Consider the following 223,274-nt stretch of genomic DNA (forward strand, 5'->3'; position numbering starts at 1 on the left):
CGCGATGCAATGCCTATATTTTTTATATCTTTTACCGTCATTAATAATTTGTTTTTATTCATCCTTCAACTAAAACCACTATTTTTTTTTTTTTTTGTTTTGTCCATCCTTTAACTAAAATTTCATTGAACTAATTGCAGGCTCAGGTTTTCTCTATTTCAAATCCAGCAAGGGCCCGGCCCGAGCAAAATATGCCCACGGATTCATCAAATTAACATTTCAAGTCAAACATAGAAAAAAAGTTGGTTATGATTCATGTAAAAAAATCAAATATGATAGGTTTGATCTTTAAATATTTTATGGGTTTCATGTTCTTTGACTTATTTCACCTGTCTTTGTTGTGTACCTACTTTTTAGTCCAAGCCACCACCCTACTCTAAGTGTGCTCTCACATTATAGGTTAAGCTGTGTTTTAAAAATAATTTTTAAAAAATAATTTTTTAATATTTTTAAATTATTTTAGGATGTTAATATCAAAAATAAATTTTAAAAAATAAAAAATATTATTTTAATACATTTTAAAATAAAAAATATTTTCAAAATCAATATTAACGATACTGTCCAAAACCTCACCAACCTAGGCAGATGTATTCTCATTAGTTAATTACAACTTGGTCCCTATGATTTATCATAGTTAATTAATTATTAACTGCGCTGTTGAAAATAATTAATTACTCCTTTGACCAAAGTTGACTATCCATATTTTCAGAGATACCTTCATGTGTAAGTAAAATTTTCAACCTCTCTCTCTCTCCTTCTCTCTCTTCAAGAGAATAGTAAAAAAAGATGTCGACTTGTCAAAAGGACCAAGTCACAAGTGTACTTAAAACCACAAGGATGAAATAATGATTTTTAAAACTGTAAGGACTAACTAATTAATTATATTAAACTATAGGATCTAAGTTGTAATTAACTCTATTTTCATCTCTTTTTTTTCTTTTTCAACGTAATTGCATTAGGTCACCTAAAACGAAGAGATTTCCACTCCTTCCTATATGGTTTAAAATGTTTTCATCGTTACCCTTCTACTTTACTAAAGTTCCAATTTTGCTCTGAATAATTACATAACTTACTTTGTCAATTTGGTTTTTGAGTTTTTTTTAAGTGTTTTTATGGAGATTCTAACATTTTTATGGGGGTTTAAGAGGAAAAATTAGAAAAACTAAAACAAAATATGAACAAAACAAAGTGAGCTTGTTGTTAGTTATGTGGTAATAAATGATAAAATTGGAACTTTTTAATAACTATAGGGGTAATATTAGGAAATTATAAACTATGGGGATAGAAGTGGAGCATTCAAGAATCTACAAAGGCAAAAATATAGTTTAGCGAAAATGGAAATTGATATATCATGCTAAGTCTTGGATTTTAACAATCAGAGTGGTAAATATATATTATATATACATGTTTTCAATTTTCGAACTTTGAATAGGATTATAATAGTGTCAAAGAACCATCTCAACCCAATAGTTTAAGTTGTTAGGTGATGTTTTAGGATATGATTTATATTATTCTCTAACACACCCCCTCAAGTTAAAGCTCTTTGAACTCGAAACTTGCACTGACTCACATTACCTTATGCTTAATTTTTATCAAATAAATGGGGATGGTGAGATTCGAACTCGTGACCGTTTGGTCATCAAGACTCTGATATCATATCAAAGAACTATCTCAACCCAATAGTTTAAGCTGTTAGGTGAGGTTTCAGGATATAATTTATATTATTCTCTAACAAATAGAATTGAATTGCAAGAATCCTTTTCTGTTGGAAGAAAGAACTGTACCAGCTGAATATAGAGGATAAGGAGAAAGATCAATTGAAGGGGAAATTTGATGCCTTCATGGTTAAGTTATACCATACCCTTTTAACATAGCTTTTGCAATAATAATTGTTAAATCTGATCTGGTATGAGAGATTAATCTAAAAATTTTAAGATTGAATTTTTAATTAAATCTAATAAAATGTTAATTTAATAAAACTCCATTAAAATATAAAGAATTTTAATGATTTAATTGACTCGGTAAAAATCACATCTTTTACACTTGCTTACTTTGCAAGCTAATTAATGGCTAAACCTTGTTGGAATCATATTTCCTGAATTGACCCTTAATTTTAGAGATCAGCAGAGGCCTTGTTTTAGGCATTTACTTCGTTTCCATTTGGCTTAGGTGGGAACATAATCCTGGCTAATCCTTTAAACAAGATCAGAAATACATCAATGCCTAGGTCACAGACTTCGATATCATCATCAGGTCCATTTATGAAACGCTAATTATACATTGATTGCTCTGATACTACTACTTAATTAATCTGTAGGGCCAGAGTGATGGCACAAATGTTCTGGAGATTAATGACAAGTCATCAATTTGTAAAAAAATCGAATACTGAATAGGGTATATATTATGTTCAAACCCATCTTGTATTAGCTGGTTTCATTAATTAATTACATGTTCACATTGACATAAGAGCTGGAGCTTCCAAGAAACTTACGTCTATGGTGGGTATTCCATAAAAAAACAAGTTCGTGAAAATTAATGAATTGTTGATCGTGTTGATATTCCTGCTACATGTCCTGTTTCATGTAAAAAGATTTAAGAAATAAATTAATGACAAATAACATCGTTAGTACCATGTGCTGAATAACTAATTCCGATTAGAGAATAAGAATTAGTTATATAAGATTAGGCAGCCAAGTTATGTTTGTTTTTATTGTTGGAATTAAAGTGTTTTTATTAAAAAAATATTTTTTATATATGATTTTAGTTTATTTTGATGTGCTAAAATTAAAAATTAATTTAAAAAATATTATCTTTATACATTATTAAATAAAAAAAATACTTTAAAAAATAATTGTTATTATTATATCAAACAAGCTCTTAAGAGTTAAATTAATTATTCATTAATTAGTTATATATATACACCATTGGATAGCCCAGTTGAAAGGTAAATTAATCATTCATGGGTCCATTCTGATCTACAAAGTTTTTGATAATCTGATAAAAATGATCTCTCTTGATAACTAAGCTGCCTTTAATTATCTGGGATGGGTTTTTTTTTTCATATTTATAGAAAAAGAAAAAAAAGAAGGGAAATATTTGAATGGCTTGTTGACGTTTCTTGTGTTGAAGGGACAACCTAATTGGATGTTTGATTCTATTCAAAAGAGACTTGGGAGCTGGGTGTACACGTTATGTTAGAGATTTACGAGCCTCTCAACGTCAGTGTCTTGGGTTGAAAAATCAAAGTCAGTACTGCGATGGAGACTTATCTGTCTGCATATATAGCCCCGATCGACCTAGCAAATAGCAATAATTTAAATAACTTGACACGTCATTAAATCAAATCATTTTTTTATGGATCTTAATGTATAGAGAGAATGATAAATTTATATGTTGGTGAAAGATATGAAAACTATATAAAATACATACTCTAATTTGATTCACAACTCGGTCCATCCAAAGGAAACGGTGTAAGAAAAATGATTTAGTACAATAAAATATGTTGGATTAATTAATTAATTGTTAGGATGATTCCATGCATGCAATAAAATATCCTTCGGATGATCCTATATTAATAATATAAACAAGATGCTAAGACCATCTCAAATAGCTCCAAAAACAACCTACTATAAGTCTAAGGTGACGAAAACAGATGTTGCTTCGAGGAAGCTACACTAAGGCCCGAAGTGGCACAGTCTTTGTTTCTCTCCCAAGGAATGGTGAAAAGTATGCACTTTTACTTTGACCGAAGATTGTCTCCTCGGCATGTATATGACTAGCCTCCATGTTTGTTCCTTTCCATGCTAAATAACACGTTGATACAGCATCATACCGAGAATTGAAGAGTACAAATCAAAGCCGCCATGAGTGACACTATGGCTAGTCAGTCGAGTGATTGGGTGCAACTCTATCAACAGGGCAGCATTCATGGACAGGCAACATCTTCCTTTGTATTCTCGGATGCCACCATTGTTAATGTAACAAGTGGTGCATCTGATAATATCATAAATCCAAACAGCTCATCGATTACATCAAGTACTGGTGATCAGAGGTTGACCCCTCAAGGTTGTGTGTCGAAGCCAGTCACAAGGAGGTCTAGAGCTTCAAAGAAGACGCCAGCAACCCTCATCAATGCCAGCACTGCTAATTTTAGAGCCTTAGTGCAACAATTCACTGGCTGTCCTCCTAGTACCTCAATTTCATTTGGGAGCCACAAGGGCCCGATCAACTTGAATTTTGGACTCGGAAGTGCACAAAACCATAGCTGTGCTACTGCAGAAACGGAGCCTCTTGGCAACAGCTATTATCATAGACGACTATCTCAGATGCAGCAACCGAGGCAAAATGCACAGCAACTGCACCAGGACCAAGGATGCAATGTTTCACTTGATAATCTTCCTAATAGCAATGGTTACTCCTCGGTTTCTAGTGACCTTGGACCACATTTAGAGATGCCAGCTGATTATGGGCTTTTCAATATGGACGATATTGCTCTGCAAGAGCTTGTTAACGAGTCTTTCTCCGATGAAAACATGAACAATATCGATTGCTTTTAGGGATAGTACTTAACCATATACCAGACGAGGTATTGTTTTCAGGATCTCCCTCTCTTAGAGAGCCATATTGTATGTTTATCCATCATTTTCACACGCATGTATGCAAAGAAGGGTTATTTTGTGTGGTTGTATTGAAACTGCTGGCATGACAAACAATTTTAAGATGATTATTTGTGATGATTGGATTGCATTTTTGTTCTTTATGTCATGTGCGACAGCACAGGGTGCTCCTCAATGGGATGGTGAATGACTTTTCCTTTAAAAATTAACGTTTATATTTAGTTATTTTTCTTTACGAGGAGCTTGGATTTTTTTTTTGGAGTGGCTGTATGTCTTCTTTTAGATTATTCTTGAAGCATTTTCTGAAAATAATGAATTTTTTCTAATGAAAATATTGAAAAGGTAAAATTGGGAACTGTGTCTTTGTGGGTACGAAATATTTACAAAATTTAAAAAATAAGACATCAAAAATCTAAAATAAATAATAAAAAAACCCTACTGGATCAAGGCCTTTCCAAGGGAATATGACTGGGCTAAAAAATAACGAGGACAAATTATTGAACTTGAAAATCACGAGTAACTGCAAAATAATCCATTGTTGGGATTGCATGATTCTCCAATATTTAAATTAGAGAAAATTATATCGAGTTTCCTATTGGTTTGATTGTTTTTTGCTCTCTTTTTATATCTTGAAAAATTACACTGGTGAATCCAAATTTTCAAATCAAATGAAATGACTAAACTAGTCTTTAATATATATATATATATATATATAAACACCTATAAATAGAAAATCAAAAACTCTCTCTCTCCAAACACATTATCTCTCCCTCTCTCTTAAAAAAAACAAAATATAAACCTAATTTAACCAAGATAAAAATTAGGGGTGAGCAAAAAAACAATTAAACTAAGAAAACAAAAAATAACCGAAAAAATCAAACAAAGAAAAACAAACCGAATTGACCGTTTAGAAAACCTAAAAAAAACTTTGGTTTGATTTCGGTTTCAAAAATCTAAAATCAATTTAGCAAAACTGAATCAGTTCAACTAGTATTAAACTCTACTATAAAATGCTAACAAGTATAAAAGAAAACCCTAAAATTAAGCTCCACTCAGTCCTCTCAAAACATAGCCTCCCCCTCCTCTCACACTCCCTCTCCTGTTCTTTCTTGTTCTATCTCAAAGGTAAAACGAAAAATCGATCAAATTATAAGAGTCTCAATATGGTTTTTCCTTTAAATTAACAAAAATACATGAGTAATGAAGTCTTGGAGACTATATAGTGTTTATGTTTATTGAAATATAATAAAGAAGATAATAAGAAAATGCACAAATAATTCTTGGCATTAAAGCTTATGGAGTGAGAATTTATGAAGTTATATTCTATATTATCTAATGGTTCAACATCATTTGTATAACCTTGAACCATGCCAACATGCCAACATTATAATTACTTTAATAACCATGCCAACATGCATGCGGATAGAGGTAAAGTAAGGAACACACTATGACACTTGCTTTAATAACAATAATTTGAGATAATAGCCTTTTATGATTGATAGTTCATTGTTTAATGAAAAAGATATTATCATGTAGGTCATCCATTGTGATGAATTAAGATTTATTAGTATATTTTTATATAAGTTCTTTCCAAAAAAATGTTGGATCAAGAAAAACATACAGATAATATTTTTCTCGTATTCTCGAGCACATTGAGCTGAGTCTGGCGTTGGCCAGACCCAAGTGTTGTTGGGTTTGGCCAAAGCTAGACCCAAATGTGGCTGGGTCTGGCACCTGATAGGCCCAGACGCAATCTGAGTTTGGCTAATGCCAAATCAAATTGTTGCTAGGTCTGGTGCTGTCAAGCCCAGCGTGTGGGTTTGAAAATTAGTTACGCCTAAGTGCAACCTAGGTTTGGCGTCTACTAGACCCAGACACAATTTAAATTTGACACCTACTAGACCCAGCAACTTGGCCTAACGCGCTGCCAGGCCAACAAGGTAGGCTATCTAACGTCATCAGTTCCATAGATTTTTATATAAATCTTAGAGGAATTATTTCTCAGCAAATAGGCTTAATTAAACAAATTTACACTCCACTAACACCATTAAATGTATTCAAATCTTTCATGGCTTCTCATGTCTCCAACTTTTAGCTAGATAAAATTAGTGGAATATAACTCATAATACAACTTAAAATATCAAATGTGAAATTACACTCCAGCTCCGCTTCTCCATAAAATGACAAGATTCATGAGCTATAAATACATAATGGATCCTTCAAAATAAAGGTTCACAATCTTTATTCTCTACTACATACATATTTTCATAACATCTCTCTCTAGAATATTATTGTATTTTCTCTCTCTAAAAAGATACTTACTTAAGCATTTGAGAGTTCTCATATCTACCAGATGGGACCTTTTACAGGTACTAATCAAAAGCTACATTGGCCTACTAAGCACCAAGTACAAGTTATTAACCACCTTGGTTAAGGAGAATATATGAGATTGCTAAGATTAATTGATTAACCAATTATTCAACCCAAGAACCGTGTTTCTAAACTATTTGGATTTTTTAGGATATCATAATCCTTAACATTGTTTTATGGACCTAGTTATGATGGAATAATGCGAGAGTATTTAATGCTAAATACCTATTTTACAGAGAGAAGGTGCAATGATTCAAAGTTGGGTTTCTCCTGTCTAGGCTTGTGTTTCTTGAAATGTTTGTGTCCAAGTTTGTGCCTTCGAGTAAGCTGGCCTCTTTTTTCAAGAGTGTTGCATTGTTAGGTTGTATGAACACTCTAGGCCTATATTGGAGGCTAAATTATGGGCTAGTTAGGCAAATAGATTTTTTAAAAGTTGTCTCTCATCCGAATCCAATAGAACATTTAGGCCACATGTCAACCCCATATCCAAATATATGTAATTTGTATTCATGCTTTCGACTTCTAAACACATTCCATGATTAATTAGTTGTTTTACTCAAGGCCTTGCTTCATGTTTTACATTATAAATCATCAGCGACTGATTTCTCAGTTTAATTAATATTCTTTTATTAATAATGTTTCAATTTAACATTAAAACATGGAGTATGTTTATCATGTTAAATCATGTTTATTCTCTACATTATAGTCATTGATAATTTAAATAAGATTTGAAACTCTTTTCAAATCTCATTCCACCTTAGTCAAGGATTTTTCAAAATATTTTTTCTAATTCACCTAAGGTGAAGAATCATCTTTTAATCACTCGAGTATTTTTATATAGTTTAATTTTATACCCAATGTCTGTCCTCTCATTACCTCGATTAAGATAACGTGTAACATGATCAAAGCATAACATTCTCTATATAATATAACTTAGTGATCTCAAGTCTAAGAATCACATAACTTTTTCATAGACATAAGTGATCTCTCCTTACAAAATTCTCACCCAAGTCAGTTCAGTGTACATGTTTTTTGACAAGCACCTACATATTAGTTCTAGACATCTCTTATACCTCAGCTTATGAGAATAATTGTTTCCTTTCATTAAAAAAAAAAGAATATAATATACTCTAATCTCTACAACTTTAATAAATATTCAGTATTTAAGAGAATATCGACCAAGAACATTTTAGAAACAATGCTTTGATGTAATATGAATCTCATAATTATAACAACTTTATAATTTCATTTACAAAGTATTTTTGTCTCATGGACTTTATCTTTACTCTAAATTCATAAATCAAATATTACATTCGTTAATCTAATATTATATAAATATTAAAGATAAATTAAGTATTTATTAATAATAAATATATATTTACATTAATATAATAATAATGTTATGTATAATCAACCGATTGATTACTTCACTTATTAAACTAACAAATACATTATGTACCATTGTGAAACTTTGATGAAATGCAAGAATTCCAGGAGTAGCTAGCTTTCGGCGTTTTGCTTTAACCACATATTTAAAAATTAAAAATATTTGGTTAATTAATATATGTTATTTTAAAAAAAATCTTGGCTCACTAAAAGCTGTATTTTATAGCTTTCTTAAATCTATTTTTTCAAACAAGTCAACGATTAAAAAAGCTAACAAAATGCTAAACACACATGTAAAATCATTTTTACAAAAACACTTTCATCACACTCTCTAAACTATGAAGCTTGAAGATTCAATGAAAAAACAAATCCCTTCAATAAATAGTTTCCATTTTAATGCAAACATACTTGAATTATAACCAATGTCAATTCAAACAAAAACACAATTGACATTAAAAATATGTTTTTAAGGGACTTTGACTATAAACCATGATGTGGAAGCCTGGTTCATTGTAAATCGTATGAATACTTAATGCTAAATAACCACCAAATCAGCAGTTAAATTGATAAACAAACTAGGAATGCAATTCAGTTAGACAAGCAAATCATTCAATACATTAACACTTTGGGATAATGTTCTCAAATCATCTGAAAAGAAAAGAATCACTCATTCAAAAGCAATTGCCTATATAGTTACATGAAAGAAAGCATTGCTAAAACATACAGAAATCACTAGGGTCTTCTAAACTATGACCAACTTCAAATCATTCACAACCAACTACTAAGAAAAAAAATAGAGTACGAATTATAAAGCACCATCGATCTTGGGAATGACAATGTTAAGCACCCCGTCATTCATAACAGCACTAATCTTATCAATCTGATACTCACTAGCAGGGATATTAAATTTGCCTGAATAGTTTCTAGCACCATGAAACGGGCCCTTATCTTTCTCTTCACCTTTGAAATGCAAAGTGTTGTTTTCAAACCACACCCTCACTCCTTTGCTTCCAATTCCAGGCATGTCAACCCTCCCATACCAACAATCATCTTCCACTTTCACGTCATATGGAAGTTGATTTCCTTCATCTTGAAAGGGATGCCAGTAAAGCACCTCCCAAAATTTTGGGCTAACTTCTGAAATTGAATGAATTCCAAAACACACAAACAAAAAATTGATTAGAGGGAGGCATTACTAGTCCATTACAGAAAAAAGCCCTGGCTCAGCCATTGTTAGCCTTCATGCTCTTGGAACAACAATGATTACCAGGGGTGGTTTTACAAGTGGAATTTATATATAATTCGAAATGAATAGCAATATTTTCTCTTAGTAAACTCTCCCAGAAAAGTTTCTACTAACACCACAGAAAAAATCATGCACTTTGAAAATTTACTCCTAGCGTATAACATTTTCATTCAAAATTTATCAACATCAAAATAAAAAAGAAAGAAAGAAAAAGCTGATAGCCTCGCTTCAAAACTCAAAGGTAGAACTAGAACTTTATAATATAAATATAAGATAATCCAAGGGTTAATCAATAAAATAAATCAACGAAAGGTTCTAGCACTGAAGAAAATAAGCAAGGTTAGAAGATACAAGTGAGATAACCCTTAAAACAAAAGGCCAAAAATTCTTCAAAGAAAGAAAAGCATAGCCAACTCAATAATTAGTCTTTTTAAACCCTAAACTGAAACATTTAAGAAAAAAATGCAGAATCTGCCCATGATTATCGCTCTACAAAATTTACAAAAAGAGATAGTGATAAGAGATAAATAACCTGGATGATCAGCCTTTATTTTCTTTCTCATATCACTGACCATCCGATGTGCTGTCTTCGTTAGGCTTTCAAAGTCTTCACGATTATCAAAATTCGGAAATTGAAAATCTGACAAGCAGTTAAACTTATCAACTATTACTTTTTTTACAGTGAAACAGAAACTAAATAAATAACAAAAAATTAGTAATGATTATAACCTGGATTGATGGACTTTATTTTCTCCTTCATATCACTGATCATTCTTGAAGCTTTCTCTGCAAGAGTTTCCATATCTTCGTTTTGTTCGAGGCTTTGAGTGGAATCGGCTGGGTCATCTTTGGGTGGAGCGCTGAGCGTGCACGTGGTGGCGTGGAAAGAGCGGGCGGAGGTAACGGCGGGGCGAGGGTGGTTCAAGCGGAGAAGCCTGGAGATGAGTGCTGATCTTGAGAAAGCCATTACAGGGGAATGGGATTATTGATTTGATGATGGGGGGATTTATTTTATTTTTTAGGGTTTAGGGTTTATGAAATGTGACGACGACGCAATTTCTCAGCTAATGGGACCGGTGGCGTTCCATAAAAGGATATTGTTTTGGGCTACGGGAATTTGCGGAGCCCAGTTTATAAAAATTTGATATGCTCCAGTGATTTTAAAGGCCTACCTGATCAGATAATTAGATATATAAATAATTTTATCCATGGCTATTAAATGGCTGTTAAAAGAGTTTGGTAGAGATTGTGTTTTAAAATAATTTTTAATTTAAAATAATTTTTTATTTTTTAAAATTTATTTTTGATGTAAGCGCATCAAAACAATCTAAAAATATCAAAAAAGTTTATTTAAAACAAAAAAGTCAAAACGTTTTAGAAACTCGATTCAATCAAATTCAAAAACATACTCTAAATAAAACCCACCAATCCAAAGCGACGAGGATGGAAACAACATAATAAGAAACACAACAAAAATAAATATCATAAAATTATGTTAAATAGGATATCACACAAATTTTAAATCACAATCTTATTACTAAATATGTAATTTGTCTCAAACTCATTAAATAAATTTAAAAACTAACATAAACAGATTAGAAAACTCAAAAAAATAATAAAATTAACTCAGAACAGAACCTTTTAAATCGATTGGTTACAAAATTTAAACATGATACAACTATTGAATAAAAAAATCAAATAACTTTTTGGTAGGCAGATTATAAATATATTTTTTATTTTAGCAATTCGAACAATCACAAAATATATTTTACATAACACAAGTTATATTTAAAAAAAATCACAAATAAATAAATGCATACTATTATAAAAATTCTAAATTTAAATGTGAAATTTAAATTTTTACATGCATTAAGTTCATCATATAGAACAAAACTTAAATGTACTTAATTATTGTTTTTTTATTACAATTTTTTCATTACTAAACATCGCATTAAGATTTTGAAATTTAAAGTTTAACTTAAAACTATATAAGCATATAAATTAAAGACCTTAAAATGATCAATTTATTATAAATATAATGAAAATAAGTGGCTTTTAACATGAAAAAAAAAATCAAGACAAAAAATAAAATAAAAAAGTGAGGTGGTGGACTTGGATGGCAGGCTTGCACGCCTAGGCCATGGGTGCAACTGTGCAAGGCCCATTAACATGAACTTCCTTTTTTAAGAAGGATCCATTAACATTAATATCCATGTTTCTTATGGATGGAATATGATTAACTAAAACTTTCTCTTTCCTGGTTTTTTTTTTTTTTTTCACTTATGTCTCCTTTCTTAAAATCTAGATCTTGAAATGCAAAAGAAATTAAGCATAAGGATCGAATTGTAAAGGTTGAGAAGTACAAAAACCTAATTGAAATTGAATTTTAGTTTATAGGCATAATAGTGGAGCTAAAAAGAGGCGGGAGGGGGCCATGGCCCCTCTAAAATTTGTTTTGGTCCCTATAGTTATATAAGGTGTTTAAATATGTCCCTTTATTATTTTAAATTAATCCCTTCTATTTCTTTTATAATAAAAGTTTTTTTTTACAATAATAAATAGTTTCTCATGTGATGTAACGTCTGGATTTACATATTTTTTCTGTTTAATGTAAACTGAAATCGTTTATCCGCGATAGAAAAAGCATAATTAAACCCTTTTTTCTTATTTTTGATAGCATGCACTAACATTAAAGAATATGTATTAAATTTAAATTATTCTATAAATAATTCACTTGCACTTTTAATTATTAATCACAAGATCTAATAATTATTATGTTGATTTTTACATATTCTTTTATTTTTAAAAATCAATAACTCGTTGAATTATATGAAATACATAACGAATTAAGGCAGCATAAATAGAGCTTAATTTACAATTTATTTATCATCTAAACATCACCTTTTGGTCTGCACAGTACAGGACTTCCATGGCGGCAGCAGCAACCCTAAAGAAAGATTAACAAACGAAGACACGGAGCTAGAACATCCCCTACATAACCAACTGTCAAATAATAAAACCTCACTCAATCTTAACCTCGTGCACGTTCTTCATCTCTTCCTCTTTCACTTTAGGCACCATTAACTTCAAAACACCGTTCTTCATTTCACCTTTAATCCCATCAAGCTTGTAAAGATTTGAAGGCAACTCGAGTCTGCTAGAGTACCTCCTCCTTCCACTCCCATCGCCTTCCTTCGATTCTTCGCCTTTGATGACAAGGGTATTCTGCTCCACGATCACCTTTACATCCTCTTTGCTAAGCCCAGGCATGTCCATGCATATAAAAAGACCATTCTCGTCCTCCTTCACGTCAAAACCTCGCCTTGCAATCGAAGCTCCAGCACCCCGTGAGGCAGCCGGAAGGAAAGGGTTGTCCAAGAACTGGTCCATTAGGTTCAGGACCTGGCTTAGACTCCTCTTTGGGAATAGTGGATCGAACGCATCTGTGTACAAAAAAAAAAGTATTTATATTAAATAAATAAATCAGATCTTACATTTCTTGGATTGGACAATTTTCTTTGTGTTGCATTATATACAAAAACTACAAAAGATATTTGTAATAAAATTCCTATGGAAAATTTGTTGCAGGAAATATGAGTGAATTAACTTAAATCGAATCACAGAGCCTATCCAAGTTTGATAAGAAGCCTCAAGTATATTGTCCTCTAATTACTAATCAAATGAAACTACTGAAAATGTTTAATGTTCAGGGGTTTCACTCAATTGTTGAAAAGTGCTTAATGATCAGGTGTTTCACTCAATTGTTGAAAAGTCCGATCACCTGTGATTTCTTGCCAGGCAGTTGTGGAAATTTAAAATCTTGCTTAAATATAACAGGTACCTGAGAAGAAACTTGGAGTAGTATCACCACGGCGAGCAGGGCTACGATCAGAGGAACTGCGGCGATCAAGCTCGACCCTACCATAGTCACCTGGGGCAATGCCTCCGGTGTTGGCGACCTGAGACTGAGAATCAGTGTTGAAGGAACGAAAAACAGAGACGGAACGAACAGGGTTGGTGAGCTTAGCAAACAGAGGAGAAGCGGTGGCTCTCCTTAGAGCGACAGATGTTGCCATTTTGTTTTGGACTAGAGAAAAGTTGCTTGTTTTGGCGTGGGGTTTAAGGTGGTGCAGCAACTTGGAGGGGTGGGTGGGTTTAATTATATAAGAAGCTTAGAATCATCCTCGACAAAAAGAGAGGGGAACAGAAAGTTCCAGAGCGGTGGAGAAACAATGTTCTAGAATTACCTCCATCAGCACACAAGTGAATTCACCACCTTTTTTTACACGATAGAATTCCGGATTTCATATTTTCTGGGGCTTTTCTTATGAAAGTATCCTTCTATTCATCGTATAATTATTTCGTTATTTTTCAAAAAAATTATCAAAAAAGAAAACGAGTACTTTAAATCCGAACATAATAATTTTGCGTGTAAATCGCTTATGAAAAATAATAGAATTTGCTAATAACACCATGCATCTCACTGGTTTTTCCAGCATAACGAAATTGTGTAGATTATGAATAGTTCTTAGCATCCCATTACCAGAATCACTCAAATTGAAGGGGGGGAGGAGGGGGCATAATCATCCACCTTAGGTTACAAAAAGAATCTTCATGAAGGTGTCAATAAAAGCACAGGTCACACCGCATGGCGGCTACATACAACATATCACCTGACCTAAACAATTTTGCTAGTTGCAGAAAACTAAGAAATCCACCAAGTTCTGTTCATTAGTTTCTTTTCCTTTCATCATCATTCTTTGACTGGTGAGGAAAGGAAAGATGAAGAAACTGCTGGCCAAAGATATATAGAGGGCAACTGCTTAAGTCTTCTTCACGAGATACCCCAAAAATATGCCAAGCAAGCCAACAAAGATTACGAACATTATCGATACACCACCACGGTTTTTGTTGCCTTGGTGTCTCAGGAGTTCCTGCATCATAAGTTATTAAGCAACTATGTACTGCTGTTGAAGATCATAGGATTGGGAGAAAGGCATATACAGCAATAATCACAATAAAAAACTTCGTAACTTTCTTTCTTACATATGAGCTTTCTAACTTAAAGAGATTGAATGAGGAAAGAAAAAAGGCAGTCCTTAGGCAACTGATTATACAAACTTGCAGCTAATAAACTCACTTATGGAGTGAACTGAGGACAGGAAAATCAAGGAAAAGCTAAAATGGTGAAACTGAAACAGAAGGCAAAAATAAATGGGAAAGATGAGATAGTAAATATTATAGCAGAAAGTATAATGGATAAAAGTACAAAAGAAGTCACGGAAACCAAGCCTAATTACAAACCAAACATCCCATCAAAGTATCCAGGTGCATAACATGTCCTTTTACTTGGATTGGTCCTGTGATGATAGTATATTAATTACATTATAATAAGCACCAACCCTCTGTTTCAAACTTAAGGAGCTTATGATAAAACCATCAAGCCTAAATGGCACCATAGCTTTAAATTTCTTTACTATTTCCATTAATAGTTGGGTGAAAGGGCACATATTATGAAAGATTAACCTCACAACAAATCGATTAATAAAGCAGTAATTACAGGGATGATAAAATTTTCAATGAAGGATGACTAGAGAAAAAGGAATACATAGCAAAAGATGCTGAAGTGTCAACATGGATTTCCTAAAAAAAATTACAAACAAAAAGTATGATAGACGAGATGCAGCTAACGTGTACAACCCAACAATACTAGCACCTATCATTTTCATCCCACATCAGGCAATATCTGTAAAATTCACTAAAAAACAGCTGGAAGTCAAATAATTACTGACCGAGGAAAAAATGGAGATACGGTTTGATGGTTAAAAATAGGCAGGAAAAATCCAAAGAAAAAAAATTTAAGATACTGATGCTGGTGTTTGCTGAAAAAGTAACTGGTTTCAGCCTGTCCACTACTATAAGAAGGTGGGAAAGCTTATTCTGTTGCTCAAGCATTGATTTGGAGCTCCAAAACTTGTGCATCATGGGCAAAGGACCTTGAATGATGTTCTGAGAATAGAATTGAGTCTTGTTCTAATTTTTAGCATATATTGGCATTGTGTAAAATTCCAGAATATCAGCAACAGGATGTTGTTGCAGATTGTATGTCTTATTTTCCTAGGTAAAGCATCGGTTCTATTAGTAGTCTATCCAGGACTGATAGTCATTACAGATTTGGAGAACCTACAAGTATATTTAACTTGTAATGCAAGAATTTTAGAGTGAATAATGTTCAGATTTCAGAAATTTAGCCACCTCTGGTTGAATTTCATATGAATAAAGGACAGGAGAGACAGACTGTATAGTTTCATTATTTCCACTTCTCTCACTTTCCACGACAAACATGACCTTCTACTAGGACATAGAAAATGAGAGGCAAGGAGACAAAACAATACAGAGAAGTCAAGACTTGTACTCAGAATATTGAATCTCCTAAAATCTAACCTTACAAGAGAATTGCCAAATGATACGTAATGACTCACCAATTCTTGACGCAGCTTGTTATTTTGTTGAATTGCGTTATTCTTCTCATCAGTCAGCTTTGAAATAAGGGCTCTTGCCTGCAATTAAGCAAAGTATTTATTACAGAGTAATTTATCACATCCTTGATCACAACATGCGATTCATAAAAAAAAATCACCAGATGCAATCCTACTGTAGCATAACAGCATATACAGAATTAAATGGCAAGTTAAACCACATAGCAAGTGCGTGTGTGGGTGAGTGGGGGCGAGAGAGGAAGAGAGAGAGAGAGTTGCATAGATTACTATTTTTATGATTACTCACAAATAAATGACATGATGAGTATCAACCATAAACATTAAATTTCAATAGATAGATTTAGAATCTAATTTCACAGGAGCACATGAAAAGGAATTCAATCTATCCATCTAGGATGAATTACAGAAAGAAAGAAATAGGAATGTCTCTAGAGAAGGAACCCCAATGTGACAAAAATTACAGCAAAGTTAAAACTAGATAAAAAGTCTACCAGAAAATTGCAACTTTCCAAATGGAAGATAGAAAATACTAATTTGATGGATATCACATTATAGTCATAACTACAGAAAGAATAAACAATCATTGCAGCAATCCTGGCCGGACTGAAGTTACACCCAATTATTTCACCACTCCAATAAACCTAATTAAAATCAGGTAGCGATCATCAACACCCATATGCTTCAAACACCAAGTGATATGTCACTAGAACTTAAAAGCTCGATTGCGAGTTATGCAGAAGTAATAGCTTAGGGGTCCAAACAAGCCCATATAAAGAAGAAAATAACATTGTCACAGACCACCTTGGTCAAATAGAGACCAAAGCCAGCTTGACCTCATCCTTAACCATTTCAGTATAGATGTAGAATGTATTAGCTGTCAGTAACTCAACAGGGACCTTGATAAATGACATGGGTGATTAGCTGATTTAGAAACCATAAGTTAAACAAAAGCTGGAGGAACAGTTCTTATACATGTATAATAGGGTGAGGTACACATATAGTAGCTCCTATCCATGAAAATACAACTGAACTTGCTAGCAAAGCTACCCAACAAGGCATGTAAATTTTTTATCAGTAAACAAATGCAGCTGAATTTTACCTCCAAAGATTTTTCTTGAGGTTCAAGCCGCTCAACAAATGCCCTTGTTGCCTATGTTCACCAACAAAAAGCAAGGCATCGATACCTTTAGGATGATGGAAGGTCACAATGACAACATCAATAAAAGATAGTCTCATGTACTCACAGTAGATAAATCAGTGCCAGTAACATTCCCATTGTCCGACACAGAACCCCTGGGGGATGACCCTTCCTCAGACCCTTCTTGAACAGGAGAAGGTGGTTGAGGGGGAGAAACATAAAGCACTCTCAATTTGCACTCCTCGACATGATGCCCTGCCTCCTTACTGAACTGCACAACCAAAAATCACCACAAGCCATAACCCCACTATCCATAACTAAACACACGTGCAAAGTAAATAAATTAAATGTAAGTACATAGTTTACCATTTCTGCATTAATATCCTTTGCAGTGACACCGTCATTTGTTTTTACACTTTGAAGCAAGAACTTGTCCTTGCATTGCATGTCAGTAGGAGCTTCCTTTTGTGCTTGCATCGTAACTAAATCAAATCAATGCAAAAAATTACAAAGCAGCACTAAAAATCAGATCACAGAAAGTCTATTTTAAAAAAAAAAACATTATAATAAAATGAACGAAATGGGCACCAATAACATCACAGGTGGAGCGAGGCAACACAATCCCAGCATTTGGTCGGACACAGTACTTCTTGGGATTTGTTGTTTTGACCTAAGCATCAAACATAATTAGAGATTTGAATATCCCACAAATCTATATTGTAAAATACTGGATTTGAGTTCATTACTGTTCTTGTTATTGCTGAGCTTCGCGACAGGAACCCTTTTGATCCAAATGAATAAAAAACAAAACAGACAGAAATAAAGAAAGAAAGAAATGAAGGGGGAAATCAATTTACCTTGAAAGCGACATAATTATCAGTTTTATTGGAGAGTTGAAGAGAACAAGAGATCTGCTTCTTCAATTCAACTAATCCAAAAAAAAATACATGGAAATCAAACGCAGAAATAAAGAAAGATGAAGAAGGGAAGGAAGGAAACCGTGCATCGGTGACTTACAGGGAAATTTGAGCTCAAGAGGTTCGATGCCGAGGAGCTCTCCCGTGCTCATCTTCTCGTCAAACAAAACAAAGTAACTGGTGTTCGAAAAAAATTGATCCAAAAACAAATATAAGAATCTGTTTGGTTTTGTAAACGAGATGGATCGAAGGGCGGACAGATCGAGAGAAAGAGAGACAAGAGGGGCGAGGGAAGGGATGGGCTTCGCTTTTGCCTTTGGCTTGGGAATTGAAATGTGTTGTTACTTCTTATATTTATGATGTGTAAGGGGTGTTTGGGGTTGTTGAGTAAATTGTTTTTTATTTAAAAATGTATAAAAATAATTTTTTTATTTTTTAATTATGATATATTCATATTAAAATTGTTAGAAAAAACTAAAAAATATTATTTTAATAAAAAACATGTAAAAACGGAAACAGAAGCTATGAGAAATACAGGGCAGCTGTTTTGTTTTGTTTTTATATATAAGTCTATTTAAGGTAGATTTAATCATTTAAAATAATATTTATATACATTCGTGCGTGGGGAATGGAAAGGAATCATTTTGCTATAAAGACGATTATTATGATGTAGTATATTATAGTTCTTGTTATTTGTAGGATCATAATTTCAGTTCTTAAAGTTTCTTCAAAAAGCTATTCCACCAACATTAACCTCGTAAGATTATGAAATTACACAATTTATCTCAAAAACTAAGATTTTATTTGGTATGATTTTTGTAAATTGATTGAGGTAAACTAAAAAAAACTTTTTTTACCTTTTGACTGAAAAACTAAATTATTTTTATAATTAATGATTACTAGGTAAGCGTCTTTTATTTGCCGCACTTTTTAAAGGCAGGGTTGAAATTGTGTTCTAAACAGTATTTTATTAATTTTTTTTATTTAAAATTAAATATTTTTTAATTGTTTTGATGTGTTGATTTCAAAAATATTTTTAAAAAAAATAAAAAAAATATTATTTTTATGTATTTTAAAATAAAAAATATTTTAAAAAATAATTGCTACTATACTCTTAAACATCCTATAGATAAGAAAAACTTTTTCTTTATAAGGTTTGGAGAGGATTTGAGAGAGAGAGAAAAAAATATTTTTTTATATTTATAATTAATATTTGATATTTAATATCCAATGAGAATTTAATATTAAGTACATATTAAAATTTACAATAACTCTCATATATAAATCCAATAACACGTTTATTTTAAATACATATGAGGATATTTATAATGGAGAGTCAGGTTCACGCCTAGATCCCGTACTCGTCATCGTCCTCATTTACTACTTAACAGGGAAAAAATATCCTGTGTTTTTATTTATTTATTAATGTGGATGTTTGGGTTAGTTTGCGTGTATCTCAATTAATTTTACAGGTCATGAAGTTAACGACCATGTAAGTTTCTAGTGGCTCTGAGATTTGTGAAATTCAAATTGATAACTTTTAGAAAACAAACTCAGAACTTGATCAATTAAACTACGTCCCTCGGGATTATCTCTATATCTATTTTTATTGAGTGTATTTTTATTCCATATTCATTGAGTAATGACATAGAGACATCCTTTAAAATAAAAGGAGAATTGAGAAGATATTATTTAAAATTGGACACCAATGGTATGCATCTTCAATATTCTCCAAATTTTCATTTTGGTATTTATCTATGATTTAAATACGCTAAAATGAAAACATCGAAGGCTCAAATTTTTCCCTGGAGTACATGAGAATTGACCTTGAAAGGAAGCAGTAATTGAATTGCCATGGTAGTTGCTTGCTAGATTGGCCCCGGCTTTAGATATTCTTAAATACCCATAAATATTTGTAGCAACTAACTTTGACCCATGCTTCGTTGTGAGTAAGTGTAATGAAAATTTTTTAATATTATTATAATTTTAAAACTCAAATGAAAGGTAAAATAGGATAAGATTCAGTTCACGGGTTGAGAAGATCAACATGGATTAACTGAGTCAACATATAAATAAAAGTGATTATTATCATAATTTTAGAATTCGACCTGAGAGTCGACTCGAGATAAGGTTTAGGTCACGGTTCTGGAGGGCCAACTTGACAGGCCCAATGTTTTTTTTTAATAATCATGACAACCTTGTTTTGATCAAATTTCTTTTCAAAAAAATCAATGAGGTTTTGAACCGTGTTTTATTTCGGGTTGACTTGAATTTTTTACCGAGTCAGGTTGAGTTAATTATTCCTCTATTTTTTCTTAAACTCGGATCAATTTAAGCCCCGGGTTAACTTGTCAATCCAGTCATGGTTTTATAATTAGAGTTATTATAGTATTAATAATTTCAACACTCAATATAAACTAAATTAAAAATATATATATTCTTTAAATATGCAAGCCAACAATAATACATATTAATTAAGAGTAAAATAAAATTTTTCATATTTTTTTTTGTATTGTTTACCTTAACAGAATACAAAGACAATTATTTTATCTTATATATTACTACTAGAAATAATAATGTCACCATCTCATTTTTATTTTCTTGTTTCTTCTATTTCTATTATTTTTGTATATGCTTCTAGACGCTACCTAAATTCATAGTTATTAAACCTGGACTGGCCCGAAGGATCGACCCGGTTGATCCGGTGGCTAAACCGATTCAGGTTTGTTAAAAGACTGGCCGGTGCGACAACCCGACAAAACTTGGTCAATCTGGCGGGTCAACACATGACCCAGGCAACCCATATGAGACCTTTTTTTTTTCAAATGTGGTTTTTCTTCTATACCCTCTTTTTTTTCATATTTTTAAAGTTCACTGTATAAATATTAGAAAAATATTTTATTTTTTCAATGTGAAATTTGAAACCCTTTTGGTATATACACACTATATTTCTAAGAAAAAAATTATTTTTTCAATGTGGAATTTGAAGTACTTTAGTATATATACTCCATATTCCCAAGAAAAAAGTTATTTTTTCAATGTGGAATTTGAATCCATTTCGTATATATACTCTATGTTCACAAGAAAAAAGTTATATTTTTTCAATGTGTGATAAAAAAAACTTTTTAAAATATTTTTTTAAACTTTATTATTTATAACATGTATAGTCTATATTCACATGGATTTTTTCTTAATTTTTTTATATAAAATATTAAAACTTTAAATATTTTTTAAATTTTTTCAAATTAACTTGTAAAATCTAAAACCCGATTGTTTAGTGAGCTCAACCCGGTTTAATAGCTATGCTCAAATTTGCTAACGAGACATGCAACGTTAGAGTTACAGATGTCAACTATAATGCAAATCTTTTTAAATTGTATCGTTTTTCAAATTAAATTTTTAAATGTGCTATTTTTTTTTCTTAAAAAGAATCCTACTAAAGAACTCAGGAAAACGAGAAGTGACTCCTAACTATCTAGTAAAGTTGATTACATGTATTTCAAAGAGATTTCATGACTGAATTGATAACTTAACTTCCGGCCTCCCCTTTTTCGGATTAATTATAATTATATCATGTTATTAAGGAAACTCTCTTTCATTGCATAAATAGCAAATTTGAAAAAATTCCAATTTTTTTACTGTAGCAGGTGCCATAATAAGGACAAATTTATATGTTTTAGATTTTTTTTTGTTATACTTAGCATATTTACCCCTTTATACTTGGTTATTTATTAACTTTTTTTTATCTTTATTTTTTGTAATATTTTTTTTAGTTTTTTTCTTTGCATTTTTTTATTGAAAAAAATATTATTTTTTATTCTTTACACTTAGACCTATTCATACATTTCTTTTTGTTTTTTGTCTTTATTCTTTTGTAATTTGTTTTTGTAATTTTTTCTTTATACTTTTGTTTTTGAAAAATTATCATACAAAACTAAAAGTAAATGGTGTTTCGCTGTAGCAGTTGTAATATTGTTTTATTTTTATACTACATTAAAAATTAATTTAAGATCTTATGTATTTTTATTAATGTACGTGATCTTCACTTTATTTTATTATATGTAAGTATTGATTTTTGCATAGAAAAAAAATGATTTGACCCGTTGCGAGACAAGTCAAATAGAAACGTTAACAATTTTTTATTTATTTAGTGGCACATGTGGTTATTCAGTTATTTAATTAAATGCATTTATAAGCTTTTCAATTTATAATTAGATTTTTGTGTGGAAAAATACATTGAAAAAAACTGCATGTTCATTTTTCACCAAAAAATAATTTGACTAGCTAAAAGCATGGGTCAAATAGCTAGTTTAGTCTTTAAATGAAATTTTTATTTTTTTATTTTTACTTATTATTCCCATCAATTACATGCTAGATCTTACTCATGTTATTTTTATTTTTGCATAGAAAAAATAAGCAAGGTGGAAATTTTGAAGAAAAAAGAAATATTTTATAACAAAAACAACTAAATTGGGGATGACAACATTAGTTATTCTTATATAACAAAAAGAGTAATTGATATTACACATTTACGCCAATAAAAAATAAAAAATAAAAAAGGAATTTTGTATAGAGGTGATTATTTTTTGTTCGATTCGGTTTTTACCTATAAGAGTAACAAAATCAAATTTTTTTTATAAAAAACCGAAACCGGTTCAAACTGACCGGTTTTGATTCAGTTATTTTAGAATAAAAACCGAAACCCAACCGACCGGTTTTAGTTCGGTTTGATTATTTTTATATTAAAAACAAAAAACTATATTGTTTTTTTGGGTGTTTTTTTTTTTTTAATTTCAAATGGGTTTGGTTTTTTGATTTCAAGTTTATAGAACCGAAATCGAACCGAATCAGTTAATTTTTTTAATATTCTAATTAATTTAATCAGTTTTTTATTACCATTCAATTTTTCAATCAGTTTTTTTTAATTTAATCAGTTTTACTATGTCTTTGCAGTAAGTCGAAGGGTGAGGTATTTTTATAGGGATCCAATGCTCCACGACAGAAAAAGCCTGCACCTTTTTTTTCCACACCATTAAAACTCCATCATCAAACTGTAGAAGGTCTCCTAAATACACAAAGATTCTGTTTTGCAGGTAACGACACCAAGAATAACCCAATCCATCGTCGACCGTGGAAAAAACCTCGACATGTACACACTGATTTTCAATCATTTAATCAATTTAACACAACAAAACACCTAATCAAGACAAATGTAACAGTAGCACCCCTCCTGAAAACACAAACAAAAAGGTCCCTGTCTTCTTATTTTTTGTATTTTAAAATTATTTTTTAAAAAATTATGTTTTTAACTTCAAATTAACATTTTTATATTATTTTGATATTCTAATATCAAAAATAATTTTTAAATAATTAAAAATATTATTTTAATATATTTTTAAACAAAAATATATTTTAAAAAACAATTATTACCATCCTCCAACCATAATCATAAATCTCAAGTCGTACCGTACAATCAAAAACCAAAAAAATCTCAACTGCCACCAGCTCCTTGTCAAAAAGTCAAAAGAAAAAACCTCCAATCAGCTCGATTTAAATGTGGACCATGCATTGAGTATCTCGGAGGCAGTCTCGTCTAGAATTAACAATGGGCCCCAAGAGAGAATAGCCCTCTTCTTGACCACAATAATAGCATTGTTTCATTAAAATTTATTTTTAATATTAATATATTAAAATAATTTAAAAATATTAATTTTAAAAAATAAAAATAAAGTTTTTTCAATTTTTTTATAAAAACACTCTTAAAAACATAGATGCTGCGAAGCTAAGAGCCATCTTTTGTCTCCAATGTGGGAGGCAATTAACTTCATGGCTGGGTAATAATTTCTTCCTTTTTCTCTCGCAAATAAGGTTAATGTAATTTTAGTGCGTAAACAAACAAATGCATATGCTAGAATGAGGTGATTTGAAGTAAAAAAAACTCTTGTTTACGTTGCCAAATTCTTACTTAGCAAATATTTCGAGGGGTAATTTATAATTTTAACGGTATGTTTGAAAGTGGTAAATGAGAGTGGTAATTTTGGTAAATGAGAATGGTAATTTTGGTCCAGCACAATTTAATATAACCAAATGGTTTTTTGTCCTCCCAAAACCAATACTTTTGAACCACAACATTCCGATTCTCAAGGCGTCAGTCTTGGATCCTTTGCCCTGGAGAAATGGTTCATCAACAAACATCAAGTAATTGGTGCTATCTAAATTCAGAGAAAAATGAGTTATTTTTTACTACTTGGATATATCAAAAAATATTTTTACATAAATAAATTAATTTTCTTTCATGGTTTCTGAGTAATGGTTATGGTGACAACTCATAGATGATCATGTTTATAGTATTTGTGATATTAATAATATTGGTGGCCATATACTAATGGTTGTTATGGTAGTTGTGATACCGACAATAATAATTACTTAATAATATAGTAGTGGTGACAACAACATTTATTATAATGGTGATAGTGAGATAATGGTGATTGTTGTGGTGGTGATGACAATTTTAAAAGATAATTGTGAGATATAATAAAATGATGGTTATATTGGTAATAAGTGTCGCACGTGTGCGGCGTCGCGGCGATCGTCCATCATTCTCAGGGAAAATGTAATGGTCTATCTGGCAAATGTGGAGAGGCAAAGAATTCTTGCCTCTTATCAGTAAAATATGGACTGGGAGCCGCCACCTAGTATTCTGGTTACTAGGAACCCTAACTGGTCTCAGAGATCGAGTACGGAGACTGGTTGCTTAAAGGGAATGTATTAGCATCTCAACTACGCCATCCTATGGTAAGCTATATTGTTTTAATGTCTGATAAAAAACTATGGTCTTATTGCATTTTCTAATTGTTGGTATGTTTAAAGTTCAAGAAAGGCCCTCCTTAAACCATCTAGGTGGTGGCCCAGTGGTAAAAGCTTGGGATCAAGAGGTTTGCTCCCTCTGTGATCTCAGGTTCGAGCCATATGGTTGCTCATATGATGGCCACTGGAGGCCTATATGGTCGTTAACTTCAGGGCCCGTGAGATTAGTCGAGGTGCGCGCAAGCTGGCCCGGACACCCACGTTAAACTAAAAAAAGAAAAGCCCTCCTTAATAAGGAGGTTCTTATCTTAATGGAGTAAAACCTAACTGTTCTACGTCCGAAAAAAACAGAATTTAATATCCAAAATACATATTACGTGTAATGTCATACCCCAGATACTAAAAGATAAACAAAAAAAAATTTTTGTTGTTTTTGAAATTTTAGCCAATGTTTTCTTGACTTTAATAAACTGGTTATTAAAGTCAAAATACATGCTAAAACATTTTTTGCTGGTGCATGACAAACACAATATGATTTTTTAGCTTTAAGACACTTGGTCGTATGCACAAATTTTTTTTTTAATTTTTTTTTTAATTTTTGGAAGTTTTGACGAAAACCAGGTATTTTAATACCGGATTCGTATTTTTCAAAATGACAGAAAACAGACTGAGATTAAACAAAACTGCATAAAACAATACACGCGGGGAAATCACAAATATTGAAAAATATTTGTTGTTGTTTTTTTAATTTTTTTTAAATGGGTCGGACCCGGCCAAGATCAGTGGGCTGGGCCTAACCCGGCCCAAAACCAAATGGGCTGGTTACTGTGCACAACACAGTAACCAGCCCCCTCACCATTTGCTGCAGAACGTGAATTATTCACGTTCTGCATGCAAATGCGGGCAGGGGCTGAGCAAGAGTAAACAAAACAGGGCAGCAGGAGGTTACCTGGGGTGGCGTCGATGCGGTGCTGGCGGCGGCGGTGTTGTTGTCGCGGTGGAGTGACTGCGGTGGCCGGCGGAGCTGCTCCTTCTTCTTCCTTTCCCTCCTCTATTTTTTTCTCTTTTTTTTTCTTTCGGTCTTCAGACCATTGTCCCTTTTCTTCTTCTTCTTTTTTTCTTTTCTTTCTGTCCTCCCTCTTCTTTCTCGTTTTCCCCTCCCCTCTCTTTTTTTTTTTTTCTTTTTTCTCTGTTTTGCTTGCTCTCTCTCTCTTACTCTGTTTTTCTCCCTTTTTTTTTTCTATCCTTATGTTTCTCTCCCTCTCCTTCTTTTTTTTTCTCGTTTTTTCTGTGTCCCCTTTCTCACCTGTATTTATAAAGGAGAACGGAGGCCTACACCCCTGCCCAATCAATGGCGCAAGGGTGTAGGATGGACGGGGCAACCACTATTCAGTCGCCCCTCTACCACCCTAGGGACACCTCTTCTCCCCTAACGCTAACACACGGAAAGCTGTGTAGGTGGAGGGACCCTTGATCGGCGTCTTTTTGGATCATCAGGGGAGGGGAAGTCGGTGAGAAACAAGGGAGAAAAGATCTTGTTCTTCCTCCCTTGTTTCGCGCGTCCAGGGGAAGAAGAAGACCCACATGGCCTTCAAAACGGCACTGTTTCACCCCCTTTTTTTTAATGAACAGTGTATGAAAAGGCGGTAAAATATGTCAGAGTTCACATTGGTCCTCAATTTGTGATTTGTTCAATTGCGTCCTCAATTACAATTTTAATTGTAAAAATCAATTCAATTACATCCTTGCCAAATTCAATCGCTGGCCTTGAAGTTGGCCGCCTTTTCCAAATTGATCATTGGTCTTGAATTAGTGCAATTTGACCCTCAATTGAGCAATAAACTTCTAATTTCTTCAATTTGGCCCTTGATATGGTTTTAATTACAGTCCCTCTATTTACGCGCCTTTTCCAGTTTGGTCCTTGGTTTCGGATTTCTTCAATTAAGTCCCTAATTGGCCATCAAACTTCAATATTTACGCAATTAAGCCCCTGATTTGACTACATTAACTCTCAAAAAATATAATTTGACCCCAAAACTTTAATTTCTTCCAATTGAAGCCCAAATTTACTCCAAAATTAATTTTTCTTGCAATCAAACCCTCCATAAATTCAATTAAATCTTCAATAAAATTTAATTGAGTCCATAAACATATGATTTTGGACTTTTCTTCCTCAAATTAAATTTTCTTCATCAACAGGGCTATCACCAGTCAACAAAATACTGCCAAATTTTAATCTTTGTATTTTTGAACCTCCTCAACCAGATTTTGACCATTGTCTGGACGCTCCGGCATCCTATTCTCACTGTTATTATTTTTTTATTTTTTCTGAACATATATTTTTTTGATTTTTTTGTATTTTCTTCTTTTTGTGCGGGGACCCAAAAATGGGTTACAACAATAAGATAGCAGCCAACAATGATAATAGAGTGATGACGATAGAATAATTGTGATTGTAACACCCCACTAGAAAGATATTGTCCACTTTTGGTTCATGGGCCTCACGAATTTGTTATTGGCAGCCACACATGGCCTCAAAACGCGTCTTACTAGTCAAGGAGCATGCTCATATAAGGCCCTCCTCTAAGTCCTCACCCGCTGACGTGAGATATTATAATCCACCCCTCTTAATGAGCCCGACGACCCCGTCGGCATTACCATACAACTAGTGAGTCGGGCTCTGATACCAATATAACACCCTATCCTACTAGTAAAATATTGTCCTCTTTGGCCCATGGGTCTCACGGATTTGTTCTTGGCAGCCTTGTATGGCTCCAAAACGCGTCTTACCTGTCAAGATGAGCATGCTCATATAAGATTCTCCTTCGAGTCCTGACTTAGTGATATGTATAGTGATAGTCATGAAGAGTTACAGTGAGATGATAATAAAATGATTGTTATATTAATAATAAGATAATGATAGTAGAAGTTAATGGTATAGAGAAAATATTTTATGGAGGTTAAAATATTTTTCTTTAAATGTTCATCGACTAAGGGTTGATGGAATTTTATTTTTTTTTAAAAAAAAATATACTCTAAGCCATAAATAAATTAATTTTTAAAGTTTGTTCAGATTGGACCTGTGCTCTGCATCGAAATTTAACCAGTAGAATATAAAGTAAAATCAGCCTATCACTGCACCGCAGAGTCATCAGCACGCTGCATGCAGCACCTTCAGAAAGCTCTTCTTTCGCCATTATCATTGATTTTTGTGGTTATACGAGATAATTAAGATATATAGCAGCACCAGAATTTAGGACTCGGCACGCTGGCTTATAATCTTAAACTCTCAATGCTTTAATGTGTTGTTCAAGTCGTTCCAAAACCTGTGAGGCGAAAGAATGATTAGATAAACAAAACTTGACGAGATAGAAATTGGCAGCAGTAAACCACAAACATCTCTAGGCTCACCGCCTTCGTGTTGTCAAGAGCGGCTTTCAATGCTTGGATTTCCTGTAACACAACCTGTTATTCAGCAACAGTACCTGCCGTATATTAAACCTGTCAGAAGCAAGTTGTGACTTGTGTGCATATCACTTACTTTGTTGGAGTCCATAAGTGCAACTTCCAGTGCGTGGATTTTTTGCGCCTCGGTGTTTCCTCCGTCACCGCAGTCTTCATTTTGGCTTGTTTCCTGCATTATTCAGCAGGAAAATGTTGGCTGAGAGGTTGAAATTCTATCGTATCATATTAAAAGCACTATTCTAGAGAGCCTGTAGGCGATCAACTGATCAACATTGCAAGTGTACTCAGATATAACATGGTTGAGTAAGGTATTGATAAATTACCATAGCCTCCTCTGAAGCAACATCACTATCTGCTTCACTATCGTAAATCTCTTCCATTATAGAAGTTGACTGCAAGGAAGAAATTAAATATTCGCGGAAGTCTCGACTGAATTCAGGTTGGTAAATATGTAAAACGGTTTAAGGGAGTGTTTCCTGCACTCAGAAGTTAACCTGGAGCATTTCTAGAATTTCAGGGTTCTGCCAAGGTCCTTTATCACTAAACAGGCAGCCACCATAATCAGAACATGTGCAGTCACCTCCCAGAAAACTTGGCAAATTACTGTAGAGGAAATAGGAAGACTTAGTGGTGCTAACATATGAAAGAAACATTCGTATCCGAAGTTAACAATGCTTTCAGAACAATAATTTATATATATGCCGAAGATTTGCATGGACTTGCACCTCTGATCAATTACTTCAAGCAGGTTACTTAGATAGTTGTATCCCAAAACCTGCAATTGGAACAAACACTTGATTCGTGCAGCTTGGGAAGCGAAATGCAATTGTGTTTTTAAAATCCTCACATGAATCTTCGCTAATGTGCGTGCATCAAGAAAAGCCCCGAGTGCTTTCCACAGCATCTTGAACCCATTTCCAGCATTGACTATAAAGAGCCGATTCAGAATCTGAAAATTTCCATACCAAAAATTATTAACTGATACGACTCATAGAACGAAAAATAACCCAAGCTTTACTCTTGAAAACACAGCACCACTTGGTCTTCCTAGAAATAAGCATAACCTCCATCCTGCTTGTCAATCTTTGCACTCGATGTCATTTACACATCGAATTCTGTTTTGTTTTTTTTTTTGGCTTCCAAAATTTCAACGCAGTTTTTTCCCTGAAGCTATCAGGGATCCTTAAAAAATTCAAAATCCAGGCAATACAATGAATACGATAACTAGTACATCAACTAGGGTTTCTCTGAAATCAATGACCCATGAGACTGCTGCCGAGTTACCTCTCGATTAACAACTTTAAACAAAATCAATGGCTGAACTTAAAAATCGTTTTACAGAAAACATATCAGCTTAATTATTTTCCAAGATAGTAAAAAAATAATAAAATGTGAATTATTCACAGCACATGATATCTGGATACCATTTGCTTAAGCAGAATATTGCTCAACAATAAACCAGTGCATATTCTAACTATCGCTGAAGTACATCTTTCTACAGCATGATTGCAGCTGTCAGAGCTGGAATGCCATGTCTCCTAAATCCAATCAAAGTTCATGGAAGCTACTATATATGAACTAACTCTATCAAACTTGTCCACCTAGAATGTCTTGGCATGCTTTCCCATCTAATAACTATAGTAAAAAAGAAAGCATGGAAAAGGAAAAGGGGAGGTCAAAAAGATCAAATGTTGCAAAATGAAATTTCCATGGCTAGCCGAAAAGCATGGATACTTCAAAATAAATAAATAATTAAGATGATTAGAAGATGTTAAAACAAAAGAAGTCGTCCTGGACTTGTGATAGTATCATTTTGTGTTTATGGTTCTTCTTTATTTTAAGAGATTGCCCTATTGCCGCATTAAGACCTTCATCAATCTAACTAAACCTTCAAAGAAAAGCTATACCTCTGGATAGTAGTTGCTATCAATTTTCTGAATTTCCATAAAGAGAGATCTCGCAGTTTTTGAGAAATTGGACATTCCCTAAGCAAAGGCAAGAATCAAACTATTGATCAGGACATACCGCAAAAAGGCTCGGAATTAAAACTTAACTAACAAAACGATCACATGGTTTCCCCCAACATGAACAGACAGAAAAGAGACAGAACTTATGACTTATAGGTCAAGTAACTCTTTCTCAGTGCTGATAATTTGCAAGATACAAGTATTGAATGCGATGCTCACCACTCCCTTCACATCTAAAATACTTGTGATGGATGCTATATGTCTCTTAGCTGCAATTGAACATGCAGGGAACCTAATATTTAATGTCTTCTCCTGTTCCGACACGTGATATCTGACAAATCTGTCAACTGTAGTTGCCTGCAACAGCGCATTAAGGTCTACCATTCCGAGCCGTTCAATGTATATCGGTCTTCCATTTCTATCAACCCCATGATATCCATGAGGATAACGTTTCTTTACTTCTGCATATTCTTCAAACTTAAATTCCTGCACTGAGTTCCAAACAAATGAACCCCTTGAAGAATTTACAGACAAAGGCAAGAGTCGACTTCGATATGGCAGAAGTTAATGTAAAAGGAATGGTTGGATTTGAATGTCAATTGTCAAACCATACATATATGGTAACAAATAAATTCGTTCTTCACCTTCAGAATTTCATCAACCCCATATTCCTCACGCCACGCGAGATATTGCACAAACGTGTCCTTTGCTTTTGAAAGATCAAAGTCTCTCATCCGGAGAAACCTGACAGGCATTACATTAAACACCATCTTATCGTAAATTAACAGTCAATAACCAAGAATATTGGCTTACAATATATCATTTCAGGAAATAAAACTAAAACTGATACGATCAAACTTACCTTAAAAGAGAATGATAGTCAGTTTGCCTCTCCATTAGATGACCTTCAACAAAAAGTTGTTCACGGAGAGAATCAACAAGTTGTTCATATTTTGGATCGTGAACTCCTTCAAGGACTATTCGCAAGCTTTTGCCCCTTCCAAGTTTCTTCAACGAGTTCCGAATCTTGCGAGGGTAATTTAACATTGACTTGATGCCTGGTTTAGGCAATGAAGAAGAAGGCTTAATTTCTTCTGGAGGATGGAGAAGCCACTGGGATTCAATGGGTGGATGGATAGATTTTGTCCTTACTTTTCCTAGCTGAGAACGCTTCGAGTCTGAAGATTCCTCACCTTCTCCACTACCTCTCATTATGATTATCTCCCGAGAAGTCTCCTTTTGTTTAAACATATGTACTGATATAGACTTATAGTGATATCCAATCAACTCAATGAGCGCATTCGTCAAAAATAATTATCAACACAAGAGTACAAAATCTGTTCCTGCAGAATCAAATTGTATTCACTTATCCAGCAACTATCATATGGCTAAAAGTAAACGAAAACTTGAAGGTCTCCTTCAATTAGTCTGGCATTTGCAAAGTCACTTGCTATCAAACTAGACACAATTCAAGTGCAGAGTTAAGAGACAAACTTCAACTCAAAATGTAATCGAGAATTGATGAAATTTCAAGAAATCATGGTAAACTCTCAAGTCATTCGAGGTTCCACAAAAACGACTGGGGCACACGATAAATGAAATTGCCAAACTGGTTACAACTTACAATGAAAAGAAGTGCAACGAGAAAACCTATCAACGACCCAAAAGCAAGACGAGCCCATGACAGAGTAATAATTGTTGAAACAGGAAGAGATTGCAGAGTCCGAGTCTGTCCAAATTAAGTGAGCCTGGCAGCAGAAAGCTGTATTGTATACGAGTGAAAAAAAAGCAACAAGGAAAAAGATAAATAAAGGCAGACATCTAAACCTTTGCAGAGCAGTGAATAATTAAGAAAGCATCGAATGCGATCCAATGCTTGCTTGGTCTTCCACCATTAGGTTGGAATATTTCGCTACCAAGTAACCTCTTCTTTCTTTTTTTGTCTCAGCAAGCAAAATATAGGAGTGCCTCACGAAACAGTAAAAGTTTTCTTAAGCAAAGCATGGCATGGGAGGGGGTATGGAGCCAAGTACCTTTAACTGAAATTAACGGTGTTTGTTCCTTTGCTTCGCAATGTTTTGCTTTCTCAGGTCCTAAAAGCCCAGAAAATGCACGAAATGGCCCACTACGGCCCATAAACAGGTTTGGGGACTCAGGTTAAACACTTGATTGATCAACATATTCCACCCTCAACCCACAACTGACGATAACAATGACCATGGCCCTTGGCAGCTCGTCCAAAAGAAGAAAAAATCCAAGATTTCTTCAACTCTTGGGAAATCAAATCCTTATAGTGTTTTTTTTTTTGAGAAATAATATTTATAGTAATAGTTCGATCAATAGTTGAAAAATATATCCCGAGAGGATTTGGCTAATGTTTTTCACAACTCGAAAGACGGTCAGGGAGTGGCATCTCTTTTATCAATTCAATTATGTTTGCCTAGGAGCTACCTGTTTCCTGAAAAAAAATTATCAGACTACATGGTACATCGACCAAGATTGTGTCAAGTCAATCTAACATTATGTTAGTTCAATGAACACAGATGCTTGCTAAGTTTGTGTGTGTTATGCACAAACCACAAAGTTCTGAATACCTAGATAACTTGCTACACAATATATACAATCCACTTATAATACAAAATAGGAGAGGTTACAATGGAAAATGCTCCCTAAGTTTCCTATAAAGATCATGACAAATGTCCATATGTTTTGGCCAATTCTTCCTTATATAAGAAAATGCCAATAATTATCCCTCCCTAGCTTGGCTTGTCTTCCACGAACTAACTGCCCAACTATCAACACTCCTGTTGTCGATCTTGTTGTGTTTCTGCATGTCTTGATTGTCAAGTCCCAGATCACACGAACCTCCTATTGTGAATGTTGTAAATCTTATTTTGATTTTGTGTCTTAGAGGTTATCAGTTCGAGTTTTATAAATCTTAGGGTCACTAGAAATTTACATGGTCGTTAATTTCAAAATCTATGTGATTAGTCGAAGTACGCACAAATTAACCGGACATCTATATTAATAAAAAAAATGCTATAAACTGTGACATTATTACTGATTTCGCCACTCCTGTCAATTTCAACACTATCCCACAGGTTATTACTACTCGTGTTTTTCCAAAAGTGTTTTTCATCGACATATCCTCATAAATTTGACCCTGTAACACATAGCATGGCATATAAATGTAGCAATAAAATGTTATTAGAGCACGATAAAAGCAAAAATTAGAAGAATTATATTAAGATCTCGCTTTAGTATGATTTTTTTAAATAAATTCAAGTTTTTTTAAAAATAAAATAAAATTGACTTATAGAAAAGTCATAATTATCTTTGGTTAAAAACATTTTTTAATCAAAATTAAAATTTGTAATTTAATCAAATTTTATAGTTTTTAACTTTTTACTTTTGAACTCTAACTTACACCACATCTTTTATTTAAAAAAATGATTTAATTTATTCTTACCAAATATATTTATAACTTAAAGTAATTTTAATTTATTTTTATCGCAAGTTATCTGTGAAACAAGATCGCTGGGGTTATGTTTTTATAAGTCACGCTAAACGGATTTTAATTTAAAGATTTTAGCTTTAATTACTGAAAGAGGGAAAATCAATTTTACAGAACGACTAAATTAGCTTTCTTTGAAACTCGTAACATTTGAGAAAAAAGAGGGTTCAAAACGATAGTAACCTTAAATTTGCTAGTAAATTGCCTTTTAATAGTATTATTTAATTTTATCTGTGAAACTCAAAGTACTACGTTTCTAAGGTTTTTAATTTACATTTGAGTTCATAAGAAAAACACACATAATCACTCTATTTTTTTACGAAAAAAATAATAATAATTCGGTATCCATTTCCAATCACTAAATAGGACTCCCCTTTATTTGCTCGGTGGTTGGTAGGTGGCAAAAAGTCTCAAACTTTGAAGTGGTTCGCCCTTTTCCTTGTTTGTAGTGATAAGTGGTCAATCTCGGTGCCCCCAGCTCTCGAAACTAGTCTTCCATACACTTAAAACAATTGCTATTATTCTCTGGTCGAAAAGAAAAGGATTATTATTTCTGGCTGTTGAAGACATTCTTTTCGGCACCGTCCATCCACTAAAAAGAGAAAACTAGCAAGGTGGAAAGTAATATGAAACAATGTACCGAGAAAGTTTGATGGGGATAGCTAAATTTCGATAGACGGATGGATGGGGACATCGAGGAATATATATGGAGGATTGAGCACCATAGAAAATGAGAACTGTCTTCAACTCCTATCCGATATTGAAGAACCGGCTTTCAGTTCTACGGGATTGAGATTGTCATCTGCGATTGTTAAGGTTGTACGAAAATACGATAGAAATTGTGTTTTAAAGTATTTTTTATTTAAAAATATATTAAATTATTTTTAATATTAGTATATTTAAAAAATATAAAATATTAAAAATAATTAATTTTAAATAAAACAAATCAAATATTAAATAAATAATATTTTGACTGCACTACCGAACTTTCTCTAATACCTTTTTGGTTACTCAAAACTCAAACAAAAGGAAATTTGAGAAAGCAAGGTTGGTGACAAGCCTACTCCATAGATCATGATGATTATTATATCAAACTAAAAAGTTTTAAGAGCTGTTTGGAAATATAGTAATAATATTTTTTATTTGAAAATATATTAAAATAATATATTTTTTATTTTTAAAAAATATTTTTAATATCAGCACATCAAAGACAATCTAAAAATATAAAATAATTAATTTTAAATAAAATAATTTTTAAATTTTACCTCACTCTATTTGAAAGACAATATCAAATATTTTTAATATCAGCACATCAAGGCAATCTCGTCTCGATTGTAATTTTCACAGTAAAAAAATTCAGACAATTATATTTATTATAAAATATATATATATATATATATATACCTCTTTATTATTATATTCATTTATTATCATTAAGTTCATTTAAATCTCTCCAAATATATTTAAATCTACATTTTGCTTACAAGTATTTATGTATAGATACCTATAAATAGAAATATTATTGAGAAAATATTATACAAATATAACTATAAATTTATATAAAATAAAAGTGTTTCATCTTCATTCCCTAATTTTTATTGATTTTATATATTTTATTTACTATTTATTAATTATATTATTTTATTATTATATGCTTATTGATACATTAGTTTTACAGCAATATTCATATATATATAAAAAATTATTAAATCAAACCAACCTGTTTAAATTATCAAAAAGAGAAAAAAAGAAAAACAAATTCCTAAAATAAGATCTCGCAGTCCATTCATTTTCTCGTAAACTGCAGGACCCAGAGCTGAGATGGTGGGACCAAGTAATCATACGTGGGAAAGCATCTAGAAACGCACGTATGGGGTAGCCAGCTGTGTCAAGAGAGACAGAGACAAAGACATCACCTTTTGGGGTTGGGGCTCTTCGGGAATTGAGAACTCGTTTTTACCTCATCTCATCTCAAGAGAAGACCCTGGCGGCGTTTCTGTTCTATTTGCCACCTGCCATACTCCGCCACCCTGTATTGCCGCCTATTGATGACTCTGCTACTCACTCACTATCAAGATTTGTCAATTTCATTTCATTTTATCTGGAATTACTGAAATATTTTGTATCGATTCAAGAAATAGATCAAAACAAAATAATTTTTATATCAATTTAAATCTTGGTCTGTTCTAATTTTTTCAGATAAATTTCAACTGAAATATTACAGTTTTATTTCACATGTTTCATTTCAGGCTTAAAAAACCTTTAAAACAAACTCAAACTTCAACTTATTTTAATCAAAATAAATCATAAAAAATACTATATAAATATTAATAACTCCATTTTCATCTACAAAACAATCTTTAATCAATCTAAAAATAAAAAATCAAACAAAACAATAATAATAATAATAAATTCATGGACCCTAATCTATTTTTTTGGCATAGTCAAAGGACAAATTCATCTTCATTAAACTCCTCTTTCCTAACAAACTTTCATTGACACCAATATCTATTACATTCCTTCCATTTCTTTGGTTGAATAAAACATAAGTTGCACATTTTTTTATAAAATGTTAAGAGATCAAAAAATAATTCTCCATTAATATCACAATAAAAATATATTTTTCAATACAATTATAATATAAAAAGCACCGGACTATTTCTTATTATCCCTAAAAAAAACATAACCCCTTGTTATATTGAATGAGTAAATTGAAGGGAATTTAAAGGGGTAACAAACAAAACTTATAGTTTAATTAAGGGTTAAAAAAATAGCTTTTACTTCCATAATATTTTGGTATTTTGTTTAAGTTAAATTTCTATTTAATCTTGACTATTTAGGAATATTTTAAATTTTAAAATTATATTTATTTGACATTGTGTTTGTAGTGCATAATTTATATTTAATTTATCTTGAATTTGAATTATATTTATTGAATTATATATAAACAGTATAATCTCAAAATGAAATGCCGCTATAAAATCAAAACATTCCAATCCAATTAAAAAAACATAATACCTACCAAAATAAAATTGAGAACCTTGCTCTCTACTTGCAGACACCTATAGTTTACACTTTACAGGAGAAGGAAATCCAGCACACATTGTGGCCAGGCTTCAACAGGCTAATTGGAGATTCCTTATTACTTACATTACTGTCGTTAATTATATACATTAATTTTAATGCTTATAATATCCTAGTACTTTTTATGTTTACAAAATTTAGTGTTCTGCTAGGCTGCCCCAATTCATTTTTCATTCCTTGGTAATTCCAACACTTAAAGTTTGAAACTTCTTGTCACTGCCAAAATCTCGAGTCCGTGATCAGCAGAATCTTGGATCCGTGAGCATGGTGAGTTGGGTCTTCCTAAATGGAAGGATTGAAAGGAAGTGATGCATGGTGAGTTGGGTCTTCCTGCAAAAGAAGCCAAACTCTAACTTGTTGACAGCTGGTTAGCATTTTTCATGACTGAGTTGACCCTCCTCTGCTGCCATGCCAGCTCGTCTTTGGGAAGTCTTCTCTCGAGCCCCCCGCCCCCAGTTAACAATTGTCATGGAGTAGTGCACGGTGTCGCAGAAACAAGCTTTGCTCCTCCTCATCAATGAGCTGCATTATGAAGTGGAAGCTGAAATTCGACCCCCGCTAGCAATAAAAGCAGAAACAAGCTTTTCTCCTCCTCATCAATGAGCTGCATTATGCATGGAAGCTGAAATTCGACCCCCGCTAGCAATAAAAGCAGAAACAAGCTTTTCCCCTCCTCATCAATGAGCTGCATTATGAAGTGGAAGCTGAAACAATAAAAGCAGAAACAAGCTTTTCTCCTCCTCATCAATGAGCTGCATTATGAAGTGGAAGCTGAAATTCGACTCCCGCTAGCAATAAAAGCTGCTGTAAACTTGCAATGAGGAACAATTTAGCCTTGCTCAGTATTATATGGTAATCACACCCACATACAGTGTAAATAGCACCAGATTTGAAATATTATTAGTGACCTAATTGGTGGCTTGAATATGTCTATGAAAGAAAAAAGAAATAATTACTTTAAACAAATATTCAGCATATAAATTCTCAATATTTGTAACAAAGAGTGTCACTCTGTTTCCTTACAGTGATTATGATTAATGTCATTTAAGAACCAGTCTTCACCTTACTGTGTTCTTTCTATAATCTCTTTCACTAGATCCCAAATCGATTCTTTTTCTCGTGGATATATATAAAACAATTTACGAATCCAAGACAACTTTATATCCACTAGATAATTGGACAGTGTTCTGAATCAATATTAATTTTTTTAAAAAATTATAAGAAAATATATGAAAAATATGAAGAATAAAAAATATATATTAAAAGTACGGGAAATATTTTAATAGTGTTATTAAACCTAATCAAGTGGATTAATTTTATAAGACTGAGGATGTGTGGGTTTAGCAACAACTATGCTAGACCTGAGGAGTCTAAGTTTGACAAACACGTCTGATTTAACAAATAACAAACAAAGAGGATAATTGTACACTTTAGTTGTAAGGAAAGAAAAAAAAACATAAATAATCGATCATCGGCGGCAATCCAACAATTATTTATCTGTACGCGTCACATCATGTGAAAAAGAACACGACCGCGCATCCAATTAGACAGCGAATGACCAGATTTGACCACTGGAAAGCATCATACACGCCTCTTTAATGGCGTAGGTGCCGCCCACTCGCTAGAGCATGAGGAACACGCGCCCACATTTTTTCTATTAAAAAATAACAAATACACTGTGAAAATACTAAAACACTCATTGATCCTTATCATTATACAAAATACACATGTAAATATACCAAAATACCAAAAAAATAAAAGGCTTATTTTTGTTTTTTCTGAAGCTAAAAACATACTTGAAAATTAAAAAAAACCTAAATATTCTTATAAAAAAAAACCAAATAAATGTTTATCAGCTCGGAAAAAAAGTTTAGAAGTAAAATTACTATTACAGCTATCTTGATTTACAATAATTTCCTCGAATCATTTAATTTTTGTTATAATTAAATCAACCCCAGCCAAGAACCAGAGCTTCATCGAGATACATGCAAGAGAACACAGCACAGCCATTTTTGGACTCACCATTTCCCAATCTGGAACGGTCGAGCACGTACGAATATGATGAGTGGTTGAAATGGGATCGCATTTTAAGAGTGGCAGTGGCACCCTACCAAGCGTGGATGGAGCAGGAGAATCATAACCCGAGAAGATGGCGTAAAATTGGATTTCGAGTGCTCTCGTCACAGAAAGATTCAAAATATCTACCAGATGACAGCTGCACGCACCATCACTTTATGCATATCTTGGCTGAGGGTTCACGCTATTAAAGAGACTCGACGCGTTGCACGTTGAATAATTAACGTCAAAAAGGCCCACAGTATCTAAACTTCAAAGGGGCATAGCACATTAAATTTGTCATCAAGGCATGAATCAAATCTTCAACTGATCGCTCGGTTTATGGCTTCATACCTTTGAGTCTCTCTAGAAACATCCAATTTTTTTTAGTTTTGAAAAAAAAAACACCTTTCCATTTCATTATTCATTTCTATTAAATAAAATTAACATACACTAATTTTTTATATATATATTTCATTGAAGTAATAAACAGTGATATGTAAAGGCCTATTTTACTTTGGTTGTCGAATTTTTTGAAGATTTTTTTTTAATTCAATTTTATTTTTAATATTGTGTTTACTGAGTATTGGACTTTATATTTTTTAAACTTATTTTTTATGGAGTTATCCTGATATCAGATTCGGGTAGTAGCAAGTTATACGGGTTGGCCATGTTAACTCGAGTTATTTTTTTTATCTTTTTTTTTAAAAAATTCTCAACTTCATCTCTCAACATTGAGTTAAATGAGAATTAGGCTTCATAATTATTTTTTTATTTACTTTCTATAAGGTTGTCATGATATCATAATTTAAGTTGTAAGTTTTGCAGGTTAGTCGGGTTGACTCATAATTTTTTGGCCTTTTTTAATTGGATTTTTTTCAATTTAATCTTTTAACATTGAGTTGATTGAGAATTAGACTTAATAATTTTTTTTATTTACTTTATATGGAGTTATATCGGTTTTATGACCTGAGTTTTGCTAGTTGACTTAGATCACTTTTTTGTCGTTTTTTGTCCTTTCAATTTAATCATTTAATATTGGTTTTATTGGGTATTAGGCTTTATTTTTTTATATTTATTTTCCATAAGATTATTATGATCTTATGACTCAGATTGCTGATTAGTCTATTTGACTCGAGTTTTTTTTGTCCTTTCTTTAGTTGAATTTTCAATTTCATCATTTTTCATATTGGGTTGATGGGAAATTAGGCTTCATAAATTATTTTGTGGTTTGTGTTTTATGAGGTTATCCTGGTCTTATGACTATAGTTTTAAAACGTGGCTCGACAGGTCGACCTGGGACCCGGCTGACCCGGGGCTGGAACCGGGCTGGGGTTGAGAGAAAATAAGGGAAGTCAAAAATCCGTGTGACCTGATTGAACCGGTCAAAAATCTAATTGCAACCCGTTGACTATTTTTTTAACCAAAATGATGTCGTTTGATTTATATAAAAAAGAATTAAGGTTGACCAAGTTAAAACCCAGTGACTCGAGCCTTGAACCGGGTCGACCACCAGACCGGGTTTAAAAACTCTGTTTATGACCCAGGTCACGAGTTTGATCGGTTGATTCAGGTGGTTTTTTATATTCTTTTTTAATTTCATCATTCAACACTGAGTTGATTGAGAATTAAGTTTTATAATTTATTTCGATTTGTTTTTTATAGGGTTACATGGTCTCATAACCCGAGTTTTGTAGGCTAACCCGAGTTGACCTGACTGATTTTTCGGTTGAATTTTATTTTCAATTCTATCATTCAATATCAGATTGATTGATAACCGTGTTTATTTTTTTATTTGCTTTTTACAGGATTATCAGTGTCTCAGGACCTGAGTAACAGATTTGACAAATTAACTCAATTTGATATTAGTCAATTAAATATGTTGTCATTTCAATATTTTTTAAAAATATTATCTTAATTTTTTCTAGTTAAATTATATTTTTATATGTCATCAATCTATTTTTAAACATGCTATATCAATAAAATCGCATCAAATTAATTTTTATACAGTTAAAACTATTTTTTTTTGGTTAAAAAACATATTTAACAATATCTATTTTTTAAAAATAAATTTACCCGCAGTAACATAGCGCGGGTAATCAATAGTATTTTACTACTACGATAAAAAAGAAAAGAAATCCTCAACGTACCTAAACATCCATTAGGAGGCCGCCATTCAGATAAGAAGCACAAGAAGGTCCACGTTGCGCAGCCAATTCGGGACTCGAATCTTGAATATCAAATTCAACAGCATCGAGACGAGCTACTGCGAGGGTGAGGTTGCAAAATATCATGCCTTTAATGAATTGTTTTTTACCAATGGGCTGAAAAGTTAACTTCTTAATTTATGACCAGTACCTACGGATTGGGGAAATTAAAATTTAAAGAGCTTCAACAAACACACGATAACTGAGAAGGGGAATTCTGGAAAAAACTTATGCATCATCATTGCCAGCTCTAACTGAATAATGTACAAATTAAGCATTCCATCCATCTAAACACGATAGTGTGTTTGGCAAGCCGGCTAAAGATACGTATGGAATTGGAATTGTAGTTACGGTTCAAAATATTTTTTTGTTTAAAAATATATTAAAATAATATATATTTTTTTATTTTTTAAAAATTATTTTTAGGATCAGCACATTAAAATAATCTGAAAACATTAAAAAAAATTAATTCTTAGCAAAAATAAAAATTTCTTAAAAACACGAGTTGGATCGCATTTCCAAACGGTTCTTAAGTGTGTGCTTGGATGGGAGGTGTGATGGCTTTTTTTAATAAAAAACATGTATTTTTTGCTTTTAAAAGGTGTGGTGTGTGCTTTAAAAGGATTGCACCTAAAAAAAAAAAACCATCATGACTCCCACCAAAATACACCATGCTTTTACTAAAATTTGAGATTTTTTTTTTAAAAAAATATTCTGTTTTGTGTTTTTTATCATGTTAATATTAAAAATAAATTTTAAAGTAAAAAAAATATTATTTTAAAACATTCTCCCTCTATTTCACTTCTGATTTTACATAAATGCTTTTTTATTTTATGCACTAATCTGCACTTCATTTTTTTGCTTCTCACATCCACCTTTTTATGTGCCAGGCTATAAACATTTCACTATACATTACTGAGTGAAATGCCAGAAGCGAAAAAGTGAAGTGCAAATATGGAATAAACCTGTACTAAACCCTCTTAGGGTTTGTTAATTCTGGTTCAAGGCTTCCCATAAAGATGCACACTGCCTTCTTGCAAACCCAACCCTTCTGTTCTCCAAATCATAAACAACCTCGAACCCCTGTTGCTGGTAATTCCCCAAAGTAGCCCCAGGCCCACCACTCAACTCAGCCTCATCACCACCGTTCATCAGCATCAAACAACCAACCTTCCTCTTCTTCCCCTTCCCATGACCACCATCCAAGAACTCATAAAAATAATTCCTCCTCGGCAGTACCACACTGGATCCGTTCCCCACAAAATGCAACACCACCCTTGGTACATTCACCACGTTATTATCAAAATAATAACACGGGCTCAACCCGGTATTTTCCTCGATGACACTAGCTCGCTCATTAACTCGCCCAACTCGGTTCTCAAACTCTGCCACGACGAAGTCATACAAACTCGCCGGCAACATAGTGAAAGTAGTCCCCGAATCCACCACCACCCCACCACTCCCCTTTCTATCAACCTTCCTCAAAAAATCCGGTGCTGGAATTTTTTTTCTACCAATAGAAATACCCTCAAGCCCAACACAATAAAAATAAGGGTGTCTTGGATTATCAAGCATAGAAGTATACACAAAACTAGGCTTCTTAACACCGTTTACCCTTCTCTCTTTCTCATCATGATCATACCTTCCTAGAATGAGTGGACTCGGTCGACGAACCCTGTCTGAATCAAACGAATGAGACACCAAACAATAAGAGAATTGATTCCCAAGTTGGGGAGATAATGTAGCAAGCTGAGCAGGCAACGAAAGGACTCCCCGCCCAAACCCAGCAACCCCAATAGGCTCGGCGAGCGTGGTGTGGGCACAGCCAAATGTGAAGTTATTGAATATCAAGTTAGTTTGGTTGCTTAACGGTAGCCTAATAGAGTCGCGGTAAAGGCGAGCTATCAGGCTGCCATCGCCATAAGCATAATAGAATTGTGGGCAAGAATGTTTTCGACAATCAGATATTTCGATGGATTCTAACGGGCAGTTGGAAATAGCACAAAGATCGGAGCTTGGGAGATTGGAGTGTACAGCCGAACATGCAGACGATTTACAAGAGACTGGCGTGGCAGTTTTAGATAGTTTTGGTGGTGGGGTGGAAGCGAGAGACGCGTTTTCAGCTTTGCCTTCACAGAGAATGCATTCGAAAGGCTGGCATGGGAACCAAACAAGGTCACTTCCGGTGTCAAGATAGAGAGAGATGGGTTGGGAGTTGATAGTGAAGGAGAGAGTGTAGTCACTACCAGGAGAGAGAGGGAGGGAGACTTGACGATGGTTGTGGCTGTTCTTGTTGTGGTGGTGGTGGTGGAAGCGGGTGGTTGAGCGGGTGGAGGTGGATTTGAGGAGGTGGTGGGTGGAGGTGAATTGGGTTTTGGAGAGGGAGTGAATTAAAGGCAGAAAAAGAGTTTGCGAAGTTGAGATAAAAATGTGAGTGAAACAGAGTATGAAACAGAGCAACAAAGAGTGAGAAGTTGCCATGAGTTAACTACTTAGGTGTTTTTTTTTTTTTTTGCTAAGAAGAGAGGAGGAGCATAGAGACGGAAAATGGAGTTGAAATTTGAATTTGATTCAGGAGATAGAAGGCTGAGAGGGGAGTCTTTAAGAGGATTGAGGGTAGAGAGGAGAGGAGGAAGATTCTGGGGGATGAATGGAGTTTAGGTTGCCAGCGGGGGAGGCTTGCTTATATGTATGTATATTTATGTATAGATTAGAGTGAGTGAGAGAGTGATAATTACGGGAGATTAAATAGATATTGTTTTGGAGGATTAGTATGTAATGGTTTAAAGTGTTTTTTATTTAAAAATATTTTTTAAAAATATTTGTTTTAAAAAATATTTTTGATATTATTATATTAAAATAATATGAAAATATATAAAAAAAATATTTTAAGCAAAAATAAATTTTAAAATTTTTGAGAATGTGGTCTGCACTATGTTTCCAAATACACTCTAGAATCATGGATAACTTCAGGGTATGTTTTTTGTTTTTAAAAGTATTTTTTAATTTAAAAATATATTAAATTATTATTTTTAGTTTTTAAAATTTATTTTTAATATTAACACATTAAAACAATTTAAAAATAATAAAAAATTTAATTAAAATTTAAAAAAAAATTCAAATTTTTTTAAAAACATATATCATACCACAAAGCTAAATAATATCTAAATATATAGACTGTGGAGTTTGAGACTATTCTAAGATTTGATTTCACTTTACCTAACTGAAGCAAAGTATTACCCGTGCCTTGTCTTGGCCTTGCTGGAGTTTATCTTTGGTTAGGATAAGCATCATTAGTTTCTTAATCTTTAATTAATACAATGGATTACCTTGATACAGAAGGCAGGACATTGTAGAGAAACCAATCAAAGCCTAAAATCCCCAGTAAAGAATATAAAATAAAATAAAATAAAAATATTGAAGTACAGTTGAATATTCAAAAGGAAAGTCAAACTTAAGGCACTGAACCGGGCCCTAGAGTAACATTTAAGTGTTGTACTAAGAAGACTTTTTGACTTTTTTTCTCCTCTCAATAACTACAAGTCAGCTTCCACCCTATTTAGTCATTAACAAATAAGTACTCCATCTTCTAAATATTGCTAATTCCCCCCGATTTTTCTTTATCTTTGCATGTTCTATCCACTTCTGTCACCACAAGATTACATATATTATAATTTATTTTAAGAGATAAGTAAATCAATCAGCTTAACACTAATTCTAGTTCTATATCTGATAATTTATTAAAAAAAACCAATAAGTTACGTTTATTATAAAAAATAAATGAAATAAGAGAATTTCTCACAAATACTCTGTTTGTTGACAAAAAAAAATTTCAAATTGATGGAACAGAAATCGTGTCTAACTTGATAAATTAAAAATAATCACTTGTCAATTAACAAAATAAAATGATAATTCTTCTTTTTTCTAAAGCCATGCGCTTCAAGATTGTAATTCTAGCATTTAATTCATAATAGTGAGTTTAATAAGCTCAATTACATGGCATGGAAACTAACCAGGGATGGACATGTAAGACCAAAGAAAATATAGGGAGAAATCAGCAAGAGTTTGAAGGTCGAGGACTGATCTGTTAATGAATATATATAGGTTGGGTCTAATATATAGGTTTCGGGCTTCAATGCAAGAGCAATAACATCAACGAATTCACGTGGAAAGGAGCCATCACAGCTATTTCTTTTCAACATAACTCAACCCAGTTTCAGCAAGACTCGGGTGTGTTAATTTCTATTTAAAAATATATTAAAATAATTTTATTTATTTATTTTAAACATTAATATATCAAAATTATCTAAACTACTAAAAAAAATTTAAATTTTCATAAAAAAAAACCGGTTGAAATCCTTCCCCAAAATTGCTAGGATATTTCTTCCTGATCTGTGTTTCACCACAACGTACGAAGAAGGAGCGTGGAGATTTTGTTTGGTCCTGTTTGATGTTAAAAATGGCCCCCCGTGCGTATGGATAACTCTGCCGAATTTTTGTCCTATAACTTGTGAATGTACCTTGGACGTACCAAGTCCATTTAATCACCATCGATATAATCTTGTCCTCGATTTTACGTGCCGAATCTACTTAGATACATGAGATCTACGATACGTACACAAGAGTGAATTATGTACGAAATACAAGTTTTTTTAAAAAAGTTATTATTTTTACAAAACTTTCATATACGTTCCTGTGTAATTCTCAACTTTTGTATATTTCAGGAATTAGAGGTATAATATAAAGTTGTTGAATTGCTTTTCAATTAACCTTCTCACGAAGATCTTCTTCGCTCTGACAGCTTATGAAGGACTGTCGGAGACACATTCGAGTATTAGGGCGTTTGCAAGGATTAGAGAGATGATTTCATAGACTATTAGGGGGTTATTATGTAAGCTGAAGTATAATGATTAGACCAGCATCAATAGAATAGAATATAGTAAATCTTGATTTTAATTTTTTTTAAATGAATTAAAATAATATATTTTTTAAAAAATACTTTTAATATCAATATTTTTAAAATGATCCAAAAATATATATAAAAAATTAATTTAAAACTTTTTTTTTCAAGAAAGCTTTGAACTGCCATACCAAAAAAAGATTCTTAATTGATTGAAAAGAGAGGTTGCCAAACCCTAACTGCCGACATTGGAGCCGACCCAATGTTTAAACAAATCACAAAACACGTCGCAATAATGTCTTCATAAAACTATCAATTTGACTCCGTTGGATCTCACTTCGTAAAATGATGGGAAAAAAAAGAGAGTATCTCTTGCTATATATATATTGAAATTGAAATAATTTATTCCATTTAATGCACAAAACCAACATAGAATTTAAAATGAAATTTAATCTCCATTGTCACTCAAATCTAAATTTACTCTTTAATGTCGAAAAAAAGAGGGGAAAAAAGTGAGAGTTGAGCATCGAGGAGGAGGGCATCTCGAGTTCGATTCTTTTCCCGGCGAGCCAAAGGAAGTCACGAGAAGGTTGTTAGGACTATGGAGGATGGGAAACCTAGCTAGGATATTTACCAATCAAACTTCGAAAATGCCTAACAGTCACTACTATTCCTTTAAAATCATTATTATGCATGAACCCACGACCATATATGAACAACGCTTGAAAGAGACGACTCCTCTATCAGCCAAGCTTCATAATTTTGTGCGATTGCATCACCACCATACTTCGATGAACAAAAGTCCATTGTGATTTGGTGAGAGCCAGCTGCTCGTAGTCCTTATCAAACGTCGCCTTTAAGTTTGAAGTTCAAAAAAATAAAAAAAAAATCCCTTCCTAAACAAATATCGACCTGTTTCCTACCTAGCTAGCTGTATAGTAATGATGTCCATGATTTTGTTTTAAATTGGCTAAATATTTTTTTTTTCTGGCAGAAGGATATATTAAACATAGCTGCCCCAGAATTTATGGTGGCTTTATTATACATATATTTGTCTAAAGTATGTTACAACATAATGGAAGGTACACCTATCTTAAAATGTGTGGTTTTGTCACACTCTGTGTAGTGGAACCAACCTAAAAGATAAAGGGCTTAGCTTCCTCTACATTATTTTTGTTCACTAATCATGATTTACAAAATAATAATAAAACAAAGAGGTATGGGTTGAAAATTCAGTACCTAACACAGACATTAAAAGATAAGGAAAAGAGAAACTAAACCAATGATTCCAGGGACAAAGTTGTTTGATAAAAAATTAATTTTAAATAAAAAAAATTATTTTTCAAATTTTTAAAAAACTTGTTTCCAAACAGCTTCTAAATACCGAGATTGGAGAAGATTACTCTCACTTAACCTCAACCCAGTGACCCACAAGAAACAACTCAACATTTTCTCATCTAAAAAAGGAAAAGGAAAAACAGAAAAAAAACTCTGCAATGGGATTGACAAAATTGATGGTGAATTGAAGTTCAATCACACACAGAAACATGAATAAAAATCTCCATCGCAGACTCTTCAATTTTTTATTTTTTTTATTTTACCACAGAGAACTTTGGAAAGGGACTCTGGTCACCAACCAGTCAAAGCTTAGAGCATTAACAGCTCTACATTTGAAGCTTGCTAACAAATAAATGAAAACAGGGGCAGATTTGGGTTCTAGTCTTGCTTGCCACTCGTATCCATAGAGCAACAGCGTAAAACGGAGACTGATTGATGATGAAAATGGTTCAACCAATCCAAGCAAAATGCACTGTCGCTTGTAAGACATTACAATTTTGTTGAAACCACGCCACATATTTTGAGCGCACCTCTAGGCATGTTGAGTGAATATACAGCTAGGATTATCAAAATAACTTATATTCGGACTCACAAGCGACCGTGACTTCTAACTACCATTATAGGCAAAAACCATTTACTACAGACTGCCAGGGAATTCTCATATTAGAGGAAAATAGTCATTTTAACAATGCTCCGCAGCGGCTAAATGCAAACTTTTTTCAACACATTTTTTTATATAAAAAAATTCCAAGTGTACAAAAAAAACAGAGAAAATCAAAATAAAAATCTAATTAATAAAAAATTTTCGATTAAAAAATTAAATTAAAAAGAAAAAAAACTTAAAAAAAGGGATCAAATTAAAAAAAAATTACACCATAAATTTTGATTGAAGGATGAAATTAAAAATCAATAAAATTTTAACAAAAAAATCAAGGAAAAAAAATAAAAATCAAAAGAATAGTAACCAAATTGAAAAAAATAATAAATGACAAATTGGAATTGAAGGATTTAATTGAAATTTTTTTTATTGAAGGATAAAATTGAAAACCAATAAAACTTTAACAAAAAAATCAAGAAAAAAAATCAAAAGAATAATAACCAAATTGAAAAAAAATAATAAATGACAAATTGAAATTGAAGAATTTAATTGAAAATTGACCATGCACAAAAATTAAAAATAAAAAAAATAGAAACTGAAACTGAAACTGAAATACTAAAAATAAAAGGACCAATATATACTTTTTCAGGGGGTGGGAAAATAAGAAAAAGAAAACCACTAGCAACAAACCACACCAGTCTTCACCAAAAATATACGAGCACCTCCCATGGACATGGACTAGCGCGTGTAAAGCATGCAATATCATTTTGAATTTAAAAATCAATTATTCAATATAAAAAGACAAAAATGTCTTCTATGAATCTGGAAATAACAAAGAAAAAACCTCTATGAAAGAAAAATACCCCTGCACGCACAAATTATTTTTTCTTGATTCCAAAAGTAAAAACATCCTTTTCTTATTTATAAAACAGGAAAGACAAACACCATCTATCAACAGCTTTATTTTTATTTTTTTTAACTTCTGGAGTATTTTAGTCATTTTAACTAATGGACCATAGGAAAAGGCATGCATATTATTTTTTCTTTGAAGGGCAAAATAATAATTTCATTATAACAATGAACAGTTTTTTGCATGTGGGTGCAAAGTGATTTATCCAGGTCTTTTAGAGTTTTGGGCAGTGTCAACTGCCATGGCGGATATTTTAATTAACAAATATTGATGAACTGGTTCGTGTGCCAAGTTATCTGCATGATGACGCCTAAAAATACAGTTTGAATTAACAATAAGAAATGCCATTTACTGCTCCATAAGAGCCACGCCAACTAATCTCCAACCACTCACTAATCTCCATCAAGAGGGGGAATAAATTCCTTCAGCATAAGCACGACAGGGTAAAATAAACAGAAGGACCCATGGGATGGCAACTGGGTTGTAATTCTTTCTTTTTTCCCCCAACACATTTAACAGTTAGATCTATTGAAATATCCAAGGAGCCACTAGGATAGCTGGAAACTCGGTTCATAGGTAACAATCAAACAGCTCTTAATTTGTAAAGAAGACAGTCTCAAAGCCTGTAGCAGACCGAAGGGAAACAAAGAAAATGGCGCCCTTAAAAAAGACAGAGAGAGAGAGAGAATAGGCTACCAATATGTATGCATGCATGCATATTTAATTGCCCCTGCTCCACTTACTTTCCACTGGGAACTCCTACTCTGGATTATTACAGGACCCAAAAATGGATCACTATGCCTTTATCAGTACTCGCTCAAATACTGAAAGTCACGATCTCTACAAGATTTAACCATGAAACACTTAAAATGCCATTTCAAGCCGTTTTTGATCTCATTAGACGAGATACATAGTTTGACATTAGCATATATTGTTATTCATACCTGAAACAGGATTATCCATGAAGGTGTTTTAGATTATGCTGTTAGAACCTGAGACAAGACCTTACATGCATGATTCACATGCAACACTGAAAATCATATAACAGGTCTGGATTAAATCTGAACATTAAAGAATGTATTTAAGGTTTTTGGGAAAGCAAGAATGTAATTGGTCTTGGATATCAACAACCAATATTATAAAAACAATGTTAATGACATTAGACAGAACAAAGCATAGAAACCAAGTCATGAACCCACCTAAGGAGTGAATGCTTGTGAAGGCTTTATTTTCTCCAGCAGCTGCTCAGCTTCAATAAATCCATGGTGTCCTAAAGACATGTATTTTACATGTTTCCATCTGTCCAATCTCTTCATGAGTTAAGATCTCTTCATTTTAATGGGCAATTAATGTATGAAAAGATAATTAAGAGGACAATTCAAGCTTTCAGTACTTGCCAAACATCATCAAATTGCTTACTTGGGTATGAAAGGTAATGCCAAACAATGGAGGTGTAGATGGTCAACACTGTTAAATGGAGGCTGATGAAAGCCAAATCTGTCATACAGAAAAATAATTTCTTAATAAAACTTGTTCTTGGAGTAAAGTTTCAGTGCCAAGTAAACGAGCTTCATAGTAATCTGGCATGTTTTATTTAAAGTATGATGCATGCTTATGACTCCCTTGAGCATAATCTTCAAAAACTTTTTCTACTCAGGGCCACTACTTCATTTGTTGCTCATAGCTACACTCAAATGTAAATCTACAAATCATCTAAATTATGCATTGGTCACCACACATAAATCAGACCAAAAACATATAAATCACGGCATAGGTGCTTTCATGCATGAACCAGTACCTGTACTGCTTTGACTGAGGTGCATCTAGGTGTAGTAGTGTTTTCCCCACATTCAACATGTGATTTACTAGAAAAAACAGATAGGTAACCATTGGTTAGCCACGAGACAAGTGACAAAAGAATATATCATGCGCTAGTTCAAACTTCGAAGTTCAGACTAATGAACTGCTATATTGAATGTTCTTTACCCAAAGAATAATCTTCATCTCTCTTCTGGAGATCATTGACAGTTGGAATGTGCTCCACAGGAATCACCAAGAAATGCCTACCATGAGGCAAACCCAAAGGAACATTTTACGAAAATATTAAAAGAATTTAGCAAGAAGAGTAAGTGAGGAGACAAAATTGGCACCAAACAATCATACAAGATCACCCCAAACAACGCTAAAAGAACTACTGAAAGAAACAAGATAGATACTTGCTATAGAACAAACAAATGTCTCCTGTGTTTAATGTGTTTGGCATTAACTTTGTATTTGATAAAAAAACACGCTTCGACAAAAGAAAATGTCTTTAAAACCAAACGACAACCAAAATAAAGTTTCATAAACACAACGCCAGTAAAGTCAATCTGGAGTTTAAAAGGTTTAGAATCCCCTTGCGCTGTCTGTCCGAGATCAGGACTCCTACTTGTTTGCTATATGATCATTTCATATGAATGCCCATGTTTGTATCCATCAATCAAGAGATTACAAGCACAAAAATAAACATATCATAATGATTAAATCTTAAGCAGCCAGAATTATAAAATAAAAGGTGACCTACCGTTAAAGATTGGATAATTTTCCCCAATATGATATTATTGGATTCAATCAAACCCTGATTTAAATTAGAGAAAGCTAAAACCTATGTATGACATTATCATGTAATTTGAGGAAAAAACCAGAGAAAATGATTTTGGCAAACCTGAAAGCAGAAGGGTTGATATCTTGAAACGCGACCACCTTGTCATCCTGCAACAGGACCAAAAAAAAAAAAAAACTCTAACTAAATATTTCGGAAATGACCCGTTTGGTTGCAGGGAGAAAAAACGGCCGCAACAGAACCAAACAGAAGTTTGAGAGATAGAAACGAACAGAGTGAAGGAGAGTAGTGGAACTGGATTTGGTGGCAATCTGGCAGAAGATACATGATGAGGTCGCTCCCTCCATTTGCCCACCCCCGCTATCGCACGCAATTTATCAGAATTTCCGAAAATTAAGATTTCAGACTTCATAAAGGAAAGGAAAAGAAAAAAAAAAGATTTTCGTACAGTCAACTTAATTTGTTTTTATTACACAGTTGCCTCTATTGTTTTACTTATTACACTGCATCTTCATTTTGATGAGGGAGTGGTTACATTTCATCCTTGTCGTGATTTGAAATTGGACATGAGACTATTGTTGATAATAGAGGATTAAAAGCGGCTATGGAACATTATAAAGATTGTTTTTTTATTTAGAAATTTATTAAAATAATATTAATTTTTTTATTTTAAAAATTTATTTTTAAATATCAGAATATCCAAAAATTCAAAAAAATAAAAAAAATAAATTAATTTCAAGAAAAAATTCAAAAAATAACAAAATAATGTTTAACCGGTGCGTCAAATAATCAGGAAATTTTACCCTTTTTTATATATAATTTTAATTTGAGACTAATATGATATAAATGAGTGATTCATCAATCCTCTCAAAATTTTAAAATGGTAGAAAAAAAAAATTTAAAACTCAAGCATATGAGTTAAAGAGTTGGTGTGAATAATAAATTTAAAATTAATTTTATTAATATAATATGCATAACGAGCAATTAGATAATCCATATAGAAACATATTTCGTACCCTTAATCCTGAATTTTATCAAAATCTCATTTGGAGAAGAGAAACGTGAGAAGAAAAAAAAACTCTTGCAAATTGACTAGATCGTGATGAACTCAATTGATGCACTTGTTATTTTAATCTTATATTGATATAGGATTGTAAGCCATTTTTAAATTTTCATAAGCAGAAAAAACATTGCCATTTTTTTATGAGTTTTTTATTAGGTCCTTTATCGGAAGGCCACCTGGCCAAAACTTACTAATAATTACTAATTAGAGCCCGAAGAAACCATTAAAATTTTGTAATCTCAAAGCTGGGAAATTACTGCAATTACAATAGAGTTAAGGGCAATTGGTCAAATTAATAGATAAGATACTCCAGAAAACAGCATTTTGACTTTTGGTAACACCTAAAACCCCGGTAGGCAAAAGGCAATCTCTTTGAACATCTCCAACGGCCGTGCTAAACGAATAGCTAAACATTAAAAATATTATTTTGACTTTTTTATATTTATTTTACATATTCTAAAAGCATTTTCAACGAAGCTGTTAAACGAAGAGTCAAAAATAATAAAATAATATTTTGATTTTTGTTTGTTTTTCATACCTTAAGGAAAAATTCAAACAAAATATTAAAATATCTTTTCTTTTCCACAAATGTTATTCTTATATATATCTTAAAAGAGCTAAAACTAACAAAATAGAGCCAACAAAAGAATAAGTCAATTAAATGTAGTAACATGAAAAAAAGAATAACATCAAAATCATTAAGAAAAAATAAAGCACTTATTTATTCCACTATAATAGAATTGACTTTTCAAATGGTTTTTCTCCATTGGAGTATACATGATATAAAAAAAAAGCTATATTGATACTATTCAAAATGCTATTTTATCAATTTACCTCTTTAAAATAGCATCTCCCATTGAAGATGCTCTAAAAGAAGTGCTAAACAAAATGCTAAAATCTCTTTTCTCTTTCAGAGCATCTCAAAAGGGGCAGCTAAAAGAATAGGCAAAATAAAAAAAAAATATACTTTTAGCTTTTATATTTGCTTTTAAGCATGCCAACCGGTTAGCCAAATGAATAGCTAAAATAGTTGTTCAAGACAAGAAATGTCATTTCTACATTTCTCTGTAGAAAAGGTAAAAGTAAATGAAAGTACGCTTCCTCTGTTGGCCAATGCTTTTTTCATTTGTTTTATATCCGTTGGTCAACGTTTATTTTTTTTCTTTTAAAAGCAAAACAAAAGGAAGAAAACTTACCTGCAACGTTTATTTTTTTTCTTTTAAAAGCAAAACAGAAGGAAGAAAACTTACCTGCAAATTTCAAAACTTTGCATTACCTCACCCTTCTTTCTAATTTAGAAAAACAAGAATCAATTGTCCTCCAGTTAATTAATAACATCGGTTGTGTTAATTAGCTGAAATCAAAATGTATGATTGTTTAAAGACTTTTTCTATTTTTTCTTTTGCATCTCTTGATTCTTGAGACCTTTTGTTGTTAATTTTCTATTTGTGATTATTTTTATTTATTTGTTATTTTATGTTTTTGATATGGGTTAAGGAAAACAATTTTTATTTATGTTGTTATCTTTGACAAAATTGAAAGGAAGTAATGATGATAGCTAATATTGATAAAAACATGGAGTGACATATCTTAAATTTATTTTTTATTGTCTGTTTTAATTTGAGGTCAATTATATTTTGTCTTGTTGAAAATGCAACTAAACCAGTATATCAATCCTCTTTTAGTTTCCAAAAATGGTCAAATTATAATGGTTGTATGATTAGATTAATGTTAGCACAAGTATGAGACAATTCTTATTTTTAATTCACATGTATGGAAACTACAAAATTGCTAGACATTGAATGTGAGCTTCATTTACACCCTCTTATAAGGTTTTAACTTGAGTTTTTTTTTTTTTTTTTAATGTAGATGGTTTCAAATTTTCCAGCCTCTTTTATCAACTTTCTTATGAACGACTCAGAAGATATTCTCTCTCAACCAAGTGATTCTAATCAATTAATTGATGACTTAACATATTCGAATTTAAATGTCCATACAATAAAAAAAATCACAAAGAAGTAAAAACTTCTCATCAGAGGAAGATTGTTTACTTGTCTCTACATGGTTAAATACAAGCAAGGATCCAATTACAGGAGTTGAACAACAAACAAAACAATTCTAAGCTCGAGTACATGCTTACTTTGTAGAGAATGGAGGAAACTTGAATAATCGTTCCCAAATAAGCATCTCAAGTATATGGCAAGAAATAAATAGAGAAGTCGGTAAATTTGTTGGATTTGTTACTCAAATTAAAAATCGCCAGCAAAGTAAAATGACCGAAGAATCAAGGGTAATTTTAATATTCATTTCAATGTTAAATTGTTTAACACATATTTTAACATTATTGAATTTCTCTATTTTTTTTACCAGATTAATTATGCTCGGCAAATGTATGCTTCTTGCGTTGGCAAACGATTTCAATTAGAACATTGTTGGGTTATCTTAAGAAAAGAACCCAAATGACAATTTGAGCGTGCAAGTCAACATCAAAGGTCAAACAAGAAACAAAAAAGTCATGTCAATGCAAGTCCGGCTTCATCAGCTCCATCTACCCCTGATTTTGTTAGTTTAGGAGAAGATAGCGAACCATTGATTTATCAAGATAGACCAATTGGTCAGAAGGCTGCAAATGAATGACTTAAACATAGACAGGGAAAAGATAAAGCTGGAGAGGTAACTGTAACAAATCTCTTACAACAATTCAGGGATACTCTAGTTGAAATTGAGGATTAGAAAAAACAAGACAGGAAAATTATGTTAGAGCAACAAGCTATGATGATTCAACAAAGTCAAGAGAAACAAGAATTGGACATGATTGAGAAAGAAGAACAAATTATGAAAATTGATATTTCTAATTTGGATCCAATTTTTGCAGCGTATTTTCAAAATATAAAGTTAGAAATTATGAAAAAGAGGGGTTTTAATTTTTAATTAACTTGATTGATTTATTATTTAATGTAATGTATTTTTAATTAAATATGTAGAAAATTCTTGGTTATTTTAAATATATTGTTATAAAATTAATATTAATTCATAATACTTTTTTGAAGTTCTTCTAACACTTAACAACAATAAGTAGGATTAATTAACTTAAAAGATAATAACCATAATGAAAAAAAATATAAATAAACTTGAAAATTATGATAACATAAGAAGTTCAAATATGATGATTCTACTCATTGTCATATTGTTCCCACAAATGTTCAATCAAATCTTCTTGTAGTTGAGAGCTAGTTGCTTTCCTGATTCGATTATGAGTTTGAAGAAAATCATGTAGTTATGGTATTTCACCATATGACACTGATATAAAGAAATTGACTTCATGTTAATGGTCAAATCCAAGGTTCATTGCTCCTTCATTTTCAATAATCATATTATGCATTATTATGCAAGCTTTCATAATATTTGCAAGCGTTTCTTCATCCCAATATCGAACAGGTTCACGTACAATTGCAAAACGAGATTGGAGCACCCCAAATGCCCGCTCCACATCCTTTATTGCAGATTCTTGCTTACTTGCAAAATATTTTGTCTTTGCTCGTAATGATCTTGAGATTGTCTTAACAAAGGTTGACCAATTAGGATAAATCTCATCTGCTAAATAGTATCCCATTGTATATTCATGCCCATTAATTGTATAATTGACAGGAGTAGTACGACCTTTAACAAGTGCAGCGAAGATAAGTGACTGATCAAGAACATTAATATTATTTAGTGATCCAGACATTCCAAAAAGGCATGTCATATCCAAAGATCTTGTGAAGCCACCGCCTTTAGAATTATAGTTGGTTCACGACAATGACCAGTATACATCCCATGCCGTGCAATTGAGCATTTCTTTCATTTTCAATGCATACAGTCAATGCTCCCTAACATTCTTGGAAATCCACGCTGCTCTCCAATTGATAATAATCGACAAACATCGGCCTCATTTTGTGCCCTTAGATACCAATCACCAAAAACTTCTACGATTGCTTTGACGAAAGCTCTAAGACTTTCTATCGCAGTGGTTTCCCCAATTCGAAGATATTCATCAGTAAGATCTGCAGGAATACCATATGCAAGTCTCATGTGAGCTGCAGTGGTTTTTTGAAGGCAAGATAAACTAGAAACACCAAGAGCATCTGTCCTTTGGTTGGAATATGGATTGTGAGCTTCTACTGTATTTGCGATCCGAAGAAAAGGACGACGACTCATCCTAAATCTTCTTTGAAATTGACTTTCAATGAATTTAGAATTTTCAGCAAAATAATCATTATATAGCCTTAACTCACCTTTCTTTCTATTACGATTGACAATATTGTGATCAAGAATAGAGCCACGATACTCTGTTTTCCGCCCTTGATTATTCGATTCTTCTTCAGCAACCACTGCGGTAGCAACTTGAAAGGCGAACATGGGAGTGGCATCATCAAAATCAAAAGCATCATAAAAATTAAAATTAAAATGATTCATGATGAATTTTAATGAAATATAATAAAGATTGGAGAGAAGAAAATGATGAGAAAAAATGTTTAGGTATATGAGAATATTTATAGATGAATTATTTTTTTTAAATTTTAAAATCTTAAAATGTTGGCGGTTATTTTTTCAAAATTTTAAATTTTAAAATTTAAAATGTTGGCGGTCATTTTTTCAAAGTTTGAATTTTTTTTAAAAAAATTGAAAATCAAAATTTAAAATGTTGGTGGTTTATTTCAAAGTTTGAATTTGAATTTACTTTTAAAAAATTAAAATTGTAACAGTAACATATAAAACTGAAAATTAAAAATATTTATATAAATAAATTTTAAATTTAACTTAAAAATATATCTTTTAACTTTCATATTACTTCATTAATTTTATATTTACTTTTATAAATTACTCGTATTAATTATATAGTTAATAACATCATAATTATGTTACATAAAAATATATGAATTAATTATATAATTATATTAAAATTAATTTAACATAAAATATATTAAAATATAATTGGCTTTTCTAAATAGCTTTTTATCATTGGAATGTACTTATACAAACAAGTTATATTTATACTATTCAAAAAGCTATTTTATCAATTTGGCTTTTTAATATAACATTTTTCATTTGAGATGCTCTCACAAATGTTATTCCTACATATTTCTTAAAAAAACTAAAACCAATATAGCTACATGAAAAAAAAAATATCAAACTTATTAAAAAAATTAAAACACTTGTTTTTCATAGTACAATATAATTAGTTTTTCAAATGACTTTTTTTACATTAGAGTATATATATATATATATATATATATGATAAACAAAGCTATATTTATATTATTTAAAATATTATTTTATCAATTCAACTCTTTAAAATATCATTTTAACTTGGAGATGCTCTCTGCCACGCCGTATGCAACTTATACCATTCCATGCCACCATTCAATCCAGTAGCCTTTTCCTTATGATTCCTCTGCTTTCCAAAACCCTAACAATCCCCTCTCTCCCTCTACTTCGCTTGACTCTCACTCCTCACTCACTACTCACCCGCTTCACTTCCACTCCAACTCCAACACAAACCCGATCCATGAGCTCCGACTCGACTCAGCGCGTCTTCCAGCTCAAACTCGACCCGCTCACTGGTAACTCTGAATGGGTCATCATCGAAGACGGAAACAAAGAAGAAGAAGAAACTTTTAAGAGTTCCAGCCATGCACTTCTAGCCACGACCTCGTATTTGGACATGCTCAATGACGATACTAGAAACAGAGCATTCCGTGAAGCCATTGACAAGACCATAACCAAACCTTGCCACGTCTTAGACATCGGGTACATCAAATATTTTAAATTACATTTACAATTACTACTACTACTAATATACAATGTTTATGGCGGCAGGGCTGGGACAGGGCTGCTGTCAATGATGGCAGCAAGAGCAATGGGGACATGCGATGATAACAAGAAGGGGATGGTAACAGCGTGTGAGTCATACCTTCCTATGGTGAAATTAATGAGAAAAGTATTGAATTTAAATGGCATGGGAAAGAATGTTAAGATTTTTAACAAACGCTCCGATGAACTCCAAGTTGATATCGATATTCCTTCACGAGCAGATGTTCTTGTAAGTATAGTAATTCGTATTCTTCGTACGCATTCGTTTCTTCTCGGGTGTTATAACGCTTGTTTACTTGGTAAAGTTGTCTAACATAACACCAATGCTATCGAATAGTTGATTGTTTTGTGGTTAGGTGACTGCTAAGTTATTTGTCATTTCAAAAGTGGGGTTCTAAAGTCATAGTTTGGGCTTGGTGAGTTGTTGGTAGTTTAAGCTTATGGAATTGCTTACTTATGAAGTTTGTTTCTGATTTGATTACAGGTTAGTGAGATACTAGACTCAGAGTTATTGGGTGAAGGGTTGATACCGACTCTACAGCATGCACATGACATGCTGCTGGTGGACAATCCACTGACTGTGCCGTATCGAGCTACAACTTATGGCCAGGTGTTTGCATAGACCATCGACTGTTCGGTTTCTTTTTCTTTTATTCTGGACGTATTCTTGACACTTTGTTTTCTCTTTGAAGATGTTACATTGCATGTCAATTGTTGCTTTTTAGCATCTAATGTTCATATTCTCATCTTTTGCCTATGTGGCTATGGCCTTTTCCTCATACAATGGGGGACAGTATAAAACTCAATGCTCCTGCTAAGGGTTCTGAGTAATAATAATTGACACTAGATTTGTTATATGTGGTGTTAAGTGACCAAAAACCTTTCAAATCTTTCTTGTCCAACGATTAGAGCAAACAAAAGTTATCCTTCAGAAATTAGTATCCATTGGCACCTTTGAAAACTCAACAGAAATTAGTCACATAATCAGAATGTGAATACGTTTCTTTAGGCTTCACTAAAGTCTGGAATAATTTGCTTTAACTTTTCTGTGCATGGGTGGGAGTAAATTCTTGTGCGGCTGACTTATTCATTATACAGTGGATCTACTGGAAACTTGAAATCTGGCCATTTACATATCCGTTAGAGAAGGATAAATATAGCCATTAATATAGAGGAAGGATTTCTAGTTAAATTGATATAATGTTCCCTCCACTGAACCCTGGAAAATTGTTTGATATTTTGCTTTTTACCCTAGTAAGTTTAGCTGAATGGCCTAGGCTAGATCAAAATTAGGCTATAAAGTGATTTTCTTTTGCTGATAGTTGCTGTACCAAACTGCTTTGTATTATTTGACTCATGTTTATTCCTTGAGTTGTTTTCTTGTCACGCCTCAAAAAAAAAAATTCCCTGCTTTTCAATTGGCTTTTTATTCAATGAACTTGACTAGTTTATTTTTCAATTTATTCATCTTGTGGTTGAAAATTGATCCTCATTATGATTTCAAAGCTCACGCTAGTGTATTGTTTTTCCTTTTCAAGTTGGTTGAAAGCACGTTCCTGTGGAAGCTGCATGATCTATCTAATAATGAGGAAGAAGCCTCAGACGGCATTCGTCTTGTTCCAGCTGGCCTGGACACAATTTTACATGTCAAAGCAAAACAACATCCCATGCATTGTGATGCAATATCAACAGAGATAAATCTGGTAATGACATTGGTCACTATCCTTCTGACTTCTTCAAGAGGAAAATTGCTTTAATTGTCGCTCAATTTAGGATTCATTCAGCTGTCAGAACCCTTCAAAATTTTTGAGTTTGACTTTTGGAAACGGCCAGACAGCCAAGGGGACTCTAAATTGCTCATCAAGGCAACTAATGATGGTAGAATTCATGCTGTAGTATCATGGTAAGCCTATCTCTGTTGTTTATGTCACATGTTTCAGATAGCTATGAAATTTGTATTTATGTTTGTTCAGGTGGATTCTTCAGCTTGATTCTGAAGGGACAATCTTTTATTCCACTGCTCCTAGATGGATAACTTCACCAATAGCCACACGTAAGTTCCAGATGCCTTTCTCTTCTTGGGCACTCTTTATTCCGCTCTAAAGTGCTATAACCATGCACATACTGCATCCTTGGAAGGAAGTTGAGCGATTCAATGAAGAAAGGGTTTAAATGACTGACAATGTTTTATGGGTGTTTATGCAAATAGAACAGCAGTCGATCATGATATGCTGACTAGGTAGTACTTTTATATCAATAGTGAAAGTTTGCAATCTTGTGGCATCTTCAATTAAGTGAAATAGCTAAGAATGAGCTATAGAAGTTATCTATAATGAAAAAAAATAAAATTCCTGTGGACTGTTCCTGAGGTATGGAAAAGTGGGACTTTTGATATCAATCAGTGCCTGAGACTTCTAAATGGTAACAGACAAGATCAATGTCAAGAATTCTAAATTGCAGCAGATAGGAGCAATATTCTGAATAAATATTATCTCCTTTGCGAATTGTTTTGTAACCTAACTCATGAAAAAAGTATGTTATGAGAAGGTAATTTAAGTGAGCTGTTTATTGTTGTTCCTATTCAGATATGCTCTTGAGAAGATTAGATATCCATCTATACCTAAGAATTTCAAGGAATTGACAAGAAACATTTTGAAACTTGTACCAATTTTTTTAGATTTGTGTTGGAACATCACGATTTGTTCTGATTCCTCTAATGAAGTTGATTTAATGCTTCACTAGATACTGGAAATTGGTGTGACCACTGGAAACAGTGTGTGTGGTTCATTCCAGGGGAAGGTATACCCATATCCAAGGGTGAAGAGGTTCATTTACATGCTGTTCATTCTGATATGAGTGTCTCATATAATCTTGCAACCCAAGCCACTGAGATTAGGGAATGTGATTCCATTGCTGGAGATTCTCACCTCACATTGTCTCCTGAAAGAATTGCAATCTATGGAGACAGGAAATGGAGGTCTTGCATGTTAACAGCTTTGAACAATTTGGTACGAGCTCTCTGGCTCTCTCTCTCTGGAGTCATTTTCAGTGCCTTCATTTTTAAAATGCAAGTTGCATTTTGCAGTTGCAGGCAAGAGTTCACCCACTATGTGTTGTTGCGGATGATAGTGTTTTCTTATCACTTCTTGTAGCACATCTCTCAAAAACTTCAAATGTGATAGCTCTGTTTCCTGGGTTGCGAGAGAGGGGTGTGCAGTATTTGAAGGCAGTTGCTGATGCTAATGGCATCACAGCAGATCGTATAGAAGTTTTTCAAAAGAAGAAATACTTGACTCTGAATGATACTAAGCAGAAGAAGGTATCTTAGTTTTGTTACTAATTGACATTTCACGTATTGCTTTTACTTTCTCCGTTTGTAATTTTTGAGGTTCTGTATGAATATTGTTGTTGTGCTTGTCTTTTCTTTTTTAAGTCTTGTAGCTGTGCAAGCTCTTACTCGACAACTAAACTAGAGTATTTTACTTAGATTTGCTTTTGATCAACTGCAAAATGGACTTTAACAATTTGATTTTATGTGTTCTGTTTGCAGGTTGATCTATTGATTGGAGAACCATACTATTATGGAAACGATGGGATGCTTCCATGGCAAAACTTTCGGTTTTGGTATACTCTAATATGCAGCATTGCATTAGTGGAACAAATATGTTATAGTATCAACGCACATCATCTATTCAAGTAATTTATATGATGCCCTTTTTCTTGTCATGGATTTGGAATTTAGGAAGGAACGGACTATGCTTGACTCTGTCCTTGCTGAAGATGTGTTAGTAATGCCCTGTAAAGCAATGCTGAAGGCTTGTGCGATGTCCCTTCCAGTAAGAAAAACAGTCTTGTTATTTTTAGTTGTTTGAACCTGGTATTTGGCTAGTGATGGAACTGGTATCGGATACCTTCTGTACAGGATCTTTGGAAAAGTCATCGCTGCTTAAGCAAGATAGAAGACTTTGACCATTCAATTGTAAATAACACCTTAGGAGCCTGTGGTGACTTACCCGCACCACTAGAGGGTCCACTTCTGCCTTTCTTTATATGGCAGTGTGGGGAGACTAAGGTAACTGATATACATAAATTTATGCCTACAAGAACATTGTATTGTATTCTTTTCCAGAATATGTTAGCATCATTGTATTGATATGATTCTATTGGAATTTCTTAGGAACTTAGTGAGACATTTACTATCATGGAATTTGATTTCTCAAAATCTATTGGTCCATGCTATGGAAAAGCCCAGGTAATAAATCTGCACCTCGCATTGTCATTGTTCTGTAACAGCGATCATCAGGGACATTATTGTTGGGATTTGGTTGTCCATTTCCTTGGATCCAAGTTCCTAGACGTTATTCCCTATTCTAGGAGCTGGTTTCTGTTCTCTAATCTCATTGTGGTTTTATGTGAATGTGCATCTTCTCCTTTGGTTAATTTTTTCCACATACACATGAAATTGTAAGCTAAGATTTTTAATCCAATCTAGTTGTGCAATAGATGAGAATGGGTTAATTGCAAGTTGAGGTATCCTCAGATCACTGGCATGAAATGATGTGAACAGTAATGTTGTAAACTAATGTAGTCTGCCGAGGTTTATCTTTGCATGTTTATTTTTTTTCCCATTACATGTTACTAGAACACAGTCTTTGAATTTTGTTAGTTAATTTGAGCTCATGTTATGTGCATTAGATACACAATTGTCTATATAATTTGCGAACTAGAAGTGATTGTCATCTTACAATTTTCATTCACCGGAAATATTTACTAAGCAATACAGACAAATTACTAGTAAATACTATGTCTATGATGTAACAGTAGTAATTATTTATTAGTAAGATTTTTTGAGCTGAACATTGTATGGCAATTCCTATGGCTATATTTTATCTGTGGAATTTAGTATTCTACTATTTTATCCTGAAAAAGAGTGCTCTCCGCAGGTTGAATTTACTGAGCAAGGGATGTGCCATGGATTTGTGCTTTGGATTGATTGGGTGATGGATGCGAAGAATTCTGTTGTGCTAACTACAGGGCCAGGTATAATTTTATTCTTCACAGTAGTTGGTTCAATCAAAGCTTTCCTACCTAGCACGCCTGCTTGAAGTTGTATTTGTTTGACAATCTTCTGTGTTCTGTAATTTTTTGTTTTTGCATTGCTACCTTTCTGAAGAGTTAAAAGTAATATTTGTTAGTTGTCAGGGTAATTGAAAGCCTTTTTGTCTAGCATTAACTCATCTGTGCTATACATGCATTAGATGAGAGATATTGGAAGCAAGGAGTGAAGCTTCTGTCACAGCCTGTGGCAGTTGGAGGTCGTGGATCGAGCACGGGTAACTGTTGTTCTACACTAATAGAAGCATCCTTTGATCCATCAAGTGGTGAACTCGCTGTAAAACATGTTTGGTCATAAAAATTGTTTGCTCCAAGGAATCCAATATGTGATGAACAATTTAGTTGATGAGAAGTCTTGCTGTGATTTTTCCTTGAAATTAAAAAAGAAAAGAGGAGGTTTCAGGTTCCAAGTCTTGCAACTCACCTTTTTTTGATGACGTAGTATATTTACATTTTATTTGCTCCACTTATATAGGTTCCTTAAACTTCAGTTTCGAATTAAGTGCGGTGGAGCTCAAGATGTGTGTGGATGGATAAGTCGAAATGTTCCTGCTAGGTATACGATGTGCATTAAACTTAAAAAAAAGAAGGAAATGTATGCACTCGTCTTAAACTATAAAAAAAGAAGGGAGTGAAGCGACACCAGGTTTGTACTTGGCTGTTATTTTTCTTGTAGTTGACCAAGCTAATGAGATTGCTGTTTCAATTATAGTACATAGAACAATCCAGAGATGCATTGCACAGCTCCATTCACTTCAATTTTGATGTCTCCTTTTCCGATGACACAGACCGGAATTGTTCTCCACTTTTACTCTTTCTCTGAATGTTCAATCGAAATTTGAAAATAATTCCTTTGTCTCCGCTCATATGGTAACTACAACCCGAATCAAGATACCATAAGTTGTTGGACTATTCTTCTTTTACATCCACAGAAGCTATCAACAACATTTCTTCTTTAGCCTCGGTGAAGTTTGCCTTCGTGTCCTCTTGAGGGCATTGATATTGAAAATGCCCCAACTCATGAAAATTGTAGCTCTCAACCCTTGTCGCCCTCTTCCTCATCGGCCGCTTCCTCTCCCAGGTGAGTGGTGGTCCAGGCTGACTTTCAAAGCATGTTCCTTCATTACACGGCCAATAATTATTTGCTCATGCACAAGCAGGCTCCTTTTCATTTCATCAATCTAAAGACCATCAATCCCATTAGATTCCTCAATGGAGCAAACCACATAATCATACTCAGATGCCATCGACCTCAGAATCTTCCCAATTATCATCACATATCCCTTATTTTCTCCATGGATTCGCATCTTATTGGCTGCTGCCAGTGTTCTTGCAAAATAGCCATTGACAGATTTTCCCACCTTTCATGTGAAGCATCTTGAACTCCTTACGAAGAGCCTGTATTTGTGCACGCTTGACCCTAGCTGTGCCTAGATATTTCTTCTTCATCGAATCCCGAATGTCTTTTGCTATGCCCTTCAAGATAGTCTTAGTACGGATCGATATATGGCTTGAAACAGGTAATTCTAGTCTTCAAGTCTTTCAGCTTCTGTGTCTAGTGCTTTGAGTTGTACCTCAGTTAGGACAGTTCCTTTAGGATACTGCGTGCTTCCACTCTCCACTAGACTCCAGTACTCATTGGACCTCAAGAAAATCACCATCAGCATACTCCAATGATCATGTTCATAGGTTGCCCGAATTCACCCCCTTCTGCTGCCATTGGTACATACTGTTGCAAGTTAGAAGACTTCGGCTTCTTTGTTGGTCAGGCCCCGTTGTAGCTGCTTTGATCACACTTTTGAGAACAACTACTTGGGAGAATGCTCTTATCATTAATGAAGGGAAAACATGGCTTATATACCTTTACAACATTGAAAACAACAGAGATAAACTTTTTTTTTAAAAAAAAAAAAACCATGACTGACAACCCCTAGTTTCATGGGATTCCTCTAAAAAAATATTCAAACACTAATGGGTTCCCTGATGCCTCGGAGTCGTTTGTGTTCATCATGGGGGGCAGCCATTTCTCGCTGCTCACAAATTCTCTCCACCATTTGGAAGCTATAAAACATTTTCATGGAAGTTTCATCTTGAGTCCATGGCGATTATCTTCCTTGGTATTTCTACATCAGAAATATTAGGGAACTGAAGCATTAAATTCTCAGTGAAAAACCCAAGAAATGGTATAGATATTATTTATTTTTTTTATAAAAAAAGACACTTAACGGGTGGTAAAAACAATGTTCCCCTAGACAAATGCACTTTTGATTGTAACTGTTTACTATCTTGCTCTTCAAAAAAAACCTCACTGGCTAATGCTTAGGGTAAAATTATTTTTTCAAAACCATTTGGACATTTTAAAATTGATAGAGGATAAAAAGCATATTTTTCTTTTTATTTGCATAGAATGACTTTAATGTCATTAAAAGTGAGAAATTATAAGGTTATTATAGAAGGTTTTTTATATATATATATAACTGCACGGTAAAATAACTTATTTAAAAAATGAGATGTTTTTGTTTTTTCACTTTCAAAAATACAGTAAAAAGATCTAATTACCTTTAAAGTTTAATTTTTTTTTATCTCTTTTATTTTTGTGTCATACCCTCCAATTTTCAAATCAGTCATTCAATATTTATTTCCTTTCAGTTTAATCCATGTTCTTTTTACCACTAATTATTTTATTTGAAATAATTTATAAAATTGATTTTTTTTTCAATTTCATCTTCATTTAATCTTTTTATTTGTCAAATGTGATTCTTATTTTTTTAATTGTTATTTATCTAGCATGAGATAATTTTTAGAATTGAATTTTTTTTTGTGATTTCATCCTCCAATGTTTTTCATGTTAGATTTTATCCTTATTTTTTTATTATTGTTTTATTTGCTTTGAAAAATTTTTTAAATTGATTTTTTTTTTATAATTGTATCCTTCAATATTAAATTGGTTTGGATTTGAACTTCTTGGTTAAGTCTGTGTCTAGTATTTCATGGGTTGCAAATTCAGGAGATTAACCCAATTTAAAAGATTTGTTCGGGTTTGTTTGAGTTTTTCTTTTCTTTTTTTAAGCCATCTATATTTTTCAATTTCTTCCTTCAATATTTATTTAATTGAAGATTGGGCTCTGTTTTTTTATATGCTTTCTAAGTCGTTGTTTTTATCATTTTTTTATTTAATTAGGTTATCTCAAGTTTTTTTTATTTGTTGTTTTTTAATAAATTTATTCTTTTTTAAAAAAAATTAATTGAATATAATTAATTAATTGAATACAAACATGAGATGCTCGCTTTGTAATATTTTATTCGGTATGATTTTCAAGTCATTGCTCTAGTGATCTATGTGCCTTTTTTTTAGGATCATTATGTAGCCTTTTACAATGACATTTGAACCATCTCAACAAACTTTTTTAATGGTAGGAGGTGTCCATGATTAAGCGAGGTGAGTTTCCAATAGATTTTTTTTTTCTGGTATAATATTTACGGTTTATTTTTTATAATTGATTATTATCAAATATTATTTTTGCTTACTTTTTAAATCAGATTGTAATTTAGTCATGTAAATAATTTAGTCATGTTAATGACACGAATATTAAATTTTATTCATCATTACAATAAATTTTTTTTTTGTAATTGCATCCTTTTGTTTTCTTTGTGCATTAAAGTTGTATAAAATATGTAAGTTAATTACAATAGAAAAAGGTAAGAGGATAATTAGAAGTATAAAAGTATGGATATAAACACCAATACTTTAATAAAATTGTTTTCATTCTGCAAAATATTATATATAAAATATTTCAAATTTATTATATTTGCCATCATATGGTATGCTTAACAAAATATATGAAATTAGAAATTAAAACTATACATTTTCAACTACACTTGCTACCCGAAGCATTGTCACACTAGAATTAGTATGCAAGCACATTTCCAAGGCTGACACAAGGCAGACTTGTCAAAACAAAAACATATTTTTATCGTCCCAGCAGATGGCTGATTCACCTGGAATCAAGTATCATATGCATTCTGTCTAAGCTCAAAACTATGCTCATGGTGCTTTACTATATTACAAGTTCTCAAAATAGGTTCTCATACCCTCGCAACGGCATGTGTGGTAAATGTTTTAAAAATCACTGGTAATTGTAATTCATCTGAGAGTATGAGAACTTGTTATGGAAACCTCCTATCTTAAAAATATAGCATGTTTTTTTCACTCGATGCCTATAAAACCTGAAATTAGCTGCTGGATAAAAAACCATAACAAAATAAATAAATAAAAGAAGATAAGTGCTTAAAAAAGATGTGTAACTGGCTTTTATTAGAAATGAAATGCACCACAAAATAATTATTCTCGTAAATGCTCTAATTGAACATGCTACTTAAACAACATGAACTCATGAAGTAACGAGTATGTGTCAACCACTCGTCTTTAAGTTACTTCAGAAGGCATGTAAAAGGAAGCAAAATTTGAGCAGTAACAGGTTCTAAATTACACTACTGTGAGAGACATTCATGCTCTGGGATTCTCGGGTATCAACAATGCTGCATAATCATCAACCTCCACCTGATTAAAAAAATGGAAAGTTGAAAAATTAGCGTTCGTCATTGTGCCTTCAACGTAACAGCAAAAGGGAATCATCATTGTGCCTTCAACGTAACAGCAAAAGGGAATTACAGTACCTCAAATATTTGGCCACCATAAGTGTACTCCACATGCAAAAGCTTAGGTTCTCCTGGACAAGGATCGCAGAAGCCCATAATTCCCGACTTCTTTACACCCTCATGAAGCTGCGCTAGCATTTTCGACGCCAAATTAAAACAAATGCCAAAAGTATGGGATCTAGACTAGAAGCGTGAGCAGTAAACACTAAGTCTGAAATAAACTGGCATAAATTATATTATCAAAGGTAACCAGAAAACATACAGCAGGCCTATCAAATTTATCACATATATAACCAGTACAAGGAGCTGTACCCAGGATGTCAAGTTATCAAAAAAGAAAAAAAAACAAGAAGATGATAGACACTGGTTCAGGACAAAGGCATGCATATTCCTTTGGGCAATAACGAATATAAGTACAAACAATCTATCAAACATGACAGATGGAATACATGGTCCCATCACACAAGGATGATCCTTAAAACACCTCAGATTTGCATTCACTGCATTATCCCTCGATCCTCCTGGATGCAGAGATGAAAGTTGCAAACATTTCAGACTAAATAGGCTGCAGTTACAGCATTATTTTATGCACATATATTCTTCCTCCAGGTAGATTAAAAAGTACATCAAATGAACACTCAAATAGTCAAACAAGCATCCAACCACATACTTCAACATTTAGCCATAACACTCTCATGTTTGAATTAAAGCATCAAGTTTGTTGGTCATGTGACTAGCTCTCTCTAACACACACACAAACACACTTGCATAAATACACATATATATGTTAATTTATCACATCCACAGATGGAACCACATTTTAATATATAATTGAAGAAAACATGGTTTAAATGAAATATACCTGCAGTTGGCCAGAATCATTAATGAGGAAATTAAGAGGTATTGTAACATCAATGACTTCTGAAGCTGATTCGTTGTTTACTTCTCTTGATTTATCTGCTTTCTTCAAAGCTTTACTATTTCCATACACTGCTTTAGTGATTACAAGTCCATTTGTTTCTGACTGCCTACTTCTTTTCCTATTGGCCACAGTTTGTAATAGTTGTTGTGCCTTTTCTGCCGCAATCCTTGCCTCTCGAACCTATAAAATGATCCAGAAGCATTCTTCAAAATCAATTAGGCTAAATAATGAAGCATGTAGAAAACCATAATAAAAAAAAGAGAAAGAAAGAAAGAAAGATGGATAAAGAAGCATGTAAAGGTACCAACTTCAGCCAGAATCTATGTGACATTGCATTTTAGAACAGATGCTAAAATGCTCTGTATTTGCAGACACTCAGCATTCACTGTGCAAATAAGGGTAATAATTCTTTTCATGTAAAGAAAGAAATTCTATTAGAAAGACTATGCAGCACAACGAGGAGAAGACAGCCTACTGAAAAGAAAATGACAACTAAGAGAATAAAGTATTCTAATACCATTGAATATCATCATAGGTTTTAGGAACCTCCTCCAAAGGTGCTTGCAGTAAAGTGGCTGAAAAAATTAATGAATTCCTCTCCATTGAACTACTAACATAATTGTGCATCAAAACCAAATAATCAAGGATCTGGCATTTTCACAGAGCAGTCAAAATGGAACAATCAAGATTGGACATTGGCATATTATAAAGTTCCCAAAACCAAAAGAAAGCATAAACCACAACGTCCTTAGGCAACCTACATAATCCATACCTGGGCAGAAGATCTCTCTTTAATTTCTGAAGTCTTCTGCTTTTCCCTTCGAAGGTAATAAGATTTGACTACGAATTTCTGCCATTATGAGGGTACATAGTTAAGCAGATAATATACAAGTGGCATTTCTGCAGTCAAAAACTTCTTTTGACCATCATGGTCAAACAATTTCATCAACTTATGGAAAGCAATAGTTTCAGTTGTCACTTCATCTCGAGAACCATACAAAGTCCAAAGTTCAGTTGTCATTCCAAGCACAATGGAAAGTGATAACTAGAATTTTCAGTAGAAATTAATATAAGCAGTAAGCAGCAATAAATGACAACCGCTAAACATGAATCAACAAAATGGAGACCCCAAAAAGCTGAGAATTCCAATAAGGAAAAGCTGTACTAAACAAACACTAAATTAGCCAGATATATTATGACATGATAATTAAAAAACGTGTATAATTGCCTGCTGTGTTCTGACCCCCAAACATCTGGTTTATGAAAGCATAGATTTATGTCAAAGGTTAAAGTGTTAAATCAATGCACAATGACCCCTTCCTGAAACAGGATTTAACCTAAGTTCTCTTTAGGTGTCTGGCTCCTGCCACCTGGGTTCAATTGAGTGTATACTGCATACATTAAGCTGATAGCTTTTGTGAACATGGAGAATAAAGCAAAATGATAATATTATTTTCGATTACATTCTTGTAAGTCACAATCACTCCAGCTTACAAACACGGAACTAAACTTAAACAAGAATAAGATAATTAATTGTTTAGCATATAAGAGAAAACTTAAGAGTTGCATTTGTAATAACCTTGAGTAGGAAGTAAAGAGACGTTGGAATTACAAATGCTCCAATTGCAAACACTGGATTCAAATGCCTGGAAAGCAACATCTGCACAAGACAATCCATCAGCAACAAGATGATAAAAAACAAGAAGCAGAAAGGCATAAACACAGCAATACTGAGTTGCGAACAGGAATTAGCTCCACTTGCTTTCTCGCAAGTAAATAGAAGCATGCTAAGGTGACATATACTATAACAGGTCTTCTCCATTCATTCAATGTTTTTAGAACCTTGCCAAAGGAGTGCAAAACGATATAAAAAGGAACAATTCTTTTGTTAAGAAATATGAGCAGAGATTTTTATATGCGTGCTACCATCTATTGGTTTGAAGGACATTTTGAAATTTGAAGGTATGTAATCAAATTTGTTTATCTCACTGGAAATTGAATGTTCAAAGAGATGTGGTTTTCCATATGTTTATTACAAAACAAATGAATATATCTATAAGATTATGTAAGGTTTGATTAATATATTTTTTTCCCTATATTAAAATGTCTTTAGGACTGTGTTAGGTTTCATTGATTTGTTTTTCCTACATTAAAAGGCAGTAAAATATTAATATTTTTTTTTAATTTAATATCTTTTTCACTATTATATAAGTAGGAAAAATTTGCATTCAGAAAACACAATATCATATGCATCACACTTGACACAAAAACTAGTAGATTACAATGTCAAGCAAACATGACCTGTCAAAATGAATAGCTGAAAGAATAAGATTTTCTTACAGGAATAATCAACTTTTGTCCTCCACGGTGCAATTCAAACTTCCAAAAGATGCCCTGCCAAAAGAAAGAGAAAATAAAAGTTCTTCTTGTATTGGTGGTGCATCAGTTGGCATGTAAGTTAGGGTTATAAATTGAATGCATTTGGCCCATTATGTACACCAAAGAACATATCTATTTTTTCTTATCTTTGCATTATAACCTGGGAGGATTTAACCACTAGGTACCATAGTTCATTGCTGATGCAGGATAGCTTTGGGGGCTGCCCTGGATCTGACTTTAGAGGCTGTTTTAGGGCAGTTTAGAGCTGCATGAATGTGGATCCTGGACAGAATATGAGGAAGGATGTGGGAGATTTCTAGAAGTCACACCTATAGGATAGAAAAAAACATAGAAAACACACCTAGGATTCTAAGGAGCCACAATGTTCTTAGCAGTCATACCTAAGGGAGATTGAATCACATAATCAAAAGCAAATTGTTAATATAAACTGTAATTAAAATATTGAAAGACTGCATAACTGTTATACAGAGATGCTAGCACTCCTAGTCCAGCAAGGACTTATTTTCCTATATAAGAAATCTATTTAGAATAGGAAAAACCCTATAAAGCTAATTACTTTAGAACTAGTAGAATGTTAAATAGAAAATAACCTAGAACTGGACAATTTTTCCAGAAAATCAATAAATTACAAAAATACCCATCTACAAAAATAGAGAAATTTTGCTTCTTTTTTTTTCTTTTGCATCAATTGCATTCATGTTTTAAGTAAAATTGCAGGAAATTAGTGCAAATGACTTATCCACTCTCTGTTATTCCAGTGCCTTTATAGTCATTAATTGATATAGCATAATTTACATAAAGATTCCATTAGTAGAAAAGCTCTGGCTTCTTTATTTTCTCCAAGTATAATCCAAGAAGCATAAAAAAATTAACAAGCCACGCTGCCAAGGTAACAAATGCAAGTTTTGATAGGGCTGCCCTGTGAAAGAATGTTGAGAGTGACAATCAGCAAATTCTCCCTCATTGGACCCTGTACTTGATGGGATAACTGGATGATATAATGGTTTACATGTCCACCAAACCAATTCTATGGTTCATTCTGGTTTTCTAAGAATCAGGACATACATACGGAATAGAAAAATAACACAAAAGCACAGCACTTGAATTTGGTCCTTTTGTTTTTTGATACCTGAATTCCAATTGTATACAGCGTTCGAACTGTGCTGAAATTAGACAATTTCCTTCCCCCGCCAACTTCAACCTCTAACATAGTGCTGCAACAATAATTGATTCATTTTATGCATGTTTTATGAAGAAGTATTTACATAACAAACTATTGTCAACTTCTAGCTATCTGGTGCCCTAAATTTCTCCTGATTGGCTGTTTGTATCACATGGAAGTTGTGCATTACTCCTACTTTCCAACAGATGATGAAAATTTTCAGTAGTTTTATAGTTGCTGTCATTTCCCATCAGTGCAAGTATTAATATGACCCAAATGCTTTGACTTTCTAATCTACAGAATAGTTTGTTTCTAATTAGTGACATGAAAAACTCCTAAAAGTAGTTATAAAAGAATATGCACATCAGAAGTGGTTCCTAATAAGCTGCAGTCAAGTGCAGAATGAGGAGCATTTCTTTCTCTATCTTTTTTCCTTCTTGGTTAAATACCTTTTGAGAGTGATGGCTCCTATAATGGAAATTTTCCTCTCCCTTTCAAATGTGTGCTCCCACTCAACATCTTAATCCAAATGATATGGACAATAGTAATTTTAAAGCAGGATTATAACATTTCCTATATGCGAAGCAAACTTGGTCACTTAATGATCTATCTTGTACTAATGAAAACTCACTATATACATCTACTGGTACAAATGGGAACATGAAAAACTAGTAAATACAAGGAAAACATAATACAAATAATATTAGTTACTACCGAAAAATCCTCATTTATAAATATTTCGAGCATATACCTTCCAAATCTACCTGCAATACGACCATGAGACTTTGAAGAAAAGCGACAAGTATAATGTGCTGATGCGGCAAAAGAACTTGTGCCAATCTGCAGTCAAGTATCATATACAAACAAGAAAAGGGGAAGAGATGAGCATAAACTTAGTTTGAGTTTCTAAAAATAGCAAGAGCAAGGTGATATGTGTGGAATATGAAATAGCTAAAGATAAACAGAAAATTGAACATGATACAAATGGAGGTTTAAAAGGATGAGAAAGAACAAAAGAAAAGTACATAGCAAATCAATTGGTCATGGGCAACTCGAAGTTAGATCAAATTAAATACAGGTCCTATTCTCTCACAGTTGATTGTAACCAAAAGGTAAACTTAGTGCAGATAACAAAGATTAAGCATTTGGCTAATCTGTATCAAGCAATAACTAGTCACTTTAAAAATGGTCAAAGCATGTGACTTTAGAGCTTGTAGGCAAAACCCTACATAACTTGAAGCAGTCATGATATGGTTTGATTTTTCTTACTTCAAACTATTTCCCAAGGTTTTGTGGACTTTTTTGTCATTAATGTTTTGCCTGGTTGAAAAAGTAATTAGATGTACCTTCAGCTCTCCAGAAGCAGACGTTTTTTCCTCCTTCTTTTGCCATCCAACTGCTATAGATGACTCAGGACCTAATAAAAGCTGTATCTGAAAAATAGAAAGTGCCAAACATACAACAACTCAAAGATTTTACAATAAGAATACGAAAGATATTCAAACGTAACTCTTTTGTTTTATTTCCTTTTTGACCTCACCCATAATTCCACTAAATCAAATTGGTAATTGATATTTTTTAAGCGTCTGCGTAATTATACTAGAATGTATTTTATTTTATTTTTTTATTTTGACTATGTTAAACCCTCTATCTGATAGATAAAATCATCTGCATTGAAAATCTTGGGATAATATGCATCAGAGCCACTGACCGATTTGGTTCAATGCTTGAAATAAACATCCAGTTATATAATCATGCTAATGCTACAAAGCAGAAAGAAAAGCACATATAAATGAACAAAAGTATTTACATTTCCATTTGCCGTTTCAGAGAGTTGGCGGGTCCAGGTATTGGAAAGATTAATTGAGCCATCCCTCAGAGACTTTGCTATGGCAATTGTAGCCGTTGAGTGTGAAGATAGGTTACTACAAGATCGGATGGAAAAAAAAAAGATAAAGCAAACCCAATAAATGTGTCAGATAGTTATGTAGGTTCCAAAATCAAATTCCCTACCGTGTTGTTTGCACACCAATAAGTGCTCGTAAACCAGCTGATGCTATGAATTCTATGGATGAAACTGGAGAAAGCTGGTGCCTGAGCACAGTCGAAGCAGCTCCACCACCAGAATTTCCATTAACTTCCAAATTCCCACCCATAGCAATCGCAGTACGTTTAGATAATTGAGATTGAACTTCGCTAGCCATAGCCATTCTGAAGAGGAAGTCAAGAGACCAGTTAACAAAGAAAGCAGGCACAAGATACAGCACTCATCTGAAATGCGATCATTTATTGAGAAACAAAATAAAATAGTAAAATTCAAGAAACACACAATTTAACAGTAATGTGCATAACTGCCGACTACCGTGATAATCATAATAAAATGAAACGTCATTTGATAACAAAAGTAAAATACTGCCTATGCTTGCTGGGTGTGCATGCACGTAAGAAGGCAAGAGAGAGCACAAAAACCTTCGAGTGCAGTGTTGCATAAAAACCATTTGTTATTACACCTTTTCAAATCGATCCTCACAATTTACATGACATGCTTCTAGAAAGTTTCTGGTAAGGTTATGCAGAGATATCATCAAACCATTTTAGAAGTTTACATCGGATGAAGGTTAAACTAATAATTAAAAATGGTGGGGGGACTGTACCCTCGCATAATGCCATCACCGTCCAGAAACTGTGGCATGGACAAATGGGCGAGTATAGTGCCAGAAGGTCGAAAATGCGCAAACATCTTCTCTTCTTCCTTCTTCTTTCGCAACCTTTGAAGCTCTTCCTTCAACTCTTCTACTTTATTGAGCTTCGGACCAAGCTCCAGACCAGAAGTTATACCTTCCATGCCATATATGTCATATATTTGCCTTTTATACTCATCCGATAATATTTCATAAGCTTCACATATTCGTTGAAAGTTCACTGTGGCTATTTGCTTCATCTGAAAACAACCATTTTCAACCAAAATCACGAATCACAACGAAAGGAAACCAAGAGAAGCCCCCCCTTTAAGAAAAAAATCTCAGCCAATCACTCGAGTTGTGGACTTTTGACAACTAGAAAAACTTTTTCTTAAAAAAAACAAGAAGAAGAAAAAGAAAAACGAATTACATGAAAGTCCTGGTACTTGTCAGGATGATAAACTTGAGCCCAATGTCGATAAGCCTTTTTGATTTCTTCATCGGTGGCTTCCGGTGACACTTGGAGCAGTGCGTACAGTTCTCTCTTCGGTGGTCCCGCCTCTTCTTCCTCCATTTTCTTCCTCTATGCTTCCTTCTTTTTTTCTTTTCAATCGACTTACAAACAAACAAAATCAAGAAAAGCTTATTAGTTCCTATTAATTAAAAACAATTTTTACGAGCAGAGAGAGAGAGAGAGTATTTGTGCGTCTACTCAAGTTTTGAGGATCAGCAGCAGGAGAGAAGAGGGGTTTGGGTTTTATTCCTTTCTAGTTGTTCAAGGGGTTTTGTTTTGCAATGCGTGGGGGTTCAGTCACTGACTCACTCGGTTCGTGGCCGTATTACTGCCCACAGTTCCGGCTATTCAGGACGAAACAAACTAACGTCAGACCCAAGTACATGGGGAAAACGTTTGGGCTTTTTTATTTATCGAAGATTTGGACTAAGGAATGCAGACCGGCCCAATTGAGAATCTCGTGATTTGCTAGCCCAGCATAAAAAATAAAATGTTTTTTAAGTATAGTTTTAATTTATTTTATATGTTTAATTTTATTTATTTGTGTTAATTGAGAAAGATTGCAAACGAATTACTAAGCTATTGCTCTTTTTTTTGGTAGATCTGAAAAGATATTGTTCACAATTAGACAGAAAAATACTTCCAACAAACAGATTGGTAAATATATATTAATAAAATAATATTCAAAATAAAATATATATTAATTAAAAAATTGAGGTCCAGATTTGATATAATCAACCAACAACAAGATATTTATGATTTTTTTATAATATTTAAAAAGTATATTTCACTCAAAATAAAATGAAAACACTTTACTACAAATTAAACCTTGTTTTTCTTTGATTGAACATCAAATAAATGATACCTTGATAATAGGCAGAGAAAAGGGAGTGGGGATGCTACTGTAAATTGTATATTTAATGGTTGTCGCCAAAATCTTTATCGACAATGATATTGGCTCGGAGGTTAATATTTTAATGTATTAATAAACTAATTAATTGATTTGAGATTATTATACTTTAAAATAGTTGATGTTGTATCCAGCACATGTTTAAGCCAGGTGAAAGCAACATTTGAGTACATTTGCAGTTCATAAGGATTTCAAATATGACTCATTGCATCTTTTTTTTTTTAGTTTAATGTGGGTGTTCGGGTCAGCTTGCGCGCACCTCAACTAATCTCACGAGTCCTAAAGTTAACGACCATGTAAGCCTCCAGTGGCCATCATATGAGCAACCACATGGCTCGAACCTGAGACCACAGAGGGAGCAAAACTCTTGGTCCCAAACTCTTACTACTGGAGCACCACCTAGATGATTGACCATCTTAAAAGCATTGAAGGTGGTTATTTCTCTATGTATATTAAAATAGATATTAGAAGCACGGGCGGAGCAAGAACAAAAAATTAAGGGGATCAAATTAAAAAAATTATTTTAAAAAAGTTATAATTTTAATTATTTTTATTAAAATTATAAATATTTATAAGTGGACTGGAAAAAACATTTCCTTGCTGTTCCGCCACTGCTTAGAAGGATCATGCATTAATACGAGGGTCATATTAACCTAGCTAGGTAGAAGAACCTTGAGAAAAATGAAGTGCATCGGGAAAAACAAAATCTTAAAATTAACTAGTCAAGAAGAGCCAGGACTAGCCAAGAAGAGCCCCGATTGTGCATGATTTTAACCACTTTGAAAATATTTTGTACAAAGGCTACTTCCATGTAATGAATAATGGCTAGTTTCTTAAATTCTCTATAAATACCTATCATTTATGTGCATTTTAATATCAAGAGATGAGCAAGAAATTAAGAGTGGAAAAAATCAGGAATACACTTGTATATCATATACATTATTTAAGAGCTTTATTGGTTATATTATCGCATGTTGTGCTATTATGTTATAAACTTTGTCTGATTTTCCCTTGAAATTGGTATGATCAACTGGGTTTAAAATCTATGAAGGTGTGATCAGTGGTATCATATCTATTCTGAGAACTATATGATATAAGTACTGTCGCTATATCAAAACCCAAGTTAGCTCTTAATCTCGTAAAAGAAACAGATGTAAAAGGTTTGTTTCATATATTTCAAAGAGAGGAAAGAGAGGTGATAGTTGCGGTTATTTTTTTAAATATTTTTTATTTGAAAATATATTAAAATAATATTTTTTTTATTTTTTAAAAGTTATTTTTGATATCAGCGCATCAAAATTATATAAAATCACTAAAAAAAATAATTTAAATAAAGAAAAAAATTAAAAAACACTTTTAAAATACTCTTTGTTTTCTCAACTCGAAGAAAATCTGCAGCATGGCAGAGGGATTTATCTAGTTCATTGCTATTCCACTTTCAAGTTTACTCCAATTTTTTTTCACGTTGGCATCCCTGCTCCTGTAATTGCGATTCTGCGCCTGCTTGGAGGTGCCTGCGCCATGGAGAGAAGGGTTTAGAGATGTATTATGATGGAAAATGGCCGCCGGATTCTTATATTGAAGCAACTCCCATCTATTGCTAAAAGGCTTCAAAAACACTGATAATTAAAAATGATCCAGAAAAAAAGATGCTGGAATGGTAATCACTCACGCAATATATCACCAAACTCACAAACGTCGTTTAGTGTGTGTGGGTTTTTTTTTTAAATGGTTTTAATACATAAAGGTATTAATTAGAATCACCATAAGGTATTAAGAAAATATTAAATTTAAGGTATTTTCAATGCAAATGCATTTTGCAAATTATTTAGAAAGTATTTCGAAACATGGTATAATAATGCCTTTTAAAAATTTTAAAAAAAATTTAAATTAATTTTTTAAAATATTTTTAAATTATTTTGATGTTCTAGTATAAAAAATGAATATTAATTTATTTATTTTAATTTACCACATCCATCTTTTAAATTCAACTAAAGTCCTTCTATAACAACCGTTATAGGATCCGTCCATAATCTAATGGATTATTGCAAGTACAGTTGATCACGATAAATCAAGCAGAAACACACGGGCCAAGTTAAATTTATGGCTATGTATCACGTGAATGCTTGTACTAGCATGGCCCATGTCTTGACTCTTGATCATGAATGATAGGTGGGGTCCAAGGATTTTGTTTTTCTTTTAATTTCTTGATGCCAATCGTTGTGTTTTATTTTGACCAATATCTTTTATTAATTATTTTTTGGAGTCATTACTTATTTAAGTGAATACTTTTAGAGGAAAAAAAGAGTGACTCTTCTCAATTTAATTCTCAATTTAAAAGAGTATCTTATCTCGGAACGTGATCGTGGTTGTTTTTATCAGTATTTTTTATTTAAAAATACATGAAAATAATATTAAAAAAAAAAAATTATTTTTGACATCAACACATCAAAATAATCTGAAAATACTAAAAAAATTAATTTCAAATAAATAAAAAAAATTCAAAAAAAAATTAAAATACAAAAACAAAAACAAATAGTTATATTTTTTCTCAAACACTGGTCAATCCGAAACAAATTACTTGGGAAGGCAGAAATTAGTACCTAATTAGCACAGATTAAGTGCCCTTATTTATACAAGTAGAACAAAATGACCAGTTAATAAAACAACTAAATATCTCGGGTTGGTTTAATTTTTGTATGGAAATTGAACCAGGTTAATATAATTTTTTAATTGATTTATAATATCTTTAAAAATATTGGTCTTTTTTAAAAATAAAAAAATATTGACTTGATTCAACCCGGGTTGACCCTCTTAACATGTGATCCGATTCATGTTTCATGGCGACTCCTGAATCGAGTTTTAAACTATAATAATAACCATTTATATTATTATATATCATAGTTTGATAAATTTAGAATTAAGAGTTTTTTATATGAATATTTTAAGGATAAAAATAATAAATTTTATCTCTAAAAACATGTTTTTTCTGTAACTTCTATTTTTAAAATATACAAATTCACTTTAAAATTGTTCCGATAATATATTTATTTTTATATTTATGTTTCTATTTTTTCAATTAAATATATTTATGTCTCAATTGTCTCCATCTTTGATGACACGAGACAATAACCAAACTTTATATTCATGTTGGATTTTTATTGGATTTTATCTTTTAGAATTAAGTTGATTATAAATCAATTTTTATATTTTTTATTATATAATAAAATAATAATAATTTAACCCAACAGTATATATAACCCAGATCACAAGTTTGATGAATTGACTAAGATTTACTTAGGTTGCTTATTTTATTATTTTTTAATTTTTTTATTTATACTTACCCAATCAATAATTATATCAGAATAACTCCTATAAAATTCAATTTAAAATCTCTTTTCATGGTGAGAGCGCTCAAAATAACCTAGTTAATCTCTAAAAAGCCATATATTTCTATCACATTCACCATTATTGTTGCAATCATCATCAGTATTTTTTTTTTCAATATTTTTTTTAATCATGCATTATTGTTATTATAACTCCTCCTCCCCACACATCACCTCCATAAAAATCAATTCTATTATTTTATCATCATTATTAAAAAAAATCGGTGTTTTGATTATTATTTATTTTTATTTTATAAGAATAACATTAAGAAATCTTAATTTTATTTCAATTATTAACTATTATTTCAAACAAGATATTGAAATTAAAATTTGATTCAGGCTCTTCAAGTTTTATTCCAATTCTTTTCATTTTCAATAACAACCCTATGCTACGTGTATTTTCATGCTAGGGAAGCAAATAATTGAGACAGCTATTTCAAAGAACAGTGATATAAATGCGGGTGGTGGTGGATCCCACTTTAAAAGCATGCAAGTCATTTTACTGTTCATAAAAACTAAAAAAAAAAAAAAAACTCATGTATGCAACTTTTAATTTTTTTTTTAATTTAATGGTAGAATAATCATTTTACAATGCATTATAAAAATAAAAAGACTTAATTGCCCCTTTTAAATTTGACAAAAACAAATACAGAACATTGTGAAATTATAAAATTACCCACAATAGCACGTTTTATAGTTTTATTTATAAGAACAAAATGAATATTTTATTGTTGTTGCTACAGTGAAATACTCGTGCATTTTAAAAGTTACTTACAATTTAATTATAGCCAGTCTTGTTGAAATAAAATAAAATAAAATAAAGCTAGTAACTCTATCATCAGAGATCCCACTGAATTTGATTAGGAAACTTGCTTTATATTAATTATGTGTACATGCGATTTCCGGTTCTAGATTTTCATCTATTCACAATTACTTCTTTTTTTTGGCGTCAATTAACAATTAAGTTTTATACGGATAGAATTGGGAAACCCGAACTCCTTCACTGTTATCGCATGTGGTGTGGATATTTTTTTATCATGTTTAGAAATTTTTTGACCCACACTGCCCAATAAACTAGTATTTATTTATATGTTTCATGTATTTTTTTTTCGGAATTTTTACATTATTATAATAATTATTATTAGAAAAAAAAAGGATATATCATGTCATTGCAATAAAATGCATATTTGAATTTTAAGGGGTGTAGCTCAATTGATTAGACTTGTTATCTAGAGATTATCAGTTCGAGTCTCACAAATCTTAAGGTCACTGAAAATTTACATAATTATTAATTTCAGAACTCGTAAAATTAGTTAAGATACATATAAATTAATCTGGATATTTATATTAATAAAAAATCTAATAATAAAAAAAATAGACATATTTGTCCAAACAATGCAATTGAGGCATAAATATTATATGAACATTTACAAGGACGTATCGGACAATAAACTCATGTACACTTTCTCAATTTCTGACAGATTGCACAACAGCGGTGCTTTGATTTTATTTTTTTTTACTGTTTTCACTGATTAGCATGTCCATTCAGCCACTTTCTCAATTTCTACCTTCTGTTTTCAAGATTCCTTTGCTTATATGGGGTTACCCATGGTGGCGGTGGCGAAGCTCAACCTCCTATTATCTACCTCCCACACCGGAGCCTCCTTGGTTACTTTCCTGCTATTCCCTTACGTGCTTAAACTCACGTTCACTGTCAGGCTTTTTCGTCGAGCTTACACCGGTCTGCTCCACTCATCCAGGCTCTTCTTATTTCAGTTGAGCCAAATCGCCTTCGATACTGATCAACCTGCTCCGGTAGGCAATGATAGCACCAGACTGAGGAGAGCTCTGAGGTTAATTTATCAGAGAGTAACAAGAACAAGAAGGTCACAAACCACACAAGATGATGAGGATAATTTCAATGCCCTCTCCATGTTTTCTCTTTAGTCAAGTAATGGTGATGGAAAAAGGTAATGCACCAAGGAAATCCCATTTTAGTGATTGGATGGATTTTACTGTGTTAATTATGTCTTTTCACTTTAGTCTTCAACCTCCATGAATTTGTTTCCACTTTTAAGAATTTGGTGGCCTTGGCCTGTTCGCACTGGAATCCAGATTTTCTTTTCAAAATATATAGCAAGTAATTTTTTTTTTTAAAAAAAAAAACTATCACGATTTTAAAAACAACAAATATCACGGTTTAACAAATGATGTTGTTGAACAGTGCAAATATAAATTATTTTGTTTCAAACAATGTTGTTGAGAATAAAATAATTTATATAAATTTTTAAAATTAGACTGTTATAAATTATAATTATGAACGTTGCGTTCTATTTTCACATGATAAAATAGCCCATTACCCTTTCTTCCTTCGAAATCTTGAAAGCATTACTTCTTCAGCTTGAAGATTTTCGGTTTGATATATGGCTATAAAATCTTTTCTTTTCAGTATATATATATATATATATTAATGAGCACAATTAATTAAAAAAATAGTAAAACAGTATAGTTTAAAAAAACATTAGCCAAAAACACAGTTTATACTTATCACGATTCATAAATGTTATATTTAATAGATGTTGCGATTCTAATTTTTTTTTTTTTTTTGGATTCGAGGAAACCTCATTCCTCTAAAAGCATATTTTATAGGCTCAGGTGAGCGAGTAAAACTCCGGCTGTCCCAGGCTCTTACAAAATATGCATGCCATGACTCGAACTCGAGATCTGCTGTGCAGATCTCAATTCTAAATCGCTAAACGTAGTTGATGAGATGAAGGGATTTAATTTAGAGATCTAAATTTTTTTATTATTTCAAATCGTTCAATTTTTTTTGAATATATTTATTCTGATTTCTTTTATTTTTTATTAAATTGAGAACATAGATATAAAAGTGATATTTCTTCGTAGAAGAAAAAAGAAATAAAATAAGAATTGTACCAATAGATCATCTTGTTTTAACATAATTTAAATTAATACTTTTTTTGTCAAAAAAAAAATTAATCTGAGGCTTGTATGAGGTCAAATAGTTTAATTCACATCTATTTCTCATATTTTTAATTTGATTTTTAGTTAGCGCTGATAACTTTTTAAAATATTTATTTTGTTATATAATTCTATATTTATTTTGTTAAACGAACACATCAAGTTTTTTATTTATAATTAGAAATATTTTTTAATGTTAAAAATTGCATTTAGAATACCTACATTTTTTTTGTGTTAAAAATATTTATCCAACCTGTAGCAAAGCGCTGGCTAGTGGCTTGAAGATTGGTTATGCTAAAAGAAAGGGAAGAATGATAGGACGTGGTTAGATTTGTGGGCAATATAAGGAAATATGATCTAACTGGTCTCATTTTTAAAAAAAATTAGCACTGTTTATATAAAAAAATAACATAGTTTGAAATTTTTTTGATGAATTAACACAGTTTATTACATATCATGATTAGAAAATACAACATCTTAAGATGTCGCTAGTGGCAAACAAGGCATTTAGTACATCTTCTTTTTATTTTTTTCATCCTTTCTTCTTATTATAATTGCACTTGTTTTTATACAAAAAGTGTAGTTCATTTTAGTCATTCTTGATAATCTTTTTTAATGTTGTTGGATTTATCTCGTCAAGATTTTTTTGATAGTATTAGTGGTGTCATAATCAAAGTTTCAGAGTACTTCTAAGATCAATTTCTTTGTTTTCTCTCTCTCTCATCTTTACTTATTATAACATGTGTTAGTCCATTTAACAATTTTTTTTAAATATCATGTTTTACATTAATGATATAACGGATGATGATGTTTTTCAATCATGACATATATTAAAGTATATTATTTAAACAAAACTTTTTTTTTATCTATGTTACTCCGCCAATATAAATACCCATTGTCCTCTTAATTTAGTAGGGTTGCCTTTATAACCCAAGCTTATAATTTGTGCCAGCATCAATAGTATTTTCCATCTCCATGCAAATGAATATTACTCAGCTAAATTGCCGGTCTTCGTTTTAATTCCTTCTTCTTTTTTTCTGAAATAAATAAAATACTATGCATTTTCATTATCTATACCTTAATTTGAGAATGTCATGCCATGATGATGAACAACGCCTAGCTCGTGCTTACCCTTTAAAATTATGTTATCATTCTTGTTCGAAAAGCCACTAAATTGCATTTGTTTTGGGAGTCCGAAAGTAGAAATAGATAAATAATTGTTTTGTCATGCCATTATTAATGCTGGAAAAGAATCTAGTAGAATCCATCTGGGCCTTGGTAGGATAAGGCCCAGTCTCATGAAATTGGAGATAGAATCAGCCTGTCTTAGTTTGTTGGTGCACAGATGGCCCACTCTACTTTGTTATGGACTCTCAAGCCCAACTGTGATACAAAAGATAGAAGATTATCCGATTTTATATATATATTTTTTTTAAGATTCGGGTTTCTCTAAATGATCTCACTGCCAACCTTTTAGTTCATAAACTAAAATCGTGGATAAAGTACTGTAGTCAAATATTTTGTTATTCTCAAAACAAATCAAATAACTAGTTATGGGAGATAATATGATATTTTTACAGGGGTTCATTGGTCATTACTGTATCTATTGAGGCTAGTTCAGTTTTTTTGCATTTTGTATGCACACTCTAATCACTACATTACCCATGAAATTAGATTTTTCAAAACCACTGGCAGGAGTATTTTTGTATTTTTAATTATTTATTCATGGTAAAATAATTTAATTATCCCTAAATTTAAATTCTCATTTCCTTGTGGTTAGGGGCGTTTTGATATTTTTATTATGGTATTTTCAATACAATTAAGTTGATGGAGGGATAACTTATTAATTTTAGAAAAATAATATTATTTTTCTTTAAAAAACTTCTCACGAGTACACTACTCACATCAACACGTGGGTTACTCTCGCGCCATTCAAGAGGCATGTGGTAAGGCTTATGGCAGCCAAATAGTGGCTTTTAGGGTGACGTTTGAATCGTCTTGACAGCTCCTTCCATCCCTGGACAACATGTATGGTGAAAGGAATTTTGGTTTGGTGTCGATGAGCTTTTTTTTATTCTTTTTTCTTTCTTTAATTTCCGCACCTAACCTTGCAAAATTTTAAAGTAACACTTCAATTTGTTTTTCATTCAAATATGATTAATGTTCTTTTAATTGATATTTTTTTATTTGACGTAGTTTATAAAATTGATTTTTTTTTAATTTTATCCTCCTTAAATTTTTTGTATGTCAAATTAGGTTCATATTATTTTTATTGTTATTTTTTAATTAACTTTTATGATTGGATTTTTTTATTATTATTTCATCCTTCAATTTTTTCCAATCATATTTTATCCTTTTTTTTTTAACTTTTGACAAACTTTTTAAATTGATTTTTTTTGTTTCATCCTCCAACATTAAATTGATTGAGAATTTATCTTCTTGATTGAGTCTAAGTTTAGGATTTCACGAGGTGTGGGTTTAAGAGATTAACATGGGTTTAAAGATTCGTTCGGATTTGCTTGGTTTATTTTCTCTTTTTTAAACTCATGTTTTTCATTTTCATCTTTCAACATTTATTTAATTAGAGATCTGGCTTCGTTATTTTTATTTTATTTTATTTTCTATATAATTTTTAATGATTTTGAAAATGACTTGAGTTATCTCGGGTCTTTTTATTTGCTGTTCTTTTTAAAATTTTCCTATCTTTAAAAAAAAAGATATTTTGTTTTTAATATATTAAATTAATTGATTAAATGCAAGCATGAAGTGCTCATTTCATGATATTTAAAAAAATAAAATTAAAAAATATTATTGGGTAGACATTTTTTTATTGGCATGGATAATCATTTGACTAAATAAAATATTTATTCAAAGAAACATAGTTAGCAAACACAACTTGCGAGATCAAATATCTTGATTTGTATTTACCTCTCAATTTTTCCATTTTAATCTTTACTTATAATTGATGCTTGATTGTTAATTTTTTATGGTAAAAAACACATTGAAAAAGCCTATATATTTATTTTATTTACTAAAAATAAAATTATATAACATGTTATAAAATACAGGTCAAATAGCTAAAGATTGCTATAGCTTGAACCATCATCAATGCACAGGCCTGTTTGTTTCTGCGATTTAAAAGTACTTTTGAAAAAATTTAATTTTTTTTATTTTTTTATTAACTTTAAATTAATATGTTTTTAGTTTTTTCAAATTATTTTGATGTGTTGATGTCAAAAATAATTTTAAAAAAATAAAAAAAATTATTAACATGTATTTTGATATAAAATATTATTTGAAAAACAACCGCAATTACACTGTGAATGTGAATTTATTGGTATGTCGAGGCCAATAATGATTTATATGCAAGGGAGAAAGAGAAGATATCACGCGAGGGATTGTATTGGGAGCTTCTCGTTTCCGGGATAATGTTGTATGTATTTGCATTTTTATTTTTTTGTTTAAGGAATCCGTCTCTTCTGCCCCGAGATACCAATCAAATACCATTTCAAGTCTTTATCTTTCTCTTTATCTCATTAAAATAAAATATTTCAAAGATATTCAATTAATAAGATTTTTAGAGATGTTTAAGAAAAAAAAACAATAGAAAACGAATTTAAAATTGAAAAAAACAAAAATTCTGAAAAATATAATTTTTTTTTAAACCTTCCATTAAAACACTTTCAAATGTTTAAGAAATAAAAAGAATCGTAATCCCTATATAACCGAAGGACTTGTCTCGGATTTACCTAAATTATGATTTTATTTATTTTTTCTTAATCCATTTTAATCCAAAACTGTTTTATCGCTCTCTAATGGAAAATGATTAATTTCCCGAAAGCACGAAGTCCTGAAAGATGATTATTCTGAAATATTATGATTGAAAGATGTACGAGGAAAAACATTATTCGGAATAAAATATTATCAAATTAAGCATAATCAATATTGAATAAATGATTATTTAATTATTTTTATTTTATAAAAAATAATATATTTATTTTAATAAAGTTCAGTAACTAGGTTATAATTATCTTTATAGAATTGAGGTATCTCCGGCGTATCACGTTGATGACTCGGAAGCGATACATTCCATATTAGAGCCATCTCGTTGATGATAATATGGACCGGATAGTCAAGAAGTTAACTTTATGTCAGAGATATTTTAAGAGTATTTATAAGTAGGGTAATAATTATTTTTTAAAATATTTTTTATTTTGAAATGTATTAAAATAATATTTTTTTATTTTTAAAAATTATTTTTGATATTAATATATCAAAATAATTCAAAAAATAAATAAATATTTAAATTTCCATGAAAAGCGTTTCAAAAATGTCAAGGTCACCTGTAGACGAGTGGATTGAAAAGTCTGTTGTGCAAGCTATTTATTCTGGTCAGAGAGAATCCTTTTAACACGGGAACCTGGAGGCCGGAGACTAGAGTTTTCCGGTCATAAAAGACGGCTAAACTTACACTGATTAATGATCTGTAGTGGCCTAGTGGGCAACAAAAACAAAAAAGAAGCAAGATATATGTATCCAGAAAGAATGTCGCGTGAAGAGGAATTTAGCCTAGGAAATAGAAGGTGGAAGCAACCTTCCCATGTTTCGTGTGTAAGAATTAATATTGCTAGCTGGTCACCTCCGTTAGGAGCGGTTGGAACAACTACTCTCCGTAGGAGCCACCATGGTGTACGAACAATCCGTCCATAGAAACGCGGTTGACAACAAAATAAAATAAAATAAAAAATAAAAGGATAGTATTTTTTTATTTGTTTCAAAAGATTTTTTTGATTTTTAATTATTTTAATATGCTGATATTAAAAATAATTTTTTAAAAATAAAAAAAATTATTTTAATATATTTTTAATTAAAAAATATTTTAAAAAACAATTATTAATGAACTCTCGTCCACCCCGAAATATGAGGCACCAGAAAACCAATGAGCAGAAAATGCCACCATCAATTACACTGGAGAAGAAACGGTCAATGGCAGTGATACCAAACTGCTCCTAATAGGCTCAAAAAATATCAAATAACCGCCCAAGCATGAAAAACTAGGTCAATTCATCACAATTACATATTAATATTATTTATGCTTTAGTTCAATCTGTCCCTACAAAATATCTTAATTAGGCTTAGAGGGCCATGTTAAAAAATAAAATTCAGGAAGGGTCACAAGTTATAATTTACTAATTTTAGAGCTAAAATTTAAAATTATTCTACAGGGAAAAAAATATTTTGCAGGATCACAGACACCCCTGCCTCCGCTCCTCATTCCGTCAATTATGCCAAGTACAAAGCAACTGGGAAAATTTTATTTGGCCCAGTTTGTTCCTGATATATTATAATTAAACTCTTAGGAGTTTATCGGATTTAATCGACTTCGGAAATAAAAAAAATTTAAATTGATTATACAATATTTTTCTTGCATTCTTGATTTGTTCTTGATTTTTTAATTTGTTTAAATTGATTTGCTGTGGCTAAACTGGGGGAGGCGAAATTAATTTAAAAAAATGGCCGACTGTTTCTTGTTATCGAGGTAGTCTTGAATATACAATGATTCACTTCGTTGATCCCCACCTGTAACAATCACGCAGACAGTTACTGACTGTTAAGTAGTGTGGTGAATATTATTTTTTAAAGTATTTTTTTATTTAAAAATATATTAAAATATATTTTTTATTTTTTAAAAATTATTTTTAACACCAACATGTTAAATTAAATTAAAAATATAAAAAATAAATTTTAAATGAATATTTTTTCAAAATTTACTCAATAAACGGGGGAGTAACCTACACACACGCAAAAAAGAGTAAAATAATCGGCAAAAAGACACGGCTGCGTCGCTTAGCAGGCTCATCCTCAGCGTGACATAATTTTTATATTGATTTTTTTATTCAAGATTAATAGAGGTGCGTGATAAACTGAATAGTGAGTAGTGCATCAGGTTCAGGTATATCCTCAAAAGGATACGGCGTCGGATGCCTTCATTACTTTATATAGCATGATGACACAAGCTAAAATACAAGAAAAAAAAATTAAGGTCGGGGCGCTGCTGACCAATTGAAAATTGTCTTCATCAAAATAATATTTTGGTTGATAAGTCGAGAGGTGCATCTCAGCACGCACATTTGAAAGTGAAAGAGGCAAGATTAATTACTAGTGATAATACATAATTTTTTTTATTTTTTTTTGCCGTTTCGCCCACATCTAATTCATTTTTGTTTTTATATTTGAAAAATATTTTAAAAAAAAATTAATTTTTTTATTTTTGTACCTCAAATTAATATTTTTTTAGTATTTTCATATCATTTTATTACACTGATGTCAAAAATAATTTTTTAAAAATAAAAAAATACTATTTTAATATATTTTCAAATAAAAAGTACTTTGAAAAGCAAACACTAAACTCCATCCCAAATTTAGTGTTGACCCAGTTGTAACGTTTGAGAACGCGGTACAAACCGCGTTTCCAAAAAAATTAATTTTTTTTATATATTTTGGATCGTTTTAATGTGTTGATCTAAAAAATAATTTTTTAAAAATAAAAAAATATCATTTTGATGTATTTCGACACAAAAAGTTCTTTGAAACATAACCGCAATCACACTTCCAAACAGACATATAACTCGGGTGCCATTTTATGCATTTTCAGGTTTCCCATAAGTTGTGCATATAATATTTTTTTTCATGTAGAACGTGTATCATTTTCACATGACATTATTTTTTTTTTACAAAAAACACGAATAACACTAACAAAACCAGAGGATTTGCAATCAGACCCAATTAGATCACCATCCATCTACCCAATTATAAAAAGCTCGATTTTTATATCAAGTTTTTTCAATAATTCATCAGCATGTTGAACGCCCATTTTCACACAAGTCAATTGTGGAGACGGCAAGTCGGCAACTAGACAAAGACGCCTTCGATTATAACCATTACTAGAGCAGGAGAGAAGCAATTAGGCAATAAAGAAACAAACGGATGTCATAAAATGGTCAGGTAGACAAATTAGAAAATACTTCTTTTGATATTTCCTCTTATTCCTTTTCTTTTCTCTTGTTCTGTTCTGAAAGACTTCTTGTTTATGATTAGGCAGTAAGGCACTTACAAGAGCGGCTGGATGCTTCATTCATGCACGGCAACCATGTTTTTTAAATATTTTTTTTATTTTAAGTTAATTTTTTTATGTTTTTTTTTATTTTGATATGTTAATATTAAAAATAAATTTTTAAAAATAAAAAATTTTTTTTTAATGCCAAACACCCTCGAAATCTACCTGCCACGCCAATAATTGGTATTACTGAAGAGGTCAACAACGTGACATGTGTGGCATATACAATTTGTACAATATTTTGAACCTTTTAATTTTATTTGTTATATTTTTTTAAAAATATGATTGATGAATATATTTGAGATGAAATTAAAAATAAGATTTATTCACATTTTAAGTTAAGATTTTATTGGAAATTGTTCTCCATAAAAAAATATTTTAATACAAAATATTAACACATTTAAAATAAGTTGTGGGTGAATGAAAAGTTAATTTTAAAAAATATTTGGTTGGCATGTTTTTATAAACTCAAAATTTTAAAATTCAGTATAAAGAAAATCAAATAAGGAATGTCTTGAACAACAATAATCTTTTTTGCCTTCTTATACTATGTTTTTCTTGCCTTTTTCTCCTTTATTTTTGCTCTGTTTTTTCTGATATTATATACTTTAGATTTTTTAAATTTATAGAAAGATTTTGAGTTAATTTTTTTAAATTTATAAATCTTGATTAATAGTGCAACTAACTAAGATGATATTGTTGAAATCCTATAAGGTTGATTATAAATCATTTACACCAAGTGACATATATATAGTCTTGACCATAAAGAATACAATCTTTGAAAACAGTTGAGTTTTGATTCTTTATTATTCATCCTAAGTTAATCAATAAGTTAGCACACTAAACATTTTGTTTAATATTAAGTATTCACTTTAATTCTTAGATATATTATTCATGATTAAATTTATGTAATTTTTTTTTTAACCTGTTTACTTTTACGAAGTTATAGTGCAATTTAAGAAATAATTATATGGGTGTGCTGCATTGTTTTTTTAACCTGTCGTGTTTACTTTTACGAAGTTATATTTTTTCTAAATTATCATGATTAATTTTTTTTTAAAAAATAATCAATTCATTATCATTATCTTTTTGTTATCATTTAATTAAAATAAAATCAACTTTTAACCTAGTCGGTTCTATAACCTCATTCACAAATTTTTCTTTTTTTTAAAAAAATGAGGTTGTGATATATCAACATCAATTTTTTTGGAAAAAATTCTCCAGCAAAAGAATCTAAAAAAAAATGTATGGCAGCAGAATCTGATACTACGAATTCAACTAGCAACCCATCACAAAAAAATCAAAAAAAAATTTACTCGAGCAAAAGAACCGTTCTAACTTTGACGTTTTGTATTCAATACATTTATCTTTTCAACAACCTCAAGATTCAAATTTCAAGGTGTCTTCTGAGGTTCAATAGTTGTTTTGTTATTTTTAATTATTTTTTATTTAAATTAATTTTTTTTAGTATTTTTGGATTGTTTTGTTGTATTAATATTAAAAATTAAATTTTAAAAATAAAAAAATATTATTTTAATATATTTTCAAGTAAAATACATTTTAAAACAAACTCTTACTAGTGAAGATACCAAATATACTTTCATTAAAATAGAAAATCAAATTACGCTGAATAATTCCAAGTGGAAACTAAAAAGTTTATTTTATTTTAGTATCTCCTTGATTGAAATACTAAGATTTATATCTGACAGAAAGAAAGAGCAGCATTCTATGTAAAGAATTGTATTGTAATAAAAAAAAATTGATTAGTTTTATGCTCAGCAATCTCGATTGGAGCAAATATTGTGATTTTCCGTCAAAAACATTAGGGAAATACCGAAACGTTTGTAGAATCTGATGCAAATTTTTTTTATGAAATCAACGAACAATTTTGTTATCTCGGAAATAAATCCAGTCTTCGAGAATTATATATATAAAAAATAATAAATCATGTAATCAGATATTGACGGCCATTGTTCAAAACTGTTGTTTTTCAATAATAATAAAAAAAACCCGCTCGAATATAGAAGTGAAGTGACAAATTGACAATCTGCCAAACCATGTTTTCCAGAAATGTGTGTACCATGCGGCCCTTTTCCGGTGGTGTCTGATTTTCAGCCGGGAAGTTGTCCAAACACTAGTACAACTTCGGCCCTTTCCCGGAAGTTTCTGATTTTCAGCCGGGAAGTTGTCCTAACACAAGTACAACTTCATAGATTACTGGCGAGTAAATAGCTAGAAAAGATCTACCAGCAACTATTTCGTTTTTGCTGCTAGATTTTCATTTCTTTTCTGCTGGATGAAAATGCAATGCATTTCTTCGGTTTCTTTTGAAATACTTATGATTATGTAGCTATATATTTATCAGCTGACTGGTACAGGTTTTGTAGTGATACTGTACCGATATGGACCAGTAATTCTGGATAGGTTGCCCAACACTAAGCCGAGGGTTATTTATTTTTTAACATGTGAGAGAAATTTTAACAAATTAACAAAAAGTGAAAACTTACTGTGGACATGGATACATTTTACTATTCATCATCAAGTATAATTACAGTTTTTTCCTTTTAAAAAAATCAAATGATTTGGTGGTGGGGATATTTCAGTCTTTTTCCATGACCTATTTAGTTATTAAAGGACTGATGATGAGGTGTATAACTATTTTTTTTAATTTTTTAAGTATATTAAAATGATTTAATAAAGATTTAAAACTGACACACAAAAATATTTATCTTTTTATTTTTTAAATACAATTAAATGATAAGTTTTGCCTTTAAATAAAAAAATTAAACCATGTATAGGAGGCTCCAGTGCACTTCGAGCAACTCGTACGACGTCTCTTGGTGGAAAAAAATACCTTTTTGTCATATTATTAGAAACATTACCCCATCCTTTTTTCTTTTGGTGTAGTACGTGTCAAAGGTGATGGAGAAGTTTATCGCTGATAGAGCTTTTTTTTTATTTTTTTCTTTGTCCTCCCCTGAAAATTATAAATTGGTTCGTTTTGTTGTTGATATTTTAACTTTAGTCATTATTTTTTTGATTTTTAAATTTCTTCTTGATCTATATATAAAAGTTTTATTTGTTTTTAATTTTATTATTCAATCTCAATTGTCATGTATTTTTTTTTTCAATTTTTTCTTTATTTTTTTGATTTCTCATTTCTTTTTCTTGGCTATTTTGTAAAGTTTTATTGGTTTTTAATTTTATCTTTCAGTCCAAATTTATTTTATATTATTTTTTTCAACTTAATTCTTATTTTTTTCATTTTATTTTGTTAAAGTTATTTTTTTAAATTTCATCCTCCAATAACTAATTTATATATATATATATATATATATATATATATATATTAAAATAGCAAAATGATAATTACATGAAACCAGGTCAATAATGGCAGTACAAAAGTCCAAAACCCACCTTGCCCATAACCAACGGCGGAGATCTTTTTCACAGGATTAAAAGACAAAATAATAATAAAATTGCCTGTCTAATCCAAAGCTTTTTTTTTAACTTTAAAAGAGCTCTCTCCCTGTATGCCTCCATTACCCCGATCCAAACTTGCCCTTCTCTCTCATAGCTAGTTTACTATAAAGGTTAACGGCACACCCATTGAGAAGTCAAGCAAGACAATATCCGCGTGTGAGCTGCATTTTATATATCAGATATTATTCAAGCTCATCACATTAACTACCAATTGCTACCTTCTCTTCTTCTCTTTCAATTTAAAGGGCTCTGTAATCTCAGTTTATTTCATATAATTTTAAAACCCATCACCCAGATAGAAAAACCCACCATGGCTTCTTCTCGAGAGCCTTGGTTAATGTTGAGGTTTCTGTTGCTTTTAGTTCTCGCTGTATATAAAACGACAGCGTTTGGAGTGGTCGTGAAGGCTGGCCAGATAGAGCAGCAGCAACAGCTCCAGCAGGAAGGTCCACCGCAACGGCACAAAAACGCATACGCGACGATGATGTACATGGGGACACCAAGAGACTACGAGTTCTACGTTGCTATACGGGTCATGCTCAGATCTCTCGCTAAATTACAAGTGGACGCTGATCTCGTCGTCATTGCCTCCCACGATGTTCCTCACCGTTGGGTTCATACCATGTAAGCGTCCCTCCCTCCCTCTCTCTGGTTTTTATTTAAGGTCGCCGGTCCCCCCCCACCCCGTTATCTCAGTTCAACTTAGATTGCTATAATTTGGGCCACCGCTAAATCCTCTCATGTTTATTATAATTACTAATGTTTTTGTCAGACGAAGATTTTGGTATTAGGTAAACTTAGTTGAAATCAATTTGCGGGAGAGGAGCATAGGGGTTGGGTTGGGGATCAATAATTAATAATTCTATACCGATTTTTCTCGGCAGAATAAAAAGTTTAATGGGGTATAATTATCTGGAGTAACATCAGTCATGGTTGTTCTTAATCCACAGTTCTTGCTAATCAAAACCATGAGGAAAGCTATGGAGTTTTGACAAGAATCCATTTAGGCCCGTAACCTTATTGGTTGATAGAGCTGGGCACTATCTATTTTTATGGGGGCAGCAATTAACTGCCAAGAAAGAGCACGTGACATGAGTTGTTCTAGCACTTACCATTTACTCGCGAGTTTCCATTAAACGTTACATAACGGGTGTGTGGAAGAACGTTGCTAATCGTTTTTTTAAATGTTTTTTATTTAAAAATATATTAAAATAATATATATATTTCTTTTTTAAAAAATTATTTTTATATCACATGAGATTTAAAAATATAAAAAATTAATTTTAAACAATTGTTTTTTTAAATTTTAATATTTTTATGCAGTATAAGGAAATGAGAAGCGGTCCCACTAATTAGTTTTGCATATGATGATTAGAGAAAGGTCTAGCAAATAGACAACCGCACTTAACTTCATGTTGTTGAATATTATCCCGATAATCAATAGCTTTTGGTAGGAAAGTGCTTAAAGTGCTAATCTATATAGTAATCAATAGCTGACATTTTAATTCATTCCATTAAAGAGGAAAAGGTCCAGTGGAGTGTCCTTTGGATAAGAGTACGACGTCCCAGCATTGTGATAATTGTTATTTTTATTTAAAAATATATTAAAATAATATTTTTTTATTTTTAAAATTTGTTTTTATATAGTTTATTAAAAAAAAAAAAAATCTTCCAACTCAAAAGCAAAACGGTCCTAATAACCAAGCTCCGACACACTTTTTATTTATTTATTATTATTTGTTTTTACGTACATTTTGAGTACATATTCTTAGCCCAATTCCTTAAAAATACCTACTCTATATCTAGCATGAATATCTACAATTAAAATTATGAATTCTCAAATTTTAAAAAACTCGTTACCCAAGCACACATCTCTAATTTCCTATATAAACACGGTCATAAATCTATATATCCCCAACAAAATAAGGATTCTTTCAAAAAAAAAAAAAAAAAACACCAGAAGGTATCAAATCATAAAACCAAACCTTTCACCCAATAATTATTCACTTCTTTTCCGATTTATTCCCTCTTCAATTCAACATTTGTTATTGAAAAAACTGAGGAAAATAAGTGGAAGGAGAGAGATTGTGTGGGAAAAATGTAGGATTGAAGAGGAGAAAATTTGGCTGTTTGGACCTTGGCCCAAAAGACGTAGCGTGGTTGGTGGTCATGAATGGCATGGGGTGGTGCTACACACGGTCTGGCCACCGATAGCCACCACGCTGTGTGGGCAACGTGAAGGGGTGTTTTTTTTTTTTCCAATGAAAAATCTGGGCACCATCACCAGCTATGCCATTGTGTCTCATGTGTAGCAACATGAAAGGGTTGCATGGGTGTGTTTACATGATTTTTTAAATAAATTTCGGGTTGTGCATGAGCTAGTTTGGGTCGGCTAAAACACCATCCATTGTTCACTTAAAACATTATTTTATTTTTTTGAATTTTACTCCTATTCTATATGAACCGTAATTATTTATAAAATATTTAACCCATTTGCTTGTGCTTTGTTGCTGCCGGTCCCGTGACTATTCATTAGCACGTTCTTGCATGTGAAACTGGCTTGGTCTCTTACTGGGATGCCATGTTTGTTCAGGCAAAATTGTTAATTTTCTATCTAATTTAGCTGTTCTTGGTCAAAAGTCCTCACCTGCATGTGCCGAGTTAGTGATATTAGATATTGATTTCAATAAAAGACCCTCCATTATATCTTAAAAGTCATCAAGTTTTATGAGCCTATTTCAACACACAAATGCTTAAGGTCAAATATTGACGTTCTTATTCCATACCCCCAGTTTAATTGATACAAAAGCTAATTTATTTCTCACAGCAGGTGATAGACAAATGCATGGTTTAAAATTTTATGTAGTGAATGAAAATTAGTTAGATTAAATGTACTGCAGCTTTAATTTCATCACCTGTGTTGATAAAAATAAGTAACAAGTTGATGTTTTGTGATTCAGGGAACAGGAAGATGGTGCAAGGGTAATGAGAGTGGAAAATGTGAACAATCCGTATAAGAACCAACCCAATTTTGATAGGAGATTTCTATTAACATTGAACAAACTCTATGTATGGAAATTGGTGGAATATGAGAGGGTGGTCATGCTTGATGCTGACAATCTTTTCCTCAGAAAACCTGATGAGTTGTTCCAATGTGGACAATTCTGTGCAGTCTTCATCAACCCCTGTATATTCCATACCGGCCTCTTTGTGTTACAGGTAATCTTAATCCACCTCTCCCTCGCTGCTTTTTTATTTTAAAGTTCCATCTATGAAAGTATTTTTATTTTTTACTTATGTTTGACATTATGAATTTGGTATTGCAGCCATCCATGGAAGTGTTTAACGACATGCTTCATCAGTTGGAAATTGGGAAACATAACCCTGATGGTGCAGACCAAGGTTTTATTAGTAGCTACTTTCCTGACTTGCTTGATATGCCAATGTTCCATCCACCTCTAAATGGCACCACAGTCAACGGGTCTTATAGACTTCCTTTAGGCTACCAAATGGAGGCCACTTATTACTGTGAGTGAATCAAGAATGCTCAAATATTAAATTTTTTTAACGCTTTGAACTACTTCTATCACTAATTCTGGAGTATCATCACATGATACGTTTGCAAATTTATATGATCGAAGTGACGAGAAAAATGTGATGAGACGATATCTGAAATGTGTTCGGTTTTTGTTGGTTTCAGATCTTAGACTCCGCTGGAATGTACCCTGTGGGCCTAACAGCGTGATTACTTTCCCTGGTGCTCTGTGGTTGAAACCATGGTATTGGTGGTCATGGCCTGTTTTGCCATTGGGCATTCAATGGCATGAACAACGTCGTCAAAATATGGGGTAAGTCAAAAGACATAAGCTTTCGGTTCAACGGCCGAACATTTCATGAGATTTTTTAAGCTGTTTTATTGATGTTGGTGATTAATATTTCTTATGCAGATACGGAGCGGAGACGACCATGGCACTCATTCAGTGCATAGTTTTCGTAGGAATAATAGCAGTAACACGACTAGCGCGGCCAAATATCTCCAAGCTTTGCTATCGGCGAACAGAAAAGAACATCTCCGCTATACAAGCCGGTCTTAAAATGTTAGCAATATGGTCGATTCTTGCAGCCTATATACTCCCCATCATCATCATTCCTTGCACAATCCATCCATTATTAGGCTGGGGATTGTACTTGCTCGGTTCGTTTGCGCTTTGCACTATAGCGATCAATGCATTTATGCTGCCGACGTTACCAGTTTTGACTCCATGTCTAGGGATATTTGGGGTCCTTTTGGTCATGGCATTTCCTTTATACTCGAATGGCATTATTAGAGCATTATCTATTTTTGGCTACGCATTCTGTGCTGCACCTTTTCTCTGGGTATCAGTGGTTAAGATCATGGCAAGCCTTCAAGCATCCCTTGAAAGGGAAAATTTCTTCCCTAGATTGGGTGAATCTTCGCCGCCTTCTGGATTCAACAAGTTGTATTAGTGGCTTAATGGTTCAAATCGTTGTGATTTCATCGCGGGGACTTGAAAACATCATATGATTCCAGACAGATTTAAAGATGGTTGTTCATGTGGGAAGAAAAGATAAATGGGGAAGTTTGATTTTGCATAAAGCTTCCTCTGCCTGTGCACTGTCTCATTGTAAACCTTTCAACACTTCTGATTGGCTGGCTATTACTGTTAGAGGAAAAGGCGGCCATTGTAGACGTATAAAGATTGTTTGATTTGGATTCTTAACTTGTCAGTACCTTTCATTTCTTAAACTCCATTGTTGTACAGATGCTTCTGACACTTATTTACCATTTACGACCCCCTCCTATTTTGTAGCCACAATTGTATTATTATCAATGTATGTTATGCATTGACTTTGACCATATCAAGCCAGCTCACTTTAACAAGACAAACTGGTCATTGATGAGATGGGCCCAGGTCCTATAAAATGTCAGTATTGGGCCACTCTAAAGGGATATGCGGCCCATAATGCGGTCTCATTTATAAAACCTTTTACTCGTTAGGATTTGTTGAAAATTGACTCCATGTAATAGATTATGAGCATGTTTAGCAGTGTGGTTGCGGGTGTTTTTTAAATAACTTTTTGTGTCAAAATGCATGTTAATGATGTTTTTTTATTTTTTAAAAATCATTTTTGATATCAGCACATCAAAACGATCCAAACCATACAAACCATATTAAATTTTAGTAAAAAAAAAAAAAAAAATTTCAAATTTTTTGGAAACACAGCCGCAGCTGCGTTCCCAAACGTGCCCTATTTTGCTCAACGAGCCACCCACCACACCAGACACGAGACTAAAAAACATAATCAATTAACAAAAACTAAAAAAACTAGGACGCAAATGAACCTCATGTACAATTTTTTTTATTTTAATTTCAAGCCTTCTTTTTATTATGCTATTTTAAAACCCTATCATGCTGGGATACTCGAGCTCCACGTTTGGTATGATTTTTTTTTAAACTTTCAATATTGAATTTTTAATGAATTATTTATTTATTTATTTCTCAGTTTTATCATTTAATATTAAATTAATTTTGAATTGATTTTTATTTTTTTATTATATAATTAAAATAAAAAAATGTTATTGTTGGAGCCATAGTTTTTAAACCTGGCTCGGTGGCCGGCCCGGTCCAAGACCCGGGTTGCGGGTTTTGACCGGGTCACTAGGATCGAATTTTTTTTAATCAAAACGACGTTGTTTTAGTAAAAAAAAAAAAGTCAATAGGCTGCAACCGTGTTTTTGACCGGGTCAACCGGGTCGCCGGGTCACACCGAATTTTTCCTTTCCCTATTTTTTCTTTAACACGGCCTGGTTCCAGCCCCAGGTCAGCCGGGTCTCGGGTTGACTCGCTGGGCCGGGTTTTAAAATTATGGTTGGAGCCCACAACCCAGGTTACGGTTTGACGAGTTAATATAAGTTAACTAGAATTGATCCAATATGTCATTGTCTCAATATTTTTTTAAAAAAATATCAACTTCAATTTTTTTTAAAAAAAATTCAAACTATTTTTTACCAGTTATCCAAATTGTCTTTAAACTCACGCATCTAATCTTTGTTTTTTTTTTTTGTCTTTGGATCCACCAAGCCAACTCGGTCACATCAAGACAACTTCCACACAATTTAATTTGAAACCTAAACTCGGCAAGGAGTCGAGTTAGGAGTTTTCAAGTTTGATTTATTGGACCAAGTTTACCGACAATATTATAGAGTTCCCCACAATTTGAATGTTTTTTTTATGTTAAGTGTTTTTTTTTAGTTCAGTCCACAACATAGTTGAGAAGTAAACCAGTAACACTAAAGAGGTTGTTTGGTATTTCAACAGGCCACTGCAAGACATAACTAATAGCATAACCAATAAAATCTTAATTAAAGTTATGGTAGATATTTTTTATTTATCATGAGGTTTAAAAACTTATATATTCATGACTTCTTTTATGTACTAAGTTCAACTCATAGAGATTCTGATTTTTTTACCCACTAAAGATAAAAATAAAAAAGAAGAGAGAGAATCTATTTAGGCCTCAACCTAAACAAACAGGCTGGTTGTCCATTCAATATGATATGTTTGTTTAGAATAACCTTGTCTTTTAGGCTCTCAACAAAAAATCATATTTGGGCCTCATCTTAATAACCTTGAGATCAAATCCTAATCCCATGCAAATTCCTAGGAAGCCAAGCTATTGACACACACAATAATGTAGTGTTACAACCTCTAAGATTTTAGTGTGACACTTAGTTTTCTCTCTGATAACTACCAACAATGACAAGTACGATGCACACTTGGTCAAAACAATACCAACCTTTCATGTTAATCACTTGCGAAAGCCAAACTTTCCTACCAATTGCACCATTAGATGCAACACCTAATAACTTATTTTATAGGTTACTAGCGAGGAAAAGTAATTGTTATCCATGATTACTCCCACTGCAATTCCACGATACACAAGGTAATTTCATGTAAAGATAATTTTATGTAACTGAGATGTATAAATGTCTTAGGTTACCAAATAATTATAGAGAACTCAAGATCACATAACAACGCAATACACCATAATCATAATATATACTCCACTACACCTTTTCATTCTATACTCATTGTAATAAATTACCCATCTACATACATTATTCCTCTCATATATACAATATTACCCTCATATATACATTATTTCTCTTATAAAATTTAATAATTTAAGCATAATAGGATCTCCTATCCTAATAGAGGACTTATTTTTGCAAAAAAAAAAAAAAACATGAAATGGCCAAGCCCACACACCTTAGTCTAAGGCACATAGGCAGAAAGACCCATATATAACATGAAGTTTTTATGACTTTATTAGTGGCGTCAATGCGGGGATCCAAAAAACACTAGTTCATTTCCATTTCACACCTCATCTAAAAGCTCTTTCCATGGTTGACAACTTAAAAACGCTAGGTCAAGAAAGAGTAATCAGTCTCCACACCATATATGCTCCAGCTCCTCCAAATCTCTAACAAATTATTCATTCATTGAAAGTGCTTAATGATGTTGTTTTAGCTATATGGAAATAATATCATAGTTTTTCACTCCCTTAACAGGAAACACAACACCTAGCTCTATTACATGCCCTACTAATTGCACAACGACAACTCTAGTTTTGTAAAGGAATAGAGCAAAATAATATGCAAGAAAATAAGCATGAGAACACTTGTACTCTAAAACACACACACAAATACATATATGTATTAACATATATTTTTTTCAAATCTAATTTAAATCCAAACAAAAACAATTTTTTGAATCCCATAAATATTTAGATTTTTTTTAAAAAAATTAGCACAACAAATTAAAAATATGTGTGAATTTACACAGTTGAAAAAAGAATTGGAAAAATAACATAATCTGTACAAGTCGCGATTGAAAAACACGATATTTATAGTTTGTCGCTATTCAGAATAGAAACACCCATAAAACATATTAAATAGACAAGAGAGAGGAGAGAGAAGAGGAAAGAAAAAAGAGAGGAAAAGACTCTAAAAATATATCAAAGCTCAGACTATGACATCATTGGTACATTTAAGTGGCAACTATAGCACACTTAAATTATTGTTAGTGATTTTTTTATGTCAATAAATTCATTTATGAGATATCGTAATTGAAACTTCAGAATATCTCCATACTTTTTTCTTCCTCTATTCTCTTCTAGAGACCACGAGTTGACATGCCCGCGTGCTGCCGCGGGCTTATAAAACAAATGCACTTGATAGTATTAAAATTGTGAACCAACACTAGATAAGTAATAGAAACTAAAGGTATGATGGAACAAATATTTCATGATGGAAAAAAAAGTTGTGTTGGTGATAAAAAACTTAGAGATTAAACAAAATGATTTGTAGCAATCTACAGTGTTTTGTGAGGAAAGATACAGTGCTTTCGCCACATGATTTAGCTTTTCTGTTAATAAAAAGCAAAAAAAATTACAAAGCTAAATTCTCTACCAACTTAATATTAAAAAAAAACCAACAAAGATAATTTTGGAAGGAAAAAAACCCATGAGGAAAAACATTGTAGCAATTGACAATATTTTGTGAGGAAAACTATAGTGCTTTCCCCAATAAAATAAAATAAAAACCATTTAGAGAAATATTGTAGCAATCCACAGTGTTTTGTGAGAAAAACTACAATGTTTTCCTCATATGATTTAGCTTTATTGTAATTATAATTTTTAACCAACTCAGTATTCAAAAAAAAATCGACAAAGATAATTTTGGAAAAAATCATAAAAAAATCATATGGGAAAACACTGCAACAATTCACAGTGTTTTAAATAAAAAAAAGGGAAAACAAATCATGTTGGAAACACTGTAGCAATGCATAGTGTTTTGTGATGAAAGCTACAGTGCTTCCCCACATGATTTAGCCTTATTTGTAACGACTTGTAATTGTAATTCTCAAACAACTCAATATTAAAAAAATAAATTTGACAAAGATAATTTGGAAAAAATTATAAGAAAAAAAAAACCTTGCGGAGACACTGTAGCAATCTACAATGTTTTGTGAGGAAAGCTACAGTGCTTTCCCCACATGATTAAGCTTTATTACAAAGTTAAATTCTAACCAACTCAATATTAAAAAAAATAAAATCGACGAAGATAATTTTGGAAAAAAATATTACAAAAAAAAAACACAAAAGAAACTGGAAAAAAACCATGTGAGGAAAAACTTGTATTTACTTGTAATTGCAATTCTTAACTAGCTTAATATTTAAAAAATAAAATTGACAAAGATAATTTTAGGAAAAAACATAACAAAAACATAAAAAAACCATGTGGGAAAAAACACTGTAGCAACCCACAGTAATTTTCGAGGAAAGTTACAGTGCTTTCCTCACATATTGTAACTGTAATTTTTAACCAGCTCAATATTAAAAAATAAAATAATTTCAGAGAAAATCATAAAAAAACCTTGCGGAGAAACACTGTAGCAATCAACAATATTTTAAAGAAAAAAAATTACAAAACTAAATTCTCAACCAGTTCAATATTAAAAAAAATTGACAAATATAATTTTAAAAAATAAAAAAATAAAATAGAAAAACTATGTGGGAAAACACCACAGCAATTCACAGTATTTTAAAGAAAAAAATTACAAAGTGAAATTTTTAACCAGGTCAATATTTAAAAAGTAAAATCAACAAAAATAACTTTGAAAAAAAAAAGAAAAAATAGGAAAGGTGAAAAAAAAAGTAAAAAAAAAAAGATTACTATTATAATATACAGTACATTTAGATTTCCCTGTATAATTTAGATGTATGTATAATTTAATTTTCTTTTAATAGCAATAAGCTGTAAATATCACGTTTTGTATCATGTAAAAACTGTTGTATTCTTGTTTGAGCTTTGAACCGTATCAATCTTCCCTCAAGTCTCGACCACAAGTCTCCTGAAGGGTAATTAAAACAGACAAAGAGAGTCAGACCTGCGTTGTCTGCCATCAAACAGTCCCTATCCATGCCAAGAACGCTACCCCACCGAACAAAAACCCAAAACAGTAAGAAAGCATCTTATGGGGGTCCAAACGTATACTCAAATCCAATCATCATCGGCGACTTTTGGCTGCTTGGTTTTTTTTTTTTTGCCCCACAAAAGGCGATCCGTGTATGAGTTTGGATAGTTTTTGTCCGATGCCCCAATTGAAGGAGACGCGAGACTCCGTGGCGAGTCCCAACGTTCGAAAAAAATGGCTTTTCAAAACAAGTGGGCCCCATTACAATATTCGATGGGGACCAGGGCAAGAATATACAGGTGAGGAGGTAGGGATACATCAATACAAAATACTATTTAGCCATGCCTCGACCATAATTGTGGTAAGGTGACCGTTTCAGGCTTTCAGCTAACTAGTGGGTGCCCTCTACTACTACTGATCACAAGATAACATTGAATACATGCAATCCATTTCAATTTTTCTGCCGTTAATTAAGCCATAAGGGTGTGTTTGTTTATGTAACTAAATTTGAGTTTTGTGTATGGGATGCACAAAAAAAACTAGAAAAAAAAACTAGCTTTTATAGTTAAATTTCATATATAATTAGATTCTACGTAACCTCAACCTTAATTTCAATTATAAAAACAAATATATTTTAAATTATCGTGACTAGTGTGAAAAACTCATCTTAAAAAAACATCTCATTTGTTCAGCTAAAATTATTAAAACATTTCCCGTTTCAACATTTTTTTTCTTGAATTTTTTATCTAATTAATATTTATATCTCATATATATCATGTTTATTAATTGGTTTTTTTTTAAAAAGGTTAATATTCCTCGTATAGTCTCATGGATGAGTTCTACATTGATTGTAATGTTTTTCTTTTCTTTTCAAACAAGCCCTTGAAGAAAGATAAATCTTAGTGATCATGCATGATGAAATGAATGTTTTTAAGAGTAAGGGATCGAAATCATTATCAGTGACTTGCATTCCCTTGATGGATCTCTAAAAACAATTAGCAGAAAAATAAACCCTTCTCCGGGTCTTTTTTCTAATTTTGTATCATGATTTTATCGGGTCTATTGTTACTCGTTTAATTAGGCTGTGCAACCCAAATTAATTTCACAAAAAAGAAGAGGAAAAACAGAATATTTGGCATGCATCTAACTAATCATCATCGAGATTACAATACCGGGACGTATTAATTAATAATTAGGTCAGCAATGAGTTTTTCCATTTGTCCCAATAATTCAAGAGCTAGAGCTGCCCAAATAACTGAATGACAAAAAATGGGGATCAGGAAGACGATAGCCAGCTGAGGGTCGTAGTATCCCAGGTCCAGTAGCTAGCTAGGGTATCTGACTAAAGTAGAACACAGCCAAGGATATACTGCTTTACAGCCGTAGGTATGTTGTCCCCTAAAAGCGAGGGAACATGAAAAATGACCGTTGCAACGTTATTAGCAAGATGTTCAAGAAAATATAAAATTCCTAGAAATTAAATTAACCTTGCTATAAATTAACCGTGTATATAAACATTCCTCTGAAGCTCTTCAATTCAAGGATCTCTATCAAGTCCAAGAAATTCACTCAACAAGACAGTCTTGATCATATCTATATCCCTCTTCTCTGCATTACTATCATTTTATTCTCTGACCATTTAAGGCTTCTTTAATGGCTTCTCTTGGTTATAGTTTCCTGTTCTTCTATTCTTACTTCATTCTTACTTTGTTTTTATTGCATGCACCATTGTTAGTTACAAGCTCTACTTACAGGTACAAGGTCGAGTCATCTTCAATCAATCGGACTGCCCCTACCAACTCTACCAAGCACCATCACAAGTGGGTTGGACCAGTGGGTTACCGAGTGATCACCGTGGATGTTAACGGGGCCGGCGAGTTCTTATCGGTCCAAGCTGCTGTTGATGCTGTCCCGGAGAACAATGGGGAGAATGTGATGATACTAATTAGCGCCGGATATTACATGTATATATTCTGGTTTTAGTCACAAATTAAGACCTATATATTTAGCTAGGGTTGTTGGCGACAGACTTTTTTTTTTTTTAAAAAAAAAATTATTTGCACCGCCCCTTATTATCACTGTTACTCAAGATTTCTGTCGTGGTGGTGCAGTGAAAAGGTAACAGTGCCAGCGAGCAAACCGTACATAACGTTTCAAGGAGAAGGAAGAGACGTGACAATCATCGAATGGCATGATAGAGCAAGCGATCGTGGTGCCAATGGCCAGCAGCTGCGTACATACAGGACTGCTTCTGTTTCTGTTTTTGCTAATTATTTCTCAGCTAGAAACATAAGCTTCAAGGTATACACAACAAAAGCTAATTAATGACTCCTCGAAACCGTCTCTTAAATCTCTTCTCAGCCTAGATATGCATGTGGTCCAAGCTGCATGCAACCTTTGCTCTTTCTTGAGAATCTCAACTCTCTAAATGGAAAATAAATTATTATCAACAAAATGAATTCAAAGTTACAGTCCATGAGATGGTGAATCTCAAGCTGGTTACAATACATTTTCTACATCCAATAGTAAATAATTTCAGGACTGTTTGGTATCCTCCACATATTTTCATTTTGTATGTTCTTTTGGGGTTTTGATTTCTAGTTCGAACACCCCTTTTAGTACTTAGCTTAAACACAAATTATAATGCATTTGCTTAAATACAACTGTGTGTCAGATAGCTCAAACTTATGCATAATTGAATACATGGTCACCTTGTATATAGAACACAGCACCAGCACCAATGCCAGGAATGAAGGGATGGCAAGCTGCGGCATTTCGCATATCTGGAGATAAGGCTTACTTCGCAGGCTGTGGATTCTACGGTGCCCAAGATACTCTATGCGACGATGCAGGGAGGCATTACTTCAAGGAGTGCTACATTGAGGGCTCTATAGATTTTATTTTTGGGAATGGCCGCTCCATGTACAAAGTAAGATACTTGCACTTGTCATTCCTCCATTCTGGCCTCTAATTACTGGACAATAATTAGCTTTTTTGCTTTATTTCAAGCTTTCAATAAAATTAAACAACCAGTATGATTAGATTTTTAAGGAAAGAACATGACAGGCAGAGCTGGCATTGACTAAAGCGCCCGCCCTTAGACGAGGAGAAGGAAATAAAAAATAAAATGACTTTTTATTTATTGATATAATTGGGTTTTTAAATAAATAACTATATGAAATGTTTAAATCTATTTCGTTAAAATAAAGAGTAATTTTTATATTTTTTTTAAATCATAAAATAAAAGACTAATTTTTTATAATTTATATGTATTAATCCATGGTTAAACCAAGCAACGTTCTCCCTCATCAACGTTTTAGGTTTTTATAATTTTTTTTCCTCAGAAAACACTTCAAGATGCTATTTTAAATACAGTCAAACCACCTTTACATTCAAGTGTTAAATTTGATGTGAGAACCTATTCTTTTCTCTTAGACGGTAGATCGTGAGCGGAATTATTGTTCGTGATTGTGGGTAACTGTTCTTTAGGTTCTATAAAGTGCCTACCAATTATATAAAGAATTTGGTCGGATTCAAAGATGGTAAGGATTTTCTTTGAAGCCACATGTAAGCCCTAATTATGAAAGAATATAGTCACATTTCTCCTATAAAGTAAAAGGGGGATTTCACGTTTGAATCTTTCCTCCAAAACTATGAAAGAAAAATGCAATATTATGCTTTTTTATCTAAAAAAAACTTACTGTCAGGAAGAACTGTTGGTTGGTGCAGGACTGTGAGCTACACTCAATAGCCACCAGATTTGGATCGATTGCAGCCCAAGATAGAAACTCTCCCGACGAGAAAACAGGCTTTGCTTTCCTTAACTGCAGGGTAACAGGCACCGGACCACTGTATGTGGGTCGAGCCATGGGCCAGTACTCAAGGATAGTCTATTCCTACACATATTTTGACAACGTTGTGGCTCACGGTGGCTGGGATGATTGGGACCATGCCAGCAACAAGAATAAGTATATCTCACACCTCTAATTAAACCTTTTCTTTAAATTCAGTGACGGGTTAACTCAGAAATCTGATGATCAACGTATCTCTTGGGTTTCATAACAGGACAGTGTTCTTCGGAGTGTATAAATGCTGGGGGCCAGGAGCTGCAGCAGTACAGGGTGTTTCATGGGCAAGAGAGCTAGACTATGAATCCGCCCACAAGTTCCTTGCTAAGAGTTTTGTCAACGGAAGGCATTGGATAGCCCCTTCTGATGCTTAGCCATGGCATTGCTACAGAGATTCTCTTTCGTGCTGCCTTTAACCCATTCTTTTTGTAAACAGCAAACATTCTTCTCTTTGATTTCTTGCCCTTACAAAATCCATTCATTTGTAATAAAAGAAAAAAAACATGCATGCATAGATACATACATACATACATTCAAATTCTAGTTAAAACCTCGCACAATTATTCCTTTGCTTACTTGTAAAATTCCGACTCTTATTCTTTGATTTGTCAAGTAAAATGTTGGAAGTTGTGTTCGAAGGCTGGATTAAGTAAATGCTTTTCATTTCTTGTTTGTATCCGAACCAATGTTAGTGGTATGGAGGGAGGCATTTTCCCTGTCAAACTCATTTGAGTTGCCAAAACAAAGACCCTGACAAATTCAAACGCGCAGAGAGAGTGGTACTAAAACCTCTCGTCTCCCCAACCCTCCCCCTGGTGAAGATAACATGTATATTTTTACGCTTATATAGCAACAACACAGAGATCTTCTGTATTGGCCATCCTTTATTATTCAAACACCAGAAAGGAATCCAAATCCAAAACCTTATATGCTCCAATCCATTTGCATTGACATAGGAAAGACCGAAATAGATGTTTTACTCCAACATTCATATTCAAATCATCCAAATTGACCAAACTGTTTGTCAATCAGTCCTCATTTTTCTCTCCCCAAACCCCAACAGGAAACAAAAGCATTCTAGTAAGGGGTTTTTTATAAAGACAGGATGAAATGAAACATGTTTCAATGGCAGTGCCTTCCTATGCGTAGTCTTAGAACTAGAGTTTGAAAAGGGCAAGTGATACCTCAAGATCATTTCCAAATGGTTCACCAATCACATTTATTGTTGTTTATACACAAGGTTACTTCAAAGAATGGCCAAGCAATTTACTGTTGAAATTGCTTTTCTCCACAAATTTATGTTCGAGGAAACCCTCAAATCAGATACAACTTACAAGTTTAACAAGAATCAAACGCCCTAGTAATTGAACACTTTTAATTGTTAAAATACATACAATTTAAGCAAGCTAGTTTTATTTTGCAGATATATATCATGAGGAATGCCTATCTGATAGAGGAAAACTGCAAGCGGATGGGAAACAAGACGAGAGAAATGGCTTCACATTATGCAACAATTCCCCTGGGACTCGAGCATTTCTGGAGATCTGCAACAGAGAGACATCAGTCAGCTATCTGATATAAAGATCAAGACAACAATTGCCAACAGCCATTATTTCCTTTCCTAAAGAATATGGTCATTCGTTACTACGTTTACTTCTTCTAATAGCAATTGTAGTCGAATTCTCAAGAGCAATAAAACTTTCAGATAGGCCATAAAAGTGGGGATCACATCTCTGTTGGCCATCTGACCGGTTATTCTATTTTCTAAGATTTGAGTCAAATAATATTCCAGTGAAAATCAAGGGCTCTCGCTTCTTCTCCTTCTAATGCCTTTAAAAAATAAAAATAAAAACACAAGACTGAACCTAAAATCCTGTTCTAACCCCAACCTTTGGCACCCAAACCCAATCCGTTCCAGAGATGTTTCAAAGACAAAAGGCAAGTGATGGCTCAAGTAGAGATACATTTATCCATGAATGCCAAAAGTTGAGATACAGAACTTACAGTTGACCAAGATTAGCAAAATCAATATCGGGAGCAAGCTCTTGGACAATATCATTCGGTGGTTGGCCACATTCTTGCATTTTCTGCATGAGATCAAATATCTTGGTATGGTTATTAGGATCATTTTCATAAACATCATTAAGATCTTTTATGAGTTCATATTGATGAGAGTAACGCTCATGGTCTTCTTTGGACAGACTGGCTTTGTGTTCCTCCAACCACTTTGGATATCTTTCTCCAATTTCCTTCATGGGTTCATGAAGAATCTCCTTGGATAGAAGTTGTTGCATCATGGTCTCCACGATTGATTCCATGTCCTGGAGAAGAAAATTAAAGCAAAAATAAAAATAAAAATACAAGATATTATAGAACTTGAAAACCTCCAAAAATAAGTACACGCACTATCTACAGAAGAGGAAGCAAGTTAGCATAAAATACAAGTAAAGCATTGCAGTTTCAAATGCTCTCTAGTATAAATCCACAATTTTTGTCAAGGAGGAGGAGACAAGGAACAATAAGAATTAAGGAGACTGAAGGTCAGTGGATGCCCAGAGAAAGAAAAGAAAACTATGAAGAAGAGCCAACTGAAGCTTGCAGTGCCAAATTAATTTCCACTTGCATTTTAAACCATGTAAACCAATAGTGCTTGCCTAATCTCCTCCTCGGAGAAACATGTCAAAGTGACACAGTCACTCCAAAAAGTAAACCTATCATGGTTTCCAAACAAATGGCATCTCAAAGTAGTCTTAGCAACTCATGCAGGCCATTAATGTATGCTCATGCTACTGACGCATAATACTTGATGCAGGCATGCAGCAAACATGACATTGAATTCCAGTTCTGCGATGACCCTAGTCAACATGAAATGAAAATGCCCTCGAGAATTTGGTCTGCAATATGATAAAGGCAGGGGTAGGAATGAAAGCTGAATTTGATAATCAAGCTCCATACTTGAATAATATTTGGCTTGTGTCTAATAGTGATAACAGCTCAACTTTACCTTTAGACACTTCAGTAACTTATCTTTTTATCACATAATCAATTTCAAATCATTGATTGAGGCAATTAGCCCTTTATTACACAAAGCTCAGCCAGCCCTGTGCTCAACTGCACCACATTCAATATGCAACACAGAAGGGGCTCGTGATCAATTCAAAATCATGTGTTGAGCACATCACAGGTAAAAGAGTTTTATTCACTTGTTTATTCATATGTATAAAATAAAAGTAAATATTCCAGGAGAAGATATCGATAAGCATAGCAAAATAATACTGCAATAAGATATTTGCAAAATACAAATAACATAGTCCAAACTTGAATATCACACTACATGTAGCAAATCAGATCTATGCATGCATTCCTAGGACTATTTAGATGTTTTTCATGACAAAATCAAGCTATATAAGAAATAGGTACATGTTCAGACACTTTCACCAAAAGGAGGCCATATGATGCATATTTTGGAAAGCTTCCGGAGAAAGCGCTCAAGGGTAATGGTGCAAGTCAGTGTAATTACTTTGTGTCACATGAATGCCTAGTGATCCTTGACAAATTCTGAATCTACAGAACTTGTACATCCTCTTTGTTTGTCACTTTTCGCTAAGGTCAACAATAACATTTATAGGCTCAGCCAAAAGGGCGTCACCTACATGTGCAATGACAAAGCATAGCTACATCAAACTCCCTGCAAGCAAATTACCACAAGCTTCTGATGAAACATAGTCTAACTACTTCAGTAGAACATGGTTTTCCATCAACATACACTTAACAAATACTGAATCAAGCAAGGCAGTGCATCTCAGTGATGATCAGCCATCTTCAAATATATCAAACCACAACCTAATCAACCTAGCTATTTTAGAAAGAAGGATAGCGGAAAACATTGGCATCTAAATTTCTTAAGAACTCTTGACCATGAATGAGTCTTACAATATAATAATTGTTAAGCAGAACATCAGATTGTAAACCCCGTGACCCAGAACTTAAGACAGAATGCACTAAATCAATACCCAATTACCAAACACAATCTCATCTGATATTCAAAACCACAAATTTCCAACCCAAAACTCAAAAGTGATCCAAAAGCTATCCTCCTGATGGGAAAATAAGCTCATGGAATACAAATCATAAAAAATCCTGCCTCATTTTTTAACTACCCTAAATGTCAACAATAACTCGTAAACCACAGAAGAAACACAATTGAAAGCAAACAAACCAGTTCACGAAACAAAGAGAGAAGGAATAAGAAAGCAAAATGACATGCCTGAGAACCAGCTAGCTCCTCAAACTGCTTAACCCAATCATCCATAAACGCATCTTGGCTAGAATCATCAGGTTTAGAGGCAGCAGTGACAGACTCCAATCCTTTAACAGCCTCCCTGGTCTGTTCTCTAAGCTTATCAAGAGCCTCCTCAACATGGGATTCTTTAGAAACCTTTTGCTTGCCTTTTTTCTTGCTTTTTAAGTCAGGCAATCCCATTCCCAACCCTTGAACCCCAGTTGGCAATGAAGGAAGACAAGTCTGTTTCTCCTTCTGATTGCTGTTCTCTCCATTACCATCTCCACTCCTATAAATCAAGCCATAGCTCAAGAATCACTATTATCTATTCTAAAAAAAAAAGACGTAAAGAAAAAAAAAAGAATTGTCAAAAGACCTTTGAGAAGCAGGAGCAAGATTGAGATTCTGGAAATCATCAAGAGCACCTGTAAAAGAGATTGAAATATAAATATTATTATAACATTCTCTATATATAAAATCAAAACATGGGTTTTACAGAGAGATTACTGTCAAGCAGTTGTTCTAAGTCATCGTGTTGGTCCGCCATGATTGAACTAATAATCTCTAACTCTCAGTGTCTGTTAGCTGAGACACTAAAACTTTTATTTGTCTGTTGAGTGAATTGTGCTTTCGAGTTGAAAGAGAGGGAATCTACTGATTGAAAGAGATGGTAAAGGGATTTTCTTTCTCTTCTCTCTATGTTGAAGAAGAGAAAATAGGGTGACGTTTTTCTCCTGTTTGAAGGTAAGGGAGGGGAAAGGCGGTGGAAGCGACCAATTCACTCACCAGATCCTTCCTTGAGAAGAGTCTTTTAACTCTCTTTTTCCCCTTCTTGTGAGTGGTGACAGCAGAGAAGAGTCCATTTGCTGTGGGATACTTTTTACTGATATTTCTTTTGCCTTTTTATCTTTTGCTAAGTTTAATAATTAAGACTGTTTGTTTTTTAGGAGAAAAGGTGTTTTTGATCTAATTAAATTTTTATTTTATTTTTTAAAATATTTTGATATATTAAAGTTAAAAATAAAATTTTAAAAAAATATAAAAAAAATATTTTAATATATTTTTAAATAAAAAATATTTTAAAAAACAATAACTACTGCAAACATATTTTTTTCATTTAATTTTGCATCTCCTTGAATATTTGCGGTAAAAAATTACTTATTATTTTTTATAATAAAAAAAATAATATTAAAAGAGGCATAAATATACCTTTATTTTCATGTAATAATTATATAAAAAATAACAAGCGTGAGAATTGATCATTAATTTAAACGGAAAATGAAATTTTATATATTTTGATAAATCATTTAACATTAATTATCAAATTGCACAAGTTTTACAAGATATAAATTTAAAAAAATGAAAATGTTAAGGTACATGTTACCAGAATGTATAATTTTATATATTTTTCAAATTCGTAAAATTAGTCTGATTTGATCGAATTTGACTGATTTTATTAGTTTTCGAGTTTGAATCTGATTTGACACGTTAGATACATTTTGACTAGTAAAATTGTAAGATTTTAAAAATCAGCTTGCTTTTTTGACAACATTGATTTATAGTAATATAGTAATATGATATATCAAAAGAAAAAAAAATCATATTTCTATTTGATTAGATGTGAAAATTATAATTATAGATCTGACTTGATTTTGTTAAATTAAGAATAATTGACAAAAAAATCAAAATTTACCGGAACAAAAAATAATCTAAAATCAGGTTGAGTCAATTCAACCATCAAGTAATTTACAAAATAATTATAATGATATGTCATTAAAAACATTTATATAAAGAAAAATATAATAGATGAAAGAAGATAATTTGTCTCTTAAAAAATTTGAAAGAGAAAAGAAATAAGAAACCATGAATGAAGTTCTTTTTTACCTTATTTGTAGAAGGAAATAAAGGAATGTAAATAAATATTACTTTTTTTCATTAGGTAATATTTTTCTTATAATTAATAAGAAATTAAATTCAAATCAAAAGTCAGATTCAAAATTTAATTATTTGAATTAGGTGCTCACGGAGACTAAGTTTAATTTGTTCAATTTTTTTAGTTGTTTTGAACCAAACACAAAATCAAACACTAACCAACCCTTTCTAACCAAATTCAATTTAACTATACAATTTTTATAATGGTTCGGCAATAATCATCCACTCCATTTTACAAATAGTAAGCTTAGACTTCTGCTACCACTCAACCATCTTCTTCAAAGGTAAGAAGCCTCACCTTTTACAATAAATTTTTTTTCAGCACTCAAGATTCAAATATTTACTCACAAGTTTTATCCAAAGCTCTCGCCAAATCCAAGTGATTTGAGATGGGTGTAAGAACATTTGTTCAACAATATCTGCAGAGAGAGAGTGAACAGAAAAACACCATTTTATTTTAGCTCTTTTGTTAATAAGATTATGATTGCATTAGCTGGCAATGAAGTGGGAGTTATCCTTCGATGGTATCCAGGAGCCAAGAACTTGTCGTTTAAAGTGAAATAGAAAGACAAATCTGAAGTGGACAACAAAAGTCATCAAGTATACCTGGATGAGAGAAATTATGCATAGCTAATTGTCATGTGTCTAGTTGCCAAATACACAGCTTGTTTTGGAGTAGATTCTAAATTTAAACATGGGTGTAAGAACAAATGTAGGACCTTCTCTTTCAAACAAAATCCAATAGAAATAATATTCACAGTAAGAACAGCTCTAACTAGTTTAGATGTGAAAGTAGAGAGGTTTTGGATCCAAGGATATATCAAGTAACAAGATTTTCTCACAAGAATTAAATTAGTTTCTAAAAAGACTTGATTTTCAATTAACATTCTAAACAGCTCTTATTTATTTATGTAAATGTATTGGATAATTACTAGATTGGTGGCCTGAGTTATGTCACGCCATGAGCCGGACAAACTGTTTTTCAAAGCGAAAAATTGTGTAGGCGACGACGACAACATGTATAAAGAAGCAAAAGAAATCCAAGAGTCAGGTTTTTGATTTTATTGGGTTTGATAATCTCGGTAATTTAATATAATGATAAAAAATAGGTAATAATAACATATAAATTGAAAAAAAAATGATTCAAGTCAACCTAAGCTAACTTGTGAAACTCATGACCTATCACATGAGATCGAGATAACCTCATAGAATGATGGAATCATAAAAAATAATTGTAAGAAAGGATATGGAAAAAAAAGACGTAAGCCAACTCAAGTTAATCTTTCAAACCCGTGACTTGGATCCTGAGGCCAAAATCATCCAATTGAAGGCAAACTCGAAAAAATCATGAAGTCAAATTTTGAATCAACAAAATCTTGATCAATAAAATATTGAGGGATAAATTTGAAAAATAAATTTCCAATAAAGAAGGATTAAAAACAAAACAAAAGGCAATTAAAAGAATAAGGACTAAATTTAACATAAAATAAAATATTGAGGGATGCAATTGAAAAAATAATTCAATGAAGAGAATGATATAAAATATTGAAGGATGCAATTAGAAAGATAATTCAATTAAAAGAATGATTAAAAAAAATTGTAATTAAAAGAATATGGATCAAATCTGAAAAGTAAAAAAATCAATTGAGGGTTAAATTGAAAGAAAATTTCAATTCCATAGATTATTTAAAATAAAACAAATAGTAATTAAAAAATATATATTAAATCTGAAAGAAAAACAAATCAAGGTCTACTTTGGAAATGTACCGGAAAAGACGCTGAAATCAAGGAGGAGAGAGGAAAGAAGAAAAAAAAAAACATTTGCTAATGCAAAACTCGATATCTTTTAGCCACGTGCGCCGCCCAGGAATGAAGGATATGCCGTGAGGATTAAAACGTAATTATAAAAGTCGGAGTTCAGCCACAGGACAACGTCATACGCACCGCCTTCCCACATACATCCGCCTAATTTGCACGGGCAGCCTATCTTTTAACATCAAATAATATTTTACCATGCTTGATCAAACATAAGGAAAAGATCTAAAAAACCATTTGACCTAAGTTAAAGATAATTTAAATTCAATGGCAATGCAGTCATTTTAATATGTTTTTAAAATGAAAAACTCGAAAAAATCCCTGCCTTCCGGTGCAGTGGTTTTTGCTTCAAAGAGTATATTAGTCATGTTAATGTGCAAAAAAAATTAACAAAAAAACAACTATACCCTCATTGTCAAAGCCAATTGTGTTTTGTTGGCAAGGACAAAAGTGTAATTTTACTAATCTAATTCAGAGTGTCAATGAATCTAGAGTTATAGTAAAAATGCTATAGTAAAACCACTGTCCATTTTAGTTTTTTTTTAATTTAATTATTTTTATTTGATAAAAAAAAACTCTAAATAATTAAAGTCAACCATCAACCATCAAAAGGTATGATTAGTATATTTTAACCCTAAGTTTGGTCAACCCAATCCAACCTCCAACCCATTTCAACCCACATCTATCCAAATTAGATTATATATTAATCCAAACATGAATTAGTCCAATTTAACCTCCAACTTGATCTAATTAAATGTTTATAAATGATGCAATTATTTTTATTTTTATTATTAGTATTACTACTACATGACAGATGGGTGAAAAGTAATGCTAAATATCAAGGAAAAAAGAATATCAACAAAAAAGAAAAAATTGAACATTAGATTAGCATACTTGAATCCCATGTTAGAATTAGAATCATGATCAAATGAATCGAAATCTATGATTGTCACTGCAAGGATGACGACATCAGTGGTCAAACAGGCGTGTATTGAATAGACACCATATGAGCCAAAAGAAGCCCTCCATGTTTCATTATACCAATAATTAAGCTTCAAAAGGCATATATGGGAATGCAATTGAACAATCAAAACGTTTTATTTTTCTTTTTTCAGAGAAAATGAGTACACCATGTTCCCCTTGAAATGACCTCTGGGGACTTTCTACTATCTACTTCCATGGACATTTCCTCTGCCCAACAAATGAACAAATGAACTAGCTGTACAATTGTGCCATTGCAGGCTCTCTTTGATTTATGTTTAAGAAACCAGCTCCTCAAACTTCAGATGGTAGCAACTCCTGTGATATTCAAACAAAATCTAGGCTTAAGATTATAGTAATACATTAGCCATCTGCATTTGAACATAAATTTAAGAGGGGCATGGATTGTGTAAGGTTTGATAGAAAACATGTTCTGCTTCTCCATGACCCCATTCTGATGCAGCACCACCAAACATCTTCCAAGACGTGCTGGATGGTTCCCATCCGAGTATTGCATCGACCACAAGGAACAAAACTTGGTATGCACATCTCCAGTACTCAAATCAAAGCTCCACCTCATGAAGGTCATCACCAAAACTGCCACTACTTGACATTCGAGTCATGGAATGGTTGCTAGGCATAAATGACGAAGGGGACATGCTCAACATCTCCCCTTGCGATTTGGATTCTACCGCCTTGGGAGGACTAAATGAATCACTGAAGCTCCCACTCCAAGATGCTGTTCGTCGCGAGTGGGATGAAACAGGGCCATTGCCATTTATCATAGCCCCCTTCCTTGTAATGTTATCCACGCTTGAAAATCTTTGCATAGTTAGTGCTGAAGATGTTGAAGGATGTGAAGGGCCATTCTTGTTCATATTAGATGTTGAAGGGTTTTCAGTAGTTGCACTGTCTTCTTGTATGTTTTCTGCTATAGCTTCCATAGAATATTCATGTGGTGGTGCAGGTGTGGGAACAAAAAACTTTGCATTTGCAGCAACAGCAGGTTTCACAGATGGAACAGACGGGGACTGGAACAGATTTGCTGGGCTTCCACCCCCTTGGTTAAAGGTGTCAACATACCTGTCAAACACCCATGAAAATTATATTGAGAATAGTTTGTATTCATTAAATAACTAAGAATAGAGAAATCAAGCATAAGTCTTTAACCCAGATGAATAAATCTTCTTCTAAACTCATTATCAAATCAGCCACACATTTCAACTGGATAACAAGATAAATTAGGATTTAGGAACTCGATATATACTCAAGTTCCAACATATGTGAAAGCTGGGCTCAAACTTTTAAAAAGTGAGCTAGTGATGCAATTTCAAACCAAGTTTTTACTATATAAGTTGAAAATATAACCTCTCATTCAGTTGAATTTCCAAAAAATAAAAGCCCAGTAGTTCTGCAAAGTTTTCTTATCAACAAAATTTACCAATGATTGAGCATGGACTTGCAACTTGATCACTGATGTCCAAACTAGGTGCCCGGAGTTCCAAAAGATGGAGAGTTATCAGATGTGTTTGGTGAGCAGATAGGACTGGACAAGACTGTTCCATAGGTGCGGACAGAAATTTGGTTATGGGACGGTACAAAACCTACCCATGTGGACACTCAACACCAATACAAGTTAAGTTGTCATGTCATGTCCTGTCCAGCCCAATCCAATTCCACGTACCAAACACTGCTCCATTATGACATGAAACAGAAAAGGTTGATCGTGATGGATGATGTACTGATTTAAACCCCATGAGACAGTTCAATTTGCAGAATTAGTCATATTTCTGGCCATTCCAAACCTACATGATAGAACCTTCATGTGTTTTTCCCTTATTCCCTCTCCCCCATATACCAATAGATTCCTAGTGAAATAAAACAAACTTTTATGTCCATTATCATCAATTCTTTTTTGACAAGTATTCTTACTTTCATGATATTCATTTTGCAGAGAAGAAAACAAAAGGCTTCTAAGTTACCTTGCTCGTACACCCATGCGCCCGCAAGCTGAGAATTGATTTGAACCGATTGGAATAGGTGGAATCCCTGAGGTACGGTCCATTGGAGTGGGACTCTTAAACGGTGGGCTCCCATCGGTTGAAGATACATCACTCTTCAATGAGGATTTCAAGTTGTAGTCAGACCCTCCATTCTGGAAGCCTAGAGTTGTTGGAGGGGGAGCCAAGGCTGGTTCTTCAGCTGGGGGTTCAGCACCTTCCTCCACCCATCTCTTGAGCTTTTCATCGTAATAAAATTTGTTCTTTTCACCTAATTTAGCCTTAAGACACAACACAAATGATAATTAACACGAGTTCCAAGAAATTATCGATAGTTTCTCCCTGAAAAAGTATACAGAAATCACATAACATCAATCTACCTGTTTATCTGACCGAGGTCTTAAGACCAGCCCCACAGTCTTCTGCAAAAGTTGTGAACCAAAACCAAAACGACCAAACCGAGATGACACCACTGGGCCTGATGCCTTGCTTTGTGCGCTGGATGAAGTTTCTTCTGTTGATGAATCAACCTGGTCCTCCCACAAGGCAGTAAGAAGATGCGATATAATTAACATGAACATCAAGCAGTTAAGGATAGTGTTTCAACTTGCAGATGATAACAAACCTGTCTTGGACTTCTACCAAAGTCTGGCTCTGAAACACTTCTGTTATGCATTGTCATTCTATTTCCATCAGCTGCCCATTCACTTATGGGCTCCATCGAAGCAGAAGGCATTAGTGATGACATGGCCATTGTTGACTGACTGCCTGAGACTCTGGGAGCCACCTGTTGGTGATGGCTATCTTGCACACTTCCTTGTGATGCTGATGGTACCGGTGGTGGTAGGCCCCCGACAACACGATGTGCAGTGCTATCAAAAAAGTTGAGCAACTTGCCAACTAACTTTGCAGGAGCCAAATTTGTGGTGTATCCACCCTGAAAATAGAGTATTTCATTATAGTCAGAAAACATAAGGAAAAAAAAATAAAGAATGAAAGAAAGAATAAGAAAGAAGTAAGGAGTTCATGCTAAATCATTGCCTGCTGATGGGCTCTACATCTTTCCTCAAGGGACAGTACTAATTGTTTCCATGTTTCTACTTCCGGAGCTCGACCGGTTTTTAGGGATTTTAAAACAGCCTGACAATACCTGAATAAACTCACCAGATTAAGGCAAATGAAAGACAATTACATAAAGAACTACTTAAAAATTCCCATCCACTTACTTGAGTGAATCAGAGACTTTGCCCACTTCAGCCAGCATGTATGCATATATGAGCTTATATGGCTGGAATGGCAGCAGGATAAACTGGGAGTTACCAAGCACCTTTGAGTATTCATACAACTCAGTTCTCTGACAATACACCCCATTAAAAAAATCAAATAAGATTCCATTGAAAGACAGTCTGAGTGTGGAATCATATTAGAGAGAAAGGTCAAGTTTGAAATCAAAAGAAACACTTCAAAATTTCACCATTCTCAACTTTGTTCATAAGATTGTATTGTGATCAATGATTTGTATAATTAACCAAACAACCTATCTACCCAACCTAGAGGTCCAGAACAAATTGTTCATTTGTATTAGAAGCAACCATCGCATGATAACATACCACAAATAAATCATAAGTAAAATGTGCAAGAGTCAAACAGAATTACTGAGCACCTGAATAGCCTCTGGACTAGCATATGTTCGAGGATGCTTCCAGTGATCTGCTCCAATTAGGCATAGCCTTGCAGTGTCTGAATACGACTCAAAGTTTGCTTCCGCTACTAAATAGCAGATGTGTGCAGCAGTAATCTGAGCAACCACTCTCATGTAAGTTTCAGGATACAGGGTTTTCAAATGAAACCACCAAACAAAGGACCAAAGAAAAAAAGATACCTCACTTCTATCCTTCCATAGGCAATCTCCAAGATGTATGAGCACAAGTTCATCATCTTTTGTTCTGTTTGCAGTTATTACAGCCAAATTCTCTTCCCAATCATCAAGCATTCCATTTGTCCCAAGCTGTAGTTGACAGCAAAACATAGAGAAACAAAATTATACACCAATAAAAACTGGTAAGAAATTTTAATTTTTGAAAGAACAAAAAAGGAGACTATCGATGCAAAGGTAGATTACCAGAACAAAAATTTAAAATTTGAAAAGAAGGCAATGAAACGACAGATATATCAAAGTCTATAAGCATTCAGTATCCTAATAAACAGGATTGGGGAGAAAGCTTAGTTATTCTATAGCTTGAGATCTAGCAATATGGCCATTACGTGGAAACAACACAGATGGCATAGCAGGTTAGTAGTCTAGTCAACATAATCCAAAATACAATTCTTTTTTCTTTGGCTTCAATCTCAAAAAATTCTCCATCAACACAAAGAATTCTCTCTCAAGTTCTTGATCCCATAAATATGTGTTTTTTAACAAAAAGAATCAACATATCACAGGCATTCAGCCCTTGACATGGTAGGATGACAATTCATGCATCAATATCTCACCTGTACAGGTTGTTGAGGTGTACTAAAATCACCATGAAGGCCACCATGTCCAGTAGCATTTGTGGAAAATACCTCAGCTGGTTGCCCTGCTATTAGCAAGCATAATGTCCGCAAAGGAGATCCAGCAACCAGCTGGCGAAGTGCCATTAGCTTGACAGTATCGACATAGTACTGTATCACCCCAGCCACAAAAAAGCACAAACAGAAAGAGTGAGAGTCGGGTAAATATCTGACAATCTTCCTTGCAAGTGAAATTATCTGAAAAAAATCAAAGATGTCAGAGTGACAGACAAAAATACCTGATCACCCAGCTGTGATGCAAGAACAAGTGCAGGTCCCCACAACTGGCCTTCTTGTGCACATTGTAGGGCCTCTTTTTTTCTACCAGAAACCAGAAGATGTTGTACCTCAGAAGCAGTTGCCTAGAACATACATCAGAATCTTTAAGAAGATTGATAAGTGTCCATACAGTAGCAAGAATTAACAAAGTAGTATATGAGATACCCTAATTTGTCCTTCAGACGGCACATTCTGCAAGCAGTGGTCAAGGGCACCAAACTCACTGAATTGGGTGCCATTCCTCTTGACAGATCCAAAAAGTTCTGCAACTGCTGATTCTGGAGCATCGCTCTCCTACAAAAATACAAATGATATTAAAAATGCCAGGCCAGGTTAGTCATTTCTAAATGTGGCTCTTCAGAAATGATTGCAATGGTAAAATTATGAACTCAATTTAGCATAATATGCATAAAGTGTAAGGTGATGATGTGAAACTCAATGATGTAAAATCAAATAGCAAGAAAGGAAATATTAGGAACTACATCATGAAACGAAAAATAAACCCACAACACACTTGTTGCAGTATTAATTAAATGAAGTAGATTATAGCGATACTCCATGCAGGTTGCCTAAATGCTTCAGGTAGCCCATGTGCTTTCATAAGTGGGCTGGATCACCAACTCTTTTCTAGTTTAGAGATTAGACACCCCATGCAGCATGCCCTTTCACTCATGTCCAGCCAACTCTCTTTCAAGCAAGCAATGCCAATTAACTCCAAATGGGCTTGAAACAGTTTTCCCTTTTGAGACATTACATAGTTTAGAAAAACATCACACAAGATGAGGAAGAAAAATGGGGTTCTAAGTGGAGAGAATTTTTATTTCCAGCTCTTTGGTTGGGGAAAGGGAAAGGGAGAGGCATTTCATAGCCTTATACTTCTAAAGACTGACCTGACCTATCAAACTAAAGATATATTGCAACATGTTTTTTTCCTTGCTAACTCATTGCAAAGCAAACAACAAAGGTATACGAGTACTTACACCAAATTACAAAACAGAGGCATGCAACTTTCTTCATTAGAGGGATTAGAATTAGCTATTATAAACCTGAATGGGTGACAGAGCATAAATTGGCAATGGTCACATGAAAAGAATTTTTTAACATGAGATGCAAAATACAGCAATGTCTATTTCCTATTTCAGAATGACTTCCCTGAATGCAAAAAAAACTGGGGCAAGAAGAGTGGAAATTTAGATGGTTAACAGATAAAGTGCGATTTAAATATGACATGAATTATTGAAATAGAAATTTGTATTTTACCTTTAATAAATTGTCAGTTCCAAAAGATGATCGAAGTTTTCCATAATGTTGACAAGCTAATTTAAGCAAAGAAAGAAGCAACCTCAATGCTTTGCCTTTTTTATGATTCACATCAGGCAATTCACAGTGTGCAATCCTCTCATCAATCCACTTATTCAACTCTTTATTTCCAACATTGCCACCCACCAACGGACCTGGAAAGGACTGTTGGCAGAGAGCATCAAAATAACAGCTAGTGCTCCCTCCAACACTCGAAGAATTATCACTACTTCCTGACAAAACCTCCACCAAGTTCATTACAGAGATTGAGCCTCCTACACGATCCTTTACATGAAATAAACACACATTATCAGCCCACAAGCAATACAAGAATTCAACAAAATTAAAGAAAAAGAAATGAATTTCTTTTAATTTGTGAGAAAACTGACACAAATTACTAAGACTTTTGCTACCAGATTGATTGGTTAACACTCATAATATGATGCAAAAAATAAGGAAAAGAGCTACAAAAGAGATTATTTCAGAGCCTCACCTGGTTGCCAAAGTATGTGTTCCTGAGAGAACTGCCATCTTTCATTACTATGAGCTTCCCACCAAATCCAAAAGTAACCAATGCATGTGGAGGACGGCCAGCAGAGGATCTCCCTGTGTTGGGAGCATAAGAAAACTGCTGGTTACTCTGAAATGATTGATGGGTGACACTTACTTGTTCCTGACTGCAACTGTAATCATTTGAAAAGTTTGCTTGTTCATTCTGCTTTACAGTTCCCTGATTATACTGCTGACTGAAGCTCCCACCAGGTACAAAATTTTGCAACCCAACAAGCTCATTAGCCTCAGCATTACTTTGACTTGCTTTGTCATATGATGGAACCGTCCCCAGAGAATTGATAGCTTTCTGCTGATCCACGTGGTTGTTCATGGAAAAGTTTGAACCATATGATTTATGTAATTGCAGGTTTCCACCAAAATTCGAAACAGCATCTATCTTAGCAGTAGTCTGAGGTTGCCACATATTCAAATTCTGCTGATTGTTACCATAAGACTCATCCCAGCTGCCATGTTGGCCTTGGCTATTATAGCCTTGTGAACCGTACTTGCCAGCTTGCCCATACTCAGCATATGTGCTACTACTATTTTGCGAATAAGGATCACTAAATGCAAATCCATTTTGATTCTGCTGACCGTTAGTTTGAACAGTTGTTGATTTTGCTGATGATGTGGAACTTTCCAGAGAGCGCCATTCCCCTACCATTGTGTCGTAATACCAACCAGGATATTGTGGGTCAAAAACCATGTGTTCAGGGTAACCATTATTATTCCCTTGGGAAACCTGATTCCAGCTAGACACACTCTCGGTTGTACTAGTCTCAGCCACAGTTCCCACCACAGACTGTGAAGTCTGCTGCAAATAATTAACCTCTGTTTTCCCATCAGAGGCAGAAGCTGAAGCCCATTCACCCCCCAAAGCACCATCAACAATTCCTTGCACGCTTGCCGTAGCATCAAAAGCATCCACTTGATACCATTGCCCAGTGTTTGCGTCATACTTCCATCCAGGGTACATGTTTTCCCAATGCTGACTGCTATTCAAGTCCTGCTCATTCACATTCTCCACCGATCCTGCATAAACGTGTGCACCATCTTGATATTTCTGGTAACAGACCGAATTATCCAATCCTCCACCATCTGTGTTCTCTAAATTACCAACACTTTCAACTGTTTTCACAGGAAAATCCTCTGAAATGCCTCCAAAATCATTAAAGAAATCAGAGGATGAACCAAACCCATTCTCTGCAGAATCTGCATAAAATGAACCCCAGCCCACTTCCTTAGCCCCTGATTTCATGGATTCACTACTTTGACTAACTATAGCCTCAGGCACAACCGCAGATCCAATCCCATCATTATTAGACTCAACCAACCCATCAGACAAGCCCAGCGGATTCACCGACTCCAACGCATTACTCTCTTCCGCCTTCACATCATCCAATCCTGCAGCATCATCGCCCGAATTGATTTCACCCTTCCCTTCGAATCCACCTTTTGCATCCTCAATACTGAGATTGGCAAAGGCTTTCGCCTCATCGGAATCGCTTCCCTCAGTGAACTTAGGGGCTGAATCCGAATTAGTGGGTCTAAAATCATCATCATCAACTAAATTATCAAAAAAATCCTCATCCGTCTGATCCTCCATCACATTAAATGGAGGATTCGTAGCCATCTAAAAAACCGATGATCTAACCCTAACGATCTACAAAAAATTTCCAGACCAATTTAAACCTCCAGTTTTCCCTAAATGAGCTGTGATGCAATGAAAACCTCGAGATCCAAAAACTAAAACGATCTAAAAGGAAAAAAAACAGAGAGATCCAGAAGTTAGGAGATCTCTCTGTAATTAGAGAGGCATAACTTAAGATCAAATGATAATAATAAAAAAATCAGGAATTTGGGGACTGAATTGAACGCATCGGATTAGGAGAAAGGAAAGGGATAGAAGTTAACTTACAGATCGAATTAGGGATTTGAAGAGAGAATCGAGAGCCAGAAAGGGAAAGCACTCGATGTGGCACCAACTACCCAGCAAGAGGAGCTTCGTTTTTGTTTTGTTTTTCTTTTCTTTTCCTTTTCCTTTTTATTTTAATTCGTTATTATTTACGTTTTTCTTTTTTTTATTTGCAAAAATAAAGAAAAAGAACAAAAATTAGCGTAGGTGGGGTCGTGGTGCTTTAATTTTACCGCGTGTATGTGTGTGTGCGCTATTTTGAATCCCTTACGAACTAATGACCTATGGATGGAAACAAATAGCACGTTCCTGAAGGGTGTGTTTGCATGTAAGACAGCGATTTTTATTTTTAAAATTTTTAAAAAATATATTAAAAAATATTTTTTTATTTATAATATTTAAAACATAAAAAAAATTAAAATTCAGAAAACACGGTTTGAAACTTCAAAACAGCCTCTAAAATAGATTGGAATGCTTGTATGTCTAATCTACGTAAAGTAAATGCTATATTCAGCAATATATATGGGTGTGTGCTTTTTAGTTGAATGCTAGTTAATTAATTAAAATTAAGAATAAGAATAAAAGGGATGGTGAATTTATTATTCATCTAAACACATTGCATTGTTAACGGAAATAATAGATTTACCATCTTATCCTTAAAAAAAATAGAGTGTATGCTCATGCATTGGGTAGAGTCGTCTTTATAATGAAACTATTTTAGCATTTTGAAATTGATTAGAGACAAGGTAAAAAATTTCATTATTTTTTGCATAGTTAAATTACATTGGTGCTCTTAGAATAGAGAATATGTTTACTTTCCATATAGGGGTATTTGTATCCTTTTGTTTTATTATATACAGTGAAATTATCAAATTACTCTTGCAATTTGAAAAAAAAATAACTAACAACAAGGGCTTCTTTTCTTAAGCCCAGAGCCAAAGGGTATTTTGGTTATTTCATAACTGGTCTTTTTATTGTTTTTTGAGTAGGGCAGGGCAGTTTGGTCTTTTAAAAAATGAAAAAAAATAGAACAATCATTGGCACATATTAAGCATGCGTCAGCCACTCCGTCATCTTCAGATGACACATACAGCTTGTTCCAACAACCAAAAAAGTCATTTCATATTGGCTTTAGCTTCGTCTTTATGTCTTCTCTATAAATATGTGGTACGTGCATGAATAAAAACTTTAGTTTGTCACCGGCGGTCATTTTTTTTTTCTTTTTTCTTTCCTCTCTCTTACTCAACGTTTGCGCCCTGCCACTTGATTTATCAAGTAAGCCTCTAAACTTCTATATCTTTTATATTAAGTCCTTGTTTAATTGGTTATAATTTTTTTTGAAATAATTCCTTGAATTATATTTTTGTTTTGATTTCATCCTTATTCAATTTTTTTTTTATCAAATCTGATCTTAATTTTTTTTAATTGCTATTTTTTGTAATGTAAGATAATTTTTAGAGTTGTATTTGTTTTCGATTCCACCCTCCATGATTATTTTTTCCTAATACATTTCATCCTCATTCTTTTGATTGCTGTTTTTTTTTCTTGCTTCGCTAATTTTCAAAATTAATATTTTTTTACCCGATTTAATTCTTCAACATTTAATTGGTTTGGATTTGATCTTCTTAGTTAAACTCATGTCTAAGATTTCACGGGTTGCAAGCTTTGGAAATTAACCCAGCTTCGTGAGGTTTGCCTAGGATTGCATTGGTTATTTTTATCATTTTTTAAAGCCAATATTTTTTTGATTTTATAGGATTGCATTGGTTATTTTTATCATTTTTTTAAGCCAATATTTGTTTGATTTTATTCTTCAATATTTTATTGAAGATTGAGCTATGCTTTTTTTTCTCATACTTTTTATGACCTTGGTTTCATCATTTTTTTTATTTAATTGGGTTAGCTCATGTCTTTTATATGTTATTTTTTGTTAAATTTATTTTTTAAATAAAATTTATTCTCGAATTAAATAGAATTGATTTATTGAATATAGACGGATGCTTCCTTCATTTTGTTTTGTTCGATTTGCTTTTCCGAAACGTTGCTTTGATGACCTATATGACTTCTTTTTATGTTGTTGTCCAGAATTCTATAGTCGAGTTTGAACCCTCCTAGCAAGCTCTTTATATGATGAGTGATGTCCATAATAGAGTGATAGTGAGTTTCCAACGATCTTTTCTTTTCTTTTTCTTTCTGATATCATATCGGTGGCTCACTTTTTTTTAGTTGATTGTTACCAAAAACAATTTACGCTTTATCTACAATTGTTGCCTATAGTTTAAATCATATTATTTAACTACCCGATCTTTGGATCTAGTTGAGTTAATGACTCGAGTATTAGGTTTTTCTTGCTTATTTGAAAATATTATCATCATTTAAGCATCCTTTTTGTATATTCAAAATTTTTTAATCAACTCACGACATAACACGGATCATCGATCTAGTTATTAACTATAATCTAAAAGACATGGTGACATTACTTCTCACCATATCATTGTTCACACAGTGATAAATCATTATAAATTGCTATAATGATTTGTTTTTTTTCATCCCTAAACTTTTTTTTCAATTACAGGTTTATTGACTTAAATCAATTTCCACTTAAAGCAATTTTATTGAGAAATGGTAAGATTCAAAGACAAATGATCAAAGTGAAAAAGGTGGAAAAATGGGTGGTTGTGTTCAAACTTATGGAAAAAAGTTCACTTTAGTCCCCAAACTTTTCAAATTATAAACTTGTTGTCCCTCTTAATTTTTTTTTAAAAATCAATTTTAGTGCCAAACTTTATTTTTTTTATTTTTTTGGTTCTTAGTTTGAGACAGGAGAGGGAAAATAGATGAATTCCAGTGATGGAGAGAGTTTTAGCTGACACCAGTTTTTGGCTAAAAAAATGGTAGATTTTTATGTCAATGGGTTTAGTTCGATGATAGGAGTTTAGCCGAAGTGTTTTTTTCCTTAAACTTACCTGAGATGGTAAATCTCAACTCATGAATGATTTTCATCACGTCATTGTTCGCATAGACAAAAATCATTATAGATTGCTACAGTGTGTTGTTTTATGTTTGTCCTTATACTTTTTTTTCCAATTACACCCTTATAGGTTTGATTTGATTGCCAATTAAAGTAAGTTTATCGAGGAATGGTAAGATTCATAGATAGAGGACTAAAGTGAAAAGGACAACAAATAAAGGTGGTTGTTTCAAACTTGTGATGAAAAGTTCACTTTGGTCCTCAAAGTTTTCGAATTATAAACTTGATAATGGTTGGGAATAACAGTTGTTTCAAAACTCATGTCTCCTTTAAATTAATTAAAACGTACAAAAGTCAACCTAAAATTTACGAAAATCTGATGGTCAAGAGATGAAATTTAAGGTCTAATGGCTTGAGAGAGAAGTTGATATGGCATGAGAGAGAAAGATAGAAGAAAAAAGAGAAAGAAAGAATGGGTTACCGGGACTCCGTTTTCAACACACCTAGTAGCATAAGAAGAATCTCGACGAGACGATTTTAATCACAACTTGAAAGACCATCAAATGAGGTTGTAATTAGTTAAGGGTTTTGTTCAGGGTTAATTCAGGGTTAATCATCTTTCCTGCCACATCACCCTATCTCCCTTTTTCTCTTGGATATTGGATCTTGAATATTATATTTTGTTCATTAGATCTTCATAGAATTTTAAGTTGACTTTTGTTGAGGTTAATTGAAATATGTCTAAACAACCACTATTGAAAATAATAGTTGTGTACAAAATCAATATTTAGAAATATGGTTGTGTTCAAACTCTGCTATTTCCTAAATATTTTTTCAACCTATGTCATTCTCCCAAGATTTTTATCAAACTGTATCATTTCTCAAAAAAATAATCTAAGGAATCAACAACAGATTTTGCTAACATTATTATTAATGTCGTCTATAAGTTATTACCTACAATCTAAAACATGTGGGCTAACACATTATGCACACATGACATTGTTCACCCTCTCATATTTTACAATAGACATATTGTTTAAATTTTTGTTTTCTTTTTTCAATTTGATCCTTAATTTTTTTTTTGCACGATTTCATCCTTTTTTGTCAAATTCAAGAACAATTGAATCAAATTTGTTGAAAAAAAAACAAAAACAAAAGATAGGGGACCAAAATAGAAAATGCGCTATAAATGGGTAATGGTTTCAAAGTTCACACAAAATATTTACTTTATTCCTCGAACTTTGTAACCTATATATATTCAGTCCCTCAATATTTTTTCAATTTTATTTGGTAAAAAAGCTCATTTTTGTTATTTTTTTAGTCTCTAGTTTGAGAGAGGAGAGAGGGAGGCCGTTGAAATCTAGTAATAGAGAGAGAAAATCAGTGCTTTCACCAATTTTAGCTACCCAAATGATTGATCTTGGTGTCAAATGGGTCCATTTGGTGAAGGGAATTCTATTTATGTGTTTTTAACCTTGAAATGACCTAAGAAACCAAATCTAAGCTTGGGAAGATTTTTTTTTTTTATTTCAAGTTGATTTTGGTTTTTTAGGTGGTTTTTTAAGGTCATTTATGAGTTTGTAAAGGTGTGTGTATCCTCTTTTCTAAGTGTTGGGGTCAGAAATAGATAGAAAATTGCCTTTGGGGTCAAAACAATATACTATTTTTTTTCGGTCATCGTAATGGTTGGAATCTACGTAATCCCAGACAACAGGTCGTCTCGGATATTTTTTTCTCAAAGAATATCGGGGTGTATGACAAGTTGTCCACCCCAATTACATTTAAAAAAAGACCCACGTGCGAGACCTTCCTTTTATGGTCCAGGCATTGGCCTAGCTTACCATGCCCAGCGACGTCTAGTCTATTTCTTTTTTTTTTTTTTCTTTTTGTAATTTTTCCTTTTAAAAAAAATCTTGCTTTTTTTATATTTTTTTTTATATTTTTTTTAATTACATTTCAATTAATATCCATTCTTTTTTATTTTTATTTTTATTTTATTTTTTGTATTTAGCCTTTTCAATAATGGTTTTTTATTTATTTTGCACGTATTTATTTTTTGATGAGGTTATTCAAATTCATCTGTAATTTTTTTATATTATATATAATTGAAAATTATTTTTTTATAGTATTTTTTATAAGTACAACATTGCGAGATATTTTTCCCTTTGATTTTAATTAATCAATCTTAAGTGTGTGTTTATTTTAACTATCATTTTATTAAATAAAAATAATAAACATAGTCATCGAGCACAATCGGATAAATGACCTGTGTTATTGGATCAAATATCTTAATTTACATTTATCTCTCGACTTTTCCAAATACATATTTAATCATTGTTAATGTTTTTTTTATTTATCGATACAAATTATTCTCGATTTATTTAATTAGATGTACTCATAAGCTTTTTATTTACACTTTATATTTTTTATGTAAAAAAACATGTTGAAAAAAGCTGCATGTTCAGGATATTTATGTTCAAATAATATTTTTAATATGTGTAACATTGCATAATATTTTTTTACCTTTTATTTATTTAATCAATTTTATTTGTGTCTATTTTATTATCATTTAATTAAATAAAAAATTAGTTTTTTGAACAAAGTCATTAAACACAATTGAATAAAAAATTCAAGTTGTGAAACCAAATATCTTGGTCTATATTTGACTTTGAATTTTTTAATTTTCATCTTTATTTATCATTAACAAATTTTTATTTATTTATTAACCCATATAATTCTCAATTTATTTTATTAAACGTATACGTAAGTATTTTAATTTTAATTTTAATTTTTTTTATGTTTTTATATTAAGAAAACACTTTGAAAAGGCTTGAATATTTATTTTTTAGGAGAGAAAAATCTGATCCATGACAGAGAGTAGATCATAGAACTAGTGACTTCTTATCAACGTATGATATTTGTGTCAATTTGAGAATTTTAAGTTTTAGATATCATGTTTTTTTTAGAAATGATTCTTCAAAACAAAGTCTACTGTAAAATCATGAATATGAAATAAAATAATATATTTTGAAGGATTGTCGATGTGGCAAGCAATATTTTATGGCGACCTCTACCTGGTAGCTCCTGATCTGCTGCATGATTAGTTTCGTGTGATTTTTGCTTCCCACCACTGCTCAAATTCTCTAATTGTTCGTTCTACCATCAAACAAAGCGAATCAAGAATTGTTACGAAATGGCCAAAATGGGCATGTGAAAGAGGATTCCTTTTCTTTTCGTTTTTTCATCAATCCAGCTGTAAAAAGAAGAGTAGGCCATCTAATTCTGCACCGAGTATCCACCATTGTTATGGAAATACGAGCTGGTCGGATTTAAATTCTAGATTTTAAATAATAAAAATTTAGGTTTGGTTGGTTTGGTTAAATTTAAATGACTTGTCGGGTAAATGATCAAAAACAACTTGGAAGAGATCTTTATATATATATATATATATTAATTTTTTAATAAATTAAAAAAAATAAAATTAACTTACAAATACTTAGCATGGTATACATTTTTTATAATTTACATCCGCATAAATTTTTTCTTAATTTTTTAATATAAAATTCATATTTTCATATGAATTGTATTTTCTAACTTTTCAATATGGAATAACTATATTAAATTTCACATTTTTTTTTATAGTTTACATCTACATGTATTGTTTTTTTAATTTTACCTATATCCATATATATTGTTTATTAATTTTTTTATGTGAAATAACTATATATAACTACTTCCATATTAATTGTTTCTTAATTTTTTTGATATAAAATAACTACACTGCACTTTATTTTTTTAATAGTTTACACCCACATGAATTGTTTCTTAATTTCTTAATATGAGATGATTTCTTAAGTTTTCGATATGGGACAATTATACTACACTTTATATTTTTTTTTAGATTACATGCATATGAATTATTTCTTAATTTTTCAACGTGGAATAACTATATTACACTTTATATTTTTTTATAGCCTATATTCACGTGCTTTATTTCAAAACTTTTATATATAAAATATTAAAACCTTAAATATAATTTTATTTTATTTTTACGAGTTCATCTGACTAAACACGTTTAATAACTATGGTATTCACACAGTAAATATATACTCAATCAATAGAATATTAATTGATATACAATCTCATAAAAAGTAATCATTATATGTATATCTCTTAAATAAAACTCGAAAGGATAAGCTCAGTTCGTTTACTTAAAAAAAATTAAATTCAAGCCTTACAAGAACATTTAAAACAATTTGTCTCTTAAATATTTTAAAGTAATATAAATCTAGCTTAAAAATATGTAATTTGGTTCAAAATCTTGACTCAATGTTAAAAAAGAAAGTATTTATTTGAAATGATATTTTTAAAGTTGACTTGAAAAAAAAAAGAACTTGCCAAGTAGATAAGTGTCTAAAGACCTATTTTGCAAGAAAAAAGAAAAAGAAATATAAATATTTAATTATAATTTTAAAAAATAATTTGGAATTGATTTAGAACAAGATCAAGTCACGGATTAAAAAAATTAACTCAAAAATTTTTAAATATTATTTTAATCAAAAAATGTTTTTTAAAAAATCAACAAAATTTTTACTAGAATTTACCCAATTCGTTCACATCACAAGTCCGTTCAGGTTTTTAATCAGGTGAATTGCTTTCTCTATTTTGCTTAAACCCGAACTTATTCAAGCCTTATCAATTAGGTTGTAGGCAAACCTAGCCACTATGGGTTTTAAAACTATGCATTTCTATTTTTATTTTTGAAAAAAACTATACATTTATCCTTTTAGAAAAATTGCAATTTAATCCGTGGGACAGAGGGGCCCGCCGGAATTTATCCGAGTAAAGGATGTACGAAAGGGTTGACCAAAATGCCTGCCACCTCATCTTCTTCGTATCCAGTTCAGGTATTTCATTCTGGTCCCATTTTCATAAAGCGTGGCACAACTCATGCTGACCAAATCTGTAATGTCAATTTACTTTCCTATCCTTATCCGACCCTGTAAATTGTAAAGGCGGATCTACCCATTTCCTTTTCTTTTCTTTCAACGACCAGGATTTTTTCAGGCCACCCCACTCTTTTTTATTCCCGTTTGTTTGGTGTTTTTTTATTATATATATAAATTCATATGCAATTTATTTTTTTAAATTTCAAAACAAATAGAGTGAAGGGAAATTATGATGAATAAATTTACAGGAATGAGATCAAGCCTTTAAATCGCCTTTCCTTCTTCTATCTTCATCTATACTCTAAGTTAGATCATTCATATATTAGTTTCATCCAGGTGATGCATGTTTTAAGAGTAAAAAAGAGAGGTAAAAATGATAGTTTGGTGTTTCAAAAGTAACAAATTTCTCGTATGATTTTAATCCTTTTCATTTAGTTTTTTGATAATCTGGGTGTCTGGCCAGTTTACGCGCATTACGATTAATCTTCAGACCCATTAAATACCATGTAAGCCCAGTGAACAGGTAAGATAACACAGAGATAACAAGTATACACAGAAATGATCGAACCCGGATGCAGAAAAAAAAAACAAGGCCCTTCTCCGCTAGACCACGACCTCACACGTATATGATTTTAATAATTAAAGAGATTAGAAGCAGGCCTTCTTTTCAGGATTCGTAATATTTTGATAAAGATTTTTATATTCGATCTCCTGCTTTTACCGTGAGCATGATAAAGATGGTGCAATTATATAAAAGCACACTCTAAAATAAAAAAAATGCTAAAAATTGGAATAAATGCGGGGTCGACCTGCTTAAAGTCGACACAAGCTTATCATAGGGGGAAATAGGGGGGCAGAGTCATGTTTGATAAAAGTATTTTTACCAATCCTGGTTTGGGGTTGGGTTCTTAATAATATGAATTTACCCATATTAATTAAAAAAATATTTGAGATTTTAATATTTTATATAAAAAAAATTAAGAAGCAATTTATATAAATGTAAATTATATATGTAGTAAATAATAAAGTTTAAAAAATTATTTTAAAATGTTTTTTTATATCACATTGAAAAGATATTATCTTTTTATTTTAAATTGAAATATTTAAACAGAAAAAATTTATCATTCTACATTGAAAAAACACAATTTTCTTCTTGTAAATATATAATATGTATACTAATGAGTTTTCAATTCCACATTGAAAAAATAAAATTTTCTTCTAATGTTTTAAAAGTGAATTTTAATATAAACTAGTAACCAACAAAAAAAAAGTAATAGGTTTACATGCATAAGGTTGAGTTGAGCAAGAAAAAAACCTTTGATTGCCACCCCATGTGCGAGGCAACGCTTACCTTTTGTCTTCGGTAGTAATTTATTTTTAACCCTTGTCCATTATGATGTAGATAAATATGTTAGTCTTGGTATTTGTAAATAATCACCCAAAATAATTTGTTTCACCTCTTAACAAATTAGCAAATAGGTATTTGAAAATTGATTTTTTATTTATTAAAAAAATAAGTCCCAGTCAGGTCGCAACGGGTCATGCGGGTCTCGGGTTGACCTCATGAGTCGCTGGTTTTCTTGAGCCAACTACAACCTTAATTTTCTTTTTCTTTAGGCCCCGTTTGTTGCTGGAAAGTAGTTTCCTTTTGGAAAGTGAATTCCGGGAAAGTATTTTCCGATGTTTGGTAGTGTAATGGAAAATAGGTTGGAAAACACTTTCCAGTGTTTGGTTATGTCATGGAAAATGAGCTGGAAAATAACTTATTAATGTTTATTCTTCTCAAGTTTATTAAAATAATGAGGAACAAATCTTACAAATTAAAAAGTTGAATGAGAATGAAATTGAAAAAAAATATAATTTCATAAGTTATCTCAAATAAAATAAATAATAATCAAAATAATAGAGATCAAATCTAAAAAATTTAAAAAAAATAAAAGGTGAAGAAATTAAAATAATAATAATTAACATTTCATAAATTATTTCAAATAAAATAAGTAACAATCAAAAGAATGAGGACCAAATTTGATAGATAAAAAATTTCAATAAAAAAATGATAAGGAAAAAGCAAATAGCAATTATAAAAATAAGGACCAAAATTAATATAAAAATTAAATTTTAAGAGATGAAATTGAAAAATAAATATTTAAAACAAATTATATATAGCAATCAAAAGTTTGAGGATCAAATTTGATATAATAAGCAAATAATGATATTTCTAAATTTTTCACAACTTCCGAAAAGTGTTTTCCGCCCAAATTTTCCAGGAAAACACTTTCCTGAAAACCAAGCTAAATTTTTCTTTGACTGAAAAGTGTTTTTCGTTAACCAACTTTTCTAATGGCAAACAAACACAGGAAAGTTTGGAAAGTAGTTTCCCGGAAACCACTTTCCGGAAAACAAACACAGCCAAAAGGGAAAATACTTTCCTGGAAACCAAACCAAATTTTTCTTTGACCAGAAAGTGTTTTCTGTTGACCGGAAAGTGTTTTCGTTGATCGAAAAGTGTTTTTTGTTGACCAACTTTTCTAATAGCAAATAAATACAGAAAAATTTGAAAAATAATTTTTTAAAAAATAAATTTAAAAAAACAAACATGGAATTAGACTTAACCAGGATTCCAAGTAAAACCGCCAGGGCGTACGATAGCTATGGATAAAAGATGAGAAACTTGTGGAGCATCAACAAATGTCACTTGCGATTTTGCGTATTGGTTTGCGAGTACGACTAGGGCTATAGGCTATAGCCTATAAGCATTGAAAGCGTGAGGGAGGTGGATATAATTTCAAGAATTCTGCAATAATCTTGGCTTTTACACCATGAAATGCATAGACATATCGGGGATTCTGTAATGATCCTCTAAACTAATTAATTACGTATTTCAGCGTTAAATAGTCTTATTATTATACAATGATAAGTTATAGGCTGCGTTTATTTTTCACTAATTTTTGTGTTTATGATAAAATAAAAACAGTTATGTATTTGATAATAACTAAATTGTGTTTTATATTACAGGACTTACTAAAAAATTAAGTTTGAAGTGTAGTTTTTATGCAGTAGTTTTTACATGTTTTTTTAATCGAGTTTCGTAGAATCTCGTTTTTTTTTTTTGCTTTTCAAAAGGGTATTTAAAAAAATTTGAATTTATTTTTTTTTTCTTTACTTCAAATTGATATATTTTTGGTGTTTTTAGATTATTTTGATGCACTTATATCAAAAATAATTTTTTAAAATAAAAAAAATTATTTTGATACATTTCCAAGTAAAAATTACTTTGAAAAGCAACCACAACCACACTTCTACCAAACATTTTATACGTGGTTTTTGTTACACATAAACTTCAACCATAATTTTTACCAAACACGTATCTAAATTTAACTAACCACAACTAATTGTATTTTTTTAAAACTTGTTTTTTTTCAAATCACAACCACAAAAATTACATAAAAAACAAAAAATACTCATAGATAATTTGAAAGAGACAGCGTTTTCCCAGCTTGAGGCTGTCCTTGATATTATATAGTTTTAGAAAAATATGGTGATTCGGTCCAACCATGCTACATGGAAAGATAAAAAAATGTTTATGAATATGCTTAAATGTAATATAAAAAAAAAAAACGTGTTATTACACACTGTACAAAATTAATCAAAGATATATCCAATCCAAATAAAAAAAGAGAGAAAGAAATGATTTCTTTTGACAAGACATCAAGGCTGAACAACACAGTAAGATTGTAAAGGAAGTAACGGTCCCCCCCACCTAAGCTTCAATTTTTATTTCCTTTCCTTCTGTTTTTTTTTGGTTTAAGCAAAAACAACAAATTAAGAAAGAAAAAGAGGGTGGCGGAAGGGCTGGGGGTCATCAGGGTCGCAGTCGCAGAGACATTTAGAAATTGCGTTGTTTTTTTTAAAAATAATTTTTTTATATTTTTAAATTATTTTAATATAAAAATATGAAAAATAATTTTTTAAAAATAAAAAAATATTATTTCAATATATTTTTAAATAAAAAATATTTTAACTAATAACTATTATTATATTTTTTTAAGGGTGATTATTTTTTGTTCGGTTCTTATAAAAAAAATAATCAAATCGATTTTTTTTTAAAAAACCGAAACCGGTTCAAACCGACCGGTTTCGGTTCGGTTTTTTAGGACAAAAACCGGTTCAAATCGGTTTGGCTCGGTTTTTTCCGGTTTGGCTCGGTTTTTTTCGGTTTGGGTTCGGTTCGGTTTTTTCGGTTTCAGGCTTATAAAACCGAAACCGAACCGGTCGGTTTTTTAAAAATTTTAATCGGTTTAATCGATTTTTTTCACGGTTCGGTTTTTTTAGTTATTTTTTTTTCTAATTTTCTCTGTTTAATTGATTTTTTGATTTTTTTATTTACCCCTGATTTTTAGATACATGTAGACTAGAGGATACGTAAAGCTTTTTGTCAGTAATTTTAATCGGAATTCTTATGAAACAAGAAATCACATGCATCAAAGAAAGGAACCTAAGGGTAAAGACCATTCTTTCCTTTAATTAAATTGTCCCTATAGTCAATTCCATTCATAAAAAGCATTTAACATATATAATAAATCTGACCGTTTCTTCGATAAGAATAGGATTGCAATGGCACCTTCTTTTGCCCCTCTCTCTCTCTCTCTCTCTCTCTCTCTCTCTCTGTGTATTGTTCATTTCAAGGCAGATAGTAGCAGTATTTTATAGGCAGAAAATGAAGCGATTTGGATCTTTCTCTCCAGTCGCGTTCAAAGACATCCCAGCCCAAGGAAAATCACTCCATACCGCAGAGAGGTTGTTTTTGTTCTTTCATATTAACTGTTTCAAATCATTGATTTTATACTTCAAAGCTAAATCACAAACTCCTACAGAAGAGAAGGGGAAGTACCAACCATTTCCCGACTAGACAAAGCCCATCATAGGATAGGAAAAAACAATAATAATTATGAAATAAAACTATAATAAAAATAATAACAATTATCAATGCAAGGGAGCAGACAGTTTACAGGAACAGCTGGAAACGAGAAGTCTAGATAACAGGGCATGTTAACAGAATCGTAACCCTTTCTGGTGCTTTGCAGGGATCACCATGATCTAGGTCCACGAGCAAAACACCAAGAAATATGCTTTTATCAATGAAATGGGGGACACATGAAGTGAATTGGAACAAGTAATATATGCGGTGTACTCGTCTTGTACAGAGTACACCAGTGCTGGTGTAGAGCAGCTTGCTTCACTTCAACACTTCGTACACACTGGGCAACAAACACTTTAATTTTTGCGGCCACAAACACGAGAACTTTTGAACAAATCACTCACCAAACCATTAAGAAAAGGAGGAAGTTGTGGAAAGTCGAAGCAATGGATTTTAGCATTAATTGAGTTGGTAATTAAAATTAAAAAAGAAATGAATTTTCAGCACAATTATAATGGTAATGGAGAAGCTACCACTACATCACATTAATCCCTATTTACCTAATCAAACTATCAAATCAATGACAAGGCACTTGCGGAGAACTCAAAGAAATAAACAGTAGTCGGCTGCAGGGAATCAAGAATTCCCAAAGATCAAATAAGCATTGATCTATCAATGAAAGAAGATAAAGGTAATATGTCTATAATAACTACAAATAACCAACCCACTTGATTGGATTGCAAAAGACAAGGCATTATAACCTCAGATCCCACAATGAACTTCTTCGTCGTGCTAATTGAGTGTCAATGGATCATGCATCAGAGACCACACTAAATTCATCATCTTCCACTGGAGCAGGCAAGTTAAGATCTATCAAATTGTTCTCCAGTTTAGTAGATGCTTCGACAACACCACTAATACTAGTTGAAGAGCCTATAAGATGTGATCTTTTGTGTCCACCTAGTGCTTGTCCAGACCCAAACACCTTGAAACAATATGGGCATTCAAAAATTCTGTCATTGGCATCAGCACTACCAGCAAATCTTCTTACTTCTGTTGCATTTAACGAGCAAATCCTCTTATGACCAGACAATGCCCTTGAAGATCGAAACAGCTTCATGCATTTCTCACACCTGAACTTCCCGCGAATCTTGCTGACTTTGATCTCCTCTGCTTCCTCCAACATCTCAACTGACCTTTCCCCATCTTTACCGCCTTGTTCTTCATACTCCTCTTCAATATTTCTCATCCAAACGTCTCTTGACAGCATCATAAGGCACCTAGCAACATCTTCTTCAGGGGAGGTATCAGAAACAGAACTCACCGGTTCTGGCTCAGCTGGTGATGATGACTCGACCCAACTCGGATTCTTCAAGTCTACTACTTTGTTGACATCAATATCCTGCTCCTGATTATCTCCAAAACCACACGATTTACGGATCCTCTTGGATCGTCTTCGAGTTGGGTTTCTTGACTCGGTCTCACTCTCCCTATCTTGCACGACAACAGACCCAGCATCAACAGTAAAAGAGAACTCAGGATCTGCAAGCCTGAAACTTTTCTTGGGATTCTCTCTCAATCCATAAGCCAGAGACTTCTCTTCAACCATTTCTCTGTTCTTGACGATTTCTTGCTCTTCTTTTACTTCTTCTTCACCAGAGGAAGAAGAATACGAGGATGAAAATGACTCATTACGATCAAGCCCGCCGAGTTGCTGCCGAGTTGCTGCCAAGTGGGCCTTCATGTGACCACCCAAAGCTCTTCCATTTGGAAAAGTTCTAACACAGAGCTTGCATTTATGCCTCTCCATTGAAGCAGTTAGCAAGCACAGATCAAAGCTTTTTTTACCCCCCTCTCTCTCTAACCTCTCTCTATAATGTTTCGTAGAAGGCAATAAGAGAAGCATAGAGAATTGGGGGAACTTAAAAGGAGTAGGTGACAAGCATTCCTCCACCAAAAGACACACACAACCCAAAAATTATAATTTTGAGAATAAAAAAAAAAACAAAAACAGTTGTAAACTTGTATAACAACAACAACAACAATATAGTAATAATAACGTAGTTATTATTTAGATGGTATTTTATAATATCTAAAAAATAAAAATAAAAATTGTGATCATGAATGGAGAAAGAGGGACCAGTAACATGCAAACCTTGCCCATTCAGGTGGTAAACTCTTCATTTTACCACTCTGTAGAATTCCATATCTCTCTCTCTATATATATATATATAGAATATAATGCCAGTTAGACAATTATAGTGTACTAGCCTTCTTTTCAGTCTTTAATAACTTTATTTTTCTCTACATATTTTCAAGGGAAGCAGTGACACTCAATTGCTTCCACACCACCTCCCATCTTTTTATTTCTCCACCAAGTTTAAATTGATTCTGTAACATGGGTTCATTGCAATTTGAAAACATGAAGCGGATTTTGTTTGGTCCCATCGCTGAACTTTACCATGCCGAGCTCCGTGACTTGATTTATGGAGTGTGCGAGCATCTTATTTTTATGATACGAAGCACTGGCACTGTTCTTGGAATATAATATGCATGACCTGCTTGCCTCGTTTGAAAAGTCTCCCAAAGTTGTGCCCTTTCCCCCCTCCAAAAAGAAAATGTAAGCTGCATTTCATGACCCATCTCTTATTTTCATCATGAATGAATTGAGTGGACTCAACAATTTCATAATCTATGGACAGGAGCTATCCATCAATGCCATGTCTGTGTCTGGAATTAATACTAATATAATTACCTAAATACATTTAAATCATTTGTGAAAGTTTATGCAGCTTCACTGTTCGTGCCTCCCCAGTTTTGTTCTTTTCACCTACTATCACACTGTTTAATTTTTTGTTCTTAACATGCATTTGTATATAAAGAAATGTTACAGTCAAGTGGTAAAGGGAACAGACTTAACAGCTGTTGGTGCCTGCTGGTGCAAGAGCGTGGTTCATTCTTTTTATTTGGCCATCTCATTTTATTTTATTTTTTCAATATCTTCATGGTCCCTTTTTTTTTTCTTCTACTATCTCTTAGGTTAAGAGTTCATAAAATTTCCGTATAATTTCAGATTAATAACATAGTTAATTAGTTTTTAAGTTTTTCTTCTTTTAATTTTCAAGAGGGTTTGATTACCGTACAATTTGATTATTAAAAAGAGTTAATTTTTTTAATTAAAATATTTAAAATATTTTTAATCCTTATAATTAAAATATTTTTTAATTCCTTATAATTAAAATATTTTTTTAATTTTTAATCCAACTTTTAAAATATCACGGACAGTAACCTAGAATGCTTCTACTTCATTTTAATTGTTTTATTATTATTATTATTAATAGATTGGCATCATTTCAGACTCAACTATTAAGCGTGGTAATAATAGCGAGATTGAAGCAGCTGAACTGAATAAATACGTGGCTCATTCGTACAAGGAAACAAGAACTGGTTCGTTTATTGTTAGGTACGAGCCTCCGAGGTGGGCCACTGGTGATCAAACCACGTGCCATCTTTTTTTTCTTTCTATTTTCTCATTTTCGAGTAAATGCCTTTTATTTTATATTAGAAAATTAACATCTCACAAAAGAAATGAGCTTAAGCTGCACCTCTTGTTAGAGTATTTATTATTTTTTTATAAGGAAAAAAATTCAGTTAAGAGTATTTAAATGCACTAATAACTACGTAGTAATTTAAATGAGAAAATCCATAAGATTCCGCCACTTTGTGAGGGTGGTATTTGTGCCAACTGTAACAGTAAGAGGTCTCGCATGCCGGCAGGTGCTTTCTATGCTGTATACTTTATCCACTCTCGTCTTCTTCGCGTGACACCGAAACTAGATTGGGGTATATTTGATGTTAGTCACTAGTTTTTTTTTTTTTTTTTCCCTGTTTCTTTAAATTAAATGCAGTTCGAATCTACATGCTACAAGTGACAACTAAGGCGCTTTTTTGTCCCCTCAATTTCCGCTTCTATTATTATAATAATAATATTTGTTTTTTAAAATATTTTTTTATTTTAAAATATTTTAAAAAATATATTTTTTTATATCAGCATATTAAAAAAAATTAAAAAAATTATTTTTTAAAAAAATTATTTTTATTATTGTGTTTTGAAAACTTTGATCTTTATTTTAAAACAACCAACCCTAAGTATATTATTTTGCTTGTTGTCGAAAATAGACAATGAACACTGAAATAGCATAAATGGGTTTTACAAAATCTCTTCAAAAATAAGATACCAAAGAAGTTTTCAATTCTAGAAAAAATTAAAGTTTATCCGCTTCTTTTTTAAAGAAAAAAAATGTTTGGTTGTTTTAATGAAAAAGGAAAGAAAAAAAAGTTACTTTTTCATTCAGTAATGCTAGAAATAACTAGATTTTCTTACTAGATGAAGTTGCAATACATGGTAGGCGTAAATAAATTAGTAAGAGAAAGGTTGCCTTCATTATATAATTACGGATTTAACTAGGGTGATTATTTTTTTTTCAGTTTGGTTTTTATAAAAAAAAATAACTAAATTAGTTTTTTTTTTAAAAAAAATCAAAACCGAACCGGTTTTGATTTGGTTATTTTAGAACAAAAAACGGTTCAAATCGGTTTGGCTTGGTTTTGGCTCGGTTTTTTTTCTATTTGGCTCGGTTTTTTCTGGTTTTTTCGGTTTGGGTTCGATTTGATTTTTTGATTTCAGGTTTATAAAACCGAAACCGAACCGGTCGGTTTTTTTAAAATTCTAATTGGTTTAATCGGTTTTTTTTCACGATTCAGTTTTTTCAGTTAATTTTTTCCGGTTTAATCAGTTTTTCAGTGTTTTTACTCAACACTAAACTTAACAAACCTTTTAATGAAAAAAAAGAAAGTGAAAACCTATCCTATTATGATCTTAAAAACATTTTTACAATGAACATGCCACGTCAGGTAATAACACGAATGAAAGAAGAAATATCATTATTTCTAGCACTACCTTTTTTTTTTCCTTGTGAGTACAGGGAGAAAGGATAAAAGGTGTTCTTGATTCGGTGGAAACAAGGAAAAGAGAATCTTTTGCTTTGGAGTGAATAATAAGTATAGTGTGTGTATATATATATATATATAAATTCATTAAGAATAGGACTTAATTAGTTTCTTAATTAAAATTATTCTTCTCCCATTTATAGTAAAATCCAACAGAAATAATTAAGAGCTAGTGTATGTTTAGAAAACACTCAATGGAAATCCTAAAATATTGATTTTTTTTTCAACGAGGGGAAATAAAAAAACAATGTACCTTCCATGTTAACTTAGACAATAACCAATTAGGCCAACGAGTCTTGACCACATGAAAGTGTCAAAAAACCAGCCATTGCCCGCCGTTGGTGTGTCCCACGTTTAGCCACAAGCCATCATCTCCGGTCTGAAATGGGAGATTGACCAACCACCTTATGTGACCCATAGACCTATTTTCTTTTTCCTTCTCGTGATTAAGACACAAAACTAAAGAAATACCGTTTTCTCTTACCTTCTCATCCCTTTGACATTATCAAAACAACTACATTAAAAGAGTTCGGTTTTACTGTTTACATGAACAGTCTAACATGTTAATGTATTATTTTAACTATTTGGTTTTGTAGTTTGTTGGTTATTACACGTGGCTTAAAAAGAGATCACGGGTTCGTTTCATAGTTAGAGCAAAATAATTTTCATTCAATAGACGAGTGATGCATGTTAATATATTTTTTAATCAAGTGGTTAACAAATATGTGTTTCAGGTATGCGGTTAACGAGCATCATTAGTGAGTGTCCGAACTATGGTTGTAGTTATTTTTTAAATTGTTTTTTATTTAAAAAAATATTAAAATAATATATTTTTTATTTAAATTATTTTTGACATCAGTACATTAAAATGATATGAAAACACCAAAAAATATTAATTTAAAACAAAGAAAAAAAATATTAAAAGTTTTCAAAAATATTTTTGAAACACAAAAATAAACAGGGTCTTAAGGTGGATGATAGATGATCTATCATCTATGTATTTGTTTTTTTTTAAGGTGGACGATATCCAGGCTTGCGAGCTTCCTTTACGCCTCACATGTTTGGGCTTTTTTAACAAGCCCATGACTTTTTTTATTGGTCATTTGAGATTTTTACCTCTTTTTTTGGGTTTTTTTTCATTTTTATTAATATGAGATTTTATTTAATTTTATCTTTTAATATTAAGTTGTGTTAGAGAATAATATAAATAATATCCTGGGACCTCACCTAACAGCTTAAGCTATTGGGTTGAGATGGTTCTTTAACATGGTATCAGAGCCTTGATGACCAAGTGGTCTCGAGTTCGAATCTCACCATCCCCATTTATTTGATAAAAATTAAGTACAAGGTAATGTGGGTCTGTGCAAGTTTCAAGCCCAAAGGGCTTTCACTTGAGGGGGTGTGTTAGAGAATAATATAAATCATATCCTGAGACCTCACCTAACAGCTTAAGCTATTGGGTTGAGATAGTTCTTTGACAAGTTGACAGTAAGCTAGTTTTCTTATTTTTATCATATAATGAAAGTTTTTTGTCCTTTTTTTTTGTATTTTTATTCCATAATCTAATATGATTTTTATTTTCTTTGGATTTTTTTTTTTAATTTTATCATTCAATATGAAGGTTTTTTATTTAATTTTATCATTAATATTGGGTTGATTATAAATCAAATTTTATTTTTCTCAACTTCATCCTTTTAATACGAGTTTCTTAATTTCTTTGGCTTTTTGGTTATCTTTTGGTTTTTTTTCTAATTATGTCCTTTAATGTATAATTTTTATTTAATTTTATTTTTTAATATTGAGTTGATATTTTTTTTGAATTTATCCGGTAAACAAGGAAATTTTTCTTAATATTTAATTTGAAACTTATGTTAAGTAAATAGTGGAATTGAAATTTCTAAAATTTAAACCATTATACCTGAGATTTATAAAACTGCTATAAGTTTAACAATTTTGATATTACTCTCTTACATTTTTTTTTTTCTCCAAGCCGCAACGAGAGCTCTCGGCCAATAAACAAAACTGACAGGGCGCGTGATGTTAAAATGGATCACTAGCGGCAGCCAAAATAATAGGAAAAGGTCCGCATTTAAGCAGGGCAGCCTATGAATGGTACATTTGGTAATAAATACGCATAAACAGTGTTATTTAGTACGCATGCAGCAGTGTATAAAAACTCTCTGCCAGAAGTCGGTATCTTTCACGTTTTCATTTTTCTGTCAAAAAAAGAAGAAGAAAAGTCCATACCCTCATCCCTCGATATTTGGGCAATGCCAAATCAAGAATACCAGGTGTGAACCGTACCCTGTGGTCTGTACCATACGGCGTATACATTGACTGGTACGTCCCTGAATTTCCACGATGACATGAAATAACAATGAAATGAAAATATATAGAGAATTTATTTAACTATTTCTAGTCAATTTGTTTTTTTAAAGGTTATTGATTGAAGTTTTATAAATTTTAGAGTTATTGAAGTTTTATATAGTTATTAATTTTAAGGCCCGTGAGATTAGTTAAAGTGTGCACAAGCTGGCCTAAACACACACATTAATAAAAAAAAACAATGAAATGAAGATCCGACAATTTATCTTGTTTCTATTTTCTCTATCTCTGGGTGGAAAATGTCTAACGTTACTAAAAAATAGTTATGGTTTAAAGTGTTATTATTTAAAAATATATTAAAATAATTTGTTTTTAATTTTTTTAAAATTATTTTTAATATTAATACATTAAAACAATTTAAAATATATAAAAAATAATTTTATATAAAAAAATTAAATTTTTAAAAAATATAATTTTAATAACATTACCGGATGGAAAATGTCTCACGTTGCTAATAAGGGGTAATTATATTAGTAGTTATGGTTTAAAGTGTTTTTTATTTAAAAATATATTAAAATAAATTTTTTATTATTTTTGATATTACTATATTAAAATGATTTGAAAATATATAAAAAATTAATTTTAAATAAATATTATTTTAATCATGTTACCAAACACTGCGTAAAAATTAACCAACGGTGGGCAGCTTAAGAATACGTGCAAGGGAGATGAGATGATACATACAAAAATGGTTATGAGGCTAAATCAATTGTCACGCCAACACTTTCTTAAACAAGAAGTATAGTTCAACTGGTTAGACTCTAAACTTGCTTTCAAGAGGTCACTAGTTCGAGTTTCACAAACCTCAGGGCCACTGGAAGGTTTATATGGTCGTTAACTTCAAGCCCTGTAGAATTAGTCGAGGTGCGCGTAAGCTGCTGACCCGGACACCCACGTTAATAATAATAAAAAAGATTTAGGTCGACAGCCTAATACATACACTTCTCATGATGTATAGTTAATAAACTAGTGCATGTGGACTATTATATATATATGTGTGTGTGTGTGTGTGTGTGTGTTTAATGAAAGTTCAACTTTCAATTTTAGTTGTTATTAGAATTGGTGTCCGCGCTTTGTTGCAGGACTGGACTAATTATTTGAAGCAAAAAATTATATTCAGCTATTGTAAGCGTGTTTTAAAAAAGAAAAAAAACAATCGACTCAGATCATAGACTTGACTGGATTGAATAAACTAACTTTAATCAACTTAGCAAGAAAATCAATGTGATAAGAAGCAATAGAGGGAGGAATATGATTCACCTTTAGATGAATTTTGTACTAAGCATGATATACTCTATCAAACCACGACTCTTATTCACCACAATAGAATGACATTGCTGAATGCAAGAACTGAACATTAAAATAAATGATGAATGCCATGTTGATAAGTTTAAAATTATCTCAGAACTTGTGGAAGAGGTTATTTTATTAGCAAATTACATTCTGAATAAAATACCTCATAAATATTTGGACAAGACACCTTATAAATTATGAAAGGATCAAACATCATCCTATAAACATAAAAGTATAAGGGTGTCTAACCAAAGTTATGGTTCCTGTAAAAAAAAGTATTTATGCTATTAAAGGAGCTACGGTTTCTTGTAAATCCTCTAAACAAACTTGTGTAACCAAATCCGCTATAAAGTATGAGATTATAGTTTTAGACAAAGCTGGTGAAGAGGCAGGGTGGCCTTGGAACTTTTTAGAGGATATTTCGAGCTGACCAAAACTTGTGCTAGTTATATGCAATGTGATAGCTAACCTGCAATTGATAAGGCATAAAATAGTATATATAATGGCAAGTCTCGACATATACATCGAAGACACAACACTATAAGACAATTGCTCTTAAATTGGATTATCTTTATTGACTATATAAAGTCAAATGATAACATTGTGAATCCGTTTACAAAAGACTTAACAAGACAGCAAGTTGATAAATCATCGAGAAGAATAAGGTTAAAGCCTATATTCAAAGAATTGCCATGATAGAAATCCAACTTAATTGACTAAAGATCCTAGGATCTAGATTCAAATGGACAACTAAATCATGTTTTTGTCTAATAGTTTCAATTTTACTTATTTCTATGATGAAAAGTGCTACAAATAGCAAAAACTAGGATAAACTAAGTTTTTAATGATTCTCATAGCCTGAGAAATTCAAGTAGAGGTATTGCAAGATACTTTTAATACGAGTTACTTATGTGAGTGTAAAATGAGGCCACTTCTATAAGAATTAAAAAATGTTAAATTTTTCAAAGCACTCTTTGAAACCATAACGTGTTCGAGGCCAAAATGAACACAATCATAATAAAAGGAACTGTGTGATTTCCATTATCTGAGTTTGCACAAAAAGCTGAACAGTTCAAAACGTCATGTTCATTGGTTAGCCGAGTGAATCCGCTAATTTTTCACTAGGGAAGGTTCAAGGTTAAAAGCTACCTTGCCTGATGTAGATACTTTTTGTTATTACTCTCAAATTCATGTATTTAATTTGTATTTTATTCTAATCAAACAATTTTCATTCATGCAAGGGATTGTTAAGGTGAATGAGAATTTACATTCGTGTTCTTCTAAAACAGAGTAACGTTAATTTAACTATACTCTTGTAAAGATATATTTGTTTATTTTAAGTAAAAGTAACGTTAATTTAACTATCAGAAATCGTCCATATAAAAAAGACAACTCTGATATAGTTTTGATTATTTAGAAAACTTCTAATCTTTCTAAAATTCCTTCCTTTTATATTCTTTCTGTCAAAATCCCTCTGCTTCTTTTTTGCAGAGAGCAACATACAAATCTTGAGTTCGCTGTTAATTCTTGGTTGTGCTACCAAAAATAAAAAATTGAGTAAATATGAGAAACAATATTGCAATCACACTACTATCACTAAAAAGCAATTAATAGATTGTTTTAAGTTTAAATGATTGATCTTTGCCTCTTTCTACTTCCTTAAATTTATTTTATTTCAACATGTACTGTAAATTAGTTTTTTTTATATAAGTTAATATGCATTTTTTATATTTTGCAGAAACTAGATCATGGTAACTGCAAATATTTGGTTCCAACATTGCTTGGCTACAACAAAATCAAACAGCTTTATACAAGTACAATTATATTAGCCACGGAAACATTTTTCCAAGAATCTCGCAAGTTTCTACACACAACCCAAAATATGTTCGAGCTTTCAAGAAAGACATGCAGTCTGATCATTCTATGCTCCCAGAAGGGGTGAGTATCTTAAACAATATTTACACACCAGGAGGTTTTTCTAGTGAACTTGTCAACTACAATAAAGATGGTGTTTCCTTTGTGCACTAGCTCTTTCCAATACAGGGTTTGCTGACTGAACAAATTAGGGCAATCTATCTGAATATTGACGCTAATTATTAAGCCAAGAGACGCTTCTGTGGATCAAACTCACTTTCCAGGTGATCACCATCACGGAAACCTTCTTTGCCTTTAGCCCATAGCACAAAGTATAGACCAGTGAACATGAGGAACATACCAGCAAGGCTGCAAATGAGAAAAATAAAAATCAGGATACTGAAAGGTGACGAAGTTATGTGTGCTCTTGTCACATATAATTACTTTGTGATTCTCGCTAGCTTACCTTGCAAGGTTAAATCTGTCGCCTAAGGTAATAACAGAAAAAACAACTGAGATAACTGTTCCAATGGGGTTAAACACGGCCACATGAACTGGACCCCTCTTCTTCATTGCCCATCCATTGAAGCTCACACATGCTCCACCAACAGCACCTCCCTGTGCATCCAAATGATTAGAAGCTTGTAAAAAAGATTGATAGACTGCAGAAAGTGTTGAAGAAACAACATAAAATTAAAGGGAATTATTGAAATGATTTAACTCCTCCATTACTTATTAATGGTTTCAAGTAGCACAAGCAAATTAAAGTAGAAGAAAGTGGCTCTAATTAATAAAACGGAAATTTCCATTCTTGTGAGAAAATTTAACAAATAATCTTGACATGTTAGAAGAGGGAAAATGATGTGAGATTACCAGTATAGAATAGCAAATGAGGGTCCCGAGTCTCATCAGGGGCCAGCCAACGTCCACTCTGTGGTTTAGAACCAATTCTACAATCGCAGTTATAATTACTCCAATCAATGATGTTATGGCGCACAGGGATATAGGAGCAGGAAAATCACCCAAAGTAGTAGCCTGTACGTAACACATTGCAAAACTCAATTTGGGAGATTAAAATAATGCAGATTGTACATAATTAATTCCTTCACTGTTGATCTAAAACATTACCTGCAATACAACATTGCTTGATAGAACAAAAACCGCTGCTATGAGATATAAGCAACCGTTAATCTTATGTTTGTCGAAGCTCATATCTCCCGGGGGAGTACTTTCCGAGGACTTCGACTCTTTTGCTGATTCAGTGCTGCTCATTAGACTCATCATGAGGGCACCTACAACACATAAAATTGTGCCTACAATCTTGACTTTGCTGTATACGCAACATAGCTTAACTTTCTCTAACCTGCACATAGCTAGTGATCAGATAAACAATCACTAGACAATAGCAGAAACGAATTGAGAGGAAGGGGCACCAGATGCTCAGTATATATATTTATTATTTTCTCTATTTGTTTTATCTAGTAATCAGATAAACAATCACTAGACAAAGTAACTGTCATTACTCAACTAGATTGGAGTGAAACTAAATTTCTGTGGGCAATTATGTTTTGTTAAAAGGAAATTTACATTTTGAAATGCTACAAAAGAAATTTGGAAATGATACCTTAATGTCCAAGCAATAATGAAAATAAGCCCTGGAGCAAGGTTCGGCATGGCTGTTGCCATTGCTGGTGAAGTTAACTTAATCCCCTTAAGGAATAAGGACTGAAACAGAGTAACCCTGAAAATGAAATAGGAAAGAAAGAAAACCATTTGAGTGCCATGCTCAATGAATCAGTGTCTAGGCTTTTCTCCTTAGTTTGTTTCTCGGTCTGCTCTCTCCTCGCTCAAAAAAAGTAAAAACCTCTACAAACGTTAATAGATACATCCATGGACAAAATGACAATAGAATGTTCAACATGAAACTTACAGAAACTAAAAAGAAAAAACATGATAGGATTCAGGCACCCATAGCTCTCGAAAGATCAATATCTCTAACATCATCCGAAGTGGTAGAGAACGCTAGACCCCAAAATGATGTTTAATGTACTAGTTGGTAATGAGTGACGCATGAGTGGATATGTTGATCTTCATGCATGTCAACAAATCTGCTGGTGACAGGGGCATCCAACATGTCCTTTGCATATGCTGTAGCACCACAGGCCTGCAGCGTGTAGACGTGCCTATCGACTATATGTCGATTAAAATAAAAATAAGGACTTGCCTAAACCTAATTATGCCACACATAATGAATCACTATATGACTTGTTTTACAAATGGACACATTTCTCCTCAATTCATATTGGAGAGCCATCAGAGAGCCCTTCGAGAAAATTACACTCCAAACAGAACCTAAACTGGTGCTGCTGTATTGTGATTTTCCTGTACAAGAGAATAATAACTAATGGTAACTTTGGAGTTCTCTTGAGGATTTATTTGCACCTTCATCATCTTAGTACTTGGTTTTGTTCAAAGAAAACAACAGTTTGCTAATTATTGATTACAAGACCTACCAGCTTTGATTTCCATGAAGAGAACAATACTGACAAAACAAAGTACTAATTACAAAACTGAATTTTGCAGGCAATATATATATGCATATAGCTAGCTCTCTAACTTTGACATTCATTACTCGTAAGTATTGCAGTTATTGACATTGAAATATTAAAAATCATCTTAAAGATTTTTAATTTTTGCCTTACCCTCCAAAAGAAATTAAAACGAGCTGAATCATCAACTTCAATCTGAATTCCTTTGGCCATTTGCTCCTGCAACATGAACATAATTTACTTCCCATAAATATATATATAGAGAGAGAGAGATGAGAGAGAGAGAGAGAGAGACTTAATTAGAAAGGGAGAGAGACCTTTCAAAATGAACAGCAATGGGAGAGAGTATAAGGAAGGTGGCAAAAGTTGAGAAGATAACAATGGTTAGAGGGTTAAGGCCAAGAGACATGAGATAGCTCAACAAAACCGAGTTCCCTGCGTAGACAAATTGCACCATTATCAGCCCAACTATAATCACCAAATCCTCGAGAGTCTGTTTCTTCTTGTTGCAAACCATTTTGAAATATCTATCCTCCCAGCAAAATTAATGTCCCCTCCAAGCAGAGAAAAGCACCCAAATGGAACTACTTTCTTTAATTATTCTCCCTTTATTGGTTCTTCACCGATGATCTCCAAACAAAAAACTCAAGTGGCCACCATATATGTATGGTGGAGGATGCCAACAAATGTTTTTGTCTCTCCCTTTATAATTTGCACTGATTTCTCTAACAAGATTAGTTACAATTAACATTGAAAGAGAAAGAGAAAGGGCATCTCGCCTTATTCCTTCTAAACCTTTGGCAATTTTTCCTCATGCGCAACAAAACTAGTTTGGAATTAGCTCTCTTTCATGGGCTGGTTGTTTGGGAGTTTTCGTGGTTTTGTCGTTCCAAATGGATTTCTGTTGTTTGTGTTTATCTTATTTTTGTGTCTAGCCAACCTTCACGAATGCTTCTCTACCGGTCTTCTTTCCCTGTCCTTCGCGCATCATAGAGTGAGTGCCTATTGTCCCTTCCTAGCCATTCTTACCTCCCTTATCTCCAACGCCTCTCTTTTTTCTTTTTTCTAAATTTTCCCAACAAAATATATCTCCCTATTTTTGGAGTTTTATTGTTAAGCATAACAGAAACAGACTCTAATGTGATCTTTCTATTAGGCTCCGAATTCACCAGAAAACTTAAAGCAATCTATTACAATTTTAGGTATTGCTTTTCCTTAGAAAAAAAATAAAATTATTTCGTGACAATATTCATTAATTATATGTGGTTAGATATTACTTTTACATGCTTGCGCGCGCCTATATATATATTAATCAAATTATACTTTTAAACATATTTTTTAAACCCGGTCTAGTGGTTGGCCCGGTCCAAGATCCGGGTTTCGGGTTTTGACCGGGTCGGCCGAGTTAATTCCTATTTAAAAAAAATTAAAACGACGTCGTTTTAGTAAAAAAAAACTACAAAAGTCAACGGATTACAACCGGGTTTTTAACTGGGTTTTGCCGGGTCGGCCGGGTCATGATTTTTTCTATTTTTTCATCAACTCGGCCCGGTTCCAGCCCCGGGTCGGCCGGATCCCGGGTCGATCCGTCGAGCCGGACCGGGTTTCAAAACTATGCTGAAAAGTGATAATTATGTATATGGTATATGATGGAACCAATTCAAAGAGTTCATATAGACCAAGCTCAAAGACTTTGTATAGACATAGGATGAGGATTTAGAGTTGTTAACTTTGTAAAACTCATGGTCATTCAAGCCATAGGGTCTCAACAGCCAAATCTCCTTATCATTTGGGCATGGTCTAAATGGCCAGGCAACCAACCTCTCTCCCTTTCTTTTCTCTTTCTCCCTCTCTCCCTACACGTTCTCTCTCAAACATGCCTTCTCTCCCACATATTCTCTCTCCCTCTCTCTCACGCACTCTCTTTCCCTCTCCCTCTTTTTTTCTTTGTTTTCTTCTCTCCTCTCTCTCTCTTTTTTTACCCTCACATAAGGCACACACCTTAATATATTATTCCTCGTAATTATCCATTAGTGACACAACAAGCACCACGCAACTAATGGTAGCACTAACCTCTCCACACATCTAGATATTGCAACACCACTCTCCAGTCTCTATGCTAGTAAAATGAGCAAGCCAAGCTAGGAACGCAAAAGCCATTCACACTCCTGCTCCTCTCTACATGTTTTTTTTTATTTTTTATATATATTTTTCTATATTATCAACTAACTTAAGCATTAAAGATTTCATGTTTTGACGAAGAACTTGTGTTATAAAAAAACACCAAACCTAGAGAAAAAAAATCTCACATTCTAACTCAATCACCACAGCTAAAGACGTAGCTCGTGGAATGCTCGTTCGTTTTCACAACTTCATCCATCATTATAAACATTATTTGCTTTACACCAAGCCGAGAGAGAAGATTTATATGGAATATCTGCAAAAGGAGCTGCCAAGGCTGAAAAAGTGGATCGTAGCAAAATCTCTACCTTTTCTTTTTTCGCTTCTCCAATTCAAAAAAATTAAAGGGACAAATCTCTTCTATGAGTTACATGTTAATGGGGATACATCTTTATCTTTTCAAATGTTTTATTTGTGGTCTGAGATACAATTTTTTTTATAATTCCATGTGTGCTAGTCTTTAGGGTTAAGAAAAATAATGTTTTTATTTTTTTTTGTATTTATAGTACCCCTTAAACCGAACCGGTTCAGTTCGGTTGGGGTTTTGCCAGTTTGAGGTTTATGAAACTGAAATCGAAACAGATCAAAAAAATTTTACAAAAATTTTAATTGGTTTTCTTAATTTTTTTTGTTCAGTTTTTTTTTTTATTATTTAATCGATTTTTTGGTTTTTTTTTTTCATTTCTAACTTTAGATTTTGTACGTCATTCCTTCTGGTACAGAGACAAGACTAATCTACTAGAAATTTAAGTCCTTACCATTTTCTAACACCATAAATACCTAAACCATCAATAATACTATACGGATATTAGAGCTTATCCGAAAACAATTAATGACCCCCACAATTTATTGTGCTCGATCTAGGCAAACTTTAATACTGGTAATTATTATATATATATAAAATCTATTATTATTTATATGTGATTATCTGAAATAATTTGAAGCTAATTAAGTTGAAGTAAGAATATAATTTTAACATGAGATTGTGCCATCATTACTGGCACGCTTTCCATGGATACACTTCTTTGGCTTCGTTTGTTTAATTGATTTTGTGTTTGAATATGTATTTTGATAAATTTTTAAAAAATGTTTTTTATGGTTAATGTTATGACATTAAAAATTTTAAAAAACATTTTAATATATTTTTAAACAAAAAAACATTTTTAAAATATGTTTTCCACCATAATATCCGCACTCCAAAAGGTGTAAAATCTTGGTTCCTTCACAAGCCTTCTAAATTTATGACATGTAGTTACAATCAGAGCAAGCTTCTTTCCCCAATCTGGAAGCCTTCATCATTCGTGAAGATTGGATTGGATATAAAGTAATGCCTTGGTTATTCACCTGTTTTGAGTTGAGGTATATTCTTTGGAAGGGAATTGGACAGTAAGCGTGTGTCTTTCCTGAACTGGATTTCTGGTTTGCCATTGCAGCTGCTGTTTCCTTTTGAAGGTTGTCTTCCTTCCCTGTCTTCACACATAAAGCCCCATACAAAGTTACCCATAGCTGGACCGAAACAAGCTTCTCTACACAGGAAGAAAAGTATTTTTCTCCTCACTGGACACGTTAATTTTCTTGGGCGAACATGTATCATCGTTAGCCATAAGACTCGTGAAAAAAAAATTGTAACAAGAGAGGAGATAGAATCGGGTTCACAAGAATATGTATCTCGTAAAAACATCTGTAAGAGGTAAAAAAAAAGCAGAGAGTTATTTTTCTTTCATTTGAATAATCTATGTGTGATTTTGCTACACCTAAAAATAAAAATAAAAATAAAAATAAAAATAAAATTCCTGAAAATGACACCAAAAAAGGGAGTGTCATTATGTACATAGAAACAGTGTCAAAACACCTACCACTAAAGAAATTGTCCACTTTGATGATCTAGAATTTCTGAGACCAATTATTCCCTTGTTAAACGAATTATCCGACACCAACAAGGAGCTAAACTTGAAATTAGGATTTGACCCATAAAGAGCTTGAACACCATCTACATCGTCAATCTTTAGGTCCACTTTCTTGGTCCTAGGACTCAAACTCGGATACATCACAGCTTCCTTGACCGAAGAGTGAGCCAATCCAAGCACATGCCCAATCTCATGCGTGGCAACTGATTCCAAATCAACCGCCACCCTTGACTTAATTTTCTCTAAATCAAGGGCCCACGTTTCACTTGCATCGAGATGAAACCTCCCATTCTCCGGTGAAAATGCATGAGCCAATACACCCAGAACCCCATCAAACGGTTTTCCATCGCCATGATCCCTGTGATAAAACCCAATTCGGATATCTGCTGATGGATATTCTTCAATTTCCATAAAACTCACTGGAATCACCTGTGCCCACCTTGAAAAGGCACGCTTGAAAACTGTCCTTGTGTCTTTTATACTTATGTAATCAATCATGTTATTCTGCGAAAACGCATAGGTTAGTATCACCGGTGCCTGACGCATCCACCGTGGCTTCCCATAAAAATATGCAAAACGTTTTTTCGCCTGAAACCTTGTGTCGTGTGTCTTTTTGTCACTAACACCACATCTGGGCAACACGATCATTGATATGGTATCAAAGTCCAGTTTACCTGTTTCAGGCAATCCCAGATTTGTTTGATATGCAAGAACAACCGATTCGAATTGCGTATCGAAGGTATCGGTGAAATTGTTCGTGTCGGGAATCGGGAGGTAACCGAAACGGTTGAAGTATTTCTTCAGCTCCGACATGCCACTGACTTGACTGCCCTTCCCGACATCAAGGAAGCGAGTGAAATCATGCCACGTGGTGGTGTTATAGGAATCGACGGTTGTGACAGTCGATGAGGGGTCTGGTTTGATTCTGGCGGGAAAGGAAGGGCGGGAAAGGCAGAGGAAGGAGAAGGAGATTAGGAAACTGTAATAACTGAAAAACTGAATCATAGCGGTTGGCTGTTTTAATATGTGGGGGCACTGCTAGTTGTCTTGGGATTCGGACCTCTTTTATCGCAGGGGATCGGAGGATTTGTAATTGTTAGCCAAGGGAGTTTGGATTTGAGAGCAGTAAATCAATTTTGCATAAAAAGAGAGGAAAGTTGGGAAGATCCTGCCGTGGCCTTGTGTTCCTTTTTCACAAGAGATTCTGACTTTGGTGGGTGGGTGTGCAAACCACTGTCTATATTTTGCTGATTATCTATTTATTTTAATTTATTAATTAATTATCAAAGACTGAAATTTGGCATTTTAATGTATTTTTAATTGAGGATAAGAATAATTATAATAATTTGATTGGTCTGAGTTTAGTTTGTGGTTTTCTGTTTGTTGAACAAATTAAATTTGAAGTCATTTCCTTCTCATGTGTATTATTAACTTGTATTGCATGATAATCGCTTGTTTTTTTACCCCATATCATACCATATATATGTTTGACCAGCTTAACACTCTTTCTCTCTCTCTCTAAAGGATACATGTCCACAAAACATTATTCACTAAAAAATAATGTTTATTTATTTTATTTTATTTATTTTAATTTTACTTTTCAACAAAAAATTTTGTTTCATTATTCAATATTATTATGTTGTTTTGAGAAATTGTTAGCCAAGAAAGTTTCATAGTTTTTTTTTTTTAGTTATATATCAATCTTATAGATTAATCAATCTTTAATATTAGATTTGTTGGAAGTGGAGTTTCGTAGTTTTTTTTTTATTTTTTTCTATGAATTTATTTTAATCTTATGATCCAGATTATGTGTTTAACATGTTAACTCGAGTTGACTTGAATCATTTCTTTGGGCTACTTTTTCTAATTGATTTATTTTATTTTATTTTTAAACATTGGGTTGGTTGGAATCAGACTTCATAATTTTTTCTATTTGCTTTCTATGGGGTTATCCCGATTTCATGACCCAATTTGTAAGTTTGATAAGTTAACTAAAGTTGACTTTGTTTATTTATTTTTTATTTTTTAATTAAATGCATGTTTTCAATTTCACCCTCCAACAATTCAATATTTTTTTATTTAGTTTTTCTTTTAATATTAGGTTATTTGAGAATTAGACTTCGTAATTTCTTTTACAATTTGCTTTATGTGAAGTTCTCCCGGTCTTATGGATTTAATTTTTTTTTTTAATTTCAACTTTCAACATTGGATTTATTAGAAAAGAAGCTTCGTAAATTTTATTTTTATTTTTATTTTTTTATAAAGTTATTCCGATTTTATGACTTAGACCATGGATTTTATAAGTTAATCCGAGTTTATTTGAGTTGTTTTTTCTTATCTTTTTTAATTGACTTATAACAAAAAAAAAAAAAACTTATTTCTCTTGTATTTTAATTTTTCCATAATTATTGGGAAATATCAAATAGAGAGGGGAAATTATGGCTGCTTGATTCAGTTGTGCAAAAACAAGTTTAAAATGAATGGTTAAAGAAGTCTTCTATAAAAGCGCAATTGAGTTGTCTAGTGGACAAAAGTAGAAGTGCAACTTCATCGTGAGTAATTTATTTCTTTGTCGCTATAATTATCAGGGGGTCCGTCCTAATAACCCTCCTTTTTAATTGGTTTCTTTCTACGAAGTTATTGATGATCACTGCATATGTGCGAAAGCTAAAAATGAAAGTATGCCCAATTGTTGGTCTTGGTCAAGATAGCTCATTTTATGTACTTTCCAAATATTCTTTTTGAGCAATAACAATAAAAATCAAAGGAAGAAACACAAGCATGATCAGGATATAGATGGGAAGTTTTTGTATCTCTCTCTCTCTCTCTCTCTCTCTCTCTATGTTCCTATGGTAACTGGGTTCATGAATTATGATCAACAAACCATACGGGCTGCAAGGTACATTGATCAAGGTTTCATGATTATCTTATTCCATGTAAATTGTTTACCTGTAATTATTTAATATTATTTTGAAAAATTAATTACATCGAACTGTTTCCGCGGTCAAATCCATTTTGAATTTAATAAATGTATTGCTTGTGAAATATGTGTTCGTGTATGTCTTATAGATTTACCTGTTCTTGATTGGGAAGTGTGTGTGTGTTCGTGTCTGTCCATTTTTTTATTTTTTTGTGTATTTTTAAGTTACAAAGGTCTGGAGATTTGATTTGTTCTGGGTAGAAAAACTCAACTTATGATCAAAGGAATAATGGAAATTGATTTTTCTGAAACCGTCTCTGGCTATCTCTTGGCAACATTGATCAGAAGGAGAGAACTGGCAGTTAGCCTGAATTTGGATTCGAATATCAGTTCACCGGAACTCTGTCAAGGTCAAAATTCTTGTTGTCATCGGGCTAGATCACATGTCCTTTAACAATATCTTCACAATCTCGACAGTATTTTCAGTCCCTTAAAACTTGCAACGTGGCCCAAGTGGTAAACAGGCCTATGGGCTTTGAACTCCATCTTCCCTTTCTTTCAGGGAGGAGAGAGGGGAGAGCCGGCGAGCCAGGGGAGGAATGTTTAATAGGATGGCGCCAGGTCCTGAGAAATCTTGACAACGAACCCAGTTTGCTTGTCAATGGTCCAATTTACCATTATTTGTTTGTCGTCATTTTCTTCGGTGATACATCGGTAGGTAGAAAAAACAACCATGAGTTAATGTTCGAGCCCAGTCCTGGCAGAATGTTAGAACTAGCTATAGACAACTTCAATCAATCAGTTGAACAATGGTTAGAATGCTAGAGAGAATTATATAATTCTACTGGATAAAAATCAAGTAAAATATAGTCTGAAACTGTCCAATTTTTAAGCCGTTTGTGTAACAGAGAGAATTATATCAATAATACACTACGATTTTTATCTAATAATTTAAGTAATAGGGTAATATAATTTTTTTTATATGGTATTAGAGTTTTAATAACCAAGTATTCAGGAATTCAGATTTTATTATTTTATTTTAATTAATAAAAAATAAAAACAAAATAATATAATATGAGTTTATATAAATTTTAAATTTAAATAGTTGTTATTAGTATATTTATTTTTTAAGATATTAAATTGAATTAATTATTGGAGAAGGAATAGGAGTTCAATTATTTCAGTGAGCAGTGTGAATTAGACAAAAGAATCTGTAGCCATAGCATGAATTGAATAGGCTGTTGGGTGCCAGAGGGTGGCAGCAAATTTGGATAAAGACAGCTGTCAATCTTTTTACCGGAGAACAAAAACTTTATATATTTTTTTCTCTCTTATTATCAAACTCTGAGACCCAGGCCCCTCTCTTAAATCCGATCACTCGAGGTGCATTAAATCCTTCCTCTTTCGGCCTGGCGATTGTGGACCAAAAGAAAAGAAAAAAATCAAATTGGAAAATTCAACAAGCCTCTCTTCTGGAACGTGCTAACCTCCAACAAATCAAGACGCCACTAATTAAAACATAAAGTTAGATCAACTAGTCGTAATCATGAATTTTCTAGCTTGACCAAGCACCCCCTCTGCTCTCCTTTTCTTCTCCAATATCCTCCAAGCTGTTTTTCTTGTTTTATTTATAATGGAAAAAAAAATTTATACTTAAAAATATTTTAAAATAATTTTTTTAATTTTTGATATTAATATATCAAAATTATTTAAAAAACATTAAAAAAACATAAATTTAATAATTTCTCATGCCTACATGAACAAACTCTAAAACATTTTATCTAGAACAGTTTGTTTTTTAAAAGTCACCAGTTTGAGTCCCATAAATTTCAGGATCACTGGAAGCTTATATGGTTGTTAACTTTAGAGTCCATGAGATTAATAAAAATATACACAAGTTGGCCCAGATACTTATATTAATTTTTTTTATATAAAAAAAAACACTTCCTTGGTAGGGAGGGCACTGCTGAATTGATTACTTCATTATTTAAGATTTTTCGACCGCCCCCTCGTTTTGATGCACGCATTATATTAATATTATTAATCTTTCCTTAAAATCTTCTAAATTCTTAATAGTTATGGTGGATGAGAATTTAAAAAAAAATCAAGATTTAATAAAATCATTAATGAGTGAACGTTCAACTTTGAATTTAATCGAAGATTCCATTTGCTTGTGCTGATCACCGAAAACATTAATCGACAATAACTGTCGATTAATACAAAAAGATTAGTAACTTGGATGGAAATTATTTTAAGAGTTTCATATTTAATAGTATATTTATATTCATAATATTTACATTATATGTATAATTAATTTATATTACATAAAATTCACACGCATATATATACAACATTTGTTTTCCTTCGTACTACAGTAAAAACAATTACTGTAGTATGAAGGAAAAAAAATGTTATATATATATAATTCAACTCTCACTTAATATTGATGATCCATTTGGGTTTTTTTATTTTTTATTTTTTATTTTCCTAAATACAAAATAAATCAGTAAATTGGATGGAATTTTTTTAAGAGTTTCATATTTAATAGTATACATAATAATTTTTCTCACTTTTAGATGATTGTTGTTTCTATGATAGTGATTGACATGATTTTACGGGTAAATTTAAAAAATCTGATAATTCAAAATCTAATTTGGACCATATAATAATTAAACCGGTTGGAATATTGACATGAACAAAATCTAGTCGGCTGGGATAGTACAAGGTTGAGTTTAAAAAAATCGTTAATGTTGGATTTGAATTCTAGACCATTCTGCTAACTAAAAAGGCTATACCAGACTAAGGAATGTAATTAATCTTGATATTAAACAATAATAATAATAATAATAATAATAATAATGGAATATAACAGTAATTGTCGTCTCTTTTTGAATAAACACAATCTTCCTTGACTTTTCTCAAGCCCGCCTTAAAATTTTAGCATGCCGGTTAAAAAAAAAAGGCACGGCAACTTTGGGGTTACTGAACACATTGAATGATTGAACTGGGGTGATTATTTTTGGTTCGGTTCGGTTTTTATAAAAAAAATAGTCAAATAAATTTTAAAAAAAAACCAAAACAGGTTCAAACTGACCGGTTTCGATTCGGTTTTTTTGGACAAAAACCGGTTCAAACCGGTTTGACTCTGTTTTTTTCCGATTTGGGTTCGGTTTTTTTAAAATTTTAATCGGTTCTTTTCACGGTTCGGTTTTTTCAGTTATTTTTTTCTGGTTTAATCGGTTTTTTGATTTTTTTCTCACCCTTAATCAAAACCAAAAATAAATAGAAGTAATAATACATCGTTTTCTATAGTTTAGTTAAATGTTTGCCAATTATTTTTGCGAGCAATCAATTTCTATTACAAGCTTGTCTTAATTAGCATCTGCAGGTAATCTTCCCACGTCCACACGGAGTCCATGCACAGCTTATTCCAAACCCTTCAACAAAAATTAAGACATGTTATTTTATCTTTAAATAAAAGGATTTATTTCTTGAGAACATTAATAAAAGGGATCAACCTCAACAAGATTGTGCTAATTGATTGATGGCAAATAACTAATCTGTTGACACACTGTCCCGACGAGTACCGATAACTTAACGGCGTTAGTGTTCTAAGTAACATGCATCTCCCCAATGGCATTTTCCCTTTCTTTTTCGAGATTCCAATTAAGGACTCAAAGACAGCCTTTTCAAGTCGTTGGTTTCATGGACCACCTTCGTCAAGATGTTTCCGTTTACTATATACACGGCTGCAATCACTCTCTCACGAAAACCATAAAATTCGGTTTTATTTTTTATATAAATAATGAAAAGGTTAATATTGTTTTTTTATAGAAAATGAAATTAAAAGGGGCTAAAATAGGAAAATTATTTTTCTACTTTTTGGGCTAAAACTATAAATATTGTTAATTTTTTTTCTTATTTCTTGTCACTTGTCAGGGATTCTGAGATTGGAGCAGCAATTCAGAAAATGTCGTTGCAGTTTTCAATACCAAGGAATTTAATTCCTGTACCAGCCATTTCCCCTTTTTTATTAAAAAAAAAAAAAAACCTTCATTATACAACCCAAACCAGTGCAGTGCTCAAAAAGAGTGGGGAAAAAGAAAAATCGGCCACAGACAGTAAAAAAGAGAAGAAAAGAAAACGGAGGACCACCTTCTTCCTGAGCAGCAGGGATGTGGATGGTGTGGAGTGAAAACAACAAGGCACTGGGCATCTTCCTCACGGGGATCCAAACAAAACGATCTTCTCCACCGCCAATCGACTAGATGAAGAACGACGGCTTGGATATGTACTGATCATGCCTGGTTTGTTTTTGCTGTTTCTCGTCCTTTCCGGGCTCATGTTTGCCCTTCGATATTATCCCCAGGCTTCTTCTTTTCTTCTCGAAAAGAAAAAAACGATCTTTATTGTCTTCGCTAGTTTTGTGGCTTGATGGATGAAAGCATTGCTTTTAACGGAATCAAAAGTAAAACGGATTCGTCGATTGAGATTGATTCGAGAGGTTGACAGCTGGACTTTCTCGCATGCATTCAAAAATGAAAATTAAAAGTCATAAACTATTACTGTGCATCAATACTCAATTTAACACAATGAAATAATTATTTTACCTTCCTATAAAAACCAATAATCTTGCTATCAAGGGTAATTTGTGTTAAAAAATTCATCCTGACTCAATAACTTAAGATATAAACTATTATATGAGATTTCAAGATATATAATTTATATTATTCTCTAACACACTCTCTCAAGTTAAAATTTTTTAGGCTTGAAACTTACACAAGTTCATATTACCATGTATTTAATTTTTATCAAATAAATAAGGATGATTAGATTCGAACTCGTAACAATTTGATTATCAAGACTCTGATACAATGTCAAAAATCATCTCAACTCCACAATTTAAGCTATTAAATGGGGTCCTAATATATTATTTATATTATTCTCTAAAAATTTGGTTGAGATTGTTTTTCCAAATGTTTTTTACTTAGAAATATATTAAAATAATATTTTTTTTATTTTTTAAAATTTATTTTTTATATCAGCACCTCACAATTTAAAAATATAAAAAACAGTAATCTAAGAACAAAACCCAAATTGGTTTATCCAGAAATAAAAAAAAAACAACAACCTAAACAATTTTACTGCCAGCCCGGAACCAAAAGGCAAAATTTTGATAATATTATTATTATGACTGCAATTGACTTTAAGACAAACATGCATCGGGGTTATCATGATATACCATGGCATTACAAGTAAAGAACACCCCAGCAAAAATCTGTGCATCAGGTTTCAATCCTCTGTGGCTAAACTGAACAGATCAATCAATGGCATCCTCCCCAGATCCATTCTTAGCAAGCCATGTCATCATGATATACCATGAAGTCAAATTGCACTCCTGCATAATATTGTGATCTTCTATTGATCTTGGGAGTTTGTCATTTCTTGATAGTGTAGTTTGAAACCCAATTAATTTAATGATAAAATGCTTCTTTTAAAGATGTATAAGCACCACAATATATTGTTTTCAAGCTCAAGTTGCTATTTAGTCAATAAAATGAATAAAATGATAAATTTATAAATAATAAGATATTTTTTATTAATTTTTTAGGAGGATGTAAAGTGTTGGCAGACATATAAAGTTCAAGATGTAAAATATAATTTTTTTAAACTATAGCGGGAAAGTGAAATCTGAAACAAACTTTAGGAGACTCGGTGTGATTATCTCTTTTCTTTTTTAAACTCATGTTTTTTTAGTTTTATTATTCAATATTTATTTAATTGAAGATTTGGCTTTTTATTTACTTTTTATTGGATTTTTTGTTGATTTTAAAAATGATCCAGGTTATCCGACCCTTCAATATTGGGTTGTTTAATAATTAAGCTTCATATTTTTATTCAATTTTTTTTGACGGGGCTATTCGGTATATCAACTAGGTTGTAGATTTTACATGCTGGTCCGAATGGATTTCAATAATTTGTTTGCTAGAAATTGATTATTAATTTTTTTCTATTTTACTTTCCATGGGTTATCATGTTTTCATCTACTTTTTCTTTGTTATTATATAAAATCCTTTAACATTTGATTTTCTTTAAAATTGATGTTTTATTTTAATTTCATCCTTCAACGTTTGATTAATTGAGAATTGGTTTTTGTGCTTTTTTCTTTTTTACTTTCCTTTCCATGGAGTTATCTCAATCTTTTGTCCATGATCGTGAGGTTAGCGGGTTAACCTGATTTAACTCGAGTGTTTTTTTTGTTTTATTAAATTTTTTTTCTAGTTTCACTCTTCAACGTCAGGTTGTTTGATAATCGAGACTCATGATTTTATTCGATTTGTTTTCAACGAGGATATCCTAGTGTCACTACTAAGTCACATTTTTTACTTGATAATCAAGATGGATTCAGTTAAGGTTTTTTTGACCTTTTTTTTGTTGTTAGCTTTTTTCATTTTATTTACCGTCATTGTATATTTTTTATTTGTATTATTAAATTAACCGAGTTTATTAAATATAATCGAGTCAATGACCTAAGTTTCATTTTGTTTTGTTATTTTTTTTTTTTTGCTTTTTTAAAAATATTTGCATCGCCTTTGTCACATCCCAAACCAAAAAAAAATCATGAAAATACTCTTTTTACGTGACAACGGCATGCCTCTTGGGCATGCAAGGCATCTAAATCTCAATTAATGAATTATGTTCAAAATAATACTTTGTTAAAAGAAAAAAAAATACCTTGAATAATAAATTAACTAAATCCAATATAAATCATCTCATATCAAATAACTTAGGTTCAAAGTCAAATAAAACCAAATGTATTATAAAGCTAATGTTATAAATTGATACAATTCTTGAAATATTGAAGTTTATAAAACAACTATAATCTTTTAAAGCAACCATTTGGCATTCTAAATCTCTTCCAAACCATCTGAAATAAATAAATAAAAGGTGAGTGCCACATACTAAGTAAATAAAAACTCATCTCCATAGTTGGACCAAGTATACCAAAATTTACTAATACATATAACTTACAATCAATTCATTTATTATATCAAAATATTAATACTTTTAAAGATTCAAAAATCCAAAACCACATTTATAAATCATTCATAAACTTAAATAATTCAAATCAACCATTTTAAACACACGTGGATTGCATATTCATATTCAAAGTCAAATTTAGAATCAAAGAACTACAATTACTCTAACCACATTAATAATGGGTCATATTTTTTCCTATGACTAGACATCAAATTTTAAATAAATATGTCTATAAGTGTCAATATATAACCCATAAGGTCGGGTTCAAAGTGCAGTCAACCAAATTCATATTCATATTCAATCCACAAATAAGTTCACAAAAACAAAACATATTCAAAACACTTTTGCAATCATAAACATACTTTCACAAAACACTTAATATTATTTATAAATTATTTATCATGCTTGATCCACATAATTTATAAGACAATAAAGATTTTAATAAAAAAAATTATTTAGTACATAAATATATATTTTCTAACTCAAAATAACTAATCAAAGATATGAACATTTACTTACCTATACGCAAATCCAATATTAACCTTAGAGACAACCAAACACTCATAACAACCTAAAAATAACAATCACCTTAAATTATATATTCACCAGAATCCAATGCAATACATGAGACTGTTTCTAATTCATAGTTTAATCAAAGTTTAAATACATCACTAGTTTAAATGATCTTGAAATTCCTTTAAAAAATCACCCAACACTAGAACCATGTTATCATAGTCACCCTATTTTACTTATACAGTATTTATTTTCAATAATTAAATATAAAAAATAATTATGTAAAACATATGGCAATTATGATGAAAAAAAAACATTATAAAAATTTGATCCGAAAAGGCTAAGAAATATTTTATTTCAAGTAAAGAAGTGTTATGAGCATGATAAAATGGAGGTGTCAAAGATTATTAACTGCAGATAGTTTTAGAAAATCATTTGATAAGTAAATAAACTAATTTATATAGAAATCAAGTTCTATATGAAACATTCACGTATTCAAATTCTACATAAAAATCAATTAATTCTATTATATTAAAAAGTTTAAAGCTGAACTATAAAAGTTATTTACTCTCCAAAACAAATTCTAATAATTAACTATTAAATTTAGATAACTATAAATAATTTATCATAAATTCATAAAAATTCTTAAAAACACACTAAAACTCTTTAGTGATATATTAAAAAAAAACAACAAATTTTTTAGGGCTATAAAACATTTGAGGTGAATTGCACTCTCCAATTAACGGAGAGTAGACTTAAAAAAATTTGATGCTCTTATAAATTTAGAAATTGCATATTCAAGTGGTCTATTTTCAATGATAATAACTCCTAATCCACACCTCTGATTTAGAAAAATAACCTATTAAATTGAAGAACTTATAGCATACTATAACTAGGTATCTGATTTTAACCAAAACACTCATCGGAATGCTAGATTACAATGGCATGAATTTATCAATTCATCATCATTTTTAAATTCTTTAATTTCACTATTACTTTAAATTAATATACAAAAAAAAACATATAAAATCACTTTCATGGATTCCTATTAATCTAAGGCTCTATTAGTATAATATTCACCCTTTAAAAGTGATTAAAAAATCAAATATCATAAAAATCATAATTTCTAAATCTTTTTCAATAACCCTAATATACATGCAAAAACTTAATTAAAAGGTAATGATATTGAATACACATCTTAAACTACTAAAAGAAAACAAGGATTTTGGTCCTAAATTGAATCTCCTCATTTCCTCTCTTTATTGATATAGGTTTTGATTGTTTAATAAAAATAGGTACAAATTACTCTAGGGTTTTATTTTCTTTTTATACTCTAAATTATCATGTAATTACTAATATACCCACTGTTACTTATAATATTCTAAAAATAAAAAGAGCATAATAGGAACCTAATTAATTATATTATTTTATTTTATTTACTATTACTATTTTTCTCATACTTATATATTTACCAAATTGTGTGAAATGTCTTAATTGCCCCTCAACCATTATCACCTATAATTATTCATGAAAGGATAATGTTGTCCTATGTTATTCAATTTTTCAGGGTATTACAGCCTCAGTATTTTTTTTTTCAAGCTGAGAAAAAATTGAGTCGATCCCCATCACAACACGGGCCACCTATTTAGTGTCATCTATATAAAGTCACGTATGAGTTTATAATTTTTATAAATCTTTACTCTTAATCAATAACTAATTGATTTGTCATAGATATTTGACTGGCCATGCAATGTTGCTGCAGGATACATTTTAGTATCTATTTTTATTTAATTACATGATAATTAAAATAAATATTCAAAAAAATTTAAAATTATAGAGGAAAAAAATGTAATTTTCAACCAAAAATTCATTTTCTTATTCATGTATTCCTTTTCTTTTAACGAAAAACTTTTTTTTTATTAGTAGTATGGTTTTTTGATTAAAAACTAAAGTTAGTTAAAATAAAAACTCATAAAAATTTCCAATGATTTGAATAAGGAGAGAGAAAAAATGTATCTCTTTAACCAAAACTTCATTTCTTAATTGATGTATTTCTATTATTTTAAAAGAAATTATTTTTTAATTAGAAGCTTTGTTTTTAAAATAAATACATATCACTATCTGAAAAGAAAGTTTCAATAAAAGAACAAAAAAAATCATGACTCGATAATTTTTATGTAATCTCATAAAAAAATAAAAAATAATTAATTTCATGAAATTATATAAAAAACTAATAATAATAAAATAAATATTTTATTCTTATTGAATATTTGTGAGTAATTTTGTTTAGAAGATTCTACTAATATTATCATAAAAAAAACTCTAGTCTTGTTTGAAAAATATAGTATAATCGGATAGTTTATGAAATATTATTTTAATAATTTAATTTTAAGATAGTTTTATTTAATAATTAAAAAAATTTAAAGGGATTTCACAAAGGTTAGGATGCTTGGGACTAGAAGGACTAGCCCGCGTGCCTTACCTCAAAGAAAAAAGCCAACGCACATGTGGGCCAAAAAAATTAGCTCAAGATTTTTTTATATATAACGACATGTCGTTCATTGGAACAAGATGATTGAAAAACCATAGTTCGAGTATTTAGACCTTTAAAATCCAATTTCAACATATTTTTGCTTAAAAACATAAAAAACATCGTAAAAACCTAAATAACCTCATTTACAATCCCAAAACACTATTTAATTAGTCTAAAAGCTCAAAATTAAACCAAAAAAAAACAAAAACACTTCCTAGATTCCACTCTACTTTTTTCTTGCATGGTTAAAAAACAAAATTACTTTCATCAAATTCTCTTCTCATAAATCCATCTACACCAATATTAATTTTTTTATGTGTGATTAGAATGTGATTATTCATAAGCTTTATCTCCTTTACTCTTTTATCAACTTCCCACCCCTCTCTACTTTTAAAGACTGAAATATAAGAAAATAAAGTTTGACTCACTACACTAGATTAAATAATATTGTTTTCTTATAAAAAATTATTTACAGGGACCAAATATAAAAAATTAATAACAATTACAAAGAGTTTTTCGCCACTTCAACATAAATACCTAAAATTATAGGAACCAAATATAAAAAATTAATCTAATAAATTCTTATATAAGGTTGACTCACTAAGCTAGATTTAATAATGATTATAAAGAGTTTCCCACCACTTCAACAATTTTTTTTTATGTTGAAGAAAATCTACAAGATAATGTGGTCAGACATCTAGCCTTCGTTTGGTATTGCGTTCTAAATAGGTGTTGGACAAAATATGAATTTTTTTATTAAAATTAATTTCTTATGTTTTTAGACCATTTTGGTATGCTGATATCAAAAATAATTTTTAAAAATAAAAAAATATTATTTTAATGAATTTTTTAATGAAAAATAGTTTGAAATAGAACCACTAACACACTTTCAAATACCCCCATTATACACTGAAAAAAAAGAGGTAAACTTCACGTTTGTATCTGCAGATTGGCCAATATCTTACCTTTACAGCTAAAAGTTTAATTTTTTCCACTTTTGCTCCCATATTTTTCTAAAATTTTCAATATTAAATTAATTAGGTAGCTGGAATACCTCAGTTTTTTTATTAGTTTGTCATCTCAAATTCCCAAATATGTGATAATACATCATTGAAATATTTAAGAACCTAAACAAGTAAATAAATATAAAAGTGGGCCCATCATTATATTTGATCGGTTATTAAAAAATGAAGGGTAAAATTGAGAATCTCCAAAACTATAATGGTAAAACTGAGTATTTTAAACTAAAAGGGTTGAAGTGAAATAATAATGAATCTACGGGTAACAATAATAATAAAAGTAAATCTATGTAGCGTATCCTACATCATATGACGATTCATGATGATCTATCTATGAAGTATGAACTGCACTAGTGTATTATCTATCAATCTATCATATCTATAGCATGGCATGTTATGTGATGGTTTATAACAAGAGCAACCGCTTATTTATGGCATAGTTCCACTTATACCCCTCAACCCCGTTAAATATAACCATCTAATCTAACTAACGCTCTTTTCTCGTTAACGGAGTATTCTGTTAGTTACTCCCTTCTTTAAAAGCCGCTGTCTTTCACTTTCCTGTTTTTGCTTTTTCATTGAAAGAAACAAATACTACAATTAATTAATTAATCTCTCCATTTTATAAAACCTAAAATCACGAAGCTTCACTTTCCAACACAGACAGGCCCTCTCTATCTCTCTGGAGCCAAAGAAGAAAAGCTCTTCTACAGTGTTCCACATTTCGAAAAATTGAAAAAGAAATCCATAAACATTAGTAGTAGTCTATTAGTCTGATCTTTGAACAAACCTCATTTTTTAGGATTTCCATTATCTCTACACAATTCGCTTTATTGTTTGACGGTTATACCCTGCCTCTTCTGCTCTCATTTTTCATGATCAGCAGCATGGTGGTGGCGGCGGCGGAAAATTGAGTAAATTAAAGGATGAAAACAGGGGCGGAACCGGAAATAGGAGTGAATGGGAGTGGCTAACAAGGCTTGGATGCTTAGCTTGTTATCGGAAAAACCGAACCTGGCGCTTTATAACCAATCAAACGGAAAACATTATCAATATCATCAAAATATTTATAATGACTGGCGGTGGTGGAGATCTTCGGCGACCCAGCAGCACCGGAGGAAGGTGCCGTGGTCGCTTGTTTGCGGTTTGATGCTGTTTGGTTTGGGATTGGTTTCTCTCTTCACTGGACACGTGGCTTCTGATCTTGAGTGGTACTCTCAACGATTAGTCAAGCGCAGCCTCTTCTACTCTAGGCTGGTACTGTATTAATTAATCACAAGTTTCTCATTTTTCTTATTTTCTGAATTGCAATGTTGTTTTTTTTTATATAAAAAAAAGTAGAATTTTTGAGTGAAAGTAGGAAGTGTGAATGTTTTTAGAGATTGGGTTAATGTAAAGTGGCAATGGATGGTGTTGCAGGAGGGAAGGCGACGTGAAGCAATTGATATTTGGAAATCAAAATACTCGAATCTCTTCTATGGATGTAGCGAAAGAGGGCGTAATTTTCCTCGTATGTTCAAAATTTCTTTTTAAGTTGCTTTTACTGGAATGTTTGCTTCCGGTAACAATACAAGTTCAATTTCGCTCTGTCTGGATTGAATCAGTGGTTGTTAGAGTAGATTTTATTAGTTCTGTTATTTCCTTTCAAGTCTGAACAAGATGCTGAGACATTCTACTTGAGTTCAAACTTTCTAACAAAGCTAAGTCTATGTGTAGCTGCCGTACGTGAGCGGGCATCAAATGGCTATTTGCTTATTGCTGCAAGCGGAGGGTTGAACCAACAAAGAACTGGAGTAAGTGAAGGTTATCTTTGGTTCAGAGTGTTTTATCAAATAGGGTTATATATTTTTCTTGCCCGAATATTAATGTGTTGTGTTTTTTAAAATGACAATTGCTTAGATAACAGATGCTGTGGTTGTTGCACGGATTCTTAATGCTACATTAGTTGTGCCTGAGCTAGATCATCACTCCTATTGGAAGGATGATAGGTAAGTTGGGATTTGTTATTCTATTTGCCTAGTTTTTAATCTGGAAGATCATTTCTTTCTTTCTCATATTTGCATTCTTTATATTAAACTTTACACCCATTTCCTAATTACATATGTCCCTTTGTATGCAGTGACTTTGTCAACATTTTTGACGTTGATTGGTTCATTTCTTACCTTGCAAAAGATGTCACCATTGTGAAAAGAGTTCCTGACAAAGTCATGAGGTCAATGGAAAAACCCCCATATACCATGCGTGTCCCAAGAAAATCCCCCCCTGAGTATTATCTGGATCAAGTTCTGCCAATATTATTAAGGAGACGTGTAAGGCACTCTCCTCAGTTTGTAATTATTCTTTTTAATCTGATAGTTTCCAGTTAGTTATCGCCGCCTTTACATGCCCTTGTGTTTCTCTTTAAAGTCTTCGAAATCCAAGTCTCTTTCTTCGAGGTGTGAAGTATTTTATTGATATGTTCTAGTTTGTTGTAAGCAAGGCAATAGGATATGAATTTTTGCAGGTTGTGCAGTTGACGAAGTTTGACTATAGGCTTGCAAGTAACCTTGACGAAGAGCTGCAAAAGTTGCGCTGCCGGGCTAATTATCATGCTTTAAGATTTACAAAACCCATACAAGAAATTGGAGAGAGACTCGTGACAAAAATGCGAAAGATGGCAAAACGTTACATTGCAATTCACTTGAGGTTTGTATCCTTTACTTCAAAATTTAATTGACATGTCTAATCTGAGGGAAAATAGACTATTCTGCTGCTTTAATGTCAATAACATGGTTGCATAATATGTCTATCTCTTCCCCAATTAATGGTCAAGACAGCTGTGGGGGACAGGTGCTAAAAATTATGATTTTGGGATCCTATCTTGGCTAGAGTCTCCTCTAGATTCTAGACCATTTACTAATTTTCATGTAATGCACAACTATTTGTTACATGACACCCCCTTCTCACCCTCGTCACACGCACACATGTGTGTGTGCACGTGTGAGAAGATAATAGGAAAGGAAACACTTGGATTTTATTGTGTATATTTTATTCTAGGCTGTGGTAGAGATGCTTATCAAATTTTCTATGCAACTAATGAATGCTAAAGGAACATGAACAGACCACTTGTATAGAAGAACTGCTTTCTGTATCTCACTCTCCTTTTTCTAGCAAGGATTTCAGCTGCATTACTATCATATCCATATGTTTGAGTTTTATGAGCACAGGTCTTTACATGTTGACGCTTTATAGACAGGTGGTGAACTGTATGTACATTTGGATTTATATGTTCATGGCCTAACTGTTTAAAATTACAGGTTTGAACCTGATATGCTTGCGTTTTCTGGGTGTTACTTTGGTGGGGGTGAAAAGGAGAGATTTGAGCTTGGTGAAATAAGAAAAAGATGGGCAACATTACCTGTAAGAAAAGAATGCTATTCCTTTGTAACCTCCAATTTTGTATTTATATAAAGATTCTCATCCCATTGAGTCGTGCTCTTGTAATTACCTGGAGAAATGAGGACTGCTTTTTTTAAGATGGATTCAGATGATTCTTTATTTGTTTTATTTACCCCAGATATATACTTGCAATGTTTTAGGATTTAAGCCCTGATGGAGAGCGTGAGAGAGGAAAATGTCCACTCACTCCTCATGAAGTAGGATTAATGCTGCGTGCCCTTGGTTTTGCTAACGACACATACCTCTATGTTGCATCTGGAGAAATATATGGCGGGGAAGAGACTTTGAGACCCCTTAGAGAACTCTTCCCAAACTTCTATACGAAGGAGATGCTTGCAATCGAAGAGCTGAAATCTTTTTTTCCATTTTCCTCTCGCATGGCAGCCATTGACTACATTGTCTGTGATGAGAGTGATGTCTTTGTCACAAATAACAATGGAAACATGGCCAAGATTCTTGCTGGTCGAAGGTGAGAATACTAGTCCTTGTATTTATTTATTTTTCTTGAATATGCTCAAGCTTAAAATTAGTTTTTGGTTTTCAATTTGATATGACGATGAGGAAGGATTTAGTGAATTAAATTTGAATTGTCGAGAAAGTTAATTTTGAGAAAATATTAGTGCCTCTATTTTCTACATTGTCTATCATGAGAGTGATGTGTTGAATGAACTTGAATTTTTGGATCATAGTATAATATTTTCTCATGAAGATATGTTTTTGTGAATACCTGATTTTTATTGTCATTATAATCAAATGTATGGTGATATAAGGCATTCCAGACCTTATATAATGAGTGGTTCTAGGGATATTTTGCAAAAAAAATAAAAATAAAAGATTCTAGACATTATATACCCGAGTAATTTAAGGGATGCTTAAACATTTACTAATATTTGTTTACTATATGATGCGCCTTTTATGATTCGTTCATTATTAATTATTCCTTCCATAATTATTATTCCCCCACATGATAGAAATCCAATTCCAAAATGTGAAAAATCTTGCTTGTAATAATCCATGCCATTTCATTTATTACATTATTTTTTGTAGAAGTTACTCTTATATAATTCACTATTCTCTTTTTTACATACCTTTTCTCTGCACTAATTTTTGTTTCTCTTATATAATGGATCCTAGGAGATATGCTGGGCATAAGAGGACCATCAGACCGAATGCAAAGAAGCTCAGTGCATTGTTCAAGGCAAGGGATCGGATGGACTGGGATACATTTGCCAAAAAGGTGAAAGCAAGCCAGAGAGGATTTATGGGAGAACCCGATGAGGTGAGGCCTGGACGAGGTGACTTTCATGAATATCCATCTTGTATCTGTGAGAAGCCATTTACGGATGATGAAAACAGAAAGGGCGAAGATCTACTGTCAGATAGAATTCATATGAACTTGAAGGAAAATGTTGATTCCAAGTATGTTGGGGAGAATCAAGGTGACAAAAGCCTCCAGAGATTGAAGAAGAGAAGCATAGAAGAACCAATATCTTTAAGAGAGAACAAGGACGGTGAAAATTTTCCTGACTAAAGGTACAAATGAAGGCAACTCCTGGTTAATAGCAGGCACAAATTTATGCCTCCTACATTTCATCTTCCGAGCATGTCACCATTTCATGCTGGCACCAAAAAAAAAAAAATTCATTGCGGCATCATAATTTAAGCCTTCTTGAATTTAGTATCTGCTTTCCTTTTCTGTTCAGTAACGGTGATTGGATCAGCGAATGAACTGGGTTTATGTACAGGAGACAGGTAACTTCAATGAGCTGCAATTGTTCATAGATAGTTTTGCTAGGGAAACCTGTTTGTAGGTATGTCAAAGTCAATGGAACTTGTTTGGTTGCATCTACCAAGTCTGACTTATTGTGTCATCATGTTCTTAGTTTCTCCACACCCTTTTTAGATGAAACTGGCAGTGGGATGCTGTGAAATTGTTTGCCACTGCAGTATTTTTGCAATGCGAAAGGAAAAGCTCAAGGACGTGCAAATGAGGGGAAAATATCGCGCACTCTTTTGCCATCCGATTGTTGATTTTGATCAACACAGGCCGCCTCTGTTTCAAGTGCACATTACACAGTTGCCATAAAAAAAATGGAAAATCTACAAGGAGCGATGTTATTGCAATAATTTTATTTTTGCTGGCGGTGCAATCAATTAATTTCTCACCTTGTAAAAAAAAAGAAAGAAATACAAATATACAACATGCATTCAGTAAGTTTGATTGTGAAATTAATAATATATTAGTAAATTACTCGAGACATTTTAAAATAAATACAATATTACAACGAACCACCCGTTAAATGGGTGGGTCTACGATTAGTTATATTTCGAGGAACAAGTTAAAACCCATGTGACCACTTGTAGAGAAAGCAAACATACCAAAAAAAGGGTTGATCTAGTAAATTCCTATATAGCGAACCCATCTCTCACAAGACTTTCTACACCAAGCTTGTGATGCCTTTCTGCAGAATGTTAACCTATAGCCTCGCAGCATGTCATTGATTCTGCAAGTTTACAAGCAAAGCTTGCTTACACTGAGAGACAGGTTATGGAGATGAGATCATACATTAGATCTGCAAGTAATAATCACTAGCTCTTGGAAGTTACAGAGCTTGAAGGAAAATTTCACAAGGTTTGAGAATCAATAGGAGTAGAATCCACTTAATGCATGTATGCATGGATGTATCAGGTCGATAACCACGAGATCTTTTACAAGGAATGTGGCAGCTTAAGTCGCCATCGATCGATGTAATAGAGTCAACTAGTTACTAGGGACCTCTAGCAGTTCAATCAGTCTCCCTCGCTAAAATTTAATAGTAAATTCCATACAGGAAACTAAAGCTTATTGATTGTGAAAATGACCATCCCCACCGAACACTGATCACCTAAAAAGGGAATTCAAAAGGTATACATGAGATTGATTAGTAAAGTTTCCCGCAATTTCAAGCCAAACTACATGGAGATTTTCCATATACAACCCTTATGGCATATGCTAGGAGATCAAATCATCATTGCAAATAAACTAGAATTGATATGAACACCTACCCACTACATGTCATTATACCCAAGGAAGCAGAATTTCCATTCCTAGCTAACTCCTCTATTATAAATATACACAACAACTACTCTTGGTGTGTTGTCCGGCGACCATTGAGCTTCTTTGCACTGGATCTCATCATTGCAAGAGTTCTCTCAACCATGGTTATTCCCTGCAACAATTTATGATTTTTCAATCACGTACAAATGCACATAGAAGCCTAAAATACCCAGTGAATTCTGCAAGGAGAAGTTACCTCTAGCAGCGGTCCTATTTTTCTGACTTCTGTCATGTGATACAGATGGAATTTTTGTGACCATCAAGGAGCTTTGTAGCCCTTCTAATAGCTGTGAACAAGAAGAATGATAAATAAGCTTGTCAGTACATGAATTCAAAGGCATGAAGACGTTAATCTACTTGAGAAACAAGTGCCGCGAAAAGGATAATAAGAGCAGAAAGGTTCTCCATGTTGAAAAGCCATGACTGATACCACGTGGAACTGTTACAGAGAAGATCCTAAGAAAATGGCAATAGATGAAACCCAACAATCTTAAAGAACTTTCTTCAAATTTCTCATCTTGAAATTCACCATTCAAGGACCATTTATAAAATTAACTGGAATAAGCATATGGTTCCACTTCCACCAGCAATAAGCACAACTCAAGGGAAATTTGTAATGAGATAAAGACCATCTTTGAATTCTATCCACAACTCCTCAATTTTTATTTGTTACACCTCTTTTTAGGACTGGAAAGTGTTCACTGAACAAATACAAAGTAGAGAAACACATCTTCCAGAAAGAGATGCTCCAAGAGCCTCTGGACATTGTGGACTTGCTATAATATGCAAGGGTGAGTAGAAATCCTCTTATCAACATGGGATTGTCAAAAGGAAGCTACATTTTCCACATGGCTATTGGCCCCTAGGAAAGGGGGTGAGGAAGAAACCAGGCTGCTTTGTATGGATGGGAGAATGTTAACAACCACATGAAAAAATTGATTTGATGCAACAAACTAAGGTGCATACTACTACATCAAATGGTTCAAAACCAATGAAGGCCATTACCCAGTACTACCCTCGCAGAAGCAGGTCCAGGGAGGAGAATAAAGACATAGGATATGAAGTAAGAACTCTAAAACTTACTCTTGATGTAGGCTGAATTCTACGATTAGACCTCCGGGGCTCAGCAACATCAGAGGTTGATTTTGAAGAACTGCCAATGAGAACTTTGTCCTCCTCAATTCTACCAAACTTTCCATCAGCAGGAGCAAGTTTTCCTTTACTTCCCCGTGGAGGTTTAGCATTTGATGTGGATGTGGACATTTTCTTAGAGGAAAGTGTATCTGAAGAAAGAGAAGAGGATGAAAATATTTGACCCTCTGCTCCTCCCACAGAGCTAGATAAGGGCTGAAAGTCAGTCAAGGCATGTTTTTCGGATGTATTTTCAACATGGCTTGTAGAAGCCTTGTTCTTTGCAACATGATCTGTAGCAGCACCATCAGAAGCAGAAACTGCAGTAGTCAATGAGTTGTCCTTCTGAGCAATTGTTCTACCAGAAACATTCTGTGGCTTTCCTGACTTGAGAACCTTGGGCTTTGATGCAGCTGTTCGTTTTTCAAGTGATTCAGTTTTTAAAGTATTCTTCCATCCACGGGATCCAGATCCCTGAGGCAACAAATATTTAGCAAACTTATCTGGATCATTTACTTCATTGTTTTTGCTGCTCCGATCTGCAACATAATGCTTGCTCACTTCCATAAACTTTCTTTTTTTTCCAGGCTTCGGTACACCAAAGATCACTCTTGATCCTTCCTTCTGCAACCCAGTCCGTGCCATTCTGAGTGCATCCGGTCTATTCCCATCTTTCATACTCTTCCCAATATTGAACAATTTTTCATGAGCAGCTAAATCCAGTAAAGTAGGTTCATCAGGTTTATCAGTTTCCACAGAATCCAAACCTTTCGGCAACTTATCCTTCCCTTTGGCGTCCACCACAGGGCCCCGCACCCTTGGTCGTTTTTCTTGTGGTGTATCACCCTGAAACATCAAATTTGTGTCAGTGCAAGCAAGAAATGAAAATCTTCAGGTCATTACCCAGTGAGATATCAAATGAATGTACCCCATTGGTAGAGTGAGTGCCTGCTCTTGAACCAGACCATTCAACCCATTCCTCATCTTCCCAAAGGAGAGAAGGGCGTAGATGCCATGCTTTAACCACTGATGTTTCTCCTTGAACTGGAAGCAGAGTGACACAGATTCATGTGAAATGCTAACTCTAAATCCAATAGCAGAAAAGCATACAAACATGTGGTTTATTCATTCAACTACACCACCAATCGTCCATACCTGGAAAATTGACTGTTAGCATGGTTTCATCTTTCTTGCTCCTTTCAGTGACCACTCCTTCCCACCAGCTGAAAAATAAAATAGAGAAAGCTGAAGAATATCTCACATATCAAAACAGAAAATACAAGGAGTAGCATGATCTAAAAAGTGCCAAACCACAGTTGCAACAGTATAAACTATATGGGCGGACTGAAAAATGGCACAATAGTCAGAACAACTGATGCAAAACATGTCACCAGTATGCCCTCACAGCACAAAAGATGGGAAATATATTCATTAGAGGACAATAGAGGGAAGACCATGAGAATAGAAGTGAAGCTTTCAGTTAAGTCAACAGAGGGAATGATGATTCGTCATTCACAACCCTTACAAAAGACAAGGCATGGACTCCACCTTTTATACACTGATATTCTCTTCCAAAGTTAACAGGAGAACTTGCTATCCGAATATAATCTTGCCGAAAAGTGTCCTTTTTTTTTCCCACTGAGGGAGATGTTTCAAGCTAAAATGTCTTTCAGTTTTTGCTATTTATAATACATAAAAAAAATAGAAGTTCAGCATAAGGAAAACATACATAAAATTTTTAATTAAAATTGATTGAAGGGATTAATTGCACGATACAATAGCACCTGGACATGCATAGGGCTCAAAACTTAGTTATTCACGAATCAGAATGGAATCCAGTTGTGAGATATTCTCTATGTTTTTCTCCTGCAATTTTGTATCAGAAACATTCACACAGGCCCATGTAGTAGATTTTTTTAGTCTACTTCTAGAAAAAGTTAAGTTTAATTCTAACATTCTAGTTTCTTTATGTTTCCTATTTTTATTGGGTGCCCATAAATAAGCACCCTAGGCAGACATTCAGTTTTTACAAATTATTATTGATTCAAAAAAGACTTGAATTTTCTCCAAGATTGAGTCTTTCTTGATTAAATCCCTTCAAGATTGAGTGTCTCTCTTGTTGGAGATTTTGATTTCTATTCTACATCAACTCTTTTGATTTGGTGATTTTGTTCATCTTTTCTACATCAAACATATTTGGCTTTATATATGTGTGTGTGTGTGTTTTGAAATTTCCTGTCAAATGTCAGTACCACCCTCTTGTATCCATGCATAGAAACATACCTATCTTGTATCCATGCATCCACTTTGTCACCAACAGACCAAACATAGTCCACCATGGCAGCTCGCCGTCTCTTCCTTGTTCCTTCAAATGGCATGGCAGTTACAGGGCGAGCAATTCGTATTTTTGGTGCTTCATCTCCTTCACCTCTAAGTGCCACCCACTCCTTTAGCTTCTCAGAGCCTGCAGGACATATTCAAAAAAATAAAGTATGATAAATTGACATCAATGCATGGGTGCAAAAATACCAATGCTTCAATTATTCTCTTCTTCCAACAAGTTACTTTCCAGTGGCTGTGATGAGCAGGAAGCCAACAATAGAATTCAACAAGAAAATTCTCTCTGATCACATGGTTATGTATGTACAGGGGATTAACAACACCTGCTTGACACTGTTGAACACGACACTACTATAGATCCTATCTTGTGCATCAAAATACCCCCCATTTCAGTTATCCTATAACTACTGGTATGTTCATCATTGTTCATACAGATCTTTACACATTAAAATAACGAGAGGTAAGAACATTCACAAAATTAGCTCCATAGCCAAAAATATTAAGGCAACTGTGCACCCATCAGAAGTTGCGGCAACACATACATACAGGCCACATCTTTCATTCTTCAAGCTATCATACATAAGCCAAAAGGTACATGCAGCAAATAGAAAATGAGAACAAAGTTTCACCAAGTTTTCTGGATTCGGAAGCATCAACAATCTACCAATTCCTAATCCATAGATTGATAATAAAAACAATGACTCACCTTCAGCTGATGAAAGGTCAGTATAACTCACATATGCTTTCCCATCTTTTAAATCCATCACTTTGGCTGAGAACCAGGCTGCTTTATATCCATTCCCATCTTTGAAAACCTGGGAAAGCAAACAATACGGCATGTTAACAAAGACCCAAGGCAAACAAACCTCAAAGAAACATAACAAGGAACACAAAATCATCTAACACAAGCAAACATACATCAATATCAGAACAGACTCAACAATAGACTACAAAGGAAAGGTGAAAACATAAACAAGCTGTATAAATTAAAGCTTTACACTTCTACTAATAGAACTCAAGGAAAGATGGCTATTTCAAACCTCTACATGGGACCCTTCCTTGATACAATTATAGTCTACTGTAGTTCCCAAAGATCTCGAACCATTCTCAGATTCAGACACCTTGTAACCCTTTCGTCCTTTAGCATCCTTCAAAGTGGTTGCACCAGAATTTGAGAAACCATCTACCAATCTTGCATGGTCCACAGTGGACCCCTCTGTTGGAGCAGGTGGTTTCCCATAGTTATTGACCTGTGTCTCTTTCTTACCCAGCACAGGAGAAGTGTCTGGTCCTTCTCCAACAGTATTTATGTTGATAGTTTTTCTACCTATATCATTTGATTTAGAGCCCAGCTCATTGTTTATTTGGGCCACTTCCCAATAGCCCTCTGGACCTGCAGCTACTAGCTCATTCAGTGACAGAGGATCGCCCATAGAAACTATCTTCCCAGCTTGGGACACAGCTTCTGCAGCCAGCTCAGCAGCCTTAACAATAGCATCCATATTCTCAGCTCTTATTGCAGCAGCAGAAGCTGCTTCAACTCTTCGTCTAGCAGCCTCCCTTGCAGCAACAAGGATTGAACTGGAACTGTTTGTCCCATCATCACCCTTCAGGACAAAATCAGGAGTAGTCCTCCCCAAACTCTCCATGCCTTCAGAAACAGAAATTGCATTGTCTTGACTGGGATTGCTGTAACCACCAGAAACTACTGCTTCATCAGCCATCAGTTTTGCTTGCAGTGCAGCATTAGATGCAACATTGGCAGCTGCAGCTGCTGCTTTCGCAACAGCAGCTGCTGCTGCTATTGCAACAGCTGCAGAAGCTAGTTTGGTTTCAACATCTGGTGATAACCCAGAATTTCTCTGCTTATCTAACTGATTCCATATTTCCTGTCTTTGACTAACAGCAGCAGCAGCAAGATTAGCGGCATCCTCTGCCTGCACCCTCGCAGCCTTTACTTTGTCAAGGGTCTCCTCTGACAAAATATTCCTTTGTTCTGCATTTTGATCCTGTTTTCTAATATCAGTAGGAGTTGGAGATACAGAAGTAACAAATTTCTCTGTAGGAGATTTAGAAACAAAGACAATAGGGGTTGTCATGGCTATAGAAGTTGATGGATAACTCGTAACAGGACCAGGAACTGATTCTGTTCGTGGGTGAATATGCAAAATATTCTGGCTAGGACTCTCAGAAACTGAAGCCTTTTTTCTTTTTCTAGGCTTTGGATCAGTAAGAGGTTGACTGGATGATGCTGTAACCTTTTTTGCATCTGGAACAGGAAAATTCCCAGTGAAAACACTGGCAGAAGTCCCACTCTGAACCACAGGACCAGGGGAAACATGTTTTGCACCGGAGGTAATTGGCTTGGATAAGTCTTTTACAGGTGTCAATTGAACTGGTTCTGTAATAGGCAATTGTGCAGAAAAACGACCACTTGTATCAAGTGCAAGTGTCTGCGGAGAAGTAACCCAGGGACCACAAAAGGGTGATTGAGATATCCACGGGTTACCAGCAAAATTTCTTATCTGTGGAGTTTGATGAAGATGCAAAGGAGAAAGAGCTCGCTGATGATCCATAAATGGACCCCTTGGCATGCTGCTTGATTGAAATGTGTCACTGGAGGGATTAGGTACACTCCAGAGAGGTGAAGAAAGGGGCACCATGGGGTTCACAATCGTAGGAGTGCCCATGCTGGTTCGACCAATTGGTGAAGAGATTACTTTACTTTGAACATTACTCTGTTTAATTGCTTGATCAGGAGCTCTGGCACCTACATATCTCATTTCTGCCACGCTTAGAACTCAACCAAATCTAAAGCAAGATTAAACAGCTTGAAATCAGAGGGATACCAGGTCGTGACAGCAAAGGGGTCTCCAGAGTAGTGAGATGAGGTTTTTGACCATGAAGCCGTTCTATAGACGAGCGTAAAGCATTCTCCCAGATGCTTTTACCACCATCTACAAGAACATTGTCAAGGTAAACGTGTTTTCTCTTTTAGAGTCAAAAAGTACAGCAAAACAAGGGAAAGTGCCACTAACCAGATCCTCCAAATGCTGATATCATATATGCTTCATCTGGAGCTGTTCCTTGACTGTAACAATTATTTCAAACAAAATTAAAGTGAGATTTAGGTAAATCATAATCATCAAACAGGAAGTTTTTTGTAACATGCAGAAGGATCCTGTAAATTCAAAAGCCACCCATTACATCCAATAAACAAATGAAAATCAGTTCAGTAATTGTATTTTCCTTTCATTTTTTATTCCTATTTCTTTCCTCACTTATGGTATGGGAGGAGCTGGGAGTCGATGAATGCCACCCAAGACATCCAGAAGCACCTTAATCACATCCGTGAAATTAATTTTTCCACCTCTGACCATACATATGACAACAAATTGGTACTAACAATATTATAAGAAAAAAAATAGCAAGACGTACATCAAAGCACCATAAACAAAGATCTGGGCACGCAATTGCACTTGTTGCAAGTCTGTGAAGGGTTGTTGAAACATCAAAGATGGAGAAACAGAAGAATTCAAATCTGGAAGGTTTGATGAGGATGGTGCAAGAACAAATGGTTTCATAGTACTGGAATCCACATGACCATAGCACTGCATCTCATTCGATTGCACATGTTGTGATATCCCAGAAGGGCCCGGGGAGACATTGCTCATTTTTTCCCCTTTCTCTAGTCTCACAGAAGCAGTTTCTTTAGTGGGATTTCCTTTTCTGGCACTTTCCTTTCCCGAGGCCTTACCAGATGATCGTCTTGTTTTACGCTCAGAAGTACCTTTAGAACCAGTACGCACAGTGGCAACATCAGACACCTTTGGACTTCCATGAGAAGGGTCTTGAGCAATCTTGGGATCTATCTGGACTACGCCAGATGCCGATGGAGAAGCATTCACAATCTTCAAAAAGAGCCAAAAAAAAAGGAAAAGAAAGAAAGAACAAATTGATAAGGATCATAAAAGGTAATGTTGATTTAATGTCAGATTATAATGGGAAGGTAGTAAAGAATGTGCATGTCGAAAGTTTACCGGTGACACTTTAGTGGCTGGTATGTTGAAAAATGACTGCCATTTATTGTCAGCTGATTTCAGAGGCATATTTGCTAGTGGACTGACCTCAAAAGTGAAGCTCCTCTCATCTTTGGATGCATCATTTTGTTTCGGATCCTGAGAACAGGACAAAGCTTTGCTGGCATTGCTATCAACAACAGAAGTCTGCTCCACTGAGCATTTGGCTCCATCTTTGTCACTTTCACTCTGAAATTCCCCAGCGGCTCTGATGACAATAGGGGATCCACTGGTTGGCTTGCCAACATCAGCACAACTTCCACAATCTAGCAAAACAGGTAAAACGAAGTTTGAAAGGTATAAAAATACTGGGACATCCATGATTTTTTTCCATTAAATAAAATAAGAGCCACAGACAAGGCTGGCAAGCAGGAATGACAAATTACTAAAATAACAAGAAATAAATAAACGGCCAACCATTTGTGCTCAGGACAGCTATCTTCCCATCACTTTTATCTCTACACATAATGGCAGCTTCATTTTCTTTCTGGCCTTTCAGACTAGTATCCACCTGACACTCTTCCCTTTCCGATGAGATAGGTCCCAGCATCTCACTATTATTTACGGTTGGTTCTGCATAATAAAAAAAATATTACAGCAAGGATGGCCATAATCATAGGAGTTCTTATCAGAATAAGAAAGTTGGATTAATCAAATCAGGATATCTATATCAGGACCATGAGAAAAGGGGGAAGGAAACAAAGTATAAATAACACTTCTAGGTACCAGTTATTGATAACCATGCACGGAAACAGTGTCATCAGAAATAATTAGACAACGCCATATATGATATATTATTTTTTTAAGCATGGCTCATAAAGGTAGAAATACATAAAATTGGTGGATGGCATCTAGCTTCAGAAATATCCAAATGATATAGCAAACTACACGATCAGAATTTGCATATCCTCACAAACAATTTGGGGAGTGCGGCGAGGTAAGAATAAAACAGAACCAAATACTTAAATTCTCACATGCATATTATCTAAATTACAATTGCTCACCTAAAACTTTGGATGATCCCTTTTCATCATTTTCTTTTTCTGGCACTTCAGCATCATTTCCTTTGTTTGCAGTTGAGTCACCAAGAACTGGACACACTTCCATATCCTTTGTGCACTTCATGCTGACTTTGTTACTTACTTCTGATTGAGGTCCTTCTGTTTTACTAGCATCCACCATTAATGGAGATTGTTCAGCTGACTCACATAACATCTGTCTAGCAGCACCAGAAGAAGCATCCTCTTCAGATACAGAAACAGGATCTAATCCAGCTATCACTTGAGAAGAGGTCTTCAGATCAGATAAACTCGCCTCCACAGAAATTTTGTCTGCAATTTCTTTCTCTTTATCTAAGGGACTAGAACTTATCCCACTTAAAGGTGACATTTTGACATCTTTGTGACCAATAACCGCATCCATGCTAGTGACATCTCCAGAAGGTGCTGAAACATCATCCATTGCATCACAGGTTACCATGTTAGCATTTCTGCAGCCATCTGATAATGCAACAGAAAGAGAAGCAAAGATTTTAGCAATAAATAAATTCCGTAGGCTTAATGTAATATTCCATGGATAATATTTCACCATATACCTGATTTGTTGTCAGAAGCAGCATCTGACTGTAATCTTGAAGCTATCAAGTCGTTTTCAGGGCTAGCATTTCTAGAAGGAAGCTCTATGGTGTCCTTTCCATCAGCAGGAACCATATTTTCCCCACATATTTGCAATGATTCAGCAAGTATGGAGGATGAAACATGGCCCTCAGCATGTGTTTCTCCAATAACTTCAGTTGAAGAACACCCTGCTGCCAAACTAGAAAAACCACCTATATCGCTAATGCTTGTTCCACCAACTTTCACTTCAGAAGGCTCACTGCCTTCAACAGATAGATGAGATCCCTCACACTTGTTAGCTAAGTTCTTGTTATCCAATTGAGAACCATTCGAGTCCTCAATTTCATGCCTCTCAAAAATCATATTATCTTCAACAGCCATCATTGATCCCCCAACTGTATCCACTCTGGACTGATCACTAGTCACCAGGTCTTCTGGCAGGCAAGAATGCTCCTTTGCTATGATGCAAGAAGGTTCCCCCAAATTAATCGAGTTAATTTCAATGATGTTCGCTTCTTCCATAGATTCCACTGCACTTGAGTGAGGATTCTCATCCTCCATTTGGCCCTCTTGACTTAATATGGGTTTCCTTTTCTGATTCTCAGCAGTGTCTGTTTTCAGAACAACTTTACTATCATCATAAGTGTCATTTACATTATCTGGACCATCTTTTACATTTGACTCATCATTTCCTGTAGCAATTATTTGCACAGAGGCACCATCCTGCATCCCTGAAGCAGGACCTTTTTGAAGCCTGTCATCCAAAGATCCATTCACCAAATCATCATCTCCCCTGTGATTAACATTATTAGAATCACCATCAATTGACAAACTCCCTTCGATAACAGGTTGTCTGGCCTCTATACTAATGGCAGATGGGTCAACTGAAGGTCCCAAACCACTATCAGCAGATACGTCACCTTTAAGATCCTGAGAACTACCATCAAGAGGCTGCTGCCCTCCGGCATCATTATCTAACACGGAAAAATCTTCCACATTCTCACCTGGCAGAAATTTAACCTGTAAATTTGCTGTAACTTCCACTTTAGGTGGTGTATTGTTTTCCTGTTTCAAGCTGGGCTCCATGTGCTTTAGTATGCAACCCAGTTCATCACAGGCATCTGATTCCCTAGAATTATTTTGTACAGGAGTATTATCTTCCTGGCCAACAGATTTTAATAACATTTCCACAGATTCTGAGGAAGTAGCTTCAGACCAAACATTGTTGCACCTTGATATAGAGCAAGACTCTGCAGCCCTTGAACTAAACTGTATCCCACTGGTACCACGAGAGTAATCTTCAATCCACTGGTTGTCCTCGTTATTTTCAATGCCAAGAAAAACCTCAGTCTCAACCAAACTATCAAACCTTAACGATCCATGAAGACTGTCATCAAAATCAAATTTGGGGAGAGCATATGGCTGTAAAACAGGAGGAAATTTGTTGCTTCCTTCACCCACTAAATGAAGATTGTGGCTTTGAAAATCATTGTCATCATAATCCATGGGTGTATCCCTAAAACAATGAGACAGAGAAGAAACCAGTCAATTGCAGTTACAGATGTACAAAGGCCACATATCCACGTTAGAAAAACACCGTGCTGTATATCAACACAACAAGAAATACAACAATCAAAGGATAACAAATTCAAAATGTCATCTTACAGGGATTAAAAGCAGGACACACAAGCTCAGAATTTTTATAATTAATAGTCACGACTTAATAGTTAACCCAACATGGCATGTTGCTCTACAACCTTTTAGCAGAAAGTGTGAAATAACAACGCCCGCCACTACAACATCACCATTCTATTTCTCCAACCTTTCCATTAATTGCGCTACTTATGTGGAGTGATTCCTCTAGCATGCCTCATAGATATCCTGTGTGGCACCTTACAGCCAATGCATTGTCATGGTTATACAGTAGAAGTAGATAGTTGATGCAAGTGGCCTAGGAAGTAGCATTATAGTTCACAGTATCTTGTAAGATGAGCATATGGACGATGAAAGTACTATTTTAACAGCTTAAATCACTAGGAAACAAAGGGTTTTTTTTGCCTTTAACTGTCTTACTAGGTGTTCTTACCACCTGAATCCCATGAAACTGAAAAAAATAAATTACAAGTGAAAACAATATCAGAAACATGTCATTCAATATCATATCACCATCACCCTTCAACAGGAAAAAAAAAACCACAGGGCGACCGTATTTACTTTATTAATAAAACAGATTTCCAAGTTTAAATACATATAAATTTGGAATTTACAGAGACAAGATACTTTCGAGAGAAATTGTTCTTACATTATAAACAACAAAGATGGATTTTTTTTTCCCATTCTTCAAAGACGCAATTTTCTTGCTTAGAAATAAAAATTTGGGCAGATTTTCATGGAAAACTTGACTTATATGACTCAGTAAGCATTAAAAATTTGATTTATATTAGATTCGAATAAACTTCAAGAAAAAAGTTTTATCTTTTACTTGTCTAGCCGATAGCCATGTCAGTTGTATTATAGGTGTTGTAATTTGGGGTAACTGCTGCTCCTTTTTTCTGTTATATATATATATATATATATATATATATATATATGCATGTCACCTGAACTTTCACAGCAGGCTGCACCAATTAAGCCCTAAAAAAAATCTTACGAATTTAAAACAAGTTAAATCTCCACTCCACGTCAACATCTAAAAGAAACTTCTTTTCTTCTCTAAATCAATCCAGCTGAAGTTATGAATGCAACTGAATTCCACAAAACCCTAGTTCAAGCCTTTAATTACTTTAACAGTATATGTTAACAACTTCTTTGCACTAATTACCAATTATTCATAAGCCAAAAACAAAAAGACTTGGTCTTTTAAGCTTTCAAAACTATTAGCAACTAAATTAAAGAAAAAAATAGTCTCCAACCTTATCTGCTTGTATTATTACTAGTAAAAAAAAGTAGGAAATGAACAGTACCAGAGTAAGTAAGTCTAGAGACGCTACCTCCCTCCATTCGGAGACGAAATCCTTGCCGTTAACTCTTCCCCAATCGTACGCTCATCTACTTTTCCAACAAGACCTCTAAGAAAAATAATTAACTTCCTCTTCCACTCTTCAAAAACCTAATTAAACTCAAGTAAAGTAAGAGAAACAGAAAATTAATAGTTGCCGGAGACTTTATAACTCACCGGGATCTCTAATTTGCCGGTGGATCGAGTTAGGGTTCCGGTTAATTGAAAGACGATAGGTCTGAGTGAGAGAAAGAGAGTGAGTGATATTTTTTTATTTTTCGAGTTTTCTGACATGAGGAAATGAAAACATACGCTTTTTTACTCGTTTGATGTCAGAGAGAGACACACACAAGAAATGAGTGATGGTGATGGAATTTGAAAACGTGGGGCATTGGACACGTGGATAGTTTACATACGTATGATGATGACTGAAGGGTGATATCAAAGTGCGCAGTAAAATTGTGAGATCGGCATACCGTTGGATTTGTGAGCGGTATCTTGGTTTAACGGTGGCGATTAGGGCTGTGAGAAAGAAAGGGTAACAGGTGGAATGATTAGAATCGGTTGAGTGTGGATTTCGGAGTACTAGTTGTACTGGAGAGGAGGAACACGTGGAAGAAGAGAGAGATAGAGGTTTAGGTAGGGTCAGAGGAGTCTATGGCTCTTAATTAGGAGTTGGGAGATTTTGGGTTTATCATGCTGGGCCGTTGGATTAGAATACTTTTTAACTGGGTGTCTGTCTGGGGTTCCATAAACCAGCCCAGGAAGACAAAACTACACGTGAGTTCTTCTAACGATTATAGTTAGTGTTACACTACTAGCTTGCCATTTTAGAGTCGGCGTTGTCTAGATATTCCACTCATGATCTAGGTTTTTTTTTATTTGGCAAGCATGAATTTTTTTTTATTGCTCTAGATCTAAGTCTACCGTTTAGTCTATCTCATTTGTTTATCATTCAAGGACAAGTCAATAAATGTTCCTTTTATTACATGGAACAATTATAATTTGGTTTAGCAAATGTAACCATTTTAACTAGAAATAATAATATTAATCCAAAGTAACTTAATTAGATGGGTTTTTTTAAAATAATTATTTTATTTGACAAACTCAACTCAAACACAACTTCAAGTGTATATATTTATATCATAATACAATATCAAATGTCCATATTCCAATATCGACACAATACACACACATGTATAATATTTATAATTCCATCATTTAGTATATATTATTGTTTTATTTTATATTGAATAATAAATAGTACATAAAAAATGAATACACGAAAAATGGATATAATATAAATATCTAAATTTATTATCTAATAAATAATGGATATGATATAATTATAGTAGAATCCGATTCTAATTTTAACTAATTTGGCAACATTATAAAAGTATTGCATATCTAATTAATAAATCATTTGTTCTTCAAAATTCAATATTGAATTTCATTCAAACATAATGGTGCAATAGACCAAATACGTTTGACAAGAATATGATGAAACAATAATAAAAACAAGATATATAACGAACTTAAGATTTGAAATGTTTGTGAGGAAAATTTGAAAAGATAATTGAAATCTCTATTTTTTCTTTAGTAATGAGATGAAGAAACACACCAAGTTTCTTTTATAAAGACAAAATTGAATTTTGTTTTTGCACAATGCGAACCAAAAGACCAGAACACCAATTTCCAACATGTTGTACACACCATTCCTAATTGACACTGCAAAATTTTCTTTTTAAAAAAAATTTGTTTGTTCTTGGACAAGACCAGCATAATTAGAATGGTCTTCTTCTATTTTTCTACACCTACTCAAGCACATACCTCAATATATTGTCAAGTTTCTAAGAAGTTAAACCAACGCCATATACCATTCATTAGTGTACACCTCCGTGCATATAAATTCTATGTGTAGAGTAGAATAACCAACATTTTTACCCGGTGGTAGAACTAAGGGTTAGGCCCTTGCAAGGCTGAAGTATCTTTCTTGTAACCTTGTTTAAAAATATATGTTAGTAAAAAAAAATAAAAGACCTAGCCACTCTTCTCTCTCTCTCTCTCTCTCTCTTTAATATATATATATATCCCATACCAAAACCATTTCCCCCCGCCCTTTTTTTCCATCAAAACAAGGTAACCCAAACTTAAAAACTTTTTTTTTCTTGTTTTCACCATCTCTTCTTTTTTGTGTTGTTTTATTAGCATTCAATCTTGTTTTTACACTTGAGTTGGTTGTTATTAATTTTTAATTTTAATTGAGTTTTTGTGAATTTGAGTGGAATTAAGAATACTCATTTCATCAATTTATGGTCTTAATCTTTATTGTTGTTCCTAGTTTTGGTTCTTGAATTCTCTTAATTAAGGTTTGCCTATTTCATATGTTTTGATTTCAAGTTGAACTATGAACAAAACAAAAGGAATTGATTCTTTTCTTTTAGAGAAAAAAATATATTGATAACTCTTAACCTAGTGAACCAACTCCAGTGTGTAATGTTGAATTAGTAGTTGAGCAGCCCCAACCTACTTCAGTTTGCGAAGAACATGCATTGATTATTGAGCAGTCTCCCACTAGAATTGTAAGAACTAGACATAAAAATATTGATATTGCTCATTTAATTCAAGATATAGGTAATTAACCTTAAATTTAGGAATACCCAATTAACCAACAAGATAAAATTCAAAAGGAATACATTAATTTAGGGTTATATCAACCTTTGATGTCTGAATATCTACTGACTGGTAAAAAACATCCTCATCAATTTCAGTCTCATTGGTTCAAAAGTTTTTCCTAACTTGAATATTCGGAGAAAAATGTTGCATTTTGTTTTCCCTGCTATTTATTTGCAAGTAAACCAACTGGAAAGCAAGGATTAGACACATTTACTGTTAGAGAATTTAATTGTTGGAAGAAAACTAATGACGGGGAATAATGTGCTTTTTTTTACTCATATGGGAAAATGTTCAAATTCAGCTTATAGATTTGCTGTTAGATGCTTAGAGAATTTGAAAAATCATTTATGTCATATCGAGAAAGTGGTTGGGAGGCAAACTGTTCAACAAATTTAAAGCCTCAATAGATATTGTTTGTTGGCTCACATTTTAAACATGTACATTTAGAGGACATGATGAACGACAAACAAAAAATTAAGGCAATTTTCTTGAAATGATGAAACTCTTAGCATTATACGATGAACAAGTAGATGCTTTTATTTTGGATAATACTCCATAAAATGCTAAATACACATCACATCAAATTCAAAAGGAAATTTTACATGTCTTTGGTAGAAATGTTCAACCTTCAATTCATCATGAGATTGGTGATGAAATTTTGTTTGATTGTTGACGAAGCTCTAGATAAGTCCAGAAGAGAGCAAATAACCATTATTATTAGGTTTGTTGATATAAATGAATTTATACGGGAATATTTTTTTAGATACAATGCATGTTAAAGATACAATTGTTTTAACTCTTAAGGAAAAGATTTCCTTTATTTTATCTCATTATAATCTTCATATTCAAATTATTAAAGGTCAAGGGTTTAACGGTGCTATTAATATATGTGGATAGTGGAATAGATTGCAAGCTTTATTCATTAAATATTGCTATACATATTATATACATTGCTTAGTCCATCAATTACAATTGGCTTTAATTGTTGCAGCTAGAGAAGTATATGATGTTCACACTTATTTTTTCAGAATTCGATTTTTATTATCAACATTGTTAGTGCTTTTTGCAAACATAATAATGAATTGGAGGCTTTTCCAGTAGTTTAAATTTAATATTTAATTGCTATTGGTGAGATTGAAATGAGTAAATGAGCTAATTAAGTAGTTGATTTACTGCGACCCAGAGATAGTAGATGGAGTTCACATTTCAAATCAATTTCCAGTTTGATAAAATTATATAGGGCAACTTGCTTGGTTCTTAAGAAAATTATTTTAGATGGATTTACTTATTCTCAACATGGTGATACAGCTTTTACAGTTAAGCTGTTAATGGCATTTGATTTTGCATTCATCTTACATATAATGAAGAATGTTATGGAAATTATTGATATGCCTTGTTAAGCCTTGCAACAAAAATCTCAAGTATTTTAAATGTTATGCATTTGGTGTCTACCACAAAGATATTGATTCAAAAGTTAAGAGATGATAATTGAGAAACTCTTTTAGAAAAAGTTTTATCATTTTATAAGCATCAAGACATTGAAGTTCCTAACATGCAAGCTTGTTTTTTTTTTAATGTGGGACAATCTCATCGGAAAAAAAAATCAGTAATAGTTTAGCAACACTACGGAGTAGATATATCTACAGCTACCATTAATCAATAATTGCAAGAGCAAATAATAGATTTAGTGAGTAGGCAACCGAGCTTTTTATGTTTAGCACAACTTTGGATAAAAAAATACCTTTATATTATTCAATGTTGAAGATATATGCTAGCTTGTTGATAAGTCTTATTTTGAAGATTTTTCCGACCAAGAAAAAAATCAGTTAAGATTCTAATTGTAACATTTTGAGCTTGATGTGCCCAATCATTTAGAGTTAAAAAATTTATCATTGATTGCCGATTTGCCAAGGATTGGTAAAAATTGGAAAATCAACAATTTATCCATTAATTAACATATTGATTTGGCTTATTTTAGTTCTTCCTGTTTTGATGACAATTATTGAACGAGCTTTTTCAACAATGACGATTGTTAAAATAAGACTTCACAATCGAATGAAGAATGATTTTCTTGTAGATTATTTGATTGTTTATGTAAAAAAAGACATTGTTGAAAGATTCTCAATAAATATGATAATCAATTATTTCTATTCTATGAAAAAATGATGAGCACAATTAAAATAAACATGTAAGAAACTTTGTTTATTAGTTTATTTTTTTGGTACTTTATTTCAAAAAATTTACCAAACAAAAATAATGTTTTGTTCTAGCTAATGTTTCTATTTGATAGGTATGAAGACCAACAAAATTAAAGTGGTGGATCCATTATGAAGAGGAAGTTAATTTTATCGCTTTAATTCAATTTGGTATTGCTTTTAGCCCGTACAAAGGTTGTTCTATGTTCGTGGTAAGGTTTTACATTACTTATCTTGTATGTAGTAAATTTTGTATAATTCTACATTTTTCTTTGTATGAAACTAAATCATGCAGTGTTTTTATGTTTACAATTCATGTATGGTAGATTAGATTTTTTTTTATCTTGTTATATTAGTTTTGCCCCCCTAAAAAATTATCCTAACTTCACCCCTATCTTTACCAATGACATAATAAGTATCGCAAACCAATGACGAGCACCAACCTCTCCAACAAAGGCATTCTTTTTTCTCTACTCACCATGAGACCACTCTTTATCATTATTTCACTTACCATGAGGTACCTAAAACTTCACTCACCACGTATATGCAACATCATTTTCCACAATCCACAAAGTAAGCTAACATGACCAAGATCTATAAATAACTATGGTAATTAGGTAAAACAGGGCGAGTGATGCATACGAAAGCTATAAGGACAAGAACAACACAAAAAACACATAAAATCTGATGAGCAAAAAAGGTTGTAGATGTGAGCCCTAAATTTGTAATTTATTTATCTGAAAATAAGGTTAATGTAATCTTACTCTTTAGAGATTTACAAGACCTTTATATAACTCAGACTTTTAAATAGGCTAGAAAATCTTATTCTAGTAGGAAAATCCTAAAAACATGAAAGCATAAGGGAAATTAAATTAAAATTCAAGTTAAAATAGTAAAATAAAAAAATAACTAAGAAAAATAAAAATAAAAAACCTAAACAACAACATTTGGGTCTAATTTTAAGAGATTCAATGGTTTGATGAGCGACATAATGACTCATATAAAAAAAACTACCTGTAAAATTTTGAGCATGATTCAACAGTCAGATCTTTTATTATCACTATTTTAAGTGATATAATATCAGTCTAGTCTGGCATAATCAAACCTCCACTCAGGCCTAGTTTTTTTTATCATCATCATCATCATCATAAAAAAAAATACCAAAAGTTAAATTTGACTGAAAATATACATAGAAAAATTAGGGGTAAAAAACAGGTCATGACATATAGGTTTTACTAGTTTAACATAACCATAAATCAAACTAAAACAAGTTGGTTTGAACTAGTTTCTGGTTCGGTCCTATTTTTTTTAAAATGGTTCGAGTGATTTTTTAACTCAAAATCAAACCAAACAAAAAATGACCACCTCGATTTTATCATTATTATTACTTATTCAATTTCATACACTTATGAAAAATCACATTAGACAAATCATAATAGCCCTTTTCTTTTTCTTGTTTTAGGATATGAACTTTTATCATTAAAAGAAAGCTAAAACTGAAGGGAAATTCATTGTTCACCCATATATATTTCACTATTCACTACAATAGTGTAATTATCATAATCCATTCTAAACAATTGATGGCCTTAGTGTTGGGGTATTTTGGTCTTTTCATAAGGCCTATTGGTAACTACCAGATTGACTAGGAATAAAATTATCTTTTTTATTTTTAAAAGAACATTTTAATTAATAATTTACCCTTAGAAGCAAAAATTTTAAAACTAGCATCTAGGGGCTTTTTTTTTTTATCTTTTCACTCTTTTAAGCATTGTAAAATGACTCGATTGCTCTTAAAAGCAAATTTCTCAAAGCTTGCATCCATAAGCCTTTTCTTTTCTTTTCAACCTGTTTTTTTTTGTTATTATCAAGTTGGTCGAAGGCAATTTGGTCTTCTAATAAACATGAAATATTTTCAACCAATAATGGGTGCGCTCGCAGCCTTCTAGCGGCTCTTGTGATGCAAGTGGCTAAAAAGGCTTTGTTGCCATTTCTTTGGAATCATTGCAGTGTCTTTTTCTTGGTAGGGCAGCACATGGTTGTAGGACAAATTTTCATCGATGGAGCTTTCTTTCCCTTTTTTTTCTCTCTTCTCCCCTTGAAAATCAGGTTGGCCTTTCAAAATTTTAGATTTGTCCTCGTAGTTATTGATATTTCAACTTTGATTCATATTCTTTCAACTTCTAATTTTTATTCTTAATCATTTTGTAAAAAGTCTTATTTATTTTTAATTTCATCATTCAATCCCAGTTTATGATATGTTATTTTTTTCAATTTGCTCCTTGTTCTTTTGATTTCTACCTTTTTTTCTTGACCATTTTGTATAATTTTTATTTGTTTTCCACTTGTGGTGGTCAGGATCTGAAATAGGAGGCAATATGCCCCCCTATAAGAAAAAGAAAAAGATTAAGCAAGACCAAACACGTTGACTGCCCTAAGCTTATACACCTAAGTTTTTTTCCCTTATTTTTTTTCTTAATTAATCTTTTTCCCAATTTTATCCTTCCTAATTGTATCTTTATTGATTTTTCTTATTGATGTTTTTTTCCCCAATTTCAACCTTTAATATTTTATTGACTTTTAATTGGTAACACAATTTGTTTTAGTTTGATATTTGTAGGTTTACCATGATCTCAAATAAATGTCTGATATTTAGCTCGCTGAGAAACCCGAATTGATCCAATAGATCGCCATCTCAATATTCTTTAAAAAATTATGTCATCTTAAAAAAATTATGTTTAAACCCACACCATATTTTTACTAGTCATCTGACTTGCTTTTGAACCTAACAAGTAAATTGTGTCATGTTAGGGTTATTATAACTTGATTTTGACCCCTGTGTTGATGTCTTTATAGAAATTAAAAAAAAATCTAAAAATTCTCAAAAACACATTTTAGATGTGATTTAGCCAACCTCTAGTGATTCATAATTTTTTACCCTTTTGTTTTTATGGAAAAATCTTCTAAAAATAAAAAAACTTTGGCTTAAACTTTTTTTTTAAATCAATCAATCAATCAAAAAAACCAATAGTGATGGCGATAAGGGTTGGAATTTTTATTTGTGAGCATAATATTGTTGAGAAAAGGATGAGGATCAATTTGAACATTGAAAACCCCATCTCTAAACAAGTCAAAAAAATAAAATACAAATAATAATAGTTAAAAAACAAAAACAACATAAGAGAAAGAGAGTTGAATGTTTTTAAAGGTACAAGAATAAGGAATTTAGGGAAGAATAAAGGAATTTTAGGGATAATATAAACAAAGAGGTGAACAATATACTAAGAGAAAAGATATGGGAAGAGAAAGAAATTAGGTCAAAACGTATTAAAAAAAACCTGACGACCCTTATCTCTCATCTCCTCTATTCACAATCCTAACTGACAACAACCCTAAGACATCCCAAAACCATCATCGCCTCTAAGCCTACCACAAACTCCAGCTCACCAATTGATAACCAAACCCTAATCGAACCAGTAGCATCACCAAATAAACTTGGTCTAGCGATCACGATTCTGTCTCCTTTTATATCCGAAACCAAATCTTCCTCTAAAATCAAACATTGTTCTAGATTTTTACTAAGACCAAGCCCTGCAAAAACAAGCCAATAAGCATCCATGTATACTTAAAAAAAAAAAACTTTAATATATCCTTATGTTTGTACATGACTAATTGATATGTATAGGACTGATGTTGATAAGTTTTTTAACAAATATTTGAAACCTTATATGGAGTTGTACCCAAGTATGTACAATAGAACATTTTCTTTCGTACACATTGTCGCACGTCACTCGCGCGGCGTCGACTTGGCGATTTTTTTTTTATGTGTTTTGCTTTGATTGGTTTGTTGGAGTCGCCACTTAGTAATTTATTGAAAGCTACTAGGAAACCGGATATACTGGTCTTGTCAGAGATTCGCGGGTAAGGGACTGGTTGTGGTTAGGGAAGGTATTAGCACCCCTAACGCACTCTACCTGAGGTAAGCTGCTTCGTGATTTTGACGTGTTAAAGAAGTTTTAAAATTTTGTCTTTTCATCGGATATTAGAAATACAACTTACGTATAAGTTAATAATTCTAGACCGTGAGCAAATCAAAATATTAAATTCTTCTTTAATCTTTGCAATTTTATCATAAATAAATAAATAAAACATTCATAAAAAAAATACAAACACACACATAATACACTTTCACTATTTTTTTTTCTTTTTCTTCTTTTTCTTTTTTTTTCATCTACACTTCAAAATACAAATTCAAAACTAAACAAAAATTACATTACATAATTTTAAATTTACAAAATAGCCCCTAAAAACTCCATAAATTGCAGGGAAGGCCTTCTGCACTGCAGCAACAATGGCGGCGCGTTGTTCCACGCGCCACTGCCTCTGGTGGTGTGTGGATTCACGCGCCGCCGCCGCTGAAGGTGGCAGAACCGGTGGATCGGGGCCGTCTTCCTCTTCTTTGTCTTCCTACGCCGACGGTGAAGATCACCGACACCTGCAACAAGGGAAACAACGCACAACAACAGTTGATTTTAGTTTTGTTTTTCTCTTTTGTTCTGCAGATCTGCATCTCTCTTCGCAGCTCGGTTTCTTTTTGTTTCCCCTTTGTTCTCTATTTCAAGCGGCCGGCGGTGTGACCATAGGGCTGCTGGCCTTTAGGTTTTGTCCGGTCTGCAGCTGTCGGTGGCCGGTGAATCTGTGGACGGCGCTGCTGTGGCTTGTTTGTGGGAAAAAATTAGGGGTTGGGTTACAGAGAGGCTGAGGTAGCGAGAGAGGAGAGGATGGCTTGTTGGGTCCTATAAGGGTCGAGGGGAAATGGTGTTGGGCAGGGGGAACTGTGGGAAGAGAGAGATGGTCGGGGCTCCCTTTGTTTCTCTAGTTTCGGCTGGGGAAAGGAGCGGCTGCTTTGGATGAGAGTTGAGGGGCTGTCTTGTGGCCGGCTGGTTCTCTGTGGGGGAAGGTTGAGAGAGGAGAGGCTGGGAGAGGGAAGGTGAAGATGGCCGGGGGGGAGCGGCCACAGAAGAAGCAAAATCCAAAACCGGTGGGGGGGGCGGCGGCTCTTTTTGTTTTTTTCAAGTGGGGAGCGCTGCCGTTTGGTTAGAGGTAGGTTTAGGGTTAGGGTTTTTTTTATGGATTCCCACTACTTTGCAAAATTGCCCCTCCTTTTTGTGTGTGTTGAAGACTAGTATTTATAGGCAAAAATATTGCTAGGTTTTCAAACTTGGTCCCTCAACTTTTTTTTTGTAAATTTTGATTTTTTTTGTATTTTTTAAAAACGAGCAATATCAACATCGACTCAAAGAGGAAAATCAATTATTTTAAAATAACGCGTTAAAAGTTGAACGCGTTCCAAATATCTATGGAAATTTAAATTCTTTTGAGACAATGCTAAAAATGCTAAAAACGATGCAAATGTATTAAAAACATATATTTTTTTTAATTTTCAATGTTTTTCGCTATTTTTGGATTTTTCTGAAAATTTACCAAAACACGGGTAAAAAATTGGGTAGCAACACACATATTGTTTTAGGTTAGGAGGTGAAGTAGTAGTGCCCTAGTGCTTTATGATTCAGGTAATGCTTATGAAACCACCAAACTCTCGTGGATAGTCTAGAACTAGGAACCCTAACTAGTATTCATATGTTATAGATAAAGGGTTGGTTACGTAATAGATAATATTATAACAATTATATTATGCATCATACCTAATGTAAGAACCCTAATGTACTTTTATGATAAGAGTTTACCTAGTAAAGGACCATAATGACCTAAAACAATGATTGAGATATTTATATATATATATATATATAATTTTGAAAATAATATTGTCATCATAGTTGACTATGCTCTTTGAAAGAAATTGAATGAATGATTAAAAAAGTAATTTAAAAGGGTATTGTTAGTGGCACCCAAGCATACAAATCCAAATTCACAAGATTTTTATTATAATATATGTATATAAGACAAGTATGAATAAAATTATAATACTTTGAAAATATTTTGAACCTAAACCATTAATCTAATCACCCTATCAATAACATAACCAAATATTATTCATAATAACATATTAAAGTTTGCTTAAAATATATTAAATCTCATACTCATCAAATCTAAATACATGCCAAAAGGGCTAAAAAATAATGTTTAGGATTTTAAAGTTAACATTCGATAATGGTTCTGACTAGTTATGAAGCTGCTAGAACTGACCCGACTATAGGATACAATGGAAAAGCATCCAAATCATATGCAAACATAAAATAGATTATGTGAGATGATGACGCGTGTTAGACATGTTTTGAATCTAGATCTAAAAAAGACAGTAACAAAAATTATGGAAACAACCATAAAATCCTTAGGTGAAAGGGGAGTTTCGTGTAGGGGTTGCTGTTTAGGTATATCTTAGGTTTTTTATAGGTGTTTCTCAATCTTTTTTATGGGGCTTGGTCTTAGAAAAAATCTAGAACAAGGTTTGATTTTGGGGGGAGATGTGGTTTCAAAGAGAAGGTAAAGTCATGGTCATTAGATCAAGTTTATTTAATGATGCTCCTAGTTTGATTGGGATTTGATTATTGACTACTGAGATGGAGTTTATAGTTTAGTTATTGTCTTTGGGTGGTTGACGACTTAGGATTGTGAACGAGGAAAAAGAGAGTTTTCTAATTCTGCTCTAATATTTTTTTTTTCTTCTACATGTGCAATTCTCTCTTTTCAAAAAAATCCTTTTTTGAATTCAACCCATAACCATAAGAATATCTAAAGCCTAATAGAAGAAATTCCTAATTCAATTATTGCTCTATTGAATTCGATTATCTTGATTTTATTTGAGCTTCACCTAATTATTATCGCCAATTGATGAGCTATACTAGGGTAGGAGATTCGACTCATTACTCTTGCCATTCTTTACATGTAAAGATTATCTTACAAGTCTTGGAAAAAAAAGAAGAAGCAGAAGGGTGCAAACACAACCACTTTCGTGTCTGCAAATCAAGGAACATTTTGTTCCAGAATATCTGCTTAGAAAAAGCAACAGAGAGGATGAAACATAATAAAAAATGAAACATGGTTGTGCCAAGTGTTATGTCTCATATTCTCTCATGACAGGAACATCAACATTTCTTTGCACTTTTACAATCTGTAGATGGGTTGAATATGATTATAATCAAAACCTGAGAATTGACATGTTCAATATGATCACATTTTGTAGATGGGAATATATTTTTCATTAGGGTTTAGAAATTGGGTTGAATTGGAAAATATTTTTTTTGGAGTATTATAAAATCAAACTGGTATTAAATAATTGAATAGTATATAGGGCCGCAAGACTAGTGGAAAAACGGCACAAGGCCTGAATACAGGAGCCGGGCTATAAAAAGCCCAGGACCAACGAGGGCAAGCTTTACTAGGCCCAAATTGATTGCAGAAAGCTTATTTTTCATACCCATGTTCATGTTGAGTTTTATATAAATGTTTCCATTATTTAGACAGTTCGAATCGAGAAAAAGCTATTCTGCATTTCGTAAATATGAAGTTTAGTTATTGCAATTACTTTTAAAGAAAAATAAAGCAACTTAAAAAAAAAAAATCTCAATTGGCCAGCCTTTAAAATTCTCTGTATATTGAAAAAAAAGAGAGGAGATGCTACAGTCTCGTGGCAGTGGATTTTTTAATGCCGAAACAAAAACAAAGGGTCCTGGGACGGATTAACTCCACTCCAAAATTTAATTAAAATACGAGAAACACATTAAATCCAGGCCCTACTTCATCACTGATTTCTGGACCACAAGCAGTCCTTAATTTTTAATCTGCAACGCAAAGTGATTTCCTTAATCCTTACATATACACACCATGAACTCCTAGACCCGATAATTGATTGTTTCTTTGTTTCTGGATTAATGGAGAAACAATCTTCGTGCTGTCGCTGTCCTTTCTTCATTGCCAAGTCTCTGGCATTGATCGATCAAGAAAGGATCCATGTCATGCTAAACCATGAGAACAAGAAGCCAATGCACCTGTAAAACCCAGAAACCGAAATAGTAGAGAGTGAAAGATTCAACTGCTTTGACTCTTTCTTATCAGTAAGCAATGAGCAGGATCAAGAAAGCAAGCCAAATAATCAACTCCATGCTAGTTAGAAGAAATAAGCAGAGGAGCTCAAATCAAAACCATCTGGTGCCATATCTGAAACTGGCGGCATCCTGCTAAAAAGTGGACTGTGAACGTATTCGCCAGAATCAAACCCGAAATAAGAACCACTACCACCCCCGACTGAGTCAAATCCAGTGGTCATTGCTGTCTGGTCCTCAAAACCCATCAGCCTTGAAGATGATGAATCGGTCAAACCACACTGACCCATACTATAACCCGAGTCGTGAGATATATCAGAAGGAAACTCATGAGGAAGCACATTGTAATCATTAACATGTTGTAGCTGTTGATTATCAGTTCTGGTGCTGGAGCAGCACCAAGAATCTCCACCAGAAGTCATTGAAGAAAACCCGTCTGACAAATGGCATTGAGAGGTAAAATCCTGGTTGAAAATGGGAGTCGAGTCCGGCTGAAGATCATGAGAGGGAGGCCGGGCATTGAAGAATAATGAGGACAGGTTGCTATTATGGTCGCTATTTTGCTGGAGTTGCTGCTGCTGTAGAGATTGCTGGTCATCAGGGGAGATAATGGAGGTAACGGATGAACCAGCAGGCATGTCAGAGTAAACAAAGTTCGTGCGAGCACGAGGACCGCGCATGGAGCGAGCGGCTCTGTCGTAGGCCAAGGCAGCTTCCTCGGCAGTGTCAAAGGTGCCTAGCCAATGCCTTTCTTTTGTTGAAGGGTCTCTTATCTCTGCTGCATATCTTCCCCATGGCCTTCTCCTAACACCAAGAAACCTTAATCCAGTACCCGGTTCCTGCTGTACTTGTTGTGGTTGCTTCCTTTTGCTTTTCGATGAAGATGGATTCATGCTGCCAAGGATTTAAAAAGAAAATTTGAAGGTGATTGAGGAAATTATTAAGGAACTAGAGAGATTACGTGAGAGGGTAGATATATGGAATTCCTTCTCTCTTGATGACTTGTGTTGGTCGCTGTTGTCTTCCTGCCTCTTTTTGCAGCCAGCGGTTTATATAGGACAGCATGCCCATTCTCCTTCACTGAATTTACCCGCACTATCTTCAGTTTTTCCTCATATGTCCTCCTCTACCAAATGGGCCCGCTTATAATTTCATAAAAATCCTATAACCAAAAAAAAAATCTTGATAGAACCAATTACTATAACCTTCACAAATTCAAACAAGACCTTACATATATGCAGTCCAAGAAAAGAAAAGAAAAAACCCTACATATGTATTTTACCTCCCACGTGTAAATATAACTTGATGGCGGCAATTAATTGACAGCAATTATGTCAATATTAGTGAAGATTAATCTCACCATCAAATCGAAACCTGGAGAGGATAAAAATGAAGGGAAATTCTTGAGTTTATTCTGTCAAATAGCCACGTCCAAAAACCAGACACTGAATTCAAACGACAGGATAGATAATAGAAGAATACAGCAATAAGAAAATGGGAAAAAAAATAAAATAAAAATGGTCAGCATGTTCTCTCAGATCCCATGTTAACTATTATTCTTCAATCAAAGTATTTTAATGGTGTTAATTTATGGAAATCGCATATAGTCCAAGAGTTCTTACATGTGATGTATCAAAAAATGCATGAATCGGGGGGGGAGCCAATCATGAACACTGCGCACAATCTAAGAAGATGCAGAATCACTCATCATTAAGAGCTCATCTTCACATTCCAATGATCATTGCGTATGGAGGGAGCAGCGAATGTGCCTCTCCTCAAATCATTATGAAATGATCACACCAAAATGTTCATGTCAAATCAAATAAACAAAAAGTCATTTGTGATGACCTAATTTATTATAATAGATATAGCAAGTACGAATCTTTCTGGGATGTGATTTGACTAGGGATGGAGGATTGTTCTGGCCTTGTCCCGTAGCAGGTTATTAATGGGTAGCAGGTTATTAATGGGTACCGGCTAGTAAAATTCTAAGTTCATTTATGATATAAAAAACAAAGCTAGTATCATGGATGTGTTTTTCAGTATTATAGTGTTTTTTAATTGAGAAATATAAAAATAATGTTCGAGTTTAATAAAATAATTGAAAAATATATAAAATGATTAATCATAAAAGGAGTTATGAATACTCATTAAAGACTAAAATAGAAAGTTTTATTTTATATGTTTTATTTTATTTATTTTAAAGGTTAATTATGGTTGTTAACTATATGTATTTTTTGTTCTTATCCTCCCAATGTTCCAAGAAGGTATCCATGATATTATTTCATAAGAAAGAAAAAAAATAAATGATAACTTGAAAACCCATAGAAAGTAAAATAAAATAAAATAAAAATCAAAGCTTATTTCCTAGCAAATTAAATGTTGAAAAAAAAAGTAAGAAAAAATTGATCTAAATCCACTTGAGTTAGCATGTCAAATCCATAACCTGGTCGTGAGCCTAGGATAAACATGAAGAAAGAAAATTGAATAAAATTACAAAACTCAATTATAAAAAAACTCAATATTAAAGGGTAAAATTAAAAAAATATATTTTTTCTCGGAGAGAGAAAAAAAAAGAAGGAGAAGAAAAAAAGATCATTGAAACTCAACAATCACGCCTCCCTTGACACAATCTTGATCGCTAGGAAGCTCGCAATAAGATGCTTCTAAAGCCGTTAGGGAAGCCAATGTTTGGCAGCAAGGAAACACCTTATGTGCCGCCTAAACTCGGCAAGCGCTTCCCAAAAGCTTGCATGTGAGTTGCACGCATAAGTCTATTTGTCCTGACCATTTATACCCCTATTTCCATTTTTGTTTTAATTTCAATTTTGGTCCCTTCACAATTAATTGTTCTAAGTTAGCAAATTTTGCTCTATTTTGCAAAACCGAGCATTAACCAAGTCCCAAAATTTTTCCTTGCCATTGCAAAAACTCCAATTCTAGGCAACAAAAAAAAAATCAAAAGTCAAATTAAAAAAAAACGTGAATGGATTGTTTTTTTAAAAAAAGTTGAATGGCTGAAAAAAAAACATAAACTCTTCCACTGACTTGCAAATTAGTCCTTGATATTAGCAAAAAAAGGGACCAAATATTTTTAGAAGGCTCAAATTCAGTTTCTAAAGCTCTAATTTTTATTTTGCAAAATTGAGCATCAACCGAGCGACAAGATATTTATCTGATCGCACGATCCGCATGCACAAACATAGAAAACAAATCATCAAGATCAATCCCAAATAAATACAATGTTAAAGGATTCAAATAAAAAGAAAATAATCGAGGGATAAAAAAAGAGAGAAGGGAATCATTATGCAAATCCATAGTGCAAAATAATGGCGGTTGTTGCTAATAATGCAAATCCATCAACTAAGCCTAAATTGGTCTGAGTTTAAGAAAAAATAAAAAAAGGATTGACTTGAATTCACCCGGTTAAAAACCCAGTTCAATCCGGGATAAAACATGGGTAAGAAAACCCTTGGCTTTTTTTAATTTTTTTTTTAATCAAAACAAGGTTACTTTGATTATTTTTATTTTTATTAGGTCAACTGGGTTGACTCTCCCAACATGTGACCTGAATCTTGCCTTGACTTGACTCCCAAGTCGGGTGTTAAAACTATGATATTAACTACTTTTATTCATAAGTTGATTCGGGTCAACCCATGTTAACCCTCTTGATCTGCGACCTTAACCTTGCCCCGGTCGATCCTCGAGTCAGGTTTTAAAATTATAATAATAATAATTTTTATCCTTATATTGACCCATGTCAATCCTATTAATCCATGACCCAGGCTGACCTCCGAATTAAATTTTAAAGTTATGATAATAACCATATTTTTTATGCTGACGCTTCTAACATCCAGTCTTGCTCCGGGTCGACCCTTTTGACACGTGATCCAGGCTCAAATCGAGTTTAAAAACTATGATGATATCTGCTTTTATTATTACACTTACTCGAGTAACCTCAACCAGTGACTCGAGCTTTGCTCAAGATCGACTCCCGAGCTAGTTGGGTTTTAAAACTACGAAAATAATTATTTTTATCTTTACATGTCTTGGTTAAACACTTTTGAAATTGAGAGATTTTTACAAGAATATTTTAAGCATAAAAAATAAAAAATATTGTTTCTGAAAACATGTCTTCTTTATACCTCCTGTTTTGAAAGTATAAAGATTCACTTCAAAATTATCTTGGAGATAAATTTATTTTTATATCTTTATTTTTTTAATCAAATATATTTTTATCTGAACTATTTTTGTTATTTTTGTTCCATTATAGTAACTAAAAACTATGTTAGACAATAGGGGTTAATTTTATCCTTATACAAGTTAAACAAGTTTTGTCGGAGGATTAATTAGTAGAGACATTGTACCTCAAATTAATGGCTTTGAATGGTAAATTTTACCCACCATGCACCAAGTATTTTTTGTTTTTTGTCTTTCTGATCACTTTTCTTTTCGTTTAAATACAAGACAATTTAATTTAATTTTTTTTATCATCAATCATTACTAATAATTAAATTATTTCCTTTTTATTTCATTAACATTTAACCCTTTAATTTATAATACACCAAACATTCTTGAACATCAATTTTTATACCCTTTAAACTTGCTCTTGCTCTAGAAGTAATTATTTCTGTAACAATTCACTCTTTTTTTTCTTACCTTCATACCAAATGCCACCTTACAGTGCATTTGTCATCCAAAATAGTCCAAAACTAGGGTTTTGAAAGGGGCCATGAAGATAATGATGATGAGTGCATTGCTTTGGACTCTCAATATCATGTGGTTTCCAATGGCTATCATTGCATAAATGCTCTGGTTTTGATTGAAATTTGAAAAGCGTGGAGATAAGGACTTTTTGATATTGGGCCTTAACAAGCTGGTGGTGTTTAATATAATTTGTTTCCGCAGGCTCTTTAATGGGTGTGTGAGGAGTATCATTGCTCAGCCATGTGCTTCCAATTCCAGCAAGAAAAATCTATGCACGTTTCAAAGTTTTTTGTTTTCTCCAAACCAAAAATCTATCCTTTTTTTTTTAAAAAAAATTATTGGCTTGGCTTTTTATATTTCGTGGTTTTTCGGGATTTTAAACAACTAATTAAATCAATTCAAATGTGTTGTTGGGTGGCATGTGATAGAAACACATTGGCTTTTTGAATAACTAAATGGTGGTAATGTGGCGAGTATTTTTTAATTAAAAATATATTAAAATATTTTTTTATTTTTAATATTATCACATCAAAATTATAAAAAATCTAAAAAAAATTAATCAAGCGAAAAATATTTTGAAAAACACTTTAAAAAATAATTCCAACTACAAAATAAGTGTTAATTTTAAGGATTAATTTGGGGATTGTTTACCATTTATGCTAAGTGTTAACTTGGACCGTAATTATTAGGTGAAAATGGATGAAAAATAGAGTTTTGAGGGTTCAAATATGTTGGAACTTGATTGTTTGACCACGAGAGATGGCCGGAGCTTGAACTAGTATATATATGAAGTCGTATATCGATCTAGACAAATGATCTACATCCCATGGATTAAAAACAAAGACAGGCAAAGCTTTTAAAAAGGAGCTCCTTTTTTTCTCAATAATTTAAATCATTTTAATTTTTAAAAATATTTATTCTAATTAACATGAAATTTAATTAAAATAAATCTTGAAAATCATCCCGCAACAACGCGTGGACATACAACTAGCTTAATACCTAATTCATGTATGATACAATCATAGCTACCTTTCTTAATTTGGTATCAAATCTACCTCATTCTAGTACTGAGTGTATTGTGATTTATTTTCCAGTGGAATATATTACTTATACCATAAAAACCCGCTAAAATCTTATTCTCATATAAAAAAACAAGCTTTTTCAATGATTTATTTAATAAAAATATAAAAAATAGAATTGAACACAAAGAACATCTAGGTTTTTAGAATGAAAACGACTTAAATAAAATGAGCTTTAGGCTTAAACACTCACATGCTAAAGCGTGCGAGGCCCAGGTAGGCTTAAGTCTATACTGGATTTACTGTAAAACAATTTGTTGAATAAAAAAAAAATTGATTTTTTATCAACTTAAATATTTGTCTTGAATATAGTTGAAGAAAAATTATTTATTCCAGCCCATTTTTACTTTGATGTTTTAAATTTTTCCCGAAGAGGTTTTGCTGGATGTATAAATGAGACTGCTTCGAATATATAAATGGATATTTAAACTAGTATGTGAGGAAAATGAGTGATATATAAAGAGTTACAAATGAGAGGACGAATGAAAGAAAATCGCCCGTTAAATTAAGAGTAACATATTATCCAAACTAACCTCATAATTAAAAGTCCCAGATCTTTAAGGGCAGTCTCGACGTCTAGCTAGGTTTCTAACCTACTTTTCTTCTTCATTACGTGTCCTCAATATATCAATGAATTCACAATCAGATACTTCATTCGCTTTCAAGCAACAAAAAAGTACTAAGTAATAGCATGAAATTCACATGATTTTTTTTTTATAACCCTCTAATAATGGGTTTCAATTGAATAAGTCAAATTTTAAATAAAATGTAATCATGAAAAGTATTAAATAATATATATTTGTGGTTAAAGATCTGAGATGAAAGCAAAATGGGAAAAAAAAATGATGAAATTAAAAAACAAGAGGGAGAGACACAAAATTCACAGTTTTTCTCCATTAAAAAACTATATACTCTCCCAGACACAGGTTAAGAATTTAACTTTCTTCCTTTAAATCTTTCTCTCCTCTAAAAAAATAAATCAAACATGAGCAGGAAAAATATATATACATAATCCTTTCTAGCCTCCTAGCAAACATGTAGTGAGTTGATCATCCAGCCCCGAAAGGCAACAGAACAGGCTGCTTTTTAGAAGAGAAAACAGGTTAAAGCTCAACAACAAGTTTGTTTCTCGAAAAAGTTGAATAAGAAGTGGGAATTTGTTTAAGCTGTATGCATGAACAGAACTTCCATTAAACGCTTACACGTCGCAGAAAGCAGTATGGCAGGCAAATAGTGATGCCGATGGCTGGCTTTTACACCAGCCACGCAAATACTGCTTCAAAGCTGAGGAGGTGCATTTGTTGAACTGTTCTTTTCTTTTATTGGTGGAACTTCAAATACCAAGTTACCAACCGCGATTTATTTTAATGCTATCCTCAAACCCTATTGCTTCATACACGTATGATGAAACTCGTCCACATCATGATCAATAAATAATTGCCGACGAAAACTCGATCTGTTCTTGATGCTGGTCTTTCTCATTATATATTGAAGGATTGATGCCTTGAAAATTGTGCATTATCGCCATTAATTATCTTGAATGGTTCTCCTAAGTTTATCTGTCAGACGGCAATCGAAACAAATCATGAGATTCTATTATACTCACCAATTCTTTGTAAAAACAAGCTATCTAACCTGCCATTCGCTGTTGACGGATAATGTTTTTTTACAGCACAAAAAAATGAATATGACAACATTTTTGAAAAAATCTCAATCTTAATTGAAAAGTTAACGCATGTAAATAAATTAAATTGTTTTATATAAGAAACTATAAAGTTTAATTTCTAATCATTCAAAGTTAACCGATCAAATATATTACCCGGGTTATGAACTAAATTGAGCTCAACAATTTTTTTATATAATTTTTTATTTGATTATATAATAAAAATGATGCTTGTAAAATCAAAAACCAACTGAATATCAGAGTGTTTTATTCAAGATTCTGATAAACCTATGAATATCAAATATAAATAATTTATGTTTCCCAATAAAAAATCAATAAAATATTAAAGAATAAGATTGAAAAGAATTAAGCAAGAAAAATCAATAAAAATCCAATTATGAATGATCAAATTGAAAAAAAAACAATTCAAAAAAATAAATAAAAGAAGGCAAAAATAAAAAGAGCCAATTGTGAAGGATCAAATTGAAAAAAAAGGCCCATGAGTGCAAGCTTGAGGCTGTTAAATTTTTTTTCTTTTATTGTCCACCTATGGTTTTTTTGAAAAAAAATACCAGGCAACTTGTTGCCTTCTCTATCCAGATTTTGATTGTCGGCCATAGGTGTTAAACACCATAAAAATTTATTTAAACCATAATTTTGGCCCCAAAACACTTGATAAACATCTTGAAGACTTAAATAAACTTGTTTATACCTTTAAATAATTCAAAAATGATAAACAAACAAAAAATCAAGTCGAAATCAAAATACTTTCTGAGATCAGATTTACTTTTTTAAGAAAACTATAGGTGAAAGAACACCTTACTAGAACTCTTTCCGGCATATAAAACTCGTACAAACCAATATCGACTATTTTGGTAGCATAATTCGTTGTCAACCAATATTTTTTCTCCACTAGCAGAATTTAATTTAATGACTTTCTCTCTTCCATCTTGAACTAGAAAATGGACAAAAAAAATTTGTTCCACAATTGAGTTTTTGAAATATTTAGGGACCGAGAAGTTATCATTTAAAAAGTAAGAAGGTCAAAGTTTACTTTTTATCCCTTTTTGATAACACCACATGTTTCCTCCTTGTTTTACTTATCAATCTCATTTGTTTTAATCTTGTCTCTCATTAACAATTTTTGATAAATCATCCACGAAAATTGGGCATTGAAGGACACAATTGAATAGAAAAAAATTGAATAAACAATTATAGAATTGTGAATTGCAACACTAAAAAACTCATGCATTTTAGAGTTTTTGTTAATAAATAACTAATATAAAATTAATATATAAAATTAAAATAAGTCACGTGCTATAATATTTTAATTTTTTTAAAATGAATCTTAAACTTAATTATCAAGTTTAATATGATATAATAATTTTAATAATGGTCTATAATTTTAATTTCAATATTACTCATTCCCACTTACTAAAATAGTAAACTTAAGCAAAAGTTGTAATTAGTCATCATGACCGTGAAGACTCATAATATATAAAATATAATAAAAAATTACTAAAAAAATTCAATTTAATATATTTTTAAGTTAAAAATATTTTTAAAAAATATCTAGAAGCAAAACCAGAAATTATACCAAACAACTCAGATGACATTGCTAGCTCTAGAAAGAGTTACCCATCACAATCATGATGGAATTATCACCCATGTACCATATTTAAAAAAAAAAAAAAAAAAACACACCAACTCTTTGAACAAAGCTAATTATTTCATATATGATAAAACGCCCTAATTTTTATCATTTGATACGGGGAAAATGACACGTGGACATCGATCATTACCATATTAATTATTGGTGCTGAAGTGATCATATCCCATCAAAACATGCTTTTTGTTTCCTTTCTTAACACACACACATAAATAACAAGTAAATTAGTTGTCTTGTGCTCATAATTAGTGATGAAATGTTAGTTATTACTAATCAAATAAAAGGCGGTTGGTCGGCTTCCATTCTTTTAGGGCTCTTCCATTCATATGGGTCCCACGGTCGGCGCCGGCTATGATGCTTACTGCAAATTTAGCATAGCAAATCACCAGTAGGAGCGTGTATTTAAACCACGCCCATGAGACCAATGCATTGCAGCCCATCGAGAAACACACACAAGAACTCGAGCGAGCTATATTGATAGTTCTAATAATTAATTAAGTTTAATTAGTCTAATAATTAGTGAAACAAGAAAGAATGGCGAAGATAGCTTTTGGCAGTCTTGGCGACTCTTTCAGCTTAGCCTCCATCAAGGCTTATCTATCTGAGTTCATCGCCACTCTTCTTTTTGTATTTGCTGGTGTTGGATCGGCTATCGCTTACAGTAAGTACTACTGAGCCCATCACCAGTTTTACATGATTATGTCTACATAAATTAAAAAAAAGCAAAAAAAAAAAACTCTCTTCAGAAATTGGTATTTTGAAATATATTAAGTAACAAGGTAATTATAAGTCTACGTAGTTTAGCAAAAGTAATTAATTATCTCATTTCAGAGATTATTATTTAATCCCTGTATTTTTATTTTCATTTTTAATGCGATTCTTTTTGTTCATGAATTCTTTTTTATTTTATTTTGATTTTAAAAAATAAAAACGGTAAAAAATACATAAACAAGACAGAACGTTCAAGAAAAAATGAAGCATTTTTTAAAAATACTATTAAATTAAGCATGGTCAACACTAATCAAAAGATTGATTATTTGATTATTTTTATACTACATAGATGAGTTAATTTATTTTAATAAATTATAAGGACTAAATTATAATTAACTCTAAAGTAAATACGTACCAAGATGGAAAAAATATACAAAGTTTACTAACAAAACAGCCCTCCTGCTAAGCACGTGATTAAAAACATGCAGTCGAAACTGTAGTGTAAATTTTGCTTCGGTATGGTATAGGTAAGCTCACAACAGATGCAGCCTTAGACCCACCTGGCCTTGTTGCGGTGGCAGTGGCTCACGCATTTGCACTTTTTGTGGGAGTCTCCATAGCAGCAAACATTTCAGGTGGCCATTTAAATCCGGCTGTCACCTTCGGACTGGCCATCGGAGGCAACATCACCTTCCTTACTGGCCTTTTATACTGGATTGCTCAATGCCTCGGCTCCATCGTCGCATGCCTCCTCCTCAAAGTCGTTACTAGCGCTGAGGTAAAACACCAGAATTATATATCATGCATCCTGAAAAGCCATATGCATAAAAAAAGAAAAAAAAGATTTTGACCTTAGTTTTTAGTTAATTAGTGGTAACCATTTGAAACCTTGAACCCTAAGAGAATAAATAAATTACCAGTAAAAATCCCCTTCATTGCTAAAGGAATATTTTCAGTTGACAAGCGATGTTACTTGGGAAATTAGCATCGGGATGACAGAATATGTTGGTAAGATCTTACTTGGCAAAACTGTGGTGGTAAGATTTCAAATATTTCAGCTGCTTCTGTTTTTAGTACTCTTCGAGTGGATTAGTTAATTTCCGGCTTGACTAATCACTGCTTATCCAATAATTAAGGCGGATCGTTTTATCATTTGCGCAAAGCAAGAGAGAAGTCCTGAACTAATCATTTAAATTATCAAAGAGAAAACTAAATCATTTCTCCACTTAAAGTCCCTGCCACAGTTAATGGATATATCCCTTTGTGCAAGGAAATCCATCTGCGTTTAATTACCAGTATTTTGAACTGTTCATCTGTTAACCATGCAATTCTAATAAATCGCCAATTAATCATCTTTGATTGTATCAAAGCTCAAAATTGTTTTGCTGGACTTCATAGGGCATCCCAACCCATGGAGTTGCTTCAGGGATGAGTGCTATCGAAGGAGTGGTGATGGAGATTGTCATAACCTTTGCACTTGTCTATACTGTCTATGCCACAGCCGCAGACCCCAAAAAGGGCTCCCTTGGAATTATAGCACCCATTGCTATAGGGTTCATTGTTGGTGCTAACATTCTTGCTGCTGGCCCATTCAGTGGTGGTTCGATGAACCCAGCTCGCTCATTTGGCCCAGCTGTGGTTAGTGGTGACTTCTCACAGAACTGGATCTACTGGCTGGGGCCACTCGTTGGAGGTGGGTTGGCTGGGCTTGTTTACGGCGGTATTTTCATAGGGTCTTATGCGCCTGCCCCAGTTTCTGAAGACTACGCCTAAACAGTTGCATAGGCTTGTGAATTGTGATTTGCTTTCTTGCTTTCTGGGTAGGTTTGAGGCTTTGAGCCTGTTCTTTGTCAATGACCAGTTAAAAATTATCTGTACCTGTTTAATAAGAAAATTTCTTTTGTGGACTTTACTCTGATCGGATAAGACTGCCTGTCAATGTTGATGCCACGTCTCCGAGTCTCGAACACGATTAACTCTTTATAATATGAGATTATAATTTTTTTAATTGATAATTATTTTCTTCACATATAAATTTGATAAATTTCCCAGGACCATCATTGATTGCATCTATAATGGTCCATACATGGAGATGTGAGAGTAATTACAGCAACATATTTCGCCTGTCAGCTGTTTGCTAGCTTGGATAGGAACTCACGAGTCACAATCCTCCATTCTTTCTTGTATGTAAACCAACCGAACCCAATTGTTTAGGACAAACTGTCTGGAATCTGTATTTCACGAATGAAGAAAAATCCAAAACAAATGATAATAACCATGTTTTTGCATGTTTGAGAATGTGTGGCCGTCCATTGAAGGTTTGTGTTTTGCATATAGATAAGCGTACGTATAAATTTATTTTAGAAATGTTATTAAACTTGGTTTTGATCTAGTTGAACAAATCAACTTGGCAGCATGCTGGCTTCTAGCTGAGATTGAGTTTCAAATTAAATTAAGTAAAAATTGATCTAATATAATCCAAATAATTTGGTATAAATAGACACCATTTTTATTCAATAAAATCATTGGAGGCAAAACATTTTTCTTCCCTCTTTATGCTTGGGATAGAACCCTAGCTAGCTTTATGTTTTCTATTTTCTTTTTTACTTTGCCATTTTTGTTTCTTATCTCATTTTATCATAGCAAACGAGCAATCTTTAAAAGGAGACAAGCTCGATGCCACCAATCCATATTCCCTCCATCCCGACCATGCATCCTATAATGATGCTTGTTTCTAAGCCCTTCAATGGTACCATTGCCCAAGAGGTATGAAAAGACATTCAAGATCATTTTTTCTGAAAATAATATCCCTCGTATTTTTCAGATTGAAAATGATATTGCTTGTCTAGTTCAAGATCAGATGACAATTACAGTTTAATATACAAAATTTAAAAAATCATAGGATGGACTAGGCTCCTATAATGGCATTGTTTGCTCTAGTGGGGTAGACCACAAAAGACATATTGATGAAATTTCTCATGGAACGCAATAAGACATGCAATGCAATCCGAGATCGAATCATATTGATGAACCCATCATCTAATGTTGTAAAGGCTTACTCTTCCATTGTACAAGAAAGGAAGCAGCGAAGCTTGGATGCTGCACTTGAGGGAGGTAGCAAAGATCCTGGCAATAACCATTCGAAGGGATATTGAATGCATAGCTCTAGCTATTTGACAGAATATGTCTATTAAAAAGATAATAAAATTAATTACCAATGCCTGCACTAGACAAATAAAAGAAACTTAATAAGCTTCATGGACTACCAACGTCCAAGATTCTTGCTTCATTCCCTAGAATTCTTGTTTTTTTTTTTTTTAAATTAATGAAAGTTTATGTGACTAGCACATGAATGTTCTCAGTTCCACTGTAAAAAGTGGGAATCTGTAGATTTTTGCTAAATGGCACGAAGCGTGGCTGTCAGGCAATGTTCTTTAATTAGTGACTGTCAACTTTATTTGATCCAGGTTCCACCCCCATGTGGAGGGGATAACACTAGCTTTCGATCTTTTCACTTTCTTGACGACTTCTCTTTCCTTTGATATGAAAATTTGATTCCCTGTCGATTTTTTGGTTAATTTCTGCTTTGCATTACACAGGTGGAGCAGCTCAGCTTGGTCTCTCCTAGTACCATGTGGCCAAGAAAAGTAGTCATTAATTTGTGGATTTCTTAGTCGGAGTACTGAAGGAGAAACGGAAAGATAACAATCACAATATTTGTATAATTGGTCGGTGCCTTTTCCTATAATAGCCTACAATCACCTCCCTTTACATGTTACTTTCTTGATGATGCGTATCGAATTATTTAAATTCTTAATTATTTCCTAAAGAAATACTTTTGTGTCACTTGATTTAGTAGTTTTTTCGAGAAAAAAATTAATTAAAAAATAACATGGGATTAAACAATTATGCATAATTGAACTTCTATAAATTCATGAAGAATGTTGATGTGGATTGATCTAGTATAAGAGATGGTCTTCTTGATTTTTCTCCCTTTATATCTTGCTTAAAAAAAATATTTAATATGTATTTTAAGCTAAAGCTTATGATATGAGCTTTCAATTTATTTAAATATAAATAATTTACAATAAATTTGTATTAAAAAATCATGATTCAATGTATTTAAATTAAAAAAAATTTCATATTTTTCCATCTTAATATTAATATTTTAATTTTTTTTATCTATTAACACGTGACACGACAACATTTGTTTTAGATATTTTAATAAATATCAAAATTTTAATGGTTAATATTTAATTATATTGATAGATAAGCAATGTATATATCAGAACTATAACATATACTTTAAATTGCATTTGTTTTAATACTATATATCATCGATTGATACCTCTTTACAATTTTTGGGAGCTTCTTCTACCAGCAGTCCCAAAAGGCAGTAGGGACTTCAAGTCGGCGAAGAACACTGTTTCCAACAAATCAAGCTAAAATTCAAAATCGTTAAGCACATTTTTTTAAAATGCTATTTCCTGGCACTGTGATAGCAAAGGCCCATAACAAAGACATTTCAACAAAAACAAAAAGGGTGAAAATGATAGACACAAACATAAAAGTTTAAAGTTGATTAACATATCTATATTCCTTGCGTGGAGTAAGAATTGGATCATGGAGCATCTGTAGTTTTATATATAAAAGGGTTAAAGCAGGTTGTAATTATGACTCGACGCAAGTCCCATACTCTCCCAGTGTTGAGTGCGATGATTATAGGCATAAAACCGTGTACAGACTGGCTTGGTCAAATCATTTATCAAGAAGGGCCATCTCGTTCATGTGTATAATGCAGACTTGGGGCCCCTCTATCAGCTCTTGAAGACAAGGAAAAGGCTGAACACTTTCATGATCTGTGCCTTCTCATCCCCCAATTTGAAATTTGAGTGAAGTCAGAATCTTCGGCTGGCCCTCGGTGATGAAGGTGGCAAGTGAAGCTCTGTTTGTGTCCAATGCAAGCAAGAAGTTTCCCATGGAACAAGCCCTATATATTGAAACGTGAAAATTGGCATTTGTGTCGGTGTGTCAACGCAACCACAGATTAGAGGAGGCCAATTATAGGACTCTCTGTGTAGTGTACTCAATTAGGTAAAGCGATAGTGACTGACTACCTAGCATATTATTTAGATGCATCCTTGTACACATGAAACAACCGCCCAATTTGACCATATGGCATGCTGATTTCTCTTTGAAAGAAGATAGATTATATTGTTATGAGCAATCATGAACAAATAATATCTGCAAGCTTACTAATAATTATCATCACATGGATAATGGGATCAAACCATGAATATAGTAAAATGTAAAATTAAGATAAAACTAGGATTATCCTTGATGTCTAACACAAGATTTATTGATCTTGCTTTCAGCTTATTTTATTTAGAGTTCGGTTGTTTTTACGTTTTAAAAATATTTTTAAAATAAAATTATTTTTTTTCTTCAAATTAATTTTTTTTGGATATTTTTAGATGATTTTGATATGCAAATCTCAGAAATTATTTTTAAAAAATAAAAAAAAACATTATCTTGTTATATTTCTGAACAAAAAATACTTTAAAAAACAACCGCTAACATATTTTCAAATACCCCACCTTGATTAAAACATATCAAACAAATATATTGAGCCCCACAGTTGCTCAAAGGAATAAATTTAAAAGCTGATAGATAACGATACCAACCTTAACCGTCCTGCTTCAAGCAAGGCTGTTGAAATGGAAGAGAGAATCCTAAACTGTCCCCACCGTCCAGCCAATATTCATGAAGTGGCCGGTCTTTGCACGAACTTTCGAAATACTTGCAGGTGAATCATCCATGATGCGCTCTTACTATCTCTCATAGGGAAATACACTCGATATTTAATACACTCATAACCTCCAAAAAGTACAAGAGTTTAACACATAATCCTTTGTCTCCTTATAGAATCCTGCGCTTTCTTGCATGAGTGCTTAAGGAACAATCCCCGCTTGTTAAGGATGATGTTCTATTTGTGTCCCTTAAGCTTAGAATTATACTAGTCATCGAGTTTGGTGAATTCTGTCTTCTTGATCCCTTTAACGAAACCCAACCTTATTTCCATGAGGTTTCGAAGCACGAGATTTTGAAAAGCGCTTTTGTAATCTAATTTGTCCCCTATATTTGCAAGTTTATTGACCTTTTTGTAGCTACATGCTATATATATATAGATAACAACTTTGTTCCGAAGGCAGTTGTATCTTGTTTTCTAAGCTTGCAAGGCTAGTATTTTTCGTATCTACTTCTTCTTCTTAGAGGTATCTTTGACTGATATGGCAGGGAACACCAGTCATTGAGGTTTTAGTGAGAGAGATCACTGTGCTGAACAAGAAATAGCTCAAGGAAGCGAAGGTTTACAGTTTGATTGGAATACTTGAAATACAAATTGAAGAAATGGAAAGTGGACTTTATTCTGCTTTTAAGAGTACTTCGATGCTAGAATATTTAGAGGAGGACCAAGAGCTGAAACCTGCATCTTCACTGCCAGCGATTCCTCAACCACAGACACCAAGAGAGCCTATGGAGTTCTTATCAAGATCCTGGAGTCTCTCTGCTTCAGAAATCTCAAAAGCTCTGGCTCAGAAGCAGAAAGAGTTTTTCACTGAAAAGAACCCCGATACATTTCCAGAGACAATTGTGGCACAACAATCAGTGAGTCTTCCTCGCAGTACTATTAGTTTATTTGCAATTTCTACATCCTGTCCTCGTTATTTTCTGACATGAAGAAGAACATTCTCAAATCCGAAATTAAGTTATCCAAAGCTTCTTCTTTTTTTGGCACATAATCCATTCTATTCATGTCATCAAATTATTTCACTCCTTTGCAGTCAGGGAAGGTGGTAAATTCAAAAGGAGGTTCAAGGACAGGATCAATAGGAAAATGGTTCCACCACAAGGAATTCAGTAGCAGTGCAGTGAAGAAGAAAGACAAAGCACGCACGGAAAATGCGCATATGCATTCTGCTGTATCTATAGCCGGACTAGCTGCGGCATTGGCTGCCGTGACAGCTGCCGGAAATTCCAGTGGTTCCAGCTCCAAAATGAGCATGGCTTTGGCCTCAGCTGCAGAACTCCTTGCATCACATTGCATAGAATTATCAGAATCAGCCGGAGCTGATCATGATTGTGTGGCTTCTGTTGTGAGATCAGCAGTAGATATTCAAAGTCCAGGTGATCTAATGACCCTTACCGCCGCCGCGGCAACAGGTATTTGCTCAATCTTTTTCTGGTCTTCATTGTATTTCCTATAATGGAACATTGGTTAGTAAATAATGTGACCCATCCTCTAAACCAGCTTTGAGAGGAGAAGCAGCTTTAAAATCAAGATTACCAAAAGAAGCAAGAAGGAATGCTGCTATAAGTCCTTATGATAGGGGGGTGGCGGATACTCACTGGACTTCTTCTTCAAATGGTCCATTAGAAGAACAGGGTCCTCCCTGTGTTGGTGAACTCTTGCAACACACAAAGAAAGGTTCATGTCCATGCCCTCTCTGTTGCTTTTGGAATTTCCTTGAATTCTTGATAAAGAAGTACTAAGAAATGAAACCGCTGTTGAGTGATTTTAGATGCTAGTGCTAAATGAGTTGCTATTGGAATTGTCAGGAGTGATGCGATGGAAACATGTCACCGTGTACATCAACAAGAAATCCCAGGTATATACTTCTTCGAGAAAAGTTGGGAGCGATAGTTTATTGAGGTCATAAAATACGTTGTTCACCGATAAAAACCTTTTCAGGTCCTAATTAAGATCAAAAGCAAACACGTTGGAGGAGCCTTGTCCAAGAAGCAAAAAGGTAAAGTGGAAATGGATAAATAATCTTTTCTAGTTGCAAATCTCAAAATACTTGAGCAACAATTCTTGCAGTTTTAAATCCTTCAACACCTGAATGTCTTCTGCTGCTACTAGGTGTTGTTTATGGAGTCTGTGATGAGACAACAGCATGGCCATATAGAAAAGAAAGGGAAACTGGTACTGAGGAAGTCTATTTCGGCATTAAAACAGCACAAGGTCTACTGGAGTTCAAGTGCAAGAACAAAATTCACAAGCAGAGGTGGGTTGATGGTATACAGAGTCTTCTTCGACAAGTCAGCAGTGTTGAAGAAACTGACCACTCCCTGACATGTTTAAGCATAAACGATGGTGCCTAGTATATGATCGATGTTTGTATATTTGCTCCGAGAATAGAGCAGATGATAGTTTTGTTCAATGAAGTATAGAGTGACAACAGTATACGAGTGATATTACAAATGAAAATCCCTCTTTTGTACAATTTACCTATGTAATGTAAGAAACGCACAAACCGTTCTCTTATGCAGTCCCCGAACTCGGAATGACTCTTTTGTTCAATTTAGCATGGCTACAAAAGCAACAATCTAGATAAAACAGACCTTGTAGCTATATAATTATTCATGCATTTCACTCTCGATTAAAGCACCCACGAATAAATGTGCGCATATTATTCATGGCGTGCATCCTAACCAACATGTAACCATTTTCAGATTGAATTCTACGGTTATAACATATAATATAAAGGAAGAAAAAAAAAAATTCTTGAAAGATTAAAAAATCATATAAATCACATCTTGAAACCTCAAATTATTGATCATGTAGTCACAAGTTCAAATCTCACCAAGTTATTTAAACAAAACACTTTAAAACTAAAGATGAACTTACTGTAAGTCGGCAACAATAGAAGATCAGTTTTGTCTGGTGCTCTCACTAAATAGAGATAGCTTAAATTTCACTAGGTGACCTTCTGAGTTTGGAATATAAATAATAATCATCATCTCGACATTTCTGCTGGGCATATTTTAATTAGGAAAAATGAATGACTCACGAACATACAGATTGTAACAACAGTCAACAGCTCTCTCCCCCTTGTCTTCACCTCAGAATACAACAGTCTTGTTTTCCTCATAAGGCAAAACACGCAATTCACAGTAAGATTTTATAGCTTTTGCAATGCATTGTTTCTCAAGGTTCTCTGATTTCCGCACAAAACTCTGGATATTATCTCTATGAGAAACTCTCTCAACCTGTAACACGTAAACAAGGATATTGAAAAAACTAAGCAAGTTAGGCAAAACCAGTTACATATCCTGCAACACGTGGTAGATAAAGACAATATTACAACAACATCGTATGATAGATGTTGTGATACAGCCCATATGGTGTTAAAACTTCAGATTGCAACAGTGATCAATTAAAACAGCAGTTCGAGATAATTTATTGCGAGGCACAAACCCTCCCTGCTCGTTTCACTAGCATAGCTTCAGAAATCTACTAAATCAACTCTAACAATTCAAAGTTAATGTTTCCAAAAAAAGAAGCGTGTAGAATAACAAAGATCCTTGAATGAACAACATCAGCTACAAGAGGTATTAGGTATAAATCACGGCAATTACATTCTTTAGGAATCATCTCTGAATATCTCATACAAAAATAGAAAAAAAAAAGGAAAGAAAGAAATTGTGGTTAAGCAATTTTTAAAGACTATTACATTCTTCTTCAGTTAATTCAACTTGATCCAATCATCTCATAGATTTCATTCTGACTTTCCTATACCAACCAGTTTGTGCTTTCAGGCCCGGAATAAATGGCCCCTTCCTTACAATTTGACTCCTTATTTCACCAATTCAACATGATATTGAACTCTGTTGACGAGGATTTTTCATTCGACAGTCTTCAATCTTAGAAAAAAGCAGCATCTAGAAATCCTCTATTCAATAAAATGGGTAATTGATTGGAAATTGTTAATCCATTTGAGAAGTTCCAGAATTTTATAGATCTGACAGTGGAGAATTTTACAAAGTGATACAGTTTACATATGTAGCAAATTGTCAACATTTGCAATTGTCAACATTTTTCTCAACCACTCTCAACCACCTTCAACTACCCTCTCCACCATCAACCACCCTCTCCTTTACAACCACTATATTTATGCTTCCCTTTCTCATGTAAACAGATTCAAGACTGAAGATAGAAGAGAGGAACGAGAGAAAGTGCTGAGAGTGCAAGAAGCAAGTGTGCAGAGGAAGAAGAGAGAATGTGCAACTGTGAGAGTGAGAAAGTGCAGATTTGAGAGAAACACCGAGTGTAAGAGTGAAACACTGGGTTTTGTGGGATTGTACTGGGTTGAGTTGAGTGTTTGTATCATTCCTCCATTAATATACAATCTGCTGCCTCAGTGGACGTACCCGGTTTTGGGGAACCACGTAAATCTGCTTGTTTGTGTTTTATTTGTGTTTGCTTTCGGTCCAGTATGCACAACAAATTGGTATCAGAGCATTAGGGAAGCTTAAACACAGAAAAAACACGTTTTTCAGCTCTCTGTTCAAAGTTGCAGAATTTTCAAAGTTCTCAGATCTTGATTTTGACCAGCTGCGGAGATTCCTCTCGACCATACGAGTTCGGAGATATAAAGATCATCGAAATCGGAGTTGAAACGAGCCCTGTAGAGCTCGCCGAAGTTTTGCCGGAAATCTGCCGGAAAAACCAGACAGTGCCGGAATTCTCGCCTGAGAAGACAGCCACGTCATCCGACATGTAGGCGCTGAGTCATCATCCACGCCATCAACAGAGGGTCCACATCGCTCTGTCATCAGACACGTCATCAGCCATGTCATCTGACAGTGACAGAATAAGAATATTCCGTTACCAGTAAGAGAATATTCCCGTGACAGAATATTCTTTATCAGAGACAGAATATTCCTTCCCTGAGTCAACTCGGTCAGATTGGTTTTTTGGCCAACTCAGTGATTTTTTGACCCGTTTTTGGCCGAGTCAAGTTGGTTCCTAGCATTTTCAACCATTCCGGACGCAACCGTGGTGTCCGTTTTGTTAAACAGCATACCGAAGTTACTGTTTTGGCACTTTTAAGCATAAAAGTGTGTGTTTTAACAAGTTCGGGATTCCATTTGTAATCCAAAGACGTCCTAATGGCTGATATTCCAGAAGAAAAATCAGTAGGGAATGCTAGTATACCTCCACAATACATCCCGATATCGAATACCAAATTTGAGGTGGAGAAGTTTGATGGGAAAGGTAATTTTGGCATGTGGAAATGTGAAGTCATGGATATGCTTGTCCAAATGAATTTGGATTTCACTTTAGAAGATAAACCGGGGGATTTGGATGATAAAAGCTGGGAAAGGATAAATCGGTTGGCTTGCAGTTCCATCCGACTTTGTCTTGTAAAGGATCAGAAGTACGCCTTTTCAGAACAAAACTCTGCAAAGGAATTATGGCAAGCACTGGAGGACAAGTTTATGAAGAAGAGTATAGAGAATCGTCTCTACTTGAAGAAAAGGATCTTCCGTTTTCAGCACAAGAAAGGTACTTCTATGAATGAGCATCTAAATGATTTCAATAAAATGATAGCTGATTTGAAGAATTTAGATGTGGAAATTGATGATGAAGATAAAGCTCTACTGTTATTGAATTCACTGCCTGACACATATGAACATCTCGTCACCACTTTACTGTATGGTAAAGAAACGATTAAATTCATTGATGTGTCCAATGCTTTGGTGAATAATGAGTACCGAAAGAAGGACCAGATTGTTCACAAGGAGTCAACGTCAGAAGCATTGACTGTTAGAGGCAGAACAAACCCTAGAAGATTTCGAGGGCGAGGGAGATCTCGCTCAAAATCCAGAGGAGAATCATCAAACAGACGATATCTTGCAAAAGATGAGTGTGCCTTTTGTCACAAAAAAGGGCACTGGAAGAAAGATTGTCCAATCAAGGGCAACAAGGAAAAAGATGAACCAACTGTGAACGTTGCACGAGATGAGGATGAACAAGACTCTGCATTCATGGTCTCATCATCAGAAAACCATTCTGGTGAATGGGTTCTTGATTCTGCATGTTCCTATCACATGTGCCCTAACAAGCACTTATTCTCGAGACTCGAGGAGTTCGATGGAGGAGGTGTGTTGATGGGTAATGATGATGTGAGTGAGATCAAAGGGATTGGGACTATCCATCTGAAGATGCATAATGGGGTAGTCAAGACACTAACAGATGTACGGTATGTACCTGACTTGAAGAAAAATCTCTTCTCACTTGGAGTCCTAGAATCCAGTGGTTATAAGATTATCATGCATGGTGGAGTCTTGAGAGCAATCCGTGGTGCATTAGTTGTCTTAAGAGGCACGAGGATAAGAAACTTATATTTCCTGGATGGATCTACAGTTACTGGTACAGCAGCTGTTTCCAAAAGTATAGAAGATGATGAAGCAGATAATTCCAGACTTTGGCACATGCGCTTAGGGCATGCTGGTGAAAAGGCTTTGCAAGGATTAGTCAAGCAAGGTCTATTAAAAGGCGCCAAGACTGGGAAGCATGGGTTCTGCGAGCATTGTGTTCTTGGAAAACAGACAAGGGTCAAGTTTGGCACTGCGGTACACAACACAAAAGGGATCCTAG

General features: G+C 33.0%; 23 protein-coding genes and 1 long non-coding RNA gene across 40 annotated transcripts in view; 8 read left to right on the forward strand and 16 right to left on the reverse strand.

Moving 5' to 3' along the window:
* Positions 1 to 3,671: 3,671 nt before the first annotated feature.
* LOC7461972 (VQ motif-containing protein 22) lies at positions 3,672 to 4,736 on the forward strand. Its single transcript, XM_002303314.4, has one exon. The coding sequence runs from the start codon at positions 3,864 to 3,866 to the stop codon at positions 4,554 to 4,556; it is 693 nt and encodes a 230-aa protein (XP_002303350.1). The 5' UTR covers positions 3,672 to 3,863; the 3' UTR covers positions 4,557 to 4,736.
* A 4,228-nt stretch (positions 4,737 to 8,964) lies between these two features.
* On the reverse strand, positions 8,965 to 10,724 carry LOC7461973 (heat shock protein 21, chloroplastic). Of its 2 annotated transcripts, none has more exons than XM_024596862.2 (3): positions 10,348 to 10,724; positions 10,151 to 10,258; positions 8,965 to 9,506 (listed from the first exon to the last, which is right to left on the reverse strand). In XM_024596862.2, exons 1-3 carry the CDS (start codon positions 10,583 to 10,585, stop codon positions 9,178 to 9,180), a joined length of 675 nt encoding a protein of 224 aa, XP_024452630.1. In that variant the 5' UTR covers positions 10,586 to 10,724; the 3' UTR covers positions 8,965 to 9,177. The 2 variants fall into 2 exon arrangements, with proteins under 2 accessions (XP_024452630.1, XP_002304269.1); XM_002304233.4 differs by having other exon boundaries at positions 8,965 to 9,509; positions 10,348 to 10,720.
* A 1,755-nt stretch (positions 10,725 to 12,479) lies between these two features.
* On the reverse strand, positions 12,480 to 13,969 carry LOC7471619 (small heat shock protein, chloroplastic). 2 transcript variants are annotated; one of them, XM_052451528.1, is made up of 3 exons: positions 13,460 to 13,969; positions 12,704 to 13,061; positions 12,480 to 12,654 (listed from the first exon to the last, which is right to left on the reverse strand). In XM_052451528.1, the coding sequence occupies exons 1-3, from the start codon at positions 13,692 to 13,694 to the stop codon at positions 12,516 to 12,518; spliced, it is 732 nt and encodes a 243-aa protein (XP_052307488.1). In that variant the 5' UTR covers positions 13,695 to 13,969; the 3' UTR covers positions 12,480 to 12,515. The 2 variants fall into 2 exon arrangements, with proteins under 2 accessions (XP_052307488.1, XP_002304270.1); XM_002304234.4 differs by having other exon boundaries at positions 12,480 to 13,061; positions 13,460 to 13,770.
* Positions 13,970 to 14,098: 129 nt separating this feature from the next.
* On the reverse strand, positions 14,099 to 18,514 carry LOC7471620 (vesicle-associated protein 1-2). The gene is made up of 8 exons (XM_002304235.4): positions 18,274 to 18,514; positions 18,114 to 18,184; positions 17,845 to 17,926; positions 17,623 to 17,738; positions 17,363 to 17,527; positions 17,218 to 17,268; positions 16,101 to 16,178; positions 14,099 to 14,552 (listed from the first exon to the last, which is right to left on the reverse strand). The coding sequence occupies exons 1-8, from the start codon at positions 18,323 to 18,325 to the stop codon at positions 14,442 to 14,444; spliced, it is 726 nt and encodes a 241-aa protein (XP_002304271.3). The 5' UTR covers positions 18,326 to 18,514; the 3' UTR covers positions 14,099 to 14,441.
* Positions 18,515 to 27,930: 9,416 nt separating this feature from the next.
* Positions 27,931 to 32,408, reverse strand: LOC7471621 (phosphatidylinositol/phosphatidylcholine transfer protein SFH11). 5 transcript variants are annotated; one of them, XM_024597209.2, is made up of 12 exons: positions 32,240 to 32,408; positions 31,275 to 32,160; positions 31,057 to 31,156; positions 30,632 to 30,898; positions 30,353 to 30,430; positions 29,293 to 29,394; positions 29,171 to 29,220; positions 28,940 to 29,048; positions 28,769 to 28,837; positions 28,522 to 28,614; positions 28,392 to 28,433; positions 27,931 to 28,306 (listed from the first exon to the last, which is right to left on the reverse strand). In XM_024597209.2, exons 2-12 carry the CDS (start codon positions 31,661 to 31,663, stop codon positions 28,262 to 28,264), a joined length of 1,344 nt encoding a protein of 447 aa, XP_024452977.2. In that variant the 5' UTR covers positions 31,664 to 32,160; positions 32,240 to 32,408; the 3' UTR covers positions 27,931 to 28,261. The 5 variants fall into 5 exon arrangements, with proteins under 5 accessions (XP_024452977.2, XP_024452978.2, XP_002304272.4 ...); XM_024597210.2 differs by having other exon boundaries at positions 31,275 to 32,174; XM_002304236.4 differs by having other exon boundaries at positions 31,275 to 31,470; positions 31,565 to 32,408.
* Positions 32,409 to 42,044: 9,636 nt separating this feature from the next.
* On the reverse strand, positions 42,045 to 43,960 carry LOC7471622 (probable aspartyl protease At4g16563). The gene has a single exon (XM_002304237.4). The coding sequence runs from the start codon at positions 43,751 to 43,753 to the stop codon at positions 42,263 to 42,265; it is 1,491 nt and encodes a 496-aa protein (XP_002304273.1). The 5' UTR covers positions 43,754 to 43,960; the 3' UTR covers positions 42,045 to 42,262.
* A 6,095-nt stretch (positions 43,961 to 50,055) lies between these two features.
* LOC7471623 (bifunctional adenosine 5'-phosphosulfate phosphorylase/adenylylsulfatase HINT4) lies at positions 50,056 to 52,048 on the reverse strand. Of its 2 annotated transcripts, none has more exons than XM_002304238.4 (6): positions 51,893 to 52,047; positions 51,723 to 51,769; positions 51,005 to 51,081; positions 50,817 to 50,883; positions 50,438 to 50,515; positions 50,056 to 50,317 (listed from the first exon to the last, which is right to left on the reverse strand). In XM_002304238.4, the coding sequence occupies exons 1-6, from the start codon at positions 51,965 to 51,967 to the stop codon at positions 50,218 to 50,220; spliced, it is 444 nt and encodes a 147-aa protein (XP_002304274.2). In that variant the 5' UTR covers positions 51,968 to 52,047; the 3' UTR covers positions 50,056 to 50,217. The 2 variants fall into 2 exon arrangements, with proteins under 2 accessions (XP_002304274.2, XP_024452839.1); XM_024597071.2 differs by having other exon boundaries at positions 50,181 to 50,328; positions 51,893 to 52,048.
* Positions 52,049 to 55,890: 3,842 nt separating this feature from the next.
* On the reverse strand, positions 55,891 to 57,081 carry LOC112326999 (uncharacterized). Its single transcript, XM_052451663.1, has 4 exons — positions 56,958 to 57,081; positions 56,541 to 56,726; positions 56,132 to 56,454; positions 55,891 to 55,983 (listed from the first exon to the last, which is right to left on the reverse strand). The coding sequence occupies exons 1-4, from the start codon at positions 57,079 to 57,081 to the stop codon at positions 55,891 to 55,893; spliced, it is 726 nt and encodes a 241-aa protein (XP_052307623.1).
* Positions 57,082 to 58,026: 945 nt separating this feature from the next.
* On the forward strand, positions 58,027 to 64,061 carry LOC7471624 (protein arginine N-methyltransferase 1.6). The gene is made up of 14 exons (XM_002303315.4): positions 58,027 to 58,473; positions 58,543 to 58,765; positions 59,021 to 59,146; positions 60,075 to 60,239; positions 60,321 to 60,439; positions 60,510 to 60,589; positions 61,279 to 61,544; positions 61,622 to 61,855; positions 62,087 to 62,160; positions 62,279 to 62,372; positions 62,459 to 62,608; positions 62,714 to 62,788; positions 63,480 to 63,576; positions 63,795 to 64,061. Exons 1-14 carry the CDS (start codon positions 58,058 to 58,060, stop codon positions 63,947 to 63,949), a joined length of 2,274 nt encoding a protein of 757 aa, XP_002303351.4. The 5' UTR covers positions 58,027 to 58,057; the 3' UTR covers positions 63,950 to 64,061.
* Positions 64,062 to 67,939: 3,878 nt separating this feature from the next.
* LOC7461974 (chaperone protein dnaJ 13) lies at positions 67,940 to 76,331 on the reverse strand. 2 transcript variants are annotated; one of them, XM_002304239.4, is made up of 13 exons: positions 75,906 to 76,325; positions 75,449 to 75,735; positions 74,808 to 75,005; positions 74,605 to 74,719; positions 74,141 to 74,227; positions 73,546 to 73,634; positions 72,762 to 72,846; positions 71,573 to 71,626; positions 70,812 to 70,892; positions 70,005 to 70,082; positions 69,173 to 69,412; positions 68,329 to 68,436; positions 67,940 to 68,212 (listed from the first exon to the last, which is right to left on the reverse strand). In XM_002304239.4, the coding sequence occupies exons 1-13, from the start codon at positions 76,047 to 76,049 to the stop codon at positions 68,159 to 68,161; spliced, it is 1,620 nt and encodes a 539-aa protein (XP_002304275.3). In that variant the 5' UTR covers positions 76,050 to 76,325; the 3' UTR covers positions 67,940 to 68,158. The 2 variants fall into 2 exon arrangements, with proteins under 2 accessions (XP_002304275.3, XP_024452116.2); XM_024596348.2 differs by lacking the exons at positions 67,940 to 68,212; positions 68,329 to 68,436; positions 69,173 to 69,412; positions 70,005 to 70,082 and adding an exon at positions 70,089 to 70,277 and having other exon boundaries at positions 75,906 to 76,331.
* Positions 76,332 to 81,721: 5,390 nt separating this feature from the next.
* Positions 81,722 to 86,792, forward strand: LOC127905110 (uncharacterized). The gene is made up of 2 exons (XR_008058815.1): positions 81,722 to 82,255; positions 84,356 to 86,792. It is a non-coding gene; the product is annotated as an uncharacterized LOC127905110 (long non-coding RNA).
* Positions 86,793 to 93,924: 7,132 nt separating this feature from the next.
* LOC7461976 (putative glucuronosyltransferase PGSIP8) lies at positions 93,925 to 98,635 on the forward strand. Its single transcript, XM_002303318.4, has 5 exons — positions 93,925 to 94,491; positions 96,828 to 97,086; positions 97,194 to 97,395; positions 97,568 to 97,715; positions 97,815 to 98,635. The coding sequence occupies exons 1-5, from the start codon at positions 94,178 to 94,180 to the stop codon at positions 98,353 to 98,355; spliced, it is 1,464 nt and encodes a 487-aa protein (XP_002303354.3). The 5' UTR covers positions 93,925 to 94,177; the 3' UTR covers positions 98,356 to 98,635.
* Positions 98,636 to 105,363: 6,728 nt separating this feature from the next.
* On the forward strand, positions 105,364 to 108,354 carry LOC7461977 (probable pectinesterase 68). Its single transcript, XM_002303319.4, has 5 exons — positions 105,364 to 105,832; positions 105,980 to 106,169; positions 106,591 to 106,797; positions 107,598 to 107,836; positions 107,934 to 108,354. The coding sequence occupies exons 1-5, from the start codon at positions 105,522 to 105,524 to the stop codon at positions 108,088 to 108,090; spliced, it is 1,104 nt and encodes a 367-aa protein (XP_002303355.2). The 5' UTR covers positions 105,364 to 105,521; the 3' UTR covers positions 108,091 to 108,354.
* Positions 108,355 to 108,907: 553 nt separating this feature from the next.
* Positions 108,908 to 112,868, reverse strand: LOC7461978 (peroxisome biogenesis protein 19-2). Its single transcript, XM_002304240.4, has 5 exons — positions 112,506 to 112,868; positions 112,375 to 112,423; positions 111,984 to 112,287; positions 109,721 to 110,037; positions 108,908 to 109,260 (listed from the first exon to the last, which is right to left on the reverse strand). The coding sequence occupies exons 1-5, from the start codon at positions 112,543 to 112,545 to the stop codon at positions 109,215 to 109,217; spliced, it is 756 nt and encodes a 251-aa protein (XP_002304276.1). The 5' UTR covers positions 112,546 to 112,868; the 3' UTR covers positions 108,908 to 109,214.
* A 3,956-nt stretch (positions 112,869 to 116,824) lies between these two features.
* Positions 116,825 to 125,486, reverse strand: LOC7471626 (protein transport protein SEC16B homolog). Of its 2 annotated transcripts, none has more exons than XM_024596360.2 (14): positions 125,328 to 125,486; positions 123,351 to 125,165; positions 122,819 to 123,142; positions 121,724 to 121,852; positions 121,519 to 121,641; positions 121,220 to 121,390; positions 120,609 to 120,734; positions 120,390 to 120,524; positions 119,953 to 120,080; positions 119,768 to 119,876; positions 119,352 to 119,663; positions 119,107 to 119,256; positions 118,709 to 119,007; positions 116,825 to 117,809 (listed from the first exon to the last, which is right to left on the reverse strand). In XM_024596360.2, exons 2-14 carry the CDS (start codon positions 125,040 to 125,042, stop codon positions 117,290 to 117,292), a joined length of 4,218 nt encoding a protein of 1,405 aa, XP_024452128.1. In that variant the 5' UTR covers positions 125,043 to 125,165; positions 125,328 to 125,486; the 3' UTR covers positions 116,825 to 117,289. The 2 variants fall into 2 exon arrangements, with proteins under 2 accessions (XP_024452128.1, XP_052307508.1); XM_052451548.1 differs by having other exon boundaries at positions 123,351 to 125,155; positions 125,328 to 125,463.
* A 13,104-nt stretch (positions 125,487 to 138,590) lies between these two features.
* On the reverse strand, positions 138,591 to 140,138 carry LOC7471627 (zinc finger protein ZAT9). Its single transcript, XM_024596954.2, has one exon. The coding sequence runs from the start codon at positions 140,066 to 140,068 to the stop codon at positions 138,974 to 138,976; it is 1,095 nt and encodes a 364-aa protein (XP_024452722.1). The 5' UTR covers positions 140,069 to 140,138; the 3' UTR covers positions 138,591 to 138,973.
* An 8,498-nt stretch (positions 140,139 to 148,636) lies between these two features.
* Positions 148,637 to 152,355, reverse strand: LOC7471628 (WAT1-related protein At5g47470). The gene is made up of 7 exons (XM_002304243.4): positions 151,571 to 152,355; positions 151,407 to 151,472; positions 150,329 to 150,445; positions 149,833 to 150,067; positions 149,578 to 149,739; positions 149,171 to 149,322; positions 148,637 to 149,073 (listed from the first exon to the last, which is right to left on the reverse strand). The coding sequence occupies exons 1-7, from the start codon at positions 151,768 to 151,770 to the stop codon at positions 148,947 to 148,949; spliced, it is 1,059 nt and encodes a 352-aa protein (XP_002304279.1). The 5' UTR covers positions 151,771 to 152,355; the 3' UTR covers positions 148,637 to 148,946.
* A 2,772-nt stretch (positions 152,356 to 155,127) lies between these two features.
* Positions 155,128 to 156,562, reverse strand: LOC7471629 (metalloendoproteinase 1-MMP). Its single transcript, XM_002304244.4, has one exon. It carries the CDS (start codon positions 156,344 to 156,346, stop codon positions 155,258 to 155,260), a length of 1,089 nt encoding a protein of 362 aa, XP_002304280.3. The 5' UTR covers positions 156,347 to 156,562; the 3' UTR covers positions 155,128 to 155,257.
* A 13,383-nt stretch (positions 156,563 to 169,945) lies between these two features.
* LOC7461979 (O-fucosyltransferase 29) lies at positions 169,946 to 174,654 on the forward strand. The gene is made up of 9 exons (XM_024596541.2): positions 169,946 to 170,624; positions 170,787 to 170,877; positions 171,084 to 171,160; positions 171,267 to 171,355; positions 171,487 to 171,676; positions 171,871 to 172,052; positions 172,664 to 172,766; positions 172,946 to 173,274; positions 173,940 to 174,654. The coding sequence occupies exons 1-9, from the start codon at positions 170,328 to 170,330 to the stop codon at positions 174,334 to 174,336; spliced, it is 1,755 nt and encodes a 584-aa protein (XP_024452309.1). The 5' UTR covers positions 169,946 to 170,327; the 3' UTR covers positions 174,337 to 174,654.
* Positions 174,655 to 175,691: 1,037 nt separating this feature from the next.
* LOC7461980 (uncharacterized) lies at positions 175,692 to 188,396 on the reverse strand. 7 transcript variants are annotated; one of them, XM_052451553.1, is made up of 17 exons: positions 188,244 to 188,396; positions 188,059 to 188,116; positions 185,047 to 186,584; positions 184,457 to 184,951; positions 183,870 to 184,025; positions 183,414 to 183,718; positions 182,812 to 183,284; positions 182,412 to 182,464; positions 182,223 to 182,330; positions 180,414 to 182,143; positions 180,080 to 180,188; positions 179,317 to 179,497; positions 178,189 to 178,256; positions 177,962 to 178,077; positions 176,986 to 177,879; positions 176,099 to 176,189; positions 175,692 to 176,014 (listed from the first exon to the last, which is right to left on the reverse strand). In XM_052451553.1, the coding sequence occupies exons 3-17, from the start codon at positions 186,572 to 186,574 to the stop codon at positions 175,998 to 176,000; spliced, it is 6,324 nt and encodes a 2,107-aa protein (XP_052307513.1). In that variant the 5' UTR covers positions 186,575 to 186,584; positions 188,059 to 188,116; positions 188,244 to 188,396; the 3' UTR covers positions 175,692 to 175,997. The 7 variants fall into 7 exon arrangements, with proteins under 7 accessions (XP_052307513.1, XP_052307509.1, XP_052307512.1 ...); XM_052451549.1 differs by having other exon boundaries at positions 188,032 to 188,116; XM_052451552.1 differs by having other exon boundaries at positions 188,059 to 188,157; positions 188,244 to 188,384.
* Positions 188,397 to 200,636: 12,240 nt separating this feature from the next.
* Positions 200,637 to 202,000, reverse strand: LOC18096876 (ethylene-responsive transcription factor LEP). Its single transcript, XM_006385479.3, has one exon. It carries the CDS (start codon positions 201,888 to 201,890, stop codon positions 201,063 to 201,065), a length of 828 nt encoding a protein of 275 aa, XP_006385541.1. The 5' UTR covers positions 201,891 to 202,000; the 3' UTR covers positions 200,637 to 201,062.
* Positions 202,001 to 210,548: 8,548 nt separating this feature from the next.
* On the forward strand, positions 210,549 to 212,738 carry LOC7471632 (probable aquaporin TIP-type). The gene is made up of 3 exons (XM_002303321.4): positions 210,549 to 210,776; positions 211,354 to 211,604; positions 212,225 to 212,738. The coding sequence occupies exons 1-3, from the start codon at positions 210,650 to 210,652 to the stop codon at positions 212,597 to 212,599; spliced, it is 753 nt and encodes a 250-aa protein (XP_002303357.2). The 5' UTR covers positions 210,549 to 210,649; the 3' UTR covers positions 212,600 to 212,738.
* Positions 212,739 to 216,481: 3,743 nt separating this feature from the next.
* LOC7461981 (VAN3-binding protein) lies at positions 216,482 to 219,191 on the forward strand. Of its 2 annotated transcripts, none has more exons than XM_024597852.2 (7): positions 216,482 to 216,632; positions 217,124 to 217,495; positions 217,672 to 218,050; positions 218,139 to 218,315; positions 218,447 to 218,496; positions 218,580 to 218,637; positions 218,751 to 219,191. In XM_024597852.2, the coding sequence occupies exons 2-7, from the start codon at positions 217,238 to 217,240 to the stop codon at positions 218,990 to 218,992; spliced, it is 1,164 nt and encodes a 387-aa protein (XP_024453620.2). In that variant the 5' UTR covers positions 216,482 to 216,632; positions 217,124 to 217,237; the 3' UTR covers positions 218,993 to 219,191. The 2 variants fall into 2 exon arrangements, with proteins under 2 accessions (XP_024453620.2, XP_024453619.2); XM_024597851.2 differs by having other exon boundaries at positions 216,495 to 216,858.
* A 220-nt stretch (positions 219,192 to 219,411) lies between these two features.
* LOC7461982 (formyltetrahydrofolate deformylase 1, mitochondrial) overlaps positions 219,412 to 223,274 on the reverse strand; it is an 8,981-nt gene continuing 5,118 nt past the window's right edge. Inside the window, exon 8 of the mRNA XM_002304247.4 lies at positions 219,412 to 219,880. Within this exon, the coding sequence (XP_002304283.3) occupies positions 219,734 to 219,880 (147 nt within the window). The 3' untranslated portion in view covers positions 219,412 to 219,733. The remainder of the gene's footprint in view (positions 219,881 to 223,274) is intronic.

The sequence above is a fragment of the Populus trichocarpa genome, chromosome 3, assembly GCF_000002775.5.
Source record: "Populus trichocarpa isolate Nisqually-1 chromosome 3, P.trichocarpa_v4.1, whole genome shotgun sequence".
NCBI lineage: Eukaryota > Viridiplantae > Streptophyta > Magnoliopsida > Malpighiales > Salicaceae > Populus > Populus trichocarpa.

Coding starts and splice junctions, on each gene's coding strand:
- LOC7461976 (XM_002303318.4), top strand. CDS start 94,178: ATGGCTTCTTCTCGAGAGCCTTGGTTAATGTTGAGGTTTCTGTTGCTT. Junction 97,087..97,193: donor CCGGCCTCTTTGTGTTACAG/GTAATCTTAATC, acceptor TTGGTATTGCAG/CCATCCATGGAAGTGTTTAA. Junction 97,396..97,567: donor AATGGAGGCCACTTATTACT/GTGAGTGAATCA, acceptor TGTTGGTTTCAG/ATCTTAGACTCCGCTGGAAT.
- LOC7471629 (XM_002304244.4), bottom strand. CDS start 156,346: ATGATTCAGTTTTTCAGTTATTACAGTTTCCTAATCTCCTTCTCCTTC.
- LOC7471632 (XM_002303321.4), top strand. CDS start 210,650: ATGGCGAAGATAGCTTTTGGCAGTCTTGGCGACTCTTTCAGCTTAGCC. Junction 210,777..211,353: donor TGGATCGGCTATCGCTTACA/GTAAGTACTACT, acceptor GGTATGGTATAG/GTAAGCTCACAACAGATGCA. Junction 211,605..212,224: donor AAGTCGTTACTAGCGCTGAG/GTAAAACACCAG, acceptor TGGACTTCATAG/GGCATCCCAACCCATGGAGT.
- LOC7461972 (XM_002303314.4), top strand. CDS start 3,864: ATGAGTGACACTATGGCTAGTCAGTCGAGTGATTGGGTGCAACTCTAT.
- LOC7461981 (XM_024597852.2), top strand. CDS start 217,238: ATGGAAAGTGGACTTTATTCTGCTTTTAAGAGTACTTCGATGCTAGAA. Junction 218,051..218,138: donor TACCGCCGCCGCGGCAACAG/GTATTTGCTCAA, acceptor CCTCTAAACCAG/CTTTGAGAGGAGAAGCAGCT. Junction 218,497..218,579: donor ACATCAACAAGAAATCCCAG/GTATATACTTCT, acceptor AAACCTTTTCAG/GTCCTAATTAAGATCAAAAG.
- LOC7461973 (XM_002304233.4), bottom strand. CDS start 10,585: ATGGCTTTCTCAAGATCAGCACTCATCTCCAGGCTTCTCCGCTTGAAC. Junction 10,259..10,347: donor AATAAAGTCCATCAATCCAG/GTTATAATCATT, acceptor ACTGCTTGTCAG/ATTTTCAATTTCCGAATTTT. Junction 9,510..10,150: donor AATAAAGGCTGATCATCCAG/GTTATTTATCTC, acceptor ATTCAATTTCAG/AAGTTAGCCCAAAATTTTGG.
- LOC7471624 (XM_002303315.4), top strand. CDS start 58,058: ATGCAACTTATACCATTCCATGCCACCATTCAATCCAGTAGCCTTTTC. Junction 58,474..58,542: donor TGCCACGTCTTAGACATCGG/GTACATCAAATA, acceptor TTATGGCGGCAG/GGCTGGGACAGGGCTGCTGT. Junction 60,240..60,320: donor TATCAACAGAGATAAATCTG/GTAATGACATTG, acceptor GGATTCATTCAG/CTGTCAGAACCCTTCAAAAT.
- LOC7471626 (XM_024596360.2), bottom strand. CDS start 125,042: ATGGCTACGAATCCTCCATTTAATGTGATGGAGGATCAGACGGATGAG. Junction 123,143..123,350: donor ACACATACTTTGGCAACCAG/GTGAGGCTCTGA, acceptor TTTCATGTAAAG/GATCGTGTAGGAGGCTCAAT. Junction 117,810..118,708: donor CGCATGGGTGTACGAGCAAG/GTAACTTAGAAG, acceptor GGTGTTTGACAG/GTATGTTGACACCTTTAACC.
- LOC7471619 (XM_052451528.1), bottom strand. CDS start 13,694: ATGGCAACATCTGTCGCTCTAAGGAGAGCCACCGCTTCTCCTCTGTTT. Junction 13,062..13,459: donor TACTCCAAGTTTCTTCTCAG/GTACCTGTTATA, acceptor TTTTGTACACAG/ATGCGTTCGATCCACTATTC. Junction 12,655..12,703: donor ATGAAGAACGGTGTTTTGAA/GTTAATGGTGCC, acceptor AACGTGCACGAG/GTTAAGATTGAGTGAGGTTT.
- LOC7471623 (XM_002304238.4), bottom strand. CDS start 51,967: ATGGAGGGAGCGACCTCATCATGTATCTTCTGCCAGATTGCCACCAAA. Junction 50,884..51,004: donor AGATGAAGATTATTCTTTGG/GTAAAGAACATT, acceptor TGTTTTTTCTAG/TAAATCACATGTTGAATGTG. Junction 50,516..50,816: donor CCTCAGTCAAAGCAGTACAG/GTACTGGTTCAT, acceptor TCTGTATGACAG/ATTTGGCTTTCATCAGCCTC.
- LOC7461977 (XM_002303319.4), top strand. CDS start 105,522: ATGGCTTCTCTTGGTTATAGTTTCCTGTTCTTCTATTCTTACTTCATT. Junction 106,798..107,597: donor ATGGCCGCTCCATGTACAAA/GTAAGATACTTG, acceptor TGGTTGGTGCAG/GACTGTGAGCTACACTCAAT. Junction 107,837..107,933: donor CATGCCAGCAACAAGAATAA/GTATATCTCACA, acceptor GTTTCATAACAG/GACAGTGTTCTTCGGAGTGT.
- LOC7471620 (XM_002304235.4), bottom strand. CDS start 18,325: ATGAGCACGGGAGAGCTCCTCGGCATCGAACCTCTTGAGCTCAAATTT. Junction 17,739..17,844: donor CTCCACCTGTGATGTTATTG/GTGCCCATTTCG, acceptor GATTTGATTTAG/TTACGATGCAAGCACAAAAG. Junction 14,553..16,100: donor ACAAGCTGCGTCAAGAATTG/GTGAGTCATTAC, acceptor CTTATGATGCAG/GAACTCCTGAGACACCAAGG.
- LOC7461980 (XM_052451553.1), bottom strand. CDS start 186,574: ATGGATTATGATGACAATGATTTTCAAAGCCACAATCTTCATTTAGTG. Junction 182,331..182,411: donor ATCAGCATTTGGAGGATCTG/GTTAGTGGCACT, acceptor ATGTTCTTGTAG/ATGGTGGTAAAAGCATCTGG. Junction 176,190..176,985: donor GAATTCAGCCTACATCAAGA/GTAAGTTTTAGA, acceptor TCTTGTTCACAG/CTATTAGAAGGGCTACAAAG.
- LOC18096876 (XM_006385479.3), bottom strand. CDS start 201,890: ATGAATCCATCTTCATCGAAAAGCAAAAGGAAGCAACCACAACAAGTA.
- LOC112326999 (XM_052451663.1), bottom strand. CDS start 57,081: ATGTTCGCCTTTCAAGTTGCTACCGCAGTGGTTGCTGAAGAAGAATCG. Junction 56,455..56,540: donor AATGTTAGGGAGCATTGACT/GTATGCATTGAA, acceptor ATAATTCTAAAG/GCGGTGGCTTCACAAGATCT. Junction 55,984..56,131: donor TCCAATCTCGTTTTGCAATT/GTACGTGAACCT, acceptor TCTTTATATCAG/TGTCATATGGTGAAATACCA.
- LOC7461978 (XM_002304240.4), bottom strand. CDS start 112,545: ATGGCGGACCAACACGATGACTTAGAACAACTGCTTGACA. Junction 112,288..112,374: donor CTTGCTCCTGCTTCTCAAAG/GTCTTTTGACAA, acceptor CTTGATTTATAG/GAGTGGAGATGGTAATGGAG. Junction 109,261..109,720: donor TTTGCTAATCTTGGTCAACT/GTAAGTTCTGTA, acceptor TCTCTGTTGCAG/ATCTCCAGAAATGCTCGAGT.
- LOC7471628 (XM_002304243.4), bottom strand. CDS start 151,770: ATGGTTTGCAACAAGAAGAAACAGACTCTCGAGGATTTGGTGATTATA. Junction 149,323..149,577: donor TCATTTGCTATTCTATACTG/GTAATCTCACAT, acceptor TTGGATGCACAG/GGAGGTGCTGTTGGTGGAGC. Junction 149,074..149,170: donor GACAGATTTAACCTTGCAAG/GTAAGCTAGCGA, acceptor TCTCATTTGCAG/CCTTGCTGGTATGTTCCTCA.
- LOC7471621 (XM_024597209.2), bottom strand. CDS start 31,663: ATGTTTAAACAAAAGGAGACTTCTCGGGAGATAATCATAATGAGAGGT. Junction 29,049..29,170: donor CTTGAAGTAATTGATCAGAG/GTGCAAGTCCAT, acceptor TTTCCTCTACAG/TAATTTGCCAAGTTTTCTGG. Junction 28,307..28,391: donor CTCTTGACAACACGAAGGCG/GTGAGCCTAGAG, acceptor TTCGCCTCACAG/GTTTTGGAACGACTTGAACA.
- LOC7471627 (XM_024596954.2), bottom strand. CDS start 140,068: ATGCTTCTCTTATTGCCTTCTACGAAACATTATAGAGAGAGGTTAGAG.
- LOC7461979 (XM_024596541.2), top strand. CDS start 170,328: ATGGGAGTGGCTAACAAGGCTTGGATGCTTAGCTTGTTATCGGAAAAA. Junction 171,161..171,266: donor TGAACCAACAAAGAACTGGA/GTAAGTGAAGGT, acceptor ACAATTGCTTAG/ATAACAGATGCTGTGGTTGT. Junction 171,677..171,870: donor CAATATTATTAAGGAGACGT/GTAAGGCACTCT, acceptor GAATTTTTGCAG/GTTGTGCAGTTGACGAAGTT.
- LOC7471622 (XM_002304237.4), bottom strand. CDS start 43,753: ATGGCAACTTCTCACTCTTTGTTGCTCTGTTTCATACTCTGTTTCACT.
- LOC7461974 (XM_002304239.4), bottom strand. CDS start 76,049: ATGGAGGAAGAAGAGGCGGGACCACCGAAGAGAGAACTGTACGCACTG. Junction 74,228..74,604: donor CTGAAACGGCAAATGGAAAT/GTAAATACTTTT, acceptor TCTATTTTTCAG/ATACAGCTTTTATTAGGTCC. Junction 71,627..72,761: donor TGTATACAATTGGAATTCAG/GTATCAAAAAAC, acceptor TTCTTTTGGCAG/GGCATCTTTTGGAAGTTTGA.